General features: G+C 41.4%; 4 protein-coding genes across 6 annotated transcripts in view; 3 read left to right on the top strand and 1 right to left on the bottom strand.

Moving 5' to 3' along the window:
- Positions 1–74870: 74870 nt before the first annotated feature.
- On the top strand, positions 74871–92392 carry GDNF (glial cell derived neurotrophic factor). The gene is made up of 3 exons (XM_053457956.1): positions 74871–75508; positions 83501–83734; positions 91430–92392. Exons 2-3 carry the CDS (start codon positions 83527–83529, stop codon positions 91903–91905), a joined length of 684 nt encoding a protein of 227 aa, XP_053313931.1. The 5' UTR covers positions 74871–75508; positions 83501–83526; the 3' UTR covers positions 91906–92392.
- Positions 92393–111479: 19087 nt separating this feature from the next.
- On the bottom strand, positions 111480–220670 carry WDR70 (WD repeat domain 70). Of its 3 annotated transcripts, XM_053448117.1 has the most exons (19): positions 220539–220619; positions 219754–219814; positions 218387–218449; positions 217603–217686; positions 216895–216994; positions 215704–215854; positions 201954–202013; positions 198402–198535; positions 193285–193438; positions 191695–191771; positions 157139–157313; positions 136246–136345; positions 134739–134823; positions 133243–133381; positions 125396–125496; positions 124749–124828; positions 121145–121261; positions 117137–117299; positions 111480–111751 (listed from the first exon to the last, which is right to left on the bottom strand). In XM_053448117.1, exons 3-19 carry the CDS (start codon positions 218439–218441, stop codon positions 111664–111666), a joined length of 1863 nt encoding a protein of 620 aa, XP_053304092.1. In that variant the 5' UTR covers positions 218442–218449; positions 219754–219814; positions 220539–220619; the 3' UTR covers positions 111480–111663. The 3 variants fall into 3 exon arrangements, with proteins under 3 accessions (XP_053304092.1, XP_053304091.1, XP_053304089.1); XM_053448116.1 differs by lacking the exon at positions 219754–219814 and having other exon boundaries at positions 215704–215851; positions 220539–220670; XM_053448114.1 differs by lacking the exon at positions 219754–219814 and having other exon boundaries at positions 220539–220670.
- A 291-nt stretch (positions 220671–220961) lies between these two features.
- NUP155 (nucleoporin 155) lies at positions 220962–239408 on the top strand. The gene is made up of 35 exons (XM_053448118.1): positions 220962–221221; positions 222295–222432; positions 222769–222865; positions 223851–223921; positions 224171–224263; positions 224610–224770; positions 225430–225535; positions 226005–226078; positions 226684–226775; positions 226961–227058; positions 227793–227945; positions 228271–228371; positions 228797–228967; positions 229075–229185; positions 229425–229519; positions 229940–230028; positions 230459–230521; positions 230604–230754; positions 231028–231094; positions 231857–231972; positions 232623–232726; positions 232970–233103; positions 233217–233408; positions 233739–233877; positions 234018–234153; positions 234262–234415; positions 234869–234973; positions 235270–235424; positions 235616–235745; positions 235862–235975; positions 236808–236928; positions 237033–237143; positions 237720–237856; positions 238319–238425; positions 238545–239408. The coding sequence occupies exons 1-35, from the start codon at positions 221083–221085 to the stop codon at positions 238681–238683; spliced, it is 4164 nt and encodes a 1387-aa protein (XP_053304093.1). The 5' UTR covers positions 220962–221082; the 3' UTR covers positions 238684–239408.
- Positions 239409–279312: 39904 nt separating this feature from the next.
- CPLANE1 (ciliogenesis and planar polarity effector complex subunit 1) overlaps positions 279313–284909 on the top strand; it is a 35224-nt gene continuing 29627 nt past the window's right edge. Inside the window, exons 1-8 of the mRNA XM_053454551.1 lie at positions 279313–279432; positions 279849–279990; positions 280904–281023; positions 281583–281818; positions 282112–282218; positions 282509–282665; positions 282778–282881; positions 282965–283147. Coding sequence (XP_053310526.1) covers positions 279352–279432; positions 279849–279990; positions 280904–281023; positions 281583–281818; positions 282112–282218; positions 282509–282665; positions 282778–282881; positions 282965–283147 — 1130 coding nt within the window. The 5' untranslated portion in view covers positions 279313–279351. The remainder of the gene's footprint in view (positions 279433–279848; positions 279991–280903; positions 281024–281582; positions 281819–282111; positions 282219–282508; positions 282666–282777; positions 282882–282964; positions 283148–284909) is intronic.

Below are 284909 nucleotides of genomic sequence, written 5' to 3' on the forward strand. Positions count from 1 at the left end.
AATTAACATGAAAACTATGCTGCTCTTAGAGCTCAAAACTACATTTCAATTGTCATAAAAATGAACACTTGATTTTTGTATATTATTAGCCGCTAAAAGACACAAACATTAAACATGGCTTATTTCAACAATGCACGAACAGCGATCTATATAATGGTTCCCTATTTATTATGTCAGGGCTGGACTTTTGGACGCTGTGTGTATTGCGGGAGTTGGCAGCCCGGACTGTTTGCCTCTAAAGCTCCGTGATGAATCGCAGATGCCGGGAGGCAGGATGTGGTATATTTCTGTTATCATTATACACATCGGTGTCTGGAACGTGGAATGTCATCCAGAATCTTACGACATGGCCAACTGTTATGTTATCATTAATTCACTTAAATAAAAACGTTTAGACCATTTGGTTCACTTTCAAGCCATAAGATTGAAGCGTTGGATCTTATTTGGAACAGATCTGTTGATTTGTCTGGTTTCCAATCATGCTTTAGACCGGGGGGCAAAACAGACGATCTCACTTAATACAAGCATATGATCTGTTATACATCGGCTATAAAAGTGATAGTGTCAAGCAGATATTACGCTAAGCAAAATAAATATTACCGATATGAACTTCCATTCAAGCGTTCCAGCACCTCATAAATACATCCATGCTTGGACTACGACATGTCAAGAAAGTTTAACATACAATAAATAGTGAAGATTATTCAGTTATAATATAAATAAAGTTTATCCACAAAATACCAAATTGCAAAGTCTCTTAAAATGAATAAACATAAACAGTTTTTCTTGTAAGCCATTTAAAGGGACACACCAGCCATCATATGTAGTTTGATAAAAATGATAGCTGAGTGCTTATTTGACCCTCCTATGCATCTGCCTCTTTCCCAGACCCAGACACTCAAAAGTTCGGGGTCACTTAGTTGTTTTCATGGAAATAAGGACATTTTAGCTGTAACATAATTGCAAAAGGGTTTTCTAACTACCAGTTAACCTTTTAAACTTAAACTTGGATTAGCGAACACAACGTGCCTGTTGTCTATCCAGGACGATGAGGAAGGCCTCAGCCAGCTCCTCCGCGACGACAGCCGAGACCTTCAGGCACTGTTCCATGATGCCCGGTGGATCCTCATCCAGCGCCCTCTGACCACAGTGGCAGGCTACGGCCTTGCAAGCAGCTGCGCCACACACAAGATGGCTGTGATGGAGCAACATTAATGGACCGATGTGAACTGAGCGACGTTACTCCTTTTTTCTCCCCCATCTCCGAACCACTACACCTTGCCTTCTGATGGTCGTACCTATGTTCACCATAGCGTGTCCTGTCCAAGTGTGTTTTATTGCTATGTGCTCCTGTGTTTGACCGGCTTGACGCTGACTATCCTGCTGAAATCCGGCTTCCTGAACTCAGCTTGTTACTCAACTATTCTGAACTCTGGCTCCCTTATGCCAGCTGAAGACCAGGTTAGACCTACCTGTGTGCACCCTTGGAGTTAGTCCTTGGTCTTGGAAGATCATCACAAGTCCAACGGCAGCTTGAACCCAAAAGGCTCAACCTCTGGGGAACTGGTTGGAAGGCAAAGAACTCTTCTGAGACTGACAGGCTTACTCCCATGGGGGACAGACGGTCCTACCCTGTAACAGTGTCTCCTCTACTACGCTGTGCACAACCATAATAATATTCCATTAAAAATCAGCCGTTTCCAAGAAACAAGGAAATTTCTAAGTGACCCAAACTTTGTATGCTACAAACCAGCCAGATTTCCAGGGGGTTCAAGAAGACCCTCTGCCCCTATTGGTTCACACAGCCAACACTGACACAAAAATGGGCCCTTGGAAGTGGTGGTATGCTGTTGCCCTGGAGCTGCATTTTGTCTCTTTTCTTTGTTGTTTCTTTTGTAATATTACATATAATGTTTCCACATATATGCAGGAAATGTTTCTAAGTAACAAAGCAAAACCTACAAACATGGACAATTTACAGCGCTCCTTGCTGATCCATTCTAAGCTCGTGCACGTATATCCCAGCAGGAAGTCTGAGTTTCAGTTTACATTTTTAGTAGAATTGTTATTGCCAACAATGAAGGTGTGATCCCAATAATGCAAACCGTGCCATCAAATACATTTCCTTAGCTCTTAAACAACATGTCTGAGGGAATGGCTGTGAATAACTTTCCTACATAATAGCAAATTTCTTCTTCAGTTGCTTTCTCTATGTCTCCATTCAGAAAATTACAAAGTTTTAAACCTTCCTTTTAATCAGTAGCGGACATAAAGGGGGTGAGGGGGCAGTACGCCCCAGGTGCCACTCTTCAGGTGGTGCCCAGTGGCCTGACGGCCGCCTAACACAGGCACACAACTTACTAGTGAAATTTGTAAGAGAGGTAAGGGGGTGCGGGAGAGTGAATGTTCTAGCATGTACTGGCTGACTTAGCATGATAGTAGTGTGATTGCTAACAGCATGCCCAGGTTCTAGCATATACTGGTTGCCTGGGCATGATAGGAGTGTGATTGCTGTTAGCAATCATATACATATGTTAATACTGTTATTGAATTTTTCTGTCCAATTTTGGTGTGTTATTTACTTTTAATAAAAGTGTCTGCCATCAACCAATAAAGTGCAGGTGCACTTCATTGGTTGATGGCAGAGGAGACCCCTGCCGGCTACCAATAGAGTTGCTCGTACGGACATTTAAATCCTGGCACCAAAGCTGCTGCGTAGTGAGTACCGCATTAACCCCGTATGAACCCCTTCTACAAAAAAATGAAACAAAAAAACAAACACGAAGAATGTACACGAATATTCGCCCGAACCGAACACAGGAACGGGCGAATATTTGTGAAATACGAAAATCATTTCCCCCACGAAGACGAACACGAAGATGCTCTCTCAGGGTTAGAAGTAGGGAATGAAGAATTGTAGAATACAATAATGAATTCAGTTGTTTTCCTACATAAAAAGACTAGAAAGACTGTTAAACTATGGGCCACCTACTAAACAAAAAGTATCAAAATGCATTATAATGTAATATTTAAATTTACACTTTAATGTATTTTTATAATTATTAACTATAAAAATGTAATATGCTTACTCTTCATTTTTTTTTGAACTTGGATATGTATAAAGAAAAAATTCAATCAAAACTAACATTTTATCGTGCAGTGTTTAGTGTAAGACCCCTCATATTTCTGTCTTTCCATTGCATCATTGGAACTCCATAGGGTATTTTTTAATGATTCATAGGATGTTTCAATATCGGTTTAATTTTAGAATTTAATGGCATTTGAAAAGACATGTTTTACATTTGGGGAAAGGTAATAAATATTTCTAAAAGTTTTGAAATATTTGGGGTTTCCATGTCTTGTGCACCTCTGTTATTGCCCTTCTGTCCTTTGTGCCAGAATGTCTTAATATAATTATTCATTTTAAAAATTGTCTTTGTTACATATTTTCCCTTTGTAACAGCGCTACAGAATCTGCTGGCGCTACATAAATGTAATGTATGGATATATCTAATGTGCCCTTGCCTTGATATACCAATACTGGCGAATTGACCTGCTGTCATGTCCCTAACGAACGTTCTGCTGATTGAGATAATCTAAAGCACAGGAAATGTGCGACCTGATGGGTCTATTATATGGCGGTGAAGAGGGCAGGATTTGCTCGAGGCACAGACAGAAAGAAATTCACAGGAAGTCTACTGCAACAAATCAGTCTTTATCGACATAATATGCTTATCAGTGTGTGGAGAACAGTGTCCATACTGTATCCACTCTGTACATTAACGATTCACAAAAATGTGACATGGTCTCATCCATAATGACAATCTGTTTAGTAATGCGAGATGGAGAATGCTGAGCCGCCGTTATGACCTCTAAAAGAGAAAGCAGACTCATCTAACAAAAACTCCAGCACTGCAAGGCGCAGCAATAAAAACATATGCATTACATTACATTTATGTACATAGTGCCAACAGATTCCGTAGCGCTGTAACACCAGAGTCAGTAGAATATTTAAAATCACATACAATAACAAACTGGTATAAAAGGAGAAGAGGGCGCTGCTCTCGTGAGCTTTCAATCTAGTCAGTGGTTGAGGGAGAAGAGGACGGCTTGGATGGGGATGAGTTGGTTGAGTCAGGATGATCTGTAGAGGTTGTTGGTTGTTTAGATAAATTGTTTGGATACCGGCTGAGAGTATTAGGAAGAAGGATTGTAAGCTTCTCGGAAAACAGAGCTTTTGAAAGTCGCAAACAAGGGAAAAAGTCTGATGGAACAGGGAAGGAAATTCCAGAAAAGGGATGCAGCGCGGGTGAAATCCTGGATACGGGCCAGTGTATGGCATGGAAATATTGTGTCCTTATGTCAGAATCAAACCACAATAGGCAGAAGGTGGAAAGAGTTACAAAATTATCTCTAAAAGCCTTAATGTTCCTCAGTCCATGGTGAGACAAATCATCTATAAATGGAGAAGCATTCTGCAAAGATGACTGCAAGACAACAGTGCAGAATGCTCAATAAACTTAAGAAGTATCCAAGAGTGTCAGAACAATGGTATTCATGAGAGGACACCACGCTGCATCCAAAAATCATTGCTGCATGGAAGTTCACAAAAGAGCACCTGGATGTTCCACACAAACAATAGTCTGTGGAGAGAGAAAACACTTGACTTGTGTGGAAGGAAGACATGAGACCATGTGTAGAGGAAAAGAAAACAGCACACCAACAATAAAACCTCTCCAAATAAAGTATAGTTTTGAGGCTGGTTTGCTTCCTCAGGGCCTGGACAGCTTGATGTCATCGATCGAAAAATGAATTCTCTAGGTTTTTTTCCAGAAGAATTAAGGCATTTGTCTATCAATTGAAGCTCAACAGAAGCTGGGCGATGCAACAAGACAATGACCCAGCGCACAGGCGTAATTTAACAACAGAATGGGTTCAACAGAAAAACATGTGCCTTGTGGAGTGGCCTAGTCCTGACCTCAACCTGATTCAGACGCCGTGGCTGGACCTCAAAAGAGCAATTCACACCAGGCGCCCCAAGAATATCGCTGAACTGAAACAATTTTGTAAAGAGGAAAACATACTTTTATGATCCAAAACTATTAACAGTCATTAATAAAAGTATTGTTTATGTTCCATATTTATTTAATGTATCCATTTTGAGTTTTTTTTTTTATAAGGCTTTTCTCCTTTATTAAACATGGATGAATTCTTGCCCTTGCACACTCTCATTAGTAATACAATATATCATTTTTTTACCATTATCCCATAGCATTTGCCAATGAACCCAGTGTCGAGTTTTTATCATGTTGCGCCGGGTTCTCCGCTTGTTCTTCCCACTTGCTGTGTGACATTGTCCTCACTACGTTCTGGAAGCTGCATCCTGATATCCTGAAGTGGAACATGTCCCGGGAGCGAGGTGACATCCTCACCAAAAATACAAAGCAAGTGTTTGAGCGACACATTGTTGTGTACTTGAACACTGTGACACGAAGGATTATTATGAGCGATAAGTATCGAGATGGTAGTGAGTGCTGTGTGAGTGACGATCAGTGCAGTAAGTGACAGAAATGCAAAAAACAGGTATGTATTCGCTAGTATTACATGTTAAGGAATTATTCTCAGCCTCACACCTACACGACATCTTTTGTGTAAAATAATCTGTACCAATTTAATTTATAGTTCAGGGATGCTTTTTTCAAAAGCAATACATAAACATAGAAACATAGAATTTGGTGACAGATAAGAACCAATTTTCTCATCTAGTCTGTAGATTTTTCTTGATGTAGAGGCTTTTCTTGTCTTAGATTTAGGATAACTTTATGCCTCTGTAACGGAGTGGACCTTGTTGGATGGATCATGGAACACCAGCCAAATATATATTTTCTGCAGTCTTTTATTTTCAATTGTATGGCGTTCCCAACAAAGTATGCGACACTGGTACATTCACAGTGACATCAAACATACAGGTCAAGCACATAACAAAACCTCACCTCCACTTGGTTATCCCTCCACTTGATGGCAAAATAAAAGGCTTCCAAACAACATAAACCCAGGCTGCTTAGTGTCGTCACAGCCTGTCTGAGATCCACAAATGGAAGAATTAAAAAAAAAACATCCAAGTGTTTGTTTTAAGCCCCAGTATATGCTACAGACGCAGATACCAATCAACTAGATTGGAGTACTGGGCTTAGACTCTTGTAAGCAGTTAACTCTTTCTTCAGGCAACCGCTTATACACACCATCACACTATCCCATGCATGTTTAATGTAAAAAGTAGTAGTAGTTGTAGATATGAGGGTACGTTCTAGAGTCCTCTGAGATTCTGTGGCAGTATTGTGCTATTACAGGAGAGAGTGAAAATTAGCAATAGCATAGTTCCACATAATCACTCATCGGATCAAAAATGAAGGGAAAGATAGAGGAAAAAATGGGTGGAGGAGATTGAAAGCAACCCAAGGATCTCCTGTCCTTCCAAAAGAGCTGGTTCCAAGATCTGGGTCACAGCAGGTTTAGTATTTAGTAGGTTCAGTATTGAATCCTCCGTAATACCCAAGCATAGTGATATAATAATTATATAAATGGGGGTGTGAGGTTGTTGATACAAGATTTCCATGTGTCCACTGAGAGAAGTACCACCAAGGGGAATTTAGTAATGCAGCATCTATCACAGCTTATTGTAAGCATGAGCCATAACTAGTTAAAGCTAATTTGCTAGGATAAGGGGTCAGTTTATGAACCCCGTAATAATTCTACTTGGCTTCTTGGTGTTTCTGTCTTGCCAAATGACAACTGGAATTCAAATTATGGTAACTGACCTCAAATGCAAAAACAAGAAATCCATTTCTGCTATTAAAAAATACAACTAAACAATAATCTTAATGGAGTCCCTCCTTAGCCAGTTATACACGTTAATATGTTTAACAATGGTAAATCTTACCTTGGTGAAAGCGACCTATCCATAATATAAAGAATTTAAAATATTTATTAACAATCATGGAAGGACACCTGGAGGCTAGATGGAGAACTCAGATACAACGACACATTTCCTGAATGGAGTGAGAGAAAGAGTGAAGAAGAGTGAAAGAGTGGGCGAGAGAGTGAGAGCTTATTAAATTACCCAGCACACGGTTTTATCCAAATTCAGGATTTCAGACCCGTGATAAAATGCATGTATAAGAACTGAACCATTCAGTATGCTCTAAATTACTTACCGTATTTGTAATATAGTCCTTTTTTTAAAAAAAAAATCCTGGTTAGTGCTACATTATTTTGGGCATATGCATTAAAAACTCAGCTAATGTGTATACCATGGGAGCAGCCAAATTAACCGCATGATTATTCTAACACATTATATAACCATTTGCCCGATCACCCATCCACATACACGGTAAAACTGTTTCCATAATGTAGCGGCCAAAAGCAGCGTAGCTGAGTGGCTCAATAATATTAAGGTCAGGAGACTGTGATGGCCGCTCCAGAACCTTCACCTTTTTCTGCTGTAACCACTGGAGGGTCAACTTGGCCTTGTGCTTAGGGTCATTGTCATGCTGGAAAGTCCAAGAGCGCCCCATGTGCAGCTTTCTGTCATGCCCCTCTCACCCTTACCTGCTCTCCTTAGCTGTCCTCCGTCACTGCAGGTCTCCTGGAAACTCTGCAAGCCCGCAGAGTAGGCCGAAGCCGCGGGCTGTAGTAGTGGCGTCTACCCGCGATCGTGATCACGGAGCACGGTAGGCCAAAAAAAAGTTCCATTACCTTGTTACGCAGGTCTTTTGACTTTTCTGCTCCCCATGGCCCAGTATCTAGCCTACTCAGTGCATCCACGTGAGAGATAATAAACTCATTGACTGTTTATACACAAACATTAATTGTAATTTAAAAAGCCACGGGTGTGGGAAACATTTAATTGTCATTTTAATCTATGTGTATGTCGCCTTGTGTGTCTATAACAAGGCCAAACGTTCAAGGGGATGTAAACTTTGGCTCAGGGCCATTTGGGTGATATCTGTTATCATTATGATTTAAAAAGGAGCCAAACAACTATGTGATAATACATAATAATAAATGGCTTCATAAGATCACTATGCGTGATCAGTCATATCTTCAAAATCAGTGCCAGCATTTCACAATTTCTGCCAGGATATGCAAACTTTTGAGCACAATGGTAAATGTGACTTCAATTAAAGAGGAAAGCCTTGGTCCTAACGGTGAAGATCATCTATGTCACAGACCATTCAGCAGCTTCTCTAAAAGTAAAATAAAAGTAATGTGGAAATCCATGGAGCAGGCAGCCTAATATTCGATTGGCCCCAGCCCTCACTGTGATGTTACACCATAACAATCCCACTTCCCTTTGGGGAAAAAACAAACACAATGACATAGACATGTTAAATAAGTGATCTTTTTTAATTAAAAAGGGCTTACTTCTCTCTTAGTTTTCGTTTATATTCCATGCGTGTTTAAATTCCCTCACTATATAAACAACGACCATTTCTGCTGGTAGGTTGTTCCATTTGTCTACCACCATCCCTCTAGCCGTCATGCATCGTGGGGTACAGACAGAACTCCTTCTATCCCCTGCAACTGGGCTCCTACCCGACCTGCTTACCTGGGTCATCTTCCTTTTTAATATACGTTTTTTGTGTACTTTATTAATTTCCTTCATGTACTTAAATGTCTAACATATCCCCTCTTTCTTCTCTCCTCCTTACATTACAGATATATAATAAGCAGGAAGCAAAGGATGCATAGTGCTATAAACAAAAATAAGTTTCAAGTAGCTGTTCTACTGTAGGCTTCTACTTGTGGCTCAATTCATCATTCACTGCCCCCCTACCAAGTGTGGTGCATAGTTTGTAAGGTTCTCAATAAATATATAATCCTAATAATGATAATTAATATACATTATATATAAATATAATAAATGTGAATTACTTCAATAAGATGTAATTTTAATTATACCACTTAGTCAAATATATTCTATATATATTTACTATTTAGTGCTTTGCTTTTACTAAAGAATGTGTTTGTAGAAATGTTCCTTTTTACTGTAAAAACTTACTTGAGACACTAGATGTCACTGTTTGACTACAGGCTTATTGTTAGCAGTAAACAAACAAAATGCCATCTGCCAGAGGCAGAAACCAGGTCTCGGCTGGCCATTTGGCCCACTTGGCAAATGCCCTGAGGGCTGGTAACCTTTGCTGCAGCTCGTATAGCAGATACAGTCCTCAAATGTGTGAGTGTTTGTGTGTGTGAATGTCTATGTATAAGTGTGTGTAGGCATGAATGTATAAGTGTAAGTGTGTGTCTGCATGAATGTATATGTGTAAGTATTATTATTGAGGGGGCAGGTAAAAGCCAAGTTGTGTTAGTCACACTCAATGGTATGGCTAGCTATAGGGTGGACAGGTGGATGTGTTATTAAAATATATTTTTTAAAAGACTACTTTTAACAGTTCACAATGTTACATTTTTATGTCAGGGCCCTTTCTGTCCTAGAATGGAATAGACTCGAAGGGGCGGTTTAATGTCACGGCAAGCCCCCGTCAAGAAAAAATAATTATTGTGAGAAATAAAATATAAATAAAAGTGCTTTGTGAGTACTTTAATACGCATTCTTAAAATATTACACATAAAAACACTTTTATCATGGTTCGATGATTCTTGTCAGCTGAAAAATATTTTTCTGAGCATTTGAGTTTCTACAGAACCTTAGTGGTTGCTTTTTGAATTATTGTGTATCTTATTGTGTATCCTATTAACAAGCTAAAAGTATCTTTATATCAAAGGAAGCTTGAAGTAATTGTTCTAAGAAGCCGCACCCTTACCATGTGCCTGCAATGTTTTTCTGTAGATGGCAGTGTGTCAGCGACAAAAATAACAGACACTATTTTTCTGTAAGCAAGAAGGGATGGGTGGAGGAAAGTGGAAATTAAGCAATGATGATCATAAAAAATGTGGATGATTTAGTAATTGCAATGGAATGGATTTGTTCGTATAGTAACCCCTTTGCAACCAATGATATATCGGGTACACAAGGAAATTATGTGCCTAGGGGACCAATGACATACCCGGTACGTCTTGAGTAAAAATGTTCCCACGTCAGAACAATTGTGGTGCTCATGGGTGCACTGCTGTTGCTGTTTTATGGGGTTAAATTTAAACATGGGACCTCTGCTGTGCCTCAAATGGGACATCAACCCAGTAATCTGTCAAAATTCCAATTTTGAAAACTGTAATGCACATGTTTCAATTTTGACCCCGCAATGTCTGAAAAGCATCATAGTTCCATGCATATGGGGTATTGCTGTATTTGGGGGTTTGCTGAATACAAATCATGAGTTGTTTGTGAACATGCACTTACCCTGCGAAAGAAATCTACATTAAATATTGCAATGTTACTGCAATGTCTGGCAGATACTGGCACTGAAAGGGTTAAATAAAACATTTTAAACTTCTTTTGGTTAAAAAAAATATATACTTTTGTTCAGCAGTTTTAGGGTTTTTTTGCCGCTATTGGGGCCCAACTCCCAGTATCTCACATTTTTATAAAATCTACTTAGGAAAAGGTGATGCAGATAATTCATATTTAGCCCTGTAATGACTACATGTCAAGCATACTAGGTGTTTCCAAAATCAGGACAAATACCTAAATAATTTTTGTTTTTTTGTCATTTGCACTGGCTATCTATATTTTGTATAGGTGGAACTGTGAATATTTCGGCGGTCCGATAACATTTTTAGATGGTCCAAAGGGTGACTGAAGCCATGTGTTTCTTTAATCTTTTGGCAGCAGGGTTTCATTGTTCACTTTTTTCCTGGAGAGAAAGACTTGGCCAATGTTCATAGTTTTCTTATAATTATTATTTAGGTGATAATCTTACATTTTGCCTAGTGAAATATATATTTCCATTAGATGATACAATTGAAAAAACATACTTTATTTATTATTTCCCCATATGTATATACTAAACCAAATAGTAAAAGAAACAAAAATGAAATAATCTTTTTTCGCATCTTCCACCCATCTTAATAACTGTATCCAACATATGTGGTTGTACATACATGTGGATCACACACAGCTCATGTAACAGTAAACAACATATTGCAGAGAAGTGGAGATTAAATTCCATAATAATGCTAAATGAACAAAATACAAGTATAAAATTCACACTTTAACACCTACGATACTTGTTCATGGCTTGAACTTTTGGCAGGTTGCAAGAAAGGGCATACGAGTTGAGGAACATACCTGCAAAAAAAAAAAAATACAGAAAACCTCAGCATTTAACCAGGGTCCTCAAACCCCTGTTAACCAATGTGGATCATGCAAGTCAATCAAATGGGTGTCTGAACCACCTTTTCTTTTTTTTTTTTGGTCCACTTCTTCCCCATTCTTAGCACTTTCTTTTTTTCCCTGTTATTTTTGTACATTTATTTATGCCTGACATGTCATCATGGCATCTTATCACTGAAACCACTGATGTCTTAAATTAACCTTTTGCGAGGTTGGTCTATTAATATGACGGTGAGAATCCCACTAATTTCCATTTCTCTGGTGAGCCATACGCTCGCTTGCAAGCCTTCAGGCGGAATTTAGAGATCGCGTCTAGTAGTGTGCAAACATGTCACTGTTATTTGTGTGAGTTACCAGTTTAGTCAGGGTTTTTAAGGATCGGGTAATCTGAAGTTTAAGTATCTGTGCATTCAAAGAATTCTCCCTGTATGTTATCTACAGTAAAAGTATAGTATTTAAGACCATTTATCTGCTTTCTTATCGACGAGACTTTACATAAGTCATTCCACAGGGACAGTTTGAGGTGTAAGTGCGCCCTTAAGACATTGCAAAATATTTGTCCTCTGTATTCCTATCATGTCATTCATTATAGGTTTGACAGCTTTTCATATTGTGAGTGTTACATAGCCCCTTCCTCTAGAGAGTCATAACAGAGCTTTTCACCAGCAATTAACAGGTGGCAGGTGCACCCAATCTTGGTAGCATGTAAGGTTTAAATGTTCACTTTAAACATTGTAACTATGCGAGATATGAAGACCTGCTCATAAATAATCTGTTGTTTAAACCCCCACAGCCTGCGGAGTTTGCAAGTATGCAGCTAAGATCTCTTCGTTGGGAGAGTCCTTGAAGTTGTGCCAAAAACGAAAGGGAAGCCAATGCTTTTATGTGTTCTTGGGCACATCATTGGCTCCAGGAGTCAGTATTACCTCAGGATTGTGTACCGGAGTGAATCTGAAACACGGAGCTGGCATTCCATGGAGTGTCATAGCAGAACATGCCTCCTCCATGATGCCAGTGCAGCAGGTGCGCCTGGCAGACAGATACATGGAGTCATAGTATGCCTGGAGCTTATTGCATTTCACTCAGGGCGCTACAGGAAGGACTTCTGACACTGGACGGTTATAAAAGGATGACATTAGCAGGATGTGGCAGATTAAACATGAGAGTGACAAGCTATAATCTTACAGGCCGAAAGCCATAATAAAAGTTTTGTGTGTCGTTTGCTGTGGGGTTGACTTTACCTAGAAGTTGGTGCACACATGGTGTACGTCTGAAAAATGTGCTTTTACATCTGTAAGCACGTGTGTATAAGAGCGCCACCATATTATAAATGAAGCCAGGCATATACAGCCAATGGACACAGCACCAGACCTCTGCCCCTGAAGCAGCACATCAGGTAAGTGTATGGCCCACCAGACATTTGCCCCAGTGTCCCAGATTGAATTAGACTAAATGCGTCATCATTATCAACATCGTCATCATCATCATAAAAAGGACATCTCCTATATATCAAAATGTTCAACATCGTCATCATAAAAAGGACATCTCCTATATACTAAAATGCTCAACATCATCATTATCATCATAAAAAGGACATCTCCTATATACTAAAATGCTCAACATCATCATTATCATCATAAAAAGGACGTCTCCTATATACTAAGTACGCTGCAAGTAAAAATATATAAAGCTTATCAAGCAGCCTGCATCTTCATGCGTGTATATGATAAAAAATAATAATAATTCACCTTTCCTTTGCATATTGTAAAATATGAATCTTTTGAAAAAGAGAGAGACGGTAAATGGAAAGGAACTCTGTTTATTGTGGCAGCAGCTCTTTCACATGTGACAGATGTGTAACATGTCTGGGATTCACAAAGGGAACATAAGAACACAAGACTTTCATGCTATTCTATTCCCTGCAAAAACGAATGGAACGCGACACTGCAGCGAAGACAGGAAATACTCTACAGTTTTGGCACTCACTTTCCTAGTATAAAAATACGGCCAATAATATTGTTGCTGATATAACTAATAACAGATGGGAATAATATTATGTTAAACGTGTCCTTCTGTGTACCCACAGTGCAATGGAAGCCTCCATGTGATACATTTAATACTGTCAATTCTATTGGTGTCATTGATTTAGGCGAGAATGGGTCATATATGTCTCAGCGTGACCTAGGTCACCAACAATGCTCTATTGGAGAGGCCGGATACTTATTCATGTACAGATCAAGATTCTTTGTAACAAAGACAAGAAGCCCCAAAAGGCAAAGGAAGACCACACTTATACACTTACCTAGAGGAATAGTTTGAAAACTTTACACAGGATATGAAGAAGCTATTGCTCTTTATATATATATATATATATACCGGTATATATATATATATATAAAGCAAAGGTCGTCAGTGACAGAGAGTGAATTTTTGTTCTGTGTGTAGACCTAACATCTTTAACACTTTAATTGTCGGTTAAAGGGTTAAAAGCACATCTACATGCTGGATAGTTTCATGTTCTAAAATAAAAAAATTTTTAATAGAAAGTAAAGTGGTAAATGTGCTCTATGTATATTAAAAAAATAAAAATTACACAAATTAATATTCACACATTTTATAAATGTATACATATTTGAGGTCGCATTGGCCTTAATGTTTTATTTTTTTATATTCATCCACCAATCCAGCACCAAATGAAAGCCATTAACCCCTTAAGGACAATGGGCGGTCCCTAAACCCATTGGAAACAATGCATTTTGAGCCCGTACATGTACGGGCTTTGTCATTAAGGGGTTAAGAACCTTCTTCAGCATAAAGGAGAACATGGAGTCCTGGAATCGATGGTGCGGCTCCTACAGAGCCCTGATCTCAACATCATCAAGTGTGTCTGGGATTACATGGACAGAGAGAAGTGACAGAAGAACTGTGGTTAATTCTCCAAGATGTTTGACACAACCTACCCGCCGAGTTACTTAAAAAACTGCTTGCAAGTGAACCTAGAAGAACTGATCCTGTTTTGTTCACTATGCATTTTCTTAAACAATAAAACTAAACAATTAACATGTCTACTTGACATCATTTTTTCACATCTATTGTCTATGACAATGGAACCAGGTCACATTGCGCTTGCACCTTCGTGTGTTTTAGATAAAGTACTTCTCCTTTTTATCAGAACCCACTCTTTTACGTGAGTCTAGTTTGTAATATCACCCAGTATTAGCCGTTCTATGTCAATTATTTCTTCTTTTTTTTTTTTAATATTGTGCTGCCCAAGTTGGAAATGACCAAATGTTTTTTTGAATGTGGGAACCCAAGAAAATAGCTTCCAAAAAAGTCTTCCCATGGATGTGTAGCCGCCAAGGTTATGGACCTCATGCCCACTGTTTGTTTATACAAACTTTGAGTGAATGTTTCTCGAGTAGCAAGGCTTATATGTAATGGCAGAGGTAGCATTCCATTGTATGTCGTCTTATATGTGTATATAAGATCATATGCCAGAAGGATCAGGTGGCTTCTACCCATCCATCGACAGGAGGACAAAAATATATACATGAACATAGGAAAGAAACTGTGGAAAGTTTCAATAATTAATTGAAGTCAGACTGACAAAATCATGTCAATCCAGTGGCATCACTACAGGTGGACAAGGGTGTACAATTCCCCCCCCCCAAGTTATTCCTTGCCCTCACTGTTGCCCCCTGACCGGGAAATTTGGCAGACCAACATTCAAAGCAGCCGCTGTGAAACAGCCTCTGCCGGCAGCCTAATGAAGTTAAAGCGGCCGGCGTGCAGTAGTGCCTCAGCTCTTCACCCCGCCCCTTTTAAGATGTGATGTTCAAGGGGGCGAGCTCACAGAAAAAAAAAAAATTGGGAGGGGTGTCTTGCTGTCCTTCAAGTGGTGGTGGTGGTGGGTTGGTTGCCTTGGGACATCATTAAAAATTAAATACAAAAGGGGGGTGGCTGGGTTTTGGTGTATTGCTGTCCTTCAAGTGGTGGTGGTGCTGTGGGGGGTTGCCTTGGGACATCATTAAAAATTAAATACAAAAGGGGGGGTGGCTGGGTTTTGGCATTATAAAATCAATATAAACAAGGGGGTGGCTGGGTGGGGGCATCACTAGACAAGAGGGTGGTTGGGCATCACATTAACCAATACAAAAAGGGTGGGGCATCAATACACAAAGGAGGGGGTTGGCTGGGGCATCACATAAATCAATATACAAGGGTGTGGGGGCATACATGCACAAAGGGGGGCAATACACAAGGTTGTGGGGGGGAACATTAATCAATACTAAAGGGGGCCTGTCTGGGGCATCAATACACAAGGGGGCAAAAATACAAAAGGGGCAGTTAATGACAAAGCAGTGTAGAAAATATATTTTATTTGGGTGTGGCAGAGCCTGTACTGTTGTGTATGTTTGGGTGTCAGTGCGGCAGAGCCTGTCCTGGTGTGTGTGTCTGGGTGTTGGTGTGGCAGAGCCTGTCCTGGTGTGTGTTTGGGTGTTGGTGTGGCAGAGCCTGTCCTGGTTTGGGTGTCAGTGTGGCTGAGCCTTTCCGTGTGTGTGTGTGTGTGTGTGTGTGGGTGTGTGGGTGTGTGGGTGTGTGGGTGTCGGTGTGGCACAGCTTGTCCTGATCTGTGTGTTTGGGTGTCATTGTTGCACAGCCTGTCCTGGTGTGTGTTTGGGTGCTGTTGTGGCAGAGCCTGTCCGGGTGTGTGTGTTTGGTGATCTGTTTCCTGGCACTTAACTTACTGTAGGAATTATTTCAGTTTCACTTATCCAGAGATAAAACACCCTCCTGAATTTATGGTGGCTTCAGGGGACCTGAAATCATTTAGTGGAAAAGTTAAGGTATTGTATTATCTACTCTATAATATTTATTTCAGGGATTAGTCGCATTAAATTGTGGCTTCAGGCTTCCCATGTTGAATGACCAAGTATTATGTTAGTCCAATAACAAAAGTATAATTCCATAGCACATTACTTTTGGCATTATATATATATATATATATATATATATATATATATTTGTGTGTGTTTTTTAGTGGTTTGATTTAATAGTGGAAATTATTAATGCCCCAAGTTTTGACTGTGGTATCTTATGTGCTCCCCGCCATATATTGTTCCTAGAGTCGCCACTGCATCAATCAAAATTAATCCACTAAACTTAAAAGTAACTTAGATGAAATACCAGTCACAGTGTGTTCAATAGCTTTCGTACAATTTATAGTTTGTGTAAATGATCACATCCACATTGCAAATGTTCTAATTTTAAGGGGTGAATTCCCACTAAAGTGCGCACATTTCAAATACATTAACAATGGGGCTGTAACAAAAATAGTTCTGACTAGGATGATAAAAGTCAAAACTCTACACCAAACTCCTGTGTAAATGGGATCTAGATAGCAGAAACATGTCACAAGCTATAATCTGCTAGATGGATTGAAGCTTATGTGGTGTAACATTTTCTGACGATGATATACTAAATAACATACTGACCAGGACCAGCTACTGAGTCCATAACAGATAAGGGTATGTACACCGGGGGTGCACCGAGGAGGCAACAAATGCAACCAATGTTGCAACCAAGAGCAAAGAATAAAAGCTAAGGCACCACAATCATGGGAACAGAAAAATGGGCATGGTGACAACTGCTAGGACGGGATTAAAACAAGCTTAAGTAAGAAAATAAACACAGGAGAAATAAAGACATAAGGAGTCGAGCTCAGCAAAACAGAATCTATGCAAAGATCAACATCGGAGTAGGCAATGATCAGACGCAGAAGGATCTGGCTATGTTTGGAAAGGAAGAGTCATCTTAGTAATGCAAATCTGCAAAACGAGGTATCATTGAGATGTGAGGAGCACCTGGCCTTCACATGCATGTACTTCAAAGCAGGGGTAGATTTGGGGCTGGAAGGGACCATCCTAAAATACATCACTGTCCCACAGTGCCCTGCGGTACAAAGACTTGCAAACATTAAACTTTATACAAATATAAACCCCATCTTAAGATTTTTTGTTTTTAAATGTAAAAGCAGTTTTACCAAAACTTTATAATTGCAGTAGATACTATAAGTGGCAGATTAAAAGGGTCTACTTGTGCATACAACTGCCAAAGAGACAGAGCCTATTGGACACCACCTGCACCATATGGGCCATTGAAGACTTATACCCTTTCTTCATCATCAACAAATACAACTACACAACAAATAAAACTACACAACACACATTCTACACCAGGAAACAATAAGCCAAGAGTGAAATGTATCCTTTATATTCTACATTCTACATGCATTGGCTGATCCATACATTATTGCTTGTGACCAAAGACTCCTGTGACTCTGAAGTATTCATAAAGGAATCAAAAATGAATTAATAATTATTTAAAATATGTGTGGTCTGAGCCCAAGAGTCTCCAGGCTTGGCAAAGGTGCAATATGTCTGAGATAAACAGGACAGAGGAGTGTAATTTAAGTAACAGCCAATGCCAGCCTTCCAACAATGCTCTCAGATATTTGGCACGGTTTATGCCGGATTAACTAAGGAAAGTGAGCTGCACAAGGACATCTTCCAAGCAGGATAGTTTCATTTTTTAGACAGAACATTTGTTACACAGACCACTTTTGTGTGCTTTTGTGTTATTATAAAGGCTTTATTTGTGCCCTATTTGGATATCTCATGGAAGTTAGCAATCGCTTCAGCTTATCAACTGGCATGCATTACACTAAAAAGCTAATTAAATTGTGTTCATTTGTAAGAACGTACGTCCACGTGGTACGTGATGTCTTAACAGAAAATCTGACAATGTAATTCAACCATAGACACACAGACCTGGTGACCCCATCATCATTATGATTTTTTTACCCTACCATTGTTGGGTAGCTGCAACAATGTTACAGCTAGAAGGGTTACGTTGATGTCCTGTGTCCTGTGTCACCAGCAAGCTGTCAGATATTGCCTCCCGCCAGCCATCAGTTGTTTCTAGTACTTTCGATCAGATATGTTTGACTTTGAGTGTATTAAATTGTTATGTTTCTAGTTTCCTCTCTGATGAGTACAGTGTCATTTGAGTTGTCACAGCTGTGGTCCCCTGGCTAGCGCGGTTTACAGATAACATTGGATTGTTTTGCCCATAACGGGCTTGGGGAGGCATGTCCTGTGGATGGTTTATGGCACTGATGGGACTTTTGGTCAATCGGTGGTTAGGAACTGCCTGTTGGACTTAGCGCTCTATAGCTGGCAGTGGGGATGTGGGAATGTTGGTTATAACGCCGGCCTGGGGAGTGTACATGTTTAATAAATTTCTGGGCAAAAGCCCTACCCCACAAAGAAGTTTCAGGGGTTTGGTTTTACTGGACCTGTGCTATGGGTCTAAGCAGTCATGTATAAGTGAAAAGGTGATCTTACTAATTTAACTATTCATCATACAGGGCATTCCAAGCTTCTCCTGCAGCAGGGGTTTGGACCTTCATAATGAATAGTGAAGTCAATCAGCTAATACACAACTCTCCTTTTAGTGAATAAACCCCAGTATACACAAAAGCAGTCACCAACACTCTATCCTGGTTTGGGGGATTCCACGCATGGTGTATCCCTCTCCACCTCGTAATACTCAATGTCGGAAACTGTGTCTTCTCTTTACAAGTGTCGACAAGCAGGCCGCAATCGACAACTAAACTTATTTGTTATTATTTGTGATTTACTATAAATGATATAATATTCAAGAGTTATATTCAATAAGTGAAGCGGCTGCTTGGGGTTTGATAATGACATTGACTATATTTATTTAACCTTGATACTTAAGAACAGGTCAGGGAACATGTCCAAAGAGCTTGGGAGAGAGGCGCCAGTCAGGGGACTGCCCCTGGGATAGTTCATATGTTCCCCTTGGACTCTATAGTCACATCTTGTCACTGGATACACTGCAGATCTATCACAGTGCTGGGCAAACCTTGAGCGAGTCTGCAGCATAGTTCGCATTACTTGAGTGCCGCCGAACAAAGCATTTCCACAAGCAGAAGCACAACTCATTATTATCTGGGCGATAATTCAGGTAAACCCTAGCGAAAGACCTGCACAAACTTTACAAACGCACATTCTACATATAGACCTGCTTGACACCACTGAAATAAATAACACGGAAGGGTATATGTAAAAAAACTGTGGTGGGCGGTGGATAGCAGAATGATCCTAATAGATGGGGGCAAAATGTAACATAATGCATTTTCAAGTGTTACAGCTAATCACAGGTCAGTTTTTGCTTATTTCCATGGTAATGCTGGTAGAAATCACAGAAAAGCTTAAAAGTGGGAAGAAACAGGCAGAAATTGTAATGCGAATCCTGGGATAGCCTTCCGGTTGGCCTAGGAAAGGCTAACGTATGACATGAATGTGTTGGGAATACTGATGTTAGCTGCTTAAAGATGGTGTACTTGAGGTTTTTATATTCACGCAAAGCATGGCAGGGCTTATATATACGTCGAACTCAAAAATTCAAGTCCAAAACCCTAAAGATATGGACAGGGCCAGTCGAAGACTTAACGCCACCTGGGGCGAAGTTTAAATTGCCGCCGCCCCCGCCTACGCCAGGGGGGGCAGCATTTTAAACTTCGCCGACGCCATTATCTACCCCCCCCGGTACTTACCTTTAAACAGTCCTGCGGCGAGTCTCCCTGCTCTGCCACGGTGCCGGCTTGTAATGCTGAGCGCCGGAAATTCACGTCACTTCCGGCGCTCTGCATTACAAGCTGGCACCGAGACCGAACAGGGAGACTCGCCGCAGAGGAGAGAGAGAGGGGCGCCGAGCGGGTAAGCGAAAACCAATCGGCGCCCCTCTCTCTCCTCCGCTTCAAAAAAAACCGCTTGGGGTGGCAAAGTGCCGCCCCTTCAAAAGTGCCGCCTGGGGCAATTGCCCCAGTCGGCTCCATTGTAGGGCCGGCCCTGGATATGGTAACACAGTCTAAATAGGTTGGGGAAAAAATTACACACAGCTCACGACCGCAAGGTTGAAAGCTAAAAAGTGTGATCCATTCCTTTTAGACATTTCTTCCATCGTTCAAAGCGGAATTGTAGATTTCAAAGGTGTAATGTATCGATTATGCCTTCTTCTTATGTAAATTCGTAATTCCTATTATGTAACGGCATTCGCTGTAGGCAGGAATGGTGTCAAAGAGTAATTAGTCATTATTGCAATAGCCACAGAGTGACACAGATATGAGGTAACGAGATGCCGAGAGCTTTGCTAAAGTGCTAATGAACATATAAATAGAAAGAACCGCGTGTAACTTAAAAGGTCTGTGTCTGTGGCAGGCGGCCTGAGGCATCCACATATGTAGATCACTATGCGCATGAATGAAATTCAACGCTGGAATTCACAAACTAGTCAGCGACCTGATACAGATTAATCCGAGTGCCTCGGTAAGTAGGAAATACTGAACGTAAAATGCTCATTTCAAATAAAGACGAAGTTTGTCCCTTGCTTACAGCTGTGCCGATTGTTAACGGGAACTCCCGCCATTTTGTTATTACTAGTATTAGATTAAAAATATGTTTCCAAAAATATTGCACTGTTTTATTTTTTTAAAACAGTTGTACATAAGATAATATAATGCAAATAACTGGGATTCTCCGGGTGACTCACCGCCTTTTCCGGGCACCAGCTCCGCCTTTTTACAAATTTAAGATGTTGGCCCCTCCCACATGTGCCCATATGGGGCTGACCACTCCCCTTTATGCTGATAACCCCACCCACCATGAAGACACTCCGCGAAGAAGGAGTGTTCTGTGTAGCGGAAGTCTGGATGGTCCAAGGTATGAATACCACATGACTGACAACAATGGCGGCCTCCAGGTCTACAGTTAAAGGGAGTTTATTGGAGAAAATGAAGCGAACCAGGTTTTTGTCAAAACTAACCTACATAACTGTATACAGCGCTGTATTTTATGCTCAAAGATAATTTTTTTCATGGGACTTCCAATTTAAAGAACACAGATCAGTGATAGATGCCCATATACTTGCCATACACAAAGGAGATATTTGCATTTTAAAATGATGATTGTGTGAAAAGTATCTCAGAACGCAATGCATTTTGGGTTCCTAAATGTAATTCATTGTGGTTAAGTGGCCACTCATACTGTGAGCTACTCAGTAAAAAAGATTTTTTAAACTTTAGTGTCTTTTGATGTTTAAAGTAGAAAATGGTATATTAGTTACTTTTTGTTACAGAGAGGCCTACGCAGATGTTTTGAAATAATCAAATACATAATATGATTAGATATTTTTTTTAAATGGAAAAAATCTGTTTTATTTTTTCCTGTTTTAAAGTAAATCTCATTAGCATTTGAGTATTTGAGTATTTTAAAATATTTGCTTATCTGAAAGTAACCTGTGTTCCTAGGACATATTGTGAGGGCTATTATTTTAGCAGTAATTGGTTTATCTTATCCTTGCATTAGTAACTCATACTCCACTATCCTCTTTACACAATTTATAGTGGGGCAAACTATTACATCCCACAGCATTTCTAAATGACTGATGCGTCTCGATATGTAACTGGCAATCCATTCAAGACGTTCACACGATTGCCTGAAAATGGATCATTTCCATCATGTCCTATATGCACAAAAAAAATTGGGGTTCTTTGACCTATTGGTGGGTGAAGCAAAATATGGCCATATAGTGTGATGGAATTCCCAGTATTTAAACATGAGGTGAATGTGTTTTTTGTATTGGTGTATGTTTGCTGTGTGTGCGCCGATTCATTGCTTCCATTTTTGTATTTTTGTGGATATTTCAAAGTCCTGACCAGACTTCTGGCTTAAGCAACCTTCTCAACCCACAGGCACCTCATTAATGGAGTCCAGGGATGACAGTGGGTTAAACAGGTTGCAATGCCACTGAATCAACTCCATGGTAAGCAGGGCCGGCCCAAGGCATAATGCCGCCTGGGGTGAAGTTTAAAATGCCGCCCCCCCCCCATTATCTACCCTTCCTCTACCTCCCTCCCTATTATCTACCCTATCCCCCCCTTGTACTTACCTTTCAGCAGTCCTGCGGCGAGTCTCCCTGCTCGGTCTTGGTGCCGGCTTGTAATGATGAGCGCCAGAAATGACGTCATCTTCCGGCGCTCAGCATTACAAGTCGGCACCGAGACCGAGCTAGAGGGCTCGCAGAGGAGAGGGGCGCCGAGCGGGTAAGGCGAAAACCACTCAGCGCCCCTCTCTCTCCTCCGCTTTAAAAAAATAAAATAAAATTTAAAAAAAAGGGCTTGGGGCGGCAAAGTGCCGCCTGGAGCAATTGCCCCACTCTGCTCCATTGTAGGGCCGGCCCTGATGGTAAGTAATATAAACGTTTTAGGAGCAGATAGATCCTGCTAAGATTGAAGTATTTTAACATATGGTCAGGCAAAACAGTCAGGATGTACAGGTACGTCCTAAGGCTCACCTTTTATTTGCGGATGTACCTGTACGTCCATGGGGGCATGAAGAGGTTAAATAGCATTGGTATATACTTCTTGGGTGATCGCTGATACCTTGCTTTGTTGTCTGTATGATATCCACAGCAGTAGTGCAAATATTTTTTTAACATGTAATGTCATGATTGTAACCAGAAATACCCCAAACCCCTGACATCTACAGCTTAGCAAAGGTAACATAGTCAGAGGTACAAGCTATTAAAAAATCACATGTAGATTGCTTGACTGCTTCAGCCTAAAGCCCAAACAGTAGCCCCATACAATACCCTGAATAAAAGACACAACACAGGGAGAATGTGTCCTTCTTTTAACCCCTTTGAGCCTGCAACAATGTTGCAGGGCTCAACCAATGAGGAAGGAAGGTGCTGACGAGACTTTTGCCTAGGCCACCAGTCATGTCCCCCTTCCTTATTAGTACAAGGGGCCCCTGTACCACAAGAAAATGAAAAGGAAACTGCTGCCATAGCGTTACTAAACAATCACTTTTCTTTACTTCCATGAAGTGGATGCTCATGGCATGTCCTAAACCACCCAACTCATTTGTCAAATGGACACCATTAAAGGGACAGTGACCATTAAAGGGACACTGACAGCCATATTAAAGAAAAATGCATAGTTACTCATTGAGTACACTTTCATTGTTAAGAAAGTTAAAATAAAATTGCTCCCTCTGAGAAAGATGGCAGTACACTAGGGGAGTAGGGATAAAGAGATGAATCCCAAGACTTGGATTTACATCATTATTTCCCTAATTACAAGAAGGAGGCGATATTGAGCGGCACATTGTGTTATTGTGAGTGTCTGGATATGTGTGTGTTAGTGTGAGCATCAAGTTGTGTTAGTGTCTAGGTGTGTGTGAGTGTCTAGGTGTGTGTGTATGTGGTAGTGTGAGTCTCTGGATCTGTAAGTAAATGTTAGTGTGAGTGTTTTGGTGTATGTGAGTGTCTGGGTATGTTAATGTCAGTGTCTGTGCGTGTGTTAGCGTGAATGCCTGGGTATGTTGGTGTAAGTGTCTGTGTTTGTGTTAGTGTGAGCGTCTGGGTGTGCGTTAGTGTGAGTGCCCCTCAGTGGTCTGACATTTCTTGCCATTGAATGGCTGCTTGAAGCAGCAGTGGGGCAAGAGAAAGGGGCACCACAACAATTTTATTATATATTTTATATTTTATATTTATGAAAGTGCATATGATGGCTGAAGTGTCCCTTAGGCAGCACCATTGAGAGGAAAATGATGCTAGGGTTTAAATTAGTAAATGATTTGCTTATTAAAGTAAACTTCCTGAATAAATAAGTTATGTGATTGGCAGGACACATGCAATCATTGGAACCGTATGGAGCTTTATTTACAAAGCCAGCTTGAGCTGAAGTTGTATAAACTCACTTATTACTGGTGAGACCTTATAGAGTCCTATGTCTAGAAGCCCACAGTGAATGCAATTTTAAATACTAAAGTAAGAACATTATTCCTGCTCTGTTAGGTAATCCATTGAAGATGATCAAATAATGAAACCTCACAATATTTCTGAAACTGTAACTGAAACAGTAACTGTTCAACTATAAATGTTTAATTGTTAAGTGTCTTTTATATGATGATAATTCATAATTCCCAAGTAAAATGTATGTAGTGCAGCTGTCTATGCTGTGTCCCCAAAAATGCTCACCTGAAAAGATATGCAGTGACGTGCCTTTAATTACATTCTGCAAATACAGCTTTGTGTATAATTTCACATTTTATTTACAACATGTATATGTAAATCCTTCAGATGGGGGCAGCAGAGATCTGTTCTAGAGCTTACCATTATAAAGTATCATTGCTTAGCTATGCTCTTTCTAAAAGGATTTGACCCTCTTACCAGATCCTATACTTTACAGTTCTATATGATAAAAAAAAAAGCATATGTCATCTCATATGTCAACAAAAATAATAAAAAATATAATTTCAACTGAAAGCCTGAAATACTGTATATATACAGTATATATAAGCCCACCTGAGCACTTCAACAACAATTGACAAAACCTTATGTAAATGCAGAGGTATAACAGAGAGTTCCCTAGGGTGTAGGGGGTCCAAAAGTATTAGGGGGTCCCTAATATTTTCTTATGTTCAATTACATGTTTCACGACACAAGCGTTTACATCCAAAACAGTATACATAAATGCATGAGGGAGCCCCTCAACACAGCTTGCAGGGGGTCTCAGGATTTTTAGTTCTGCCACTGCTACAATCCAAAGGAAGTTTCTAATCGGACTCCTTGTTTTATAGTGTTTCTTCATCTGTTTAATCGTGTATTTCATTCTATTTAAGCAGTAGTTCATGCTCATTTTTTGCATTTTTTGTCACTGCATAGGAAATAACACTGCCCACTCACGAAGGATCTTTCCTATAAAGCAGCGAATTGTCATTCCTAAAACCCAAGGCATCCTCAGTGTGCAACAAAAATAATAAAACAAATATCCTTTGTGAGATTCATGGAAGCGGGCTCACTGCAGAAGCCTTTGCGTCTTCTCTTTCAACTTTTGTCTCCAGTTTAACAAAGGGGAACAGTTTGCTGTATTGTACTCGTCTCGTCCTACTTATGAGATCTGGTGCAGAAGGAAAACGTAGCTTTTTAACCACAAATATGCAAAGACTCTGCACCAGAAAAAAAAAGAACCATTACATTTCACACAGTTTCCGCCGTAACAGTGGATTTGTTGTGGACGTAGAAAAAAGCGGCGTGCTTTTCTTTTTTTTGTGAATAGGACCAGTCTAGAGTCTGTTACAGACGTGCCGAGACGTTTCAAGAGTTTATGTGAATGGATGTTTCCTATTAGCGACATAATTACACTGGATGTCAAAGTGGCGAGATCATCTAATTGCATTAACACATTTATGTCGCTAACTTTAAGCAAAATTAATTTGGGTCATAACTCACGTTACGTCTTGTAGATCGTAATGACTCTAATATAAGCTTGTTTTATAATGCTTCCATTTTTACATATATTATATTTTTTTAAGTACATTAAGTTTAATTAAAAGGCATGCCGCTGCCCCCAGTGTTAAATATTATCATTATTATTTACAGAGCCAAAATTTTTAATTATTATTTATTGTTTTATATAAAGCGCCATCGTATTCCTTTACAATGGGTAAACACGGCATAAAGAGTAGAATATAACATACCGCATTTGCATGAATAGAAAACAAGTTATGTTGAAGTTATGTTTGTATTAAATTGTATCTGATTATTGCAAATGAGCAAATGACTTTTAAATTTAAATTGCTTTTAAAAATAACCCTTTCAATGCTGGCACCTTTTTAAATTGTGGGTGATGATATTTAATTAAGCCATTTCATGTTTTTGGCTTTAATGAAAACCTTTTTTGATATTTATTCAGAACCTTACTTACAGTAATGAATAATTATTATTATTATTAATATTATTATAATTATATGATGAGAGAAGCCTAGATTGTACCTATGTTAAAGGGACACTCCAGTGTCCCATGCAGTCTTACCATTAAACAATGCCTATTAAACAGGGCCGGACTGGGACTGAAAAGCAGCCCTGGAAACATTTGGAGACCAGCCCCATATAGTTTATCTTGCGGTCGAGCTCTTATACCCACACGCACCCCTTATACACACCCGAGTCACACTATTTGGCGTACAAATAACTATAAAACATTCTTTTTATCTCATTATTTGTATTAAATTGTCAGAACGCACAAGTGTTAAAAGGCCCTAATAAATTAAAATACATTACACATAATCAAAACATTTACTACTGCAAACATTTTTAGATGAAAAAGTTCAATTTTATTCAGTGGAACAAAACACTGATCACATTATTCTTCACGATTCTTGTAAGAAATTTTTATTTCTATTTTTTCATATTTAATAAAAGCTATGATTGAGACATTTTTGTTTTTTTGTTTTTATATCCTTTTATTTGCCAACCTGCCCCAGAGTGGCATATAGGGGGTATAAGGCATTTCTGGAGGCAGAGGGGCATATTGGGGGTTAAAAAGCATATCAAGGGACAGAGTGGCATATCGGGGATATAAGGCATTTCTGGAGGCAGAGTGGTATATAGGGGGTTAAAAGGCATATTATGGGGCAGAGTGGCATATAGGAGGGTATAAGGACATAATATAATTATGGGGAATACAGGACTAAGCATTGTAGACTGTATTCCTACCCTTTCCCGAGGGGACGGGAAATGACCCAGCCTGGAAGAGGGCACAGCTCCCATCAAGTGGGCACGTAGGATGAATATTTGGCTGGTGTGCATAACACGCATTTGTTGGTTCCAGTTGATTTCTGTCTCAAACCCAGTGAAGTATAGAAAATAATGTTAATCAGTACTTGAGTATTTGATTTTTTTGATTAGAATAATCATTCTAATTGACCCAAGGTAAAGTTTATCCACAAAATCTACCAAAATACACAACAGAATTATTATTATTTCTTTTTTTTATTAAGCGCTAACAAATTACGCAGCACTGTACAACATACATAATAAATATACATAATAAATATACATTAACCCCTTCAAGACAACAGGTTGTCCTGAAACCCATTAAGGACAATGCATTGTGCATGTACGGACTTTGCCGTGAAGGGGTTAATACATACAGATACATATGGAGTTGAGAACCCTGTCTATAAGCTTGGCATCTAGCCTTATGGCACTTTTGAGGGCCCCGCTTGTGAGCTTACAATCTAAATGAAAAATGGATGAATGGGCAAAAATTCTCACAGAAAATCCTGTGGAAAGCCTCCCCAGAAGACTGGAAGCTGTTATAGCTGCAAAGGGGAACCAACTTCACAATAATGTCTATGTATTTAGAATGCAATGTCATAAAATCCCTGTTTATATACGATTTTATTCCTTATCTTATATCAAAGAATGATGGATGATGTCTTCATTCCTTCTTCAGTACACTGGAGTGTCACTTAAAGGAACATTTTATCCAACTATAAAGAATGTTGACAATTAATTTAAAATTGTGTGAACTGATAAATGCCATTTACAGCAGACTAAATTACAGCAATTAGAGAGGAGGCTAGGTTTACACCAAGCTTTCAGGATCCTAAAATTTAGTGCCTGACCATTGGGTGGGGAGAGAACTCTTGAAATACTCCCTGTTATTTAAAAGGTGAAAATATTAAATTAAAGCAGCAAATCTCGAGACACTAAATGTCTCTTGTTGTAAATGACTCAAAACATTCTATTTAATTTTGTTGCTATCACATCTTGGGATCAGGCATCATAAAAATGGAATCAGAAAGGGTTCCAAAGCCAGAAAGTGACTACTCAGTTTATATGGTAGAAATCAATTATTTAACATCTGCTAATGTTTGACTCCTCTTTCATTGATAGAATCGTATGAATTAAATCATTAAATTATTAGACTCTATCAAATGATCTAGTAAATGTAAGGTTAAGATAAAGTATCTGGTATCCCAGTTTCCACAAAAGAGGGGGAAAATAATCAGGGAACAATTCTAATTCTAAAATTGTTGGTAGAATTGTTTTAAAATATGTGTTTAATTATCAATGTTGATCGATTTTCCTTAAAAAAGATGCCCCATGAAAAGGGTATAAGAAAACAAAGACAATTAAGAAAAAAAATGAAAGACACTGTCAAATAATTTAGAACAGCTGAACTTCTATATATGTTTTATATTAGTCTGGTCACAAGGACTGATCCATCTCCAGGTCATTGTTCTAGTAGACCATGAAGCTGTAATGGAATTTTGTGTTGTGGGGATGACATTTTATGGGACCCTAGACATTAAACCTCTACTTATGAATACGAATCCATAATTAAGTACAGGAACAACATACTATTCACCAGCTCACAGACACTGGCAACTGATACATGGATAGCCAGACACTAACACCTCCAAAACATTACAGAGACTGAGCTGTGCTAGTCGGTGTTTTAAGCTGGAATCAGACACAGGGGATTTGCACTTGCATCGATTGTCTAAACTCCGACAAACCCGTATAAGGAACAGTTTACACCGCACTTAAATATTCATATGGCATTTTGGGTAGACATTATGTCGATAATACACATTGATTGGTTGGCTTGTCCTAGATATGGAAACCGATGATATTTTAGGAAAAATGTGACCCAATGTCTTACAATAGTAGCTCATGTCACATGTTCTGCTAGACTCCTGTAACAAGGTAATTTATTTTTTGGAAGTGCAAGACATAATTTTTTAGAACCCTGGTCAAAAATAATAATAACAATAATAATAATAATAATAATAATAATGCGCTGTATTTCCTATTCATTTTATGTTATTTTATTGGACAAAATTTGCTTTCCTTTCCCCTATTTATTTTCCCCTTTCCTTTCTTCTCTCTTAACACTCTTCTTTTCTCTCTCCATCTCCCTTCTTTCACTTTCTCTTTATTCCCTATATTCCCTTCTTCTGGCTTCATTTTTTCTTTTTTTTTCTTCCCCATTTCTTTTTTCTCTCTCTTCCTTCTTATCGTGTTTCTTTCTCTCTTACTCTCTCTTCTATCTCCCCCCCTCTTTCTCTTATCTCTTCCTCTTTCCACTTCCTCTTTCTTTCTTTTTCTCCCTCTCTCTCTTTCTTCTCCTTTTTTCTCTCTTTCCGCCTTTCTGAGCAGGACAGGGGCCAATTAGAGTGCAGCATGCGCTTGTGTACTTTAAGACCTGCCCAGAATGATACACAATAGCCACAGAGAGAAAATATTATTTATATATATATATATATATATATATATATATATATATATTAGATATAGATGTGCCAATCCTTTCTTGATTTTGAGGGAATTGTAAAAATAATGTTGGTTTACTCAAAGAAGCTAATGTTATTTTTAAAGTATAGGGGCACTTTAATTTAAATTGCACCACTTGATCATTGTGAATAGCAGCTAACTGTTTATGCATGAAATGCAACCTATGCGGTATCATTTTAATAGCAGTTACTACCTAACAGCTGCTACAACATACAAGAAAACGTTCTTTTGATGATTACTGAATACGACAGACCGGCTTAGGAAAGACTGGCCATGATCCAAGGGTAAAATGCTTACCAAATAAAGTTACTATAACCATATATACAGCTACGACAACAGTCGTTGTTATAATACATTAAACCCAAGCGTTTTCAATGTCTTCATTCTGTATACACTGGATAAATCACAATGGAGAAATTGGAATGTAGATAGTGTAATGGTTCAGAAATAAGTAATGTGACTTTTGTAGAAACATGAGAACATGAGAACATTCCAAGGAAAACCAGCCTTATAATTTTTCTCCAATTATTCAATTATGTAGGATTTATTAAGCTTGCTAGAATGTATTTGTTTAGTGTAGATAAAATTACTTCATGATAGAAACTCTACTTTTTATGTCTAAGGCATGTACTTAGAATATTTTGTAGAAAATTAGTGGACAACCACAAGTCATTAAAAGTTGTGAGTTTGGTGTTTCAATTCACATTACGTTTAGCCATTTGATGGAAAAGTCATCAAGCGGAGATTTTGGTGAAATATTCGACAATATATGGCAGAAGGCTTTGATCTAATTTGGTCACGCACTTTATTATAAAATGAGGTGGCAGGTCGGTTCCCATAACCCCCTCTCAGAATTGGTAGGGTTCCTATACCTCTCATGCATTACATCCTACAAATTCATGGAATGGCATCTGAGATCACATACACTAAGGATTAAAAGGTATTTAAATGGAATGCTTCCTCCAGGAAACATTCTGTTGAAAGTAATGTATAAAGACCAGGACATCTGATTATCTGACACATATATTATTATTATTATTAGTATTATTGTAATGATCTTTTATTTATATCGTGTCAACAGTTTTTATGCAATGCTTTTTACACTACATATATTCAAATGCCCTGACAAAATTAGAATCACCTAAGGCAAACCGATACATTAGTTAGAGTTTTACAATGTAAAAGAGTCATTGTGGTTTTGTTAACACATGGGATGTCCAATAGGCATAACTGTTTCATTGGTTGCTGTGGTGATGAATCCACTTTTTAAACTTTGTACTAGAATTACTTTCTACACGTAGCCCCCATTTTGTGAGAAACACGCGCACTTGGTGAAGCCGTTTTAAATTCTGTCATTGAGTTTTAAGCTTCTGTAGCTTCCAGTCGGCGAGGTAAAAGATCCGTGTGCTTTGTCACATATCATTGGCACTGCAAGCTGCTGCCAGAAGATCCCTGAGTAAATGATACAGCTGGGATAATCCAGTCAACATCCAAGTCTAAAGACATGTGTTTGATTGATATGAATGTTAGATGGAGACACCGAGTCCACATGGTTTTATGTCTGACATTGAGGAAAAGCTTTTCGTATCACGTTAGGTTATTCCCACTGTAAGGAACATTGAATTCTATCAGTTCACTCGACCACTATTTCCAAGGGGAAGAAAAAGAGAAGAAAAAATATTACAATTAAAGTAGATTAAAAGTATAACATAAATTTATGTTATTAGCTTGTTTCTAGAATATGAAGTTGCAATTTGTCACGTTTCCAGAAAAATTCTATGAAGAATCAACAATGTGACTGAATGTTGGGTTAAGCAGCGTTAGAAGGTACTTATCCTCTAGGTGAGAAAGATGGCATATAACAAATTAGGAATGTAAAAAAGAATAGCCTATTCTATTAAATTAAGCATGTTCCTGACATATTTTATAAGGACGTCACATCTGGTTGCTTAGAGGCTAATTGGCAGCACTAATGGCTGGTATTACTAACTACCCTAGTATGTTGATTTTACTTATGGTTATAAGGTTGACAATCCTGGTTACTGACTAATATTAAATTCTTTTGAAGTCCTGTTGTCCAGGGTCATCTGTAACATAGGGCCTGGGTCCAGCTTGCTTTAGTTGGACACACCAGCTGACTATTGTGCCCTTTTAAGAGGCACCATAGCTTGGCACCTTCTGGCCTGGGTGGGCAGGTAAAGCCAAGTGGCCCCGCCAGCCCCTTGCCCCCTCCAATAACTCACATACGCACCAGCACACATATTAACACACACCCTCACACCCACGCTAACACATATATACACTCATGCTAACACATATATACACTCATGCTAACACACATATACACTCACGTTAAGACACACTTACACATTCAGTCTATTACACACGCATACACATTCACACTAACATACACACTTACACGTTCAACACACCACTTTCTTTGTGGTTGCTTTGGGTCATTAACTGTCTATGTCAAATGTTGGGAGTTAAAGACTGAAATGTACCTAATAGATAGATAGATAGATAGATAGATAGATAGATAGATAGATGGATAGATAGATAGATAGATAGATAGATAGATAGATAGATAGATAGATAGATAGATAGATAGATAGATAGATAGATTAGGTAAACTACCAGAATAAATAATGCCCCCCCATTTGAAAATTACATACATTTGAAAATAATATTTGAAAGTGTTGTTTTGATGTCCTGGTTATGCACAGTGCCACTTCACATACTTCACTGAGTTTGGCAAATATCTTTTCCTATAATCCTTTTACAGATTTTATGGACACATACTGTCCAGTTCTAGGGTTTCTAGCAGTCTGGGAGAACTTCATCTCCAGTGCCCCTTCTGTAATTTGTCTTTGTCTGCTAACGTACGGGGGAACATCATGATTTTGCCCTCTGCCAGCTCAGTGCTCTGGACAGCCACGTAGTTTGCCCTGAAAAACCCATCACAGATTATTGAAATGACACATGCCATGGGGAAATGTTTCAGTACACACTAGCAAAAAAAAGAAAAAATATATAAATATCTATACACATGTATATATACATGCAGTAAGAAACAATTGCTCGGTTAATAACAATAAAAAAGTAAATAACAAATGGATTTCTCTGGATCTAAGCAGAAAGTGCTGTTAATTGGGTGTGAATTTTTGCACGAGTAATTGGTAAGTGTCCGGCAGATTTTGTTATACTAATGTTAAGCACCGGTTCTCTTTGTTTTGTCTGCTTTTCAGGAGCTTTGAGTAATGGTGTCTACTGGTATATGTTCTCATCCATTGTTTACACAACACTGCCGACACGCAAAACACCCGCTCTTTGAAATGACTGCAGAAATATGTTTTTATTTCTTTATTTCAGTTGTAAATTAGCCACCTCAAAGGAATATGTTTAAAGAGTGTTTAAATCGAAACAAGATATCCAGAATTCATGATAGTTGCGTACCAGGATTATAACTGCTGGATAAAAATGCAAAACACTTGAAAATATTTACTAATGAAGCATGTCTGGAGCTAATGGGAATATAAAATTTGAAGGCACAAGATATGGATGGCTAGACTAGTCTGGGTGGAAAATTGGCTTTTTGGTTATCAAGCCGCCTAAGACATTCAATGATATTAAGTGCAAGCTAGACACAATCAAATAAACAATCTTAAATAAATTATTAAGTTAAAAAAAATGCCACGTGAAAATCCAAAAATTCTCAAGAGGAGTTCACTTTTTTTTTTGACTTCAGAGAAATAGATTGATTATTTCCACAAATTACTTTATCTGAGTTCTAGAACGGAAAAGGTTGATTCAAATGATATAGGATCAGGGTCTTGCCTCCCGTGTCTTCTGGTTGGTGTTTGACTTGTCTTCCTGTTCGCATTCCTGAAGCTAGGGTATTTGCGTCTAGAATTCTTTGTAGGATCTTCTGAAAATGCCCAGTGTCAGGGTTCTCACCTCAGGTTAATTCAGATGCTGATATTTTTTCCTCACCCATGTAGTGAGCTAGTTTTGGTAATCGTTTAGGTGCATGTAATGTTCTGTATCGTCTTCTTGGTTTTGACTTCTGCTAGGTTTTGACCTCAACCTGACCCTAGACTGTATATTTGGTTTGCCCTTAAGCTCTTTGTTTTTCAGGGTGTCACCCTAGCTTAAAGCTCAAACAAAAGGGAACATGTTACAAATAGATTGGCTTTCCCCAGTCCTCTCAGACCAAGGGTCCTATCCATTGAGGCACTGAACATTATATGTAGTGTAAGGACGCATATTTTAGCTTTCATATTCAAAAAAAAGACATTGAATCCAGGGCAATTCACCAACGTAAAGTTTAGTGACTTCTGTTGACTACTTTTCAAAGCTAACCGAAAATGGGGTGTTTCCAAACACATGTGAGGATCACAATTTTACCACAGGGCTCATGCAGAGTAGACTGTGTTTGTGTGTAAGCATGAATGTGTACGTATAAGTAGTGTGGGTGTATGTGGGTGTGAGTATGAGTAAGTGTATGTGTCAGCATGTGTATGTGTGTTAGCATGTGTAGATTAAAATGGATTTTTGGTAAAAAAAAATTCCTTTCGTGTTTGGGGGTTCACGTGCGCATGTGCTTCTATGGAGGAGCCTCCACAGGGTGTGGGGAACATTTTCTTGGCACACTTTGGGCCCCTTCTTACCAATTGAGCATCGTTTAAACGTGACAGCCTACCCGAGTATTGTTGATGACCATGTCCATCCCTTTTTGACCACATCTTCTCATGGCTACTTCCAGCAGGATAATGTACCATGTCACAAAGCTCTCATCATCTGAAACTGGTTTCTTGAACATGAAAATGAGTTCACTGAACTCCAACGGCCTCCACAGTCACCACATCTCAATCCAATAGAGCACCTTTGGGATGTGGTGGGAGATTTGCATCATGGATGTGCAGCAGACAAATCTGGACCAAAATCTCTGAGGAATGTTTCCAGCACCTTGTAGAAAGTATGCCACAAAAAAATGAAGGCAGTTCTGAAGGCAAAAGGGGGTCCAACCTGGTACTAGCAAGTGGCCATTGAGTGTAGGTAATGATTGTTCTGACAGGTGACCTCTAGAGGCTGCAACAGACATGGACTGACAGAGTGAGAATCCCCTTTGGGGAAGGGGGGAATTTTCACACCGGGGCCCTGTGGTTTCTAGTTATCCCCCTGTTAGGGACGATGGGGGCAAAGGTGGCACTCTGGGACATGTTGCTTGGTGATGTTGGGGGGGACAATGTTCACACAAGGGCTGTGTGGTTTCTAGTTATGCCCCTGTATAGGTTGATGTATTCTCCCAGGAATGAAGAAGGTCTCTCAGAAGATACTTCTCCTTATTCCGTCCTTCACACAGAATGCAGTTTAAGCTGCAGCCTGCACAGGTAAGAAACTCACTGTGTGTGATATGTGTGAGTGACTATTGTGGATGTGATTGTGTTTAGCTGTTTGTGTGACTGTGTGTGTAATGTCTGGTAATTCTCTAAAACAGCTCATGTCTGGTAACAGATGGTTTATGTCACGGTAACATCAGGTTGAGGACACATAAGGGTAGGTTTAAGTTTGGGAAGGGGGCAATGACGAATTCACTCCTTGCTTGCCTGCCCAGCCCCCTCTTATGTCTAAGTCACCCTGTGCTCATTGGGGACACAGGGGTACTGGAAATCCGCCTTACAAGATTTCCTTGGACTAGCCGGCTATGGGGGCTCTACGTGGCCAGAAACACTCCATGCACTTGACCGCGACAAACATAGAGACTCTGTGGATTTGAGCTTTGCCACAACCCACTGGAACTTTAACCGGGTGTACCTCGGACGTCTTGTGACGGATCACAGTGCCTTTTGGACAGTTAACGGGGGTCCATAGCTTTTGGGTGACACCTGGCTTGTAGAGGAGCTCCAATTGTAAATTTATCCCCCCGGGGGAAATGGATTCAATCGCCCCGAAACTCCACGCTGGGTGCTTTCCCAATTAGGGCCATATTTGAACTAAAGACAGTGGGGACCCTGAGCTATCAAACACACCAGTTGTAGGTGAGCTCCCTTGGGGGGATCCGGAATGGCATGTTCTATTTTCCTCAGGGGGTCCCAGAGTCAGGTACCAATGTATTGTTTGTTGGTGTATTCCCCTTGCTGGACCTGAAGGAGGACTTTGTATCTTTTTCTGTTCCATTGTATATTAAATGCATTTGCTGTGTATAAATACCTGTATGTGTGTCTAATAAAGTCAGTTTTGTTCTCACCTCAACATTGGTCCTGTCTGATGTTTAGGGTGGGCTGCTATAATACCTTACTGTCCTTTTCAGAACAGTACACTAAAGCTACAGGCAACTACAGCACCAACGCAGCTCCGGTGCAGCGGCATTCCCCTTCTCTTTACAACGCTGGTTCTGTCTGGAGCTGAAGGGGTGCTTCGGCAGAAGGAAGCACAGTTTGGCGGGTGTACCCAGTCGTGGTACAAGTTGTCCCCTCACATGTTAATTCTCTGAAACTGCTCATTTCTGGTAGAGACTATATTATAATATAAATATATTAGTAAATCTGAAGTCAACATGGCTCCCAAAACTTTCTAATAATTTTAAAAATAATTTTAAATAAAATGTTACGGTGTGAATCAGTGTGTATGTGATATATATATATATATATATATATATATATATATGTGTGTGTATAATATCATCCACTACATAGTGTGTCCCTGAATGGCAGAAATAAAATGTGGTCACCCTACCTGCTGCATATGACCAAAAAATAGAGACAGAGTCACTAATAGGATTTAAGAATTTATCCCCTGATTAAACTATAACATAAAATAAACAGGCATTTTAAAATGTAGAATAAACCTTAATGAGCCGCTAGCTATTCAACAAGAGTCAGTTGCTTTACAGAAAAATGATTCCTTCATATCCTGATATCCTCCGTTACTAAAGAGCCAGTTCCCGGATTTATAAAACATATAAAAAAACTACAAGAATTATGTTTAAAAACGTATTCAAAAGAAGAGTTTGAAAAGTGGTCTTATAACCACAGCATCCAAGGAAATGGTCCAATCAGCAGGAATATTCCTTTGGTTGCCGTGGAGATAAGAGCTTTAAAAAAAAAAAAAAAAACTTGTCCATAATTACTTTATATGTGACCCCTATGAGTTAACCAAGATTCAAGCAAAACATATGTTCTATATCACTGATATCACATGTTTTTGAGTTAAACTATCAACAGTATACCAGCAGTGCATTTAATATAAGCTCTGTCTGGTATGAGGATTTACTGACCCTATAACATACTCACTTTCCCCGGCCCAATTCTATTTCCAAAGTATTGCAGCATGCAAACAGCTTCCACATAGTAATTCTTTACAAATAAAATATGCACCGCAACAAAATCACATTTGTCCTGCACTTGTGTAATTACAAGTAGATAAATCCACGATGATCCAGGAGGGATTACTGATGTAAGTGCTAAAACTGTAAGGATTTAGTCCTACCCTACACTGTTATTTCTAGCTCCTATCATCATTTGATACCAACTTCTGGAAACAATTAAAAAAAAAGTCGGTATTTGTCTAATTTTTTAGCAGGAGTGGAAAGTCTCTGGTGATAAGGACTACAATTCCTATGATGTCATAATACTACCTAAGCATATTGGAAATTATAACCCACAGAATCAGAGACTTCATGCCAGACGCTACCTTTCTGTCCATAGCCAAATAAATATTTTTATATTATTTCTACGTTACACTGCACCGAAGCCAAAAATTTTGGGAAATGTTGGTCCTGCAACAATCAAAACTAAGTTAGTCCACGATAGAATAGCTACAGGCTGCTGCTGTGTTTTCGAATAAACGTCTGATAAAACCAGAACAAAGTAATTGGAAATTGCCAAATCTCTATCTCTCAAGCAACCACCCTCTCTTAATAAATAACAAATATATTGCATGACCAATGGTACCAAGGTACACAGAAAATAATTTTATTTAGTGGCTTCTGCTATATTATATGAATTATTATTATTATTATTATTATTATTATTATTATCTTCTTTCATGTATATAGTGCCCACAATTTACGCAGCACCTCCATAGCTGATATATTTAGGAAAACAGAAAGCCTTGTGGATGACAGGCTATGCAACTCTTACCCATGTCAATCTCTGGTTCTATGGGTTCTACAGTCTGTCCAAAGTTTGGGCCACAATGATCCCATGATACGATAAGTGATGTGCTTCAACATATCATATTTCTCAATTTCCAACAAGCTTTTGGAATGGCTCTTTACAAAGATAAGCCACCAAATAAAAATTGGAAAATCTGTCCATGTCATTGCATTAAAGTGTTCCTTATGGAATATTCCTATAAAACATATATATATATATATATATATATATATATATATATATATATATATATATATATAAAAATAATATATATATATATATATATATATATATATATTGCAAACTAGATTGTCAAAATATTTCAGGTATAATATCATTCTGAAAATCTATGGTTGGTTGTAAAGAATATAAAATTAAATTATTAATTATTATTAATTATTATATTAAAAATTACCATGCATCCAATAAGTGAATTTTTTTTTACGGTATTGGTTACTTTTTTATGGCCTCAGAAGCGCCAATAATTAAATCTACTAAACTGTTAGACAGGTCCATTTTGCAAGTCCTGTTAGACATTACCAATGGGTCAAAGTTCATTCACAAATATAGTCTACGTTGTAATTGCTAAATGGGGCTGGTGTGTCCTGTATCTATGTTGTCTGTTGACACATCATGTGACATTGTTTAAAGCAGAAAATTAATCCACTCCATCAGGTCAGCTTCAACAAAGAAGATTAAAGAGTGTCAAAGATGATTTTTTAGCTTATTTTAAACAACGTGACAGAACCGTGAAACCTCCCGGTAAAACTTGTAAACAGATCCCATCGCATGGAGATGAGGTGGTGACCCTTAACATCTACAATCTCTGTCTAACTGATAAGACTGGACAACAGAATTATTGAGAAAAAGATTATTAATAGACAAAAAATGTACATTTCTCAAAACTCCCAACAAGTCAAAAGGTAACACTATTTGCGATATATAAATGTCTCATATTTTATATATTATACGCTATACACATATTTATGATGCAAAAGTTCATATATATTCAAAATATCAGTTATGTTATCGCGGATGTATATTTATCTTTTAAAATATGTATGTGAAATAAATGATCTGCTGTATGATTCTGCATATTATGTTTAGATACTTATCAGAAATGATGTCCTATGTTACAGGTCAAATTTCTTTTAGACGAGAGGGCTACATTTAGCTAAATTTTAGCTAATTATTAGCTAATGCTTTATATTTTTGAATCAGACATTTTAGGGGTTTCAAACTCTTTTAAAACAAATTACATTGTGAGAGGCTTCATTAGTTTGGAATTTTAATTTGTTTCGTTACTCTTAAGAAAATGATTAAGAAACCCTTATTTATATGAAAAATAAAGTTTGCAGAATGCTTTCTTTAAGAATTTAGAAGACCTTTAGCTAAAATACCAATGCTGGGGTTTGACCCAGAGTCTTCCTCTTAAGAAGTCAAATAGGGTTCTAAAGAACAAGGTAGAAAAACCTCAATTTAAATCAACAAATTGCTGTCGGTTGCTGTCACAACGGAAGAGAGACACACTCCTCCTGCAGGTAGGTGGTGTGGTGGTGTGGGAAGGGGCATAGGCAGGCTGTTTGGGGCAAAGGTGGCACAGACAAGCTGTTTGAGCACAAATATGGCATAGACAAGCGATCTGAGGGCCCTCACAAGCTGTTTGGAGACGAAGATGGCACTGACAAGCTGTTTGGTGGCAAATATGGCACAGATAAGATATTTGATGGCAAATATGGCACAGACAAGATGTTTGGTGGCAAAGCTGGCAGAGAAAAACTGTTAGGAGCAGCGACAAGCTGTTTGGGGACAAAGATGGCACAGACAAGCTTTTTGGGGCTAAGATGCCACTGATAAGCTGTTTGGAGGCAAAGCTGGCACTTTGGGACATGTTGTTTGGTGAAGTGGGGGCAGAGGGAATTTCCACATAAGTGCCATGAGGTTTCTGGTTACAAATTTGTGCAATAAATATCCTTGCAAACATGTTTTTCCATATTAAAGTTGGGGAGGAGCAACATTTAGGCTCTGCCCTGGGTGACAAATACTTTAGGCACGTCCCTGATCTACAATATATTGCTGAAAAAAAATCAGATGACCTGGTAACTTTTGTTTTAGAAAATGAGTCCCGTGCACAGTGTGTAAAGCAGAAAGATTTTAGAGACACCAGGCATACCTTTTCTAGGACTTTACATGGAAGAAAAGTTCATGGAAGTACCAAGAAAAAGGGATTTCATGTTATAAATAACTTGTTTCCTAAAGTACATATAACCACAAAACAGTCCCTGATACGTAACCGTATGAAATAAATAATATTGCAAGCAAAGGTTTCCGTGATCTCGAATTTTACTCTTTCCAGGAAAATAAAGATTTATTTTGTTATTTTTCTGCATGTTCGGTGTAAGACGCAGGCAGATGTTCTAAGAAGAACAGATATATTTCTGTTTGAACTAATTTATATTGTTCTGTTGCTAGAATGCTGGCTCATATTACTGCTCTCCGACAGGTCTGTAAAAACCAGAATAGAGTTACACGGCTGAATGAGGTGGCGACATCGGAGTCACAAGAATCTAACACTGTGTAGGGATGGGTTTCGTTTAATTTATACACAGTGTCAAACGCCCTTGGAAGATTTTATTTAGGAATACCTAGCGTGCATTACAATGGAACTAAAATAAAAGTATTTTTTATGTTTATATGGTCTATATGTTAATTTTAGTTCTTTTCCACACAAAAAGAACCATATTTTGGAAACACCTTTTAGCTATGACCGTTTACTGGAATAAGAAAAAAGGTGGACATTTTTATGAAAATAAGTCAATTAAAAGCTAAAATCACCTGGTAATCACAGACGTTATACGCAACAGATGTTATCTATGCCAACTTCCAAGGGTCTAGTTGTGTAAGAAGCCTTTGGTGCCCCCCTTGGGTCTCAGGTCCCTTCTGCTTTGTATGAGCTCCAGTGTTACTCCATTGATTAAAATAGGGTTACAGGTGGCTCATGCACTGCCGCCAAGCTAGATGCCAGTAATATTTGTGTCGGAAGGGTGGAAATAATTATCAGGATGATTTTTTTTAATTTAAATATATATTACCGTAGTCCTCAGAATATTTCATTTATCATAATTAACTATTATTTCAAGAGCCGATTAGGAAGTTTCCGTGAATGTTAAAATTATGAACAATCATCAATTCTCCAAGGTTGTCCTTCGTTGCTCTTAATTTTTCTCAAAATAATTGGACTCATCATTTAAACAGCATACCAGGGCTCATGGTGAGTAAAGAGGGGCTCATGATTCTATGGAGAGACGAGGATAGACGAACGTTCTGTCTTGCTGCTCTTGTCTAAAAAAAAAAGAGACATACAACACTAGGGCTCTTGTGTCATGAAGGAAACCATCAATGGGGCTTATACACTGGGGCTTTTTCGTTTGGCACAACTCTTAAGATACTTTCAAGAACTCCGAATACATCCACACCTATCACATATGTATGTATGTATATTTTTACTTATTAAGTGCTAACAGATGCACTTAGTGCTTTACCGTTTATGGTATAATACAATAAATCCACTCATATGATAAATACAATATGTAATGACCTGCAGAACGTACAGTATAAGTTTTACAGTTTGAGTTTCTAAATTAAGTGGTCCCAAAATGTTAGTTGATGACATACACATTATGTCATGTGATATCATTGGCAGGGGAAACACACTATTTTTGACCCTCCTTTACGTGCCATCATAACAGTAAAGCTATTGGTGGCATCAACAGCCATTTTAACGGATTGCATATGCAATCTAATAGAAAGTATGTGCACCAATTATACATTATGGATTCATCATTCTTTAGACATTCATCTTGCTGCATATTTACAGATCTAAATTAATTTACTTTTGGTTCATACAAAGAAAGGGGCAAGAGGTGCTTGCCCATTCTCCCCTCCCCTCCTGGAACATTTCCAGTTGTAGAGTGATGCTAAAGAATTAGGAATGAAAAGATGAATGAATTAGTGAGGAATTAAATTATGTGGTGAATGCTTATCCATTTAATGCTAGATTTCCCCCCTAATGTCTCTCACTCATGGACAATTTCTCCGAACTCTCTTGTCCTTTGTAAAATATATGTTTTCATTTTTTTCTAATGGGTATTTTTTTCTAGGTGTGTGGATCATGACATTTATAATAAATGCATTATGAAGCAAAGCAATTGTTTTCTAAACAGATGGGACTTGATAGTTCTAGCCACGGGGCAAACTAGAGAAAGGAATGAATTGTGGACTACATGCCCTCCATTAGCTTCATTCATATCTATAGTGTCTTTGGTCTTTGATCAGATTTCATTCTTGTTCCAAGATCACAGAACCCTGCTCGCTCTTTCCACTGTTGTCATACATGAGTCTCTATAACGTACAGAAAGACACATTGTTTCTAACACACAGATGAAGCAGATCTTATTACTAAACCCTTTGTGTTTGCTGTAAGAATACTGCCAGAGCTCACAGAAGTTACTGCAATCATGATCAATTAATGATACCTGTAGCCATTATTCAATAGCTTAGCAAGTGAATTTCGGACATGTTCTCATCAAATTGAACTTAAGCACTCAGAAACTTGCATTGCACTTATTTCACTAACTTACTTTGTTTCGATCGCCTTTATTTACTGTGAACAAAACCAAAAAGAATTATAGCCTATTGAAAGAGTTGAGGATATACACAGATGTGTACGCATGTGGGTGTATATACACAGTAGACACTGTATTCTTTATATACACTGTATCCTTAAATGTCCTGTATATGTTTTTTAAGAAAATTCCATCAAAAAAGATAATACAAATAGATGCGTACCCTGAGTCATGATTGGTTCATCGGACCAAGTGTAGAGTCTCTTCAAGCCATGAAGGAAAGGGACATCATATCAGAGGGCCTCACCTCTGTTCATGTAGCGTGGGGGAAGATGGGGGATTGTTTGGATGGGTGTATGGGTTTCATGGGTGCTCAGAGGTATTACAAAAAAGAATATATATAATACCAAGAGGTCCTGACCTTTGCACTCGGCACATCAAAAAATGGTACAAGAAACCATAGCTGATATTAGCATAGAAATTTACGTAAAAAGTGGCCAATGGGGGAAAATGAAGATTCCATCAGACTGGAATTCAATACTGGCCTTATTCTCCAGTTTCAGCCAAGGCAGTCGTCACAATAAACAGTTAAATTAAAGGGGCATGATGGGTACGTGCTATTAATATTCGCCACTACAAACCAATGCGCATTGCATATCAATACCTCTGTGATTTGCTTTAGGGGAGAGGGAGACAGGATTTCTGTAAGACTAAACGAGAGAAAGAAGAAGAAAGAAAAGGGAAGAGAGCTGAAACAAAGGAAACGGCAAAAGAAAAAGGACAGAGATCTGTGCAGGGAAGTCTCTACAGTTTGTTACACCGACTTTCACGCTGTGAGGTGTGAGGGGATAAAGAACTATCCATTTGGTTCTGTACCCCTGGGGATAATGGAGGCCCAAGATCTCCGGTGACTTTGTAACTTATGGTCTATAAGAGTGACCCACACTGCTGTCACTGCCTTTAATCATTTCTGTAATTATGGAACTGATGTACTCCTTCCCCTGAGCTCTGCAATGACGGGATGTACTTCGATTACATTGTTTTGCTTTTAGAAACAAACATGGCTTCTCGGAGTTAGGTTAGGCTACGCTGCCTTACGTGTTTGCTTGTGAGCTTAGTCCTAAGTATCAATGAGCAGAGGTATAGTGTTTGATAAAAGAGCGCACGCAACTCACTTCAACTGACGCAGACTGGAGATTGTATATTTCAGGCATATCCTTCTGCTTCAGAATAAAATTTAAAACAACTTCTTAAAGCTATATTCAGATCTCAATATCATCGAATACAGGGGTTATTGGATGAAATTCAATAATGGAGACGCAAAGGAAACCCCAGCATATTGTATTCATTGCATTTATATTGTAATATATACACATATACAGGATTTGATGGCAGATAAGAAATAAGAACTAATCTGTCCATCTAGTCTGCCATTTTTTTTTGTGATGTAAAGAACAAATAATATATATATATATATATATATATATTTAAAAAAACAAATAATGAAAGTGCTCTTTATTACATGCCTATTGGTTACTAAAATAATTGTATAGTTAATTTCAACTGGATACGAAAAACCACATGGAAAGTATTATTTCTGTCCAAACAGTGATCTGACAGGGGAGTTAATGCCTTTTAATAGTTCCTATATTTATTACACAGTATTATTTAATAACTCTAATATTTAGAATCATTACTGACAAACCAATTTCCCCGCCTTAATTATTGGTATTTAGCGATAATGGTGAGATTGACATTTACATAATATTACCAGAACATTTTATAATTATTATCAGCTACATATTTGATGTATGAAAGTATTCATTCCGTATCCTCCCTAATAGACAAGACACAAAGTGTACTTGGCAAAAATATGAATTATTAAATCTTAAAATCAAATTTTCATTTATTACAAGACAGATGAGATCTTGTGAATCACAAATGTCACAAAACAGATCAAATATATATTTGTTCAAAATAAATAAATAATAATTATAATAATTGGAAGCCTAAATGAAGCCTAAGTCTATTTTAATTGGTACGGTTTTTTTATACATTGGTGACAAATCAAAGACACAGTACATACATATATTTTAGTTTAAAATCATAGACTGCATGCATTTTTACTATATTACATGTTGGAAATGTATAGAATTAAAAGAATATATCTTTTCATTAAATGCCCTTCCTTCACTTGATGTTGTTTTTTTAATTAATTTTATGATTCTCTGGATTTTTAAGAAAAAGAACACTTCAAATTTTAATTGTTGTTATGTATAGCCATTGAAGAGATATTAGTATAGAGTGATTCTTTGGTCTCCAGTGGGCTCCACAGTGCTCTGGCACTCATCAGGTTAAAGGATAGTCCAGACTGATCTAATCAATGCAGCATGCGTCCGATCAGATAAAAAAGAAATTGCATCATGAGGATTGCACCAGAATGTGAAGGCACTTGTAAGAATAATGCATTTATACATATAAGGTCACGAATCCAATTACACCCACACAGCATGAATGCCTTCGCCCTTCCTAAAATTCTGAAGTGCTTCTTCTAGCATAGGTCCATTTGAAGAAAAGGATGCAACCTTTAGATTGTAAACTTGTGAGCGGGGACCGTAGTCTTAGTCTGTCAACTCTGGTCTTGTTAAACGCCCTGAATTTATGTATTGTAAGAAGCAATGTATACATATTGGAACCATATAAATAAAAAATTATAATAATAATAACAATAATAACAATATAGAACAAACTTCTGAGCTTGTGTATTTTGTAATAATAATATTGGCAATAATAATATTAATAATAATAATATATTATTAATATATTATAATAATAATGAACAAATAAATGCTCCCAACGTATGTAGGCTGGATGATTCTTTGCTTTTTTTATGAATGCTTATATATACATTGTTAATTAATGGATATGGATGACGCTCTCTGACAGGGTCAGAATTAATTCACAATGAGATATATAATGGGAAAACTGCATGCATGAGGTCAACTGGAAAGTTGTCTACTGTGTCTTAATTTAATCTTTAAAGAAGCCTCTAGAATCTTTTATCTCTGGCTACATTAGCTCTGCCATGCTCCTTCCTTGGTACCATACATACGCATAGCACATTTTTCAATCATTCATACCCTTTCACACTCTCATTCACTCTCTCCCTCACGCTCTCTAAATGTTTCCTTACTTTCTCTGCTGACCCCTACCACTTCTTCTTCCACATCTTCTATCTTTTATCTTCCCCTTCTCTTCTCTCTTCAATTTTCATCCGTTTCACAGTGGACATAACATGGCGGGAACTTCCGTCAAAATGGCGGTGCTTGAGGTGACTTCATGTCCCTGATCATTCAATTAGAGGCTCGAGGAGAAGATGTTTTGCCCTAACTTGAACTCGGTGCAAAATAGCGACTCATCCTGCAACATCCTCTCCCCAGGCCTCCTATTGCAGAGGGGGAGCAGAGTACGGACCAAGATAGAAGATTGAAGATAGAAGAGAAGAGAAAAAGAGGAAGGATAGAAGGAGAAGAAGATGCAAACGTAGTAGAAAATAGCATTTTCTATATTATTTCAATTAGAAAATTGAAAGAGTATCAACATATGTCTCAGTAAAAATGAAAATAAGGACATATAGAGACTTAATGTACTAAATAAAAATATTAAATAAATGGGGCACAGTCAAAAATGAGGAAGAAGAGTAACTTTCAAAATTATGTTTTATATCAAACTCAAACTCTCCTTTTAGTGAATGTGAGTTTGACACAGGTTTGTGTAGCAAAAATATTATCAGGACCTAATGTCGTGACTGCTTAGGCCTGGAGCCTAAACTTATTACCTCTTAAATAGACACAGAGACTAATATGTGGGTAGGGCATTGGCCACAGCTTTATTGTCCCATACCAGCATTAAATGGGCCCAGGCCAGCAGTCATACTCCACTTTCCCTAACTGTCCAGGGGGGCCTTACCCTTCAGTTACTATTACTGGAGACAGGGGAAGAAATCTTGCTTTTCCCCTTAAGCATCTGCCCCATTATAAGTCAGTATTTTGAACGTTTGCATAGATATTGCAGACACATATTCATACAAGACCATAGAAGTACTACATACGTCTACCTTTCATAAAGATCATGGTCCTTTTGAAATGTGTTTATTTGCTCTCCATAAGGAAACTAGTGTGCTGTCGACATTTAGATTTTGTGTCGCTGGTGAGTCCTGACCTTACGCTACCCTTGTCTGAATGCCTACTCATATCCGACCTCCTGCTGTCCCAAACTTTTATATGAAGCCTTTTCAGACGTATGAGTCACTAATCTTTTAATATCCTATCCCTCTCTCTTCCTAATGAGCTAACTCACTAATCATTCCTACAATGAGACCCACACATTTCGGCAGCTATTATTTGTCTTGTAGCAAAGGACATCTGATTATTCATTTATACTTTTTAAGATGACAATACTATTTCAGGCTACTTTGTTGGCTTTTATACTAGGCACAGTTCTGTTGACATTTAGAAATGGAAGTTGTGATGTTCTGATGATGTTAATGTTTCCATTCAGAGGTCATTGGTACCATGTGTTGCCTGTCATCGATATACCATTCCTTGTGGAAATTACAAATCCAAGTTTAATTTACCAGCTTGGGTGTTTTTTGTACAAGTTAATTTGCTAAATTTAGTGCCCCCAAATTAAATTGCCCAATTGAGTGAAAATGGCCACTCAATCTCCTCTCTATTTTACTTATAGAAGAAAGAAGAAATATGACATTTGTGTTCAATAGTATCCGTACAAGCCAGTAAGGGAGGCAACAAATTGGAAGGATAAAACAGATCAAATTCATGGAAGGTCATCTCAGAATGTGAATCAGTCCAGTACCTAGTTTTTCTTCTTTCAATTAAACAGACTAATACATGTAATAAATAATGCGATCTTGAATTGAAAAGAAGAAGCCCTATGGGTAGATATAGATTTACTTTATTGGCATTCACCGGGACATTAGTTTAAAACACCTCTAATAAGCCATTATACTTGCATTTAATACTTTTGTAACTTTTAATAATTTGTACCAGGAAATATAAAGTTAAGCTTCTAATGCCTGATTAATGGAAATTAGATAATTACAATAATTAGCGTTTCTTTTTATAAAGTGCGGAATAAGGTTTATTGATGACACACAAGCTGTTGGCTTGGCAGATATTGTTTTAACTCAAAGCAGTAATTGGTCATTGATGTCGAATGTAATCAGCTTTGCTCCTATGGAGTACCAACAGTTAAACAGTTAAAGAGTACAAAAAATGTCTTTAGCAGCAATGACCTGGAGCAAAAAGGTGATTTAAACTGCTGCAGAGCCAGTCAGGAGTGGGCAGCAATGACCTGGAACAAAAAAAAGACAAATCATTATGACGGTCACTTGATGTCCCGTCCATATGGGCGTGAAAGAGTTAAGGCTAATTTGTTTAATATATTTTGACTACTTCCATAGAAATATAGAATTTGATGGCAGATAAGAACTGTTAAGCCCATCTAGTCTGCCAATTTCTCTTAGCGTTCTGCAAGTGATCTCCAGTGAATAGGATTTCCATGTTAAATATCAATAATAATATACTCACTATTTAAATCAGGATTATGCTAGAAGCTGCCTACAATTACAACCAAAGGCAACCAGTCATAATATCATAGAGAGACCATTTAAATCTGAAACATACATATTCACTAGCTAATGGTGTTCTTTCCAAGAAGAACTCAATATGGTTAAGGATATTCACAACTGACTTTGTAGGTTATTCAAGTTCAGCAAATTGTCTTGTTTTTTGTGCAGCCCTCTTTACAAAGGAATCCAGAACCATTCAAAACAAGCAATTTGACAAGAAATGGCAAAAAATATTTGTACATGAACTATCCCCTCCCTGAGCTCAGAGCCGTAGCTAGCTCATTTTGTGCCCGAGGCAAGAATGGAAAATTGTGCCCCCCAGCTGTTTTTTTACAGAGGTTATTTTATTTATACTGTCCTTATGTACACCTGTCCATAAACACACATTTACACATACACAATGCCTTTACACACACATCTACCCATTAACATGCATATACGCATATACTGCCCTTACACACACATACCCATAAACACACATATACACATACACTGCCCTTACACTCAACTGCCCTTACACACTGCCTTTACACACACCTACCCATTAACACGCATATACACATACACTGCCCTTACACAACCCTGCCTTTACACATACACCAGCTTACAAACATACAAATACCTACACTGCTCTTACACACAAACTGCCCATACACACTGCCTGTACACACATGCGCCCATAAACACACGTATGCACACACACTGCCCTTACACAAGCCTGTCCATACACACATGTATACACATACACCGCCCTCACACACCCCTGCCTTTACACACCTTTGCTAAGTTTTCACAGAATCCCATATAGCACATTGAAACAGTATAGGATATTAGCGCAGGACTTCCATAATATATTTATTTATTTTACTAAACATGATAGAAAGGTTATATTGGTTACAGTGGTTTATATTGCTAAAAGTCTTGTTGAATGAACATAAAAGTTATTTGTTTTTCAATAAGTATAGTTATATAAAGAGTAGTTCCATATAAAATATGTTACTAATAGCCTAATTCCATGAATGAATTGAAGCCATATGTAGCAAATATTTCTTGCATTCAAACAGACACAATTGTCCGTTACTACTCAAAAAAACTATTTTCCTGGATTTTTGAACAGATACCATATTTAACTATAAACTATTTTTTTCATCCTTTCCGAGAGCTAGTATATGTCTGCTTCATATTTCCGTTCCCTGCTGAAATGGTTAACAAAAGATCATAAAGGGATGAAAAGATCACTTTTGCATTCATGAATAAGAGCCATTATCTTTAAACACTTTCATTACCATCCAGAAATGTTTTCATTTCCCAGTGAAAAAAAAAAAGTATAAACTGTCAGACGCAAAGCCTATTATATTTTTTCGTTCTTGGGCTAGCTAGATCATTTAACATGGAACCAATCCTTCATAAAATCCACTGCTTGTTCCATGAATCCAGCATCTGCATGGAGTTAGCATTTAAACTCTTGCCAACAAATTACCGAGACAACTAAGACTATAAAAGTTGTTTAAGAAAATAACCGATTACATGAAGACAATGCAGGCCATTCCCTCTCTTAAAAGAAAAGTATAATATGTATAATCGTTCTTACTGGTCTTTGAAATACGTCATCATCATCACCATCACCAAAAAAGCGCAAACCATGCATTTTTATTGTCTTATTATTTTTAAATTCTATTTTAAAGATATATACTGACGGATTTGGATTTACAGTGTCCCAGTGGTATGACATAACCAAGTGGCACGTCCAAGGGGATTGTAGCCTCGCTGTCTTGCCACTGCTCAATGGGGTATTTACAGAGAGATCTCCATAGATAAGTTAAAAAGTCAATGGACATGCCTTTAAGAACAGAGGACCAGACATATGACATCATATAACGTCACTCCATGGTAAGGCAGATAGCTACGGAGTGGGCAGTTGGGGCGGCGGTGCTGCCCTGGGGCAGATGTAAGGCAGAGGCTGAGGTAAATGGGGCACTGATCCAGTTACATGGTGTGTGGAAGCCATTGGTGCCTATATAAAACTTAACAAAGATGGCAGCTGGCCAATCCCACGCCCTTTCTTAAAGAAATATTGTGGGTTATGCATAATGAATACGTCCAGTACAAAGAGGTACAATAAATCAATCACCATAGAAACCAGTAGAATCTTGCAGATGAATGACTCTGTATGTATATACATTTGAATCGGTGCTGGTGCTGATTGGCTGCCTCTTGATGCAAGGAGAAAATGAATATCTTTTATTTGTATAGCGCCAACAATATACGAAGCGCTTCTTACAATACATATATTCAAGGGGTATGATAAGACGAGAATTGACAGAATTAGACATTAGGTGGAATGGGCCCTCCTCGTAAGCTTACAATCATGAGGAATGAGAGGGGCTCTTTGATGTTGTGGGGCTATAATGCAAAAGGGAAGATGAGGTGGGTGGTTAATTAAGGTGAAGTTCAACCCAAACTTCCATATGAATTCAATATTACAAACGTAATTTCAAGTACTGTTGAATGCCCAGATATAATTCCCAGATATAATTCTTAAATTATGTAAAATTTGCATTTTTTTATTATTTTCCCTGGGGACCCTTCATTATCATGTGACACAAAAGCAAGCACTGCTAGATTGTAATCACAGAAACTATGAAACTGTTTTTTGAAATGTTTCTGCGTTGTTTTTATCTGGTTAAACCTTCGGAGAAGAGAATTAAGGTTTATTTGCTAAACACCATAGCTTTGACCAACTGGAACAGCGCTTTTAATACGACTCAACAATTGTCTCTACTTTAATTGTGTTTTGTTAATAAGATTTCATAACCTGGTATGGTGACCATGAGAAGAATATAGATTTCTATCAATCTTATGTGGGTGCTGGAAATTTTAATTTCCTTTCTTTAGATTAAGTTACAACATTTCTTCCTGTTTTCATAAAAACAAAGATTTCCCTACTGATTGACTCAATATCTGCACACTTTTTTTGTTCATAGTTCATTTATATTATTTTTTCTTATATACGGTAGTTCTTGAGCGCTAAATATACCCCACTTAATTGACTAGTACTAAAACTGGTTGGAGTACAAAATAGGTTTCCTATTAAACTGTATTGTGCCGTTGCCCATGTCATAAGTGCTGCAAGTAATATATACAAACATTATTTTATACATATATAAATAATATAGTATAATTTCTAAAATAATCTGCCCTGTAACATGTAAGACTTAGATGAGGATTATAACACTTAAAAAGAATGGCCTTCTTTATAGACATTTATCGAATACGGTGATGGAAACCCTCCTGCGACTAGTCAAAATCAGTAGTCTGGCAGAACCACCATGGCTGGTACAGAGCATTCGAGGAGGACCATGACCAGAAACCTATGCATCAGACAACCCAAAAGTTGTGATGGCAACTTTCTGGCCAGGAGGCAAGTCCAGCCAAGCGGTCCTGTAAAAGGGCAGCCCAAAAATGTTTTGGCGGGTGATACACTCAATATGCCGCAATCTGATTCTGTCTAAAATATACTAACAGATTGGGACTGTATAGAAAACCTAAAATCATTGTTATGCTAAACTCTAGTGGCTATATGTGGAATTACAAGTAAAATCCTCAACATTCAGGTATTTTTATTAATCAGAGCTGCAAAGAGGGCCACTGCCCGATGACCCCCTCGACAGCCCTGCTGGTATGTATTGTGAATTTTGAATACATTCTGTTTTGTACAACCTCTTTTCTTTTCAAGGAAGATATAATGAAATATTCCATCAAGACAAGTATCCTTAAATAGTAAGGCAATTTGTGTCAAAGAACAATTACTGCATTTCATGCACTTACAAAAGTGATCCCTACAAAGCTTTTCAATGACGTGTAGGATTTACAAAACACCAGATAATACAATCTATTCTCTGGAGTTTAAATTAGGGTCTCAAAACGAAAGGCAGAGGACAGAACAATGTTGAAGAAGAAAACAAACCCAAGGGTTATGAATAAACATGGTTTAATGTCATTCAGGAATATTCCACTGGTCGACCTAATTTAAAATGTTGCTCCAGAAATGCTCTTAATAGCTGGTGTTATTCAGAATATGGCAGAACGCACGATAATTGTAGTACTTGGGTAGCTGCTAGAGCAACAACATCTTGAATGCTAATTAAAATTAACACCACAATTTTCCAGAGCCAGCTCGAGAATCAGGCCGTTAAATGGACACGCCACGGATTCTGTACACATGGTTTCACCACATCCACCTTTAGAGATTTGCAGAAATACAAAAAAAAAGATAAAATATGTTTGTTTACTTATTTAGTCAACATATGTATCGTAAATTCCGGGCAGATAGACGGACATGCAGCTAGAGAAATGTGATTTTGGCTTTTTGTCGCCGAGACAAATGAATAATAGCAAAGTGGAATCCAGTGGAATGTTAGTGGAATGCCCACTTTCATGGAGATTCTGGCACAAACATTTCTAGACTGAAGACATCTGAAAACTCTCCTGAACAAGCATTGAGTCATTGTATCCAGTAGGAAATGTAAGAGGCTTGACTAAGGCGATGGAACATGGAAGTGGCATATGTGATCATAATTTAACTTCTCAGACGGCTTCAAGCAAACTCCAAGGATCCGGTAGAAGAACAATTTGTCTTAATTCGGGTAAATGGTTTCTATATATTTTTACAGGATTTCGACTATTTGTTTTCTATATAATCACAGAGGACATGAATGGCAATACCTAGAAACTTCCCCTCCTGCTCTCCTCGTCCAGCAATTTATGGGATAAAAGAAGGGGTGGAGTAAGGAATGAAGGACAGGGATAGTGCCCAATAGTGTGGACAGAGTGTGAATAGTGGGTTGGGCCAAGGAAGGAAGTGGGTGTAGCCCCCTTAAACTTTTCTGTGTAGTTTTTATGTGATTAATAATTTAGAGCAGAGGTGTCCAACCTGTGGCCCTCCAGCTGCTGCAGGACTACATCTCCCATAATGCTCTTTCAGCTAAGGGGCTGGCTGAGGAGTATGGGAGATGTAGTGCTGCAGCAGCTGGAGGGCCGCAGGTTGGACACCCTTGATTTAGAGTAAAGAAAAAAATAACACATCTGCTATGGATTATTTGCTTAATTTACTAGGGAGCTCAGATGAAATTTTGTATTTGAAATCACACCTTTAAAATACAATTTCCTTGTCAATTTCAAAGTTACTTGAAACTTTATGAAACAAAAATGTTTAGATTCGATGGTCTAAAAAAAAAAGAAAATGCTGAAAGAAAATAATACATCAACCTCCTTTGTGGTTCATGGGGGGGGGGATATTGTCAGGAACATTTGTTGTTTTATTACATCATGTGAGAAGAAGGAAATGTTTTTTGGGGCCGACAGTCAACACATACATAAATCTCTCACCAAATGCAACAAACATTCCACTTTGCACTCAGCCGCTGTGACGGGGTCTATGTTTTATAATAATCTACCATGGCTCCATGTAGATCAGCGCAGGGTTGGGGTGAATTATACAGGCTGCTCCATAAGATCAACTGGGATGATCTGCAGAAAGGCATGTTCTGGATCAGAAGGGAGTCTGTGTCCCTCAATGTGTACGTGTCACCTAATGTCAGCTCTGCTCCACTCTGTCTACAGTGAATGTATGCGTCAGCAACTCTCCAGAAAAGTAGCATTTCCAGATTTTTATTTAGAAGGGGAATTTTGGAATAAATCTAGCATGGAAGCAACGTTCTGGTCAGATATGTTAATCATTATATATATATATATATATATATATATATATATATATATAAATATATATAACTATCTATTTTATCTATTCTTCAGTTTTATTAAATTAATTGCCTCAGCTTAATTGAAACTATTAATTAATATGTATTATATGTTCAGGAAGGGTGGAAGGTGCCTTGATGGGCAAAACAGACAGATATAGATCGCCATTCATAAACACATAATGAATAATATATATATATATATATATATATATGTACAGTTAATCCCTCAACACAGCTAACACTTCAGGTCACAAAAAATCCTTCTTATTCTGTAGGCAATAAAAAAAGTTCTGTCAAAGCGCTGTTTTCAAGAAAAATAAAGTTTTTGAGGGACTTTAGGATAATAAAACCCATAATATCTATTAATATGGAACATAATTAAACACTAGGATAAAGTCATTTGAGGATTTCCCTAGTCAGACATGACGTCCAGTTAATTAAAGTACCATCAGAAGTGTGGAGTGGTGACTTCATTGCAATTAATGATCATCTTTATCACCAGCAGAAATCAAACTTTTATGCCAGGGTACAAAATGTTATAGGATGAGTTTCCAATGAGTGATTACGATGATATTTGCTGTGAGTTCATTTTCATTTGGAATTTGTGGAATATAAAGGACATTCCACTATGAGGAACCTATTCAAAGTCTACATGGTGGCTAGGGACAACTCCAGCTAGCAGCCAACAACGCACTGGTCACTCACAAACGGACATGAGAAATTCTTAGCCACTCATAACCCCACTCCACCATATTCTTAAAGAGCCACATTAAGATATTTACCCCAAGATTTAGAAATGAGATCATATCTAGTTTTTCCAACTATAAATATTCACCTAAACTTTATTATAATGAAGCCTAAGAAAGCTAAATCTTCTCAAACATGACTTTTCATGCTTTGTTTTGCAGGAACTGAAGGGCAGGCAGTGCTGAGACTCCCCATCTTATACAGCTCAGGCTCCTGGTCCATGCGTAGACTTCACCATGTGAACCCAAACGGCACTTTGTCCCATAATATACCTACACACATATGTACATATACAACCATTGCTAATACTTCGGGGTTTATCCACTAAAGCAGGAGTGGGCTAGATCCCTGTCATATTTACCTGCTGGAAAGAGAAGAGCTGGCCCTGCATAATGCATAGTTCAATCATTCAGGAAACGTCATTCTTGGAGCAGAAGCTCGCTTAGGTTGAGCTTTGTAATGTAAACTCGGGGAGATGAAACTGCAACTCTCCACCAAACTTTCCCACCGACTCTCTCTCCAGTGAATTAACCCCAAAGAAAATTAAATAAATATCCCAAGAAGAATGTTTTATGGTCTGCCAATACTTTGTAAAAAAAACATTAAAAGGGCAATAGCGCATGACGTTCACTTTTCCCCAAAGTTTTTATTCTTTTTTTATTTATTAAGGATGGCTTTAGCTCAGTCAGGTTACTGAAGGAAACTATGTTCCATGAGCTAAAACCTGTGTAATCATTAGGCAGGTTCCTCTGAGGGCCACAACTGGCCTCAGTAGTTACACAGCTCTAAGCCAAACATATACATCTCAATGATTTGTTATTGATTATATAATTTCCTTATCTGTGTATCGTGATCTCTGTTCTCTTGCCCTATCCCTTATGTCTGACAAGGAAAGGTCAGAAGGTCTGATGGAATTGAAATAGGCATTCCTAGACAAAGGTGCATAGAACATAAATTAAACACGCCACATACACCCAGTATCCCACACTCCTAAAGGCATTCATAATTGACTAACCGGACACACACACACATACTCTCTTAAATGAAGCCCTGGCACCTTTTTCACACCCCCAACCTCTGCACCATGTACAGAGTAAGCAAACATCTGACAGAATAAATCAGAAGGGCCTGATATGAAACATGCTTGTTTAACCTTCTAGGCAGTCCTGAAAATTGAACTGGTTTGGAAAGACAGGCATATTTTCATGAAGGTCACCCCCATGTGGAATAAAATGCCATGGGAGTGTGTACTCAAATGCCAGAGAAGTAAGCACATAAATTCTACAGAAACACTAGCTTATCTTCTATTCTAAACCATTATTTAATATCATGTCACCTAATGTATATAATTTACTTTTACTAAAGCCAATGAAAATGAACATAAGTTGTTTATTTTTCTTTTTTTTGGTTTTTCAGATTTATGATATTCATGCCAAAATAACAAAATATTTCTTAATAAAAAAATAAAAAAATAAAAATTGCGCGCGTGTGTGGATATTCCTTATCAAATGTATTGATCAAGTTCTCCAGTATGTGATTGGCTATTGTGACCCTCACCCAATAGAAACTCACACTGACTGAATTTGGTATAGAGACAGCTACTGTAACAACACCCCCTCATTTAGACTCGAGAAATCCTTATAGCTATCCCATGCATGTTCAAATTCTTCTTCTTCTTCAACTTCTGCTGAAAGGCCTTTCCATGTATCTACCACCACCTCAGCGAAGTAAAACAAAAACTCGGGGTGTTGCTGGATGTCACTCATTCACATATTCATTGGCAAGGAAGGCTGCATAGGCAGTGATCTTGCAGAGCAGCACATATTTTTGTTCATTTATGTTTACTTTAGTATATTTTAACTTAATTCATTCATTTTAATGAAATAAATTGCTTAATTATTTATATTATTATGTAATATTATTATATTATTTCAATAATAATATGATCAAAATAATGATATGATCCAAATAATGCTATCTTAGGAAATCCCTCTTTGTCCTGAAACAAACAATATATAGTCTGTGTGAATACAGTAAATAAGGGAGAAAAAAATACAGCTAAACACAAACATAGCAAACATATATATGTTTAGTTAACCATACATATGGCATATAAGATGAACTCATTTTATTGATCTACTGGCACATTTTCAAATGCCTTTTGTCTGTTTTAGGTTTTTCTACACTAGATGGCAGTAGCTGGATGACTATTTATAAAAACGAACCTCACCGGGCCTCACCGTGTAACACGCGGAACCCTTTATAACTCTGGCTGAATTTTATCCTCTAAAATTGTCCCATGCCAATTAATTTACTAGAACAAACAAATTATATACTTTAACCTTTACATTAAAGTTAAATGGTTTATCAGTGGCGTTACAAAAACTGTCAAGACTGCGAGACTTGTGGTGGGGACCCCAAGCTCCTCCTGCTAAACACACACACACACAGTAACACACTTTTACACACACACAGTAACATAATTACACACATTCTTACATTCTTACATACTTACACATGCAAACTTACACACACTCACACACAAACATACACACATTAACATACCTCCATATCCATACCCACACATACTCATACTTACACACACACACTAACATACTAATACACTTCCACATACATACACACACATATTCATACTTATACACACACACACACACTAACATACTAATACACTTCCACATACTTACACACACACACTAACATACTAATACACTTCCACATACTTACACACACTAACATACTAATACACTTCCACATACTTACACACACACTAACATACTAATACACTTCCACATACTTACACACACACTAACATACTAATACACTTCCACATACATACACACATAGTAACATATATACACACAATACCATTCTTACATACCCCACACACATACATACACACACACTAACATACACACATTTACTAACATACTCACACACATAGTAACATACATACATTTGGGGCTTTCTGCCTTAAAAGATGGGGCTTAAGAAGAAAAATGAGCATTGAGCAATACCTTGTACAGGGGTTCCCAACCTAGGGTGCAGGAGATGGAAGTTCAGAGGGTGCAAAGTTCCATTTCTTCACCCGCATTATTGTATGGGGTTCAATATGTGGATTCAAAATTACTTTTCTTGACTACTTCATCTTCAAATGTGATATCACTTTTGTAGGGGGTGCGAACATTAATCAAACATTTCCTTGGGATGTGGGGCAATTTCTGAAAAATAATACAAGCTGGAGCTAAATTTTTATTTATTTATTTTTTGAGGAGGAATCTCAAGAAGGTTTCTAAAAATGTGTTTGTTTTTATTCGCAGACTCTCCTGCAGCAGTGACTATACGGCCGTGTTTGCTGTGTAAAGAGATTATTATACTTGTTATTCCAGGTTCCCGGCAGGATTAGGCAAAACAGATTTTTATTTAGTTCTGTCCTGTCAAGGTCTAGCAAAATAGACAAGCATGGAAAATACACTTGTCTATTTTTCTTACCTGAATGCAAAAGGTGTTGGAGTAACCAATAAAAAACAATCTGGTGATAATGTGACTTGATGAATCAGCCATTGATAGAGAAATGTAGAGATTGTTGTCCAATTTACTATTGTGAGTCTGATACAGACCTGAATCTTAGATTTATGGGACAAATTCTGCAGAGTTACCATTTTTTACAATATAAATACAAGCTTTTTTAGACAAACGCGATCACTAGCCTAGTTGTGTGCAGCCACCATGGTAATGCAAGATGGCGATCATGAGTGGCCACCAGCCACTTTTCTGGTGACTAAATGCCTAGGGCGGTAGGTCCAGGAGGCTGACTCACCTGGTCCATTGGCGCATTGGATTAGGCTCCCTAGAATCTCCTAAAAGGTCTAGAGATCAAAAGCTTCCTATTCCTGCACTGCATTTTCTTCAGAGATGGAGAGCGGTTCAGCCATGGCGTCCAGAACAGAGGAACATGTGGCTTAGTAGGAGTTGGGGGTGGCTAGGAGCTGCTCGGAGGCAGTCACCCTCTTAAATATATCAATGATTGGACCGCTTGATAGATTTTGGCTGTATATATAAAAATAAATCTAAAGTGATTCTGTGTTTCTTAAGCACATAGCTGATGCTGCAGTGATGCCCTCTAAAAATGTTGAGAAGCCCCTGGTTAGTTAATAAAAGCAAACTATAACCCTGATCACACCACCCTTTCACACTGCACAGTAGTTTCTGGAACCCTTGAACCAAGTTCTACTCTTGTATCTTTGTTGGTGCTCCCAATTCATATTAATAAAGGTTGGCTATAATGTATCACGCACACACACACACATATATATATATATATATATATATATATATATATATATATATATATAATGTTCATAAATGGTTATTCATTTTTTTCCTTTGCAATTTATGGTTATTTCTGTAAAAGAGAATGAGGCCTCCCATTTGTAGCACTCCTAAAATAAGAACCTAACTAGATTTGAAATCAATGAAACCATCAATTGTATAATTTGACCTAAACAAACATATTTATTAGTATGTTTATGTTAAATCAGTATGAAAAAAATACATACTTTGTTCTCTAATATGAGTCCGATGAAGCATCTGGAAACGCAAGACTATATTTATTATATCTTAGGAATTAAGTTATAAAAAAAAAAAAAAATTACAAAATTGATTGAGAAACTGTCTAACCGTGTCGGAAGTATGACATCATACATCATCTCTTCTCAAGATTAGCTCAGAAGAGGTCAGTGGGGTGGCAGAGACAAACCATAATTCACGAACAAGTTTGACCTTTTGTGCATATAAAACACTGCGTCCCGTACCGTCTGGATGGACGCCTTTTCTCCCATATAAACAGACAATTTATCCTACGTATTTCAGAGATTTCAGAGAACCTTTCAAATAGTCCATGCTTTTGGAATATCTATATTCAGTAATTACAACTTCTCATAGCTTGTGTATTTTGATTGTCAGTCAGTGTAGTTCTGGAGATATTTGGTTTACCATCATAGAAGCTGAAATCTGTGTCCCAGGCCCAGTGTTATTTAATTCATTTCTTTCTGATGTCCTCTACTTTCTCCTCTCCTCTGACCCCACCACCAATCATCATTCTTCGGCAACCTAAATTGGAGCCCATTCAGCCTTACCCTGATTGCCCCTACAAAGTGGATATTCTATACTAACAACCCAAGTTATTCGCTAACAGGAAAACGGTGAGGACCATTGTGACTTGGCAGGAGAACATTAAACAATCTATACGCAACAGGCACCTTACTGTCTTCCAGGCCAAGTACGATTAAAGATGATCTCTCCCAGCAAAAACCTTGTGGTAACTTTGCTAATTCACCTTCATTTTGCTAACGGGTTTCCACAAAAGTTTAAAAAAAAAATTCTACCCAAATTGAGAAATTGTAGAAATATTCTTATGCAGACTAATATATAAGTTATGTAATGGTATTTCTCGTGCTACCCGAAGCCTCAACTATTAAGCCAGTATCACAACCTCATGCTGACGAGTCCCATGAAGGACGAAACAGCTGTCCATGAGCAGTGATCTGGCTATTGCACCTCTTCCCGAGTTTTGTCTAAAGGCTGTCCTGTACAGCGGGCAATTACTTTCAAGGGATCCGTGTATAAAGTGGATATAGAGGCAAAGGTGAGAATTGTTAGTCTTATTTGCATGCACCTACCCAGAATCCCTTGTGGTTGTGGCAGCACCATGAGAATTCTGAGGGAAAAACAAGCCTTCTGGCTTGTCTGGTGTCTGTAGATGAGTGTTTAATAATACTTCTACCCCCTATATCCACCATAACTTATGTAATGGTATATTTATATATATATATATATATATATATATAAATATGACAAATAAGCTTGCTCGAGAGTCAATGCAATCACCTCATTGTAAGAGATAAGAGAGGAGTCTAAAGTCCACAGAAAAAGGAAGGTATTTAGAAAAATATTTTATTCAAAAATGTTATTGAAACATGTATGTTTTTGTAATGCTTATGCATTATTATTATTTTTCATTTATATAGCGCCAACAATTTACGCAGCGCTTCTCACAATACATATATTCAAGGGGTCTGACAAGACTAGGATTGATAGACCGATACATTAGGTGGAGAGAGCCCGGCTCGCATTCTCATATACTCTCTCAACAACACTAATAAAAGCCGGAGGAAAGTATTGCGAGATAATACTTTATATTGTTAATGTAACATTATTATTGCGACATTCTGCAGTCCCACAATTTCTTCTCCGTGTCGATGAATTGGCTGAGCAGCTAACAGCTGTCCAACTTCACTGAGCAAGAAAAATCGGCACAGTCCCGATTGAAATGTCTTTCTTGGCTACGGTGCTTGTCGCCCGGGGGTAAGTACAAGGAGACCACGGTGGCGTCTGGCAGGTATTCCCGAAACACAATAAACAAGCTGACTGCGAAGAATACATCTAATTAATAGCGGTGCCAAAGGTAAACCCCCCAGATAAAATACACAAACTACACAAGGGATTCCGATGTCCACTTGGATTTATTTGCAACGTTTTCCCATTGTATGTGATTGCCCGGGAAAAAAAATCTCTTATTTCCCGAATGCAATATGAAGATGGGGAAAGAAATGAAATGGAACAGATAACACATCTTAGACCGTAAGTAAATAAGTAAAGTGCTGTATCTTTCACCGCCTAAGGCTGCAGTATTATTTTTTTACATCCTAGAAGAGAAAATAATTACATTGCACATTAAAAAAAATTGTGATATTTAGGCATTTTATAGTATAGAACCCAGTGAGTTTTACTTTACGGAGATGGTGGTAGATAAGTAGAACAGACTCTCAGCAGGGGTGGTAGAGGCTTATATAGTGAGGAAATAGGCATATAGCTATCCTGAATCTAGGAAGATCAAGGACTGATTAAGGTCTGAGTCTTGGCCAGACTAAATCGCCTAATGGTTCTTTTTATTATTATTTATTGTTTTATTTATCTGATGTCAGATTCTATGTTTCTATTGGAAGGCGCGATAGATGAGTGCTGGCTCAGACTTCTGGGGGTTATAGCCCAACAACAGCCGAAGGACTGCAGGCTCCCCATGCCTGATGTATAATGTATTATTGAGCACTGCTCAATAGGTAACAGCATACCTTCATTATTTCGTGGATTACAATGTTAGCTGGTTACAGATAAATTATTCAGGCAGCGTGTTTACGCTATCTGATAATTAGTTTCTCGTGTTACGCCGGTGAAGCGATCGGGTTCTGTAGCCGAGCTCGGTGGAACATGCTGCATCATCGACTAGAAATTCTAGGTTTCTAATGAAAACATAAATAATGTTTCTAATACTGAAAGAAACCAAAAACAATTACATTGTGTAACGATTTCATCTGTGGCCGGAGTTGTGTTACATACTGTACGCTTCAAAGAGCAGAAACAATTGGGATGGACGAGCAGACAATAACCAGAACCAGAAAACAGAACATGGAAAACAGTACAATGATTATCACAAAACAGAAGATACTATACATGCGCGACCTTTGGCAAGCAAGCCTTGTCTGATTTAAGGTGTAAAAATATAAATCCCAGGCAATAGAATATTTCAAAGGTGCTGATCCTTTCGGAAAAAAACATTCATTATATTGCCGGTCCACACAAGTAGCTGGGTCCATAGAATGACAGGAGATCCTTTATTAGTCATTGTCTTGCAGGGGAGTGTGTGGGGGAGAGTATAGGAGTGTGTATGTGGGGGACTATGTGTGTGTAGAATCACATATGGGTCCTTAGCAGATCTGTCATATTATTTTTTTCCTCTGAAGGTTTAATCAAGCAAACCAATGTAGGGGAGTTTTGGGGCCAGTAAATCTGGAGCAATTTCTTAACCATGTATTATTAGGGGCCGGCTCAGCCATCTGTGAAGGACATGCTGACTAAGGTTGGCCCTTCATAATGCATAATGAAGTTAAAAAGGTGAGTTAACATGTTATCTTCACCTGCAAAGACCCAGGTTAATTAATACACTCTCTTGGTGACTTGGACCTCTTTTTATGACGGGGCCGCCCTTAAGTGAAGCTTTGAAGCACCAATTTCTCAACACCATGTTAAAAAGCAATATGTGATTTGAATTAGGTTTGCTACAAGGTGAAGCGGGAATGTAGACACCTGGAGAAAGGACTTTTGTTTCATAGCGTGTCTAGAGTAGTCCAAAGGGAAAGACTCTTTTGCCCCCTTTGTTTCCATACACCCCTGCAGTCAAGGAAAGCAAGAGTGGTCAGGATACCCCGGAACTCTTATGGTTTGACTCTGGGTCTTGGTTTTTTTTGGCCCAATCTCAGGGTCTCAAGGTGAAGGGACAGAGTCTCAGGGTCACACAGTCTGGAGCTGACTCCTTCCTATATTACATCGCTGTGACCATACATAAGACTCCAATTGGGGCTTTTGCTATGAGTATGTAGTGGCTGATATTTCTGCTTGAATGCAGGTGACTCAAATAAGAGTATATTTAAATAATGACAAGTCAAGGTTTCCATGAGGACCGGTGTTAGAGCCATTTGGTTAATACATTTGACGAGTCGTGATATAGAATCTTCGCGATGGACTCGGGGTCAGCTCATTTAGAAAGTTCCCAGGTATGGTTATCAATCAATCTGTACATTTTAAACATCATTGTTTGGGGGCTTATAGTCCCAAAATCACTTAAACACGGGTCTCCTGGTCCAAGAATTACCCCAGTTACCCCCTATGCAAGTATATAACATATATTAATGGACCCATCCAGGATGGTCACCACAGTTTTCACCACCATGCTCCCTTTATCCCATTTAATTGAAGCCGTCACGATCGAACACGTTCTGTTTAGGAATGAGTGACAGCAGATGACATAAAGAAACAGGGGTGTCAGCGGGGTCATATTACTTTGATGTGTAATAAATGCATGTTGTTCTAGTAACAGCATTGAAAGGAAATGTGCAGTATATGGTTGCCTTATAAATAAATAATAATTACCACCTCAAATGTTATGTTTAAAATTGCATTAGGGGGAGAATGGAAAATACTTAAAAGGCATCGTTGTGTTATGGCCATGATATGAAATCTCAGCTCTCAATGCAGCTCGGAACATAGAAACATAGGATTTGTCAGCGGATAAGAACCATCCAGCCCATCTCGTCTGCCCATTTTCCTGATGTAAAGACTCAAACCTTAATCGGTCCTCGATCTTGTCTTAGCTTCCACAAAGCCCCCTGCGCATCCCATATATATTTAAACACCCTCACTGTATTAGCCTCTACCACTTCTGATGAGAGGCTGTTCCATTTATCTGCCACCCTCTTGATAAAAAAAATTACAACAAACCAAAAACCAGCTATGGTGCTGTGTGTACCCACAAGCTTATATAGTACAAGCCAACGTTTATAAGTAGTGTGTAGTATGTACATCAATGAAACACTTCTTAGAGTGAAATATGGGTAGAGATCTGGGCTGGATTGCCCATTAAGTAGGCAAAATTTCCATATGGGCAGCGAGATAACTTAGCGAAAAGATTGGAAAGATTGGAGAGATGCTGGTGGGAAGATCACCAGATGCAGACATACCTGGGAACTTTGCAGGGTTGGCTACCTGGAGCTCTGGGGTTCAGGACATAAGGATAGCCACGAATAGGGGAGTGAGAAGGATGTATGCAGGGAATAGGTGAGAAGTAGACACGCAGCGGGGGGAACCTGCTTAGAGAGTGAGCGTGACCCAACCATGCTCCTCTACTTGATAAAAGTGATCCAGAGCACTTGACTCTGGGTCAAAACGGGCAAGTTCCTAGGTACTAGGTATGTATACAGAGTATTCTGAACAACCAGGCCCATAGGACCCCCTCTAGCAGCCACTGTCTGCTGCCAGAGCATGTGAAGCCTTATTTGAACCTTAATGTATCTAAATGGACACCTAAACAATTACATGTCAGGAAAAGGATCAGACTGGTTCATTGTCTGTTGGCCATCAGTCACCAGTTAGCATCCTTCACATTGAGATCAATAGAGTTGTCACGGTTCATTTAGACAGACGGAGCGAACATCAAGATTGAAAAGCCCCAAGAATGGCGAAGAGGTGTTAACGCGTCGTTCGGTTTTGGTGCGCAAAATACATTCGGAGAATAAGAGAAAACTGATACAAAGGAATGGACAGCGTAAATAATGGAGCGTATGATGAAATATACAAGTCGTTAAGAGTTATTGACACATGGGTGGTTTTAAGTTTCCTCAATGGCATGCTAGTCATTCTGAAAATCTGGATGCCAAATCCTTGATGGATTACATTTAATTTTAGGCAAACATTTTATGGGTTTTGATTACATATTGAAAAATGGTTTGGAACAGGAGTGTTTTTAATAATATGAAAGAGTATGGAACCAGAGTATGGGTTTTCTAGATACGAACCACAAGGCCCTGCAGAAAGGAGACCTGCCATGGACTACTGATCAGCATTACGGACTAGAACACGACTGATAGGTGAAGGCAGCTGCCTGTATTCCTGATAGACAATCATAGTCCTGGGTAGTTGTGTTAACCCTAATCAGAAACCGGTAAAAAAAATAATGGACAAGCTGAATGTCCCCTTTTCAGACAATGGGATCAGATTAGGCCCCTGCTTAACTATTTTATAGAAGATAACTTTTTATTGTAGGAACAAAAGAACTTGATTCCAGTCCACATTGTTTCTACTGTTTTTACTCCTCCTCCTCCTCAATATTCCAATACTATGAGAAATACCAGCTGGTTATATATATATATGTCTTCTTCTACCCAATATGGTGTTAGCCTATAATCAGGACATTGAACCCATATACTTGCCTGCATGCCTTCAATCCATGTTTTTGAATGTGAAATTGGAGGAATTATGTCTGACCCTGATTTTTATTTTTATTTTATTTAAAGCACTTAACAGGAATATGGATTAAATGGGCTAATGAACAATTATTGTACTTGACACTTGGCCAGTTTGAGAATCTGGAACCCATTCAATTCTAGTGCTCTAGCATAAAAATGTATTAAGAAAATTCTTTAATAACCATTCTGGCGATAAAATAATTGTTTGATATTTTCCTGAAAAAAATGTCCACTATCTTGTAGTGGGGGTGTTGATTGAGTCATTCACTATGATTAAGACAGAAGACTGGGTTTTGCGTGTGTACCTGTGTGTTCACCTCCAGCTAAAACTGCCTGTCCTCCCACAACCACGTCCATCCAGGCTAAAGGTGGACAGGAATTTTGTTTGTGTGAGTGAAAGGGGCAGGGGTGTAAAAACAAGATGACGGATTTCTAGTAGGATGGGGGGAACCCCAAATAAACAATGCTCTTTTTGAAAAATAATTTAAACATTCCATGAACATTTTTTTCACCCAGGATTAAAAAAAAATATTTAATTAATAATGAAAAAAATTGCAATTGGTACAACATTTGGAAAACATTTATATACATTCTTGCGAGGGTGTTTTTAATTACTTGGTGTCTTTGTGGCAACTGAATTGGTATCGAGTAGATATGCCATGGAGGTGGCTGGCCATATCTAGCACAAGGGCAATAACGGCTAGATTTTACGGTATCCTAATCCAAAAGATCCCGTTGGCACACTTGGTTACCACATATAGAGTTGATCCTATGGTAAATGACTATAAAACTTACATAGGTTTCTCAGTTTATCACAGATGTAGACCCCAAACAACAATGGAAGGGACAAAGTAGTTGCTTGAAGAGGGACATTTAATACAAATATGGCAGGCAAAGCTACGCCAGAGGGGTCTAGCCCCCAATCAGAGCCTGAGCTCAGGAGGGACACTCACACTAACACTCACAATGTAATTCATTATCTTTTTAAACCATAACTAATCAATTTAGAAGGTGGTTGCTAATGACCAAGAAGCTGCTGAAACTTCCTAAGTACAGGAATACATTCAGTTATTTGTCATCAATGAATAAAGCCTGGAGCGAGATTTTAAGAACAAAGGAGGAAAAAAAGTTAAATTGACTAAACAGGATTGAGTCTCATAAATCACTGTAATCCAACGCTTGTGAGAAAATGTAAAAATCCACTATCAGGCCTGGCAGAGAGCTTAACCGTGCCTGCGCAGTGTGCTGTTTTTGGGGTAAGCATTTTAAAAATGCAAGCGACAGAGGGAAAAAGGAGCAAAAGGCTGTGGAAAAAATGCTTTTTAAATCTGCTCAATTTTTTTTTCCTAAACAAGACTAATCCCAAGGTTTAAGTTTCAAAAGCATTTTGTACTTTTTTTTTATTCTCAAAATCGTTCAGACTCTTTGCTTTTTATGTTTCTATTGTGTGGCTCAATGGTGAAATCATTTATAAGGGAGCATTAAAGTATTTAATCTCTTGGGCACTTGTTTAGGAGGGACAGTCCCTCTTTTCTAGGAAGCTCAGAATGTGTGCTGGGTATAACGGTATTAAACTATTCTATGGCTATACATTATATCATTCTAAATGCTTTAATAACATAAATAGCTATTAATGGGTCACAAAGTTGCTTCAGACATCTGCATATGATATACATGTTTGGCTGAATGAATGCAGGGGCCAACCACACATCTGGCGTTTATGATTGTACTGTATAACTCCCGTCGTTACATATTGAGCCAGATAATGACAGCGGTACAGCATGACTCTCATCATTATATAGTGATCCAGACACAGACCGTGGTACAGCGTGACTCCTATTATTATATAAAGAGCCAGAAACAGACAGTAGTACAACATAACTCCTATCATTATATAGCAAGCCAGACACAGATACTGGTACAGCATAACTCCCATCACAAAATACTAGACTAGACATTGACGGTGGTACAGTATAACTCCTATATTCCAGTTTGCATTTCATTGCCTCCATCTCAATGTCTCCAAGCCTTCTGCTTCCCTGTCTCCTTTCCTGCAGCTCTGCTTCTTCTCTTGCCTCTACTTCATTCTTCTTTCTTCATCCAGTTCTTCCCCATATTAGCTCCATTGACTAGGTCTTCTGGAGTGTTTCTGCCAAAGAGCGTTTATGCTCTATGCTGGCTGAGTCTCTCTACCTTCTCTGTGGACTGCTTACATGTCCCGCTTCTTCTCTTGCTTCTTCTTCTGTCTTCTTTCTTCAGCCACTTCTCCCTGTTATCAGCTTAGAGTTTTCCAGGGCTTCTGGAGCACTTCCCCAAAAGGGTGGTACCTCTGCACACACCCTCTCTCCCGAATGGAAGCGGTCCACATGGTGATTCAGTCATCTTGAGCGACATTATTAGCGGTATGGACCCCAGCTGTTCGATGTTCCATGTGCTCCACCACTAATCCAGCCCTGCGCTTATTTACACTTCTACTTATATTAAATAATTATTTTATTATTATTATTTATTGGTTTATATTAGACTTGGGCACCAGCGGAAAGTTCGTGTTTGTTTTTGTGGGAAAATTCTTTGTATGTGATGAACTTTGACCATCGTCGTGTTCGTATTGGACGAAATTCATCCAACATTTTCGTTTTTGGAAATCACATTCGTCTGTCCGGGTTGCCATGGGAACAATAAAAAAAACGTGTAGAAGAAGTTGAATTATTATGGCAAAATTCTCCTCCTCTTAGGGTACTGAAAATGGCGACCGTGGCAATGCTCAGAGATTTTCGCATTGCACACATTCATTTTCTTTTTCTTTCATCCATTGTTGCATTCATTCGTTCGCTATATGGATGAATGGACGAAACAGCAAAATTCGGCACAAAAACAGATTTGTACGAAAGTCTAGTTTATATAGCACCATCATTATCTTCTGCAGCGCTACACAATAGGTAAACAGGACATATAACAACTTGAATTTATGGAAACGAAAGGCGAGGAACACCTGCTCAAAGGATCTTACAATCTAGAAGAATATTTAAGTAAAATGGCAGCATAACAAATTTCGTCTGCTAATAAATTGAAATAATTGGCCACTTTATACATGGCTGTCCGTAATCACTGGTAAACAGCTCATCCATGTGCATCAGGTATGAGAAGGATCACATTTGTTATGGTCTCTGTTTTTTTTTACATTCTCACCAATAGCCTCCTGCAAACCCTGCTTTTCTTACCGTCCCTCAAAGAGTAAAACGAAAAGTCTTCCGTGGAAGTCAACCATTCCTCCGCCTCATTAAACTTTCATGACACAACCCTTGCATGTATGCATCAGTATCCAGGCTTTACATGTGTACATTCTGTATTTTAGGAAATATTCCTGGTTTGCATTCAGAGAATATTACCGCACAGCTGACAGGTGTACTAACCTGCATTTACATCTAAAATTGCATACTGTATTATAAATAAAATGTATAAATTATTGTGTAATTACCACTCAGGCAGTCAATCACAATCAAACGCATACTGTGTATTATTAATACACAACACCTGTTTAGCCCTGCAAACTGTCATACAAGATATTGCTGACACTGCATAATTTTACAGGACAATTATTTTTTTATTTTTTTAAATCAGGCTATTTTTCGTATTATTACCTGCTGTATTCTAATTTTTGTATAGTAATAACATTACCGTAATTTTATTGATTTATTAAAAAACAAGTTAAGGGTCAAAACATGTAGAAAAGGGTGTAAAAAAAATCTACCCTATCTGTTTTTTCTGATGTAAAGACTCGAATCAGCCATTGGTCTTGAAAAAAACTTTCATCCTGTACTTATGGAATTTCATTACTCAGGGTGATTAAGACTCAGTCATTCTGTTGTTTACCACAAGGCAGTCCTTGTCTAGTAAATTGGGCTAAGATAACAGAACTAGAACACATACACGTGACAAATACGCAGTTTCTTATATTGTATTATCTGAAAACTAGGGCCATATTAAGACAGAAAACTGTTTTTCTGTATTTTTATTGTAATACTTAATTCAATAAAAAATGCTGGTGGAAGTTTTTTAAGGAGGTATAATTTGATGAGATTGCAGCATCTGCTGTCATCATAGAATTTGCACGCTGGCTGTTGGAAGTTGAGTTCGAACTTCTCAGGATTAATTGCTCTACCATCTAAGACTGACTTCATTTACTTCCAGTTAATGTATTTATTTATATTAATGCAATGCATTAATTTAGTCTTTTTTTATTTGATGATTCTTTAACTTGGGGAGGGTCGAAATAATAGGTCGGTATAACCACGCAGATCCACAGAATTAGGAAGTTAGGATGGCTGCCCCCATTGGTTGCACATAAGGTGGGTTCCTAATAGATATACATAGTTTTTGTTATAAATAAAATGAAACCAAAACCATCAAAGCAAGATTTTTACAAGTCTTGGTTATAATTAGACTTGTGCATTCGTATTAGGGCGAACATGAAAACGAAGGGTGCATTTTTGTTGTTCAGCCCGAATACCGAAGAAACGAACATGGCAGTAAAACGTATACGAAAACCAATAGATCAATACCAATAGAGTCGCTTGCGTGGACCTTTAACATCTGACGGCGGAACTTGGCTGGAGAGACCATGATCTCCCCGCTCCAAGAGTTAAAGGTCCATACGAGCAACTCTATTGGTCGCCAGCAGGGGGCTCATCTGCCATCAACCAATGAAGTGCCAGTGCACTATATACGCCCCTGCCAGCGAACAATAGTTGCCCGACGCCCAAGTCTAATTATAATGCATGTATTGTAAAATGCCATCTTTATCTGTTTAGTTATTATTTTTAGTAACTGACCAGAATTGTCATATAGATAAAGCGGACTTATTTATTTAATAAAGTGTATTAACAAAGCTTTCTAATGTGGATTTTCTGTTAGTAGAAATATTTTATGTCTTTACAAATAAAAGACACAAACATTCCTTGCAATCCTACCGATTTCTCGAATTGAAAGGTAATGACGAGTTTCCCAGGCGAATGCAATGCGAAGCAAACCATCGCCGAGGAAGCACAGAAGGGAGAGCATCAAATGTTCTATTTAAAGAATACACTAAATAAAAACTGTACCTACATGAGTAGATTTTTTTTGAAGATGATGTATAATAATAATAATATTGTATTTTATAGAAAAAAGAGAACAGTCTTAAAGAGACAGCCTACTGTCCCATATAGCCCCACCAATGAAGGATGCATTTTAAAGTACTTTGTAAGTACAAGCTTCACGTCTGTACTACAAATCCTTTACGGACAATGCCATATAATAGTGTCACAGTCGGGTTTACCCGTTTCAGGCAATCCCTCAAAGTTTGGCTAATGAGTTGGCATTCATTCATCAAATAAATGAACATTGCCTCCTGAGTATCACTTACCTAAACAAACATTGGCTTCTCAACAGAGACCTCTGCATCATTACAATCACAAAGCGTGACTCTCAGACTTCTCTGCTTCTTTGTTAATGCAGGAAATACAAGGCACAGAACATATACTACCGACCGAAAGTCATTGTTAACCGATCGAGTGCTGTCAATGCAGAACTGCAATGTAGGCTTTTGTTATCTAACAATGCAATCAAATAAAAACATCGTTAACCACTAGGGTAATGAATAGACCTCTTTGTTTCATTTTAATTCAGGGTATATATATCATTTCTCTGAGATGTTCCGTTCCTGGTTTACAGCATGGCGATGTTCCAGGTTGCTTTTGCTTCACATTTTCTCCACCCTTCTTTAGATCGTTAGCTGTTCTACCCAGGGTCATAGTAACCATGTGCTGAGAGAGCCACTCGTTATTCGTTCATTTCACTGCTTGATATTATGCACTGTTTATTTTGCTCTGCTGCAGCCACTCTCTGTGGTCATAACTGGTAATACTGTAGGTTTGACCTGGAGTCTCGGAGTGAAGCCCTGCTCCCTGAGTCTCTGGGTCAGTTTCTTCTTACTCCAGGCAAAGGAACAACATGTGACCACTTGAGAGGATAAGATAAGGCATCAGAGGGTTGTAGATAATTGAGTTCATTCAATGGAAAGGTTCCTAATAAAGTTCATGAGGGGTCATGTTCCATTTAGTATACTAATCAATGATATTACTAGTGGTCTTCAAGAGAAGGACTGGCCATCTGGCATAACTGGAAAACACCCAGTGGTCAGCTGGCCATTGAAGATGGCAGATTGGGTGCTGCAATGTGCGGACTGCCTCTGGATCATGTGTTGCATGAGAATAAAAATGTAACAAAAGTTCCAGATACACTCCTTGACGCGCAGTACTTCAGACAGAGGAGGTGGAAGGGTAGTGCGGAGGTATTAGAGTTATAAGAGGTAAACGAATTTGTATTTTTCAGCATGATATGGCCTGTTATCCCACAGACTATTGAATGGCGGCATTCCTAATTCAACGAAAAAATAGTCTTTCCCTATTATGGATTACTGGAAACCTTATGAGATGTAATGCACTTGTTCCCGACCTTGGATCACCTATCCAGCCAACTACTGAACTGGTAAGAAGAAAAAAAAATCTCTCAGCACTGCCGCCTAGTGGCTAAACTTGGTATTGGAAACAGTTTTGTTGAACAGTCCTGCAAAAGTTGCTATCAGGATAAAAAAAAACTATTTGCAGGCGAAAAATGAAACATATAACAGAGTGCGCTATAAGTGATATAATACGTATGTGATATAATACAAGCCTTTAATATTCTGTCTTCTAGCACACAGCACACTGACACTCATTTCAGCTGCTATAACCGATGTCATGTTACGTCCCGTAACGTGGCCTGTGGTTTCCATGTTGCTGCTGATCATAGACACATATGCCAGTAAATATAATTACATTTATATATGTCTGGAAATGCACTTCTAGATATTGATTTCCAATCCTGACCCCAAGCAGCCTTACAAGCGCTTCACAAAATCCGGTTTGACTCGTGGTGAGGAGTCACATAGGTATTGTGCCCAGCAGGCAAAAAAAACTTGCGTTTCGTGATAAAAACTCAGAATATATTTTATAAAATATTTTGTTTAGCTCTTATTATTACACTACCAACTTCCTAGCTATTATCCTGGGAAAGGAGGCCTTGAATATTGCTGATTATGCTCTTTCATGCACTAATATGTTATAATTTTCACATATTGACTGTAACGTATGTGAGATTTATGATGTAATAATATCAATGTCACACCAGGAATGTCTAAGTGGCCACTAGTTTTCCACATGATAACCATATGGTCGTCCACAAACTGCAGGCCCTTTTCTTATACTTATCATCAGTAAGTATTTGGCTACCAGTTGGGCATTTGCCCGGTGTGCCATATGGCCAGTCTGTGCCTGGTGAAACAAATACACTGCAATTAAAGGGTTAACGGTAAGGCCACTGCCTCACTCTATCGATCAATCCCTCGGTCAGCAGTAAATGCATGGAGGGGTCGACCAATAGAGTTAAGCGTGCTGTAACGTAGGTATAGGCATGTTTTGGTTGTAGGGTTTGCAGTTGATTTGCAGTTGATTCAGGCAGGATATTGTCTTAGGCCGGCCCTGAGGAGGAGGGTATGTTCCGAATGCTCGGATAAAAAGTCATAGTCATAAATCTAATGCAGGAACTTGTTGCTTCCAGGAAGGCGGTGAATTACTGGAACAGCCTTCCAGCAGAAGTGGTAGTGCTCAAGGAGTTAAGGAATTTACATTGTAAACACATACGGCTATCCTGAACATAATACACAGAGACAAATAGGTAAAATCAAATAATTATTTTGGTTTAAAAAGTATAAAAAATATATTACTATTGATTGATTTATTTAGCAGCATCATATTCCTCCACGCTGCACCTGTTTCGATAATTGTGTTTAATACGTTTTTTTTGTTATTGATATTGATTTATTTTTTGTTATTGATAATTGTTCCTATAAATATATACAAATAAATAATCTATATGGAAATTCAGTTACACGGCCGTTTGGCACAAACCCAGCATGTGTCAGGCCAGGCTTGTCTGTTTACTCATCTCTGTGCTATAAAGGGACCCCATGCCTGGGGTCATACAGATCCTGTGCATTCAGTGCCATAAATATAGGCAGGTAACCGGATACTATTTACATTCACTGCCCACAGCCTGCAGCTAGTAATACTGAGCAGGTACCGAGAAGAGGAAATGTATCTGACAGGCATACCAAGCTACCAGCGGAACACTGACAGCTATATACCCTGCACTAGTGTGCTACGCTACAAGACCCCAGCTGCTGCAGAACCCCTTGAAGGGGAGGCATAGCTGTAATTTGTGACTTTTATTCATTGGTAGCTTTTCTTGTTATATCTCAAGAGTAAGACAGCCTAAGTTCCATAATTTCCCCATTACACACATATAAGAATCTCTGTATGGTGACAGAAAAGATTGCAAGCTCTCCAGGCAAGAGTATTTCAGTTGGTTCTCTCCATTGGAGGTCTGGCATCATCTGACACTTGGCATACAAAATAATCAAAAGAAGACTGCATTTGATATGAGCATAGAACAGATCCAGACAGGGTGTAAATGCTGCATAAAGCACTTTTTAATCCAGACTCTTTTGTGTTGAACTATAACTTAAAAATATACACAGGGGCTGTTGCTGGTGGCCCAGGGGACATTTGCCTCCCTACCTCCCCCTTGCCATTCATCCTCAACAACCCCATACCTTCCTTTTGCAATACAACCCCCCCCTCTCTGCCTGGTAATTGTGTCTTGTACAAAGTGCCCTTGACTGCCAAATACACAGGATCCTCATCTCTGTGCATACACTGATTTGCATACATTCATTCACTCAAAGATCTGATGTTTATTTATCACTGAAGCTACAGGAAGCATTCTCATCCCTCACCACATAACATGAAGCCTTTATTTAAATCACATTTCCACCAGAGCTATCAGAATCCTCAAACAGATACAAGCCCTGGATAAGGACTTCAAACTCCATATTGTGTAAGCACCCTTTTTCTCCCTTACAGGCACTATAATTCCCATCATGCATCACCTAGGCTGAGCACCTCTCAAATTCTACACCTGAAACTTTGTATTTGTTTCCATTGCTTAATTACTAATTGTCTAATGTATGGATTGTATAATGGATTGATTCCAGCATGCCGTGATGCAATAATATTACATATGCAATACAAATATTGCCAGCATGCACTTTACCCAACTCTCCAGGATTCACATAGTAAATGATACTAGAGCCTGACTTCACCAAAGAGATATTTGGAATCTCTGGATATTGAGAAGAGGTTCTGGATGTGTTCATGTCCTACAGCCAATCAGAGGAAACCCCCTGGAGCACGTCACAGCCAGGGAGCCTATAAATCCATCCCCACTGCTGCTTCAGTTGGCAAATATTCCACTTCACATGGTGAGCTCCACATCTGCACCTCCTGTCTAAGTGCATTTGGTTTCCCTATCAGTCCAACAGAGGACCCTGCAGGAGAAGAGCAGAGGATTAGGAGGCTGTCTCACATTGGAAGGAGCTGGATGCCCTCTCCAAGTTTGGATTGCAGAAGTAATCTGTCTCACACCACACATTCCACTTGGATCTAATCTTGCTATGTGTCCAGATCTGTTTCAGGAGGAAGTCTTGCTTTTCACTAGCTAACAAGTCTCAAACCTTGTGATCTAACCTCACTCCCCAAGCCTTGTTTTCCCCCCTCAGCTGTTTTCTCCTCTCCCTGTGATCTCTCTGGACCAGCTGCTGTTACAGGAGCCCTGATGTCTTCATTTGACTCCCCGCAGTTGTTGATGGTGTGTGTTTCTCAGATTCCTGAGAAGGATTTTAGCATCCAGACCTGCATTGTGCATAATTTCTGCAGCTTCTTCTGCTGATCTTGGAAGGAAGAGAGATTTAGCAGCTTATTGCCTTACCAAGCTGTCTCCTGCCCTCTGGTAAATAGGAGCTTCTTCAGTCTGATGCCACCAGCCTGGATGTATCTCAGGTCCACCTGACCACCCTATGCTGTGTGACAGTTAACTCATAGAGAGAGAAAATAAAAAATCAAAACACTTCTGGAGCAACTTTTTGTGGACACCTGAACACCTTACAGAGGTCACAGAATTTCTGGAGGTTGGATTCATGTCCAACTTGGGTCTCAAGAGGCCAGACAAACGGTAGGTGTTAGTTGGGTTGCGGACCTTGCTGTTGCACCATTAGCTACAATCGTTAGAAATATAATTTGTTGCAATACAACAGTTACATTATATATAAACACTGATAAGTGAATAAACCCAGGATCCCAAACAGGAGATTTAGGCAGAGAAAATGAAAATCTGTAGAATTCCAAGACTTCATTTTCCTGGAACATTTCATCTTTTCTGTGATGACTGCAATACATGTTCCATGTTAACTCTTGTGAATATCTGGAAACATTTAAAACATTGGATCTACATATTTAAAGTTATTGATTAATCATTTTTATTTATAATTTATTATTATTATTATTATTATTATTATTATTATTGTTTATGTTATTATAATAATCTAATTGAGTAAACCAGTTTTACTTTCTCTAAAATGCAAAAGAGAATTTCTGCCTTTTATGTTAGAATTCATTCTGGAGTCTGATTTTTTTTCACATGCATGAAATGAGTTTAAATAAAACATATAATCTAATAAATCTATACTTTCTATTCTAGTCAGTATTGAAAAAATATACATATTTCAGAAAGTTGTGTAGAAAGATTTCACAAATCCCTGGTAGAAGTTAGCCTGACAGCCAAGTCTATTCCAGATGTATTTCTCCAGATACCCCCCAGGCACTAGTGATGTGTAGTAAATGATCTCTTACTGCTGGTGTAGGATATGAATGCAGATTTGATTTTTGGACATATAGATTTTATTATTATTATTATTATTATTATTATTATTATTATTATTATTTAGATTCTACTCCAAATCTGTGTGGGGAGTTGTGTGTATACCGATCCATTGGGCAGGCTTCATGGTAGTTAATATAGAAATACATGGCGATTGCTTTTTATATTATGAATTTACAAAGTTAAACTCAAAAAGGGCAAACAAAAATAATAATAAAAGAAAGGACATGACACTGCTACTCCTATCATGCTAAGAGTGGAGCATAATAGGAGTTGCATTGCAGAGAAAGAGCCAGATGTTGCACTCAGCTATTCCCATCCAGGGTGGGGTTTAAAGTCTGTTGTGTGTGTGGTCTTTTAGTTGGCTGAGTATTCTGAGAGTTGTAATCCTTGGCAGATGTGTTGCCAGTCCCTGCAATTGACATTGAAATTTCTGCATAAACCACCTTTACCTGCAGCAACCTCAGAAGGTTAATTTGGGATACTTTTCACACATTCCTTACAGAGATTGTACTTTGTCTTATATTAATATAGTCAACACATTAACTCTAACTCTATTTTCAAGGTTGTTTTTTTTTCAATTTGCAATAGTTGGTTTTTGAAATATGTTAAAATACATTTATTACACCGCTATACATATCAAATTAAGATATTATATGAAACTGCAGCTTCCCTGACCCGTGTATGTTTTCAGTGGTCTGGTACATTTTCAAATTCGAATTAAGTGGAACAGATAGGAGGTTTCCCTGCTGCTTTTTATTAATGCAAGTAAACGAAGCTGCTCTCTGTTGACCTCTAGTGCCCATTTGATGGTACTGCAGGACGCCGTCTGCATGCAATTCGCGACACCTGCCCTAAAACCATTAACCATATAACTTGAAAAAATCTGCTTCTCAAAACTCTGCAGACCCCCAGTCTTATGGTGATGGATTTGGAGTAATATTGGTGCAACCCTGCATTCTGAAACTACAGTGAAAGCACATTCACTGGCTAAGCGTGATAGGAGTTTCAGATCATCAGAAATATAAATCTACTTTTCCAGGTGCAACAAAGCTCCTAAAAGCATGTTGATTGCAAATGAATGCTCCATATTTCCAATTGGAATATGTATTTTTGCGTCTATAATGAACAAAAGCTGTGATTACTAAACAATGTTTTGCCTGTAATTTTCTATAACATAATAAAATGAATTATTCCAGATGGAATTTAACCTCTAGGTATCAGGAATAGCATGACCCTAATTAGGTATACTTCACCTAGTTTATGAATAGTTAAAAATAGTTCTATTTTAATGATACATTGGCTGCATTTAGATAATTCTTGCACATGGGGGATTTTAGATGCATACATGTAGAGAAGGACTATATATATATATATATATATATATATATATATATATATATATATATATACACCTCATACAGTTAACCTGTACGCATGAACTCAATTGATGGTTGGTTCTAAACCCAAATCCCCTGTATGTCACGGCCCATAATATACGACACATGAAAACATGAATCTGTAGACCTCCTCTGAAAATGAATATCAAATTCCAAATCTTTTCATAGCAGGTCGGGTAACAATGCATTCTGGGTAATGATGTTACTGTAAGGCAATGCAGAATGCTTAGCCGCCCAGGTATTCATCCATATCAGACTCTGATGTTACCTGGCCGCAGCTGTACTGTATCAATGCCAAAACGTAGAGTTTGATGGCAGATAAGACCCATTTGCCCCATGTACTCTGCCTGTTTTTCCTGATGTAAAGACCCAGACATTAATCAGTCATTGGTTTTGTTTTAGATTCGGGGTCGCTTTACGTCTGTCCCGTGTGTTTAAATGCCCTCCCTGTTTTAGCCTCTACCCGGTCCCACACTATGAGAGCAAGAAAAAGTAGTGAGCGGCAGCGCATGTCCTGCTGATGTCATCAGGAAGCCGCCAACTCGCCATCGCCAGTCTGGTCCTCCCTCTACCGCTTCCACTTATCCACCCCCCTCTCAGTGATGTAAAACTTCCTTCCATTATATCTAAACCTCTGACCCTCTGGTGTTAGATTGTGACCCCTTGTGCCAACACTTCTCCTTTGAAAGTCTTATCCAGTGAAGAGCCTGAAACTACAGATTGAAACTAAAAAAACATCTTTTAACTTATATATGAATACTCTAATAATTCTCCAATAAAGGGGAACGCCAAGAGCAGAACATTGCATCTGCCCTCAATGTGCCCCCTCCCATTATTATAATAAAAGCAATAATTAAGACAATCTGTTAGCTGTAAAAATAGTGATTTTCTCTTCTAATCATGAACCATAGTTGATATTTTAATTCTGTACACAACTTTTCCTAGCACTGATAACTCTCGTAACAGCAAAGAAAAATTATATTAAAAGATAGCATTTTTATGTGGATTGCAGGAAAAAAATGTAAATAATATAAGATTTTTTTTATTTTTGGGCGCAGATTTCACATTTTCAGGCAGGAATGTTTTTTCATAGAACCAAAACCTCTCATTTATATTATGTTTATATATTTGTTGCCAACTTTATTAGGGTAAGAAGCGCAGACAGTTTTTGTTTTTTGTATACACTGTACAGCCAATACACTGTTTCTTGCAGCATGCTTACACCTGTTTGGTAGGCCTCGTATTACACATTTGTATTATTTGAGCCTGAGACTAGCTTAGCGCACCGACATTTTTTCTTTTCATAGAAATGTACAGAGGTTATGTGTACAACACTGACATTCACTTCATTTATTGTAACTTTGCATATGCAAAAGCGATTGAATGAGAGCGACCGACAGTCCTGCAAAGCACCATGGGTATGTTTATGCAAATAGCCCTTTTCTAGATGTAAGTGTCTCTTCTAGAGCGTAAGCTCTTTAACTAATGTCAGTTCTGGTATTGTACTGTGAGAAGCGCTGTGGAACTTGTCGGCGCTATATAAATAAAAGATAATAATTTGAATAAATTCACAGCACTGAGTTTCAGAGCAGGCATCGCCGGCACGTCCCGGTTCCCGCCGCGGCCGCTCCGTATCCCCCCCACGTTTCTCGGCTCTCGTTTTCGCCCCTGGAGACGTTAAAGACTTAACAATAAAGCTGTATAAATGGCGTTGAATGTCAGGCTGGATCTGACGCTGACAGTTCAATGAGAGTATTTAATGATGCCACAAAAAATGCATCCCACTCAGCAGCAGATTTCCTTCCATTACCCTCCGCCGTGCGAGCGGCATATCTGTTACGCGATCGCGCATTGTTCCTGCCCGGGTAATAAAGGCATTATTAGTGCATCATTCATGGTAATTAAACAGGATTCTTCTTTTTTTGCATACGGTTGGATTATATTCACGTAGCACATAGAATTTGACGGCAGATAAGTATTCGGCCCCTCTAGTCTGCTCGTTTTTCCTACTCAAAAATTAATCAGTCGTTGGTCTGGTCTTACATTCAGGATAGCTTTATATCTATCCCATGCATGTTTAAATTAACTCACGGTATTGGCTTCTACCACTTCTGCTGTGAGACCATTCCCCCTATCTACTACCATCTCGGTAAAGTACAACATACCTAAGGTAAAGAGTATAGTACTCTGCTGGAAGGCTGTTCCACTTATCTACCACCCTCTTAGACATAGTTAGAACTAAGGTGAATGGATTTTAACTCGCATTTCCCTGGTTTTCAAGTGATCAGTATCGTCCCATCCACTTCATTCTTTTAACATAGAATTATTAGCAGTAATAAATTAATAACATTTAAATGGGTATTCATTCCGTTGGTTGCTATGGTTACAGGGCCACTTTTATAACTTTTCACCAGTCCCCAAAGGTAGCTAATGATACAAATCAGTAACTTGATCGACAAGCATGTATAATAATAATATGAAACGTAATCCCTGGTCTGGCAGCGAGAGATCTACTTATAACACGTGCGCTAAGCTTTGAGCCCAAAGGGTTAATGTGAGAAAGAATGGCCGTCTGTCTCTGCTTTGCATACACACGGCTCCAGTGATTCCCACACAGAGAATTTTCGTAGAGTAAACTTTGCGTCTCCTAGACATGCAAAGACGCTTAACTAACTCGCCGGGGATAGGTGTGATGAGCGTCGTACCTATACTTACATACAATACATACATGCATATAATATATATGGGTGCATTTATGGATAGAAACCGCACAAACTGGGAAATGGGGGAAATATTTTGACTCAATAAATATTAGTTTACTAAGATTTGTTAGTTTTTTTTATGTTTTCTTCTGTCCTGAGCATTCTATAGAGCCAAAGCATAAAGGGATATTTGCATTTAGCGCGCGCGTCGTTTTATTAGCTAGCGTTAGTATAATGTATTTCAATGATTCAGTTGGACGATTTTAGTTTAAGAGGGATCCTTGAAAAAGTTAGAATGTGGAGACAAAGTTGTTTTGTTTTATATTCTATGCTTGCGGAGCACATTCTGATCCTTTTCAATCGCCTATATGTATAAAAGGGGGGTCCGCATACGTATATAGGGTGATCATTAAGAGGTATTGGGATACCAGATGCTGGCTTCTAGTAGCATGAGATATGACAGTCGCAAGCGAGTGTTTTGGGACAGTTGATGATAAATGAATTCACAGAAACATAGAATCTGACAGCAGATGAGAACCAAATGGAGAGGCTACAATGCCATGTCATTTCAAATAATAGATCCATGCGTAGCTGGGTGCTGCAGCGCCAAAAGGACCCGGTGCAGGTGCCAAATTGTAACACAAAAAACAAATAGTTGCGCCAGCCGACAGCAGCAAATCACCCAGGGATATCAATAAATGTACAAAAATGAAATGTCCGTGGGCAGTAAAATCAAGGAGGGCAACAGAACAGAAACACAAACAAAAAGGCTAAAACGCTTAACGCGTTTCGCACACGCTGTGCTTAGTCATAAGCAGCCTCATGCCTCTCCGACACATGTCCAGATTCCCTCACTGTATTAGCTTCTACCACTTCTGATGGGAGGCTGTTCCACTTATCCATCACCCATAGTAAAGTAAATCTTCCTTACGTTACATCTAAACCTCTGATCCTCTGAAACAAATTTCCTTCGCTATAACCGTACAATATTCATTTTAACGCAAGGGCAGCTTTTCCAGTGTATAGTTACAACCGAGAATGCTGCTGTTTTTTTTCTAGAGTAGTGCATTTTAAATTTTTTACCTTTTAAAAAAAATGTAATTTCTGTTTTTTAAAACAATTCTTGTTTTCCCGAGAGCTGGATATTACTCTGATGTATGCGTTCTAGCGGTGGTATTTTAGTCCAATATCATACCGCCTTTTGGTAAAGAATAGAATAGCTCAGTCTTAATCACCTAGAGATACACTTGACTGATGACTTCATGACTTTATAGACACTGACATTTGATAAAAAAAAAAAAAGCCCCCATCCAGCATCTTTATAATTCTACACCGAAAACGCCATGTAGCACCCTTGGATAAGTCCCCAGCTATCAGAAGGCGTTGAGAGGACGTGGACCTGTCTGTGTACTTGCATGCATGCGCAGCATATACTGATAACATAATGACAAAATTGAATCGAATTTCTTTAATTTTGAAACATTTTATGTACATAGTTATATAGTTATATAGGCTGAAAAAAGACCTGCGTCCATGAAGTTCAGCCTTTCCTATATCTGTTAATTTTTTGCTGTTGATATAACGTATATAAAAGTATTTGAGTTCTTCATCAAATCGAAAGAAATTGGAACAAGACTAACAGAGACCATGTGAAGTGAAATAAAAACATATCGGTAGCCAAAGATACTGAGTTCAGATGCACGTTCCAGGTATCGGCTGGGATACAATGTACCCCGTCACGCGATACTCTGCTCATTTCCGTGAAACGTGTTTGCGCGTGGGATCCCATGCTCCAATATCTCGCTGGTGACAAATCCCACAAACATCTGAAATGTCCCCTTAAAAATAATACGCTAGCTGGTCAAGACGTGGAAGGTGATATTTTCTTAAGATTCTTTTCTGTTGAGAAGAATGTTCTCACCTGACACATCTTGGCTTTCATAGCTCGATATTCTCTTAAACTCTAAGGTATTTTGTCAAATTTACACAACCCCCCCCCCCATCTCCGATTATTCCTCTTTTCTAACAGATCAGAATATTTTTGTCAACACACAATAACCCTTTAAAGACATAATGCTTTCTAAAATGAAAAAAATGGGGTAATGACAAAAGGCGCAGGGTCCCAGCTGGTCAACAACCAGCCCTGCTTGTCTCAGTTGGACGGCTACAGAAACCAAGGTGTCTTCCATAAGATCCAGTCATGGGAAATAAATATATTTATTTATATAATATATATATTTATATATATTATATAATAATATTGTATCATGTAGTTATTTTAACAGTTTAACGACTCTTACACTAAGATCTGGAACATTCAATGGCCCATTCTGGTGTGTCCCATCAAGTTCCAATGGAGTACACTCAAGGTGGATCCAAGTGTGTCTTAGTGAATATGGTTGGTGGCAGCTGTCAGGTTCTTACTCGGCTATTGGTGCCTTAGTGGTGAACACGGGACTTATAGGTAAACTGCTTTCTTTGATGCATTTTGTATATAATATTGTAAATCCATTTTATCACAGTTATCAAAAGAACCTCTTGAGGCTTTGATAGGAAATAACTTCTCCTCTTGTGGGGTAGAAAGCTCACTTTGTAAACGGAACTCTGCACTTATGAAGGAGTTGTCTTTGGATTTGTACTGAATAAGAATTTAAAGGACGGATATCCTTTTTTGATCTAAATACATAGCATTCTTGATTTCGTAACCGCTGTAACGGTGCCTTTGAAAGGTGGTGAAGAATGTAGTTCTAGCAAAGAAAAGTTTACCGTTCTGGAATTACCAATGGGCTGACACAAGGGCTCTCTTGTGTTCCATTGTGATTGGCTTAACATAAATAAACAACGTGCGTCCTAATTATAGGACAATCTGTTCTATCCAGGAAAGGTCATACATACTTAGGACTCGAAAGAGGTAATGGCAGAAGGAAATCTAGCTTTGTTGCAGTTATGCTAGGTGAAAGGTCTGTCTGGAAACTCAAGATCTTTCTGTCTTCTCTAAATCACCAGGGACGATGTCCCAGAAAGTGGCGAAAGAATCAGTATTGCAATAAAGGGGTAGTGAGAGAAATCCTGCTAACCGATTCACCAAAATTATTCGACCTTGCTCCTTGGTTCTTCATCTGTATTTGAATATGTTTGTAAACCAAACACTCAATAATATGATTGTTCACTTTTTTCTTTGGAAGGTCCCTTTCTTGGAAGTCTTTCTAAGATGAAGTTATGGGCTATTCTGGCTGTCTGCATTTTGCTGCTGAGTTCTGTGTCCAACACCCCACTGCCTTCCAACTGGTTAGCTGGTAAGAAAAGTTCCCAGGAGCAGGAACCTCAGAAGAACGAAGAGGACCAAGCTTTGGGGATGTACGAAACAATTCCTGAAGGTCCCACTCCCAGTGAGGGAACACCAGATCTCCAGAATTTCTGTAAGGATTTACAGTTCATATGATTTTTGCTTACTTATGTCTTTGCATGGTTTTTTTATGTTCTACCTCGATTTCTATCATGCTCCTCACAGCCCCCATTATCTACCATCAAGCTGCAGTTTGCAAAAACATAATAGCAACAAGCAAAGCGTACCAAAAGGTCTATTTATATGGCTAAGCTGGCCAGGCCAGGTAAGAAGAAGTCTGAGGTGTTGGTGGACCTAGTTGTGTAAGTCAAAGCACCTAAAGGAGCAGTTACCCATCGAGCCCCTTAATACCCCCTTCCACACCTACATGCTAGGTTTCCATGTCTGCAAATTGTTTGATCCCTTGCAATTCTCTGGCAGGTTTTCAAATCTCTGCATAAACGAGGCTCACGCTTTTTGAGCACATTGATCATGTGTCGGCGGACATTTCCCTTTCATTCCACAATCTGATTCTTTTTGGCTCAAATTCTAGTCTTGCTCGTTCAGATAATCCATTTGAATAGATAGAAGTTTACTTTAGCATAGCTTTTCAAAGACTTGACTAAAACCAGACGAAAATGGACGTGTTGACATTTGACAGTCTACACAAAAAACGTGATGGCTTTATTTTTACTGGCGTTGGGGAGATTGGTGCTTTAACAAGAACAATGATTTGTAAAGTATCTGGTACTTGTTTCCTTGTTTCCTATACGACACTTTCATGGATACAATGATTTATATCGGCTTTTTCAGTTTTATCTTGTTATACATGACTATAAAGAGTCGAACCCAAACTTGCCTGTTTCTAACCCCGTACCAAGTTCAACTCTTGTTGCAATATGCAATTGAGAAGAACCAGGTATATCTTGGCAAATTCAGTATTGGCGGTGCACGTAATGTCCATCTCCGTTGAAACCTCTTTGATTTCATTGAATGTGTCAACCGCTTGCGTTCAGAAGTTCACAATGTCATCTACGCTGAACTAAACAGGCCAGGCCGGACTAGCTGTCTGGTGCACCGGGCAATATTTTGCCAATGTATACAAAAAACCAAAACTGTCTGCGCTTCTTACCCTAATAAAGTTGGCAACAAATATATAAACATAATATAAATGAGAGGTTTTGGTTATATGAATTGGCCAAAGCATAATTAAGCTCACCCGCCACGTCAAGGCACACTCTCAATAGGGTGAGAACCTACTCTCACCTCCTACATAGTGGGCACACAAAGCAGTTTATACTGCTACCAAAACCTTATTAATGTGTTGGGGGAGGTGCAATTAAACCTCCTCCCTATTAACCCCTGGACAGCCAGCTGCAACCAGACTGATGAGGAGCCAACAACCTCAAATATGTGCAAACAGGGAAAAGAAAAAATGTTGGTGCGCTAAGCTAGTCACAGGCTCAAATAATAATACAAATGTATAATACGAGGCCTACCTTAGCTTAGCGCACCGACATTTTTTTTTTGCCAATGGTCCATTAATGAAAATATAATAATGGAGATGGAATTACTAACCAAAGGCTATTATTGTCTGCTTATTGTTAAAAATTCTAAAATAAAGCAATAAAAAGTAACAATTGTAAAAAAAAAAATTTGCGCCACCAAAAGTTTTCTCAGTTAAAAGCTAATTTTAACAAACTATTATATACCCCTGTGCTAGTTGCTACATAAAAATATTTCACGTGTCGTTATGCAGCAAAGACGTCATCGATGTCAAACGTTTCTCCCAAAAGGAATGTTGGCGAGTTAACCATTGTAGACCCCGGCCATATTGTGTTTTATTGAATAGGGACGGACACAAAGATGAGATCTTCTGGTTATTGTGGAGTTCTTTTGGCGTTGAGGACAGGTGATATCGCTGGCCGTGTCAGTTACCGCTGAACCCTTAAGCCGAAGGGAAAACAGACATCTATGTTCTTTTCACGCTGCGGGTGTGAATAAAAGGGATGGGGGAAGCCAGGCTGTATTAATCATTCAGAGGAGGTTCTGACCCCGGCATCTTTCATGTCGTATTCTTTACTCCGAGCCAGTGACAGATCATAGGAGCCGCTCTTGTAGCCTCCAGCCTTATCTGAAATATAAAGGAAACATTAAGAAACGGGGAAGACAGAAATAGTTCTGGGACCTTGGTGAGATTGCTTTAGAATTGTGTTTGACTTATGGGACGGATACACAAGACTCCGAAACATTCAAAAACTTTGGGGGAGAGTTCTTTAATCCGCTCCATGGGTTTCCAGTAAAGTATACCGTACACATTACTAACTATGATGAAAACAAAGTTAACTTAGCAATAATTTGGTGAACCCTAACACCCTATCGCCGGTCTATACACATTTAATAGATGACCTTAGTTTGTTCTATGATATAGGCAGCTGCCCAAGTGCTCTATGAGCCTGCATCAGAGGAAGAACAGCGGGTAGACAGATGTGAACATTAAATCTAGGTTTTAAACAAATATATTTAATATAGTCAATATATTCGTGTTTCCTATAGTGCCCATTATTGCATTTGGAGCCCTTCAAAATCATTCAAATTTAAAAAACTAGTGACCTCTGTTCATGGTTGGACTTTGGGATGTTACATCACGCAATATTCTTTAATGGTGTCTGCATTTACCCTGGAATATGGATAAATAATTAACTCTATGTGTTTTTCATAACACAGAGTATATAGAGAGATGTAGTATAAAAACTGACTCTGTTACATGGTTTGTAAAGTAGTCTCATCGGTATATAAACCAGACCCCTCTTAAAGCTTTGTACCAGAATAACTTTTATGTATAAAATATCTACACTTATCCTGAGACGATTAGTACATATGACTGCTAATCAGATCCCGGTTTTATTTGCCCAATGGATATCGTAAGCCCACATGATTTGCAGAGAAAGGGTTAATGTTATAAAGCCCCGATGTGATGAAGCATTAGTCACATAGTTGTGATTTGAGTGATAACCCCGATGGTCTTTTTGGCCATGAGTCAGAGAAATGAGTAGACTCGGAGTGTAATGTAATATCCTCCAAGACCTATTCCAGTCAATGGGGATATTCTACCGCACCCCGCAATAATCAAACTACCCACCACTCACCTTGCAAACCGCTAATCACTCTTAAAACCAAATAAAAGTGGCTCTGTACATACAGATTGTTCAGGCTTCTGTTACGTGGGAGAATTTACTGCTCTAATTCCACCCCAGGTTAAAGACCCTGCAATCAGGGAGCAGGGTTAAAGACCCTGCAATCAGGGAGTTTTTTTATGCAATTCCGTAAGTATATTCAGGACGTTATGCGGATGTCGTGTACGGTGATGCCTCCTGGCCCAAGTCTGGGGTGGTGGGTGCAGGGTGGAAGCCCCCCCCCCGCTGCCGCAAGGTTTGGGACCCCTGGTGTGTTGCTGCTCATTCGGCCCATTTACACTATGGAGGCATTTTTACTATTGGTTCCCTTCAATAAGCCTATACATCCCACATACTACAGGGCAGCATTTTATCTGGGCTGGTCAGCAATATGTATAAAGTATATCTGTCCTGGAAAACATGGCTGATGCGGTCACCCTATTGGAAGTGTCTGTTGTGGCCTCCAGTGGTCAGGATGGTGGCACGGTGGCAGGCGCTGGGTCCAGGACTGTTCCCCTCTTCAGGGCTATCCCTGTGTTTAGGTTACACTAATCATGCTACTATCACCCTAATTACCAGACAAGATTTCAATTAAACAAATCCGAAAGATACATCATACCAGTTTCATGGTTCCATTTTTGACAGATTTGCTCTGAAAAATCCTGTACAGATGTCAAAAAGCAATATATTTATATATATATATTACTGTGTGTAGTGACATCATAACCTGCAGGGCGGTACAATGGCGTACACATTACTAATATAACTGGCTAATTGTATGAAACATGCTGTTTTAAGTCAACAAATACCCCCCCCTTCACCAAAAAAAAGCGATTTTGGATTTTAAGCTATTCGGATTTTTCAGAAATTGTTTGTTAAAAGCCTATTGCTTCAAATTGAGCGTTTGGCCTCATTGTCCCAAAAACGTATTAGGGGTTTTTATGTACACATTCCTTAAATGCTTAATTTTACATCGAGCCCACATATGGTATTGGGAAATACCTCAATATGTTTCTGATTTGGGAAGTTTTCGCTGTTTAGAAAATAATTGATTTGTACGGTCATAAGAACCTACAACTTACGGCAATATCATACATATAAATCTGCACGTGTGTACAGCTACGTGTATACCCTCATAGATGCCATTTATTACAAAACACACACCCTACCCAAAATATCACATAAATACAGAATTCTGGAGCAAAAGCCACACAATTTCATTTTACAATCGCAACTAAACCTGGGCTAATTTATGAGCAAACCTGAGAACTTTCTAAAAGAGCTGACCCCGAGAGTCTTGAAATATGAACCCTTTAATAGCTCATCGTGAAGATTGTGTGTCACGACTCAATCTCTCTGACACCGGCCCTCATCGAAACCACGACACGTCATTATTTAAAGATGCGTTTACCTGAGTCACCTGCATTCAAGCAGAAATATCATCCATAACTTACTCCAGTCGGGAGTCTTGTATACGATCACGGCGGTGTAGGATAGGAAGGAGTCCTGAGACCCTGAGATTGGGGCAAAAAAGTCTCTGAGTCAAACCTTCAGAGTCCCGGGTATTCTCGTGAGGTGCAGATTTAGAAGAGTACCTGGAGGCCTGGAATTCCCGGAATCATTTCCCGGCGAGTCACCTGTAGTACGAGCAGGCATCAAAAGGGCTTGTGTTGCATGCGCGGTGATACCTGATATTAAGTTATTTTGGGCTCCGGGCACTCGGTATACGTCTCTCTATATTCAGAGATTCTGAACTAAACATTCCCATCAGTGCCAGAGGGTCCAAAAACCCACGGTTCAGCAGAACGCGTTACTGAGGTACTGGACACAACCCCCCATGGCATGAGCCTTCCAACCGAGACAAAGATAGGAAACATCACTAATTTTTTATTATTTCGTAATAATGTTTATAAAAACAATAACCCATCAGCAGGGACGTGGAGCTTAGTGCTCCAGGATGACTCCTGTTTAGTTTAATATCTTGTGTATCGTATGTTTATTCCTGGGATGTTAACTTTCTGAAGATTATTTAGAAATAGTTGGAATTCTAGAATATTTGAAACCCATTTACGGTAGCATTCAAGGAAAATACCCCTTTCTAGATTGTAGGGTCCTCTTTCCCTAATGTATCAGTTTGTCTTGGTCTGTCAGTTCTAATTGGACTGTAAGAAGAGCTGCATACATGACTCATGCCGTATAAGCAGAATATATTATCATTAATAATAATAATAATATATGTACATAAAATATTGTGTTTAAAAAAAATCCACATAGCAATGATGTCCATGAAGTCCATGGTAAAATAAAAACATGTTAAGGCTATGTTGTATATTGTGGGAATAGGACATACCTGCCTTAGCTATAGTCACGGAGTGTATCTAGAACTTAATGACAGCATGGTAATTAGGTGTTCTTGTCAAAACAAAAGAGAACCAAATTAGGCTTCAAAGACGCGCGGCAGCGAAGGACTTAACACCCCGAGCAGGATACGGGGAGAGTCAATACTACTCGCAATTAACATGATCCGTGTTTGTGTTTGTTATCCCGGTTGCGTACATACAGAGCCGCTCACGGAGACATATGAACTGTTTGAACTCCCATCAGGAATCCTTTTGACTTGCAAACCCGATGTCCGGTTACTACAGCGTTCCTTCTTAATTCAGATTCAAATTAGCCACTTCTACCCACTTCTACTCAGTGATACAATAGCGACAATTTTACGATCTATTATCACCTTATATATATAGACCTTTTCCCCTCAATAACAAAGGTGTCTTAAAAAAGTATAAATAAAGTATAAAATAAATCATTCAGTAGTTTGAGACATTAGTGCATATGGAGGCCATGACTGCTTAAGCCCAGCTGCTCCTGTGGACCGACTCCAACACCTTCACCCACCCACCATAAATAAAGACATGATAAATAACGACATGACTCACTGGTGTGGGTAAGGGCATTGGCCACAGATTTATTAACAGTTCCCCCATATACACATAACATTGCCAACCAATAACAACCCGCCAGCTGCTAGGCATAAGCCCAGCAGGCGGTTACAAACCACAAGATACCAAGAGTTCTGGCCCAGCGGGTGCCATCAGCCACCCGCTGGACCCGCCTCCCCAAGCCCGTCCGGGCGCAGCTTCCAGATGCCACCACTTCCATGCTGACCAAAAGGGGGGAATCTTCTGCGCTGTGACTACAAAGGAACCACAAAGAAACAGAAACAAACACATGCACAAAGAAAAGTACCGCACAGTAAAATAGGGAGGGAGGGTGGGACAATGCCTGACCTTAGGCTCCAGGCAGGAAAAGAGGTAGGAGTGCCTTTGTCCTGCACTTTTACGCCCTAGCATGCAACAATGTTGCGCCCTGCTAACCAATGAGGGCTAAAGCTAACCTGACCTCCCAATGACCTGACCTGGGCCAGCAGTCATATTCCCCCTTTCCTTATATTCCAGGGGGGGCCCTTTCCTACCGATTGCTTCTATTGTAGACCTTTCCCAAATCTTTGGTTAAAGTTTTCCATTTTCTGTTAAAATGGATTTTGTATTTCCAAGTAAGGCTTCTAGAACGTGCTCTGTTTCCGGACACATCTATATGCGCCGTACAACCAGGCGATTGGATAAAACAAAATGGCTGCCTTTCTACTGTTTAGAAGACATCCTCTGCAGTAAAATGTTTTTGTTAAAGAAATTTGAGCTGAAAATTGATATGGATTGTCCATTGACTATCAACAGGGAATTCTGGGAGTTTCGATCCTAAAGACCAGTAATATTTGCAGTTATATCATGTGGTCTTGCTTATAAAATGTATTCCATGCCTTGAACCTTCTGATAATGTTATCGATTTTACTTTTGATTTACATCAGAAAGCTCTAAAGGGTTTCCAAAGGTGCTGCTCTTAAGCCAGCCATCAAAGAATATCGAGCGTTCATTTACTAGGTAAAGAGGTCTAACATAGCAGCGCCTCGTAGAATGGAGTATCGGGTTTGACTATATATAGGCTGGTACGGATATTATAAGCACAGAATTTCAAGGGATTACAATCCACTTTTCACCGTGATTTCAGAACAAGGCCGCGTTGAATTTGTGTACGGAGCTGATAAACAGAGCTCTAGCCGCAGCCAGATCTGATATGTCTGAGATTAAAATGTGACTGTACGAGACTCCCAGCACTGCTTTTAATAAAGAGACAGAGCCCCCTCGGCTTTTGAGTTTTTATTTAGACGTACGTAGGGACGGGTTGTTATTGCTACTATCTGAGGAGGCTTGTAGCCCACTAATAGCTGGTGAACATAGATCAGAACGTGTTTAGTCCTACGTTCCCTTCCAATTATCTGTTTAGAAGATCTCGTGCCCCCATTCCAACTACACAGAATTTTTAACCATTAGGATGAGTACTTAATACTGGAATGTGATGCTGGATTTGGAAAATTCATTGTTTTAACTCTCTTTTGTGAAAAGATAACAATATGAAAGTATAATCATCTCTATTGTTTATTCTTCAATATTTAAATGGGAATTTTGTCTTAATGTTTTATTTAAAATTCAAAGTAAAAAGTAATGTTTGTTTTCTTTTTGTTTTTTTTTCCCTCTGAAAAAAAAAAATTACAGCTGAAATACCTGACGACTATCCAGATCAGTTTGATGATGTGCTGGAGTTCATTCAAGACACCATAAAAAGAATTAGAAGGTCATCCAACAAGCAAACTCTCTCCAGACGAGAGCGAGGAAGGCAGAGCTCAACAGCAACTCAAAATTCCAGTAAAAAAGCAGGCAAAGACCGAAAGAAAAAAAACAAAGGCTGTGTGCTGAGGGAGATACATTTAAATGTAACAGACTTGGGTTTGGGCTATGAGACGAAGGAGGAACTTATTTTTCGGTACTGCAGTGGATCTTGTAATAACCCTGAGACTACTTATGACCAAATTCTTAAAAATCTGACGATAAAGAAAAGGTTGGTTAATGACAAGGTGAAACAGGCCTGTTGCAGGCCGATTGCCTACGATGACGATTTGTCATTTTTGGACGACAACTTAGTTTATCATACTTTGAAACAACATTCCGCTAAGAAATGTGGATGCATTTGAGTGGCTGAGATTGTGCATTTCATTCCTACGAGTGAGGAGAAGGAAGGGATCAAGATTCCCGCGGCGGGCTTCAGTGGAGGAAGATGAAGAAGAGGACCAAGGGTGATGGAGCACCGAGTCTTCCTGGGAATACGTTGGGGGTTTCTCCAACAAACACACCAGGGCTAAGAGTTACAATACAGGGCCCCTGCTAGGGTCTGCATGAGAATGCCAATAGCAGAACCTACTCTGAGACAAAGTTTTCAATGGAAGGATGTATTTTCATCATTATACATGAGATGGCCCACCAGCGGTGTTGACTGGAAAAGTCCATAACCAGCTTTTAAACACGGCCGTTTATACATCATGCATGTCAGGTTTTCCTGTATATTTTTTTTTTTGTACAACAAGCACAGTGTATAACGTGATCCATTAGTTCTGTATTTGGGGTTTAATTAAAATATTTGCTACTATAATACATATTACTTCATACACAAGATACAATTGGCAAAATCCCATTTCAAGTACTGCCAACAGGGAACCGTAAAACTTGACCCGACTTCCATTTTTCTGTATCATTTTGGGTTCCTCAGCCTTAGCGGAGAAGGTTAGGAGGTCAATTTAATCCAGAGGAACAAGGCGCACTGTTGGGGAGCTTCCTTTAACCAACCTTAACGCCATGCCCTATCAGTACCTGACTGAATAACGATCCGTGGATGGTGGGGCATTCCAGTGGTGCAGATCCTAGATCAATGTATGTTTTTTAATTGCAAATTTCACACTGAATTTTATGCTAAAATTCAATGACACCAAAGGGTATATAACTCCAGTCCCCGAGAGATGCAGGCTGGGATTTTAGGATAACGGCACATTGAACTATCATTAGTGCTGATTAGTTACTTGACTGCATATTAATTAAAGAAATCCTAAAACTCTGCCTAATTACACAAGGTGACACAAGTAAGGCTGCTTTAAAATCACTGAGGATTAACAAATGTGTTTTTAAAGTGGAAACGTAATCACCATATGGCTTCAGCCTTTGAGTACAGAGTTCACCACTTCTGGATTAGAGAAACCATCATCTACGTATCTTTTAGAACATACTTGTTTTGGTTTACAGAAGAACTATTATTAAGGTTTTTATTATGACAATACATTAGTGATTGGTCCGTGAGACCAAGCAGACTACTTGATGCCATGCATCCATTCAGATACATGAATATATAGAGGATATTTATTGATTAAGTTATTGATATTTATTACAGTTCGGTTATGAATGTTCCTTTTTTTTTCCTATTTATTAAACTTCTCTTCAATGGTGCCAAAGTGGAGCCTGATTTCGAGTTTCAACTGAGACAATGCAATCAAATGAATTATGCTTTGTTATCTGTAGAATCACTTTCTTTACCTTTTTTCAGTTTTGAGTACTGTATACGCTAAGTTTTTGCATATTTGCATGCAGTCCACATATACTTAATGACTGTAAACACTGCAAAATTCACCTGCTCTTTGTTAAATCCAGAGACCGGGAAAGAGCCTATTTGTGTCTAGTTTTTAACTCCGCTAGTTGCTGGGAGATGTGGTCCAAGAACTAAGGGTGGGATGCTGTCAAAAAGATGCATTACTCCTTGTATTGGTCAAAAAGATATCAAGTCAAATTATTTAAATCTTGACTTGAACATAGATGATCATTTACACTTTGAAACATTGACTATGAAGTTACAAGGGTCAGCTGGATAATTCTAAGAGGAAAAACTTGCAAATCACTCATCAGAGGTGCAACGAGACTTTGAGTGACCGAGCGAGTTTATCCTTGAAGAAATCCGAACTGGCACCTAAAACTAAATCATTAATCCCTCAAGGTGAGTCCTTTCAACTCGCCATTTGGTAAATAGTTAGCAGTAAATTAATCCTTTGCCATCCATATGTTCAGTTCTCTGATGTAGCCCTTAAACAATGGCAGTGATCTTTCTGGGTGTCTCATTTCTGCTATAGATGACCTGCACCGCCATTTTGTCAGTCTATGCTGTTGATTGCCATTGCCCATGTATCGCTAATCTGCATTGCCCAAAGAATGAATTTAATCCATGTTCAACACTTGAATTTTGAGGTACAGAGATTTGGGACTGTGAAACTTTGTTTAACCAGTGGCTCGATAATCCCTGTGCAAAGTTTCGTGGCTGTTAAGGGCTCAGCAGACGCTCACCTCGGAAGATCATAAAAATCAGCTGTATGGCCTTAATCCACTAAAAAACTCAGACAGTCTGTTAAACAATTTGTTCATCTGCATTCTGTGTTTTTATAAGTGTGATAAAACAGATCATAGAACACCTTGTCAATAGATGTACAACTTTGAGAATGCCGATGAGGTTAGCTCTGTCTCATGGTTCCAACAATTTAATGTACTTAAATATTTATAAAAAAGGACTAGAAAAATAAACAATAGGTTGATGGGGCCACAGGGTGGTCAAAGGTATGGAGAACATTGGTTTAGCCAACATACAGCCAACAAAAGCAAACCTCAAGGTTACTGGTAGCATATTCTGGAACATCCAATATCCGAACAGTGCCGGTTGTCAGGGTCTCCTCAAATGAACACAGCTGACCCCTCAGTTACAGCTTTTTATACCTGAGCTCATGTGAAGAGACACAAAAAACTCATAGCCTATGTTATTGGCTTTGTCTCTCTAACTTCTAAACTTCCCACATTACAATCCCTTGTATTTGTGGATTGGGTGGGCTTGATGCTCCTTTGAGCTTACAGTAAACATCTTGTTCTGGGACAGCCCAGAGAACAATAATCTTCATAATGTGAAAATGTGTCCTTCACAGCTATTTATCTATGGCTATCATTATCCAAAGCCTATATCCAGCTGTAGATGGAATAGAAACCTCATCCTACCAGAGCAGTCGTTGACTAGTCCAGTCCAGAAAATACTCTTGAGTGTTGCAGCTTTTCAGGCCTGAGAGAAAACATATTTTTTCCATCCAATGCCACTATTAATCATGTCTTTCGCTGTTCATTCTACAAGGCTTCGCTGTACATTCTATCAAGAAAACCGAGCTACTATATTTTGACAAGCTTTGCTTATGTCTTGTTAAAATAAACAAAGCATTAGCTGCAAACTGAGAGGTCTGATATGGGTTGGATGCAATGGATTTGCAACTTGTGGTAATTGAATTTCCTTGTTTTAGGTCTATAAGTATAACCAGAATTCCGATATAGGAACGCTGCGTCTACAAGCCTTACAAGTTCCATATTGGTCATTAAGTGCACAGACATGACTTCTCGCATTTTATTATTTGCCACGGGAACTTTATTAATAATGTATAAAATAACCATACCCTCACAGTAAAAACCTGAAAAATAAAACACGTGGCATTTATCTCACCTGTAAACATTAGGAAATTGGTTGAAACACAATACCAAATTCTATGTGGTAAATCAAATAAAGGACACGTTGGACCAAAAGGCATCAAAATAAACAACTATCCAGTGAAGTAAAGTGTTTTCAGCTCAGTCCCATTTGCAATGTCTCTTGGCCCCTAAAACCCTGTACAATTTACGGGCAAATGTAGAGAAATAGCTTAAAAAAGGAGCCATACCTGGCTATGGTCCAAACTTTGGACAATTCAGAAATGCTATACTTGGCTTGATATTCAGTCCAGTCCTGTACCCTGGCTAAGATTTAGCGTCATAACTTGGTAGCCGGACCCCATGACCAGAATTAGAAAAATTGCTAGCTGTCCAGCAAACCCACCATAAACCAATAAAGGAAAGTCATATCTACAGACACACAGTTAAATATAGATTATAATAGGTAGTATGAGATTCATTTGGCCTTTTTACTTCTTGTATTGTATGTGTTTTGTGTAATTAAAAAAAAAGGTAAAGATTGTGATTCCTCCCCCCAAAATGCTATGAAGGTCTAACAGCTTATTAAAAAAGTTTGATTTTCACCTACAATTTATATGTCAGTTGTATGTGTTAAGCAACCAAAGTTCTACAGACTATATTTTTGTACAATATTCATTTTATAACTTTTTACAAAATAAAATTTTCTTTCTATCACTGCTTTTGTGTTTTGTTTTTTTTTTGCCAATTTTTGTATTTAAAAGAAGTTTGGAAATAAATAAAAAGTGTTTTCAAACAAACAGAACAATACACACACACCTACGCATGCTTTCCCTAGTGGAGATCTACCTCTCATACCGCATATGGAAACTTGGAAGGAGCGTGAGAGTGAGTGGTGTTCACCATCAGGCTGGTAGGGTTTGGGTTGATAAAATGCAGAAGGTGGTCACACCTTGGAGCCACCTCTTTAAGTTATGGGAAGTGTTACGGAAAGATCTATAGCTAACAAGACTTAGAGAGTCTTGCAGTACCCAAATCCTGCACTTTAGGAGTCCCAAATCACTTGATCGCTCTATTTCCCACCATGATGTCTCACTTTTCTAGGAGCTAAGGATTTTTGGGTTAGATATAACATATCTAAAATAATAGTCCCATACATTGATGTTCAGGCACGGAGAACGCCGTCACGCTGTCTCCACCTGGGAAACCAGGTTCTAAACAGACAATCTAGCGTTCCACACAAGCATTTAAGTTCAATAACACCTAGAGTTCTATCATAGACATTTTCAGAAAGGTAGTAATAATTACCCATTTTGGAAGCAAAACAAGGCTGTGTATACAACAAAAAGTTGCAACCGCTGAACATGAAGTCATTCTATCCAGCATTGCATGCCACATACACTAATGACACATGTATTTCACTTTCTGTCCCCTGGGCTCTCACCCTCTTCTGACTCACAACTGGCTTTTTGAAATTTCATCCCATTACGTGAAGCTCAACGTCTCCAAGACTGAGCTATTATGGGGTTATTCTTCAGTATTCACCTCCCCAGCATTTGTCTGGTGCGGTAATTATTTCCTAGAATCCCCTACCATGTTCTATCAGACTCATTAAATGCTCACCTATTCAGAGCAACTTTCTACCCTCCTAATACCCTCAACCTGAATTCTAGTAGTGCAAACAACAGGTAAGGAGGGCCCTGATCAAATGAGCTTACAATCTAGATGTCTTTGATAAATATTTTCACTGCCGCCTATTGTACCAGCTGTAGGACATCTCCTGGCACTATATGAATAAATATAATGTAATCGCTCCCATTTCTGCCCATATCTCCTGCTTTAATAGCAGCTCCAGCCGTTCCCTCACATTCTCACTTTGAATCAATGGACTGATGGCCCAAATGTGGGTCACTTTTGGATAATTATCTTTGTGTTTTGGGGCACCTACAATGCACTTGAAACTCGCAGTAATGTCTGTGTAACACGATTTGGATATCCAAAACACCTCGCTTAGGTAGTCAATTAATATAGTAATATCTTCAAAAAAAAAAACTGTTGTTTTAACAGACGTGACCGGAGGCATTGCTCGGCTGGGACTTATGGCCAATCTTATTATTATTATTAATGTAATAAATGCCTTTGGAAGAAAAAGACTGTATTTATCTATATAATTTAATTTATAAAACCATCCTCTGCTATACCCCTTCTATACATTCATATCTACCAAACATTCCGATAAAAGAGGGACTTCAGGGGAGGAAAGAGGGACAGGTGAAGCTGATAAAAGAGAGGGTCATGGGGGGGGTAATATTCAAGATCACGTTAACGATACATCCTGAAACCGTGTCCATCTCAGATCATTTAGAACCCGCAGGAACACGCAGCAGCCGTGCGCCGTGAAGAGTTATTTCAGGGATTTCAGGGGGATGTTAGATGGACTCCGTCTTCACAGAGGGGCCGCAAGTCTGCCTCCCCCACCCACCCGAGATCAGTGCAGTGTTTGTAAATTCTGCAGAAAGTCAGAGATGAATCCGGAGAGACAGATCTGTTGCCAGATATTGACTTCCATATAAACATCTGTGAGACAGGACAGAAGCGTTCATATTACATCCATTGTCTCTCCTTCATGGCTGAAATTACCTCGAGTTGTTCTTAAAATGATAGACCTTTGGTAATAGGTTAGCGTTCAAAGGGTAACTTGTTCCAAGTTCATTTAATACTCAGCATGGGTGGGGAACGCTACCTCAGATGGTGTGTCCTTTCTACCTAACAAAGAGACCTCCGAGGTCTCGAAAGCTTACATAACTTTACATCTCTTTCTATACTGGCCCGATAAAAGGTATCAACTTCATCTAAGCTCTTGATTTTCTCTCGGGCCAACACCAATCTCACATGTAACAGGGCAGCTAACTTAAAAATAAAAGTTATAACATGCAGATGCTTTAACTCACTTAAAATAAGGAAATACATCAGTGGGGGTTTTAACCGTTTCCCTTCATAGACCACACAGAAAGTTTAGCACTATCTAATCTACATCCCAACACCCTTAGTCGGTCTCCAATTCTATTAAATAAGAACAATGAATGTAAAAAATCTTTATAGTGTTTGGATCACTTTAAGGCATTTCTTGGGGGAGACGCATGTGATCTCAATCAAACGAGCATTTTGAAAATTCACTACAAAAAAACTATAATTGTTTCTTTTGCCTTAACATATTTTGTGTGACATCACCTTCCCGAACGTCTCCGTCGCGGATCAATACGTAACATTTAATAGGAATGGAATTCTAGAGCAAAAAGCATCTGAAATGATGCAGTTTTTGGAATTATGCAGTAAGGATCGACGCTCGCTTGCTGTGGTTTTCTGCTGGCAAGATGATGTCCCACAAAGCACATGTTGAATGAGTTAAAGTACATTTATTTTGCAGTTATTACCATTATAACAGAGTTTACGATGGGTTCTGCGTAACTAATGGGAAAAGCAAAACCGAATGGAATGGAAGGCTAGCCATGCCGGAGCGGTGTTATTTGAGATCGCACAATGCGTTTGGTTTTATGGATTCGCGTAAAAAAGCTGCTTTTCTGAAAATGATTTAGAAAAATCCCACCGGTGATACAACGTGACGTCAAAACATCTTAAACGTGAAGCGTCACTAAATGGGAATACATATATCGCTCTAGATATTTATCGATATTTAAGGCTCTGAGCTTAAGGCTTCCGTAATATGTCTATTGATGGATGTACGCTACTGCTTAACAGAAGAGATTCCATTAAAAATCATTCATCTTATTTTAATGGACAAAATCAGCATTTCTTTCGAAAACAAGGACATTTCTATCTAAACCCCAAACTTTTTAACGTTAGTTTATATGTAAATGTTAGCTAAAAGGTAGATTCCTAAAATAATATTTTTTTTAGTTTATAATTTTATTGGCATACATTCCATCACTAAGCATAGCCATACTTTAATCTTATGTTATATCTGTTGTTCTGTCGCGCGGAACCCTTTGAGTGTTTGGCTAAGCAGAGTACTTTCCTATTAAGAAGGGCCGTCCAGGGGTCCAGAGGCACCTGGGTGCTCAGGGCTGAGGTAATCAGACCAACGGTAAATTCCCAAGTGGGAGCCACACAGGGGCATTGCCACCAAGCATGCATGTACGTGCCTCTCTGTCCATAGCCCCTGACCCACAATCCTGAATGCCCTGGGAAAATTAGACGTAGTTCACTATGTTCTCCCTGCTTAATATTTTATAAGACTTTTCCTTAATCAAAGAGACTGGCCCATTCCTAGGTCAGTCTCCAACTGGCCTCCAGCTGGGGACCTGTGTGTATATCCCTGGGATTTGAACATGATCTTGAATGTGGTGAGGGGCAAGAAACAGCCTCAGGGTCTGATACAAAGTGTCTGATCTGTAGAATTCTAAACCTCTCCTCCTGTGGCGTATGGAACCGCTAGTGAAAATATTGGAGCCATCGCAGCCTCTCTCTCCCTGGACAAAGTCAATCCACCACTGGTAAGGCACTCGCCGGACGTGAATTCCTGCTAGGAAAACTGGGGTTAAAGAATATCAGTGTCTTCAATGATGCACAAGAAAGTGAGAATTACCGGTATATTAGTAAGGAGAATATGGCAATAGTTGATGACGGTAGGTAAAGCCATGGGAGACCCACTACTGGTATAGGGGATCGTAGGGTTCTTTTCAGGTCTACCCACCTACACAACAACCTCAGCTTTGCTACAAACCCCAGATATAGTGAACACCAGGGCCGGCCGAAGACTTAACGCCGCCTGGGGCGAGGTTTAAAACGCCCCCCCCCCGCCGACGCTGGGGGGGCCGAAGTTTAAAACGACGCCCCCCCCGCCGACGCCGGGGGGGGGCATTTTAAACTTCGCCGACGCCATAAACCCCCCCGGTACTTACCTTTAAACAGTCCTGCGGCGAGTCTCCCTGCTCTGCCACGGTGCCGGCTTGTAATGCTGAGCGCCGGAAATTGACGTCACTTCCGGCGCTCTGCATTACAAGCCGGCACCGGGACCGAACAGGGAGACTCGCCGCAGAGGAGAGAGAGGGAGGGGCGCCGAGCGGGTAAGCGAAAAACCACTCGGTGCCCCCCTCTCTCTCCTCCGCTTCAAAAAAAAAATAAAAAAAAAGCGCTTGGGGCGGCAAAGTGCCGCCCCTTCTAAAGTGCCGCCTGGGGCAATTGCCCCAGTCTGCCCCATTATAGGGCCGGCCCTGGTGAACACACATCTCTATTTTTATTTCTACTATAGCAGAGGAGCATTAAACAAGGTTAGATTGTTAATTGTTATAATCTTGTCTTCTATAAAGCTTACACGTAGGTTTCCCCTGAGACTTCATTGTTCTCCTAGTCTTTCATCTAGAAAAAAATTCAAGTTTAACAGTTTTATGGGACTTGGGGAGTAACTACGCTTCAATATTTCATCTTTAACACATGTTAGAAGAATAACCTTTTTCTGTTTATTTACCAAAAGTCCGAAAGACGTTTATAATACCATTAGATGAGCCAGCATTCACAGAATCTGGAGGTCCATTAGACTCCACTACAGCAGCATATTATGAAAGTCGGCACCAGAAAAATGATACATTTGCAAATTAATTATTTTCTGTTAAAAAAGGTGAAATGAGTAAATTTTTGTAATAATTTCCATTGAAAAGGGTTTTTTTATATTTGTGTTTATTCTTTAGTTCTGTTCAACCAAATCTACTCCTCTATTAAGTGAAGCAGCGCTATTTCATCATTTTTTGTTAATTTTCTTGAGCGGGTCGTATTGGATGAGCGTTACGTTTAAAATATCTGACAAACACATTTATTTTAACGTACGACAGTAAAAAGAACAGAGTTCCCTTTTATGCTTTTCTTTGCACAATTGTTTTCTTATCTTCTGCATTAAACTGTCAAATCCCCGTAAACGATACAGTGATAAGCTGCATGACATGTACTTTAATAACTGAAGCAGAGATCTTCGTGCTGTTCCTGACATTTATGGCTACTTTATCCAGGGTATTTAACAATACGTTGCAGATTCACAATCTTTTCCTTCACACAAGAGCTCACGTTCTAATGATGATGCTCTGAAAGTAGTGGGAAGATACCGAGATGTGGCCCAGATCTTTCAAAACATGACATATTTTATTTTAATGCCATTTATTGATTCCTGGCTACATTGTGATTTTATTTCCATTAACTAAAAAAAAAAAAAAAAAAACGGGAAAAAAAATCAATTGAGGAGGCAGAACATCCATTAGAAGTCGGGACAATGTCAATGACGGCCATTTAAGAGCTGGATGATAGAATTCTTGTGTCACAAATGTAGTCACATTATTGAAAAATAAGACCTTTATTTTTCAAGGGGAACTGGCAGTAGAGCGGCAACCAAGCCCGGTGGGCCACTGGCCAAAAACACAGCATACTCTCCAGTGGTAGATTGGGTGCTGCAACTAGATATGCCGGGTCACACGTAACGTTAGCGTAAAAGCGCAGCCTATGGTCTGGTTTATCCAGATGTTGGTCGCACTTACACCATTAAGCGGTCAATGGCCTTGAAGAAGCCAGGTCCCACCTCAGTCCGACCAACTCATATGGTGATGAGTGACAATATTTTTTTTCTCTTTCCTTTAGGGGAATTTTTCAAAGCAATTTTTGAGCTAATTTATCTCATGGAGAGCTGAGATCTGTGGTTAAACTAGTATACAGTATACTCCCCCCAAAAGGAGAAGACAAGATACTGGGGAAAATAATTCTGAAAACAGGAAGACACGATGACGGTTTAACAGGAAGTTAAAGTTGGCGTCTAATACATGAATATTGGTTACTTTAATCTATAAACACGCGCTTATTCAAAGTACTGAACTTAAGAATGCAGGATATTAGAAAGTCCCAAAAGACATTGGGGAATGAAAATATCTCTGTTTCAGGAACACTAGTAAGGCTCCGTGCGTTTAGAGCGTAACCCGACAATCACCAAGAAGTTGGACTTTCTACTCCATTCTTTCACTAAGGAGACTCAGTCCTGAAGGACTCTGAAATACAGCGATCTTTTTTTTTCGCTTTCAGAATATGCAGGGTTAATGGACTTTCAGATACACAAAAGGAACTCCATAATCCTAATATTTGGGATCCTGCGAAACATTAACTTCTCTCACATACATGCTGATCATTTTCTTTTATGACACAACAGGAAAAAAACTTCAAACGCCGGTAACTTATTTCTAAAAATACTAAAATACTATTCCAAGGCGCAAAGTATTACTTCATTGATATAAAGAGTGCATTTGTTTACAGTATTCAAGCTGTCGTCCGTTTGACACTCAAGGTCCTAACGTGGTTATTTCTGACTTTCCTGTTTATTTCCTTTTCCCGGCTCTACTCCACGTCCCCCACTTTCCTCATCTCAGGTTTCCCGCTCTTTCCTCTCTGGTCAATTGATTTCAGATCTAGATTTGTCAGCATGAAGTAGCCGGTCGTATGATGTGGAATCCAACGACCGGTTAGGGGAGAATCAATGCAGACTTCAGCGTAACCTTCATAAAGGGAGGTAATTTCCCTGCAAGTATCAAACTCTGACATTAGTCCTTTTGTCGTTTACTGCTCTCTCTTCTTGCTTTCAAGTCTTGTTTCTTTCAATGCCAAATGCCGTCTCTATTTGTTTACCCCAAGTAGGATAACATCCCAAAGCTCTGAACTCAATGAGACCCAGGAGCTGACCATGTTAAATACCTTTAATAAATACATAACACCCTATGGTAACCTAATATCAAAGTCAACCATGATGGTCACACAACGTTACAGCTAGTTCCGGATAAACCAAAGCTTTCTGTGCCAGATATATCTTTTTTGGAGAGACTCAAAACCAAAACCCACGATGATCCAAAGACCCAGAAGTGGCGTTACAAAGTGCTCAATCTAGAGATACAGTCAGTGAACCCTGCTGATAAGAAGGTAGGCCGCATGGGTACTTCACACCCTGCGGGTCACACAAGTGCTGAGTATATATTTGATAAAGTCTAGACCTCGTCAATAATTCTCTTTTGTCACTAAGAAGCCAAGAACATTCTTTCCAGATGCAGTGATGAGTCTCCCAGCATGGAGTTTCTCCAGCACTCACACACACGCTCAAACACTCACACACACTCACACACTCACCCACCCACCAGTGGATTAGACCACCCGCCGGCTTTGCCAGCACCGTAGGCTAAGCTCATTTCCCTGTAAGATATGGAAAGCAGTTTGGAATCCCTTTCAGAAATAATGCTTTTTTTTGTTGTTGAGAGGCCATGGTGCTTAAACAGCCGCTGTGGAATTTACCCAAATGCGATGCACATGTATTGGGATGAGACAAAAAAATAAATGAAATCACTTGAAAAGCCAAAAGTTTAAACAGCATGGAGAGGCATTCAAGTATAAAGATTTTCAGCAAACCTTTCATCTTTCAGGGACCCATGCTGAGCGGCAGCATCTATATACGAATGAGAATCAGGTACACTAAGTCCAAGCTTAAAAATGCTTTATCGGAGGGGCATTATTGCCTTAAGTGTGGTATTCACAAAGCCAGACTTTATCTGTGCTGTGCTTGGTATGTTCATGAATAATTATTTATTATGGAGAAATATGTGTACAACGGGCATCATAACACCGGGGATGTTTTCAGTAAACAACTATTTCTAAGCAATGTTATAACGGTGAAAACAGTGGCAGTCCGTGGCAGGGCTAGCATTACATTTAGCCTGTCCCAAAGTTTGATCATTATGTAAATAAAAGTTGGAATCACTAGTTTAAGTTGATACTTTTTATTAGTGCACAAAAAGACCTCAGACGTCTCTTTTTCAAATGGAAAGATGGAGTAAAGAGTAGTGAGTCTAAACACGACTTGGACAGTTGGGCATAGGATTAACATGAAGTGATAAAAATCATATACTTCGGTGAACTTCAATAATTAGACTGTTTTCTTTTTGTTTAGTTCAAGTATAAAATAAATTATAATTATTAGAAATAAAGGGAAAATAGAGGACAAAATTTAGCATCTTCAGGTAATTTTGGAGGATCTTTTTAACCAAACACACCAAGTTCTGGGTCCAGGAATCTGGTATTATTGTTTAGGTTGTCCTTTTCATTCTATTCGGAAGTAAATAGCGGGAGTCGATGCTTGTTTGTGAATCCGATGCTACGGCGCTGTGTTTGTGCGTGAATGAGAAGTACACATTCTGTACGGCAAATTGTTAGAAATCCGGCCTCGAGGGATGCTCCGCAGAGCGTCTCTGCCATGGGATGAAAGAAGCCGTATTGAAGGAGAGAATTACAAGCTTGCGGTTTTCTGCATAATGTAGCTGTAATCCCTCTGTTTGTCTGTAAATCAACAAGTCGAAAATGCAACTGCAGATTCATTAACCCTTTTAAGGGTCTCCAACTGAACATAACTTCCAAACTGTAAAGTAGCGCAATAAGGAGAGCTTTTACATGAAGTTAGCAATAATGTTCCTCCTTCAAGCGATAGTGAACGATTACAAGGACTTTGGGCTCTTTTAAGTTTCCCGCTGGAATTCTTAGACAATGGGGTTATATATTGAGATACCGCTTAGTTTCTGTAGCGGACTGGAGATGTTTCCGCAGCCAATCGATTAACACCAAGGCTGGCCGAAGGATCTTCTCTTGTAACAATGACTACTCGTTTAGGCTCGGAAATGGAACATGAGATCTAGTCAAGGTTCCCTCTACTGATCTAGGAGGAGATGCAGGAGCGATGGCCGCCTATCGGCGACCAGATAAAGAGCTGGTCGCCTTGAGAAAACTTCTTGTAACAAGTACAGGTACAAGCTGCATCCTCAAAATGTTGGGGTGGCTTAAAAATAACTTTGTCTTCAAGAAGACCCATGAATTTTATAATCCAGCCCCTGGTTCTGCCCGCAGAATGCCCCATACGCTCCCCTTTACCCGCATTGGGCACTGGGCATGCTGAACGGCCAGCAACACCAAAAAATGGGACATTTTCCGGGTCAGCCATCAGTGGTAAGATAAACCTGGTGGTCGGGGTAGTGTGTTAGCATATTCCATACTATCTTATAAATAGAAGGGTGAATGAATTAACAAATGAATGTAAGGGAAGACGACTAACTCATGCAGACATATTACCTGCAAAACGTACAACTTCCATTGAGAATTCTAAGCAAACCTTGTGCAGCGGAAACTCCAAGATATAAAAAAAAGAACTAAAAGAGAATAAAAAAGGGGCCATAATGAAAAACATTCATTCAGAGAATCTATAAAACGCAAACTCCACGGTTTCCAGGATTTCATTTTTTATGATCAAAGCCAATAAAACACAGAGGTCAGATTTAAAGGATGCCGCCTTCAACATACAAATGTTGTTTTGCATGTGATATGCAATTGTGTGTTGGCGCGTCTTGAATCCATTTAGCTCACACACGGGCTAATGATACAGATGATCTAACACTTCCGGCAAAAGTATAAATAAACAGATAATTTTTCTCATTCTGATCCCAAATGATGTTCCTGAAATGGGGCTATTTTTTTTATATCATACTAATAGCGTTCATTCAAAGTAAGACCTTGGTGTAAAAAAATTGTAAATCCCAGCAGGGAAATAAAAAAAAAATATAAAATTAAGTTAATGTAAGACAGAACGTCGTTCAATATCCTGAAATTTTTAAGGTAGTAACTTTTACCCCATCCAGCGTCTGTTACATACTATATTATATATATATATATATATATACATACATACAGAACGAATCTAAGGCACAAATGAGACCAGCTTTAGAGGACGTTAGGGACCTTCTTCTAACTATGAACCCAATAGTGAACCGGACTACATGTCCCCGATCTTACTGGTCTTAGTATTAGTATTATTATCTTTTATTTATGAGAAGATATCCGGCTGAAACAGGGCAGCGGAACGTGGTAATTAGCTGAAAGCAGAAAAGCTTGCCGTTTTTAGGGTAACGGTGATGGGGCTGATTATCAGGTTCACACAGTCAGAAGATGGCTCCTCAACACTATGTCCACCTAGATTAATGATTTTTTACTACAAATTTATAGATGAAACCCCTACTTCAACAGTGGTGGATTAAGGTAGGAATATCTTTAACAGAGAGTGTTTCAGATACATAATGACCAGAAGAGGTTAAGGATAGGCTAATGCTTTGATTATTTCAGTTCATAACATAACATAACAGTTCATAACAAGATGAAACCACGAATTTGAGATAAATGGCTCAGCCTTCCAAGAGAAATGGTAGAAGCTAGTCCCGTGAGGGAATTTAAACATTCATGGGATAGGCATAAAACTATCACTTGGCACAAACAACAGGAAGATGGAGACTCCAAGGGGGCCAATAAAAGATTATAATGGTCCTATGAGTAAGCGCCGTGTTCAGAGCGAAACTCGTTAGGTGGTTTTCTTCATGGCTCCCGTGTGGACCTTGTATCCCTGCTGCTCCAACGTGGTGGATTATGGATAATACATAAGTTATCATTATACATTGTGGAGTTTGATCTTTTATTGGCACCCTCGGAGGTCTCCAGGTTCCTGTTGTTGGTGCCAAGCGATAGCGTCGGTGGAAATTCCAGCGGAATGGAGCAAACCTGATTGCTGCAGTCCTGATTCTGATTTGAAGCTACCCCCTGAATCTAAGACCAAGGACTGATCAACGTCTGAGTCGTAACTTCTGCAAAAATGGCAGACCAGATGAGCCGAATGGTTCTTATCTGCCATCGGATTCTATGTTGGCCGATGGTGCCGAGTGAGTCAAACTGGATCTTCTGTGAATAAACTGGTTTCTGGCCCATTAAGCACTAACGTATTATTGTCTGATAAGGAAATTGCATAAAAAAGGCTTAATTTAGAAAGGACAGTGTTTTTTCTCATTCATGGCTCTTAGGGAACAGTGCATTTTTGTTTGCTAGATCTAAATTGGGTTAATTTTTCAAAAGTGAATAAAAAAAAATAGTGACTAAGAGAAGGACACGAGGGCGAGCCGCGGCGACGGACAGTGATATTATTATGTGTGACAGCGGCATCGCTCGGACAGTCTCGCACAGTTAGTCAGTGAGATCACAAACTATATTGTATCAGGTTCTAGAACTCCCGCAAAGTGATATCATGAGATACGTGGGAGCCTCAATAACCTTTATTCGGAGTCTGATGTCTTTCTATTAATATCCTATGAGCAAACTGTGTTATTGGGTCGTTTCAATGTAAATCACATGCTGTTATGACCATGGTCAGCTATTTATAACGAGCTGACATAATCACTATCCGATGACAATAAAAGATTTTAAAAAATCCCCACTTTTTGGTATTTCAGACGTGTAATTTGCTTCATTAAGAATTAAGGGAAACAAACAGCCTCAGTGGATGCAGGTGGCCCCCGCAAATATCCGCGTCTTGTTACCTGTTTCTCTGCACTAGATATCGGGAATACTCCGGGATGTGCGGACCACCTCAGGACAAAGGCACGTGGGTACATCCCTCGGACCAACCTACTTCTTGCATGTTCAGGACCTCCTGCACTTCTGGGATATGGTTTAGCCGAGGCTTAGCTTGTGTGTTGCCACGCGGCTTGTTCACCTCCCATTAAAACATACCATAACACGCAGAAGAAAATATTACAGAACAAGACCATAATAAAATGGCGCATTGGGGTCCTTATGCTCTAGTGGTCAAAAATCTGGAGCGGGCACTATGGAGATGTGCGAGTCTGCGATGATGTAACCTGAGATCAGTTAAAATGGTGGCATGATGTAAGTGTGAATCATTGTAAGATGTGGGCAACAAGCATGGACATTATATACCCTCTTATACTCAAGAGTTGGTCAGTAACATGCACAGGCGAGCATCAGATATACAGCCCACCCGGTGTAATGACGAGTCTACGGCACCAGCACGGAATAAGATGTAGTCACACTAGATGGTTTTATACCCCCCCTTGTTCATAACCAGGAACACAGTTCACATAAAACAAGGCTAAAATAAGATTACTTTGAGCTGCTGCAGCCACTGTCTTTTGTATAGGGGCCCAAGATAGGTCCGTGCCAGCGATGCGGCTGAAACTTGGAGCGCGGCTGACAAGAAGATTAGAAGACTGAGCAAGAGCCAGCAGAATTTGAGCATATCTGTGAAATGAGGCACTGGTTTGGATTATCCCGGGGAACGGGTGTGCTGGCCAGATCTCCCATCTGGTGTCAAGGTGCTGAATGGGAGCCGCTCCTGACAAGGATAGACCGAGGACAGGGACCCGGCGGCATGGGAGGAAGAATCAGCGCGTTGTAGATCTGGAGAATGTAGTTGTTACTTTGTCGCAAAGAAACCCTTCGTCTGTTTAGTTAACTTTTAGACACGGCCCTCTGGCAGCAGAGAAGGAAAAGCCAGCAGAGGGTTAAAGGAGCAGAGACAGATGGCAGGCGTTCGTCAGGTCACTTAATTTTTTACTCTGCATGTTCTCGTAGTAGCATGTGTTTGTTCTAAGCTCTCCAGATCAGGAATTTGTGCTTGTAAATTGTGTTATGAAAAACAGTGTACGAGGATAAATTATAAGCAAGAAATAACCACTGTTAAGGATCAAACTCCTGCAAGGCTTCACTGTAACTTGCGAAGTATTAAAGTATGAGCGAGAATCCCTCCAGTTTCATATAATGTTTTTTTTTTCTTTGGTACACAATGTCTTCTGGTTCTTCAGAGTGCCCCCCTGATATCCTTCTATTCTTGGAGCTCAGAATGTTTGTCGGGTACGAGGGTATCACCGTGTTCTACAGCCTTAGCAGTCGCCATAGTATGTATAGGAGGCAATGGGTTTATAAGTAAAAAGTATAAGTACTTTTATGTCTTTAAATGCCTTATTAAATGTGCCCGGCCAACGCTGACGTCTGCAATTGAGATCCTTTGCAGCTTAAGTGCCCGGCCTGCCCTGAAATTTACAGACCGAGGAAAGCCAACTGGCTGTTGGGATCCAAGAACACCAAATGGCCATTTTTACCATCAACAATCACAGAATGAGGCGTAAATCATAATTTCTGCCACAACACCACTGCCACTGGAATAAGGGAGAGGGGCAACGTGCCCAGACCTTAAACATCTCCGGACCACGCTGACGCCGCTCTCAAGGTGACCTGAAAGCAGAGGATTCTGATCATTAATAAACCAGCCGGTCAAACTATTACAAGGTCTCTCGTTCACACCATACGCACTGTGGACTCCAAGAGAAACCTATGCCGGCCATTCTCACGGAAAGGGTCCCGGAAAAGACAATATAAGTCTAAGTTAAGCAAGAGAAGTCGGGTTTTTACTTTGAAATAAATGTCATAAATACGGTATGATCGGCTACACTGTTTTCTCATATATACAATTACGTTAATATAATAAATATGTATACAGTTAAGTAAAACATGCTGGATGTTGTTAAGCATAACAGAACATAATATTTTGCAGAGTATATTCATAACAGGGCATGGAGGATACATTGGAAAGCTTGAAAAATGAGTCTGCGCTCTGATGTAAGTTGGGAACTGGTCTAAAACGGAGTAATGATGGAAGTCAGAAGTATGGATGACTATAAGTTAATGATGTAACACGAGGATTGCCTGTAGTTACATTATATTGTATGTACACTTTACATCATAGGCTTTCATCACACCATGCAATGGTTCCTAACACTTTGTAACAATTGGAGGAAATTTTATTTTGTTATAAACTCTTTTGGAATATTAATAGTTAAACATTTTTGTGGGGGGCTCTGTTAGCCTGGATAGTCTCTACCAAGAGTGGTGGTCAAATTTATTTTTTAATTTTATTAGGTGTACCTTTATTAAAATTATAATTATATTCGTCACGCCAGGGGACAGCGACGTAGTGTGTTGCATATTCTCTTTGTATCACTAAAAGGTTAAAGGTTTTTTTTTTTAAATTGCATTAAAAGTGAATTAATTTCTTGTAGAAAAGAAAAACGCTGTTACCCCCCAGGGCGGCTCTTAGCGATTTCTGCATTTATAACAATTACATTGTAAAGTGGTCCCACGAAAAGAAAAACATGGCTGTAATGCTATACGGCGTGTAATGGATACAGGTTTTTACAGCGGCGGTTGGGTCTATTCAAATTAGCCATACTGAAGGGCAGCCGCACTGCGGGGGATATTTTGGTTTTATTAGGATCCCAAACACAGCCTGTTAAAGAAATGTGTTTTAATGAGAGCGTTTATTAGCTTAGCAGTCTGCCACGGGAGATAACCTTACCTCACCTCGAAACCATCACGGGAAACCATCTGATGACGTTCCAAGGCTGAAAAACTAGGCTTTTATGTCCTGAACTTCACATACATTTACTCGAGCAAACGGGCAACGTTGTATCTGCTCCATGATTTTATATAAACATACACAGTACCCGTGTATCATCCGCACATCACTTAGGATTACAAAGAGATCATGGTTGAAGCAAAAAAAAGAAAATAATTATGTATAAATTATTTGTAGTGAATCTCTGTTCATGTTCTGCTTTAAAAAAAAGTAAATATAAATATATACAAATGTATGTATGTATGTATATATATATATATCTTTTGAAGGCATCATTGTATCTGAAACAACATGGTTAGGTCTTACCAATGACTTGTAAACAGGCAAAATGATGTCCTCTTCTCGTGAATCCATACCGTTTTATACATGCCCCCCCATAATGCATACATTTACATTTTTCAATATTGAACCTCATTTGCCACTTGCTTGCCCAGTCCCCTAGCTGAAATCCTCCTGAAGAGAAGGAACCTCAAGTTTAGACTGTATTACCCTACCTAATTATGTGTCAAAACATTTCAATTGTATTAAAGGTTCCACATGCCCCAAGGATCGCTGTGATTGGTGATCACGGCAATCACATGGCCAGAATAGAGGCGGGTTCTCTGCAGGGAGACTGCCTCATTTGCCCAGGAAGAAACAGAGCCGCTCACGGGAGCGCACCATACACTTCAACGTAGGAAGTACTATCCCGCCCTCCGCTCAGCAAGGTGCACTCGTTTCTGGGCAGCATAGTACGTTGTACCGCCGTAAGGTGGTTAATGGCCCATCATGAAGATTATGTAGCGACTAAAGGTGGTGGCTAGCGACATTCAAAATTAAATATGTCCTGGGGAAAAAACAGCTGACATGGCAACCCTATCTCTGCCTGAAAATATGCAAAATGGAAGCAGTAAAGAAGGAAATTGCTAAGAAGGATTACACTTTTTTAACTTTATTTTTATTAAAAAAAAAAACCCTTTAGAAACAGTATGCGAAAATATTACTCTACACGATGGGAGGACGATACTGAAGGAACTGATGCGGAATTCTTCTCGCTGCTTTCCCTGTTCCAGCGTAAGGACCGTGAATCACAGGCGCTAAACTCTCCCGCTTCCTGAGCTCAGATCTTTCGCTTCTTCCACTCGGGCTCGTTGTCTGGTTCGTCTTCTTCGGAATCAACCTCGGCAAAGACCGCGTTGGGCTGCGTCCTGCAACATACGAGAGCGATTGGGAAAATGAGACGGGGGAGATATCTTTTATAACCGTGCACGTGAGAGACACGCCGCTTCACACCACAAAATAACCAGAAAGCGCTAAAAGGAGACATCAGTATTTTCCAATAGGAGAATAGAGGAAACGTGTTATTTACCATATTTACTTATATATATGTATGCTTATATATACTTTACCATATTTACTTATATATCTATATATATATACTTATATATACTTTACCATATTTACTTATATATCTATATATACTTTACCATATTTACTTATATATATATATATATATATATATATATATATATACTTATATATACTTTACCATATTTACTTATATAGATATACTTATATATGCTTTACCATATTTAAATACTTACTCATCCTGGTATGCCATGGAAAAGCAGAAACTAAATCAACTTATATACTTATTTAACTGTAACTGTTCATCAGAGGAGTTTAGAGCTTTAGAAATATTTAAAGAGGCTAATTTAACAAGAATGGAACTTGTGGTAAAAGTAACCCATCTAAACTACTTCATGAACTTAAATTCTCGCCCTTCTCTCGATCCACCCTTTAAAGGTTTCCTGAACCAGTCAACATCCAACAACATGGCAATAACTTTATGGAGAGGAATAATTGTGCAGTCCCTGTGAAATAAGATGGGCTACACACACACACACACACACACACCTACACCTACACACACACTCTTCAATCAATCTTCACCTTTTGTCCTTAGGATATGCATGATTATTCCTCCCCATTAAGGAAGTCCAAACATAAGTGATTATAGTCTCTCCCTGTAACGTATGTCAGCACCCCAGCCCGGCAGAGGGTTCAGACCCAATCCACGGGAGAGGCTCAACTTTCCAGACTAATTGGACTCAATAAAAGTGTGATACCAGGAGCTGAGTATCCTATGGGAGGGGGGGGCATCAGTATTACCCCAATAATTACCCTAAACGCACAGCTGACACACTCGTTTCATATAAATGTCGTTGTTCACGGCATCGCACACCAGTAGGTTTGGCCACTTCCATGGCACGTAACAGGCATATCCACATTTATGGAAAGAAACAAATGTAAAATCCGCCGTGGGCTTCGTTCAATGGATATCCACCGCATTTTTGGAATAACATAGTGGATTTCCATTGTAGTAAACTTCAGAATCACACACAGTCCTCACAGGGATCTTTGGCACGGGGAAAATAAACGTCCGAGTAGCTGAAATTCCCACAGAAATACTAAATACCACTCCGCCTGGAAAGAAATACCCCCGACAAAAGAAAAGAAAGAACAACCGCGGATATCGGGGATTGAACTATTAACGCGTTTAGACAATTAAATCAAGAATGCAGAAAATATCTGAAAATCCGTTCAGTTTCCAGGTCGATGGGACTCTGGAAAAATATTTTTTCACGTCGATTTTGATTCGGGTCGGAAAAAAGAAGAAGAAGAAGAAAAAAAAAAAAACAGCTGTGGAATTCCTCAAGAAAATATGTGATTGAAATAATAGCTGCAGTAAAATTGATTTAATGATAAAAATGTACTCTAAAAAGGAAAAGACCCCTTTAAACAACTGCTAAAAAGAAAAAAAAAATCTAAAAGTATCATATCAAGTGTTTTCACAGACACATTCCTCGTATTCACTCTTACTCAGCCGGCACGGTTCATTCGGCTTGGAATGAAATTGGCGAAGGGCGTGAATGAGATTAAGAATGATACTTATTCCAAAGGTGATCAGAACATACACGGCGTGGGCTTCGAATGGATCCGGCCAACTATCACCCAGAAGGGGAAACTACAAATCTGATACCTTGTCTTCAACAGCGTGAACAGAGACCAAGAAAACCCAGGGAAAAAGAATAAAAACTGTCCAAAAAAAGATAAAAATATTCATATTAAATATACTTTAAATGATCTGGGCAGTCTATGCACAACAAAATTTACATTAAATGGACAATTCCTGCAACAAAAACCTGACAAATACCTTGCCAAATAACGAATTTGGTTGCCATAAGGGCAGCAGGGCACCAGCATTGTCTGATTTTGTATTATAATCTGATAATTGCGGCAAAGCATTTTTTCATGAATGTATACAGTAAATGCATTTATATACAGTAAATGAATATACGGTATATATAGTACATGTGCAGCCAAATAAAAAGAAAAGACTGTCAAAATAATGTATCATTAATAAAAGAAATGCGGTGCGTATTCTTCAATCATCATAATCCGTAATCTCGGTAAATTCATACAGCATTGTTAATGTGGAGCCCCGTAGGAGTGATTTACTTTAACTGCTGGGATGATATTTTGCCAGAATTTCACAGAAAAATTAAGGGACCAATGAATGAAGTTTGGATAAACCAGGGCAAGCAGAGAGACGGTCCTCTGTTACATGAGATAGAGACAAAGAAGACACTTTGATCTACGGGTTCCTCGAAGCATTCCAGATTCTGATGTCAAACATACGGCAAGCAACGGTGTTGGCTTCGCAGCGCTTCCCGCAGGCGATTGTACAAAAGGTAACATTAGAGCCGAGGCGTCCTCCTTGGTGCCTACTAACCGTATAGAGTTACGTTTCCGACACCTGTACTGCTACGGCCATGAAATATTGAAGAGGCGGCTAGCTTACAAGGCTCGCCGTGCCACACCAGGGCCGGCTGCTTTACCTTTTAGTGTTAAAGGGACGCCCCAACACCCCATACACCCCCCATCAACAAACAACACATATTATTTGAAGCTCCAGAGACGCAACACACCTTATTCACTATCTGCGTCTGGTGGCAGTTTTGGCTGAATTGATGGGCGAGTCAGCGCTGGAGTATACTGCGCATGGGCAACCAGGAGATGTGTGTGAAAGCATCTCCAAAAGCCAAGCCAAGGGTGGGATAAGATTAACAGTGCAAATTTATGGCGGGGATTCTAATGAACCAAACCGTGCATCTGCAGGAGAATAAAAATACCCATTTAAAGGGGTCCGAGCAGTCGTATGCGTTAAAGTGCATATAACGGCAGGACTGTCGCTTTAAGAGACATCGCTATGGGGTCACCTTGAAGCAGACGGATTGTATACACAAAGCATTTACACATCTGTGTAGGTGAATGAAGCCCAGCGATGCAGCCACTCTCAGGCATGCTAAATACGCGAGTACGCTCACTCGGATGACACATTAACCCTTCTAAGGCTGGGAAAGCTGTAACGCATTAACGTTTGTTTGGAGATATGGCTATGCGATGCTGATTATGTAAACGCTTCGTTGGAAACATGCATATGATTTAGTCCACATCGGGCTGGCCTTGCATATGACCTGAAACAGCCTTGGTGAGTGGTGGTTCTCATTACAGCCGTCACAATGTATCATTCAACAAAGTTTTACTGATACGAACCGTGGTACATGCGCGTGCCGAGAGGCTTCTGCTCCATGTGGCATGGAACTACGTTCTGTAACTGGGAGCTGTGGATGTAACGGCTCCAGCATTACTGAGTTCATTCCGTAAAACTGCCCGTAGCTCGTGTCTTTAGTGTTATGGCCACCGGAAATGTTTCAGGGTTATTTGCTTTTAAAGATAATGTACCCAATTTGCCGCAGCAAAGCTGATCCGTGACAAAAGATGGCAGAACTAGCATAAGAAGTTCCTATCCGGATCCGTATCTTACTTTAAGGACTTACCTTAACAAATGCCGAGAAATAACTCACTGGGGAGAAATAATTGTGCAGATCTTTACATGGGATAATACTTTTAGTATACAGTTACTATTTATTTGCGGAATTTAAGAGATTGGTAAAAAAAAATAAAGAGGAAACTGTAAGGTGCAAAAATTTAAGGCACTCAGCCAGGTGTTTTGGAAAATGCTGAATTTAATTGGCTTTTTGGGCCTTAATCTGAGTTGGGTTCTGACAATTTCAGAATTTAATAAACTTTCAGAACCTCCCAGGGTGTTGTATTTACGATAATTGACTCTCACAGAGCAGGAGGAGGCCGTCTAAACCCCCCACTGCCCAAAACATCCTCACCAAATGGAAGGAAAGTTAAGGTCTAGAGAAGATCTGGGAAAATGTCCCATAGAAGCCCTCGCAGGCTGCTCGGGACGCAGAGTAAAACCGCAAAGAACCTGTAGGAAGCCGGTACCGGTCCACAGCGCAGCGCTGCCGGCATTAATATCCGCTGCATAAAAGCATCGGAAGGAAACCTTACCTGGGATCTCATCACAAAAGTCAACATCTGACAAACCGAACACAAAACGTGGAAAACACAAACGCTGCGGTCTGATAAGAGTTCAAAATGATATAAAACACACAGACAGACAGACAGACAGACGGACGGCCGGACGGACAGTACGAGACAGGGGAGCTTTGTCCGTTCACAAAAATGAAGGACACCCATCAAAAAACGCTGCAAATAAAACGTATTATAAAGACTAAAGACGCAGCTTAAGAGTGAATACTGGATGGAAAATAATAATCAAGAAGAACCCAAACAGGTGCTTTATAACACAGAAGCCACCATCTGTGACCAGTGACCCCGATTACCGGGACTTCCAGCGCTGGTGATACATTAAAGCCCCTCGGTTACTGAACACCTATTTCAGTGATTCATCATCATTTTTCACTCCGGTTATTAATTTCACTGACATCGGAGTCACTTTCATAAAACTTTTTCCTTTGAACGCATACTGGAGCGCAGATTACATGGTCTGCGATGCATTGTACTGCTTGCACATTGCACAAGTTAGAAAATTAGATATCTATTCCCATTTTCCTTCTCCTCCAACCCCTGGTTGAACATGTCGAATGCATTATTATTATATTTAATTTATTAAGCGCCAGTAAATTACGCAGCACTGTACAATTAGTACAGTTAATACATAAGTAACAAATATACATTAATACATACAGACACATCAGGAGTTGAGAACCCGGCCCGTAAGCTGCCATCTTGCCTTATTGAACTTTTATGCAAAGTTTGTGGCAGGAATGGTGGGCTTTTGAGGGTCCCACCTGTGAGCTTACAAAGCAAGGGGAGCATTGCGCCACCACTAAAGTCAGTGCGAGTGCCTGCGATCAGCTGCAATGTTCAGTGAGCAGGCGGTGGAAATGCAAAAAGGGACCCCATTCAGCATTTTATAGAAAGCTATGGCTGGAGAGCTCCTTCAACATGCGGCAATATATTAAAAATACTGCTGCCAAGTTGAGCAGGTTGAGAGGGACCCCTGTGTGACACGTGCTGAGGCACAACCTGGAAGTATAAACACATATACATATATATGTCCAGAGATATGACACTTGCTGCATGAACACTCACGTGTTATTGGTGAGAACATACGAGCAGGCTAGTAGCCGTACTCAATACACACTTACTTGGAATACGCTGGCGCGACCCAGTAAGGGTTTTCTTCTGCTTCTTTGGCGTGGCGTAGAATGGCTTCACGGGGGTTACTGTCATCTGTCTTGTCCAGAGCAATGTTCTTCACGATGAAGGACGACAAGGTGCCTCCATGAGTGCCCACGCGCCCACCACGACCTATAGAGAGGATGAAACAACAAACAAGGTAAAATGTCATCGCTATGTAGAAAACAACACAACATGCAACAGTAAGTACATATTTCCAAATAAAGAACGGTAAACCCCACAGCGGGCTGCATATTTGAAGTAATGTAATCCCACATCATTTTTTTCTGGGAATGCTTAGTTGTCATGTGACAGAATAAGCAGGCGCTGATAGGCTGATCTCATAGAAACGACAAAAAAGCATCTTAAAGGTCTCTGTGCTGTTTTTGTGATTAACCCTTCAGAGATATAATATAATATAACATCAGATCTGCTAAGGTTTAATGGCTTAACACACTGGAGAGCTCAGCTGAGTGGAACAGCACCTTTAACAAGTCAGGTGCAGGGTGTTTAATATACCTTTAGACACCTGTACGCTTTCTCTGAGGACACGTGATGTGGTTATTAATATCGCTTTATTTTCCTTGGCGTTCAGCCACGACATGATGAGCGGTGGAGTCAGACTCCAGGGGTCTCCAACCTCCGCATGAATCACAGCAGCCCACTGACTATTCATAGACTTGTAATCGCAGACATCTCTATTAAGACATTCTTTTGTACACTCGCTTCCTCCATGACACATCGGCGCTTAGTATCAGAAGCTATGCCTTTCAATATCCAGTTTCAGATCTGTTTTGTTAGCACGAGCACGTTCGACAGAACCATGCGCAGCGGTTACAGCGGAATGGCAGAATAACGTTTTCTATAACCACAAACGTCAAGGAGTCTTAAAATGACCAAGATCATCCATTAAACTTGGTTTTCTTAAAAAAGAAACCTAAATTCAAGCATTATATATCAATATATATATATATATAATCTGAAAGAATATGTAAACAGCGAAGTATGAGATAATACTGAAGAAGAAGAAAAAAAATGTTTTCTTTATTATAATAATTTGAAGAGGTTTAGAACAAATTGTAAAAAAAATTGTGATTTAATGGCTTGTGATGGGAAATTAGTATTGCAGTGGAGAACGGGCATTTATTAAAACTACCTCCAGCTTAAGTTCTTTTTTTATGGAAACGTGGTAATCCTGGTTGACACTTTACTTGGAATCGTGAAGTTGTTTCTACAAGTTTGCGGACATTTCCCGTAAAAATGAAGATTTTGTTCCATAAATGCGCTGCGTCTATGCTAAAGTATTAACTGGATACGGACAGAATTGGTATAAGCAAATGTCTTGCTCAGACAGCGAATGTATGGAAATAGCACAGATTGGAGCACCCGAAATTGCACGCGGGAATTTGTAAGTCAAAGAGAGTGGAGTTTACATTTTATTTGCAACCCTGCCCCGAAAACAACATTAATTTTGTAAACAATATGACTTGGAGAAATGGAAGAAAAAAATTGGGTGTAAAAAAAGTCTCTATACCTTGAGAAGAAATAAGCCAGTGACTTGTAAAACAATGGAAAAAATGTCTAAAGACCAAGTTAATATAAACAGGGTATAGTGTGGCTATATATCACAAAGTCACGTAAAAGGTTCAATCCGTGTGAAAGAATTTAAACCCAAAGCAGAAAAGGATAAGGTTAAAAAGAATAATTGGAAGTGGAAAGTAGCATCTATGTGAGGACATAGCTGTCCCTATACTCAAATGTGTGGGGTATACAGCTTCAGGGTTGTTTAAAGTGACTCCATCATCGAAACAAGAACTATCTTCAAATAAGAGACCTCTGATTACAACTCCTAAACTCTCTGGATCTGCCCCTAAGGCTCTTGGTATACCAGTTGATTGACAAGCCTGTTGGGCTGCGTGTGTGTGCGTGTGTGTGCGTGCGTGCATGCGTGAGTGTTGGTCAGGTTTTGTTCTGTCTAATTCCTGCCCGTTCAGTCCACGCCCTGCCCGTTCCACCTTCTTTCCTCCGACTCGGAACCAGCCAAGTCCCTAAACAGCGAGAGCCACGTCCTCGGCCTGCTCTGCACCCTCCATCTCCAATATGGGCTGAATTTACTAATCGTCATAAAGAAAAACGTTTTTTGACATAGTCCATGTATGTTTTCCGACTAGGACACAAAACACTCTTTTGCGTATAAAGTTCTAACTACATTTCATGGAATCCAGGACTTGATAATCTCCAGGAGCCAGCAAGACACGGCTTTGAAAGATGCTACTTCTGGTGCTCTCCTGAATTCTCCAAGCATTGGTAAACCCTCATATTTATTATATGCCAGTCATTAATACCACAGATAATCATCTTACAGGTAAAAACGCTCGGTTTTCTGAGATACTGCTTGTCCTACCTACAGACTGTGGCCACGAAAACACTTAGACGGGATTACTATTTTTAGGACCGTATTGGCCCCCATTCTATCTGCATCCATATGTCTTCAATCTACGCACTGTTGAAAGCCAATACAAGAGCCAGTATTGTCCATTCCCAAATGCCACTGTTTGTGACCTCCTCCCCGTGCCATGCTTTAGGCAACGTTATAACACAAGGACTCATTGTGCTGGTGTGGTTTTTGTGGGATTCTTCAACAGCTAAAAACAAGACGATCGTAGAATGAACAAAGTCAGAGAGAAGGCTTCCAACTCGCAGCCTCTGTCCCACCATCAAACAGGCATGAAAAGCCACATAGAGGTCCTTGTTTCATCATGACCATGACAATACCTTTAACTCGGCAAATCCGAGCTTGTTGTGGGCTGTCCGGCTCTAGAAACACATCAATCAACGGGCAAAATTGAAGCAATTCCGGTGCTTATCATTACTGAGCAACCACTTTCTTCCTCAACATAAAATGACCTTAAAACCCCAGGAAGATGTAACCTGCTTTCAAGATTCTTTCATTCTCCATAGTTAATGGGGGAAAAAACAGCTTAATAACTTTTTGTTAATTACCGTTCAGACTGCCAATGTTAATGTACTCAGTTAAAAAAGCTTACCAATGTTCTCGTACTGCGTTGGGGTGAACTGCTAAATAACAGAAGGATTGCCCCAAGTAAGTATTAAGGATGGGGGTAAAGAAGACAGCATTACACACGTTAAAGAGATCCAAAATATCAGGCAGCAGTTGCGCAATCATCGGGAACACTATGTTTAAAGGGTCACTCATATTTAAAATGATCATGGTTTTTTTACACTTATGACATTTTGATAACCCCGTATCACACTGGCTTCTCCTCTGCAACTCTATGGAGTCAAATCTACTTAATCTCTGCCCAAGAATCGCAATAATGCAGTCTATGCACTAGCTTAGTTGTAGGGTCCATTAGTTAAATCTTTTTTTACTACGGATATTAAAAAAAAGGATTTTTTTGATAAATTTTTTCAGTGCTAGAAAGATCTGGAACAAGATGGACATTCCTGGGAGAATAAGTCAAGTGGAAATTATTTATGTTGATAAATGTCAAGTAATGCACTTGGTACATAAAGTGATTTCACGTCAGTGACTACATAGGAAGATGGAATTTTGGTGTTCTTAATGGAAGGTCTCCCCTACTAGTACTCTGGAGACCCCAGGAGAGAGAGATTCTGTGCAAAAACGGAAGTAGCGGAAAATTAATGATAAAACATGATCAGGAAAGACTATTTATATTTGCATGTATAACTGGGAGAGACAATGAAACAGTATATGATGCGAGCATTTGATAAACACAGTTATGCATATTTAAAGGAGGAGTAATGTTAGGAGGAGTCAGAGGCTTAGTTTTTCTCAGAGGTAGTCAATAAGTGGAACAGCCTTCCAGCAGAAAACATGCAGAGCATCCTCTGGCTAAGTTCCCATTGGTTTCACGTTGATTCAAATGGGGGCTTGTGGGGAACCTGTGACAGCGACTAAATTGAGGATTTTCCATAATGTTAAAAGTACTTACCAGGCCCTGCTACTGGTGGCTCGGGTTTATGAGATTTTAAAGGGTCCAGTCGGTCCTTTTCAAGCTGTTTCCTTGTACTTCTCTGTCTTGGCTCTCTGAACATTGGAAGAGCGTGAGCTACAGGAGAGAGGAGAAAAAAAATGTTACAATTCATCTTTATTTCTGAAAATAGAACTTTTCCAGGAATGTTTCCAGACATCAGCGCACCATCAATGAAGCCTAACGTACATCTACCTACTGTCACTAACGCATTCCGCCAAATCGAAGAGAAACAAATCGAAGAGAAACTGGCCCAACACCATTACTCAGTAGGGATTCCCCCGCATCTAACCCTGGTAAAAACTCCAAAAGCTGCAAATGAACACCGAGTAACTGACCCAAAATGGAATGAAACCTCCCTGCCAAATCCAAACACCGGGATTTCAATCGGAACGCTATAGAAACACAGATGCACCATCTCCAGGGGTAGCCAAAAGCAATAGTCACATTTTACACAGCTTTACAGAATATGTTGGAGCCACTAGACATGGCTGGGGTATTCCGAGGGTGAGGTTCATTCAGAAAGCATTCATTACAAATGGAGTCTTCTGGCAATGTCTTCATTGAGGGTGTGATTAGCCATAGGCTACTGGGGGGGGGACTCATAGGCAACCAACTTTTCCACTCTTACCATAACACTGCCAGTTAACCTGCAGCCAGAGGCCTTCTATATACAGGACACCCTAAGGGTTTGTAAAAATAATGGTTTCTCTATTACAATGATTGTTTTATAGATCCTCGATCTAGGTTATTTTTCCTCATTCTATCTTAGTTTGACAAGATTATTGACAAAAGCTGCATGATTATTTATTGTCTTCCCGGTGCTGAAATGACCTCCTCACTCCTCGTTCCTCCTTCTAAGGCTGCAAGGAGAGGGCTAACCAAACAAGTCCCATCGTGAAGACAGTTACAGACAGACGTGACGTACTTCCAAAGCATACTGGTTATTTGATCGTGCCACAATGTAGGTTTATTGAACATTCTGCTGTAATGTGAAAGGCATCACCAAAGACACCGAAAAAGCTCAACATTCTAGAACTAACCTAGAATTAACCTAGAATTAACCTAGAATTGGCGGTCAAATCCCAGCTGCTCAGGGGTGCGACCAAACAGGCTTTTGCGATAAAAAGTTAACTTAACATGTTTTCCGTTTTTAGCCCCAAAATATATCCGATCCAGGGCCGGTCACGGCTTCCGTGATACTTTATATGTTCGTTATGTGCAAAACTTTTCATTCAATCTGAAAAGCTGATTAATCTTCTCTATAAAGTTCCTTGGATTTTAATACAATTCAGTTTCCATTTAGTGGTTGTTTATGTAGTTAGCTGCAGCAATTCCAAACATTTGGTGCTTTAAACACGTCCAAGGAACTGAAATGCTTCTGGATTCCATTTCATTTCCATGTTAAATACGAAAACCATCAACAACACGGTTTGATTTACAATACACAGACAACTGCAAAAACACGAGTGCATCTAAATATTTCAATTATAAATCGGTCTAGATTCATCTTAATTTACTATTTTTAAAATGTTTTCCAGATTTATCTCTCTCTGAGAATAATAATTAGATGATTTCTACTCCATCCCTATTTTCATGTTAAATTATGACTCCTCCCCAGCTGCCTCTTCTGAAAGCAGGGGGCATACCTCAGTATGCTTCTTGCACATGCTCAGTAGAACACCCTTTCTAGTGAAGGGAAGCAATGGCAGTCAATGACACATATGCTATTTAAACGCTGATGTTTTGTTAGTATTCAGTGACTTCAACTGGAGGGCGACTACTGGTTTTAGTTAAGGCAACCAGTGACAGGAATACTCTCATAGATTTTTTTGGAAGTTCTCTACTGGAACCGACTGACAGCTTTAGCAGCCAATTAGAGATAAGAAATTTCGGTTCATAAAAGAAAATTTTGTCGAATGGTTGCAAATTCTGTGCAGGTAAATGTTTTCTTTTTTTTTTCTTCCCTATTGTAAGACTGCCTATTAAAGTACTCGCATAGGGTTACTGACAGAGTACTTTAATATGCATTATTCCATAGTAGGGGTGTCAGGGGCATAAGACTGTCCCCTAAACCTCTGGAACACTGAAGGGTTCCGCAGGGTGATACTGAAGACACATCGCTAAACACTACTTAGAGGGGCATTGAAAGCTAGTGTAAGAGTATTACTACAAACCACAATACTCATATTTTGTGACTATCCAGAACACATGGCGGCAGTAAGGGATGTATTTATGTGGGGCGATGCCCTAGCTTGTCATTCTTTCTAATGAATGTTGGGGTATGAGGTTATATCCCAGCTCTCCGCTCAGAAGGGCGCGTTGCACGGGCTGTGGACGGATGTGTCGGTTAAGCATGATCCTCTATAGCGTAAAATGGCCAGCTGGAATAACCGCAGGACGTTGGGGAGCCAGATTGGCACAAAACTGGGGTAGAATGCTTTCCTGGGCACATGTCGCAGGGTAACTGAATGCATTGGCGAACCGGTAACTCAGTTGCTCCCATTGAATTAAAAGCATTAACCAGCAAACTCATGCAAGGAGATCCTGAAGGATGCTCCTTGAGTTATAATGTAACAATCACATGTCAAGTTGTCTGAGACATGCAGACGATTTCTTTTCTTATCAACAATATATTTTGGATATCATCCGGCAAACTCACACCCCCACACACTTTGCTGGTCTAATGTTATTTGCGGCATAGTGTAAACTTATAGATAAAACTGTTCTGCCTTTATCTGTTGTCGTGCCGTAACATCTCGGGATCGCACTACAGGCCTGGGGAACGCATAAGATTGTCTAAATATTAAAACAAAAACGTACAAAAGTAATGATCTATTTCACTTCTCTATCAGAAATAATCTACGTATTGATTAATGACAGGCCTGATTGATCTACCTGGAGTCTAGGAGGGATATATTAGGACTGCCAATAAAACACACAATGGTTGGAAGACTTGCATATCATATCCTGAAGCCAGTGTAGGTCAAAGTTCCTTAGTTTTGAACCATGTAATGAGCATGTTCCTCCCGTTCCTGCAAACATCTGGACTCCAGTTACAGCTGTTACCAACAATGAGGCTTGCTGAGTAAACCATGGATATTTCGATTCTATGGTTTGAATCACGGGAAATGGTAAGGGACAACTATGGAAGGATTTTCTTGCAAGAAGAGCCATACTGGTCTTGAATGGTGCATTGTTTAAAAGGACATCCCAGCCATTAGAGGACGTAATAGTCATGACCAACATTGAGACAATTCCTTTTGAATTTCCAGATGCTAACGGCGGTCAGGTTCCCAAATAACAATGTGAGCAAAACACAATGGCTTCTGGGACATACATCCGATTAGCCTCCAGTCAACCTATCGCAGTCCCGGCCAAACGATGGCTTGTGCTCGCACTTTTAGGGAACACATTAGATTACCTCCTGAAAGGTCTATAGAACTTGAACGTTAATTACTTTAGATCTTTGCTTCTTTGGCTTTATAAAAGAACAACCTAAGGACAAGGTGTTTCTGAGCATTTATGAACCAATATCCCACTTTTCCAGGAGGTAAATACTCACGAGTAATAATGTAGTCCTGGGTAAGTGTTTCAGCTTGCCGTTCCTTTCTTTTTGTTTTAACCACGCAGAGCTTGGCTCCTCTGGGTAAAAAAAATGCAAGAAACAAAAAATAAAACATAAACAAGGAAATAAGTAAGTAAATACTCACAATATTTTAGTGAAAGTTTGAGCAAAGTCAGCAGGGACCGTGAACCTCAACTAATCCCTTTGCCTAAGATATTGCCTTACAATTTTGCTTTAATGTAAGTATTTGTATGCTCTTCCTTTAAAGAGCTCCCATTGACAAGGACTGAGTGAGAGTTTGGTACACAGCACAGCATCCACTGTGGAATTAAAATTTATTAAACTTATTGCGCGGACGCAATAATCTGTGCATGGAAAATATGCTGATTAAAGCTAAAACAAATAAATGAAACCCTATACTATCAGAAAGACAAATGGCATCATCAACTAACCCATGACTCAAATGAACAGCTACATTGAGAGTAAATTGATTTGCATGAGAGATCTGGTTAGAAACATGACAAAGATGAACTAGGACAATACATTTCCACTTATTTTACATCTTAATTCATTGAATCTGTCGCATGGTATTGTTCTCTACATGTATTACGATCACTGGGGTCAGTAACTTGCATAAAACATACCTCTGGCTTTTAACTGGGTCATAGTACACTTTGACTAATCCGTTGCCAGTCCCCACCATGATCTGGTTCAGTTTGGGATGCCAAAGACATCGGACCACACTCTGAAATAAAGCAGAATGCGAGAAAATAACCTTTTTTGTTGATTCCCCTGGAAGAACACTCAATTTTGAGATGGCTCCGACCATAAACCTGTTTCGATGTGTCTCGACAGTGGATCATTATTCGTCTTTCAAACAGATACCGAGCACATAAGAGATGCACTTTGTTAATAATGCCCTTGGTGCTCAAAGAGTTAAAACCAAGTAGTGTGTTTGGTAGAGCGAGACGCAGTGAGAAAACACGAAGTTATTTGGCTGGCGCTTTATGTAACCCTGTCGACAGAATCAATGTTAGTGAGATTGTATTATACAGTTTACTCTGTTGCGTACATCATGTCACGGTGCATCATTCACAGCGCGGCCCCCGCTTGCTAAGTACAAGTCTGACAAGCCTGGGTCCAAACGGCCAATACGCTAACTCAATGCAGAGAAAAGGATACCAAAAATACGTTTATTTCCCTATACGCCTATACTAAGCTTACCAACCATCACCAGGGCAGAGAATTCTTTTTTTATTATTATTTATTAAGATTTTTTTTTTTTAACTCATTCAAATATAAGGAAAAAAAAATCTCATTCCAGGAAAACACAATAATATTAAAATTATTCAAACATCTTATTCCATGTTTAGCTCACATACGGGCTTAGGAAGTGAATGGCTTTTTTGTTTGTGTCTCTTTATAAAATAAAATAATTTTTCACGCTGGTGATAAATTGGAGACCTAATTTCATTCCGAGATGGAATTTCTCACGAAAGAAATCTTAACTACTAGCAAAATATTGACAGCCCAGTGATTTGGGATTATGCGTGCCATTCCTGCTTCTTAGGGATTTTTGACTATTATTGTGCATGCGCAGCATGGTAACCAGCATGGACATGTGTGCTATTAATGATTCAAAAGGCTGGTTCAATGAGCGTCAGCTCATCTGCCCAAATACTGGCGCACCCTAGAGTAACACAAAGGCCGCCTGCATATGCAGAGCTCGGGGCCCCGAAGTTGGTGGTATATAGTAATATAGTCATTTTTAACCAATGTGTGAACACACAGCTCACGATCCAATTCAGAACACAGCCTGAACGGAGGACGCTCGGCCCGGCCACCCCGCTGGTCTGTGATGTTATGAGTCCGACTTGCTGCGCATGACCAGCCGTGGCGAGGAGACCTGTCACACCGATGGGCCGGTCACACTCTGGAGACACAGCTAACACCGCCTTTATTTTATTTTGATCATATTCATGGGTTTTGAGCCTGTTAACTCTTTAAGCCCCAGAAAGAGTGAGTGAACGATGCAGGCTCCCTATCGAGTTCCTTAAACCGTGGGTGAGTGTACCCAGAAGAGACATGCTGTTTTCAAGACAAAGAGCGGCCGCACCAAATATGTGCATAAATGATAAAAACAAACAATAAAATGATCAAATAAACCACACAAACACAATTTAGGCGTTTAAGTGAAAAAGTTCTGAATCTAAATCCCGTGCAACCCCTTTCTTCCAATTCCGCAATTACAGAATAAAGCCTTCGATGAAAAAAGGTTTCTGCCTTTATGTTACCGTCACGCTATCGCCTTCTGTCTGCGCTTGTACCGTCAATGAATAAAAGGAACAAAATTACCCCAAATATTGACCGTCCCAAAACAGCTGGGAGATGCGTGGTGCAGAGTGATTTATCTCCGCATAATCTGCCTGCTCTTCATACTATGGCGCTCTTTGGTTTCCTCGGTTTCTATTCCTTTATTTGCATTATTATCTTTTATTTATATAGCCCCAGGAATTTACGCAGCACTTCTTACAACTAAGACAACCCGATACGTTAGGTGAAGAGGGCCCTGCTTAAAATCTTACAATCTACACTTTTGGGGAAGTTCTAGAATCCTGCATTTTAGAGTTCTATATGCTGAACAAAACCATGCAACTGTGTTTACACGTTAAAAAAGTGATATTTATGGAAAACACACACACTATATATATATATATATATATATATATATATATATATATATATATATATATATATATATATATATCCCTATCAATCGGCAAGATGTCTGGCTCCTGGGTGTCTTTTATACAGGGTAATGAGCTGAGATTAGGAGCACTCTTTTAAAGGGAGCTCCTAATCTCAGCGTGTTACCTCTATAAAACACACCTGTCCACAGAAGCAATCAGATTCCAAACTCTCCACCATGGCCAAGACCAAAGAGCTGTCCAAGGATGTCAGGGACAAGTCTGTAGACCTACACAAGGCTGGAATAGGCTACAAGACCATTCCAGCCTTGTGTAGGTTGGTGCGATTATTTGCAAATGGAAGAAACACAAAATAACTGTCCCTCGGTCTGGGGCTCCATGCAAGATCTCACCTCGTGGAGTTTCAACAATCAGGAGACTGGTGAGGAATCAGTCCAGAACTACACAGGAGGATCTTGTCAATGATCTCAAGGCAGCTGGGACAAAATTACCAAGAAAACAACTAGTAACACACTATGCCGCGAAGGAGTGGAATCCTGCAGCGCCCGCAAGGTGCCCCTGCTCATGAAAGCACATGTACCTCATTGTTCAAATAAACCTACCATAAAAATTATAGACTGTTCATGTCTTTGTCAGTGGACAAACGTACAAAATCAGCAGGGGATCAAATATTTTTTTACCTTAGCTGTGTGTATTATATATATATATATATATATATATATATATATATATATATATATATATATATATATATATATATATATATATATATATATATACACGGTTAGTAGAAGCATTATTAAACACTCGTCTACAGACACCAGAAGGCTTGTTTTTCCCTCAGAAGTCTCATGGTGCTGCCACAACCACAAGGGATTCTGGGTAGGCGCATGCAAATAAGGTCAACAATAATCTCTTATATATATATATATGTATAAAATAAAGAAAGACACAACAATAATCTTCCATGGATAATTAAAGTTGACCAATATTACAAAATCCAACAGTGTTTTATATGTACCATTCATAATTATCTGATATATCATGGTATTGATACACATGATTATATATCCCCTAGCGTTAAGGAGAATGAAGAAAACTTCTGGACAGAAAATCTGTGAGTTAATGCTGACTCTGCCAAAGACTGCGACCAATCTCAGCTTCCATTAGCTGAACGAAATCTCTCCAAAATAATTATGCTAATTAACAAACAAAAAGCACAAGCTATAATAAAGACATTTATATTTATATATATATATATTAATATATTATTATTATTATTATTATATTAATGGGCCCTGGCTGAAATCTGCCATTGGTCCATAGGTAAGAGGTGTTGTATAAGCATTACAAAATATAACATTTTGAGAAAAATCGACATGGATTGTAAAGAAAAAGGCGATTTTGTTTGTAAATATCTTCCTCCATCAGTCTACCTAGAAAATAATACCCTGGGTATTTTGACAGCTAATACCAGCAGCTTTCGCAGAGACAGCTCCACAATACCTTTTTACACCCTCTTGTAAAAGCGATCATAAACCAGTTGTAATACTGTAAGAAGCTCGTATGCCGCTCCGTGTAACGTAAATAAATTCATTAAGTTAAATCCAAGCTAATCCTATCAATTTATTACGACTATTAACCAGGCCGACCCCGCTCCTGCCGCTCAGTCTTATTACTACACAAACAGAGAGGATACTTGGCATTCCCACCGACCTTTGTATTCTCCCTGTACATGAAACTGTTTATTTTCTTAGCCTCCCAGCAGATGTACAAGGTGTCTTTATAGGTCACGGATTAGCGCAAATCGTCTGATGTATAAACAGAGACGGATGCTGCGTCGTGTCAACTCCATCGCCTCCTATTAATCACCGATATGTAGGTATGCAGCCTTCTGGCCTCCGGGTTTAAGAACGTTACTCGCTTCGGTAGGGCAGATAACCGCGCACGTTACGGGACCTACACGATTTACGGATGCTTTATAAATGAGTCGGTAATTATTAGCACTCACCATGCTTGAGGTGGAATAAAGGGCTGAGGCTTTATGTACACTGGAGTTCATGGATAGGGTATCCAAACTGACCAATAACCCAGTGAATCCTTTACATCATAATCATTATGTCATAATCATAACGATCTTACCACAATGTAATTCATACGTCAGTATCTGTGCTGTTCTAACATATCTGGAAGCCATGGATGGTTCCAAAGACTGATCTCAAGGACAGCACCGGCAGAATTAAGGCTCAACAAAAAATGCAGATGCACCCCGTGTGCCGGACCTCGCGTGCCGGACCTCGCGTGCCGGACCCCGCGTGAAGTAGATGTCAGCACTGTTGTTACTTTAAATTTCCGGGTAAAGTCCCATGCAACAACTTCTCTGTTACTTTATGGCTCTTTGGATGAGTCTGAATTCATTTAATACCTTTCTGTGTTCCTGTTTGGACGGATAAAACTCAGAACATAGTATAAAAAATATAAAATAATAAATAAATGTAAAAAAAAACATGACCGCCACAAGCCTTGGGTCAGTAAAGTATGCTGAATATAAAATATGAGAGAGCGTACACAGCCTGATCTAGGCTGCAACCCGCATAACATCTTGGAGACATGTTCTCGGAGTGGTATGTGGAAGTACACGTTGATGTGATTACATGTCTTTATACCAGGTACTCAAGTGACTTCTGGAGATTACCAGATTGGCTCATCATGAGAGCGGCGTCAAGAGATACTTTTCTATGATACTCCTCAAACGAGTCCTGTCTTCAAAACCGGCCAAATCTATAAAAAGACCCTTTTTTCATGAACGCAACGTGTGAACACAGACTAAACACACGGAGCGACGTTCGAAAACGACGTGTTACTTAATGTTGGATGTGGAATGGTGAGGGTAAACATAAAGCGGTTTTGTTTTCGCCACTGGCATGGCATTCCTTGAGCAGAGGTTAGAGCTCACCACGGAATGATTGTGATGAGGCATCAAAAGAGCTCGGCCTCCCTTGGCAGGGCATCTAGAGTCGGCTAACAAGTGGCAAATCATCAAAGGAAGCTAATTCAACATGCACCTTCTGTCGAGTCGTATGTGCATTCCTCCTCGTCTGGCGAGCGGCCATTTAAAGAAATAAATAAAAAAGGGATAGCGTTTCAGAGAGAGAGGAAGTGAAAGGAAATAGCAGGAGAGTGTCGGACGTGGAGCTAAATATGGGATACAAGGTGAAAAGCTCAATCTTTTGCCTACAGAGCGTAAGCTTGCGAGCCGGGACCTCTTTACCTAATGTCTCGGTCCGTCTTAGTCTGTCAGTTCTGGTTTATCAGACTCCAAGAATGTTTGTACTGTAAGAAGAGCTGTGGAAATTGTTGGTGCTACATAATAAACAATAATAATAATAATAATAATAATGATAATAATAAAATAGTATGTGCTGAACAGCAGCAGATGCGGAGACCCATCAACCAACGTCTTCAGACTGGTGGGTTCCAAAATTAGATTCAGACAGAGGTTTCTCTAGTAGGCACACAAACAGAATAACAATCTTATGTTCTAAAGCAAGAATTTCTAATGGAGAAAAGACCTCTGAGGTCCTGAACGCTCAGCTAACTTCACATCTTCTACGTTAGTTGAACAAAAGGCATAAACTTCGACTAGACTCCATTTCTCTCGTGTTAGCAATGGCTATGTCCATTCATCTTACTAACAAACTTCATGAATAGAAGGCAGCGCACACTCTAGAATTAAAGGGAACTTTGGGGAGCTGATACACTTATCCCTTCTATGTTATCAGTTTTCTCCTCTGCTGGGTCTTAATAAAGATGAAGTTTATCCCCAATATTTTCTTAGAGATGCTTTGAACAAAGCATTCATTAAGCTCTCGAGTACGTTAAGAAAATAAACCATAGCAGATCAGTCATATTATTCTGTCCCCTGAACCTCTAATCACACAATATAAACACACAGAAAGTTTTAATATGCTATGGCAACCACCTATCAGTGCATTCTTTTTCGTTGCATGACTTATGTGATTAAGGAAGGAATACCGGCTTCAGTAAATCAAGGGATGACGTTTCCAATGCTGCATTAAGTTACAAAAGTGTTAAATTCAGTGAAATAGCTAGAACGGCACCTTTCCGTTATTAAATCAAGTGAATCCAGGCTTCGGGGGAATGATCATAATAGTGTCCGCTCCCACGAGACGCAGCAACCGGGAGCTTGCCGTACCCTTTTAAGACTGTAAGGGTTAAAGGTTATGTTTTAGTTTGAATTATAACCTGCGGTAGGTTAATAAATATTTCCACGGCAGCTCTTGGCAAGGAAATCTATTTTTGTCCCATGCTAGGCACCGTAAATGATTCCAGCTATGTCGATCTCTCGCGTATGGAAAAATCTTTCCCGTGTTGGCTCACATATTTGTTACAGTAATAATACTGGCGTCGGGCCAAGTTACAGCGCGTTACAAGAATTCATTGACAATGGGAGCATACAAAAAAAATTGGTGTACCTATAGCCCATAGCATATTTCTGTTAATGGGGGGGGGACCAGAAAGCTTATTATTTTATATACAGCCATCATATACCGCAGCGCAATACAGTATGTTTAAATTAATTTCTATATTTTTTTTTATGAATTTTGGGTACTTTCTGACCAAGCCTGCTTGTGGACTATAAATTACACCGCCCACAATTTTCCGACGGCTAAGCGTGAGTAATGGGGGTTGTAACCCAATAATCCAAGGCTTCCTCCCACCTGGATCGCACGTCTCATCAATATCTGCCATCCAGATGTCCTTAAACATATTTCATGTGTATTGCAATACATTATATGTTCTCACTCATCCCTTTCACGGTTGTTTTAATAGAGAGCACAGGTAGTCCTAAAATAGATATTTAAATGTTAAACATTAAAAAATATATATATATATTCTGAATTTATTCTGTAAGAACACCAAAAAATGACTTTTTAATAATTTCGTTGCGGTGATCTGAAAAGACCCCAGATGACCCCAGCTTGATCCTAATGCCTACAGGTCAGTTAGTAAAACAAGAGGATTTCCCATCTAACAGCGAAGAGATCTGAACATCGTCTAACCCGAATGGTTCACTATGAAGGGAGACGCGGCAAAGAGGGGCCGAGTTACCACGAAAAAAAGGAATGTCAAACAAACAGACTTTTGTTAAACAATTCATTCCTACTTCCATTATCCATCAGGTTCACGTGAAGGCCAAATATACCTCCTGTTTACAGGGATTAGGAGTCCCCCCGATGTATTCATCTTTTTCATTTATCTGTAAAATTCCAGCGTTTGATACACAGAGTGGGTCGGGATTACGAGAGAGCAGCGGGAACGCACAGGACAGTTCACTCAGCACAAGGTGGAGAACGTTAAAATGTGTTTACTAAATGGAAGCCATGCCACGGAAATCCTTCTACTCCAGGGCATCTTCTTACTGACACTGACAGAAACTTGGTGTTCTGCTCCAATAAACTCCCTTTATCTACAGACCAGGAGGCCGCCATTGTTGTCAGTCATATTTTGTGTGACTTTCCTGATCAAATGCCAAACCGAGCTGATTCTTAATGGCAATGCTAATGAAGTCCATTCTTTCATTGAATTTCATTATTCCGACTGGGTGCTTAAAACTGAGGCATTCTATTGTTTCCCACAGGCGGTACGATAAAGAATCTAGATTCAGATAACAGAGCCAGGACACAAATGGATAATATGCTGTTGTCTTTAAATATTAATGAAAATAAGGTACGCATGGTTCTGACAACATAACTACTTACTGCATCTGTGACCTGAATTTCATAAGCCTTCTGGAAGTCCACCATGCTGAAGAAAATTAATTTCCCGCTGCCGCCTCCTTTCTTCACTGATGTTCCGGTTACTAGAAGTTTATCGTCTGGACTGAAGCAACAATCGCTCCTTAATAAAACACAAAAAACAGATCAGTATTATAGGAACTTTGGTCATGAAAATGGAACTGATAAAACGTGTGACAGCAATACGAGTATTTTTTAATCCTCCAAATTGATTAGAGTGAATTGACCAATTCTAGACTCTTGAGCTGGCCCTTTAAACTCGAGATGGAAATTTTAGGGCTATTCTTAAGCTAGCTCAGCTCTTAGTAAAATACTCTGTATTAAAACAGCATTAATGCTAGTAACAGGAATATATATATATATTTTTTTTTTCACATGGTTGGAATTCCAAGTACAGGATATTATGGGAAAATATTTTTTCCTATGCAAATTACTTACTGCTGTTCAATGATATCAATGAAATATGATTCTAGTTAGTTAAAGGGACAGCCAATTTTTGTCATTGTTTTCATCTGTCTCTGTCCTGTCTTTTGGGGTCCGACCTTGTAGCCGCTTCACGGGTCGGGTGAATAAACACATTTATTCAGGCACACTAAGTGCATTTCTTTTTTATGACCAGGTTCAGCTCCAAACCCAGCCGCTGCTGGCACCGACGACTATTACAGGGCCAGCAAGGGGTAGGGGTGAAGTCACCAGCCATGGAGTTTCTGGTATAAATGCTGTGTGTGAGGGTAATACTTTAATAAAAGAAAAGAAAAAAAAAAAACCTGCCGGAATCCATGACGACAGGAAAAAAAAACATTACAATTTTATGATGACTCTACATGTTTTGAAGACAAGGCTGAAGAAATACTGGGTGCCAGATCACTGCAACAAACACATTTACCCTACGGTGATATGATACGGCAGTCTGACAGGAGTCCGCTACATTGTCTGGAACAGTCTTAGTTTAGTAATTATTTAAAAAGATAAGACCTATGCCAAGAACATCAGAAAACGTACATTTTGGGTGGTATTGCATAACTGCAACGCACTAAAGGATTGTCTTTAAGCCAAACACTAAGCGTTATGTTACAGTCTATTTGGCATGTCTGTAAGACCCTCGGCAATTCCACCTGTACCATAAGAGGGGGCCACGGTGGGCATGGATAGTCCGGTATTCCTACCAACAGGACCTGCTAGAGGACCTATAAGCAGTCCTGATATTTGGGGTCACTGGCTGGGACACCTGGCAGTTGGGACATAAATACTTGTCTCATTCATTTTGGGCACTGTGGACACTTATGATGGTCCTTTAATACTTGAGATAGCAAGGTCCTAGACAGTAGCCCAGGTCACCTTGTGATTATTCAACTTCACGTGGGTTACTTATCAGGAATACATGCACGTCTCAGAAGCAGCAAAAAAACAAACAAGACCACAAAATGTTGGACTAGCACACAAACACGCCAAACACTTACACCGGGAAAATGTTGGATAAACCAGAGGCTGTATGGAGAGGTTTCTTAAAGTTCCTAATGTCCCACGTTTTCAAAGTGTCATCCCCTGGAAGAGAAAGAAAACAAATGGGCAAACACATTCGAAATGAAGTTCTAAAGTAAATCCAAGGGGCAGTAGAACTGTAATAGAAAAAAGATCCCTCTCTGTCCATCTGTTTTCCTCTACTGTGCTGTCCGTATAGAACGGTTTCAATACCTTAAACACACACCTATACAACAATGTACGCAAATCACACCTTCACAATACCTTCAGCGTTAGCACAGTCTGTATATCTCGTTACAGCTTCATTCTGATATATTCTATATGTACTTCCTTTAGGTACTTTAACCCTTTAATGGATCAGTAGGGCTTGGGAAAGCCGTATCCACAATGCCCTGTGGATGTGCTCAGAACCGGAGAGGTCAAACCGTGTAATGTTTTAATCTACACACTTGGCAGGTGTGGTTTTGTAAAACGGGAAGCACATCTGGCTTAGTTGGTCGCCTTCCAACAAACTACTCTAACGCTGGTTTTACACTACCTTACAGCTCGGGTTCTGGATAAAGTACAAGTGAGTCATCAATCTACAGTCAAAACACACAAAAAAAAGGACAGGGTTCCTTTTACCAATTATTCTCAGTTTCTTAACAGGGTCACAGCCGGTGGGTTCTGAACGGAATGTTATAAAATCAATACCAGATATGAGTTTTTAAAACATCCACTCTCTTATTCAAAGGCAGACGTGTCTTATACAGAAGCTGTACGGCACCCAAGGAACAGTCCCCTCTAGGCATGACGTAGGCATATTCTGCATCAATTTCTCCATTTACATACATAAGATCAGAATCTTTACATGGTTCTACACGGCATGGGGTGACATATGATGGACAAATTTAGGTCACACTGTACCAGTATACAGTGACCTCTGTATAGCACCAAAAACTTCAAGCTATTAATTAAACCTGTAGCAAAACATTGATTTGAACGACATCTCATTAACACGTCTTCCTTTAGAGCCTGGTCCATTACCTCTTTACCCACTACATGCCAACTTTTTGGTCAATCCTATTAAATGGTATAGCACTTCACTCAGGTACACAAACACCCAAAACCCAAGGGGTAGAAAGCGCATATGGACTGTCACGTGGTGGTGGGAAGAGGCTGAAAGGCATTGACTCCGACATGGTAAGGGGACTTCTTTTCATGTTTTCTCTTGTGTGTCCAAAGTGTTCCTGTGGGTGCACGTCTGAAACTCTCTACTTTTACAAGAGGACAATAGTCAGCCAAAGCACAGACCACGTTATAAATGGGCTGGGTGCAATGGAGATCTCTTATCTCCCCCCAACAGGTCCATTGGACGGACCTCCTCTATATAACAGGGGGGAATATACCCACAGCTGGGATCTGGCTCAGGTTGCGCTACGCATGTATGTATGTGTATGTATGTATGTATGTTCCAGAGAAGTGTACACAAACTTCTACACTTACCTCCACGTGTGGCAAGGGTCACTCCACTATACGAAAAAGTCACGCATGATGTGTCCGTGCCTGGAACATGCGCTTGTCTGCAGTGGAACTTTGTGTGAACCTGAAGATAAACAACGGGAAAAACAGATTCACATCATCATCTAAACAAGTCACTTGTTTTCTATGTAAATTGTCGAGGCAGAATTTGCAATATTGGAATAGAATGTTCGATCACCTTTGGGTATAATCACGTTTGCATTAAAACACAGCGGGATGCCAGAGCCGTGGATACACAGGAGTGATTTTTAACGCCTCTTGGAATAAAGCCGTTAATGCGGCTGGGATTACAATTCTCAACAACCCGGGTCCTTCTTGAATGTCTAGGTGGAATAAGCTTTCTCTTGTGTTTGCAAACATCAGATTAATAGCACATCCCACTGATGCGACTAATCTACTGATATTTCTGTGTTAAAATAAATGATCCACGGGCCAATTGAAACTTGTGACATTTTTGGTCTACACAACATTACAGCATTTTCATGACAAAGAAGCGGGGCGCTGATTTTATAAACACAAAATGTGTCGGAACATGCTAAATCTTAACTCAACAACGCAATCGAACCACTAAGTCTTGCACGCAAATGTATAAAAAATGCATTAAAATATATAAATATAATTGATACACTGAAAACGCGCCACGGTACATTTTCTTTAATGGGATATAAGCACAGCTAACTCAACCACACTACCGCAAAGGGCAAAAACAACTGGATTTATATTATTAATATATATTTATTAATATAGTGTTATTGAGAATATCAAGGTTCCAGTCTATATTACCACATGGGGTACATATCGGCACTGCAGGGATCCTCTCTCACTAGATCATGGGTTCATAAACCAGTGTTCACGGCCCAGAAATGGCCCAAGGTTGATGGTATTCTATATGAAACACATCAGGGTAATATAACGGTTACCAGAAAGAGCACGCTGTACAAGAATAAAAGCTATAGTGCCAACACGGCTCCCATAAACCTAAAGCTTACACAAGTAAAACTCCAACCGAAAACAATCCAAACCAACAAATGGATCCCATAAAAGGGATGTGCCTTGTGCTTAACGTGAACAAAACAGTATTTATATTCCTTTGGATGTTATTTCTATGCAAAGGTTGTAGAGAATGCAGTCGTATTCTTGGAATCTGAACGCTAGCAATCTCCAAATAGTGAGAGAGCGTGCGAGTATCTGGATTTGGGAGTCTTCTTCTTGGTAGTTTCTGTGGCTGCTGTAGAACGCGGGGTCTCCAAAGAGACATGGCTCCCGCTTCTGGCATTGTGATCTCTATACATATATATATATATATATATATATATATATATATATATATCCACACCTGGGAACTTGTGGGATTCAATAGGAGGCCACCAGTATCTTCAATCTCTGAACAAGGAGACTGTTTGCTCTCACATACTGCCACCCGCCCTGCCACCCGCCAGTAGCCATATGGCCTGTTAACAAGTGGCATTTAAAACCTGTTCAACATTTGGAAATCATAGAAAAGGCTATTTTTTCTAAAAAAAAAAAAAAAAAAAAAAAAAAAATTAACAAATTTAAAAACTTCCCAAAAATTCTCTACTCCGCAATAGTTCTTTATAACTTATATTTTGGCTGTAAACAATATAAAGCCCTTGCGGGCAATGTCTGGATCTCATTTGGCCACCGTGCATGAAGTAAGACTGCCACCTATTTTTGCTGTAACTAGAATACACAGAACTAGCCTATTTTTTCAAAGTCAACTATAAGAATGTATCATTAAAATGGATGTGCCGCTTCTAAACCCTGCATTTCATGTTCTATGCACTAAAAAAGCCTACGTAATGGTATAGAATAATTATTCCTCCCCATAAAAGTAACTCTGCCCAACTGTTAAGCAGCCTCTGTAAGGGTGGGATGAAGAGAATGGCCTGAACATTGATTATATAATGCTTATTATGCCACAGTGATTAATGAACAAAAGTTTGAATAAATTAAAGTATTTGCCCTAAAAGCCGTGATGGTTCCCTTTTAAATGTAAATTCTTACGGCTTTTCTTATTTAAAAGACAGCTCTGACGTTTATTCACGAGAAGGTGCAACTGAGAACTAACAGAGCAAAAACAGTTATATATTTTCCACCTAAAGAATATAAAAAGTGAGTCAATTCACATATGTCTAGAGGTACGCGAGTCTTTACTCCCCGACTAGACAGTAACAATATGTTTCCAAATGTCCTTTCCAAGAACATTCAAAAATAAAGAAAAAAAAAATCTGAACTCTGAGCCATGATGAAGAACACAGATCTGAAGAACACCAGACCTGTGACAGGCGTAAGAGAGGACTTGTGTGTTACATTGTCCAATATAAATGGAAGGAGCTGTGCATCAGACAATAGATTTAAAGAGATGCGCGGCGCAGGCCAGATTAGATCTCCGTCCTGATGCTAACCATTTGGGACTCGAAGGTCTCAGAGAAAAAAAAAAACCTTCGGCTTTCGATAGAATGGCACCGACTCGTTAAAGGGACAGTATGCTGCCCCCAATCACCCCCACCATACATGAAAGTAAAATACTTAAAAGGGACTTTAATATCCATTCATGACTTTATTAAAAATAAGTTTAAACTCTTCTGAAGCTTCACTCTACGCATCTGAGTGGGGAAGGTATGGAGTCCAAACAAAGATGAAAGCAACACTGGAGGGGCTCCAGCAGAGCTTGACTGGCGATGCGGTTCTGCCACTTTAAAACCAGTGGCCGTCTGGTAACGTGAGTGCGGCCGATAGCTGGATCTGTGCGGAGACACACGCTACGATTTTATTGGCCACAGTGTGGGACTGGGTTTAATAATAATAATAATAATAATAATAATAAAAAATGCCCTAGTGAGGGCCAGTCCTGATCTCAATCCTATTGAGAATCTGTGGCGGAATTTGAAAACGCAACGTCCAATCCACCTGACCATCTGACTAACAGGGCAAAATCACTCAGACAAGGCATGCAAAGCCATTAAGCAGGATCAGCAGTTCTACTATTCCTAACGGACATATGGTGGGAGAACAAATGATTTTTTCTTTACTTTTTTACCAAAATTAAACCAATGTCACCTTGCAACAATCTCCAAACATACAACTACTTTTACACCTGGTCCCAACCAGTCTTACCACATTAACTTCAGAAAACCAATGCCATGATACTGCCTGGGGGCTTCACATGACAAACAGGGGTAACTTGAGGACAGAATTAAAGAGACATCCAAACAATACACTGCCACCGTCATCTTGAAAAGAGATTTAAGGTGTCTTCTGTACAGAAGGTCATTCCTGGTTTGAAAGGTGGGAGAACCCCAATCATGCGTTCTTTATCTGATTAGGTGGTTTTATAGACATCTGTTCTTAAATGTGGAGCCTGCGTATCATTCAGACGCAGGACATAATACCATTAATCATTTGGTCCAAGCTGCATGTGAAAACTAGAGGGCCATAATAACATAATACTCATTATAATAATGATGGAGCGGCCAGTGTGTCTTGATATATGGTTTTTACGGTGCCTTTTGTGACTGAAACTGTGGATAAGGTAATAGTATGAAAATAATGTTGTGGTTCTCCTGTTTGATAAGTCTAGGTGACTGCCTAGGCAATGTGGCCCTGGAGGGGTTTGTTGGTTTGCCTGCACCTGGGTCAATGAGGGCTGTTGGCCTGCTAGCCTCCAAGCATGGAGCAGTTAGATAGGTGAAGCATGAGGGTGTAAGATATCTGCGCCTTCAACAGACTGGTGTCAGCACTCGTTTTTGGAAACCATAAGATAATGAGACATAACGCTGGGATTGGGGGCAATATCATAATGCTTTCCCATGAGGCCATACACATAAGTGGGCTATGCTAGTGGAGGCACCGATCCCACACTCTCACACCGCGTCACAGGGAACGAGGCAATCCTACGCTAGAATGGTAGACGTTTGGGACGGGGTTAGTCCTAACTAACTAGGTCTTCATCTCAGATCCCACATAAGAAGCCATGCTCTGTACTCCCATCCTGCAGGTCCAAGAAGCAATGCTCCCCAACATCATCTGCTGAGGCGGCCCAAAAAGGTTTCTCTAATTATTACAGATGGGTCCATCAGAAAGACTAATCACACTGCCTGCCTGAAGTTAGAGAGGACTCAAAGTCCAGAGCTGGGGGCCACTAGAACATAACATTGCAACATGTTACCTCTTCTTTGAAACTGTTCCCAGCCATGTCACTGTTTAGCTCCAACAACAAGGCAAATCCCATGTCATAGCAATAAGTTCCAAAACATAGAAACCAACATCAACACCCACTGACGTACATGCTTCCCATATATTTTGCAGACTAAAGCGATCTCTAAGTATTAATGTCAATTTCTCTTAGCAGTAATGTGGGAGAATGAAATACATTGTGCTTTTATTCAAAGATTTAAGCATATGCAGGCTTTGAGCTCAAAACAAAATCCATTTGCCGCAGGTGCTCATCGTCAAATATTGTATTAAGGAAATGAACGGTAATTTTTCACAGGCTTTACTCCGCACGTTTGCTCAAGCCGAAGCCCCAAAAAAAAAGTTAATTTGCGTATGCTGGTCCAATTAACCCTTTCACGTGCCTGACGTTCAACAGGGAGCTCTGTTTAGAAGATCGGGAGATTCCAAACAAAAGCAAGTGAAAAATTCCAATCTCTGCTAAAAAGTTCCATTTGTTGGGAATGTGGACAGGTCAATGCAGGTGGGATATCTTCAGGGAAATATGCAGGGGATATTGACACCTTGATTACTTTTTGGTAAATAATGGCTGTAGAGTATAAACAGAAGATTGGGAATTAAAAGAAACATACACTAAATTAGCGTTTCTATGAATGGTCTGATTTTTTTTGTTTTTACAGTGACAGTTTGCCCCAGGTACAAAAGAACTAGTTGGAATGTCAACAAGTGTTTTACAATGTATAGATAGTAAGAGTTTTGTCTTTAAATAACTGTATTTCTGTATTAAAGGTACCACAGCAAGGCATTAAGTCTGATCGGAGACAGGGTGGTCATCGGAGACCCCAACACGGTATCTTCCATGTTACTGGGGGATCCTTTGCGCCATGTTGGTGCTGGCATTAAAACTCAGCTCAGTGTTGGTAATGCTGGCAAAGGGGGATCCAAGATGTCAGCAGACAGCCTTATCTCTTATGTATCGCTAGAAAAACTGAAGCAAAAAAACCAGGACATATTGTAATGGCCTTTGTGACCACTTTAAATGGATGTATTATTTATTTCTAAGGGGCTAAGTGACAAAAAAAACAAAAAAAAACAATAATACATATGGTGTATATAGGTGTAAAAATAAGGATTTAGGAAAACCTGGCATGTGACAATTTGTCTATAAAATGCCCCATAGTTCTATTTCTCCTGTATGGGGCATATTTATATTGTTAGTTGGCTACCCAGCAATGAAAAGAACACTATTTATGCAACAAATATTACATACGCATTCCTTACAACCATAGGGCGCTAACAAAAGAATAATAAAGAACGGCGTTTATACTTTGAAGGTCTTCATGTTCACTGGTGTTCTTAGAAACTTTGCCCAGTATAGCACAAAATCATCATATTTCATAGATAAGGACATTGAACATAAAAACGTGTCCGTGTTACTTGAATGTGTTTGAGAGTTTTGTTTTTAACATAATATTTTAACCTATTCTTAACCTATCCTTTACAGATGGTACTTTGGGTGATTCCACTCATTTTTACTGTACCCATATATAGATATATATTTAAATGTTTTCATTCGGAAACAAAATGCGCTATTGTCACCCTCTCTCATACTCAATGTCTCTCTGACGACTGCTTCCATGTCTCAGCCTCCCAGTCTTCTTCTCAGCAGCTTCTTGTTATTCTCTTCCGTGTACTTTCGTAAGAGAGCGAAGTCTCGGCGCACACCCTCTCAACCGATTGGAGGAATGGGGGAAGAGGCCGGCCGTCTCGGCCCCGCCCTGTCGTGGGGGTAGTGCTCCAGGCCAGAATAATGCAGATGGATCCGCGTAGGAGGAGAAATGTAGAAATGCTTCTGACTCGCCACAGGTCCCTCTGCATTATTACCGATCGCCCTCAAGTCCCATGAATCGAGCCTTGCGTTTAGTATAAACTGCGAGGCTTTCATTCATAAAGGGCTTCCGGCATGGGGAGGGTGAAAGTAGTTAAGATAATATTCTTCTCTATATTTGCCTATCTACGTCTGCATGGAGCTCCCGGTAAAACAAAATTGACAAAAGCAGTTTCTACATTGACAGTTCCAAACTTTTCTAAGGGTGACCCGTTCTATGCGCAAGCAGACAGACAGCGATCACTCGCTGCCATGCAATCTTTACCTAGATCAGTAGCGAGGATCTTATAAGGAACATTCTAATGGTCCATAAAACCACAAGTAAAAATAACATAATTTTGTGTGTACTTTAAAATGGATTATTTGCCTGCTAGAAATAAAATTAAGAAAAACTAACACACACTTCGTTTAGAAGACAAAGCTGCGTACCACCTCCTCCACGGTCTACATAAGGGGCCTGTTTTGTCTCCATGAAGCAGGCAATCTTTGGCAGAAAAGAGACCCCATTTAAATGAATGGGAGCACTTTCTGTGCATGAACTAATTGGGGTCCGATTCCTGGTAACTTCTGGAAATCTCAGACGAGCCAGCACAGGAGGTGGATGGTGGTGAGTACCACGCATGGTAAAAAGGAGATGTGTTGGACTTAACGTAGTCAAGGAGCTGGGGGGGGGTGCAAATGCATGGGGTAGGTACCGCCATACATTTGCAATGGGAAGAAATGTTAATTTAAGAGAGACGCTTAATATGCATTAAAGTGATGGCTGAAATGACCCTAAAACTAGATGCCCTCCCCATGGGCAGTGAGGGAAGATCTTTCCATCAGCCTCTGGTCACAGCTGACATCAATAGGACAAGTCCCTTGGACAGCTGCGGAAAACGATGTACATCTTAGTTAAAACCAAAAGTTATTTTAAAGCTTTACCGACCCTTTAAATTAGCAAGAACTTAATGATAGAATATAAGCAAACATTTTTGCCTTATATGGCAGACAGAGTTATTCGTTATGTTTATAAATACATAACATTAAGAATAATAGTAAAAATGTTTGGGAAAAACTGCTTCTATGAAAAATATTTAAATTATCTATTAATGGCTTAAAAAATGAGTCTTCTCTTAACTGGTGCCTTGTTTTCCATTTAAAAACTACTTCAGGTGCCAACACAAATATTAATAGTTTGATTAAATCCAAAACTACGTGGAAATACTAAAGCCCTGATTTAATATTCACATTTCTTTTGAAAATTTGAAAAAAAATATCTACTTTTAAAGGGACAATACCTTCTACGGTAAAAATAAAGCCCGACCAGCATGTATCTAGATTTTTTTTGTTCCTGTTATTAAATTACCTTTTACATTTAAAAAAACAAAAAACCCCAAGCATGTTTTATATAAGAAAATGAAAATAGGAATAAATAAGCTTATTTCTATGACTTTTTCCCAAAATGCTACATTGGCTAATTATATATATATATATATATATATATATATACACACATTATTAGGAGAAATAATACGTTTAAGGTCAAAATTATAAATGTTACATGAATCCCATGTGTGAAATTGGTCGAGAAACATTATTATTATCAAACAGCAATTGGAAATGGCAAATCTCTCCCTAGCTCTAAGCCCATAGACCACCATAAAGGTAATATTAGGTATAACGTACCATCAGAAACATGGAATCTGCCAGAAGATAATGGCCCAGGTTGTCCACCAGCTATTAGACTTTAACCCTTGCTATGTTCTTGGTTTGCTGTCCCTTAAAAATTATTTCCATTTATTTGAATAGCCCCACAAGTAGTGCATCACATAATCTGGATTTACGGAAAACAGCGCTAAAATATGTCCTGCTCAAACAATGGATGATTCAATTCCTTCTCTGTATCAACCTGTAATTAGCCTGCTTCTGGCTGAAGGCTGTTCCACTTATCCACCACTCTAAGCAATGACATGCTATTGATTTGCTCAGCCACTGACCCTCTTGCTTCAGACTCTGCATTCTCCGCCTAGTATATACTTCCCACCTTTATGTTTTAAATGTTCTTGTATGTGTTTTTAGCTTATCTTCTCTAAAGAATATATATATATATATATATATACATACACACATACATACATACATACCAGTCTATATATATATATGTGTGTGCGTGTGTAAATATACATATACACAAATATACATATATGTGCGTAACAATTCTGTTTCTATAACCCATCAGAGATGTGTAGAAAGCGTGACAAGTGCCATTGCTATAGCATGAAAAATGATTCCCACCAAAGCCTAATAAATTCACACTTGGATCCAGCCAGATGCCCAAACAGTCTACAAGCCATGTTATTTCACACATTCTTTGCATCCCCGGCAGAGTTAAGGCAAACACACCAACATTAAGCATTTTAATTCACAGCACCGCACTGGCTTGCTGAAGCCGACCAGAAACCTTCGCTAAACATCCGTCATGCGCTCCATAAAACAAAGGCATTAATCAAATGATAATAATTCCAAGGCTGCTAACTGGACGCAGCTCAATAAATTATGTGTGTCCCGGCGGACTGTCCTAATCAGTTTACCTTCTTGAGTTTTCTTAGAGCAGAGGTTTCTGTGGTGTGTCTGAAAACCTACTGTAGGAAAAATCCCCGGGGAGCAGAAGTACCCCGAGTTTCTCAGGCTCGGAGTGCTTTCAATCGAACGCAACGCCTTCATTTTTAGTAAATTGCTTCCCTGGGATCCTCGGAGGGAAAGGGATCGGCTCCGTTAACAATTTTCAAATAAAGAATACGGTTTCTTAATGGGCCGTTCAATGAGACCAGGAAAGGCTGCATTAGTAGCACATCCACTAGCATCAGAGGGCTGGATTCAATTAAGATAAATTAGCAAAGCAGTTCTGAGTCGTGAGAAGAAAAGCACACGCTATATTTTCAGGTGATTGAATCCATAAGAGAAGCAGAAGTCTTTTACAAGGGGAAAAAATATATATAAAAAGTATATAACCCAGCGCTATATATAGAATAATGTCGGTTGGCATTGATAAAAACCTATTTTGTTCCAATAAACTCCCTTTATCTGCAGACGTAGAGGCCGCCATTGTTTGAAGACCATGTGATATTTTGGGTGGCTTTCCTTGCTCAAACATCACATTGAGCTGATTTCTTCATAGTTATGCTAATGTAGTCCATGCCACCGTAGACGTTCATTATTTAAAGTGTAAGTCTTTGCCATTATGTTGTTTACCGCAGGCAGTATGATGAAAAGCAATCTTGCTTCTTATCATACTGCCTGCGGTAAACAACATAATGGCAAAGACTTACACTTTAAAAAAAGGAAACCTGTCACGACACAGCGTACAGAGGAGACGCCGTAGTCAGGTAGGACTGCAGGGATGGTCCAGAGAGCCGAGGTCAGGATACCGGAGAGCAGGATAAACGAGGAGCAAGCCGAGGTCAGGATACCGGAGAGCAGGATAAACGAGGAGCAAGCCGAGGTCAGGATACCAGAGATCAGAATAGTCAAAAACAAGCCGAGGTCAAATACAGGAATCAAGCAGGATAACGCTATCTGGGTGCTAGCACAGGGCATAGACGACCATCAGAAGGCGAAGTCTAAGAGTTCTGAAGTCTCTTATATAGGCACAGGAAGTTTAGGCACTAATTGGATGTTTCCCGCCAAATTTTCAAAGTGCCGTTACGTCACTTCCTGCGGCCATCTTGTGGTTGGCGATTTCGTAATCTTTCCATATAGGTCGAGGTAGTACCAGCCGGCGCCGCTAGGTGGCGTGAAGCAGAACGAGTCAGGACTCCAGAGAAGGACGCGTCTCCCGGCTCCAGCTGCTGGGAGGATCTTGTGCAGGTAAGTGGTCTCCCTCTTCCTCGCGGCGGCTGCTGCTGCTGAGTAGACGAGGGAGGTCTTCCCCTTCTGCGCGGTGGCTGTGGCTGGAGCTGCCGTGCGGAAGCAGGGGGTCTCCCTCTTCCTCGTGGCAGTTGCGGCTGGGGCTGCCGTGCAGAGGCGGGGGGTCTCCCCCTTCTTCGCGGCGCTTGCTGCTGCTGGTCCGAGGCGGGGGGTCTCCCCTCTCTTCGCGGCAGCAGCGGCCGCCGGACCGAAGCGGGGGGTCTCCCCCTACCTCGCGGCTGCTGACACGCGGCTGGAGCCGTAACAGTACCCCTCCTCAAAGGGGCGACCTCTGGGCGACCCCTGTTAGAGCAACTCTGCCCTCTAGCCAGGAATGCACGTACAAGGTGAGGAGCATGAAACCGAGCCTCCGGTACCCAGGAACGATCCTCTGGGCCAAGTCCCCTCCAATGAATCAGATATTGGAGACTCCCTTGTTGCCTGCGAGACTTCAGGATAGCTTGAGGAGTACGTCCAGAAATATCAGTGGCCGAAGTCTCCGAAACAGAGGACCTGGTCGAAAAGCGGTTGCAAACCAGCGGCTTCAATAGGGAGACATGGAAGACTCTAGGAATACGGAGTGTCCTAGGCAGAGAAAGTTCATAGGCGACAGGGTTCACCCGGCGGACAATCGAGAAAGGACCGATAAAACGTGGTGCCAGCTTCATGCTGGGTACTCTGAGTCGCAGGTACCTTGTAGACAACCACACTCTGTCCCCAGGAGAATAGGCAGGATTCCTAGAACGACGTTTGTTAGCTTGGAGTTCCTGTCGCTCACCCGCCAATTCTAGAGCCCTCCGCACCGAAGCCCACGTAGACTGGATAGTCACCAACCGCTCCTCCAGTACTGGATCAGTAGAAGTAGGGAAGGCGCCAGGAAAGGGTTGAGGGTGAAGACCATACACACAATAGAAGGCGGATTCTCCAGTGGACTCTTGTACCGCATTATTGCGAGCAAATTCAGCCAATGGCAACAGGTCAACCCAATCGTCCTGATGATGGTTAATGAATATGCGCAGGTACTGTTCGAGGTGCTGGTTAGCCCTCTCTGCTGCGCCGTTGGACTGTGGGTGGTATGCGGAGGAAAAGGCCAGGGTGACACCCAAGGCTCTAGTGAACTCGCGCCAAAAACGTGCAATAAACTGAGTGCCACGGTCGGAGACAATCTCAGTAGGGACTCCATGGAGGCGGACGATCTCCCGCATGAATAAGTCAGCCAACACCGAAGCCGTGGGTAGTCTCCTCAAGGGTATCATATGCGCCATCTTAGAAAAGCGATCGACGATCATGAGGATGACAGTATATCCCTTGGAGTTGGGTAAATCCACGATAAAGTCCATGGCAAGGTGAGTCCAGGGCCTTGAAGGACGAGGTAATGGATGGAGCAGCCCAGCAGGGAGATTTCTAGAAGACTTGTTGGCAGCACACTTGAGACAGGAGCGGACAAACAGGGCAGTATCCCTGCTCCATTCTGGCCACCAAAATGTCCTGGACACGAGGTCCTTGGTTCGTGCTAGCCCAGGATGGCCTGCAGTTCTGGAGCCATGGGACAGACGAAGCACATGGGTACGGAGGTTAGCAGGAACAAAAAGTTTCCCAACCGGCAACGACGCTGGAGCTTGGGCTTGTAAACCAGAAATGCGATCAAGCAAGGGAGTCCGGCAACGAAGGTGTAGCGCAGCGAGAACCTTGGTAGTAGGTATAATGGGCTCAGGCGCACGACCCTCCTCCTCTGGAAGCACATGTATCCGGGAGAGGGCATCAGCCTTGACATTCTTGGAACCCGGACGATAAGTCAATACGAATGAGAATCGGGAGAGAAACAAAGCCCATCTGGCCTGTCGAGGGTTTAGGCACTTGGCATTCTCTATGTACTGAAGGTTCTTGTGGTCCGTTAGAATCAACGTAGGAATCTGCACACCCTCCAGTAGATGACGCCACTCCTCCAGTGCCAGGATAACAGCCAGCAGCTCCTTGTTCCCCACATCATAGTTCCTCTCTGCTGGGGAGAATCTTCTGGAGAAGAATCCGCACGGATGGAGAGGACCACTGTATGAGATTCTCTGGGACAGGACAGCTCCGACTCCGGCTTCAGATGCATCGACCTCCAGAACAAATGGCAACCGAGGATCAGGATGACGCAACACAGGAGCGGTGGTAAATTTCGTCTTGAGCCGGGAAAAAGCGGAAATGGCCTCAGGAGACCACTCCAGGGTGTTCGCCCCTTTCTTAGTAAGGGACGTTAAAGGAGCCGCAACCTTGGAGTAGTCACGGATGAATCGTCTGTAATAGTTCGCAAACCCCAGAAAACGCTGCAGGGGTTTCAGGCCCAAAGGTTGAGGCCAGTCTCTGATGGCTTGGACCTTGGATGGGTCCATCTCGAAACCAGAGGGTGTAATGACGTATCCCAGGAATGTCACCCTCTGGATCTCAAACTCACATTTCTCGAGTTTAGCATATAGTCCATGGAGCCGTAGTCGGGACAAAACGCGAGCAACCTGGGTACGATGAGACTGCAAATCCGAAGAGTATATCAGAATGTCATCCAGGTACACCACTACAAACTGTTGGAGAAAGTCCCGGAGGCAATCATTGATGAATTCTTGGAAGACTGCCGGGGCGTTGCACAGCCCAAACGGCATAACAGTATATTCGTAATGTCCCGAACGAGTATTGAAGGCAGTCTTCCATTCGTCGTCCGCACGGATCCGGACGAGATTGTACGCACCCCGGAGATCCAGCTTGGTGTAAATAGTGGCCCCACGTAGCCTATCGAAAAGTTCAGAGATTAGGGGAATAGGGTATGTGTTACGCCTGGTGATCCTGTTTAGCCCACGATAATCAATGCAGGGACGAAGCTCCCCGTTCTTCTTTTTTACGAAGAAGAAACCTGCGCCCGCAGGGGAGACAGAGCGGCGGATAAATCCTCGGCGAAGATTCTCCTCTATATATGATTCCATAGCTTGGGTCTCCGGAATGGAGAGTGGGTAAACCCGCCCCCGGGGTGGCATGGTCCCAGGAAGCAAGTCAATTGGGCAGTCATAAGGCCTGTGTGGTGGTAGCTTCTCAGCCTCCTTCTTATCGAAGACGTCCGCGAAATCCCGGTACTGTGCAGGCAGAGAGGAGGTCTCCCTCGAAGAGGCTGTAACCGTGGCATGCTTAAGAGGGGTGAGGCAATGTGCTTTACAGGACGCACTCCAGGCCGTGATCTGAGTCGTAGTCCAATCAATAGCAGGATTATGTACTTGTAACCACGGAAATCCCAATATAATGGGAATGGAGGGTGAGCGGATGACGAGAAGTTGCAATCGTTCCTTGTGTACGATCCCGACGGCAAGGTTGAGTGGGGCTGTAGAGCGAGAAATCTGGTCAGGATGAAGCGGTCTGCCATCAATAGCCTCAACCGCTAATGGTGCGGGCAGGGATAGGGTGGGAATGCGTTGCTGCTCACAAAACACTGAATCAATAAAGTTGCCGGCAGCGCCGGAGTCCAGGAAAGCCTCAGTGTCAACGAATCCAGCATCCCAGACCAGACGGACCGGAACAGTCATGCGGGTGGTGAACCCGTCGGGGGAATAGTTTACCACACCTATAGTAGGTTCCCCTGGCCTACCTAGGTGCGGGCGTTTCCCGGCCTGCTAGGACAGTGTCCGATGAAATGACCCGAGAGTCCGCAGTAAAAGCATAATCCCTCCCGTCTCCGCCTGTTCCTCTCTCGTTCGGAGACCCGAGTGGCTCCCAACTGCATGGGTTCGTCAGACGGTTCATTCGAGGGTTCGGCAGATGAAAACTGAGGCGAGAAGCGTGTAGTAGATCTCCCACCCTTGTCGCTTGACTTCAGACTCTCACGTTGGGCTTGTCTTTGGCGGAGACGCAGATCAATCTGGGAAACATACGAAATCACGGAGTCTAGCTCCATGGGTAAGTCTCTGGCAGCAGTCTCGTCCTTGAGGGTCTCAGAAAGTCCATTCAGGAAGGCGGCCACCAATGCCTCATTAGTCCAGTTCACCTCTCCCATCAGGGTCCGGAACTCTATAGCATACTCCAGAAGCGGACGGGACCCCTGACGAATGGTAAAGAGTGAATTAGAAGCGGTGGCCCTTCTACCCGGAGTATCAAACGCAGCACGTAGACTGGAAACAAATTCAACATAGGAGCGCACCGTAGAAACGTTCCTCTCCCAGAGCGGTGAAGCCCATGCCAAGGCTTTATCCGTGAGGAGAGAAATGACATATCCCACCTTGGCACGTTCAGTGGGAAAGGCGTAAGGAGACAGTTCAAAGTGTATCTCACACTGATTCAGGAAACCCCGACAGGTTGCCGGATCACCACCGTAACGTTGGGGTGGAGGCAGGTGAGCAGGAACCGTGGCTACTGGTAACGGTGGTGGAGTAGGAGCCGCCACAGGTTGCGGTGCTTGCTGTGCAGGATCAGTACGCTGAAGCAAAGTCTGAAGGGCTTGAGCAAATTGATCCAGACGGTGATCCATCTCGTCAAGTCGAGCCTCAGTGGACCCTTGTCCTACCGAAGCGGGTCTCATGATGGCCTTCTGATTCTGTCACGACACAGCGTACAGAGGAGACGCCGTAGTCAGGTAGGACTGCAGGGATGGTCCAGAGAGCCGAGGTCAGGATACCGGAGAGCAGGATAAACGAGGAGCAAGCCGAGGTCAGGATACCGGAGAGCAGGATAAACGAGGAGCAAGCCGAGGTCAGGATACCAGAGATCAGAATAGTCAAAAACAAGCCGAGGTCAAATACAGGAATCAAGCAGGATAACGCTATCTGGGTGCTAGCACAGGGCATAGACGACCATCAGAAGGCGAAGTCTAAGAGTTCTGAAGTCTCTTATATAGGCACAGGAAGTTTAGGCACTAATTGGATGTTTCCCGCCAAATTTTCAAAGTGCCGTTACGTCACTTCCTGCGGCCATCTTGTGGTTGGCGATTTCGTAATCTTTCCATATAGGTCGAGGTAGTACCAGCCGGCGCCGCTAGGTGGCGTGAAGCAGAACGAGTCAGGACTCCAGAGAAGGACGCGTCTCCCGGCTCCAGCTGCTGGGAGGATCTTGTGCAGGTAAGTGGTCTCCCTCTTCCTCGCGGCGGCTGCTGCTGCTGAGTAGACGAGGGAGGTCTTCCCCTTCTGCGCGGTGGCTGTGGCTGGAGCTGCCGTGCGGAAGCAGGGGGTCTCCCTCTTCCTCGTGGCAGTTGCGGCTGGGGCTGCCGTGCAGAGGCGGGGGGTCTCCCCCTTCTTCGCGGCGCTTGCTGCTGCTGGTCCGAGGCGGGGGGTCTCCCCTCTCTTCGCGGCAGCAGCGGCCGCCGGACCGAAGCGGGGGGTCTCCCCCTACCTCGCGGCTGCTGACACGCGGCTGGAGCCGTAACAAAACCACAATATTTTTGATCTGATTTCTAGTAATAGAACATGGCGGGACCCCCCCCCCTTGAATTGTCCTATACTAACTGCATGGTTCTGGTTTGCCCAATAAGGCACCTGCTGGATGGATTAGGGGGTCAACTGGTATGGACTAAGAAATGTTCTCATAAATTCTCATACCGTAAAGGGTCAAAGTCAGTTTGGATACATAATTACCTCATATCCCAGACAAAGAAGAAACACACAGAGGTTTCTTCGCTAAAACGGAAGTTTGCGGGACAGTATAATTTCAAACCTCTTGATGACACTAAAAAGGGTCAAAACCATTGTAATACTTCAGCAAGAAGACACAGTTAGCCATGTACAATACACAGCAAACAAGGATGGTGCCACCATATAAACATATTAAGAAAGAGTCTCGCCCTATTTTCATGTTAAATGTATATTAGGTCCAAAACTTAACCTTTGTTCAAATAACTTAAAACCAGATGGTGGGTAAAGATCTAAAACCCTTGGGTAGGATGTGTCATCTAAAGTATGGAAAGAGGAGGTCTGCGTCTAGCTGACAGACCCTGCTCCCTGCATGCTGTCTCCAGTAGAACGGACTCCCCTACCTGTCCACACTTCTAGATCCTCAAACATCCTTAAATAATTCACCGGCCCTAGGTAATAAAATTCTAGCTAATGATGTCATAAACCCGACCTAGATATTGCGATAATCTGGATACAATAGTTATAAATTGAAACAAACAGGAAAGACGTGACGCTTGTTCCTAAATGGCTAGCGGAATTCCAATCAATGCCTGACCAATGTTTTATCAATGAACTGTCCAAGGCTTCTAACTTCCCACCAAAAACCATGAATGCTACAGTATATAATAAAATGTCCAATTGTTATTTTTGGAGAGAAAAATCATACCTATGTAACGAGCCAAACCCCCTCTTTCTGAAGACACCACATCATATCTTTTTTGTTTAGGCAGTACCGCTACCCACTGACCACTAGAATTCTGACCCACTGCGTATTCAGGTCCAACGCGGAATGTTTAGAGGTAATAAATATCTGTGCTGTCACGCTATTAAATATCTAATACGGATAACAAATGACAAGAGGCGGTAGTAGACTACTTTACATACAACACCAGAAAGCAGATGGTGATACATAGTTGTGTAAACTCCTAGTCATCTCCTAATGGAGCAAACGTGTCAGCTCCTTGTTACATAGAAGACACCGTTAGTCAGCTTTCTGCTATGTACCAGCGATGCATTGTCAGCTCGCTGCTATGTACTAAAGACGAAGAATTGTTGTCAGCTTGTTGGCATGCGCTAAAGAGGCATCGTTGTCATCCACTAGCTATGTACCAAAGTAGCAATGCTTTCATCTCGTGTAATAATGGAGCATGACCGTCAGCTCTGACAATTATTAAGATGCGCGGCCCTGATGTGTGACTATTTGCAGAATAGGAGAACTGTCGCCGTCATAGCTTTTGCCTAAAATCAATAAATTCGTATGTTAAAAGTACCTATCACGTGTTTTATTTTTAATGTTTCGCAATCAGCGTCTTTGTTTTGAAGACGTCCTTCCCGTGGAAGCCGAGACTGGTCACAGTCTGCGGCAGAAGCAGAATTACCTAATCACTTTCTGCATGAACAGCAGCAATCAGAAACTTAAAAACGGGGCAGAAAAAAACTGATCGGGGAGGAATAATCATGCAGATCCTGAGAATGGAAAGGTATACGCACAATACATACATATAATACCTATACCAATTGCTTGCTTACATTTGTAAAGCCCATTACACTACCTGTAGGATTTGGGAAAATAAATATTTTAAAGGTGCGGGGATTTTAATTCTTTTTACCGTTACAGACGCTACAAGCGTTATTTAGAATTCCGTTCCTGCATTTATTTTTTTTCCTGCACCCCCATTTTTTATCTGGAAATGTGGAAATGTTATTTTCGGTGATACAGTATCTTTCTTCCATTTTTGCTTGTGATATATATTGCAGAAACTAGTTTGCTATCTCAAGAGAAATATCTGGGTTCAAGGAAAACAGCTGCTTCGTTTCTGGATCTAGTTTCAGCCTGCGGAGTGTCACCGGCGTCCTATATCAAATAAAATACAGCTGGAACATGACCCTTCCTTATTTCACCACGCGGGGTCTTCGCTGGTTTATATCAGTGACTCCTGGATTTGAACTACAGTAAAAGTCACGACACAAACACACCGGATCGTCCCCCATTTAGCATGGAATTAAGTTATCTTTTATAGTTATTCTTTTTTTGTGTGTGCGTATTTTAGCAGCCGTCAAAGCGTTTCATTTTTGGCATGTATTCCTCAAATGTCATTGTCCCGCGAGGTCATGTGAATATTGTGCACCTGATTACAATACATACCAAACCTTTACAAATAGATTTGATTTTAAATTTTACATTTTTAGTAAATATATTAAAATTAAATAGGGTTTTTTTTTTTTTACTATTATTCCGAAGATAAGTAATTTTAAGGGAAAAATACCCTGCAGGCTCATAAATAAAATATAATATGTTTTGAATTACAGTATATGTTTAATGGAATTATAGTTTTTTTAATGAAATGCTTTACTCCAGTAAAATCGTGTGCCCGACGTTTCCTACTTCCACAAAAATGGAGGACAAAACAATTGAACTGAATACATTGACTATATGATTTCCCATTGCCCAACAAACCAATTATGTGTCCGAAGGCAACGTATGTTTGGGAATGTATGGTATGCCTGTCAGCCCTTTGTCATTCAACACAAAAGGGATATTAGAAAGCCATCTACTGATTGAACAAGATGAAATCTTCGGATACAAATTCACTTTAGAGCTTTCTGGTGACGATCACAAAAGCGCGTATAATGTAATAAAAGCACATAAGCTTTATCCCATACAAGTCACGGTTTTCCATTACGGAAGATGTAAAAGTAAAAGGGAGAAATATTATGCTGGCTGCCAAAATGCCTTTGAAATTATTTTTAAGTATGAACCATTACAAATTGATTGTAAGCTCTTGTGAGCAGCAGCCCCCCCCCCATTCTTTTTAACCTCGGGTAAGGTTTCAGTGGATGCCGACTTGGTAATGAAGCTCATAAAATCTTACAGCGGGGCGGACAAAGCTGCCAACTAATAATGCATTTCTACATGTGACAAATCCATGAGAATTCTGTAGCATATTAAAAATCCTTACGGTCTATGATTCGTTCTACAAAGTATTTTAGCATTTAGATCCAGGAAGTAGAATATTGTAAATCGTTTGGTGTAAGTTGGTAACTTTCCTGGAATAAAACAAACTCTCTACAAGCCATGATCTTGAGTCAGGCTCTTTGTAAGACATACCATGTTTTTCAATCGGATTTGGACTACTTTGGCAGATCTGAAAGCAAGTTTATTTATTAGTATTTTGTATAATTATGCACGTTTTCCTGTATCTGGAATTTTGGGACATTGTTTTCTTTTTGCCAAATGTTTACCTTTTTGATTGCACATTGCTTTTTTCCTGGAACCCTCCTCCACTGGCCTCCTAGAGCCATAGCCCCTCCCCCACTGGGCCCCTAGAGCCATAACTCCTCCCCCTCTGACTTCTTACAGCCATGTCTTCTCCCTCTCTGACCTCTTACAGTAATAACCCCCTCCTCTTCTGGGCTCCTACAGCGATAACTCCTCCCCATCTGACCTCCTACATCCATAACCCCTCCCCCTTTGGCATCTTACAGTCATAACCCTCCCCCTTTTTTACATTAAAAATGTACTCTCTTACTCGTCCCTCCTTCCCCTCTTGTAATGTTCATAAAACACCACAAGCTTGATGGCAGCTCACAGGCAGGGGTTTCATTGCCTGATGTGTCTGTTTGTGTTAATGTATACGTGTTATGTATATGTATATTAAATTGTACAGTGCTGTGTAATTTCTTGGTGCTTAATAAATAAAGAATAATGATAATAATTGGACGATAAATTAGAGATGGAATCTACCTCTGGTGTCTGCGGTCTAACAGTATTTTGTGTCAAGAGTCTATACACATTATCGGAAGAAGATGGCCCATTGCTTCCAGAATCCTATATTTTCATCATTTTAACTTCACATTTTTCCCCATTCATGATCATATGTAAAGAAGAAAACGAGAGTAAATGAGAAGTATTTACACTCCAATTATTGTAATTAAGTAAGAACAAGAAACAAGGCTGTATGGGGTAAATATTATCCATTAAATACATCTGCTGGGTATTTGAAAAGCTCTTCATGGGGTACCGAAAATATGCCGCAGTATCGCACCAAAAAAGTATGGCAACCTGCAAACCCGATCTTCCACACTCTTCATATAGTCCCTATCTGTCAAAGGTATAACTTGCCCGGGTTTTCGGCCTTTGCCAGAATATGCGGCCGCGCGGGTTGGTATAATAATGTCTAGTCTTGGCTGCCATAACTGTCCGGATCGAGCACCTTCAGAGTATTACGTGTCCTGCTCAAGCATGCACTCTGCTGGATAAAGCGCACCAACCATCACTAATCTCTACTGAAATAATGTTAGTTTCACGAGTTGCCTGTTCTTTGACAAGGTCGTAGTATTTTTGTAATATCAGAATTATCCGCTATGAGGATTAAAACCTGGTCTTTCGAGTTTAAGATAGAACACAGATAAGGATCCAGAATATGTTTTGTTAACTTGAACTCGATATACGGCTGGTGTTCAGGGTATCATTCTATGCATGGAATTCTACCCCACCCCCACCCTCTTAAAGGATGCGCAATGCCCACGTGTAATGGCAGAGCGGCTGCTACTCATTCAATGAGAAATATTCCCTCTGTAAAGGCAACATATAGAAAGTTCTGTAATTCAAGCCTTAATGTAAAAAAATCAACATGTCGTTAATGTAGTAGAATACATATTACACACCCACGTATATATATCTTTTTATATATACACACACACACACATATATACATATATACAGTGCATTTCCAATATACATTTCAAATTGATACTCTAGGAAGCGTATGAAAAATATACGGTTCTTAACGGATGCCCTACATGGGAACAGCGAACAAATGTTTACGAGACAGAACATTTATTTTACTGCAGTTAATAAATAATGTTCCCTCCAGAACAGAAAATTAATTACACAAAAGACAGAATCACCGCAGCGTTTTCAGAAGTGTACAGTTCACAACACATGCCCGATATGTTCCATGTAAGCGGGCCTCCTGAGATCCGTATCCTCGAAATAATTAAAGATCTTCTGGGATCTGAGAATAGGCTTTCTTTATCAGATATACAGGCATACACCATTATACGTTGCGTATGTATCATTATAGTCCTCTACACTACAAAAGAAGCTCTGCGGTAGACTATTAAAGGGTTAATATTTTAAGAGTCTCACGATCAGCTAATGCAGAAGGTTCCCGTGTATGTATCGGAGTCTTCTAACTTATTACAAGGTTTCACAAGACCACTGAAGGCCACGCACCGTCCTTAAACAAAAACCACTTACATTCATATTGCGATCCCATATCTGGATAGTTCCGTCCTGGCACCCGGCTGCTATAAGCTTGCCATCTCGGCTATAGGTGCAGCATGTTGGAATGACACGTTTTCCCTGAGCGGATCGCGGCTTAAATACGTTTTTATGCTTCTTTTCATTGTTAACATCCCAAATCCGGACTGTCCTGTGGGGGGGGGGAGACATAATGGGAAATATTTGGTTAGCCAATATACTTTGAAAAGCTGGCGTAACAGACAGCAAAGGAAAATGCAGTTTCAACGGGAGAAATATAATATATGATCATCCAAGGGTTAAAATATTGATCACACATTATGATAACGGCTTCTTGACATGGCAGCAATCGGCCCACGTAGGGCGCGTTAAATCGGGTGAGATGGACTACTAGCTGCCATTAGTGCAACCATTTAAAATCAACTGATAGATATGTCTACAAATCAGCAAAATAAGTAATAAAAATAAATGAAATGACTACATTTATCAAGTTCTGCTATACAGATTTGTTCCGAAGATCATCAAATTAAGCATTGTAGAAAACATTTGCTGATAAATTTCTATTGTGTCGTAACGAATGTTATAGATAATCTATAATTTCACATATTTCGCTGCGGAGTCCAACGTTGCTGAACATTCCATATTCTTGCTTAACAGCTAAGCTGCACGATTCCAGACGCCTACTGTGTTGTATCATAATGTATAAACATTGTTATTCACCACTAATGGTATCCATCATAAAATGGGGATCGTACTCCATGACAGATTTGTGGGAAGAATTGTGCGCAGAGAGTCATCAGTCTCTCGGGTTTTGCAATCATCAATAATGTTTTCCTTTTATGATTATTAAGACAATTATGTTAATTAAACATACGGTTGTTTTCCTTCAATTTAGTTTAAAAAAAAGTAGGCGAAAGTCTAGTTGGGAAAAGTCTGAAGCCTGGAATTCCACAGAAATAATCATATTATAATTGATAGTTTATTCCAAACATTGTAGGGGAGATGAGGTCAGGTGGCAAGAAGATCACTGTCCACAAATGATCTAATGTTCTTCTCCTGAAAAACAAGTCAACTTTCCCAAACTGACCTTTACTTATCACATTGACTTCCAATCAGGGACAGTGGTAATTAACAGTAACGATTCCACAATAAGATGAAGACATACTGGCACATGAGGAGAAGAGGGACTCTCCTGCTTTTGCGTGCGTACTGAGAATGAGAATAGGAGAATGAAACAAAAGGAAAGGGAAAGCTTGGGTGAGGATGATTAAAGTGTGAAAAAATGTAAGCTTCTATAAACAGGTGGGTTTAGAGAGGTTTATATAGGTCCTTGTACGTGTCGTCATGTAGGAAACAGTCATCATTTTTTTGGGGGGGGGGCTATGTCTGGTTTTTATGTTAAACAAATAACCCACTCCCCTGGGATACCCATGTCCTGGAGAGGAGCTTTAATTGATGACACATTGACCTACGCTCTAATGAAAACTTAACAAAGAGCATCAGCGAGGCAAAAAATACTGTCACTCTCCTACCGAGTCATATATATATATATATATATATATATATATATATATATATATATATATATATATATATATATATACACACACACACCATATTTTTGGTATATACCATATTTTCGATTATAAGTCATGTTTTTTTTTCAGAGCAAATGCGCTGAAAAATATCCCTCGTCTTATATTCAAGGTTGTCTTCTAATCAGACATCAAAAAGAGGTCTGACTACAAGACTAAGTTCCAGATCCCCCACAGCGCTGCAGGAGACCCGGATCCTCCTCTCTGCCAGCTGGTGGAAGTTTGTGCGATGCGCACAGACAACCTCTGCTGCTGTCGGCACTTCCGCCAGGGCCTCAACGGAAGGTCATGTCATAGAAACCCCAGCAAAAGTACTGGCCAGCAGCAGCGGAGGTCTGCATCGCACAGACCTCCACCGGCTGCCCACTAGACACCCGGGAGTCTGAAGCACAGGTCACAAGTAACTGATACGTCGGAGGGGAGGGGGGGTAAGAGTGGCATGGGAGGGGGTTCAATGGTTTTCTGGCAGAGTGGCATGTAGGGGGTTAGAAAGCATATCAGGGAGGCAGAGTGGCATATAGGGGTGTATAAGGCATATCTGGAGGGGGGGCAAATGCATGTCAAGGAGGCAGAGTGGCATTTATGGGTGTAAAATGCATATATATGGGTGTATAAGGCATATATGGGGCAGAATTGCTTATTAGTTAGGCAGTGTGGCATATAGGGGGTATAAGAGTGGGGTATAAGGCATTTATGGGCAAGAGTGGGGTATAAGGCATTTATGGGCAAGAGTGGGGTATAAGGCATATCTGGGGCAGATGTGCATAACCGGGCAGAGTGGCACAGAAAAGGAAATAAAAACAACAAATATATTTTTGTTTGTTCGATCATAGTTTTTATTAAATGTGAAAAAATAGTTTACATGAGAATTAGTATTTACTATTACTAGTCAACGTGTAGTCAAAGTGTAGTCTTATATTAAGGCTTTTTCTTTTTTTACTAAATTAATATTCAAATTTTGGGGGGGGTGTCTTATAATCAGAGTGGTCTTATAATTGAGCAAATACGGTATATTTGGTAAAATAAAACACATTTAGTCTTTGTATAACATTTAGCATAATAGAAATAAAGATACATATACCAAATTAGGAAATAAGGTAAATATAGGAATAAGGTATTAATAAAATATTAATATATTTTATTATTTTTTATTTTATTATTATTGTCTGACAATTGTTTGGCAGCTGTTACAATGTTTTTAAACCGAATGTTACACAGCAAATAAGCAATAACCTATTTTCATTCACCCGGTTGGCACACAAAGGGTTGCAGAGGGCTACAGAAAAGGGTGGGTTTTTGTATATTCAGTTTATGGTTCGTATTGTAGAATGTTAAATGGAACTACAGGTTTTAGCTCTTAAAAGAAGGAGAAAGGAGTCCATAGGAGGATACGTACCCAGAAGCGCACATCTGTGGAACACATTTAACATGCTTTATGACCGTCAGGAGAGCGATCCTCGGTCACTTAAAAACCACTACAGTGAATGAAATATCCGCGCAGAATGGCTCCGAGGAGACTTCTTCAGGCGAATTGGTAAGAGTCCAAGACTTAAACCATGGAATGAGTTCCAAGACTCTACAGAAGAGATATCCTTTCCTACATAAAACAGCTCAGTATCCTGTTGAGCGGCGGTGTAAGGTGATCAGGAAATCGAGTTAGGTGAATAAAAGCCATTTAGCCCACACAATAACAATCCCTTAAGTATTCGGCTACGGGGGATACGGGGCAATGGCTTCTTACAGCTCCTATGAATGTCCAGTCGCTGTTTTCTCAGAATTTCTCATGTAGAGAAAGTTAAATTCATACATCGGGAAAACAGCAATGCGGTCTAATGAATCACACGGAGTCATCAGGCAGCTGGCGACACGACAACGTTACAGACTTCCAGGGAAATCTCTACAGTAACATATTCTGAAACCTAGTAAGGGGCAGGAAGCTGGGATCTGTGGCAAACAGTGGCAAAAGTAGCATAAATACTTCCTGCCCTGAAAAATACTTAAAGCTCCCGCCTAAATCGGTGGAAAAAAAAATTGTGAGACCAGTAACATCATGCAATGGGGAGGAATAACCACACAGATCCTCCGCACAGGAAGCCAAGGTGGCATTACAGATTTCAGCAGAAGCAAATGAATTCACTGAAAGTAACTATAGCCTAAGCTTTTTTGTTTTTAATCAGTGGGTTTTTTAATGCATCTATATGGCCTTAGTTAATTAGCTTTAATTAGCTATTAATATGCATCATTAATAGTTTTAATTCATATACTGTACTGTAAAACGTATTATTTGGGGAAAGCGATAGATCCATTTAATCCCTTTGCGACCAATGGGGTACCAGGTACGTCATAAAAAGATGCCCCTACAGGACCAATGACATGCCTGGTATGTCGATGTGATTGTGGGAGCACAGGTGTCACACAACACAAGTGGTCAGCCTACAGCAGATCCACAGTTAATTCTCTTCAATTAAGAATGCGGGCATTAAATTACTTACCAAAGAATTATCTCAGCAATCCACAAAAAAACCACACAAAAATGTAAATAGCTTTTTTTTTTTTTTGCACAACCTCATGGTACCGACCGATATTTCTTAATACGTTGGTCTTTGCACCAAATTTCTAACTGAATGTGATTAGTTCAGAAATGTTTACTTGACATAAAATATGAAGTGTTTTGCCTTCTAAGAAGCAGTGGGCAGAAAAACGACGTTTCACTAAATGTTTAAAGTTTCTTCAATGGCTGTATACATTTAATTAGAGCGGCTTTTATCATTTCATTGTGATATTTGACGGGTTTCTGGCTTGGCGTCCACACTGAGCAGGTATTGCGCAACTTTTAGAATGAGCTTATCCAAAGAGAATAATTCTTTCGTTATTAAAGTTTATAGCTGGATCTTCTGCCTCTACCAAGGTTAATATTTCATTTCATACACGGGAATGTCTCCGTGACGCTTAATCAACATGAATTTTATTTGAATCTAAATGATGTAGTAATGCTTCCTTGTGAGGGAATTGAAAACGCTAAAATGTATGTCCTCGCAGGTCTTAATTAAATCCAATAACACTAAATGACTGAGTATGGAATACAGCTCAGAAATCTATTGTCCGCACCACAATGGGGCCACCAGGTCCTAAGTCTTAGAAGGCTGTGTTCTCCTGCTTGCTCAGGCCCCATACATATGCACTGGTTGTACCCACCATGCATGGTGGCATGCCTGGCCTGATGGACACCCTTTACATCTCTAAAAAAGAGTTTTGCTTATTTTAGACCAAAATACTTTATCGAAGAATCTAGCCTGATCTCTTATCAAAGCCATGCACAAAACAAGTAGCTATGGGCTAAGTATTTAATGTAAACAACATTCTCGAAGATCCTGAGTGGACACCAGACATTTTGTTTGGATTAAGCTACCACCTGCCATAGCTTTCTATTCACCCATTACATTGACAGGCTGATCACATAGTCTTAGACTGGGAAAGAACTGAGTTTTTTGACATCACTAAGATCCAGCCTTTACCAAAAAGTACTAAGAAACATTAATAATACCAGTCTCCTTTAGAAAGGATGACGGCTTCTGGATTATTTGTAGTTACATTTATTGCTTTGTATATAATTAAATAATTAACTTGAAAAAACAAACATATAGTCCATCAAGTTTACCCATTCCACAGACCCATATTAGTTGAAGAAGGAAACAAACTCAAAGGGAAAAAAATCACCCTGGATCAACATTCCTTTATCTACTTTTACTGGTGAAAAACAGAAAAACATCCAAACGTTTTTGAATATCTTGATCAAATTGGCCAAAATGATTTCAGATGGCACCCTACAATTTAACCTCCATAACAGTAAAGAAACCGTCTCTATGTTTAAGACTAAAACTCTTTTATTGCAATTGTAAGGGATGTCCACGTGTTGTCTGGAAGGTGCAATTTGTAAAGAGAATTCCAAAAAAGAACTTATTATTGACCTTGAACCTATTGTAAAGGTTTATATCCCCATGAAGATGTTGAAAAAAAGTCCCAATTTTGTCAGCCTGAAATGTTCCCTTCCTTTAATCATTTTTGTAGCCCTTCTCTGAACCCTTCTGATTTCCTTTTTCTTGTACTGGTGCCCAAAACGACACTGCTTATTCTAGATGTGGCCACATGATCACATGACCTGTCACATGATCCTAGAATAAATATATATATATTTTTTTTCTTTAAAATGAACTTTTTCTTATCTTTCTACTTTCTAATAATAATAATTCGGCCCAATTTTTCCCTACGCTGTGCCACCGGTTTGCTTTATAGTGTAACTTGTTCATGATTTTGCATTTAAGAAAATTTGGTTGACAAATGACGTTAATTAACGCGCTTGAAGAAAACAACGAATCATAATAACTCAGTGATGGACATGATTAAAGATGACTAATTCTTTGTCGGCAAATACACAAAGATTCTGCGATTTAAATCTAATTGGATTAATTTCTCCTGGCCCGATTCTTGTTTTGATTTGATTTCTTATTACTAAAGCTTAAAACATTAAAGCGATCAGAAACATTATCTGAAGCCGGCTTATTTCCTTTCAGTAATTGTGTTTAATAACTGTACCCAGGCCCATGAAAACAAACATATCGTTTCTTAATCCCTCCGTCTAAACAGGCAAATGGATTCGTTTTGTACGTGTCCAAATTTATGAGAACACAATAACAAGTAATTGGAGTTGTTTAAAGATCTAATTATTCAGATAGATAAATAGAGATATATCAAAAACTCCCTCTGCTCTCACAACTTCGGTCTGACTAGGGTTTCGTTCATAGGATGCTTTACCGCAAACTAAGCTCACGCTGATCCTAAGACATACAGCCGCCGCCAATCAAGCCAGACCTATTACTATTATTATTTTTAATAAAAGTTTAACATTTTTATGATATGATATAAAACACTCAGTTCTACATATGTACACGTCATACTTCAAATAACGCTGCTAGCCCATCATCCAATGTAACCAAAACAAGACATAAAATGTCATCACGCACTCCAATTTATATTTATATATTGCACAACACAAATGGGAAAACATTTAAGGCTTCAGCTCCTTTCTCAAGAAGCCAACCATATTCCATTGCATGTATTTCAACTTTGCCAGCCAGGTTCGCATTTAGATGAAGAGGCAGTGCGCCAGCGTGATAATACAGCTACTTCTTATCTGCGATTTTACTGCCTTTCAGCATCACTCTGAAACAGATCTCAGTTCCTAGAGAGAGCCCATAGCCAAATCAGCTTCACCTAATGAGATACCGTATGTTACTGTATATATTATCTGTACAATATAACTAGTATTTATATAGTGCCTTTCTCTTATTACTTTTATTGCCCAATCAATGGTTCTCATTTATCGAATGCTGAAGGATGAAGGGCTGAGTTTACTCTGGGTGTTTTGAGCAGGCTCTGCAGTCAGAGTATTCACCAAGCTGATCTCTAGATTAATTTATTAGACATCATCGAAGCATTAAGCGGCAGACTGTTCTCACAGTACACCATAAAAGCCATATACACATTCTGTATTCAAGACAAACGGCGGACCCTGCCATCAACCTACATAACAGCCGCCCTGCACAGGTTAACGCCATAGTCTATGGACCATGGTTGGTAAACAGTAACCATCAAGTCTCTCGCAAGGTTTATATTATTCCTTTATCACCATGTATAGACTGTACTGCCTCCCTTCTACAGTCTTCGAGTGCTCCTACTTTAATTTTGACTAAACCATTGGTGGATTTCATTCATTTTTCGTACCTGGGAATGTTTTGCGCTGACCTGAAGAAGCATCAAATATTAGCGATTTAATGGGTATTCTCAAAGAAAGCCAATGTTTGTCACGACATACGATCTTCAGCATTGTCACCTGTATTCAAGTAGATTTCAGCTGTGATATGCTAAAGAGAAAAGCATCTGCTGGGACGGTCCAATATTCTGAAAGAGTAGAACATGAAGGCAACAGCTGCACACTATGGCTCCACAGGGATTTGTCAATGGCCCCTTGACCCTGCTGTAAAAACTCCAATACCTAGGTGAAAACACACAGAGCAGGCTCTCTTTCTACAAAGAAGGCCAATATTGGCCACTCATCATCTTTGGTAGAAGAAAATCAGAGTCATTCCGCAGAGTATTACCTCGTTTTGGTGAACATGCGAAATGCATAAGGGGTTTACACTCACTGAAGAAATCAAGCTCTATGGCTTAAAGTAAAAGCAGATATAAAGCCACACTAAAGATTCTTCAAACAATAATGTTACAAGCCACAGCGAAGATTAGTGAAAGCTGTAACAAGAAGATCCTGTTTATTTTGAATTCTTCTTTCGTATTCAGTCCCAAGTAGACAGGTGTCCAGAAGCAATTCAATGGTGATTTACTGGCAAAAAGAAATAAATCAACACTTCCAGGAAAGTAATGAAGGGCAATAAAGAGACCGCCCCGATCCCTCAGCAATCATTTAGATAAGGGAGATGAGATACAATATGGAGATTGATGAGAGCCGATTCTGCCAAGATCAAAGAGGATCATTAGAAAGGGAACAAGAGGCCAAGTAGTAAGAGGAAAAACATTAACACAATCAAAGTAGGATAAAGCAAATACACATGAGAAGTTATCAAACACTTGGGGGGAGCAGATGAAACAAGACAAAGCAGGGCAGGGAAACCTGAATTGTGTCCTTAGAGGATCAGATCCCGGAATGTGATTAGTCTTGGCCATAAACGAGCTCTCCTGGGGTTTAGATAAAGTGCCACCTTGATAAGCATCTCTCAATGATGGTAACATTAAACAGCGCACTGCATTAACGACCGGCCTAATGGAGTGTCCCATAACAGTTTTAGTGGCCCGGAGAAAAGGTTCCAAAGCATTATTCAAAGCTCTGACACAGGGAGGGCCATTGTCGAGAACTTTCTGGAACCAGCTGCAGAATTCGGTATGTTTGCAAAGCGTTAGTCTTCTGCTATTGAGGCTCACACATTCACCTGCGTTTGCTAAATAACTTGATAAAAAAACAAAAAACAATAAGTTCCATAAAGTAAATTGTGATTATTAATTCACATACCTCCTAATACTTGGGACACTTTTTTTAGGCGGTGGTTAGATGGAGTGCAGCTAAGGAGTGGGGCTTTAATGTGACCTATCGACAGTTATTTAGGTCACTGAGCATATTTTTTTTTAATAAAATATACATTTTTTAGAGCTTTAGGACACTATAATATGAAGATATTTTTGATAAAAGCTCTTCTGCACTCTAGATGCTAAAGGTTCATAAGAAAAATGCAACCATGCGGGGAAAGTCCAGGAAGTGGATAATAACGTTCTACTTGGACCAATTCAATGGACTCTTCATTGGGAAACGTCCTTGCTATGGTGGAGAAATCTGCAATCTCAGAACTGGAAACTTTAAATGTCAAAACCGAATAACTGGATAACAACAGCAAATATAACAACATATCCATGTGAAGGACCAGATTTGAACCTTTCCTTTATTATATCTAGGGAGTGGTTAGGATTCCAACCAAACTGGTTCCATAACATCCTTTCCCTACGAATGGAATTAAAATCTAACCACACTGTATACATTCTGCAGAAATAAAGAACCTTAATTTATAAGTAGGAGAGATATTTAATTCTTTTTATAAATGGAACATGTTACAGTAAAACAAATAATAATAACACTAACACCATTACTGCGTTATTGCCTTTTTTTTTTTTTTTTTTTTTTTTTTTTTTTTATAAGGAAAGGAGATACGTTTCCAGGAATTTGCTGGATTTCTTTTCCATGCAAAATTCCTGATGTCTTTTTTTTAAAAAAAATTTAAAATATAGCAATTTCTTCCAGTGGGCTATGGCATAAATCATAATGCAGATTAAAACAAAAGGATTCACAGACTTTAGGTTTTTAGGTAAATGAACACCAGAGAGGAAAACACAGGAATGAAGAAGATGAAAAACAATTTGGGCTATTTAGTCTGCCTGTTTGTCTACCAGAAATAAGACCTGATCCTTGCTATATGTTAATTTCCCCATTTCCATGCTGCTTTTAACCCCTTCACGCACCACACATTACTTTTTCATTATTTCCCCAGGCCACGTTTCTCCATTCTTCACCATCACCACTTGGACCCAATCTTATTGTCATATGTGGTGTTTTATTCCCCCACAGATCCCTTTATTAGTGAATACACCTCGTTTACTCTTATCATAGCCTCACAATCCAAAGCACTTGGTGGCCCTTAGGGAATCGTAAAGATCAGTACCTTAAGAAGCCTACTGAGCCTAGTTCAAAATACAATCCTGGTTGCTTGTTACAATAGAAAGCTAATTTTACCTGCTTCCACCATAAATCCCTTAGGGGAATATACATGGGTAAAATTGGGTAGGAAACCACCAGAATTTCAACAGTGTGGAAAGTGCTATTTTCTGCCGATTCTCAGAGTTTTACAAAACTTTGTTTTTTTATCTTACTAAGGACCATAAGTCACATGTGAACGTACCCATTACCTTCGTTCATTTGTGTACCCAGCTTTGACACTTGGTTACTATTTTTTACTATGATTCCAGGTATCGATCATTATTTTTTTGCTCAGGCTAAATGCCAACACCACACCAGAAGTCCCCTACTACAATACTACAGATCGGATGGCATCTCGACCATTTATTTTTTCTTCTTCTTCAAATAAAATAGCTATTAACACGTTTGCATAAACAGACCTCATCGCTCTTAGAAATTTGCATCCATGTTTAGGCCGTCTATTCTATGAAATAAACACAATACGCTCGGCTCACCTACATCCTTCATATACTGATAAACCCAAACGTCAGTGAAACATTATCCTGTGTAATTGGAAACACCTTCTTCTGGGCAAGCGGCAGATGAGATTGGTAATTAGTTATTACATATCATTTGCTGAGCAATTAATAAGAATTCTATGAAACCACTATTCACTAACAGGAGGAGGACGTCGGCAATCAGACCAGAGGAGTAGTTGAACCCTAAGAAAAAGGTCACCGGACCATGTTAGACATATGTGTGGAGGAAGCCACAGATGTGACCTTCGCCCGGAGCCAGGAGCTAGCATGCCTACCATACCCAAGCAACAAAAATAACATTTATTTTCAATGCTGTAAAAGCTACTGTAAAGATCTATATATATATTTATATATATATATATATCTGTGAGATACCTAATAGCCACACGCATCCTTACAACTGAAAGTATTATCATTACGCTATGTCATTTGTTAAAATACATACATATCTATATATACACATACATATCCACAGGACTAACCATGGGGGAACTAGAGACGAAAGCACAGGATAAGTATATTAATGCATCATTAGACTTGGCTATAGGAGTGCTGAAAGCTTTAGTTATAAATAACCCCCAAATATAAAATGCTGCAATGTCTCTTTATACCCCCAAAGCAGAAGGCAGCGGTCCTAGTACCGTGCGTCGTACCCTGAATTACTAGCACTGCATGTTAATGGCATGTAATATGGGCATTTCATGTTCTTTATTAATGTACCGAGGTCCAAAACCATCGCAAAAGTTACAAGATTTAATGTCAGAAATTGTGGTCTTCAGTTGGACCATTTCAGATCTTGAGGAAGGACATTTTAATAACGATGGTTCATTGCGGAGTCTTCAGTTTCCTCCATTTTATCACAATTATAAATAAATTGTATTATTATACTTCAGGATCAGTATATTTAATGTCTCTTCGTTGTGGATAATATCTTTTCTTTTTTTACTGGGTGCAGATACACATTAATTTGTTTGGCTATAGTGAGGACAGGGGGTTTTTTTTGGAAGCCCATACATGCCTTTGTGCCAATTTATAAGATGTGATCATCTTGATTAATCCACACTCCCAACAAAAACCCTAGAAAAAGACAGATGTGGGATGTCAGCTTCCATGAGGCATACATGTGTGGTACTTACCTACAGCATTTAACGCAGGAAGCCTTACAACAAAGGTTCTTCTGGACACCATGCGCCTACAAGCGGGGGTACATAGGGCTGCTAAACATTGAAGGAAAGGGCCACCCAAAGATACGGCTTAATGGAAGATTTAATGTCTGGGTTAAGTGTTTTTTAGAAACAGGGTGGGTGACATACCTTACAGGGGCTTGAATGGGACCATAGTTACCTTGTAGAAAAATGCCTCCTGATCCATATATCTTTAAATTAAAGATGATATCTGCTGCTAATTCGTATTGGGGAATTATTTAAATAATAAACTCATTAGCTTGGGGGTACCATAAACACATCACCACTTAATTAATATATAAAAGCAAACAAACGTAACATTTCAGAGATCACTGATGATTTAAATGATTTAAATAAAACAACTCTCAGGTCCCTCCTTATAAGCAGGGTCTTGATCCCGTAAAAGATGTTTGTTTAAATCAAGATGACGCCCAATGGATCCAGAGGGACACATCTTTAGTGAAGTCCTAATGGAGTTCACCCGCCATGAAAGGGGCCCATTGTCAACTAATGTAAAAACCCTGCAGGGTTGTGAAAATCAATAAAACCAGCACCATTAACGTGAAATGGATGACACATGGGCAATGGTTAAGACATTAAGAGGTTGGTTAAGTGCGATGATGAAGAAGGAAGGCAACACTGTCCCTGTAAAGGAGTAACTGATGTACTAGAAGCAAGCAAAAAATAATCAAAAAGTATATAGTTTAAGTCAAGTATAAAAATAGTATAATCACAAAAAATACTTAAATATATTAAATAATACGCTAGTGGAGAATCCTATGTATAATGGCGCGAGCGTGCAACGAGCTTAGAGGCTTCAGACTTACAGCAGAGCAAGCAATGCTTGCGTCTGTCCTGGTCTCATAAGCAGAAGAATGGGATGGAACGGAACATTGATTCACGTAACTCTAAAACTGTGAAATCCCTCACAGGTGCCCCAAACAAATTAAGAGATTTATGTCCTGTAACATGTAAACTTTATTTCTCCAGCCGGCGGCTTTTACAACTCTCATGTTTTATTTGAAAAGAGAAACACGGCCCCGCTAAGTGAGGCAATAAACGCTTACAAAGTAACAAGGACAAATACTTTGGGGGAAGGTGTTTATGGAGGAAGGGGCGCCGCAGCCCAAACCCTAGCGAGGGTGAAAAAGGCAAGGGAGTCAATGACGAACTTAGCGAGTCTTGGCTTTCAACAAAGCCGTGCATGGTCTTTTTCCCTCTTCTTCTGACAGGTGCTTAAAGAGACAATATCATGAAATTGTTTTATTATCCCATTTGACTTAAGAATGATACTCGCACATAAAATCTACCAAACACTACTTTCATTTGTGCCTCTAGCGTATATCTCGGCATAAATATTATCTCTTTCTGGAATGGAAAGTGTGGTCTATTCTGTATATGAAATATATGGAGCACATGCAAAACCGAGAAAACTATGTATATACTGTCTATCCTACCATATTTTAAAATGTAAGGGAATAAACACCTTTAACCCGCTAAAGGGATGGCTGATGAAAGAACTGAGATAGCGGGTCGCAGGTAAGTGGTTAAGGTGCCGATGACTTGAATTTAAAAAGCGTCCACCAACCTCATCTTTGTGACGGCTGAGAGATGTTAGGAGAGAGGTTAACTTTTATGATTGAGTAAAAAAAAAAAAAAAATGGCTGGAAGAGTCACAACCCATAATAGAAATCTCTGGAAATGTACAAAATTCCCCCACAGTCATGAAATAACCCTTCAAGAGTACAACGCTGCATGGGTTAAGTATATAGGCCTCCCTATAGAAGGGAGTGTGTCAAAGATCCCCCCACCATCAGTTGACCAACACCACCAGAATAGTAAGTTACAATCGACTGCACCCCCACTGGTGCCTTAGGATAGACATCAAGAGAACTCGGTGTCAGACCGTTCACGAAATTACCCCTATCCACCAGAAGCCGTGACGCAGACCAGGGGCTTTACACTCTACCTACCATTGGCAGCAATATTTTAAGGAAGGGCCGTGTTCAAAAATGACATTGAAAAGATAATCTCCACCCCTAGATCCCCATACTCAGCAGATTTATTTATTTTCAGGCTAGCACACCGACAGTTCAATCCTGAACACAGCGGCTAAGGAAAAATGCATTGCAAGGACTCCATGCGCACAAATCCTTCGGATAGACAAACCATGGACAGACGAGTGCGACGTTCCTCGCTGTTGGGGTTCACCATGCACTGGTTTCTGTGCACAGCCAAAATAATTTAAATAATATTTTAAACAATTATGCTACTTTAAGACCATCAACATTATATACTGTTTCAATATTTCTTGTACCAACACTTTGTATATTATTTTTTTTTGCATAACTAAAAATATGTCTTAATTCAACAAATATACCACAAGGGCAGAGTTAGTATAGCTGAGAACTCAAGGTCGTATTTAAAAGGCATTAGTAGAGCTTCTAAAACTTTGTTTAGAATGCCTTAGAAAAAAAGAATGTTCCACTACAAGGAATGAGGGAGATGATTTACTTTTCACCATTAACAACGAGCTGTGCCTAGAGCGGCCAGTAGTAACTTCATGCCGTTTATTCTCTATGCTCGTTACAATAATGAATTACACCCACGTTTAAGAACTGCTTCTTTTTCTGTACCAACAACAGAAATAATACACAAAATTATATTTTATTGCCCCGAAGAACCAAAAGTTCCTTCGCCTATTTAATTTTTTATTTAGTTGCTGAAGACACGCAACAACTACACTAACGCTATTAACAAGATCATTAAATATGTTTATATATATATATTTTACATTTTAAAGCGTTTAAGATTCTCTTTGAGGTTAGTATGTTATAAGCCAATACTCTTCACCCAGTGTTTATCTGTTACGTTGCAGCTTGGCTAACCTTCTAACCCTACTCATTATGGCATGTGACCCCAACCAACATTTTGTATAGTAGTTCCAACAAGTAAAGCCAAGCGCTCCCCCAAAACCATAACTAACGCACACCAAAAAATAACACGCAGTGTAAGTTGTTGCTCAAACTACCATGGGTCACGTTACTTGCCGAGCCCCACTTCAACGAGCGGGCTGACTTTCTTTGGAAAATTAGGAACAGGCTGCTGGCAAATGCCCCTTGCCCCATGGCCCTGAATTCTAAACATGGCCTGAAGCTCTCAAGAGCTTTTGACCTACCAAAGATTATTACAGGGCATTCAAGACTTGTCAATGCCCGTGTTCTGTTATGCGGCATAAGACAAGTCACTTCTGGGGTCTGTGAACTAAAAGCATGTTAGTTCTTGGTATGGCCCACCCAGAGGCATATCTAGGGTATGGCACCTATGGCTCCTGCCATAGGCGCCATTTGAAAGGGGCGCCAGTGAGCGGCTTTTTTTTTTTTTTGATGCGGAGGAGAGAGAGGGGCGCCTAGCAACCGCTCGGCGCCCCTCATTCTCCTCCACGAGGCCTCCGCCTCCGTCCCGGTGCCGGCACTAGCAAGCGGCTTTAAAAGCCGCTCGCTGGTGCCCGCTGCTTCAGTGCTGAGCGCCGAAATATGACATCATATTAAGGCGCTCAGCAGTGAAGCAGCGGGCACCACAGCAGTGCAAGAAGGCAGAAGCCTCGTGCTCCCGTCGCTGGACCTCAAGGTGAGAACTACAAAGGGGGAGAGGGGTTAGGGAGTGATAAGGGAGGGAGAGGGGTTAGATATTTGGACAGGGGCGCAATTTCAGTGCTTGCCATAGGCGCTATTTTCGGTAGATCCGCCTCTGGGCCCACCATCACAGAAGATAGAAAGTCTAAACGGAAAACATGGATGATGCCAAGTACACTAGAAACAAGGGAACGGTGGTTATGTTACACCCTGTGTCGAATACCTCGATCGGTTAAAAGCATGCGGTACATTGGGTCATATATTTAATAATCACTGAATGATCACACGTTTTTGTTAATTAATTTGGCACTGAACAGGGTTCGAGATAACCCCACAGGCAACAGTCTGCCAGAGAAAACATTTTGGAAATGGGTGAAAATCAGGAGATATCATGTTATGTTGAGTTTTTTACGGAACGTAATGTTTAGAAACCAAATTCAAATTGCTATCATATATTTGGGGAGCGACACATGCGTGCTTTGTTTGCACAGATGTGAAATGCACCTAAATGCTCCTTTCCTGCAACTGCTCATAAAACTCCCATCATTGACATGTCTTCTCCTCGGCCCTAGCAATCCTTATGGGAGGAAAAACGAAGGGTTTGGTTACTGGGAAGAGTCCGAAAGAGATTTCACAGCAACGAGTTCACCACCTACCTTTACGCTGCCTGCTCAAACTTCCAAAAATAAGAAAATAACATTCTAAATCGGCACTAATACATTAAATGTTTAAAGGTGGGAAGGTCATTAAAAAAAAAAAGAAGAAAATTATAAAAGGAAAAAAAGTCCTTAAGAAATCTTTTTTTTTTTTTAGGACTTTCTTTTTATCCAGAAATGGTAAAAATTCAAAATGCTTTGAAAAAAAAGAAAAATGGTAAAGATATGTATGCGAAATGTCTGTACTGCAAAAAAGTACCGATATTGTGCAGGATATTTTTCTTATTAGCATTATTTAAAATAACATACATTAACATTAAGCTAAATGTATAATTTGTCTTGCTCTATTGTCAGATCTTTTTTCCAGTTATTTCAAGTAAACATATACCCAGAATGTTTTGCCCCCAAAAATCTGATTTTTTGACAGTCATGTTTTTGATACTAAACAAATTCGACATATCCAAGCTTAAACTATAATTACGGACCGCATCCAAAACAGGATTTTACGTTACATTTATTTATATAGCGTCAGCAAATTTAGTAGCGCTGTTACAATAGGATGCAATGAAAATAAATAAGTTAATTTAAATCTGTAACAGACGTTAAACATACTGGTACAGAAGTAGAAGAGGGCCCTGATCCCGTGAGCTTACAATCTTTGGGGGCAATTACCCGTTTCTGATGTGCTCATAACTACTATACCCTGTTCATAGGGTGTGTTTGATTAATGCACTTTATTATACGGTCGTCTTTCTTGTACCCCTATTACCGTAACACGCTAACTACATGTTAGATATATATAGATTGATAGATTTCTAGTAGTTAGAAGGTAATAAACTAATAACATCTATGCTTGATGACGTGGATACACAAAACCATTCCTGACAGCCCTAGCATGGAAATAAACAGCTTGTTGCTCTGAAAATAAATTGCCTATCAAAGTGAGTTTCCTGGCACAGGGCGCTGCTTGTTTTCTTAACCTGTGTGTGTTCAGAGTACTAGTTTTGATCCTACAATAATTCTTAGAGGACCATTATAAGTCACATCATTTCCCCCATAGCCCTTAATTATTTTGTGGTTTGAGCATCAGGGATACCACCCATGAGGCCAAAGGAACAGCGACGTTACATGTAAACCTGCTACTATAAGACGCTATAACCACTGAACACCAAACACAACAAAGAAACACTAATGCTCATCATCCTGTACGAGAGGAAAGGAGGTGGGAGTTTGATAGAAACAACGCTGCATTGACTGTTATGGGTTATACAGTAAGAGTCAAAACCAAACCTTTTTTATTCGTTTTTTGTAAACTGTACAATAATCAGCCTCAGAATCAATGGTAATCTTTTTTTTTTTTTAATATATATGTATTTCACAAGTGAGATAAAAGTCGTCCCATCAGAGTTCTAATATAACCATGACGTTCTTCAGTGATCTGAGATACAGTTGTTCTGTAGTCAGTTCTTGACATAGTTCTATTATTTTGTTATTATTCATATTACTGTTCTTTCCCTTTGCCAATCGAATGTTTAGGCTGATTGACAGCAAGGGACCGTATGCACTGTGTAACCGGTTGGTTCGCTGGTTATAGCCCTGCTTGAGTTTTCAAAATGATTGAAATGACAGGGGGTAGAAGACAGAAAAGCAAACAACACTTATACATTAGCGTATAACAGAGCCCAAAAAAAAAAAATCTAATTAAAGCACTACGTTTTCAAATCCCGGATCAATGCCGGTGTTTTAACCATGGTTGTTGGCCTACATGGCACGATTGAATATTTTATTAACTCCTGTGGACTTCAAACCACGACTTTCCGTTCTCCAATCCCAACCCTCGCACCGAGCGATTCATTCTATCACAATCTATGGTCCCCTCCAGATTGATGACAACGCAATTCAACTCCTCTGCCTTTTTGTAACTTCTATACCTAGAATTCTGCTTCTTTCTCCTAAATGCTAACTGAATATAATTATAAAAGGTGGCTAAAAGACTCACGAGTGAATCTCGGTTGAATCGCTGTCTACGTACGGGGCCTGCGCAGCGGTGTATAACTTCCCCAGATATAAAATGTATCTTTTCACCCTCCAACTTCTACAAATGTTTCTCTTGTGCGCTTTAATGGAGGCTGATCTTTTAACATTAATATAAGCAGACAGAGTTTACAAGACAAAAATAGCTTTTATAAACACTCCGGATTTAGAAAGAGAATGCACAAAAGGAGAGATCCATTATTCACACATCTTAGTGTCAGCTCTGTGTATGTATAAAAGAGAGTCCAGCCAACAAGGGCCCCTGGGCACGCATGAAAGGGAGTTGTCCCCGTGCCACGTCTCCTTGTCATTGCAGAAACACTCTTACAGAAAAAGCACCCGGTTTCTGCCGACGCTGACAGACCGATAACATGGATGCCAGAAGCTTTAGAAGCTTAACCGACAAGAAATGTATTCGTACCAAAAATAATAATTTATTCCTGGATAGTGAGTCGAAATCAAAGCCAAGAAGAGCTGCGCCAAAAGGGACTCCAAAACTTTAGTATATCTGCAGCTTCAGGTATGCGCTCCATGCAATAATTTTCACCCACCTGTCCATTAACAGGTTAAATTCACTCTACAGTTATTAGTAACGTTCTATTACGATGCAGATTACAGACTTGATTTTATTATATATGAAAGTATACGATACATGATATGATCTAGAACATAGAATGCACTTGCTGGACTATTAATGGGTTAAATAACGTTCCGGTGTAATACAGGGTGCAGTGTAAGGGTACACAAGGTCCCCCCTAATTCACTTGTTAGTCTTTGATAAGTGATAAAGTTGAATACATTAAATGGGATAGAGTATTTAGGATATATTATTATTATTATTATTATTAGAGAATATATTGAGGAATTAATCTACTAAAACGCACAACGACAGTATGTTTATAAAGTGTCGGGAAAGTGCCAAGAACACTCAACATCTCTCAACCATACCCAAACTTTTCATGAAGAAGTGTGTTTAAACCATTGGTATCCCATCCCCAACATGTTTAGCACACGGTGGTGCAGTTTAAAGTATAAGGACCAGAAAATAAAATCATCTATAAACTCAAATGTTCTAAATAATTCTCTTTAAACTCAAATTTTGTAAATTAGATAAAAATATTACAAAATAGAAATTGCGCACCTATTTGGAAACATTACAAAATAGTTAGCACTTTCCAACCACACAGAGAATCTCAATTAAAATGAAAACATTGCAACAAGATTGGTACACAAACCAACAAATTATAAATCAATAAAAAATGGTTTCCTATCTGATCGACTATTCCCGATCATAACCCGTTATCCAATATATCTGCAATAAATAAATTAGATTAATTGTGACTATTCATTTTATTCCTACTCTGATTGATTATAATGATTAATAAACCAACGGACCGGTTCCTGTCAATCCAGCCATAAACACACTCAGTAACAATGTATTTATAACTCCCAGAATGCTCAGCCATATTGGGGTAGTCTAAGCCTTATGGGAGCCAAGGGGCAATCTCCAGATCCAGATACCAAACACAGTTATATTATACTGTGTCTCAACATGTATTAAACTTTGGAATCTGTTGTTTGCCACATAAATACAATTTGGCTAAAAATAATGAATCATTCTGTAATTATTTCATTAAATTGATGGTGATTTGCACAATGCAACCTGTTATTTTAAACGCTTATGTTTACCAGCAGGGTTCGAGGTAAAAGGATGGGAAGGAATCAGAAGGTTTCCCGTATAATATACTTTTTATTATTTATGGCTTTATATAGCGCCACCATATTCTGTAGCGCTGTACAATGGGTAAACAGGTCGCATTGGGTAGGTTATTAAGTCGCATCGGGTAGGTTATTAAGTCACATCTGGTCATTAAGTCGCATTGGGTCGGTCATTACGTGGCATTGGGTCGGTCATTACGTGGCATTGGGTCGGTCATTACGTGGCATTGGGTCGGTCATTACGTGGCATTGGGTCGGTTATTAAGTTGCATTGGGTCAGTCATTAAGTTGCATTGGGTAGGTCATTAAGTGGCATTGGGTCGGTCATTAAGCCGCATTGGGTAAGTTAAGTCACATTGGGTAGGTCATTAAGTCACATTGGGTAGGTCATTAAGTCACATTGGGTAGGTCATTAAGTCACATTGGGTAGGTCATTAAGTGGCATTGGGCCGGTCATTACGTGGCATTGGGTCGGTTATTGAGTCGCATTGGGTAGGTCATTAAGTCGCATTGGGTCGGTCATTAAGTCGCTGCGTGATGAATCCTTGTGCAGGTTGAACGCTGTTTTTCCAATTAGCTGAAAGAAGGTCTCTTGGCATTGAGACATTCAGTAAAGGTGGGACGATTCACCCTGAAGCAGTTACAAGCGACCTTACATATGGTTTTCTCTACAAGATAATCCAAAAACCAAGCGCCACTGTGGGATAAAGCAGAGTCCGCTCTGTATTCATCACAGTGCCATTGGCCTGTGGAAACCTTCATCAGGCTGAAGCAGAAGGTTAAATGCAGAATGCAGTCCAGTAACAATGTAAAAAGACTTAAATCCGGGAGGGCTGGCAGCTTGTACTATCAGGGCACGCCGGGTCAAACGCTTCAGAGGAACAGAGCCCCTCCAAACACATCTGGCATAGACATAATCTAGTTCTTTACAGATCCCATTCACAAAGAGACTGCATAGAAAAGACTTAATGGAAATAATCCTGTTGGGGGGTGAATGCCGCTTAAGTATACAGTTCCTCTTACCGCATCGTCCTAGCTATACAAACCGTACAGCAAATAAAGAATATTTCACACTTGCCTATTCTGCTAATCAGAGGAGCCTAACTGCCCCCCCACCCTGACTTAAATCCTCACGGTGATGAATTTACTAAAGATTTATGCTAATAGTGATATCACTACAGTATGGTCAAAGTGCGGCATTTGCCATTGCTAGGTTTGCAGAGCCAGTCCTAGGGATAGTTTAGGCATTAATCAGATTGATGCTTCCAATGAGGATTAGTACATGGAATGGTTGGACCAATTTGTACAGGTAACATGGATTGCTGGATCAATAAATCTACTCTCGATTTACACAGAGATTACTACAATGTGAATATTTTATTACACTGTTTGGGAGCGAGTGGGAATCTGAAGTGAGTCATTTGCAAGAACTCCTCTACGATCAGGCCACACCAAATTCTGCAATATGTTGTCACCAGCAGTGTGCCAAGTGACAGCAATATCACAAATATTATAGTATGGAAAAGTTGCACAGAAAAGATAACATTACTCAAGAGAGCGCGCTTTGATTGACATTGGAAATGTCTAGAGCCATATGCAAGAATAATATGGGGACGCATATCATCGGGGGCCATCCAAATCTTTTGTGATTAAGGTGGGAAGTATGTTTATGTCACACTCCTTAGTTGATATACTTTGTTTCAATTTTCCCTAATTTGTAATATATTATTCATAAATCTTTACTCACTATGACATCAATCACGGATTACACATATGTTACCAAAAGAAGGTTCAATCAGTCATTGATACAAATCTGTGCAACAAACATGTGGAGATTAACATGAAAAAGGGAATTACTGGTTAAATAAAGCACGTGGTGGCGAATACCCTTGCCATGAAGGGGTTAAAACCTTACAGAGGCTGAGATCTGTATCTCGATGTGGCACAGTTTATAACATCCAGGCTGGTACTGAAGTTCTCTCCCTTCTCTTCACCGGCCCTTACAAAGGCTGTCTGAACCAATCAACAACCATCAGCAACATGACATTAGGGGAGAGATAACTTAATGGGACTAATTCTGCAGATCGAACAATAAGTTAAAGCGTCTGCTCACACGATATACACAAAAGGTGGGCTTAAAAAAAATATATATATATATACACACACACATATATATAAATATATATGTCACTTAATTCAATCTATAAACGCCATTCTATAGGTTTATTAAGAAAACCCTTAATGGGGCACGGAGCGGATACCGTTTGAATTGAACTAAAAAGTACAACCAATGGGAAAAAACTGGGAATATTTAGATTTTTAAACATGACCTCTTTTCTTCTTTTGTTCTGACTGGTAGACTACATTGAGCATGATTAAATACCCCGGGGTCCCAACATGTAAGATATATTGGGTTGCATCTGTGAATTATTCGACACTTCCTTTGTAAAGGGCAAACTGTTATTCTAGACAAATATTTTCACATCCATAAACCTAATTACATTTTACACTCTGTTTACTTTGGATAAGCTTCTATTTATCAGTTAATGCAATCTAGTTTAATATGTCTGGGCTTCAAAAAAAAAAAAAAAAAATCCCAACTCGAAGATATTAATAAGAGAAGAAACTCAAGAGGGCAGCATCTGGAATATTAAGAGAAAGAATAACGGCGGAATGAAAAAGAAACAGCATGTCTCTACGCTGTAGAAGAAGGATTATAAAGTGATGTTTTAATGCACCTAAACAAAATCCACAATTATATATATATATATATATATATATATATATATATATATTTACTTGTTAGTGATAGAGTGATTGATAAATGGGACAGCATCCCAGCAGAAGTGGTAACATGGAATACAGTGAGGAAATTTAAACATGCATGGTGAGACCTGTGGCCGAGTGATTTTGATTTGCCATCAAATTTTTATGATGGTTACATGACTCTGATCAATGGTAAATTTGCTAATACTTCTGGCTGTTGACAGGGGGCAAAATTCTACATTAAAATACCCCAGTACTCTATAATCTTATTATCTTTTATTTATATAGCACCAACAGATTCCAGTGAGCTGTACGGTGCGTACAAATCTATGTATTTTTCATATATTGTATATACATACTGTATATTCTATATATCATCTAATTCATAATAAGAGAACTTCATGCTACCTGAGCTAGCTAATAAAATAAAAAAAAGTCAGTTTTTTTTTTATCCTTAAATGAATAAGAATATTAATAAAAAAAGATGTTTCTCTTACACACTGTTTTTTTTTTTTCACTTCGAGCGCATGAAGAAACCGCGAGGGAATGCAAGGTGATGCGTGAGAAGTGGCTGAAATGGATATTGAAAACCCTGGTCTGTTATTTACCCTCTGCAGATGTTTAATGATAAAACATCCCAAACTATGGAAAACAAATCTGACAGACTATAAGATATATATATACATAAACACACACACTAAAATATAAAACCCTCTCCTCAAGCAAAAAAAAAAAAATAACACTTTCGTGACAAGATTCCTCGTCCCCAATTGCATGTTTTGTGACAAGGCATTCGGAAGCCACAGCATATACATGAGTATTGAGGGTATGCGTGTGTATGTGTGTGTGTGTGTGTATATATATATATATATATACATGTGTGTGTGTGTGTGTGTGTGTGTGTATATATGTATATATATATGTGTGTGTGTGTGTGTGTGTGTGTAAATGTTTTGGGAGGCTCAAGGGCGGGTGTACCTCTAGTGGGTACTTATGTCAGGGTAGGGGGTAATCCAATGTCCATTTCAGAGGTTAGTGACATTAAGTGACACCTTTAAGGGGTATTTTTTGGAAAATTGCCGTACTTATTTCTACAATTTTCTTTTTAGTGGTACTTGCCTTTAAAAGCCCTAAAACACCAAATGATTCAGTCAATAATTGATTTTTGTTTTTTAAGATTTATGTTAATGCGTAAAAAAAGACCAAAAAAACGAAACTTTTATTGCCCCGTCAGAGGCCCATTCATTAGGGATCACAGGGGTTAAACTGGAAAACGTCCATCTAAACATAGTGTTGGAATATTTCCAGACCATTAAGACGTGAACTTCTACAAACAGCTACGAATACTTTATCATGTTCAGCTTAATTGAAGGATGAAATACCCATTTGGTTAAAACCACGGCACATATCACTCCTTCTGGCTGGCACGGAGCAGAGAGAAAGTACAATTTGTAATATTCCGAAGCAGTCTAAAAGTCACGGACAGTATGTTTTGACATTTAATAAATAATTACATGAGAATATATTTTACCCCATTATGATTTATCTTAAAGCTCTCGTTTTGGGTATAAGATGATCTGAAGATATCACAGGCGCCCCTAAGGGGACACACTCACAGGAACGAGGCACTTGAGCCAAAAAAAAAAAAAAAAAAAGAGAATTTGAAATCTACATTAAAGAAGGGAACGGGTGGAAGAAAGTCCACGAGATGTAACTTCAAATGATCTGGCAGCGCATGCGAGCTTCAAGTTTCATAATCTTCGATCTGTACAAATTAGTCTGGCAACGACGTTGCAGCGCTCATCTGCTGAGAAGAAGAATTTTCCATAAACATGGCAAAGGAGCTGTAAAGGAATATTCAGAATTTAAACTTAAATCAGAGATTCTGCCTATTATGATAACAGATAATATTATTGGGAGCTACACCAATCAGCCATAACAATATGCCTAATATTGTGTAGGTTCCCCCTTTAGCCCTGACCCGTCGAGGCATGGACTGCACTAGACCTCTGAAGCTGTGCTGTGGTATCCAGCACCAAGATGTTAGCAGCAGATCCTGTAAGTTGTGAGGTGCAGTCTCCATGGATGCGTTCTGGTGCCACGTGTTCTCCAGGTAAGCGACGCGCCCGGCCATCCACGTGATGAAAAAAAAAACAAAACTTCATCAGACCAGGCCACCTTCTTCCATTGCTCCGTGGTCCAGTTCTTATGTTCACAGGCCCATTGTAAGCGCTTTCGGCAGTGGACAGGGGTCAGCATGGGCTTCCTGACTGGTCTGCGGCTACGCAGCCCCCATACACAACAAACCAGCATTAACTTCTTCAGCAATTTGAGCTAGAGCAGCTCATCTGCTGTATTTGACCACACGGGCCAGCCTTCGCCCCCCCCAAGTGCATCAGGGAGCCTTGGCCGCCCATGAACCTTTTGCCGGTTCGCCGCTTTTCCTTCCTTGGAGCTGCAGTTTTGGAGATGCTCTGAGATGCTATTGCCCCTGGGATGGTGAAAAATTCATAAAGCAGGGCCAGTTGATTTGGACCAGACCCGAAGGCGGGAGCGTAGTCAATTAAAAACAATGTTGCGTAACCCTATGGTAATAGCATGGCTGTTTGCAGAGTTTGTGGGCAGCTATAAGCATAGACTCCAGGCAAGGAAAGAGTGTCATGTGTGGTAAGGTGTGGTGAGGTGTGATGGAGTAAGTATGTTTTAGTGTGTGTCTTAGAGTGGGTGTGTATGTGTGTTAGTGTGTGTTTGGTAGTGCGTACATATCTGTTATAGTCAACACTGTTTAAGTTATGGGGGGGCAATGGGCCATGGGACCACATCACCAAAGGCTATTGCATTTTATTTAATTATTATTTTTATATCGCCATCATTTTAAGCAAATTTGGTAAATATGATGCTTAAATTGATTCCAAGCTTTCAAGACTATTTTAATGTCTTCTATAGGCATTTGCCTGAAGAAGAGACCTAGATGGTCTTGAAAGCTTGCAATCTATTATACTTCAGTTAGCCAATAAAAGGTATCATCTTTATTGAATTTGCTCTCTCTCTTTCTATGGCTAACACGGTACAACTCTATACCTTGATCACATTCTGTAGTGCTGTAAAATTGGCTTCTCAAAACTTGCCATACAACGCAGGAAATACTGAAAAGTTCATCTAAGCGTCTAATCGTTACGTTTTTTAGCACTGAAATGGTGCCAGTTGCACGCCCATAAGGGAAAAACAACAATATGGGAGCAAAACACCCGATCACATTCACTTTTGCTCTGTGCAAGCGCCATCCATATGTCCCAAAAGAAAAAGAAGCACTGGATCACATTGGGACCTATAGGCTGGATACCCCGGATCTAGAGGAACTGGGAGCGGGCAGTTAAACAAGATGTATGCTGAGCCTATAGAACTTGGATGTCCAATTCTGCCACATCTCGGACAAGAGATATATCAAGTCAATAAAACAGACAAAGGAGAAGCATTCTTACGGTCATTCTACCCAAACAGAGAAGCTCTCCTAAGTGTGACAGCTGAAATGGAGACATCCGTCGCACATCGCCATACGATATCTAATTAGTGACTTTGCAGGACCATACAGCGAGTAACAGTTTAGGGATCTTTTGTCTAACTGTGAATCAAACGGGTATCTCAATTACTCTGGATCATGCGATTCTTGATACAGGATAACAAAGTATCCAAGCATTGAGACCAAGTCCGTTGCTAAGCGAGATCTTTTATTCTAAAGGTCTATGAAAATTGTCTTTTTTTAAATTGTTTTCTAGAGTGTTTGTAGGCTGTCTGCAAAATCTACTTTACATTAAACTTTAATTTAATCTTTAAATTATTCTTTAAAAAAAGAAAAGGTGAAAGAAAAGAGAAAGAGATACAAAAAATGTTAGATATTTAATAACAGCTTCTCTTTAAAAGAGGAGAAATGTTAGAACAAGAGGTCATTATATAAAACTAAAAGCTGAGAGGTCGAGATGTAATGTAAGGAAGTTTTATTTTACAGAGAGGGTGGCAGATACAGTAAGTCAAGTCCAAGGACTGACTGAGGTCTGAATCTTTACATCAGGAAAAATGGGCGGACTAGACGGGCCGAATGGTGTCTTTGTTTGCCCTCTAATTCTGTGTCTTCTCACTCTTTGGACTGTGTCTAGGTAGAGATATTTCACCAGGTCTAGATGTGTGACAGAATGGAAGCCATCCATCGGGCTGTCACAGAAGCGCAGTCCATTCATGGAATCTGATCATCTTTCTCCTGTCCGCTTGCGAAATGATTTTAGTTAACAGCCTGTAACATGGCAGAAATCACCCAACCTCCCATCCAACGCATCACTAACGGATTAGGCGGCAATTCAAATCCCAAATCACACAACTAGAAACGTTCTTCACTACACACGGTCTCCGGTTATGAGCGCGGTGTCACGATGGAGCCGGCAGCTTTAATGAGGTGTGGTGTGCCAATTACGCGTGCGACAGAATGAAGGAACATAAAGGATTCTTATTTTTTGTGCAGGGGTATTACGCTACGGATAGAAGAGCACGATCCAACAAAGCATGACACTGTAAGCAGAGCCGCAGCGACCGTGAGCGATATACGATACCTAATTAGCAGTATTGCATGTTTTGACCGTAAGTAGCGGTTTAGGTATCTTGTTTAATTTGTCTCCCCCGTGACAAGGCTTTTAGGATGTAACTGGATATAACCAAGTGCGGATACTTAGAAATGAACTAATGCTACAAGCGAACACCAGAGCTGCGTCCGCTGCATACGAGACATCCGTCCTTACAACGGAGCGGAGAACTAGGTCAAGTTCAAACCAATATTGGGAGATGGGGTTCTCCATGAAATATTAATCACCAATCACATTAATGGCCGGAAGGCATACAACTTTATGTATTTTAATTTAGTTAATGTAGTTTAAGTATTTTAACCAGTGATGCTTTTTCAACCGGTTGACTGCCGAATATGTATATTGTCACATAACATGTAAGCACCGTTCTACTCTTCTATTATTCATGTAAGATGTAGAATTAGTGATAAAGCCTGAAATGAGAGAGAAAAACGTTTTGAATTCATTCATTCACACATTTTTCTCCTTGAGTATTACCTCCAGTGCTGTATACAGTATTGTAGGTTAAAACCTTATTTTCTCTCCTTTTGTTCTGATAATCTGCAGACCTGGGGGCCGCCATTGTTATCAGTCATGTGATATTTTGGGTGACTTTCCCAGCTCAAACACCGCACTGACCTGACGCTTTATGGCAATGCGAATGAAGTCCCTTCCTCCATAGGCTTTTATTAGTGTATGGCTGGATAATTAAGACTGCACAGAAGCCTACTGTTTGAAAAGTGCTGTTACACCAACTCAGCTCAATGTAATACTCAACCAAGTGCAGCATTAAAAGAAAAGCCTTCGTAGTTGAATGCTCAAACTTTTTTCCATGAAAAAAACCCTCTAATCATGTGAAATGTTGTCCCGCACATCATTTGTGCTGGAAACACTTAATTGTCAGGTGACACAAAAACAGACACAGATAGGCTGTCTCCAAAGAAACTGAAATAACTGCTTAAACAATTCTGTGCTTTTGTATGCGATTCAATCTTTAGAGGAAGGAATGAAGCGATAGATCTAATAATGTTTATTTGCTAAACACAACAGACAGTCCAAGTAATGCTTTGTCCAAGCGGATCAGCAACCTAAATGATTAGATATACGTCTAGATAGGAAATATAGGTAAGAGAGACAAAAAATACCTTATCTGAACCCTCCTAATGTCAGAAATGTTATCGATAGCTATGGGAATACGTAATCTTCGTTTCCTATAGAAGATAAGCTTCAGACGTACTTTCTGATATTGATTCCACTCCATACTTTGCTTCGCTGAACCTCCTTGTATTTACGCCACGTGATAACAATCACTAAAGGTGTGGGAAGGAGAAGTTTCTTTAATGGAAGTAAATGGTGCTTGCTACTTCCACCAGGTTATCAGATCTCGGTCTGACCTTAGGACTATATACATGGTGCCTAAAACGTATTAGAGCTGAGGTCAAACACCCCAGAAGTATTTAAAAAGGCTTAGGATAAACCTAATAAAACTAATGACCCAGAGCCTCAGGAGATGACCCTGCGCCTTAGAGCAATAATAATAAAAAGGACCATAATTGTTTAATCTGCCTTTTGGACAGATAAATTCTGCCCTTATCTCTCCAGCAGTAATTACCTTGCAAATCCCTGTAGCAGCATGGGGACGGTATCAACGTGTGCATGGCTTCCTCCAATTAAAAGATTACTTTCACTCGGGGAATCTAAGAAACGCACTTTAATCACGTTTTAAATAAATTACTTTAAATATGCTGGAGCAAAATCCACCCGGGAACCCTACAGGGAATTTAAACTTATATATCAAAAGTTTCGGGTCACTCAGCTGTTTTCATGGAAAACAAGGACATTTCTGGCTGTAACATAACTGCAAAAGGGGTTTACTAACTATCAATTAGCCTTTTAAACTTAAACGTGGATCAGCGAACACAGCGTGCCATTGGAACACAGGAGTGATGAAGGGCCATTGAAACACAGGAGTGATAAAGAGCCATTGAAACGCAGGAGTGATGGGAGTGATAAAGGGCCATTGGAACACAGGAGTGATGGGAGTGATAAAGGGCCACTGGAACACAGGAGTGATGGGAGTGATAAAGGGCCATTGGAACACAGGAGTGATGGGAGTGATAAAGGGCCACTGGAACACAGGAGTGATAAAGGGACATTGGAACACAGGAGTGATGGGAGTGATAAAGAGCCATTGAAACACAGGAGTGATGGGAGTGATAAAGGGCCATTGGAACACAGGAGTGATGGGAGTGATAAAGAGCCATAGGAACACAGGAGTGATGGGAGTGATAAAGGGCCATTGGAACACAGGAGTGATGGGAGTGATAAAAAGCCATAGGAACACAGGAGTGATGGGAGTGATAAAGGGCCATTGGAACACAGGAGTGATGGGAGTGATAAAGGGCCATTGGAACACAGGAGTGATGGGAGTGATAAAGAGCCACTGGAACATAGGAGTGATGGGAGTGATAAAGGGCCTCTGTACGCCTATGAAGATATTCCATATAAAATCAGCCATTTCCAGCAACAATAGTTATTTTAAAATAAATAGTCATAGTGTTTGTTTGCTTAAAGGGGAACTGTTGCCATGACAGCTTTGTCTATAAGTAAATTAATTTATTAGGTTTACATGTAACGGCGTGGAGATATCTAGTTCAGCTCATTGAAGCTGCTACAGGCGGCAGTCTGTGGCAGAGCCAGCGTTATCTAATCAATTTCTTGTCTTCTCCTCACCCACCCTTACCAAGGGCACTTGAACCAATCAACAACAATCTGCAAAGTAACAAAAAGGCAAAAATAACATAACGGCTAATTTAATATAATCACGCAGATCCTGAGAACACGGAGTGAAGATGGCTGCTGCCAAGCTGGCTCTTCTTAAATGATATCACTGTAAACACAATTACTTATGTTTTTTTTAGATTTTTATTGATTTACATAGTGCCATCATATTCCATAGCGTTGTACAATGGCGTGTAGAACTGAATTTGTAGAATGCGGAAAGCTGTAAATTACACAGGAACCCATTCACAATTTCAGATGTTAGGATGAACGCAACATTAACGTTCAATTGCTTCCAGTAGCTTTTACAAGAATATTTTTAACCGGTTTTGATTGTAATTACTTTTATCTTGTGCTGAGAACATACCAGCATTCACATGGCCTGTCCCTCCGGATTTTAATGTACCTTTATATTATGTTTCATAAATGGGGGCAAAATAAGGAGCCTAAATCCCTAGCGTGTAGGTTGGAATATTTTATTAAACTTGCTGGAGTGTTTATCGACAAAAAGTATAAAATATAAATATAAAAATATAAATATAAAATATATTATATATAATTTATATTAAAAAAAATAAAAAAATATATATATATATATATTAAATAAAGTTGAGAAAAAAATACATTTGCCAGAGGGGGTAAAAACCCAAACATTAAAAACTTCAAAATAAATTTGGCAAAACACTATAACATTCTTGCTATTGTCTTTTGGCCGCAGAGGCAATCGTTTGCTCCAATTCTAGGCAGGCTTTTTCTATGTCAAGTAAGTGGAAAGTGCCATCGTGTCGTTAACATGCTCAATTAGATTCTTGATCATTCGCAGAAATGCTTTGCTGAAGGCAGTTCCTAAAGATTCCCCGGTCAATGACTTCAAACTATTTAAAGGTGCTTTAGTCCTGGGGGGGGGGGCTATGTAATGGGCTAAATGCCGCTAACTAATACACTTGCAGAGACCTGTTTCTGCATTTAGTAAACTTTGGAGACAAAGAAAAACATCGCCGCAGTTAAATTCTGGAAGAAAAACAATTAAAAGTCCCTTTGAAATGTTAAACGGCTTGACAAACAGTATGGAGAACAGGAAAGTGATGGTGCCCGGCCGCTTGGAAAACTTAATGAAAGGAGTAAATGGCTCGAAACAGTGGTAAGTGCCGCAGTGTCACGACCTTACGTGGACACATCTTAAAGATTCCTGAACATTACACAGACAAGTTATTTGGGTGCAAAATAACGGCTGCGTTTCCTATTAATGACCTGATGATCACAAGCATGCGCGGTATTTAGAAAAGAATTAAGTAACTAATAACAGAACCCCCCAGGGAAATACCAGACCTTTTAACAGATCTTTCAGACAGCCTTACACCACCACTGTACAGCGCTGCGGAATATGATGGCGCTATATAATGAATGAATTAGGGCTGCAACAACTAATCGATAAAATCGATAATAATCGATAATGAAATTCGTTGCCAACGAATTTCATTATCGATTAGTTGAATCGATTATTATCGATTATAAAATGAGGGTTTTTTCAGAGCAAACGCTCTGAAAAATACCCCTCATTATATAATCCGTTTGAGTGACTCACAGCAGCAGCTCCTACTTACCAGTCCCTCCCTGTAATCACTGTGACAACTGGCCCCGCCCCCTTCCTTCTCCCAGAAGGCCAGAACCACATGGCTGTGACACTCATCTAACTGTAAGTATAAAATTAATATTTGGGCTTCTGAAAGTTAGGGGGGGGGGTTAATTTAGGGGCAGTTATGGTTAATGGGGTGTTTAGGGTTAATTTAGGGGCAGTTATGGTTAATGGGGTGTTTAGGGGCAGCTACTGTTAATGGGGTGTTTAGGGACAGTTATGGTTAATAGGGTGTTTAGGGTTAATTTAGGGGCAGCTATGGTTAATGGGGTGTTTAGGGTTCATTTAGGAGCAGCTGTGGTTAATGGGGTGTTTGGGGTTAATTTGAGGCAGTTGTGGTTAATGGTGTGTTTAGGGTTAATTTAGGGGCTGTTGTGGTTGACAGGGTCTTTAGGGTTAATTTAGGGGATGCTGTGGTTAATGGGGTGTTTAGGGTTAATTTAGGGGCAGTTATGGTTAATGGGGTGTTTAGGGTTAATTTAGGGTAGTTGTTTTGATGGGGTATTTAGAGTTAATTTAGGGGTAGTTATGGTTAATGGGGTGTTTAGGGTTAATTTAATGATGAGGACTGAGGGTTAATTTAATAAAGTTAACTTAAGGTGCAGTTAGAGATAGGGCAGACTAATGGGAGGGCAGACTAATGGGACTCTAAATCCTGGGGGCAGTAAAGATTAACCCAGTACTTATTTATAAAAGTATGGTGTCAGTGTGCTGTGAACGGGTCTGTGACTCTATGAGGGGAATATGAGATACGGGGTATATGTGGAGTGGTATATGTGGGAGGCAGCGTGGCGTGGTATATGTGGGAGGCAGCGTGGCGTGGTATATGTGGGAGGCAGCGTGGAGTGGTATATGTGGAGTGGTATATGTGGGAGGCAGTGTGGAGTGGTATATGTGGAGTGGTATATGTGGGAGGCAGTGTGGAGTGGTATATGTGGGAGGCAGCGTGGAGTGGTATATGTGGGAGGCAGCGTGGAGTGGCATATGTGGGAGGTAGCGTGGAGTGGCATATGTGGGAGGTAGCGTGGAGTGGCATATGTGGGAGGCAGCGTGGAATGGTATATGTGGGAGGCAGCGTGGAGTGGCATATGTGGGAGGTAGCGTGGAGTGGTATATGTGGGAGGCAGCGTGGAATGGTATATGTGGGAGGCAGCGTGGAGTGGTATATGTGGGAGGCAGCGTGGAATGGTATATGTGGGAGGCAGCGTAGAGTGGTATATGTGGCAGGCAGCATGGAGTGGTATATGTGGAGTGGTATATGTGGGAGGCAGCGTGGAGTGGTATATGTGGAGTGGTATATGTGGGAGGCAGCGTGGAGTGGTATATGTGGGAGGCAGCGTGGAATGGTATATGTGGAGTGGTATATGTGGGAGGCAGCGTGGAATGGTATATGTGGAGTGGTATATGTGGGAGGCAGCGTGGAGTGGTATATGTGGGAGGCAGCGTGGAATGGTATATGTGGAGTGGTATATGTGGGAGGCAGCGTGGAGTGGCATATGTGGGAGGCAGCGTGGAGTGGCATATCTGGGAGGCAGCGTGGCATGTCTGGGAGGCAGCGTGGCATGTCTGGGAGGCAGCGTGGCATGTCTGGGAGGCAGCGTGGCGTGGTATATGTGGGAGGCAGCGTGGCATGTCTGGGAGGCAGCGTGGAGTGGTATATGTGGGAGGCAGCGTGGCATGTCTGGGAGGCAGCGTAGCAAGCCTGGGCTCAAATGTGCATCAATTGGGGGGGCTGGTTGGGAAATAAAGACAAGAAATGCATTTTATCAAAGTTTTTTTTTATTCTGCTGTTTGTATTTAACATCATTTGTTTATTAAATTATTTTAAATAAATGAAAAATTTACATTCATTTTTTTTATCCGATTAATCGATTAATCGACAAAATAATCGGCCAACTAATCGATTATGAAAATAATCGTTAGTTGCAGCCCTAGAATGAATAATAAACAGAAGCACGCAGTATGCCCGCTGTATCTTTTCTTACGTTTCATTTACAGGTTTGTGAACTCAAGAAATAATTATTACCGATCTTTTATACCCCTTTATAAACTGCTTCTTTCAGGTTATAAATTCTAAAGCAATGTTAGCTTGGTGAAGCAATACGGTCTTCAGTCGAACTTGATCCCTCTTATTGGGCCAACAGAAAAAAAAGATATGAAGTTAAAGTTAAATATAAGAATTGTGGACCTCAGAAGTCTCTTCCGTAAAAAACTAAATTCCATCTGAAGCAGAGACCCCCGAGGTCCTAAAAGCTTCTGTAACTTCACATCTTTTTCTGTGGTTGGACAACATCAGGTAGTACAGCGCTACGGAATTTGATGGCGCTATCTAAAACAATAAATAATAATAATAATCTTCAACTGAGGACTCTATTTTCTCTTGGGCTAATATAGTATAAGCGTTTTTCTCATTGAGCGACATTTCCCCTTCTGATGTTAAATGAATATCTGAGTTACATTCAAGTAATTGAAGCTTCTGAAAGTCAGTAGTATGCGTGGATGTTATCTAAAGCCTCACTGAGAGAAGACCAGGTATATAAAAAAGACATTTAATATCGGAGCGGAATTTGGATTGCTTTCTTGAGCTTTTAAGCAGACAGACAGGATTGAGATCTTGGTCACTGACCAGAAGTGAGAATAAGCTAATGGCAGATGAAGCTTCAATCATGACTGTCTCTGTCTCTAAGATCGAAAGGTTAAAGGGCTTGGCTAGCTTTGCTATAATAATATGAGAATGTTTTGCGCAACACCTTAAATATTATTATTATTTTTTTTTATATATAGCACCATCATATTCCACAGAGCGGTACAACGGGCAAACAGGACATAACAAGTAGTATATATAACGTAACCATTTGATTTACAGAAACAGGTAACAAGGAGCCAGCTGACAATCTAGACGGAGTTGGGCTAAATCCACACAACGATTTATAAAACACACAGAATAAATATTTATGTTTCTAAACTCGTGTGTAAATGTCCTCCGCAGGAAAGTACAATGAAAAACAATATACAGCATGCTGATGTAGTATATAATTAACACACATGATGGCCAAAGCGATACTTTTGTATGCCAAACATCACGTGACAAAGAGATGGACTTACCCATCGTTGGAGCAGGTAAGGAATTCCTCCTTTATTTTTGGATGCCAGCACCCTCCATTAAGCATGGCAGTGTGACCCTGTAATAAAAAAGGAAATATATAGAGATATATAGATATATACACACATACATATACACACATACACACATACACACATATACACATACACACACACATACACACACACATAACATGGCTATTTATTTTGCTGATAAACACATTCTACTTTTAAGTACGTTTTTTATTGGACCCAATTAAACGTTTAAGAGATGCTCATGTATGTGTAACCGCAGCAAACATGTCTAAGCAAAGGCTAAGTGTCTAGCGTGGCCACAAGTCATTCGTCTGTGTATAGGGTAGGAAAAGGGTATATTATTATTTTTATTGTTTTATATAGCGCCATCCTATTCCGCAGTGCTGTACAATGGGTGTACAATTCCACATGCAAACAGCACTGTAGTATAGCTTCATGTCACAACTTCCACGCACTGGCCAGGGAAACAAGGTTTTCGCAGGGTGATTTGTACTCCGGTGTAAATAGAGCGGCAGTCCCTTCTCGCTCTGTATCTCGCTTCACAATCTCCAGCTGGCATTAGTGAGTAAACGAAGTGACATTCCTGGCACCTTTCCCTGCCCTTACTTACTATTTCCATTCCCCTCCCGTTCACTTTTTCTTTTTTCCCTGTAGTATTCACTAGGAGCTTTAGCAGACAAAACAATACGATGTTTTCCACTGTCTGAGAATCCTCGCGCTCGTGTCCTCATCCTGCGCTCAGAAGGTTAACAGCCGGGACGGCTGCTTATTTATTTCACCCCCATGTTAAAAGGAAAAGAAATCAACGGCCACTGACCCACCACTCAGCACACCCTCACTGTATGAGCATCGCCCTTTCTGTCATCACTATCACCCTTTCACACACCCCATTTGCTCCTACGGAATATCAATCATCTTCTTTACACATCAACGGCTTTCCTAAACCTCAAAGAAAGGCTTGATGGCTTGTTGGACAGACGGATCAGCAACAGTGAGCTCCCCTGTGACCGTCTTCCCCAAATGCTTCATACATACTTGGGAGGAACAGAAAGGGCCGTTGGAACACAGGAGTGATGGGAGTGATAAAGGGCCATTGGAACACAGGAGTGATGGGAGTGATAAAGGGCCATTGGAACACAGGAGTGATGGGAGTGATAAAGGGCCATTGGAACACAGGAGTGATGGGAGTGATAAAGGGCCATTGGAACACGAGTGATGGGAGTGATAAAGGGCCATTGGAACACGAGTGATGGGAGTGATAAAGGGCCGTTGGAACACAGGAGTGATGGGAGTGATAAAGGGCCATTGGAACACAGGAGTGATGAAGGGCCATTGGAACACAGGAGTGATGTGAGTGATAAAGGACCTCTGTACTCCTATAAAGATATTCCATTAAAATTTGATACACAAGGTGTGCCATTTTTTGATGTCTTAACTACTTAACAGGTAACTATTAAGCAAGATGAAGAAAAACCCGATTATGGGAACGTTCCTCATATGAAATATAATTAATACTCTTACGCTTATGACGCTTGCCCACGCCGCAGATCTCCATACCTTTGTATTTGCCATATCCACAATATACTGGTCGCCTTTCACACACTCCATTACAGGAAAGCCGTCTCTATCCAAGACTTTAGCCTGAGAGTTACTGGCAACTACGAGGATCACATCTCCGGTGTTACTGTACTGCAGGGACTTTATCTGATGGCTACAGAAAGAGGAAAGACACAGCGAGAGTATGCGTTATCACCAAAGAGATCAAGTTTCAATGCAGAACTTATCAAAAAGTTGGGTTAGTTGCAGAAACACAGCCAGGGTTCTCATTTTGCAGCTCTGAATAGGGATGGTGAATAAATACCTTATCATACTTTCTTACTGCATATTAAATATCACGTAACCGGCGATTTGACCAATGTCCTGTTCTAATGATGAAGTGGTACTAAACGGAGCAATCGGCAGAAATATACAAGGGTTTACAAATTAATTTCTTTAACAAATATCACTATATATTATGATTTGTAAAAGTAACAGTTGATGGGTCCTCAGTACGGAAGAAGTACTACTAAAAGGACCTTTTACCAAATACAGCCCCCTCCCAGAGAAGAAGGTGCCCTGGCTACTGGAACTTGTAAACTTCGATGAGATATTGAAGTATGACACAGTCTCGTAAACCAAGACAAGCCAAAAAGAGTCAGGGCAGGCAACCGTAGGCCAAGACTAACCCGGGGTCTCTCTGTTCGTTTATTCTCTCCCTTCCTTTTGCTCCCATATTTTCTCTCTCTTTTTTTTCTTTCTTCTTACATTCTCTCCTTTCTTTCATCTCACTCCCTCTCTTTTCACACCATGATCCTTTCTCTACATCTCTCTTTCTTCTCTCGCTTATCTCCCTCCCCTCTTTGACTTATTTCATCCCTCCTTTCACCATTCCTCTTCATTAGGAATAGCACCTCTAAAGTTAACAAAGGGGGGGACCCAATAGTGGCAGTCTATTAAACTCGACTGATGGTATGGATAACCATGGTTGTCAAAACCAACACTGGGAGCACAAAGATGGAGAGCTACAATAATAAAGAAGTTTATTTTAAAGAAGAAATATTTGGAATAATTCAACGTAAAAAGTCGTTGCTGAACTTCTTGGTCCCATCCCCGTTTAGCCTGAGGCAATGTTAGTGAAACAAACATGAAAAAAAGACATATTACTGGCCCTTTAATAATTACTTTTTCCAGTTACTGCAATTTTATGATAATATGTATAGCTAGCGATCCCCAAGTCCATCTTGTTTTATTAAAACCTCAGTTCTATGACGACTCAAGGTTACCTTGACATGGCCTTTATGAGCCATCGTAAACCCAATTGATTCATTTCCAACTTTTGGTTACTAACCATTCAAAAACGTCACAAGGCTACCTACATGCGAATAAATAGTAATGGAAAAAATAGATTACTTATTAAATAGAAAACATTTCTATAGCATTCGCTGACGAGACGGTGAGCCATAGGCAAGGAATTTAAGGCAACGGGTTCCAAAGGAGATTGATGGGGGAAGCTCGAGCTGCACCTGGTGTGTCAAAACATGGAGTATTGTATGGTTGTAAAGGGCACCAGTCAGCCATAAGTGTTTAGGTAAGTATATTTATCTATACATTCTGTTGAACAAATCTATAGGTACCTAACTTAAATAACTAACCTGTGTCATCTATATATATGTGCTTATAAAACAAAATCAAAAGGTCAAACACAGTCAAACTCTACACGTGTAGAGCACAAATACTCAAAAAAAAAAACAAATACATTTTCACCACCAAGAATTGCTTAAATGCTTAAGTGGCCACGCTTAAAGTTTGCCTTACTACTCAATTGCTCCCGGGCTGGCAAAGGAATATAGCTGCGAATTCTCCAAGCCACCAAGGGGAGCGTTGAGTGGATGTGCAGAGACTCTGCATTAACCGCGTATTTCATTAAGAGAAGCCGTCATGTAAAAATAAACGAACAAATAAAAGATGATCGTTCTTTTAACAGCCCATACCCTGGAACCGTCATGGAGTAATAGAAGTCTATTGAAACAAAAACAAATGGTTCCGTCTAACATATCAAAGACGAGGCCGGACAGGGCTACGGCTTCACTTACTCCGGAATGCCAAGGCAGCCGGCCGGTGAATTACCCGGAATAGCTGAAATGTTAATGTTCTAGATGAAACATCCAAACCCTAACGTCAACTGCCCTCGGTGGAGGTAACAGACAGAACTTGCATCGGTATGCGGCGTTCCTAAGAGAGGATGTCAAATAGCATGGCGCAGAACTCATCAGACATGTTACAATGTTCCTGTAAATGGGGGTACATGCTTCGATGTACGCCACATACCACGGCTTTATTCTGCGACAGCGTTACATGACGGAACGTACTCCGCATTCTTACAAACCGGGTTACTTGTTACAGACACCAACACAGGGATAGGTAGCCATGATTCACAGCGACGGTGCCAAGTACCCTGCTCTGTAGTGTATTTATATAACCATGAAAAACTTCTTCCATCGCTTTGGTGATGAATCGTGACGGCTGTCCAGCATGACCCTTTTTTTATTACAATTTGCAATTCCAGAAACTACATGTTGGATTAAAAAGGCGACCTGATCCTTCCTTTACAGAAGCAGAGGAGCTTTAAAATACTGATGGCAGACCATTCAGCTCATCATGCTTAGGTTTAGGATAGTCATATGCATCACACGCATGTTCTGCCGGGAAGCTGTTCCACTTAACTAATTTTTTTTTAAAGGAAACGTCAGAGCGTTTTACTTTACTAAGCCTCTGACCCTCTAGGTTTTTACTAAAACCTCTTGTCCTGAAGTTCTCCAAGCCATATCCACCTAGATTCCTCCGCCTTTCCTAATTTCTATCCTGCAGGGCATACAACAATGTAGCTTCCCTTCTCTGAATTTTCTCCAGAATCTTTACATCCATCTGGAGATGAGCTCTCCAGAACCACAATACTATAGGTGAGCCCGGGACGGTGCATACGTATAAGCGTCTCCGGTTAAAGGCGCCATCAGGTCACCGCAAGAGGCCAGATGAGAAAGGAAGAAGATGGCCTTATGGCACTTTTTTGGTGTCCACATGGCCTTTTGGAAAACGAACTGGGTTTTTAATAAAAAATTTTAAAAAATTGGGTACCATTAAAGATATCAGCTCCGTCCCTTACCAAAATTACCAATCTGCCTGGGGGGGGGGGTGTAGAGGAAATCTGATCTAACGCTTGTTTGAGCAGGGTCCTCCTCAACTGTAGTTCCTATAAATCTAGTTGTTATATCCTGCTTACCCATTGTACAGCTCTCCGGAATATGATGGCGCTATATAAAACAAATAATAATTCAAGTAGTTCGTGGGACTAAATCTCCTGCTGTCCAAGTTACTAAACCATTTTTAAAACAAACAGACAAATATTTAATAGTGAATAACGTAGGTTCACATCACACTCACACATGATTTTTTTCTTTAATACAACCATTAATTCTCCCAGCACGAGTGGGAGGTCGCCCAGTAAGAGCCTAATTAATAACAGGTGCGGAATATTAAACTGGTGCTTTGAACCAGATCAGGTTACGCACACTTTGTCACCCGGCATGTTAATGCGGTTCTATAAATCAGTACTTAGTATGAAACCCAATACTTTAAAGGTATACTGTTCCTGGAGTGTTGAAAAATGTAAAAAAATTATTTAAAATGAATGAAGCTGCCAGTGGTTTCATGCGTTCGTTAGGCGTATGTAAATGAATTAGCGTACCAAGGCCACCCTGTTTCCTTCAGCGTCCCCTGCGTTCTGAATTAAAATCCATTACTGACATTATGAAATATGTTGGAGATTTACAACAGGAAAAAAAGGGGCAGACTAGACGGGCCAGATGGCTCTCGCGGTCAAATCACACGGATCTATCTTTAGGTGACTTTAAAGCGTGGATATACTTTTATAGCACAAAAAATAACTTCGGTTTAGGTAGACAGCAAATGTACATATCAAAAGGGGGAAAAGGAATTTAATCTGCTGAAATCATCATCATCATCACAATATGCAAAGCAATCATTTGATATGATTATTATGTATTCCGCTGTAATAATAATAATAATAATAATAATAATAATACAGTAATATTATATATAATATATATAATAATTATATATAATTAGGCACAGGAGACGCGGAGGCAGAACGCCTGATTTTATTTCAGTAGAAAGTCTGCTAGATAAACCTTTCATGTCCCGGGTTAACCATCACATCACTGAAGGGCTAGCGGAATAGATTGTTCCCAGATGGTGACACTTATACTACTGATCAAAAGTTTGGGGTCACTTAGTTGTTTCCATGTAAAACAGGGGCATTTCTGGCTGTAACATAATTGCAAAAGGGATTTCTAACCATCAATCAGCCTTTTAAACTTGGATCAATGAACACAACGTGCCATTGGAACACAGGAGTGATGGGAGTGATAAAGGGCCATTGGAACACAGGAGTGATGGGAGTGATGAAGGGCCCATGAAAAGATTTCATAAAAAATAAGCCGTTTCCAACATTTACAACATTAATTTCCGCGCTGGATTTCTGATCCATTTAATGTTATTTTTAATGGACAAAATATTATTTTGCTCTCAAAGTAACGTTTAATTTAAATCACTCACTTTAAAAAACGGAACATTTACAGAGTACAGAGTACTTCCATTAGGAAAAACGGGCAAACTAGATGGGGGAGGGGTTCTTATCTGCCGTCAAATTCTATGTAGTTGAAATGTTCCTCATTGCTTCTCTGCCACACTTGTTGCCCACTTTCTTTAAAATGCACAAGACATTTACATGCTTTCGGTACAAATGAAGGCATTACTGATGATTTTATCAGATTTTATTCAATACTAAAAGTAAAAAGATGCCGACACCTTCCTAACAGAAAGAGAAGCCCGGGAAGAAGATCAGATATCTTCTAAAACCTGGTTCTCTGAACTGTATTTAAACATAATCGATCATCTGCTGTATTTGTGTATCTTACAAAGTGGCGTTTGTGTCATATTAACATGCTGTTTAACATACACACTATGTATAAAGCAGAAAGCATGCGCAGACTAGTTACCCTCATGTAACAGTGGGTATGGAGGCAAAAACTGAGAAGAACACGAAGCAAACTCACCATTCACACGGCTGAAGCGATCGAAACGCCTGCAGGGAGGCATCCATTCCGGCAAAATCCCAAAACCTAACATCGTAATCAAATCCACCGGTTACTAGACGGGCGCCGGAGGGGTCCAATCCAAGGGCAGAGACCTAGGAGCAAAATGCATTGGGGTCAGAAGCTCCGATGTGAATTAACGACTCTGCACCGCATTCACAGGCACAGGTTTATTAATCTCACCTTGGCTATTATACGGCTACTCACTTAATATAAACGATACATTATATCACCGCTTGGAAAGCAACACTTAACTGCTACAGAGCCGAGCGGCTGCCTTCTGCGCCCTGAGCCCGGAATGATGCAATACTATGCATATCACATAATATCTCGTAAGTTTGTTTTTGGGGTATTTTTTTTTTTTTATTTTTTTTTTATAGCTTTAACATTTAGCTACGCATTTAATGCTTATTCCCATGATGCATCAGCGGAGGCCTCCGTTAATGAAATCGGGGAGTGATACAAGTCATCTCTTCACATTGCCTACTGATTATGGACATGCGCAGCTTTTGAGGCTTTTCCTATGAGATGGTGAAGATGAAATTTAAATAATCTACTTCTTTATAAAGGAGCCATGCCAGATAAACGAGATAAAGATATACCTACGGGGGCCTAACTGGCCCAATCACCTAAGATAAAGGACACATATACCTATGGGGGCCTAACTGGGCCAATCACCTAAGAAAAAGGACACATATACCTACGGGGACTAACTGGTCCAATCACCTAAGATAAAGGACACATATACCTACGGGGGCCTAACTGGCCCAATCACCTATAGTTAGTATAGTGAGCCCCATTGCATGGACCAACATAGCAGGTGATGAAGCCTCTTATAAAAGTCTGTATCCCCTATGCCATACAGGACGCCTTTTTTGCAAACAGAGGGCATGGCAAGAGGCAGGGTGGTACGGAGTTAACCGCAGGGTGGGTAGAAGCAAGGGCAGGACAATTTACCATGCAGCGTGTCGGGATATGATATCATGCCTTGCAGCATGACATCATATCCCGACGCGCACCTTTATATAGCGCTGTGAGACTGCTTTCCATTTCACATCTCAGCGCGCAGGTGAGTGGGGATCGGAGGAACTAACCAACCGCCCCAGGATACCCACTGCCTGAAAGCCCGGGACAGAGGGGCTGCTCGGGGGACCGTGCCCCAAAAATGTTTACTCCAGAGGTATCCGGATACATGGCAGCTGCAGCTCCTTCTGTCTAATCGTACAAACCACATGTCTGTACAAGATTAGCCTGTCAGACCCGCCACCCAAGCATAGCCAATCAACATGTCAGCGAAGGGTTAAGGTCTGAGGCATGGGTGATTGCTTTCGCTGGCCCCGAGAGGCCAGATGTCTCTGTAAGTGAGCTGTGAACACACTTGGTGCAAACCTAGCTGTCTAATCTTCAAGAAAAGGGCTCTGTCTCTCTCCCCTCCTTTAATCTGGGGTGAAGAGCAAATACATTAATCACAGGACTATGTCCAGTTTTCTTTCTGTCGGTCACTTTCAAAAGACCCCCTGGCCACAGGTCAGCCTGTAAATGAACAAGATTGAGAAGCTAATTTCCAGTCCCCAGCTTGTGACCAGGGGCCTGTGGTGACCTGTGTCTTGCTCTGCTGAGTGGGTAAGTGCAGGGGTGGAGGGGCAATTTCAAACCATTCTTCTAATAAACTGCCCTAAAATGATCCTAGGTTTACTTTAGATTTTAGGGAACATTTGTGGGACTGCTGCCTTAACAGATTTTAGGGAACATTTATTAACCCTTTGAAGGACACAGTGAATTTTTCCATGTGGGAGACTGGACTACTTTTCTGGCATCTTGCTGTAGTTCGATTTAGGTGAAAATGAAGGTTTTATTTAGCGAAACAAGATTTTATTTTTTTTTTAATTTAAGACAAATTAAGCTATTAATACCTACCTAGTTTATGGCGAACCACGCGCCCAATTATGCTAAAGAAACAAAATATAGATAGAACATATAGATGTTCCCGAGGATGCCACCCTTTTTGCGGGCTACAAATCCTATCATCGCCAACATTCTGGCTGGGGGTGTTATAAAAACGTACAAGTCTGATTTTGTTTTTGACATCTTTTAATCTTTTATACTGTGGCAGATTATGTTGTTATTACTGCTTGTATTTGAATTCACAAACAGGAATATTTTAATCATTCCGGTTTTTAATTACGCCTCATAACAAGAATAATATGCAGTATATTACAGGCTGTGATAGGCTTTTAAAAAAATAATAATATTTATTTTTGAGAAAACATCTGAACATGGCGGGTCTGCTTAAGCTACAGTACTCTCAACACCCTCAGCCAGCATTCAGCTGCTGAGGGGATGCCGTCTCCTGCTATGTAGTTAATGTACAGGGATGATGCCATAAGCACGACGCAAAGAGAGTTTTCAGCTTCCACTTTGCTAGAAAAAAACTCTTTTCTTTCTATTCTGTAAGCGGGAGAATCTCAGTGAAATGAAGGCCGAGCGATACCGGCGTCCGATAAATCACGGTGTATATCCCACTCCACCCGCACTTCAGAGGTGGAGGGAACGGTACAGAACGAGGCTTCGTTAGAGGCAATCCTGGTTATTGAAAGTTCTCTTGTCAACGGCTCGGAACTCTCCGTCCCACGCACAGCGGCAGATTATTAGAAATCCTACGTTAACTAAGATATGTCACCGACACCTTTATTATTTGCTACGCTAAAGGAATGAAAGGCACTTTGGAGTAAGTATTTATGCACGTTCACAGAGGATTTACGATACAATCCTCACCTCTAGTATTTAAAACGAAAACTAAAATTTTAAAGGGAAAGTTTCACTATATACATATACAAATAAAATACTTTTATTACACATATATATATATATATATATATATATACATACATATATATACACACACATATATACATACACACACACAGTATACAGTATGTATATATTTATACATATATATATTATATATATATATATATATATATATATATATATAAAACATTGCTTATGTTCTTATCACTTGAACTGGAAAGAGTGTCTGGGCTAAAGCCGTAACTCAATAAATAATCCGCCATTTGCTTTTTGTTTCTTTAATGTTCAGATTTATATTTTCCGAGTCAGGTTCGCCAAAGGTATAGTGATGACTGCTTTGGAATCCACCTCTCAGCCCAAGTAAGAAAAATATACATAGATTTTTCTTTTTAATGATTTTAAAGTGAAAGACAAGATAAATAAACTAGACACCCGTGTAAGAGTTTACCCTGGAAAAAAGCTGGACTGTTACGGGGTCCCCTTAACTTATCGTAGATATTACAAATGCGTTCGGCACTGTCGGTTTATGCAAATACGGGCTTTAGGTCAGGACCGCTCAAAAATTGGCCGAGGACTCTATCTTATTCTCGTAGCGGAAAATGTGACGATTTGAGGAATAGTGCGGAGCACCTGCAGATGCGTTATTCATAGATCAAAGAGCAATGAAAACAATTGCTACGCAGAAGACTCGTACAAACTTACGGTCTTCGAGCCGTGCTGCAGGGTGATTTCGTGTGAATCTGGAATTCGCTTCACTGGATTCTGTAACAAACAAATGATTAATAATAATTAATAACAGTAATAATGTAAATGAATAACAGTAAAAATAACCTTAATAATGTAAAATAAAAATAACCATAATAAATAGCATAATAACAACCACAACATAGTAACGATAATAAACATATTATTATGTTTATTAATAATAATAATAATGACAATCTGTATCAAATAGGTGTATGTTTTCTTGGCAGTTTCCGTGGAGTTCCAAGCCATCTATATTGAGCATGCGCCTGCCTACAGCATTATTCCTCTGCAACAGAAAAGCTTCCACCTGCAGAATACGAGGAGTTAAGTGCGTGATAAGCGTAATAACGTTAACTATATGATATTTGGACAAATCCTATAAATAAAGCGCTTTTCACAAACAATCCCGTTTGGCACACAGGAGGTTGAGCTGGTGCTGTCTTGGGTGGGGAGTCCTTCAGGGGTCTTGGAAAGACCAGCAGGGTCGGTAAGTGGCCTATTTTTTCCGTGGAATAACAGCGGCTCTGTGTTATAATGTAATCTGCCCTCAGAGCCATCAGAGATCACTAAGCAATAGTCCTCCTGCTGACTTTCCTCCGGCCCCCGGGGGCATGTCATACCGGGCTACACTCTCACGATCAAACTGTGTTGTTAAGAGATGCTTTCACTAATCCTTACAATAAAACGGTCACATAAAACTTTGAATAAGAAGGAAAAGCTAAAAAATCTGCCGGGACTGCACATCTATAAAAGGGAAATACTATAGAAACTGTCGGTACCCCATTTAATGGGCTTAAACCCATTGTACAGCGCTAGGGAATTTGATGGCGCTATATAAAATAAATAATAATAATATAAATAATAAAAACAAGATTTTATTGACACATTTTGAAGAAAGTTGGTCTTTGACTTAGTACGCGTGTGCTTCATCTAACAGATGCCTTGATTTACTTTATCAGAAGCATTGGGAGTACAGCACAGAGCTCACCGACAAGGCTGCAGATCACTAATTATTACCGTTAAAAAGCAATACTTTTAACAGGTTTAAGACGACGATGAATACAAATTATTTCTCTGATTTCTCCCTGCTGTTAGGTTTATGAATCCACTGTAGTTTCTCCCCAAAATAACAGGCAAAGCCAAAAAGTTTTTTGTGTTTTTTTTAAATAAATAAATAGATTTCTCTAGTAGCCATTAGACTTGTGCAATCGTTTTTAGACAAATTTTATTTTTAATGAAAACTGCCTGTTTTGACCGTTCGTACCAATGAACGAAAATGAGGGCGATCTCCAGCTAAACCGATGAAAATGACTGCAAGAGTTCAGAGAAGTCATCATGATTCCTCCCCATGCGTAGCCGCCATTACAAGCCGTTTTGTCGCTCGTTGATGAGGTAAAGTGGGAGGGGCTGTGTGTGGGAGGGTACATATTAATGACTGATAGGTAGAAGTAGCCAAAAAACAGGGGGTTGGTCTCATTAATGGGTATGGCTGTGATTGATGGGTCCAACAACCTGTAGGAGTTTTTCCTTTTTTTCACTACGGCCAATCAGTCAGTAGCAGCAGTTATGGACTACTACTACTGCTGCAGAACCTCTTTGACCATCCTAACTCTCGTTTGTTACATATTTTTGGAATGGATTGGATGGAAACCATAGTTGCCAAAGGAAAAAAACTATCTTTTACAAAGGAAGGTTTAGCTCCGCACACCAAAAGATTTTAAAAAATACATAAAACAGGGCATACAACGGAAATGTCGCAAAGCAATGACACATTTGGGGAAAAAGCTTGATATCTTCTCCATCATTTGTTTCTTGTATACATTGTACAGCCAATACACTGTTTCTTGCAGCATGCTTACACCTGTTTGGTAGGCCTCATATTACACATTTGTATTATTTGAGCCTGTGACTAGCTTAGCGCACCGACATTTTTTCTTTTCCCTATCTTCTCCATCACCATGGTATAGATCATTCTTCAGAAGAGTACAACTATTAATGTGAATAGAACAACAATGCCATGGCGATGAAAGAGAGGGGGAAATGTTGCACGTTCATAAAATATATCAATATGTAGCAATGATGTCATTATATTACATAATAAATAAAAGAACAAATATTAAAGGAGAGGTTATTAAACTAACACAATGGAACCAATCAAGACATAAACAGACCCCATCATCGATATTGTGCGTCTGATGCACTGTAGATCACTGAAGCCTGGGACCGCAATATCGTATATATATCATATCGTATATATGATATCATATATATAATATCGTATATATCATATCATATAATAATATTGTATATATAATATCGGATATGGACGTCTTTCCTCCCCTTCAATATGTTTTTTTATACTGATGAGGAAAACGGTCTCATTGAAAAAATCATTTAACGAAGTAGTAGCGTTCTATTACGTATGATAACTACAGTATGTAAAAAAAACATAACGGTGTATATAAGATGCATAATATATGTATTGTAAATGTATAACATGCTGCATGTATAATAAGTTTGCAGGTACCTCTGAACAGTTACTGCAAGTGCTTCCAAAAGCAGCTACAGCCGCTCTGTTTCTGCAGCTTCTACATTACTAAACCATGAGAATGCCCATTAAACAAAATGAAATATATAGCAAGAGTTCCTGGAAATCAAAAATGGAAAACGCTAAGAGTAGAAAGCCGGTGCATTAAGAAATCAGAAATCTAGAAAGCTCAGGGTAACACCGACCATCACGTGCTGGCACGCACCGAGAGAACCCTAAGATGTCTCACAATCACTCGTGTTCCCCAAAGGTTAGACGGGGACCAGGAGCTCTATGAAGACCATGTTCCCAACCAAGCCCCGGCAGCCACCCAGGTCATGCCCCCATTTATCTTAGCAAAGTCAATAAGAGAAGGAGCCAGAACGTAGAAAGATGTTCAGCCTGCTAAAAATATATGGCTAACATTCCTGTTTCCTCGTGGAATCCAAGATGCACAGTGTTGCATTTCAGACAAATCCATCAAGGAGCGTGCAATTAGAACTTGGTCCACGTTAGTAAAATTCCACGGCTTTGCGTAACGTCTAACATGTAATGCGATTTCCCGGTTTGCTGGCGCGTCTTTTAACGTGATAAATCAAAACACGTATTTTAATGATAGAAGCTGAGATGATCATTTTTTTCTCGAGTGCCTGTGACGTCAGAACAGTGGAAACAGAAGCGAAACGTCTTGTGTAGCACTCAGAATCTCACGTACTAAACGTTACCAAGTTAAATGACCCGTACTGGGTTCCCAGCAAGTAGAAGCAAAAAAAAAACAGAGATGCAAAGGTGTGTGTATAACAGAGACACCGTTCATGTGTCTGCTCTTCATAAGCTCTAGCTCCTTCCTGGAGCCATCATCTCGCCAGTCAGCCTATGTTCAGCCCCATGGTGCTTCAAAAACTTAATTAAGATGATGGTTTCACTCATAAGAAGCAAGAGTCTATGTTAATTCATATATCTTGACAACATGCTATTCTTGCTTCAGGATTTACATCACATCGTGATGTCATCCATCACAGTGCCTTCTAAAAGAATGATGTTTCTGGTATTCGCTGTAGATTTAAAAACTTCTTCACTACAAAATCCCAAACCGTTAGAGAGGGGGTCTGGACAATCAGGAACAAGAAAATTGTTTATTTAGATGCTACGAGGCACAGCAGCGGGAATGTTGTAACCATCGAGACAATCCGGATTCCTTCAATTACAGAGGTTGGCCAAGCACTTTCAAAGAAGTTTAGAATATTCAGACTTTGTTGCTCTTTCCAAAGATGCAAGAAGAACATGATATTATTGTATCAGCCTTGGAAAATGGGGGTTCCAAGGCTGATACAATAATTTCCAGCAATTCTACTTGATCCGCTTGACAATCCTCATCCGCTGATTAAATTAAATGGTCTTAGTCTGATGGTGTGGTTCATCTTGGCCCTGCTCTCCCATTCTTACCACCACCCTAGCTAAATAGGTCTGATTGATAGATTTGCAGGTATTAAGCTTACTCTACCAGAGGAGTCATGGCTTCTAAAGCTCTTCAGGATACACGGACGGGTAAAATGAATCCACTTTCAGATGAATATGTTTCCATCCTATTTACCATATATCCTTTATTTCATTTATAGGACTCCGTGGTGTTGTAGCTTTAAACCTAGCGTGACAAGAGCCTCCTCTGTCTGTAACAGAATTGGTAGATTTTGCTGTTGCAGTGACGTACATCTGAGATTTAATTAAAGACAGGAGACGAGTATTATCTCTCCCGGCTTCAACCTTAAGTAATTATTTTGCCTACGTCTCTATGTTATCTTCTAGATTAATCTACAATCAGGTTCAATGCACCTCTCTACACAGTTTATAATGTGTATTTGGAAGAGTTATTCTTTCACTTCACATCGTGTTTGATCAAGTTTACAGAAAACAAAAGATCTCCACACAATATTCCCCATTTTTTTCACCCCCAGGTTCACCAGTTTTTGAGAGTTACAACCTCAATTACCCTCAGTCTGGCTGATAGTGACTGTAAATATAGTCCACATTTGCGCATCTGTCTATTTTCTAATTTCCTTTGTTAGATCCTACAAATTCTGAGGAATCCTAGGTTTCCCTTCATGGATCCACTGATCCAATATCTAGGAGGTCCACTTAAATACCCTGAAAGGGTGTGAGTCCCCTGACACTGACCCTTTAGTCACACAGTAACATTGGAAGGACCTAAAGAAAGTTGGTGGATGAATCCCTCCACATCGGCCAAGACAAAGCGCTAGGCATTGAGGTCCATTAAGTAAAATCTTTACCCTCTATGAGGCTAGGGCTTCAATAAACACATGGATACGTCCATCTTTAGAGGTTGGATTAGCATTGCACCTGTTAGCTGGTAGGTTTTGTAGCCATTGTACTGGGAATGTTGTCAGCATCCACCCAATCTCCCCAAGTCCGCTCCTTTACAGAGCTCTACAGAGGTTGAATGTCAGACACCTTCAGAAGGGTTTCGGTCTTCATTCTTCTATGGTGACTCAAACACGTAGCAAACATGTCATCTTTGGTCCGTCCACTGAACTAGTTGTGGAATTGGATGCAGGTCAATATGGCTGAGGTGCCCGTTTTGGAAATGTGGCTACAGTAGACATGTTGTCTCTAGATGAGTCTACGCATCCACTGTTTGGCAGGTTGTCACTTACGTTTTACCGATGACAAACCGCTTTGTATTCTTTAGGATGGAGAACATTTTGTCTGTTAGTCATTATTTGGTGCGTCCCTAGATCTAGACTACATTATTATTGAAGCGGAATATATGTTCAATACGATTGCAGACTGGATTTCGAGATATTCAACAGATTCCTTCAAGTTGAATTTCCACATCAAATCCCCTTCCACTTGTGGGAATTCCACGTCTCTGGAAAGGACAAGGAAGTTTCTATGGTCCATGTAATCATTTACAGAAATCCTACTAGATTCCTGGACAATCGGAACCCACTAATCCAATCCTCTTTGCCCTGATGGTATGGCTCACCTAGGGCTTTGCCTCCATTTTCAACCACCACTGTAGCCGAGTAGGTCTGGTTCTATAGATACTGCATCTATAGATACTGGCTTTTGCTGGCGCGACTTCTAAAGCCTTTTCTCAGGACGTGGATTACAGGATATTCTGCGAGCGGCAGACTTTCAGAGCTTTCTGCGAGTGCGTCAGCTCCTGATACGTTAGGGGCTTCCAGGATTACCCCGTTTATGGATTCGGGGGAACATATAGAAGCCTACGTTTGGGTCCACAGAGATTAGCTCTGTTATGGATTAACGGTTTGTATGGGTTTTAGCGAGCTCTCTTTTGTAGGGGTTGGTAGGTTCTTCCTTTAGCTTGCAATCTAACGTCCATTTGTCAATGCTGTCGATATGTGTCTAGGGTACGAGTCTGTTGGATGTGTTCACAGCGACACCTACTGGTCAGAGACAGAGAGCCCCTCTTCAAATTTGCCAATAAAGGTGACAGACTGCAAACCTTCTAGAACTCTTCAGGTATAGCCTTGAAAGCTTTCAATCTATTAGACTACAGTCGGGCAATAAAAGGCTTAAAAATCTTTATCAAATGTATACTTTTATATTTTCAAACTCTTTTTAAGTTATTATTGCACTATTCTTAAATAAATGTAAATGATAGTTTATTGATTTAGACAATATAATTATATTTTACCGTGCCCTACAAACAGGACATAAGACCTGCATCCCAGACAGGCGATGAGGTGGGTCATATATATATATATATAATCTAGCTGGCGAAAATATGTAAAGGGCAAAGCAACATGAACGGCAGTCCTGTCTGAAAAAAATGGTTCAGGATCATATCCAATTCTGTTTTTGGCTCTGTCTAGTTGGAGGTTAAGTCGCATGTTCACAACGCCTGAGTATGTGGGTCTCTCTCATATATGTGAACACGCTTACACGTGTTATATTATTATGGTTTATTTCTATAGTGCCATAAACATCTTTGGGGACCTCTCATGTGTTTCTGATGCCAGTAAGGTCATGGTTGCATCACTGGACTCCCAATAAAATGAATTTTTTTTTTTATTTATATTTAAATTTTTCCTATTGAGTCTCTCCTAACCTCAAGTGAACTTCTTAGACCATCTGATCTCTCGAGGACCGCCAGGCGCACAACTACTAATAGGCACAGCTTTCAAGGACGTACCGGTGCGTCCTAAGGGGGTCGAAAGGGTTAAAAAGCCTTTCCAGTTTCTATGACAACCATCACTGCCTCTGTTAGTGTCACATGACAAAGGCACAATTTTACATGAGTAAAGGTTTAGAGCGTTCCAGTAGTTATGTTTCTAATACTACATTTAATTACAAACCTATTAAACTAAGCACAGCGCTGCAGAATATAATGGTGCTATAACCAAGCTATAAATCAATAAATCAATAAAAATAACATATTTAATGCTGTCTGCTGTACGGTCATGTCAAGTTTATTATACGGATTATTATTATGTATTATTTTATACATTGTGTCCATGTCGCTTGACATGTAAGTAAAACATACCAAAAGTGCCCTTGAATGATCCAAACAATAAATCAGGTATTTTTTCAATGCCTTCCCCATGTTGGCGACAAAGGTTAAACATTAAGTGGGAGAAAGAATACGGAATGTGATGGAGCTCATCCGTTCCAGCGGACTCCCACATCACTGCTAAGCTCCCCGACTCCTACATATTCCTTCCAACAATGACTTCCAAAACGCAAGCGTGGAGTAAACCCCACTTCCCTAAACACACTTGTGTTCACGTAAACACCGACGAGACACTCTGATGTATGGACAAGACCCAGCGCCTCATCGCTAAGGATGTTGACCAGTAAGTAACATCACAATACAAACGAAGACAGACAGACAGACAAAAAAAGGAACAACAGGCTAAAAGCAAACATTAAGTCTTACAGCTAACTTCAAGAAATAAATCTTGACAAATTACCAAAATATAGTTTTTCCATGTGTTTCTTCAATATCGCCTACCAGTTTTAACTAGTTCTAGGACGGAAGGTAGTTAGGGGGTGGCCGATGAGAGAATTTCCACGACCATCTACCAAACTAAAAAATAGCTGTAACTAAACTTAGTGTTATATATATGTGTGCGTGTGTGTGCGCATGTATGTAATATATATAAATGGGAAAGGTTTAAGACACATGTCTCATTACCCATGCATGATGCAGGGTCAAATAGAACTTTCTTGCATTTGGCTACAGACTCCCTATTTAGTGAATAGACTCCCAACATCTCTCCTTCCTTATCGTTACCATCATTATATTTGTTAATTCTTTCCTATCAATTAAATGTTTACATAGGCTTCACGCGGATCAACGACACATGTGCATGGGGGGGGCGGAGGGCAAATCAAGTCATCAGTTGACTAATAACAGGATTTCGGATTAAGGTTAATCACATGTCTGCCAATCAAAATGATTGATTTCTGATTGAAACACCTGCACTCGAGGTGGACCCGGAGGACTAGAACTGTCCCAACAGTGGATAAGGGGGTCAAAAGGCTTACGCTCATCAATAAACCAGAAGACCCTACCCATGTGTTCAATTCCTGAATTAATCCCGGCTCTGCCCCGTACGCTAGGAGCGGATACTCCGACGAGCTGCCATTTCCAGATGTTTGGAGGCGTAAGAACAAAAACTCCATTAAGAAAAAAAACATCTGCTTCCAATTGACATGCCGACTTGATTGACTAAATATCTCACCCGGCGTTCAGTTCTCAAATAATAACAAATAACTCGCGAACATTTTTAGGATTTCAATGATTTGTACAAAATCCAGTGTCAATAATTAGAATCCTGCCATCGACATCCCTAATGCTCAAGTTTTTATTAAGAAACATTGGACGGGAAGCTTTTCTGAAAACACAGTGCCTACGATGTTACTATATACAGCATCCCCGTATGTCGGCCCTTATAGGAACATATAACGTGACGGCTGATACCAGCCCATCGCGTGGGCGCCGGGTCGTCACCGCGAGCAGAAATAGTTTGCCGGTACATAGGGTTTGGGGGAAATTTCTGTCAATTTTTATGACGCACACTTCACCGGCTCCAATAAAACCAATGGAGAAACAGAACCCTCACAAGTATGTGTTTAAGTATATTAGTGTGTGTGTGTGTGTATTTTATGGTGTGCGTAAGTATCTTACTGTCCATTAGTATGTATGTTACCGATTGTAAGCTTGTTAGTATGTGTGTTAGTACACATACTTGCTCCTAGAACCAAACCAGTTCTGTGAACCCCTGGCCATTCGGCCAATCTAGCTGTAAAGACTCAAACCTTAAACGATCCTTGGTCTGGTCTTATAGTCAGGGTAGCCGTACGCCCCGCATGTATTGACCTGTCGTAGAGACAAATACGCTGTAAAAGCTCACTGATCGTGTGTTAGTATTCTTGGCACCCGTTGTTGCGCAGTTTTTTAAGAATCAACAGTAGTCTTAATACACAATTGTTTCTTCTATTACATGTGTGTCTTAAGGGTTACGAATACGACTCATAAGAAGACGATCTAACCAAGAAAAATCTAGGAACTTTGAAATAAACAACGGCGTTAAAAATTAGCACTATGGAAGCACCTATATATCATATACAGATCGGTCTCCTTTGAGAGATTATATATATATATACACACTCACACACATACAAAATATACAATATACATACATATGTATATAGATATATATATATTAAATTTTTTTATTATTATTATTTTATTTTGAAAAGAAGATTCCATTCGCCTCTATAGAAGAAGAGAGACGCTCACAAAAATGGCAAAAATGTAAAATGTCCCTTCCACGTATTCTGTTCCCAAAAGAACCGGAAAAAAATATTCCCAAATTTGCATAAAGTTACATGATAGGGAGTACGATCCAAGTATTTTATCATTTCCGCTTTAATGCCGAATCCTCTGTTTAAGGGACACAATTGAGCCCAGACAAAAGGTCATTTTTCAATGCGATAGAATCAGCCCAGAAGTCTGCGCTACGTAACGCAGGAATACAAGGGGAACGCCCTGCTCCCATCCCTGACGTATTTTTAAAACTTTAAAAAGCTTTTTCAATTGTGTTCTGAACGAGGATGGGAAAAGCTCCGTACCACCGCAAGGTCAATTCCTCAGGATGCGTTTTTAAGTGCAGCGTTTATGTAGGGTCAAGTGGATCAGCCGCCAAAGAGTTAATAAGCGCCTTCCTCTTAGTCTGGAGATGGCAGCCTTAAATCCGAAATCATGCAAGGCCAATTTCCAACATTAACCCCTTAACATTAACTACCGCTAAAGTAGAGCGACCTCGGCCCTGACCACCATGCAGTAGTCTGAAGCAGGTGGTGGCTTTTTCCGTAAGGTAGGAAGGTGGTCCCAACCCCACCTGAAATATTGGAGGGATATTTCTGGGATAATAATACTATAATACAGATCAGAATCATTACTATCACATAAATGTGTTTTGGTACCACCGTGTTAACGGGTCACTTAGCTGGGCTTGCATTATCGGCCCCCTGTAAGCAGACAGATAGGGGGCATGAATGCATGCAACGTTACTGCAATGGGCCACTCGACTCCAAAGCAGGGACTCCCTCCGCTCCCCGCTTTCTAGAGATATCCTTGTTGGATACATTTCTAAATCCAGGCCTCGAGGAAAAGATTTGAAAACAAATCAAAGTTATTTATTAACGCGCAGGGTAAATGTCTATCCTAATCTAAGCCGAGACCAAGGGCCGATGAAGATTTCAGTCTTAATATTAGGAATCACGGGCAGACTAGATGCTGCTTAGTTCTATGTTTCTGTTACTTTGGTGTCTTATGAAATGGTTAGTATTTTGTTTCTATAAATTCAAGCATTGAGTGATTGTGAAAGGTGCTCTAATGTCGGACTATTACTCGGACCGCAGGGCAGTCCACACTGCGAGAGTCACAGCGGTTTACAAGCACCGTCTCACATTTATAAGTAAGATTTCGCGTCACATCCCTACCATCCTAATCAGGAGTCAGCTACAGCTCTCTTAAACGTTCCTATAAACCGAATTGGGTGCTTGAAACGGACAGACTGATGGCTTTATCTTCAAAGGGCTCCGTAACAAAGTTACAGTAACAACCCCTGTGAGAATAAAAGCTCTTACTGCCCTCTAGTGGACGCTCCGGCACTCTCTCTTATTGAGTATGGACTCTACCCCTCAAACACAGTTTGACAGCAGAAAAGAGTCAGTTGGTGCATTGCTCGTTCCTGGGAGATAAATATACATATATACATATATAATACATACACCTGTTTACAATGCAGAAATTATACAATGACTTACAGAGGAAGCGATCTAATTCCCAGCACAGACATCATGTGTCACGGTGAATGCCGGATAATTCATCTATTTGTTTAAGGTGCAAATTATTTCTGCTTCCCTGCTCCGGTTACTTCGAACATCAGCATTTTCCATGATGCTTGGATACCAGCCCTGTGACTGCCTCCTGATACCCTGGCCGCCATTAGCCCTGGGGGCCGGCTCTGGGCGCCGGCTCTGGGCTGCGGTGTTCCTTAATCCCATTGTCATTGGGGTCAGTGATGAGCATCGAGCTACTCCCTCCGTCTTATAAATCATCTCAAAGTGAGCAGTCGGGCCGGAGGGCTTTTGGAAAACTCCTACTTAGAAGGCATTCTGTCTTTTTTTGTATATGTTCCTTTTACCTTAACACCGAGGTCTCTGCAGCCTCCCCGTCTCTTTGGGACAGAAGTGCTAGAGAACCACGCAGTGGGAGGACTTCAACGCATGGCTCCAATACCTGCACACGCATGTACAACATCTTACACGCAATAGAGAAGCCCAATTAATGGAAGATATATGCAACACTGTCTATTCCCATTACATATACAGATATAAAGATACCGAATTTGTACAAATGGCCATACACACACACATATATATATATATATATACACACATATTATATATACATATGTATATATACACACACATATATATATACACATATATACATACACACACACACAGTATACATCTCTTTCAAACAGGGCAGGGTGAGGTGGGGGGGGTCAGAAAACTGATAAATGCGCATCCCACTAAAAAATGTTTAACTCTGAATATAGGGTACACAGACAAATTGTGCAGCACTACAGAATATGACTGTGTTATATAAAACAAATAATCATTTAATAATAATAGATGGCGTTAAAACACAGGCCTCACATACAGCCAAGTGTCTCCATCATTCTTTCCTGATACAGCGAAACCGCGACTGCCTGTTACGGAACATAACGCTCCGCTTAGAAGTCACAATCACTCTAAACTACATTTTCTAAACTCAACGAGGACCAACAACCCAATACAAAGCGCGTGCCAAGTGCAGAGACATAATAGTGTGGTACCGGGTAATTTATATCGTGGTGCTAGGCTCGCCGACGTGAAATATGTGAGCGGGGGGATTCGTTAAAACGAGGGGGCCGTCTGACCTGGACCAACATGAAAGTTCTGCACTTGGCACACGCTCAATACCACCCGCGATGCACGTGTTTTTTACTCTCTCACTTTTCTCTGTGTTATGACTTCTGTAAATAGGCAGATAGTGATTGTGATTAATAGAATACAACGCTAAATACTAGGAAAAGAGTTAAGCCATTTACCATAAAGCTGGTGCAACTTGACTTAATCTTTGGATCCTGCATGAAACCCCCCCCCAACCTCACTACTTTTGCCACCTTCTGCCACAGATCTCAACGACCTGTGAGTTACCGGTAAACATTTATACTAAACAACTCCAAAGTATTAATTACACTGATTTTCTCAGCAGCTCTTCAAATTGCTCATCAATCATAAGTAGCTCTCATTAAAGGTTCTCTATACAGAGCCACGCGAAAAAGGGGCCTAAAAAATAACAGCATTATATATATTGTGACAAACCCTATAGCATGAGGGCCATACATGTCACTTTTAGGGGTCCTAAGCACAGTCCTCTAGGGCAATCAGAGTCAGGAACAGCAGCTTTAAACAAAACAGCGCTTTATTTTAACCACTTAAACCCCAAAAACCAAATCATAAAAATAAAACCTAGCTCCCAATTGGAGCCCTCTCTAACTTAACTACGCTGGGCCGGACTGACCGGCCTAATCACCCACTAACTCAACCTCCCAGCCAGACCCAGCTACGCCAGGCTCTGGAAAACCTCCCCCAGACAACACACAAAATGTCCGGGCAGGTATTGCCTCACTTAGCTCAGGGATTGTCTTCTTCAGGGCCTCTCCTTGCCCTGGGAGCACAGGGAACTTCCTCTTCCCCCAACAGTCTCCCTGAGTATCAAGCTCCAGGGGTTTGTAATGTCCAGCACCTGGGCCTGACGCCGGCCTCATAGAAATCCCGGACCGGATCCTGCAGATTTCTTGCCTCCTGGAAAACCCGGCATGGAGTTTCCACAGAATGGGGGAATGGAGCATTGGCCCACCCTGCTCTCCAATTGCTCCACCCCAGGGACCCATATGTATAATCTGCATAGCAGCTGTACTCAGATGCCATGCTAATCATCTCCCTGGGGTTCACACTGTCACAATATATATATATATATATATATATATATATATATATATTTATAATACACACACACCCCCCCTTTACTTTTGCAATACTGCTGATGCGGTTTTCACAATGCCGCTGGTTTCATGTAAAAACAACAGCCAATCACAATCTATCGCTGAAGACTAATCAGCCAATAGGCATAGATTGAAAACACAAAGCTCCCGCCAGGGGTCTCAGCATTGCCTGTGTGGGTTCAGATTCCCGTAGCTGTCTGTCTGTCTGTCTGTCATAACATATCATGTACTGAAACAAGAACTAAGTACAACACTGGTACTAATCTAATTAATGATAATAATGTTAATAATATTATTTTTGTAGTACATAAGAATTCGATAGAAATAATAAAATGGTTTAACTCTCTAAAATATTATATAAATTTATATTATAAATATATTCGCTAACATATAATACAATAGATTAGCCATGCGCTGGATAGAAACCTATATATGGGTTACCTGAAACATTGTTCTGTTATTTTTAATGATACTTCTCATTTAAACACATATCTATAACTTAACCATATCAGCGCTGGAGAGTGCGCAATGCATTACATATAAAGTAGACGATTACACTTACATCATCATCGCCATCATCATCCTCCTCCTCTTCATCATCACTGTCCTTCAAGCTAGAAGGAGCGGGCGGTCCAATCATATCATCTTCAGAAATATGAGAAGGAGCAGGTGGTCCTATTAACTCGTCATCCGAGCCGTCCTCAGAATCACTGCTTCAGTGGCCATTAAAACAAAATGATAAAAAAAATCTGCTTCAAATCATAGTAAGGAAGCGAAATGTGTTGTTCTAGAGGATCTCTGCGATCAGCTCAATGCAACAGAAAATATTAAACTGCATAATAAGTGCGAGGGCTCATAGAGGAAGTCATTAATATTAAAATAGTGGCCCCGACCTTCGTGAGAAGCAATAGAAACAGCAAACCTTACACTAGAAATATGTTTTTTTATTTCACGCATCCCCCAATCTTAGTATTCATACATCAGCGTCATCGTGCGAGCAACCGGCGCTCTGAAACGCAGGCCTGGCCCACCCTGCAGAGTTAAGGGGTTATGCAATCTTTTAGCAAATTTACACATTTTACTTTTTTTTGCCATTTAATTTTTGTTCTCGCTACAGATGAGCGGCTCAACAAATTCACTGTTCACTAAATTTGTCAGAATATTGGCAAGTTTATTTTTTCTGGGGAGCCAACTCATGAGAACACCTTGGGGGGGAAAACCTGAGTTACCGGTCGGATATCTCGATGAAACATCGAATCTAAGTGTAATTTGCGGAGGCTCATAACGGCTGCTTATCATCTCCCGGATTTGGTCTGGAGGCTACTCTAAAATAATAATTCTATTACCTTCAGAATGAATCTTTGGCTTCCCTCATTGTCTACTATTAGTCCACAAAAAAAAAAGTATTCTCTCATTCCGTCTTTATGTCTTTGCACGCGCCTAGAAACCCCCGGCTCTCAATACGAGTTTATAATAGAAAAAGAAATACTAAAAAAAATAATAAAAAAAGGCTACCAAGTCTTCTACCAACCTAGAGTTAAAAAAAATTATATATTTATATATTGTTAAATTCCCAATGATTTCTTACATCAACAATAACCAGGATCTCTTCCTTTTGATTTGAAGGAACAAGGAACAATCAAGCTGGAAAATTTAGAGCATTTTTGTGAAATCAGAACAAATATTGCATCTTAGTGAGCAGAACCCATAACCGGGCCACGTGGAAATATACCCGTAGCTGAGGCGTCATTACCTGGAGCTTGCTTCACCGCGCCTAGGTCCAGAACTTGAAGCACCTGCCTTTAAATCTGCACCTTTGCTTGTTGCATGCTCTTCCCCTCTCTCTCGCTCTTCTATTAAGATATAAATATTCATTCATTCACAAGTTAAAGGAGCAAATGATAGTTATGCAGGTCAGTAAACGCAGCAGCAGAATATGAATTACCTTATAAAACAAAAATCTATGAAACACAGAAGATTTTTCTTATATGAAATTTAATTTCCAAGACCTTTATGTGTGTTTAAGAAGACACCCGCGCCCGAGAAAAGCCGTTTCCGCTTTCAAGTTATTAAAATGAATGAATAAAATAAAATGAATTTTTTCAGTTATTACATAACACTAAAGGCATAGGTGATCATATCTAAGACTCCCAATTTGTGCTTTTGCCCTCAGTATGTTATGGTTGATATCCCTGCTTGAATGGAGGTGACTCAATTAAGGGTATCTTTAAATAATGACAAGTCAAGGTTTCCATTTGGTCACTATGTAGAATCTTCACGGTGGGCTATTAAAGGGTTAATATTTTAAGAGTTTCAGGGTCAGCTCATTTAGAAAGTTGAAAAAAATGGCAGCTGCCAGACAGACATGAGAGAGAGAAAATAAAAAATAAAAATATATATATACATATATTTTTATTATTACAGAATTCACGTGTTTTACCATGGATTATAAAATACGCACCCAATGCTTTTTTGCTCCTCTCCACTGCGGTTCTGCGGGTCTGTTCAAACATAGCTTCCAAATCAAACGTCCGCGCCTTTTTCCCTGTGAACACGGAAAATATCGTTCACACAACGGGGAGAAACAGAGACAAGTGCCGAGAGCATCTTCTTCATAAAGGCAATACAGCCCGGTCACTTCCACAAAGTATTTCACCTTCTCACGCTGCCACCAGAACAAAACGTAATTCCCGCATGCTGTGTGTTAGGAAAGGAATCTAAAAATATTCTCATTAAATATTTTATTGTTGAGAATCTTTTTCAGCTACAACACGTATGAAACACTCATTCATATAATACACACGCATTCAAAAGTTTGGGGTCACTTAGTTGTTTTCATGGAAAACAAGGCCATTTCTAGCTGTAACATCATTGCAAAAGGGTTTTCTAACAATCAATTATGCTTTTAAACGTAAACTTGGATCAGCGAACACAACGTGCCGTTGGAACACAGGAATGATGAGAGTGATAAAGGGCCGTTGGAACACAGGAGTGATGGGGGTGATAAAAAGCCATTGGAACACAGGCGTGATGGGAGTGATAAAGGGCCATTGGAACACAGGCGTGATGGGAGTGATGATTTCCAGCTACATTGGTCATTTACACCATTAACCCCATCTGCTCTGGATATTGAGGACACTTGATCTTTTAGGGATGCTAACTCAAGAAAAGGCATAAAAAAAGAGAATCAAGAGCAGATAGCTAGAAAGATGGACGGAGCAACAGAAAGAAAGGGTAGAGCTTACCAAATCCAGAGAAGCCCATGGCTGCGGCTACGTTGGTGTCTTCAGAGTCATCCATTATGGTATCTTTATAAAAATAAAAATGACCAGCCTTTAGTTTCTATAGTAAACAAGAACATAATTAGCGCATGGGCGTAGGAACCCCTAAAAATCTGGGGGGGATAGCATTTTTTCTGGTAGGGTATACCTGACCATTTCACCAACAGGGACTTTATGACATCACATTATAAATACATAGAGATTAATATGAAGTTGGTCCCCCTTTGCCTCTATAACGGCTTTCACTCATCTGGGAACGATTTCCACAAGATTTTGGAGAGTTTCTGTGGGGAATTTTTGCAGCCATGCCTTTATGGACCTTGTTTTGTACACTGGGGCAGTCATGATGGAATAGAAAAGGACCTTCCCCAAAACCGTTCCCACAAAGTTAGAAGCATAGTGTTGTCCAAAAAGGTATATCACCTACAGCTCATAAAACGTTCTACTGGATGAATGGGAGAAAATTCCCACAGAAACAGAAAAATCTTACAACCACAGATGGACCGCACTGGACACGGCCACAGAGACTACTATGATGTATTGAAGGATCCATCTAAGACTCCTAACACGTCATGCACACAGGAACATATCCACACACTTAAACACTTGAATAACATACACACGCACACAATAATACACCCCAAAACATTCCCACCCTAATATACCTAGACACATGCCCACCATAACACACCTGGAAACATACTATCATACCCATAAAAACAGATGTGCACAATAACAAACCCACAAACATACGCTATCACACCCAGACACGCAAACACATCCTTCACTTACTCTGCCTACCCCTAGATTAACTCGTGGTGCTTTGTATTAGTGATGAGCTAGACCAAGTAGCACCCCGAAATATTCTCTTGTGTCCGAATGCTGTGACATACAGTGACACACATACTCATTTTAACCAGAAATAGGCCTGGATTTAACCCTAGGTGCCCCTGAGTTAAACATGTGTTACAGGGAATCATAATCTTCCCTTTAAGTACGACATGCCTGCTCATACACACATATACACTATCCATACACACATATACACTATCCATACACACATATGCACTGCCCTTACGCATGCCTGCCCACAAAAACACACACATACACTGCAATTGCCTGCACATACACACTTGCCAGTACTCACACATATCCCCAACCAGTCCTGCACGCTGCAGCTGCTGATCGGGCAGCTGCGCACCGAGGGCACTGGGGGGGATTGCTCTATTATCGGTCCCCCCCGCATGATTTCCTGGGGGGGATCTGTCCCCCCCGTCCCCCCCGGTTCCTACGCCCGTGAATTAGCGTATCGGTATACCTCCAGGACGTACCCGTTTCACAGCGACTTCCCTCCAGACAACAAATTCTTGTACCTTTTATCTCAATGGAAACCTTAGAGATGATAAAGCAGCAGTTATATATAGATAGACATTATACACACACATACATGTATGCGAAGCGGGGGATTGTGTGCACAGACTTCCTCGGCTCAGACTCTAGGGAAAGCGCTTGTTCTTATTAGCAGCCTTACCCATACCCCCCGACACTTGGAACGGGCCAAGAGGGACACTTTGGGGAGATGTTAGGAGAGTCTCTGGCGGACTGGGCTGTACCACAGCATTTTGGGGGGTATTTACTAAAGGGAAGGTGGTCAGGAGAGTTTGTAACTCCATCACTCCACTATTCTTTACAGAGAGCCAAGGCTGTCGGGTTCCTGCGCCTAGAAGGGATGAGCCGGCCCTGCATCGTGTATTTAATGGATGAAGTGCCTTTGAAGAGATTACACTAATTTCATTACACATCCAAGCTCTGGACAGCTCTCCCTTCAGAGAATAAACCCCTTTATGACCGAGAAGAGTTTTAGAACAATAACGTATTTTATGTACACATTTAAAAGCATGAGCACACTTTCTGCAGTTAAAATATACATTAGCATGGCTTTATGGGACTGTCTCTCTTTAAGGGGACACTTGGGAGGTATGTCTGCCTGAAAACAGCCCACTCACTTATACGTTAGGTATCTGAGTTACTAATGAGTATTCGGTAACATGGAGAAATGCTCAGCCATCTCTCTCTACCCCCGTTACCATCCCGATCCGGTAAAGGTCTTAAATACCTGGAATAAGTGATACTCCAAGCACCCCGTACACTGGAAGCACGACTGTACAGCACAACAGATGCACCTCGTATCCCCGCCCCTTTCTGAGGCACTTCCTGACCTCACTACGGGGAGAAGCAAGAACCAATCCAATCGGTTTCGCACATCCTTGCAAAGTTACAGTAAATGGTCGCGCTTTCCAACCTAAAAAAAAAACTGTTGTTGTAGAAGCGGCGTACCGGAATGCCTACTCTGCTTTGGGTCAGATTCATGTGTTACCGTGTAATAGTTAAAAAGCGACTGACAGTTTTGCCCTCTTCCAAGATGGCTGCGAGAGTCGCAATGCCCTCAAAGACTCCAAGCTGTATGACGTTCCAGCACAAGTCCCGCTTGCCAATAGCTTGACAGCTGTAACGCAGTCCCTCCTCGCGGCCGGGGATGTCGTCACTCCGCAGGGCCGCGTCCATGCGCCGCTGGATTTGCGCGGTTCGCGTGCTGTTTTGAACCGAGTTTTGCGACTCGATTTTGGTGCCTGGTCCCGCCGCCCAGACCGTCGGCCACAATGCCCAGCGGAGCCCCGGGAGCATCGGCCGCTGCCATGCAGGAGGCTCTGGATGCCGCAGGGAGACTCATAGACCGGCAGCTGCAGGAAGACAGATCCTACCCAGACCTGTCTGATCTGCTCAACGTGCCCGTCCATAGTAAGAAAGGGGAGGACGGGGTACATGCTCATGGGGTAGGGAGGAGGGCAGCGGGGTAAGCGGGAGACAGGGAGGAGGGCAACAACGTAATCAGGGGAAAAGAGGCAGAAAGGTGGGCAGTCGAAAAATCGAGAGGGCAGCGGGGCAATCAGCAGGCGGAGGGGAGGGCAGCGGGGCAATCAGCAGGCGGAGGGGAGGGCAGAGGGGCAATCAGCAGGCGGAGGGGAGGGCAGAGGGGCAATCAGGATACATGAGTGCTTATCAGAAGAGTTCAGCATATTATGGGGCATTTCAGGGGCAGAGGAGAGTGTGTATCGGGACAGGTGGGGTGAGGCAGCCGGTTCTGCCATTTAAACAATAAAACATCTAAAAGAAAGTCAGTTGTATATATATATATATACACACACACACGTGTGATGACTGTTTGGGTCTCAGTTGGTGTATTCTGTATTAGTGTATGAAACAAATCGTTTGAACGCAGAACATGTGTATAGAAAAACTTTATTTAGCGGTGTGTGTGTATATGTATGTGTGTGTATATATATATAGTGTATATGTAACACAGCCTTAGATTTATTAATGGCACCCTATGTTCATTCATGAGTTAAATTAATTGCGTGATGCTGTGTACAGCGTTAGAATCTATATATATATACACACACATACATATACACCCACACATACATACAGTGTATCTCATGCACACACACACACACACACATACAGTATATGTCACCCACGCAGTGTATAGCCGTTGGAAGGGTCAGTATTGTAACTGGCTGCAGGTGTGTGCAGTTAAGCTGTATTATTATCTTTATATAGCGCCATCGTATGCCGTACATTGGTAAACAGGACATTAGTATATAACATGAGTTTGACTAACAGAAACAAGAGGTAAGGCAGGCTCTGTTCAAAAGAGCTTACAATCTATTGGACCGTTGTGTGGAAAAAGATATAGTCCCATAAGCTTTTTGGGACCTCTGAAGAAGAGACGTTTGAGGTTTTGAAAGACTATACGTATGTGTTTTCCTTCAGCCGGGCGCTGAACGTTCACGCGTTTATTTATTTTTCAGATAGCCCCGCCATGTCCGGAGTGTCCGAGTTGGATTACCCGCTCCAAGGCCCCGGCCTGCTCTCCGTCCCCAGCTTCCCGGAGCTCAGCGCCATCCGCAGGGTCCCGCTCCCCCCGGAGCTGGTCGAGCAGTTTGCGCGTATCCTACCCGGCCTATAATGCCCGTTACGTTCTCTATAAGCTCTTCGTATAGTGAATCGGTAACAGGTTTCTGAACGTTTCAAATGAAAGAACAAGAGGTCCTAGTCTAAAGTTAGAGGGTCAGAGGCTTAGATGTAATGTGGTTTTATGTTACTCAGAGGGTAGTAGATGAACTGAACAGCCTGCAGCAGATGTGGTAGGGGCTGAAACAGCGAGGAGTTAAACATGCTTGGGGTAAGCATAAAAATATCTGGATCTAATACAAGATCAGGTACATTGCTGCAGCTTCTCCAAAAGCAATGCATTGTGTGTTCCTTACATCGGCCGTCCTCAGGCATGCAGTGTAACTGTATGATGGGAGTGTTTCCGGAGATCAGCAGGGCCTGGCTGACCATCGACAGCGATATATTCATGTGGAACTACGAAGACGGGTGCGTTACTAGTAGACCATTTTTATTACCCATCTAAGTGCTATTTTATAGGGGAGGGGCATGAATTTCTGGGTTGGAGAGGGGGGCGGCCGCGTATGACAGTCCAGTGCCCCATACGCCATCGCCAACAAAGAATGCATGTGATAATACTGTAGAAGTAACATGTTACTTACATTATACTTATAGAATGTGTGTGATAATACTGTAGGAGTAACATGTTGCTTACATTATACTTATAGAATGTGTGTGATAATACTGTAGGAGTAACATGTTACTTACATTATACTTATAGAATGTGTGTGATAATACTGTAGGAGTAACATGTTGCTTACATTATACTTATAGAATGTGTGTGATAATACTGTGGGAGTAACGTATTACATTACACTTAGAATGCGTGTGATAATACTGCGGGAGCAACGTATTACTCACACTTATAGAATGCGTGTGATAATACTGCGGGAGTAAGGTATCACTCACCTTACACTTATAGAATGCGTGTGATAATACTGCGGGAGTAAGGTATCACTCACCTTACACTTATAGAATGCGTGTGATAATACTGCGGGAGTAACGTATCACTCACATTACACTAATGGAATGCGTGTGATAATACTGCGGGATTAATGTATCACTCACATTACACTTATAGAATGCGTGTGATACTGCGGGAGTAACGTATCACTCATATTACACTTATAGAATGCGTGTGATAATACTGTGGGAGTAACGTATTACATTACACTTAGAATGCGTGTGATAATACTGCGGGAGTAACGTATTACATTACACGTATAGAATGCGTGTGATAATACTGCGGGAGTAACGTATTACTCACACTTATAGAATGTGTGTGATAATACTGCGGGAGTAACGTATTACATTGCACGTATAGAATGCGTGTGATAATACTGCGGGAGTAACGGTTCTGATAACGATGCGAATGATTCTAGAGCTTTCTCCCCGTTTCTGTGTTTACGCGCAGGAGCGAGCTGGCTTACTTTGATGGCCTCAGTGAAACCATCCTCTCTGTGGGGCTCGTGCGGCCGAAGGCAGGTGAGTGCCGGTGCTGGAGCTCTGTGAAGTTTAGCGGCAGCTTCATTTTCTAATTCTATTTAGATATTTAATATTATTTAATAAGAATAAACCAAAGCCCTGTGCGCGGTCTCTAAATGCCTGTAACGGTTACCGTGGTTTCAAGCTGTGAGTTGTAGTCCGGAGGACTTCCAGCTGTTTGTTTCTGAGCGCCGCCTCCCTATAAAGTGATGAAAACTGTTACTAAGTATTTTTTTTCATGTTTCTCAGGGGTTTTCAATCCTCATATCCATTACCTGCTTGTCCTGGCGACTCCTGTCGATATCGTCATCCTCGGCGTGAGCTTAACCGGTCTGCAAGCAGGTTGGTGTCTGACCGTCCTAACCTCTTTCCCCTGCTCCTCCCCGTGTAATCGCGTGCGCGTTAAACCTTTTTATCGGACTCTTTAATTATTCTTGCTGAACGTTATTGGAAGTGCGGTGATGGGTCGAAGCGCCTCCTCTAGCCCGTTCCTGCTAAAACAATGGCTTTTTTATTGTCAGAAATAGCCGGACAATATTAACGGCAGCTGCTGCGTGACGTGTCAATACGCTTAACGTGCGGCTCCCATCCACGTTTTCAGGCTCGGAACGGCGTGTCGGCAGCAGCTCCGTGTCACCCGGCCGGCTCTTGCGTTTTGTGTAATAAGCCCTTTTTGTGTGATCTTTAGGTAATCTGAATGACAGCTTGTCAGGTGGGATCCAGCTGATTCCAGAGCCGCTGTACACCTTACCTACTGACAACACCTATTTATTAACCATTACCTCCACTGACCACGGCCGCATTTTCCTGTCCGGGAAGGATGGATGCCTCTACGAAGTAGCCTATCAAGTGAGTAGAATTTTTTTATCTGTTTTTTTTTTTTTTGGTTTGTTTAGTTTTTATTTCTTCTTCTTCTTCTTCTTCTTCTTCTTCTTCTTTCAAAGAATTCGTTTAAGGAAAAAGTGCCAGGATCGGTGGATCAGCAGTCCACTTTAGGCGTTCTTGAGCATAAATACCCCACGTTAACGTACACAATGTACACAATGCAATCGTCGGGTCGCGACACGAACCGCTGGAAAGACTTGCTTTTGTCATGTGAAAACATGAATGGTTCTACCACCGGTGTCCCTAAAGCGCGGTACCGACCTCTGACCACTCACTCATGCCTACAAAAACATCTGGCTCTTACGGCACCAGAATGTGTGTTTTGTTGGACCGAGTAGATCCCAAAGGGTGCTATGGTCTGTGGAATATTTACGAGGCCCTTGAAAGTCATCGTGTTCGTATTAAATATTCTTCAGCACCACAGGCTGGTTGTGGATCATGAAAATTGTAGTTCAGCAACAGCTGAAAAATAACCATTTCATCCATGAGACCTCTTAGGACCCCCTTACGCCCCTGAGACCTGTGATACCCGTGTGCTGCTAACTACAAATGCCCCTTTCCCAAATTGCCCTTTCATCATCCGGTGGTCCCTCTAATGGTTCGGTTTCTTTTACGTTCTTCAGGCCGAGGCTGGTTGGTTTAGCCAAAGATGCCGGAAAATCAACCATTCGAAGAGCACGTTGTCCTTCCTTGTGCCTTCGGTCCTGCAGTTCACGTTCTCAGAAGACGGTGAGTGAATTGGCAGCGATCGGGTGGCTTACGCGTGACGGCAGCTGCTCAACACGTCTGGATCTGTTATTTGCGCATGTAAAGCTTTACCCAGGCCGGTTCTAGAATGTAATCTGTAAATGGTAACGATGCCCTGGTGTAAAGATGAGGCTCCATGATTCATACTTTAACGCTGGCTGAGACTTGTGGTGTTCTTCTGTTTCGGGATAAAATCATTTTCAATGTTTATCCTCTCATAATTTATTTCAGACATGAAACATTAATTTACACCTCCTGGGATGTAATATTCATAATGAGTGTCTCAGTTTAAATAATGTTTTCCTGGCTCTCTGGAAAGCCCACGCATGGTACATGTTCGTTTAAATGGGTTAGGTAGCCGTTAAGTTACTGACAGGGTCTCATGAAGTCACAAAATGCACTTTCGGAACAATAATTTTACAAAGTTATTTTAATCATCTTGTTTTCCCAGATCCCATAGTTCAAATTGCCATAGACAACTCGAGAAACATCCTCTATACCCGCTCGGAGAAAGGCGCGCTGCAGGTAATATCGTACCCGGGATATGTGATATGTCGTGTCCTGATAGGTAAAATTATTTCCGCCCATAAAAAATAAGATCCCGTGCACAGCTGAGAAGCTTTTAACCGCCCGAATTCCTAAACTCATTGAAAGGAGATGTTCAGGCTACTTTTGATGGGTTAAAGGGACAGGTTAATGCTCCTGGCACTCCTGCTTTTAGATGAATGCGCATTAAAGTTCTGTGAGTAACGCAAACTCTCTGTGATGTATTCTTCCAAAACGAGGGGGAAAAGTAAACCGCTGATCCCATGATCTGGATTGTTTGCCACTGATTGGCTGCTGAAGCTGTCAATCAGTGGTAGGGCAGGCTTTCCAATAAAATCAATGGGGATATTCATGTTCTGATGATAGCTTAAGCACCCAATCATTGGCAGGGAAGTGCTTTACACATGCGCACCGGGGGCATGCAGCGTTCGGCCTAGTTCTGGATATGACTGGAAGTGAGCCAAATGTGTTATTTGGTTTGCCGTCCCTGGATGCTGCACGCGGTGTCACTGACATGTTTTGTAGTTTTGAGTCCTCTTCCAAGGGACAAACTCTAAAGAGAAGCGATGTTTGTGTGATTGTAGGTATATGATTTGGGTCACGATGGTCACGGAATGAGCAGGGTCGCGTCCGTGTCTCAGAACTCTATCCTCTCGGCAGCCGGAAACATCGCCAGGTAACGGAATAATCACCTGCCGGCATTTATATGACGTCTTGTTCCTGGCTGCATGGACGTCTCTTAGACCGATATTAGAACGTATTCCGCCTTCCTTTGATGGAAAACACTAGGGGGAGTTGGATAAAGGAAAACTTTAATGTGTTTTAGATGTGCTTTTGATTTCTTCTGACTTCCTTTTGTAGGACGATTGATCGCTCGGTTTTCAAGCCCATTGTTCATATAGCAGTGATCGAGAAGTCCGAGTCTATGAATTGCCACTTGCTGGCGGTGACACATGCAGGTCAGTTTTCTAAAGCCGTTACCTGTAAGGAATGAGCCGCGCATTAATATTTCACTGGTTACTACGTGACGTATACGTGATTCACGGTATATGTGAATAAGGCAGCGTAGATATAATATATGTTTTATTAAGCACCAACAAATTACGCAGCGCTGTACAATTTAAATGGGGCAGTTATCACATACATAACAAATATACGTCAATACATAGAGATACATCAGGAGATGAGAGCCTGGCACTTTTATACAAAGTTAATGGTGGGCTTTTGAGCTTACAATCTAAGGGAGTAGTAGGGGTACTTGAAACAAAATAGGGAGAAGTAGCTCTCTACAAAAACTAAGTGTTCCTACAACCATTACCTGTTACCTGTTATTGGTTCCTTGGGAATAGAAATCAGATATAAGCTAAAATGTTCCTCATCCAACAAAACTACATAGACCAGTTCTTAGTTTCAACGTAATAAAAGTTTTTGTTGGTTAGAATTGCGTATAATGTATAGTAAAATCAGTGCGATTTCTTCTTCTCCCTGGACCATGCATTATACATATTGATTGTGAAGCGAGGGAGCTGAAACCATACCGCTGGCTTTAGTGAATAAACCCCTTTAATAACGTGGCAGTTTTGTCTTTTGTTTGATGGGCTTTGTGTTAGTCCCTTTCGTCTTCTAGCAGATCACACTCGTTACACATTCTGGGTATTATGGCTCTAATTGTCTCCCGGTTGACTTTATCTAGGAGTACGGCTGTATTTTAGCACCATGCCGTTCAAGCAGCCGGCGGCCCGTCCCTGCATGCTGACGTTGGTGCATGTTCGCCTACCTCCGGGGTTTTCTGCTTCCTCGACGGTAGAAAAGCCCTCCAAGGTGCACAAGGCTCTCTACAGCGATGGTGAGAACACGGCTTGTAACTTTCTATTCACGTCCCACCAACAGACTTACGCTTTGTGATTTTAAGTCACATTCTGATTGCCTTTAGAATATATTTGTATTAAAGATGTCGTTCCACTTAGAGCGTTGATTGAGCTTTTTTGCAGGTGAAGCATATAAACTGCCACCAATAAGCATTTCCTTAAAAAAATATGAATGAGTAACATTTTAATTAAAGAATTATCTATTAAGAGTTGAGTAAGAGTTTCTGTTGCTACAATTAGATCCATAAGTATTCGGGTCATCGGGGGAGATATAACCGATAATGTTCTTTTCTTTTTGGCCAGGTGTTTTGTTGATGACAGCGTCCGAGAACGAAGACAATGATATCTTATGGTGCATTAATCACGACTCTTTCCCGTTCCAAAAACCCATGATGGAGATGCAGGTAATGGCTTTTAACCTTTTATACCCGCCGTTATATTTACCATGTGTTACTATATTGGCAAGAACGCTATATTTCCTTTACCGGTTACTCCACGTCGTTATTCGGTGGGGGGGATCTCTAAAGCGGAGAATTCAATGCTGTCATATCGGATATAGTTATTTATCATCTTGTTCCATGAAAGCCTGCCATTTATAAATGACATTCCTGATTTTTGTGGCTTGATTGTATACGTTTGCAATTCATTTACACGTTGACATATTTGTAACGGCGCTTCTAGCTTTGTGTCTCTGCGATGTATTACAGCAAATAAATCCCTTCAGTTTTAAGACCATAAGAGTCTGAAGCCCCTTTGCCGCTGAATGCCCCGTGGACAGTACCGCTTACTGCTGCTTTACTATTCATGGCTGATCTTGTCGTTCCTATAGGTGACTGTCCGTGTTGATGGTCATTCCTGGGCTGTGTCTTCAATCGATGAACCAAAAGTAGACCGGATTGTGACCCCGTTAAATAGGGATATCATCCCGATTACAGAGCCCCCTGTTTTAGTTCAGCAGCATATGGTGCCCCCTAAGAAGTTTGTCTTGCTCTCTGCCCAGGTAAGCACCGCGTGCTCATAACTCTTACAATGGTGTTAGCGGCACAGATTAGACTCGGCACAGAGAAAAGAGCTGACCGCGTTTTAAACTCTTCTCTCGATTTACAGGGGAGTCACATCTTCCACAAACTCAGACCGGTGGATCAGCTGCGACATCTTCTAGTTAGTAACGCGGGGGGTGACGGCGAGGAGATAGAGCGCTTCTTCAAACTGCATAAGGTAATCGGATCAAAGAAATTAAACGCTTTCCCAGCAAATAAATACATTTCCCATCTAGTCTGCTAATTAAAATAATTTAATTTACGCTGGAGTGTTTTTATATTTGTGTATTCACTTGGTTAGTATGTATTTGTGTGTGTGTGATATATAAATATATAATTTTATTATATTTCAGTATCTTCATATTTGACAACTAATGTAATGTTCACTGTTTCTATATTTTTCGGTTTCCCTATAAGGAGGATCAGGCTTGTGCCACCTGTTTAATACTCGCCTGCTCGACGGCCGCTTGTGACCGAGAGGTGTCTATCTGGGCAGCACAGGCTTTCTTCAGGTACTTGTAAGCCGTAGCGATGCTGTTCAGATTGTCGGTGGGCATCGCCGCAGTTCCTAGCCGCCGTGCAGTTCCATGAATTTGCGGTTCGGTCAGGCGCATCGAGCGCTTCCTGGCTTGTAGAGCCCCCATAGCCGGCTAGTCCGTGGGAGTCTGGTTCCGGCAGACCAGATGGGGTTTCTCGGTCACCCTGCGCCCCCAATGAGCACAGGGTTACTTAGATATAAGAAGAGACTGGGCGGGCAGGTAAGGAGCCCCCCTCCCCAACTCAGACCTACCCCCATGAGTCCTCGGCCTTAAAGAGTTAACGTGACAGATACGTAGCCTGTATTGGGCTATACATGTCTTCTTTAAGGATTATGTTTGCGTCCGTCCTCGGTACCTAATGTACTGATATACACTGATTTTCTCTTTATGTAGATATGGCGGCGAGGCTCAGATGCGCATCCAGTCCTCGCTGCCGGCTCCCAGTACCGTGGGTCCGATCTTCGGATCCCCTCTGCCTATAGGTAAGAAATATCACATGGAAATAAATATTTTGTTGCTGCTTGGTCTCGCCAATCCCATATTCTTTCACTTACCCTGCTAAACACGTGAATCTCATTTTTCTTCTGCCCTGCTGATTGCATATTGTGTTGTAGGTGGGCTGATGCTACCGCACGCTTACCTTTTCTGCTGTGCTGCGGATCACGCTGCCGGATCATGCATATTTAAAAAAATAAAAATGGTTTTGGTGGACAACACATAATTTACAACGAAAAAGTATTAACCAGAATAACTTAAGCTGCATTAAAGAAAATCATCTCTAATGTAACATGTATAAGCAAATTATTTCCATAATTACCTCCGATTGGCCATAAGTCAGCCCGGTATCCGGTTTTATTACTTTTAGCCTGTAAGAGAGGTTGATGGTTAAAGTATTTTGGTTCTATGTTTTAGGTTCGCCATTGTCACCAGGCACCCCGATGCCGAATCCCAGCTTCCTGGGCACTCCAGCACAAGGTACTAATTATATTCATTGCCACCAGGTACTTCCCATCAGATTATCTTTTAGAACTGAATTTGTTTTCCATTTTTTTCCCAGGCATCTATCCTCCAAGTGTGTCGACACCGGCATACGCTCTGGCAAGCCCTGCTCATCAGCCTGCCTCCTCCTTAACTGGGCTAATGGGCCCGGAAATTGTATATTCTGGGAAACACAATGGCATTTGCATCTACTTTTCTCGTATAATCGGGTAAGCGTTTGTGTTCATTTTTATAAGCAAAAATAAGTTTAAAAAAAATTTAACGGGGGCAAAATTACCAAAACAATTCAGGTACACTTTCTAAAAACACAAATGATTTAAAGCATACATTAACAGGATTATTATATGTAGTTTTATGCTACTTTCTGTAGTAATAGTGATTTAGTGTAATTTTACAAGAAATCATTAGAATATATATTATGATTTAACTTTATCGCCATCCAACTTATTTATTTGATTTTGTTTTGGGTTCCCCCCCCCCAGGAATATTTGGGATGGAAGTGTGGCTCTGGAACAGATCTTCAGGAGTGGAAATCGAGAAGTCACAGCGGTAATATTTAAACGTCTGAGATTGCATTTATTAGGATCCGACAGGGGAATCCTAAATTCAGTAGTAGTAATGCAGAAACCGTATTGTATATGGTTACAATAAACTTCCATTATCTGCAGACCTGGAGGCTGCCATTGCCGTTGGTCGTGTGATATTTTGGGTGATTTTCCTGTCCCTGCATTTTCTCCACACTCAACTGATTCTTTATGGCTATGCTAATGAAGTCCATTCCTCCATAGACCTTCATTAGTTAGCGAGTCCTTCTGGGTGACTGAGATTGAGCTTGGTGTGTCTAGTAGATTGGGTCTGGATATCAGAATATATATTAGAGCTTTATATTGACTTATTCTATAAATACTGTATTTTGTGTAAACTTGTTGTTGAAACAAATGGCAGTATATTTAAAAAATAAACTTTTAAAAATAGACTCCAGTAATATAACCATCAAAGGAATCCCCAGTCAAAAAAGTGTAAAAAGTAAAATAACTAAAAATAAAGAAAAAACGCCTTGTGCCTCTCCCACTACAAATATACATTAAAAAAAACCCTTTCTTTCCCTAACGGTTCAAAAAAAATAGTGTATATGCTTATATGAGCAGGGCCTGCAACCTTTGCTTGCTGGAATACTTTAGGGCCAAAAGTTTTTAGATTTGGGTCTAAACTATGATTTTTACAGCAGATCAGGCTTCTCTGACTGGTCACAGCCGTTTTGTGTAGTTGCATACAGATCCGTTTAAATTGCTTTCTTCCCGAATAATACAGATTGACAGCAGCGTCTCGCCTTATCATCTGGAGACCGTACTTCAGAAACTGAAAGGACTGCAGGAATTTCTCGACCGGAATTCGCAGTTTTCTGCAGGATCGCTCGGAAACCCAGGGTGAGCTGTAGCCCCTTAAATCAATCGTCTACTAGCTTAGAGTCCGTGTCAGAAGAGAATATATTTTCATTAGACTGTATTCTAGCATGGTGGTGTTTAACCATTTTTGGTATAGATGAGACAATCGCGTTTCCTGAAATCACCTATTTTTTATATAGCGCCAACAATTTGATGAAGGACATGAAGAAAATGTATAAAAAAAAAATGGCTCTCATTCTAAAATTGGCCCAAAACATGTAAAACACAAATTGTTTCTGCAGGTGGACGCACTCTGGGCAATTAAGTTTGAAAAGTAGATTTATTTATTTTTTATATTTTGGATGAGGTTGATGGGATAATAAATGCACTAAATATGTCAAAATGCCAATAGTGCAACACCCTGAACTGTCTGCTTTTCAGAAATGTATACCTTTTATGTAGTGGTTTTGAAATCTGAGAGCGATTTATTGATGTTGCCGAATACCAAATTTGAAAATAAAGTTTTAATATATGCCCTATAACTGCCAAAATAAATGAAAATTACAACAAATGATGGATTATATAGGTGAATATGTTTTTATAAAAAACGAAAGCTCTGTTTTTTTTTTTAACGGTACATATTAAATGTCATGTGACCTTTCTGAATCACACGTTGTGTTTTTCTCTTGAAGCTTTGGCACGCCTGCTAACCTCCAGCATAGGCTTGTGAGTCTTGGACGCCATGAGATGGGAAGCTCTCAGCAAGTGCAACAAGAACTCCAAAGAAAATACAACGGTACGTTCCCGAGCGTTCAGTATCCGCTCAGGAGTCTAGATCACACAGACGTAGCGGCCGTTGAGTTATTTACTAATCATTGAAGAACGGGGCTTAATGTCTGAAGCTTCTTTTTGAAGGGCTCTTGGATTTTGTCTCTCCTGTCTATTGAGTGATCAGATAGTAGAACTTGTCTTCATGTGATGTGTTTTTCAAGACAATCTCTTGCTTTTGTATATAAATAAAAGTACTATATTTTAACAGCTGAAGCTCAACTTGCAGAGAAGGTCTCTCTCCAGGCAATCCACCAGTTGGTTAGAAAAACGTGCCAAGCCTTGGCTTTGTGGAAGCTCCTGTGTGAACACCAGTTTAGCCTTATTGTGGCTGGACTTCAAAAGGTTGGTTGTCATGATGATGTGGTGGACACACGACTAGACTTTAAATGTTTTGGGCAAATTGCAGAGTGGCGGTTTGCTTTTTTAGTAAGAAAGTGGTGTGCGTCTCTCCGCAGGAACTGCAGGAACAGTTGAAAATAACCATGCTTAAAGATCTGGTGATCAGAGACAAGGAGCTGACGGGAGCTCTGATTGCATCCCTGGTCAATTGCTTTATCAGCGACAATACTACGGTTGATGGAATCAGTTCTCACCTGCAAGAAGTGTGCCCCCTGCTGTATAGCCCTGATGATGCCATATGCTCAAAGGTACAAGTTCTACTCCTAGCTGCTAGCCAGCCTTCTGGAAGTGTCAACGTCACATTCTCTTGCTTTGATTGGGATTTATTCATTAGAGAAAGAGGTTGTGGTCTAAAATTAGATTGTCAAAGGCTTACATCTGATATAAGGGAAGTTTTCCCCTTCATGGGAAACGCATAAAGTGATCCTAAATCCAAGATCAGGACCGAGTAAGGTCTGAGCCTTACGTGGACAGACTAGATGGTCTTATCTGCCGTCAAAGTCTGTTATATCCAGCATCTCATGCAAACCTTCTAGCCTTCCTGAATGAATACATCAGAGCTTTTTATACCTCTCTAGGCAAACGAATTGTTGCAACGGTCTCGCCAGGCTCAGAACAAACTGGACAAACAGAGGTTACTGCGGGATTCGCTGAGGGAGTATCAGAAGATCAGTCGGCAGGTGGACCTCGCCAATGTGTGTGTTCAGTACAGACAAGGTGAGGAGCCTGTTCATACACCTTCTGTGTGTCGGTTTAGCTACACAACTGGTACTGAGACGCTATGGCTTGTTTGTTCTCCGAGACGGCAGGACTGGGTGGCGCGTCTCATGCAAACATACACGTTCTTTTATTTTTAGTGCGTTTCTACGAGGGAGTGGTGGAACTGTGTCTCAGCGCTGCAGAGAAGAAAGATCCGCAAGGGCTCGGCCTTCATTTTTACAAGAATGGAGAGCCGGAGGAGGATATTGTTGGCTTGCAGGCTTTCCAAGAGCGGTACGTGTATTGTCCATAACCCACCGAGTTCTTTGATGTAATAAGGAGTTTTTATTTTGCTTTACACCATTTTTCATCTGTATTTTTTTTATTTTTTACGCTTTATAGGTTGAATAGCTACAAATGTGTCACTGATGCTCTTCAAGAACTAGTTAACCAAAGCAAGGCTGCCCCTCAGTCCCCAAGTGTCCCCAAAAAGCCAGGTCCTCCCGTGTTGTCATCGGATCCCAACATGCTTAGCAACGAGGAAGCTGGTCTCCATGTAAGAAAGCGTACCGTTTCATTTTACTTCCGAATAATCTGAAATCTGCAGTGTTAACCAATAGCTACGGGTTTCTACACCTGTTTTGTCATCAAACCGGAAGAAACTATTTCTTTAGATTCTTTGTACTTCCTATTAACCCCTTAAGGACAATGGGTGGTTCCTAAACCCATTGAAAACAATGCATTTTGAGCCCGTACATGTACAGGCTTTGTCATTAAGTGGTTAAAAGCTCCTGGCAATTGATGTTTTTGTAAACGTAGCAAATTCATTCTTATACAGAAGAATATTAGATTTCCTTTAAAACTTTCACATGGACGGCTAAGTCTAGGTTTAAAAAAAAAAAAAAAAAGTAACTTTAGTGTCCTGTTTTTGCCGACCTGCCTTTTACTGTAAAGAGGTAACGTAATGATGTCATAGTGAAGTGTTTTGATTTTTGCTTTATTTTCTTAGTTTGAGCAGATGCTTAAGCTGGCGCAGCTCTCGGCAGATGAACTCTTTAACATCGCGCTCTTCAATTGGCTCGTGCAAGCAGATCTTACAGACAAGTTATTGGAGGTATTGGCTTTATCCTTCTCGTGACGGGCATTTCCCACCTGCCGTGTGGTTTTGTATCTTTCAACGTGATCGGTTAACCACGATTCCCCTTTTTAGCGCAACCACACAAACTAGATCAGCAACGTACCCCTAGCACAGTAATACGCCACACGTAGCCTTACGACAGCCGTATGTCCCTTTCATCCCCCTGCCTGTGTGACGAGTGCAGGACGGACACGTTAATTACTAAAGCAGACTCGATGAAGGAATTGGTAAGTGGCCAAACTGAAGTGACGCTCTTGATTGTCTGTCTGTAGCTGAATTCGCCCTTTTTGGAGCCCTATTTGTCCCGAAAAGCAAAGGACGATCAAAACAAAGTACATTACATGGATCTGCTGTGGAGGTACTACGAGAAAAGCCGGAATTTCAGCAAAGCCGCTGAAGTTGTTGCCCAGCTGGCCGACTTGCCGAGGTAAGAAAGACCTGCCTATCCGGCCAATGCAGGTCACAAAATATAAGTTGTGGGTATTTTTAAGGTGAGGGGAACTAGGGGGATCTTGGACCCCAGCGATCTCATTTGAAACAGAGGCAAACCTTTGTGCTGTTCCTACATGTTTCCAAAGTTAATACGTAGTTATTTTATTATTTATTTTACCATTTCAGCTCTGACATATCACTCAAGCAGCGCGTTGAGTACATTTCCAGGGCCATACTGAGCGCTAAAAGCTCGACGGACATGGCCATCCTGCCTGCCGACGGAGAGTTCCTGCATAAGCTGGAGGAGAAAATGGAGGTCTTTTTTTTTTATTTTTTTTTATTTTTTTTTTTTACACGTGTGACGTAAAGCAATTTTCTTGGTCCGGTTACCGATTCCTCTAAGCATATTAAATGGCTCATTTTCTTTTTAAGGTTGCCCGGATACAGCTTCAGATCCAGGAGACTTTGTTAAGGCAATGTTCCCATAATCAAGCGGCCCTCGATGCCGTAACTCAACTAGACTCACAGCTGATGGACGTCACAAAGGTATCTATATACTTTTTATATATACGCTTTAGGGTATAATAAAGGGGGGTTACAATAAGGGCATGTATACAACACATACATTAGTCTTACAGGTGTTATGGTTGGGGGATCCATAGGTCATAAGGAGGTCCCTGCCCCACAGAGTTTACAATCTCTACATAACGCATATCAAAAAGGTGCTGTGAGATCAGACACTCAAACTCAAGTTATATTCTGTAGACTCGCATGGATTAACCATTTCCTGGAAAGTTCAGACAACTTCTGGTCAATCATTAAAACACATCTGGCACTTCCCCCAAAGCACTAAATAAGGAGCATGTGTATATCGGAGACCTGTGTACCAACTACGCTTGCGGGTATCTTCCAGTTTTTCAGGTTTACTGGTTTGGAACTCTCAGCCTTGGTGAGGGTGCGGGGAGGAAATAATGACTTTATTATTAATGAAATTATTACACACTTTCCTGGAGATTCTAGTCCCTTTAACCCTGAGAGATCAGGCTGTCTAATGATAACCTGGAATCGCACCTGTCAACAGACAGTCCTTGGACTTGCCTAAGATTCAGGAGCCATGTGCCCGTCCCATGCATAATTCAATTTCCTCACTGTGTTAGCCTCGTACCACTTCTGCTCGGAAGCTGTTCCACCTATCCACCACCCTCTCTGTAAATGAAAACTTCAGTGCATTACATAGAAAGCAATGTAGGTCTTGTAAATAGTGTTATAAATCGGTTGTAGAATGTGTGTGTTTTGTGTAAGACACGATTTATCCATTCCCTGCAGAAGTTTACTGACCGTTCATAAATGTGTGAAATTTACTTTTTTTTTTTTTCAGCTTTTTGAGGATTTTGCACACAAGTTCAAGCTTTCTGAGTGCATGCTGGCGATAATACACTGCGCCGGACATTATGACCCCATCCTGGTCCAGACCCTGTGGCAGGAGATCATAGAAAGAGGTATTAAGTGTTAATAAACATATCTGTGAAAGCGTTCATTATGATGGAATGACCTACTGTTCTTTATATTCATGCAATGCACACACTGTGTTTTTATTTCTTAGAGTTAAGCGACAGTGTAGCGATGGATCCCGCAAACCGAATGCAAGCTTTAAATCTCAAGATCACTTCTCTGGGCAGGACGTACATGCGCACCCCGCGATACTTTCCATTGGGTATGTTATACGGAGAGCTTAAAAAGCAAAAAAACTCATTCGTGTTCTGTGTATATGTGTGTAAATAATCTATCTTGTTTAATTTCCTTTTTTTTTGCCAAGCTGGCAATGCCCCCGGTCAGAACATGGATACATTAATAGCTAAACTGCTTTTCCTGTGCATCTTTGGCACTTAAACGTACACGGCAGCCATCATCTGTACTTTTATGCATTTGATAGCTGGGTGGGATTCTGCGTCCCCCTTCTGTACCACTCGATGCCTTGCAGGGGGATATGGTCGGCTGATCGCGTCTCCCTGTGTGTAATATACTCTCCTCTCCATAAACGCTGCGGGCCGGTTTGATTAGATTTCATTAAATTATCGTGACGTACGGACAGGTTGTAAATTCTGGCCCATAATGAAACATGTTGTTTGGTGTGTGCGTAACCGGTTAATTGTGTACCTTCTGTACAGTTTTTGTGTCTCCGCTACAATAACGGACTTCTACATCTATTGTTCAGAGTAGATTTTTTGGTGTTAATATAGTGCAGAAAGAAGAATTACCTTTTTTACCGTTTATTCCTTTTTTTTCTTAGAATTCCTGGTTCAGTATCTGGAACAGCATGTTTGTGCCTTGAATTGGGATGTTGGCTTTGTACCGTATACCATGCAGGAGATTGATGTCCCCATCCCCAAATTACTAGAGGTGTACGATCGCTTAGTAAAAGCACGGGTAAGAATTCAACATACAACCCTGACACGCGTGTGAACCCAGCAGCCGGCTTATGGAACACGTCTTACCTTTCACTATATGAACGATATAATAAGTGTCTTATTGCCATATTGTGGGGTTTTTCGAAACTATTCTAGTGGGTGAGAAGTTTCTTCATATTGCTGCTTATTCTCGTATAAATATATAAGACCCGCAGAAGCTTGGGACGGGAAGGTGCTTTACCCAGTAAGACGGACTGTGTCTCCGTACAGCCGGAGTACATCGTCAAATCCAATAGCCGCATCTGCAAAGCGGTTCTGTGTGTTTGGAATGTCCAGTAAAACCTGAAATTCCACGTTATCCTTTCCTGACATTGGGACAAAATATGGCAGACGGATATCTTAGTAATGCTTTAAGCAGCGGGATCCATCTTCAAATCATTTTACTAATCCCCCTGATTATAAGAATGTATCATCTTCACAGGAACCCTGTTGGGCGAGAATGAAGAAGCCGCTCCATCTGCTGGAATGCATTCACGTACTGCTGACCACGTTTGTGCAGAGCCCGAGCAAAGTCCCAGCCTACGAAAGGTCAGCGCCATCTATGTTTCAAACGTCTGCAATTCTTTCTATGGAACGCTCGGTATTTTATGAATCGGATCACTTGTTTTTATATGTATGTGATTGGAAGGTTTCTGTTTACTCCTCAGGCGGCGTTTCACCACGGTCTGCCTGGACGCCATTGCTGGATATCTTGTAGAGCTTCAGTCAATGACCCCAACAGCTGCATTGCAGAGCACCATCGGCAACTTCAAGTCTTTACAAGCCAAGTTGGAGAGGCTATGCTAACGAAGCCGTGCTAACGAAGCCATGCCGTGTTCGCACTGTCACAAGGGACTAAAACCGCCATGTACCCGTCATCCTCTGACGGCCGATAATCTGGCCCATCTTTCTGATACCTTTTGAGTACTTTTCTGTTCGATTACAACGTGTTAATCTTTTAGTGTAAGACTATATAATATTTGAATATCTTGAATACATTTGCTTTTTCTAAAAGTATGGGCGACATAACCGATTCCTCCCTTCTATTTGTTTTATTTCTTTGTCTACATTTCTTCTGAATCGTCCGGCTGATGCCATCGCCGTACCCTGCAGTCCAGATCCGACTTTCGTTAACCTTTCATTGACTTGGGAACTCGCTCACAAATTAGTGTCCATATCGTCAAATACATACATTTTTATTTTTTTAACTCTTCATACCACCCTGATTTGTATGTATCTAAAAAAATAACTAAATAATAAAGTTGAATTTGAGCCTTTGCATGGAAGTAGTAAAATGGACAATTAAGACATTGGTGGTGTTACGTGTAGCGCGATCTGTCGCTGCGCTCACATCATCTGTTAGATGGAGGATTCGGTGAGACAGTGAGCAGGAATGAGTAAATCTTTGCATTGTCAATAACAGTTTTGTAACCTTAGATCTGGGGAGGTGCTTGTTTTTGCCAGAACTGAGTTTTGAAATACATTTATAAATTTGTAGATTTACTTGGATTAAATCCAGCAGTGTTTCTGAAGTTCTTGTTTTTTTTTTAATGTTTTTATATAAATGGTTTTATATAATTATATATATATTACTATTGCTCATACAGTCTGAGGATATCAAGATTTGCCAGTGAATGGAAAGCACTCCCTAACATCGTCAGACGCGTGGAGTGCTTGAAGGAATGGTTGGTTTAGAATTTGGGGCTTCAGCTGTTTACGGAATGAAATGGACTACCTAGCAAAATCACTAGTAACTGCATGTATACACTACTGTTCAAAAGTTTGGGGTCACTTAGAAATATCCTTGATTTTGAAAGGAAAACAATTTTTTTTTCTATTAAAATAGCATGCAATGGATCAGAAATCAAGCGCAGACGGGGTTAATGTTGTAAATGACAACTGTGGGTGAATGGAATCTCTCTGTACTCTCATAGGAGTACAGAGGCCCTTTATTACTCCCATCACTCCTGTGTTCCAATGGCCCTTTATCACTCCCATCACTCCTGTGTTCCAATGGCTCTTTATCACTCCTGTGTTCCAATGGCTCTTTATCACCCCCATCACTCCTGTGTTCCAAGTTTAAAAGGCTAATTGATCGTTAGAAAACCCTTTTCTATTATGTTACAGCTAGAAATGTCTTGGACCACACACTTGAACTGTAGCATGTAAATATAATTAATTACATTTACATGATTTATTTTTTCCCTGGATCAGGATTAGTTGCAGATTGTCGCTCTGCAATTAATGAGTCTTTACATGATTAATTTGGTGTTCTGATTTCGTTTCTTCATTATAACACTACTAGCTTCCATCTAATCTGCTGGCTCGTTTCTACAGGATGATATAATTTCCCGAGACCTATTTTTGACTGGTTCCCTGGTGAGTTAATCAGTAAAGTTTTAGTGATAAGATTATCGTTGGACATGAGACGGTAGAATCATTAACCTTCCTCTGCTAAATGAATGATGGTGCAGGCAGGTGAGATGCTCAGGTGCTCTGGGTCAAACATGATAATGATGAAATAAGGTCCCGAGATGGGGAACGGTCTCATCATGGGTCATAGAAATATAAGAAAAGGTGAGTCTGTTCTGCTGTTATAGGGGCACCGATGATTTTTTTTTTCTTTCTATTATGGTGTTCTCTACTTCCCTTAATAACATTGTGTGTGTGTGTGAGTAATGTGTATAATTTTTGTTTGCAGAATATAATTCCCATCTTCTTTAGTTGAGGGCTGATATCCACTATGTTACTTACCCCAACACTTGGTATCGGAGAGGAGAAGTATATGCAACACACTACTCTAGAAGTCTGTAATTATTAAACAAAATAGGGGATTCACGTGTTAAGGTGTTGGGTTTTTGTTTTTGTCAGAATTGTCCATACCTTCAACAACAAAAAAAAAAATGCAGCAAAATAATAAGATTTCTGAGAGGTTTATCGCATTCTGTTGCAGCCGGCAGCAGGGATATCATACACTAGCCTAAATAATTGTTCTCCTGTAATTGAGCTGCCAGCCCCCCCCCCCAACACGCGCACGCACACACGCACGTCCATTCCACACAGACCCATCTCCTCCAAAGGTGATCACGTACTGCTGGCGATCTGTGGAGGACGTCTCGTTCACCTGAAGACTTCACTTGTTACAAACTTATGTTCCGTTCCTATACATCGGTCCTCCATCTCTCCAAACAAACCTATTTTATGTCCTTAATCTCCTCTTCCCTCATACAATTTATATCTTCCTTTGGCTTCCACAACCTCTTATGTGATAACAATACAACTCGTGTCACAGCCTGTCTCAAGTTTCACTCAAGAAACAAAAAAATACTAATCCACTCCCTTGGATTTCCTGCCTGGATTATTGCAACTCCCTACTAATTTATCTCCCCTCTCCAATCAATCCTCAACAGCACAGTGAGATTAATCTTTCTCTGTCACCGCTCCTCTTTGCCAATCACTCCATTGCCTCCCCTTCCCCTCCAGAATCAAATTCAAACTCCTGACCTGCAGATACCTAAGCGCTCTCTCCGTCCCTCTCGGGATCTTCATCTCCCTGTATGAGGTATAAGATTTATAACATGATAGTATGAGGTATAAGACAACCTATGCCCTGGTTACTGATCCAAAAACCCCAAACATAGCCTTTTTATTATTGAATAATTTATTTGATGAAGCTTTAATGTATACTGATAAAATGCATTAACATACAACAAAGAGCACTGAACATGTTGAACAGAGGACCTCTGGGGTTTATTCACTAAACAGGGAGTTGGCAGGACAGCCTGCTGGTAATGTCATCCCACCGACAATGTTACATTATGCTGCCGTGTAAAAAAAAACATACTTAAATCAGTTGGAGTTCTCGCAAGGCACCTCGCTGATTGAGCTGTGTATTAGGAGGCACCGGCTCAGCTAATGTTCTAAGGAGGCCGAGACCACAACTTCCAGAAAACTTTCCCACCGACCACCTCAATTTTTTTTTCCATGGTAAAAAGGGTGGCGTAAAAGCAAAGAAAAGTACAACCCCGTCTTTAGTGAATAAACCCTAATTGTCTGTGCTCTACGCTATAAAGCAGATGCAGGGGTAAAATAGTAAAGGATAGTGGGAGTTGTAGTCCCCGAATGGTTTCAGATGCCGTCTGTTCCCTACCTCTGAAGCCTCTCGTGTCTTCTTACAGGATCTGTATATTTTTTAGCTGCAGGGGCACTTTCTCATGCTGTAGATGAAAAGGTATGGAATGACTGTAGTGTATGACGCCGCAATAAGACTTGCCATGTTGATGATTTGCTGAGAGCCCCTAGTATTGATTTGAATGCGAAGAGCCAGGTACACCACCCAGAAAATGAAGAACACGCCAGCCACCGCGGTGATGCTGAGCATCGCTCTCATCTGGGTCGTCGCAGAGACGTTCTTAGTTTTGACGACAGTGTTTTTTCTGGATATAATCACCTCGGGGTGCCGTGCCATTACATCTCCCAATAAGCGCGGCTCCGGTGGAAAGCCGGGCATGTTGTTTTGCTCTCTGGAATGAGCCGCCATCAGCCGGCCAGATTCTTCATGAACGTACAGAGTGTTTGATTCTGGTATGACCACCAAATGGTTGGATTCCAGGTTATAAAGTACCGATTGCTGAATTCCTTTATTACAGTTCAACGCGTCAGGATCGTATATTATGCTCACTGGTTCTTGTCTCCGTTCTTCGTTATCCATCTCGTCGTTTTTCGTGGGATTTACCAAGCTTTGGAGGAGAACACATCTCTCAAAATCAGAAACAACCACTTTGACTGGACCGTCATCGTTTTCATAAGTGTTTTCTAGAGCTATGAACCCTACTTCTGCAGTTGTAGCGGCGACACCAGGCAGCGGTTGTTTAATAATCAGGTTGTCTACACATCCTTCTAGAGCTTCGGGCTTTTGATCGCTGCCCTGTGAGGCCGGAGGTTCTTCGGTGTTGGTACAGAACCCGGGAGACCTTTTTTGGGCTATAATAATCAAGTTCTCTACACATCCTTCTAGAGCTTCGGGCTTTTGATCGCTGCCCTGTGAGGCCGGAGGGTCTTCAGTGTTGGTACAGAACCCGGGAGACCTTTTTCGGGCTGAGTTAATAATCAAGCAGCCGTTGTTTCTGGCACATTTCAGAGCAGTCACACGTTTCCTATTCCGTGCTAAAACCATAATTATCCTGAAGTTAATAGCAAGCATCGCGACGACTGGAAGAGCGTTTGCTATTAGAAGATACATGATCTCATACATGTACTTGTGCAACCTTGAAGGGAAAACATTGTTGCAAGCAAAAATCCTTTTAATTGGCTGTTTCGCCGATTCCCCGTTGTTGCTGTTGTTGTTCACTATATAAACGCTGCAGTAATAGGAGAACGGGACGCTGAATATAACAGCCACAAACCAACTTAGTGTTATCGAGATCCTCAGCAGCCGGTGCTCAGATTTATGAAACATCTTGCGGTTGGCTGGCCTGGAGACGACTAGCTTCTGAAACCAGAAAATGCTCATGCTGAGCGTGGTGAAGACACTGTTAGTGATGGAGAGACTCGCCATGAACATGTATATTTTGCAGTAAGAGTTGGTCAGGAACCAGGACCCATTGGCTTCAACCAGGATACTTGGGATGTCCACCATGCATTTAGTGAGCAGGTTAGATAATGCCAGGTTAATGAGAAGGAACTTGTAGGGTTCCGTCCTCCAATGCTTTGAGGGCACCGAATAAAATAACAGCGTAGAATTTCCAAACATACCAAGTAAGCATAGTAAGACCCGAAAGAAAATCTCGATGAGTTTAGATTCACGCACGTACATCATCAAACGGCACAGAATGAGGAAGCGGTACCTACCCAAAGGCGATGCTGCTGTCACCTAGATGAGACGTGCCTATTGTGGCTATACATTTGTGTTGTTGGGCTTGTTCCATGGTGCGATTTGTCTGCCAGGTAGGATTGATGTCATTTTGTGCCAATTATAAATCTGGATCCTGCTTGTTTGATAATCTTATCCTTCTGTATATCCGACTTTTGCTAATCCTCTCCATGTCAAACCCCTGATGGGTTAAGTTTCGCTGTTATTCATACACAACGGAAACCAGTGTATTAATGCAACGTCCAGATGCTAATTGGCTTCCTAATGAGAAGTTGTTTTCACCTGCTAGGTTTAAAGCTTTCGGAAAATGCCTTTAACGCAGAGATCAGAGGGTTAGGATCCTCTGCTTAGTGTCGGACATCAGCACCCATTAACCTCAGCCACACTTATAGTCATCTAAGTCATTTAATATATATATATATAGATATATATATATATATAAATGTCCCAAGAATGGAAGGCATACTTGCCCCGGTGCTGATCCTCGACCACAATTATTCATCCATGGAAAAAATAGGAACAGTCTCTGGACTTTATATTAGAGTGCAAAAATGTTTATCAGTTAAGGTCATATCGACGTTTCTGTCTCCTACACGGAGCCTTCATCAGGACATACCATATATATACATATTACTGTGGGAGCCACTACAAGTCTATAATAATATTTCTAAAAACCCTTTCTGTCAGGACCTGGGTCCGTGGTCAGATGGCTGCCACGACCCAGAGCGCCCAAAGATGGAGTTCAGGAGTTATTGCGCAGTAGCGGAGTTGGACAGGGCCTGATGCAGGGCGACCGCACTCTCCAGGGTGTTGAGCACCTAGGGTTGTGCAGCCATGTACCAGCGCTATGACATATCAGCGGATGTTATCCAGTTCAAAACAAAGTAATAACCTGCAGGCACCCTGGAGCAGGTATGAGACATAACAGAACATAGAAATATGCAAGATGCTGCAGGCTTGGAGATAGCAGAAACATAGCAAGCAAGGCGGACAGAGCGAGCAAGGGACAGGGCAAGCAAGAAACATAACCAGACAAGACATACATAATACAGGGCACAGCAGGGACCAAGACAGGACACCCCGCTGCCGAGGATACAAGACAAGACACCCTGCTGCCGGGGATACAAGACAGGACACCCCGCTGCTGTAACCACCCGGCCTGTAAGTACGGCCATAGCAGTGTCCCGCCGCCGCACTAGAGCCTCGGGTCACCGTGCTACCCCTTTCAAGCACTACGTGCATGCGCGCGCCACTCCAAAGATGGCCTCCGGAAGAGATTCCAGAATCCTGAGTACGCTGGTTCCTCTTGGCACATTGCTGGGTAAAGTGGCGAGATTTTGGGATGTGCGCCTATAATTGTTCTGGGGAACATCCAGACATAGTAATAACGCCCCCCCTCGAGCAAAACAGGGAAACTGAAACAAGAGAGATATGCAGCTCCGCAGCCTGGGTAGGATCATGACAGTAAAAGCAGAACTAGAAGCCAGGAATGAAAGATCAGAACCAGAGCCGGCCTTAGGTGTTCCGGCGCCCTGTGCGAACTACTCCTCTGGCGCCCCCCCTCACTACCCCCCCTCTGCCCCTTCAAACTACCCCCCTGTGCCTTCAAACTACCCCCCCTGCCCCTTCAAACTACCCCCCTATGCCCCTTCAAACTACTCCCCTCTGCCCCTTCAAACTACCCCCCTCTGCCCCTTCAAACGACCCCCCCTCTGCCCCTTCAAACGACCCCCCCTCTGCCCCTTCAAACTACCCCCCTGCCCCTTCAAACTACCCCCCTGCCCCTTCAAACTACCCCCCCTGCCCCTTCAAACTACCCCCCTCTGCCTCTTCCTTCAAACTATCCCCCTGCTCTCCCTACTTCTCCTTATCCTAACTTACCTTGAGGAGTCCTGCCAGCATTTCATGTTGAGCGCCGGCACCGCGACGGAGAGTAAGGGGCGTCGAGCGGTTGCTGAGAACTTCACGAGCAACCGCTCGGCGCCCCTGCCCGGGACATAAAGGAAAACATTGTTGGTTTTTTTTGTTGTTGGTTTTTTTAACTTTATTTAACATCCTCCATGTTAAATAAAGTTAAAAAAAACTTTATTTAACATGGAGGTTGTTAAATAAAGTTAAAAAACCAACAACAAAAAAAACCAACACTGTTTTCATTTAGGTGCCGAGGGGGCGGCGGAGGACCCCGCGGCGGAGGCGGCGGAGGACCCTGCGGCGGCAGCGGCGGAGGACCCCGCGGCGGCGGCGGCAGCGGCGGAGGACCCCGTGGCGGCGGCGGCAGCAGCGGCAGCGGGGGAGGACCCGACGGCCGGGGAGGACCCGGCGGCGGCAGCGCCCCCAGGAGGAATCTAGGAATGGATTAAAGCAAAACAGAAAAACTGAGGCAAGATAGATATGCAGCTCTGCAGCCTGGGTAGAACGTGACAGCTGCCGGGGATACAAGACAGGACACCCCGCTGCCGGGGATACAAGACAGGACACCCCGCTGCCGGGGACACAGGTTACATCAGACTAACACACATAAATACAGGAACTCAGAGCCAGCCTTAAGGGTTCTGGTGCCCTGTGCGGACTACTCCTGTGGCGCCCCCTTCTCACTACCCCCCTGCCCCTTCTCCCAACCCCCCCTGCCCCTTCTCACTACCCCCATCTCAATATGTCCCCCTCTGCCCCTTCTCACTACCCTCCCCCCTCTGACCTTCTCACTATCCCCCCTCTGCCCCTTCTCACTATCCCCCCCTGCCCTTTCTAACTATCTACTCTCTCTCCCTACTTCTCATGATCCTCCCTTACCTTGTTGCCGGAGTCCTGAGGTGGGAGCGGGAGGCATCCGTCTTCTCGCTCTGCCGGCATTTCATGTTGAGCGCCGGAACATGATGTCATATTAACATTAAATGCCGGCACCGTGACGGAGTCACGGAGAGTGAGGGGCGTCGAGTGGTTGCTGAAAACTTCACGAGCAACCGATCGGTGCCCCTGTCCGGGACTTAAATTAAAGCATTGGGTTTTTTTTTTGTTTTGTTTTTTTTTTACTTTATTTAACATGAAGGATGTTAAACGGCACTTACTCATAAGTTGCAAACAACCAATACAATTAACTAATTATTGCATTCAAGTGATTCATACTTATCAGTGATAATCACTTATGATTTGATTTCAAACAATATATATATCAGTTACAACAAGATCATTCATCACAATATCTGGAACATCTATTACCACAATTAAGCCATAAGGAACAAAAACCACGGGAAATAAGATCTTAAAGTTTGGTGAAAAATTGCTGTGGATAAATGTCAAAATTGTTATCAACAAAAGGTGTTTTATCATTTAACAAAAATACGTAAAACCCAGGAAATTTTAAATAGTTTAAAGTGTACAATATCGGATTGTTCATTAGCTTATTTGCATATCAAAATACCGTATTTGCTCGATTATAAGACGACCCCGATTATAAGACGACCCCCCAAAATCAAAATATTAATTTAGGAAAAAAACAAAAAGCCTGAATATAAGACGACCCTATAGGAAAAAAAGTTTTACCAGTAAATATTAATTCATGTAAATATATTTTTTAAATTTCCTTTTATTTGCCAACCTGCCCCCCCCCAGTTATGCCACTCTGCCCCCAGAAATGCTTTATACCCCCCCTATTTGCCACTCTGCCCCATGATATGCCTTATACCCCTATATGCCACTCTGGCATATAGGGGGTTAAAAGGCATATCATGGGGCTGAGTGGCATATAGGGGGTTAAAATGCATTTCTGGAGGTCCAGAAATGCATTTTAACCCCCTATATGCCACTCAGCCCCATGATATGCCTTTTAACCCAGCATGTACTGGCTGCCTTGGCTTGATAGGAGTGTGATTGCTGCTAACAGCAATCACACTCCTATCAAGCCAAGGCAGCCAGTACATGCTGGAACCTGGGGATGATAGTAGTGGGATTACAGCCTCCCTATGCCATGCTACAACCCCCACCCCCCTTACACATCCATGCTATCACACACAAACACACATTCACAAACATTTAAATACTCATTCATTCCATTAATCACACATACTTCACACATTAATCACACATACTTACCCAAAAACCCTCCCCCACCCCCTTACCTGAACTGCAGATCTCTCACTCGAAGACTTCTGCAGGGGACCGGCTGTACCAGCAACTTCTCTGGCCCCGCCCCCAGAGGAGGGAGGGGGAGATAGAGTTCTGTGAGGAAGCTACAAGCTTCCTGTCCTCCTGCTTCTAACGGAAGAGACGCTGCTCGCGACCGGTAAGCAGCATGGCCCCAGCCATTTTTTTGGGGTCTGATTAGAAGACGACCCCGATTATAAGACGAGGGGTATTTTTCAGAGCATTTGCTCTGGAAAAAACCTCGTCTTATAATCGAGCAAATACGGTACATAAGATTAAATAAATTAGTAATCATTTAAAGCAGACGATGCATTACTGTGTATATTGTATACAGTTCAAATCATAAACTTATAAATAGATATATAGTCACCCGGACTTTACTAGAAACAAATGAAACAATTAAGATAAAGCTACTATTGCTGATATACAATATAATTTAAAAGGAAAGCACTTATTTATGTAGCAGACAATTGCAATTACTCACTTTTTTCCTTCTGAATAAAGCATTTCATTTGCTACATTTATTTTAGTGTTGCAAAATGTAAGCAAATGTAACACTTTTATTTATAAAGTTCGAGATTTCAGTTTACCATGAGATTACACAACTTAATGCATGGCTATATTGGTGGCAAACGTATCATAATAAAATTCCTTATTCAATTGGATTAATCCATTACTATATGTATATTAATGAATATAAAATAAATAATGATATAATGATAGGATTTCAGGTGAAAAAAAACAAACAAAATACAACTATTAATTGTACTCAATCACTGAAATATAAATATAATGAATATAATCAACTTGGATAATGGAAAAAAAAGTATCATTAAATACCGATTCCTATTCTTTATTGTAATTGCACAGTATTTATACAGGATATCCTCGTATGTAGGGGGTTATAGCAGAGGCGTATCTACTGAAAATAGCGCCTATGGCAAGCACTGAAATAGCGCCCCTGTCCAAATATCTAAAACCCATTTACTAGCCCCTGCTGCCCATATATATATATATATATATATATATATGCTCTCAATGCATCCACACATTAACTCATGCTCTCCCTCATTCAGACAATTCATCCACACATTAACTCATGCTCTCCCTCATTCAGACAATACATTCACATATTAACTCATGCTCTCTCTCATTCACTCAATGCATCCACACACGATGCTGCTGTCTTCCTGCACCGCTCGCTGGTGCTCGCTGCTTCACTGCTGAGCGCCGTAATATGACGTCATATTTCGGCGCCCAGCAGTGAAGCAGCGGGCACCAGGGAGCGGCTTTTAAACGCTGTCTTCTTTTTTTTGATGCGGGGGAGAACGAGGGGCGCCGAGCAGTTGCTAGACGCCCCTCTCTCTCCTCAGCATCAGTGTTTAAAAGCCGCTCGCTGGTGCCGGCATTTCATGCAGAGCTCTCCATGAAATGCCGGCACCGGGACGGGGGTAGAGGGCTCGTGGAGGAGAATGAGGGGCGCCGAGCGGTTGCTAGGCTCCCCTCTCTCTCCTCCGCATCAAAAAAAAAAAAAAATGCCGGTGAGCGGCATTTAAAAGCCGCTCACCGGCGCCCCCCTTGAGATGGCGCCCATGGCACGTGCCATGGCTGCCATACCCTATATACGCCTCTGGGTTATAGTTTCTCTTAGATAATGATAACAAAACAAATTAATTCTAAACTTGAAAAGGATATAAAAATACTATATATTGCAGGTAATTGATCACTGATTTTGCACAGAAGCCCAACGAGGATAGCTTATGGACGTAGGGTTCTATAGTTTCTTTAAACCAAGATAAGAGACAGCCCTACAAGCTTTACTTTTATAAAATCCACATTTACAATGCCATATATTACTCTGAAAGACAGTTGTATTGGATAAACACTAATACAACCGAAGTTTCAAAAACAAAAAAAAAAACTACTGTAAGTTTTCTGCAAAATGATGCAGAACAGTCTGCGCTATGTCGAGGTTTCCAGGAGGAAAAGTTTGATTATTTTACCTGTTTCTATGTACAGTTGTCAAAAAATTGAGAGGTTGGTAATATCAATAATTGATAGTTTAAATTATAAATTAAGATAGCCACGATTAATGGCCGTGGGGTGAATACTTGATGTCAAAGGTGCTTTTTACCAGACTTCCTAAGGAAAGAACCGACACAAAGAAGAGCATTACAATATAATCACTGGAAGCAATCAGAAAATATACATTTTTAATTCCAATAATTTTCTTGTAGTAATTAGTGCTGCTATGGAAGAAAAAAGAAATCATGAAACAATATATCTTTTCAGAAAAATATGACATCAAGAATAAGATGGTCGCTATATTCTAATCATATGTGAAATTAATAATATAAGTTTTTCTCTGATTACAAAATCATTATTTACTTGATAGAGTTCAATAAGAGAACAGTGGTAATGAAGACTTGGTCCACAGAGGCCTACAGAGACTGAAGCCACAAGCATTAACCCCTTCAATGCGTCTATTGTGTAATTGAAAATACAGCATTGAATGGGTTAAATCTGCACAGTTGCACTCATGATCTTGTGCAGTAAGGGATGGTCCCCATACTTGTGTTGCATTTATCTATTACTATATGTTAATTATGAAAAATTATGGAAATATTGAATATGACTATTATTGTAATCAATAATTAATATAAACTAACACAGTGTTCAAGGATTGTTATAAATAATCATTACTATATACATATACAATTTATCACAGGGCTCGACAAATCCCAGACGCCAGGTCGCCATGGCGACAGAGAATTTTGTCCTGGCGCCTAGGTTTTGTCAGCCTCTTACATCTAGAAAAAAATGTGGACGTAAGAGGCTAAGTCACCACACGGGGCACTGCTGCTGTCTGCCCAGGAGTCTCGGCAGACAGCACAGCCACTCTGAGCCCGCCCCCGAGCCTGAGATCACTCCCACGGAGTGAGCCTGTAGGCTGAAAACGCGGTTGCTGCAAAACCAGCAATCGCGTTTTCAGCTGCCACAGGCAGCTTCAGGGAAGGGGGTTGTGTGTTGATTGGGTCCCCACACAAGTGTGGGGACCTGACCCAACACCCCCCAGCTGCCTGATCGCTCCATGAGAGCGACAGTGCAGCGTTAACCCCTTCAATGCTGCAATCGCGGCATTTAGGGGTTAATTCCCGTTTTGTACGGGGCTCTGCTGCTGGTGGTCTGCCTGGAAGCCCAGGCAGGCCAGCAACAGCAAAAACGAGCCTCCATAAGCCCATTGATGACTTCTGTAGGCATGGAAGCCTACAGCAGTCATCAGAGACTCCCCCCTGCAATGGCTGGTCTATAGACCAGCAATTGAGTCCCAGCTGCCAGAGGCAGCTTCAGGGACAGGGGGAGAGGGTTCTTTGGTCTCCACATGAGTGTGGAGAGCAGCCCCAACCCTCCCCTGCTGCCTGATCGCTCCCTGAGAGTGACAGTGCAGCGTTAACCCCTTCAATGCCACAAGTGTGTATGACACATTCGTGGCATTGCAGGGGTTAACATTTGTCCCCACAAGCTTGTGGGGACTAAATATCAGTCAATGCTGTGCTCCAAAGGAACATCAGCATTGAAAGGGTTAAAAAAATAATAAAAAAAAAACCCCAGCACTGACCTGAAAGTCCAGGGTGCTTCCAGGTCAAACGCTGTGAGTTTAGTAAGTGGGCTGATGATGATCAGATCACTCCTGACCAACTGTTAGTTTAAAATATCCTGGCTCCTAACTTTTTTACCTGGCGCCTTGATTCACAACAAATTTGTCAAGCCCTGATTTATCATGTATCACAATTTGTAAAAAGAAACAGTTTAGGTCATATTCTGTTTTCATCCTCTGGGGCTTCTGTGAATGCATTCAATAAATTCAAGAAAAATATTTTAAGTTACCTGAATTACAAGCCTGAAAGTGTTAACTTACTGGAGTATTGGAATCATTAGTGATATTATTTAGGTGTTCTCGTTTGCGTGACTTTATTGTCTATATGCACGGCCTATATCGTAGAACACTCGAAGGTCAATATAATTCCAATGCGTAAAAAAACACATTAGTTGTCACTGTGATGAAAGAAGGGTTGCTTATATCATTATTAACCATTAAAAGGGGTTTAATTTGTTGTTTCAAAAGGTGCAAATAGTGTGATGGGAGGATTCAATTTATTAATTTATTTAATTTAATCAATTTTCTCTTTGTGGGCTGAAATATTAAATGCTTAAGAGAGAAAGATCACAATTTGGGCAACATTCTAGAAAGCTAGTACCAAAACATAACACAACAGTAGTTTTACTGAGAGGGTGGTTGATACATGGCACAGCCTTCCAGATGAAGTAGTAGAGGCTTAACCAAGGATTGATTAATTTTAATAATAAGTTATATAGACACCTTGGAACTAGCTTGGCACTCAAATACAACACGTCTGAATTAAGTCACCTGTACTCGAGGAGGGGTATGTTTCATTAATGTTCGGGAGCTCAGCTGTTCTGAGAAAAGTTAAAAGGTATGCTAATTCACTTACATAATAAAACTTTTTATAATTATGTAAAATAGTGGACTTTGAGCCAAAAGGCTTCTGACTATGCTTGGCTTGCTGTGTACACAGGTTGGCCGAAGGGGTATTAGGGAGGGTCTCTGCTTGCTGAGATCTCCAATACATAGGAAAGCCTAGATCTAGTCTAGTTTTTAGTTTACAGTCTTATTTAGTGAGTGCTGATGTGTGTGATAAGTCTGTCAAGCGAGCACTGAGATTCTTCATAATGTGCTTTTACTCAGCCCAACAGTTGCAAGGGTGATATTGGTTTATTACGTCAAAGTCAATACTTTATTGGGCAACATACAAAACGATGTAAAGTTATTAAGGTTTTCAGAAAGGTATGGGTCTCTTCTTCAGATGTAACATTTCACGTGAATATCACTTCTTTAAATGGTTCTTTGTCCTTCGTACAGGCTTTGGGGTGGCTGTGACTCCTCTTACAAAGAGTACCCAGAAGAAACCACACTCAGAGATTCCCATTTGTAGGGTGAAGTTATTCAGTTGCTCTTCTCCATGTTTCTCTGATAACTTGTATGAATCTTCCCCAAGAACATTGATTCAGAAGAAACTCTTTGAAGATGACAATGCATCAACATGATTCTAAGAATCGTTCCTAGAATCCTGACTTGGTCGGCCAAAAACCACTTGTTATGGCCACGTTCCCATGAAACCACCAAGCCGTTGAAGGACACTGGGATGGTGTGTACTGTATATATGTCTAGAGGAACTCTCAAATTATCCGGTACCTAGTTATCACCTACCACGTCTTAAACCATTTCGAAAACATAGCAAACATAATGAATTATATCATTAATTAGAGAGAAAAAAAGTGCATTGATATTCAATAAATGAATTAGAAAGAGTTAAATGAAGAGTTCACACTAGAATACTCCTTCAAGGCGCCACAATATAATATCTCCATTTGTCGGGCCTTTGTATTAGATCCGCTTGCCATGGCAGATAAAATTGAAGATCTGTAATCAATGTGATGAAAACCTGGAATACATTTCTCATAATGGGATTCAGATTGAATTAATGTATTTTTAATTATGTATATTTTGAAGAAGCCAGGCTTTGTATCAACAATGCCAACATTTTGTCAGTTCCATTGTACAGTTGTGCCTATGTTAAGTATCTATCGTGTATTTAAAATATTTGAAATAAAATTAAAGGTGTAGCAAAGTCTTGGTATTGTTCTCACAGAGCTCTATATGCAAAATGGACACTTGACAGCATAAGTTGTATGATTTTTATTGATTTTTATCTGTAATCAATGTGATGAAAACCTGGAATACATTTCTCATAATGGCATTCAGATTGAATTAATGTATTTTTAATTATGTATATTTTGAAGAAGCCAGGCTTTGTATCAACAATGCCAACATTTTGTCAGTTCCATTGTACAGTTGTGCCTATGTTAAGTATCTATCGTGTATTTAAAATATTTGAAATAAAATTAAAGGTGTAGCAAAGTCTTGGTATTGTTCTCACAGAGCTCTATATGCAAAATGGACACTTGACAGCATAAGTTGTATGATTTTTATTGATAGGTGTGTGTTTGGACATCAGAGGTACAAACACACATGTTGAAGAAAAGACCTCAGAGGTCCAGAAAGCTTATGTGCCTATACCATGGAACAGGTTAAAAAAGTATAAAGATCAGTGGGTGCTGGATTATGTAGCAAGAAGGAAAAATAGGAAACTAGAAATGTATGTACCTTTGTAATCCAGGTAGATAATTTCGATACCAGTCTGGAATTTTTTATATATGACACTCCAGCCTAAAAAGCTTCCCTCCACCAATTGGTGTACCCAAAACAAAAGTGCTTTGTGAAGACATTCTGGCTCTTAGGTACCCAGCCAGACATGTAGAGTATGTTCTCTCCTCCATACACAATGAAAGTGCACATCAGGTATTTCCATAATCTAAAAAACATTTACTGGATTTCTCTACCATAACACATAACCTGTGCCAAACAAAATCTAAACAACACAGGTGCATTGGTGAAAAAAGTTTAGGAATTTATTTCTATAGCTAATTTTGGCAGTGATAGGTGGCCAAATGCCTGCCTGGCATGTGTGTCCTGAAGCCACTAGTGACATATCCTAGATTGGGTGGTATTTTTGGCTTCTTTGTTTAACATTTCCAGTTACAAACCCAACATACTAAATGTAAAAAAACAACAGTTCCAAAACGGCAATATACACCTTAAAAGCACTGTTAAAATGCTCAAAATGCATATAAAGTCTGGACACCTGAATTGTTGTTGGGGGTATGTTCTGTCAATTTAACTTATTTAGTGACAGATTAGATAAATATATGAAAAATATGGCGTTTTATAATTTTTATAACATTACTCATGCTAAATGTTTAACTATGATGTGTGTGGAGATGCAAACTACTTCTCTACATCAGAAAAAAGACGCACTGATGCAACTTTATAATCTTTTAAATTCATAGATTGTCCTTTTTTGTACACCTGTGCATTGGTGTTTTTTAATAAAGCATGAAATGCCTGGCTAAGAGCCCTTAGGAAGCCAGCCCTGCAGCTCTTTAGCGTACACACTGGTTGGGCCCCATCCACTGGTCTGGATAAACGCCGTTAATTTTTGCTATTACATATGGTTACAGTTACTTTGAGTCAATAGTATCAAAAACCACAACAGACAAAAATGGTAATTTAATTTATTTATTATTAATTTAATAGTCCAATTAATCAGGCCACAAAGAGCTGATCATGGTGACAGCTACCTCTGGACTCACGTAGAGTCACCTTTCAGCACACAGGAGAGGAAAAACCCCATTAGGGGAAACCTCTGGGGAACCATGGCTTGAAAGATTGTCCTTCCCTCTGGACACTAAAAGGTTAACTGTGTATTTATACCTGTAGAGAAGAAATGGCAAAAAGTAACTGACAAATAGTCATATTTTGTAAGTGACAAATAGTCGCAATCAGCCTGTTTGGATGATTATGCCTCCACCGCAAGCTCATTCTCTTAATAATAAGCCTGCCTTAACACCATCAGTTCAATATAAAATGACATAGCATTAAACATGGACATAGCATTAAACATGGACATAGCATTAAACATGGACATAGCATTAAATAAAGACATAGCATTACACATGGACATGGCACTTCTCATGTACATAGCATTAAATATAGACATAGCATTACACATAGACGTAGCATTACACATGGAGGTAGCATTAAATATTGAGATACCAGTGAACATGGATATAGAAATACACATTGATATAGCACTGCATATGATAGTGTTAAACATGCACATAGCATTTACACATTGTCAGGGTCCGTACACCAGACTCCGACGCAGTGACTCACCTGAGTACCCGCTTATCGCAGGTACAGGGTCCAGTGCTGCGTCTTCGGTCCTCTCCGTCTCCTCTGCATTCCGCATGGCTGCAGCTGGGAGGGGGCGCGCGCCCTCACTCAACTTTACGCGTCCCAACTCAGAAATGGCGGGGAACATGCTTAGGTGACATCACGCCAGGGGGTGTGGCGTTCTTCAGAAAGCAGGTTTAAAACCAAGCACTGAACATTGCTCAGTTATTGTGCTTCCTCTACTAAGAGCCTTGTGCATTTACTTACCATAATTCCTGTGCGCTAGGCCGGTCGACTCCTTGGACTCTGCTCACCTACCTTGTGATTCCTGTGCGCCAGACCCACCGACTCCTTGGACTCTGCTCACCTACCTTAATTCCTATGCGCCAGACCCGCCGACTCCTTGGATTCTCTCACCTACCTTGATTCCTGTGCGCCAGAGCAGCCGACTACTTGGACTCTGCTCACCTACCTTGTTTCCTGTAAGCCAGATCCACCGACTCCTTGGACTCTGCTCACCTACCTTGATTCCTGAGCTCCAGACCTGCCGACTCCTTGGATTCTGTCACCTACCTTGATTCCTGTGCGCCAGACCAACCGACTCCTTGGACTCTCCTCACCTACCTTGTTTCCTGTGCGCCAGACCCACTGACTCCTTGGACTCTGCTCACGTACCTTGATTCCTGTGCGCCAGACCCGCCGACTCCTTGGATTCTGTCACCTACCTTGATTCCTGTGCTCCAGACCAGCCGACTACTTGGACTCTGCTCACCTACCTTGATTCCTGTGCGTTGACTCCTTGGACTCAGCTCACCTACCTTGATTCCTGTGCGTCAGACCAGCAGACTCTTTGGACTCTGCTCACCTACCTTGATTCCTGTGCGCCAGACCCATGGACTCTGCTCGACTACCTTGTTTCCTGTGCGCCAGACATACCGACTCCTTGGACTTTGCTCACCTACCTTGATTCCTGTGCACCAGACCCGCTGACTCCTTGGACTTTGCTCACCAACCTTGATTCCTGCACATCAGGCCCGCCGACTCCTTGGACTCTGCTCACCTACCTTGATTCCTGTGCACCAGGCCTGCCGACTCCTTGGACTCTGCTCACCTACCTTGATTCCTGTGAGCAAGACCCGCCGACTCCTTGGACTCTGTCACCTACCTTGATTCCTTTGCGCCAGACCCGCCGACTCCTTGGACTCTGCTCATCTACCTTGATTCCTGTGCGCCGACTCCATGGACTCTGCTCACCTACCTTAATTCCTGTGCGCCGACTCCTTGGACTCTGCTCACCTACCTTGATTCCTGTGCACCAGACCCGCAGACTCCTTGGACTCTGCTCTCCTACCTTGATTCCTCTGCGCCACACCCACCGACTCCTTGGACTCTGCTCACCTATTTTAATTCCTGTGCGTCGACTCCTTGGACTCTGCTCACCTACCTTGATTCCTGTGCGCCAGACCGGCTGACTACTTGGACTCTGTCACCTACCTTGATTCCTGTGCGCCAGACACGCCGACTCCTTGGACTCAGCTCACCTACCATGATTCTTATGTGCCGACTCCTTGGACTCTGCTCACCTACCTTGATTCCTGTGCATGGACTCCTTGGACTTTGCTCACCTACCTTGATTCCTGTGCGCCAGACCCGTCGACTCCTTAGACACTGCTCACCTACCTTGATTACTGTGCGCCGACTCCTTGGACTCTGCTCACCTACCTTGATTCCTGTGCGCCAGACGCGCAGACTCCTTGGACTCTCCTCACCTACCTTGATTCCTGTGCGCCAGACCAGACGACTCTTTGGACTCTGCTCACCTACCTTGTTTCCTGTGCGCCAGACCCTCTGACTCCTTGGACTCTGCTCGCCTACCTTGATTGCTGTGCGCCAGACCCACCGACTCCTTGGACTCTGCTCAAATACCTTGATTCCTATACGCAAGACCTGCAGACTCCTTGGACTCTGTCAACTACCTTGATTCCTGTGCGCCAGACCCGCTGACTCCTTGGACTCTGCTAGACTACCTTGTTAACATGCAGACATGCCGACTCCTTGGACTTGGCTCACCTACCTTGATTCCTGCGCACCAGGCCCGCCGACTCCTTGGACTCTGCTCACCTACCTTGATTCCTGGGCGCCAGACCCTGTCGATTCCTTGGATTCTGTCACCTACCTTGATTCCTGTGCGCCGACTCCTTGGACTCTGCTCACCTACCTTGATTCCTGTGCCCCAGACCTGCCGACTCCTTGGACTCTGCTCACCTACCTTGATTCCTGGGCGCCAGACCTGCCGACTACTTGGATTCTGTCACCTACCTTGATTGCTCTGCGCCTACTCCTTGGACTCTGCTCACCTACCTTGATTCCTGTGCGCCAGGCTCGCCGACTCCTTGGGATCTGCTCACCTACCTTGATTCCTGTGCGCTGACTCCTAGAACTCTGCTCACCTACCTTGATTCCTGTGCCCCAGACCTGCCTACTCCTTGGACTCTGCTCACCTACCTTGATTCCTGTGTGCCAGGCCCGCCGACTCCTTGGACTCTGCTCACCTACCTTGATTCCTGTGCGCTGACTCCTTGAACTCTGCTCACCTACCTTGATTCCTGTGCCCCAGACCTGCCGACTCCTTGGACTCTGCTCACCTACCTTGATTCCTGGGCGCCAGACCTGCCGACTACTTGGATTCTGTCACCTACCTTGATTCCTCTGCGCCTACTCCTTGGACTCTGCTCACCTACCTTGATTCCTGTTTGCCAGGCCCGCCGACTCCTTGGACTCTGCTCACCTACCTTGATTCCTGTGCGCTGACTCCTTGAACTCTGCTTACCTACCTTGATTCCTATGCGTCGACTCCTTGTACTCTGCTCACCTACATTGTTTCGTGTGCGCCAGACCCACTGACTCCTTGGACTCTGCTCACCTACCTTGATTCCTGTGCGCCAGGCCCGCTGACTCCTAGGACTCTGCTCACCTACCTTGATTCCTTTGTGCTAGACCCGCCGACTCCTTGGACTCTGCTCACCTACTTTGATTCCTGTGCGCCAGACCCGCCGACTCCGTGGATTCTGTTACCTAACTTGATTCCCGTGCGCCAGACTCACCCACTCCTAGGACTCTGCTCACCTACCTTAATTCCTGTGCGTCGACTACTTGGATTCTGCTCACCTACCTTGATTCTTGTGCGCCAAACCTCCTGACACCTTGGACTCTGCTCGACTACCTTGTTTCCTGTGCGCCAGACATGCCGACTCCTTGGACTCTGCTCACCTACCTTGATTCCTGTGCGCCGACTCCTTGGTCTCTGCTCACCTACCTTGATTCCTGTGCGCCAGACCCGCAGATTCCTTGGACTCTGCTCCCCTACCTTGGTAGCTGTGCTCCAGATCCTGGATTCTGCTCACTTACCTTGATTCCTGTGCGCCAGACCCGCCGACTCCTTGGACTCTGCTCACCTACCTTGATTCCCGCGCGACAGGCCCGCCGACTCCATGGACTCTGCTCACCTACCTTGATTCCTGTGTGCCGGCTCCTTGGACTCTGCTCACCTACCTAGATTCCTGTGTGCCGGCTCCTTGGACTCTGCTCACCTACCTTGTGATTCCTGTGCGCTAGACCCGCCGACTCTTTGGACTCTACTCACCTACCCTGATTCCTGTGCGCCGACTCCTTGGACTCTGCTCACCTACCTTGATTCCTGTGCTCTGACTCCTTGGACTCTGCTTACCTACCTTGATTCCTATGCGTCGACTACTTGGACTCTGCTCACCTACATTGTTTCCTGGGCGTCAGACCCTGCCGAATCCTTGGATTCTGTCACCTACCTTGATTCCTGTGCGCCGACTCCTTGGACTCTGTTCACCTACCTTGATTCCTGTGCGCCAGACCCGCAGACTCCTTGGACTCTGCTCACCTACCTTGATTCCTGTGCATCAGACCCGCCGACTCCTTGGACTCTGCTCACCTACCTTAATTCCTGGGCGCCAGACCCTGCCGATTCCTTGGATTCTGTCACCTACCTTGATTCTTGTGCGCCGACTCCTTGGACTCTACTCCCCTACCTTGATTCCTAGGCGCCAGACCTGCTGATTGCTTGGATTCTGTCACCTACCTTGATTCCTCTGCGTCGACTCCTTGGATTCTGCTCACCTACCTTGTTTCCTGTGCGCCAGGCCCGCCGACTGCTTGGACTCTGCTCACCTACCTTGATTCCTGTGTGCTAGACCCACCGACTCCTTGGACTCTGCTCACCTACCTTGATTCCAGTGCGCCAGACCCGCCGACTCCTTGGATTCTGTCACCTACCTTGATTCCTGTGAGCCGACTCCTTGGACTCTGCTCCCCTACCTTGATTCCTGGGCGCCAGAACTGCCGACTACTTGGATTCTGTCACCTACCTTGATTCCTCTGCGCCGACTCCTTGGACTCTGCTCACCTACCTTGATTCCTGTGCGCCAGACCCGCCGACTCCTTGGACTCTGCTCACCTACCTTGATTCCTGTGCGCTAGACCCGCCGACTCCTTGGACTCTGCTCACCTACTTTGATTCCTGTGCGCTAGACCCGCCGACTTCTTGTACTCTGCTCACCTACCTTGATTCCTGTGCACCGACTCTTTGGACTCTGCTCACCTACCTTGATTCCTGTGCGCTGACTCCTTGGACTCTGCTTACCTACCTTGATTCCTGTGCGCCGACTCCTTGGACTCTGTTCACCTACCTTGATTCCTGTGCGCCAGACCCGCCGACTCCTTGGACTCTGTTCACCTACCTTGATTCCTGTGCGCCAGACCCGCAGACTCCTTGGACTCTGCTCACCTACCTTGATTCCTGTGCATCAGACCCGCCGACTCCTTGGACTCTGCTCACCTACCTTAATTCCTGGGCGCCAGACTCTGCCGATTCCTTGGATTCTGTTACCTACCTTGATTCCTGTGCGGCGACTCCTTGGACTCTGCTCCCCTACCTTGATTCCTGGGCGCCAGACCAGCCGACTATTTGGATTCTGTCAAATACCTTGATTCCTCTGCGCCGACTCCTTGGACTCTGCTCACCTACCGTGATTCCTGTGTGCTAGACCCACCGACTCCTTGGACTCTGCTCACCTACCTTGATTCCTGGGCGCCAGACCTGCCGACTACTTGGATTCTGTCACCTACCTTGATTCCTCTGCGCCGACTCCTTGGACTCTGCTCACCTACCTTGATTCCTGTTTGCCAGGCCCGCCGACTCCTTGGACTCTGCTCACCTACCTTTATTCCTGTACGCTGACTCCTTGAACTCTGCTTACCTACCTTGATTCCTATGCGTCGACTCCTTGCACTCTGCTCACCTACCTTGATTCCTGTGCGCCAGACCCGCCGACTCCTTGGACTCTGCTCACCTACCTTGATTCCTGTGCGCTAGACCCGCCGACTCCTTGGATTCTGTCACCTACCTTGATTCCTCTGCGCCTACTCCTTGGACTCTGCTCACCTACCTTGATTCCTGTTTGCCAGGCCCGCCGACTCCTTGGACTCTGCTCACCTACCTTTATTCCTGTGCGCTGACTCCTTGAACTCTGCTTACCTACCTTGATTCCTATGCGTCGACTCCTTGCACTCTGCTCACCTACATTGTTTCGTGTGCGCCAGACCCACTGACTCCTTGGACTCTGCTCACCTATCTTGATTCCTGTGCGCCAGGCCCGCTGACTCCTAGGACTCTGCTCACCTACCTTGATTCCTTTGTGCTAGACCCGCCGACTCCTTGGACTCTGCTCACCTACTTTGATTCCTGTGCGCCAGACCCGCCGACTCCGTGGATTCTGTCACCTAACTTGATTCCCGTGCGCCAGACTCACCCACTCCTAGGACTCTGCTCACCTACCTTAATTCCTGTGCGTCGACTACTTGGATTCTGCTCACCTACCTTGATTCTTGTGCGCCAAACCTCCTGACACCTTGGACTCTGCTCGACTACCTTGTTTGCTGTGCGCCAGACATGCCGACTCCTTGGACTCTGCTCACCTACCTTGATTCCTGTGCGCCAACTCCTTGGTCTCTGCTCACCTACCTTGATTCCTGTGCGCCAGACCCGCCGACTCCTTGGACTCTGTTCACCTACCTTGATTCCTGTGCGCCAGACCCGCAGACTCCTTGGACTCTGCTCACCTACCTTGATTCCTGTGCATCAGACCCGCCGACTCCTTGGACTCTGCTCACCTACCTTAATTCCTGGGCGCCAGACTCTGCCGATTCCTTGGATTCTGTTACCTACCTTGATTCCTGTGCGGCGACTCCTTGGACTCTGCTCTCCTACCTTGATTCCTGGGCGCCAGACCAGCCGACTATTTGGATTCTGTCACCTACCTTGATTCCTCTGCGCCGACTCCTTGGACTCTGCTCACCTACCGTGATTCCTGTGTGCTAGACCCACCGACTCCTTGGACTCTGCTCACCTACCTTGATTCCTGGGCGCCAGACCTGCCGACTACTTGGATTCTGTCACCTACCTTGATTCCTCTGCGCCGACTCCTTGGACTCTGCTCACCTACCTTGATTCCTGTTTGCCAGGCCCGCCGACTCCTTGGACTCTGCTCACCTACCTTTATTCCTGTGCGCTGACTCCTTGAACTCTGCTTACCTACCTTGATTCCTATGCGTCGACTCCTTGCACTCTGCTCACCTACCTTGATTCCTGTGCGCCAGACCCGCCGACTCCTTGGACTCTGCTCACCTACCTTGATTCCTGTGCGCTAGACCCGCTGACTCCTTGGATTCTGTCACCTACCTTGATTCCTCTGCGCCTACTCCTTGGACTCTGCTCACCTACCTTGATTCCTGTTTGCCAGGCCCGCCGACTCCTTGGACTCTGCTCACCTACCTTTATTCCTGTGCGCTGACTCCTTGAACTCTGCTTACCTACCTTGATTCCTATGCGTCGACTCCTTGCACTCTGCTCACCTACATTGTTTCGTGTGCGCCAGACCCACTGACTCCTTGGACTCTGCTCACCTATCTTGATTCCTGTGCGCCAGGCCCGCTGACTCCTAGGACTCTGCTCACCTACCTTGATTCCTTTGTGCTAGACCCGCCGACTCCTTGGACTCTGCTCACCTACTTTGATTCCTGTGCGCCAGACCCGCCGACTCCGTGGATTCTGTCACCTAACTTGATTCCCGTGCGCCAGACTCACCCACTCCTAGGACTCTGCTCACCTACCTTAATTCCTGTGCGTCGACTACTTGGATTCTGCTCACCTACCTTGATTCTTGTGCGCCAAACCTCCTGACACCTTGGACTCTGCTCGACTACCTTGTTTGCTGTGCGCCAGACATGCCGACTCCTTGGACTCTGCTCACCTACCTTGATTCCTGTGCGCCAACTCCTTGGTCTCTGCTCACCTACCTTGATTCCTGTGCGCCAGACCCGCAGATTCCTTGGACTCTGCTCCCCTACCTTGGTAGCTGTGCTCCAGACCCTGGATTCTGCTCACTTACCTTGATTCCTGTGCGCCAGACCTGCCGACTCCTTGGACTCTGCTCACCTACCTTGATTCCCGCGCGCCAGACCCGCCGACTCCGTGGACTCGGCTCACCTACCTTGATTCCTGTGTGCCGGCTCGTTGGACTCTGTTCACCTATCTAGATTCCTGTGTGCCGGCTCCTTGGACTCTGCTCACCTACCTTGTGATTCCTGTGCGCTAGACCCGCCGACTCTTTGGACTCTACTCACCTACCCTGATTCCTGTGCGCCGACTCCTTGGACTCTGCTCACCTACCTTGATTCCTGTGCTCTGACTCCTTGGACTCTGCTTACCTACCTTGATTCCTATGCGTCGACTACTTGGACTCTGCTCACCTACATTGTTTCCTGGGCGTCAGACCCTGCCGAATCCTTGGATTCTGTCACCTACCTTGATTCCTGTGCGCCGACTCCTTGGACTCTGTTCACCTACCTTGATTCCTGTGCGCCAGACCCGCAGACTCCTTGGACTCTGCTCACCTACCTTGATTCCTGTGCATCAGACCCGCCGACTCCTTGGACTCTGCTCACCTAACTAAATTCCTGGGCGCTAGACCCTGCCGATTCCTTGGATTCTGTCACCTACCTTGATTCCTGTGCGCCGACTCCTTGGACTCTGCTCCCCTACCTTGATTCCTAGGCGCCAGACCTGCTGATTACTTGGATTCTGTCACCTACCTTGATTCCTCTGCGTCGACTCCTTGGATTCTGCTCACCTACCTTGTTTCCTGTGCGCCAGTCCCGCCGACTGCTTGGACTCTGCTCACCTACCTTGATTCCTGTGTGCTACACCCACCGACTCCTTGGACTCTGCTCACCTACCTTGATTCCAGTGCGCCAGACCCGCCGACTCCTTGGATTCTGTCACCTACCTTGATTCCTGTGAGCCGACTCCTTGGACTCTGCTCCCCTACCTTGATTCCTGGGCGCCAGACCTGCCGACTACTTGGATTCTGTCACCTACCTTGATTCCTCTGCGCCGACTCCTTGGACTCTGCTCACCTACCTTGATTCCTGTGCGCCAGACCCGCCGACTCCTTGGACTCTGCTCACCTACCTTGATTCCTGTGCGCTAGACCCGCCGACTCCTTGGACTCTGCTCACCTACTTTGATTCCTGTGCGCTAGACCCGCCGACTCCTTGTACTCTGCTCACCTACCTTGATTCCTGTGCACCGACTCTTTGGACTCTGCTCACCTACCTTGATTCCTGTGCGCTGACTCCTTGGACTCTGCTTACCTACCTTGATTCCTGTGCGCCGACTCCTTGGACTCTGTTCACCTACCTTGATTCCTGTGCGCCAGACCCGCCGACTCCTTGGACTCTGTTCACCTACCTTGATTCCTGTGCGCCAGACCCGCAGACTCCTTGGACTCTGCTCACCTACCTTGATTCCTGTGCATCAGACCCGCCGACTCCATGGACTCTGCTCACCTACCTTAATTCCTGGGCGCCAGACTCTGCCGATTCCTTGGATTCTGTTACCTACCTTGATTCCTGTGCGGCGACTCCTTGGACTCTGCTCCCCTACCTTGATTCCTGGGCGCCAAACCAGCCGACTATTTGGATTCTGTCACCTACCTTGATTCCTCTGCGCCGACTCCTTGGACTCTGCTCACCTACCGTGATTCCTGTGTGCTAGACCCACCGACTCCTTGGACTCTGCTTACCTACCTTGATTCCTGTGCGCCGACTCCTTGGACTCTGTTCACCTACCTTGATTCCTGTGCGCCAGACCCGCCGACTCATTGGACTCTGTTCACCTACCTTGATTCCTGTGCGCCAGACCCGCAGACTCCTTGGACTCTGCTCACCTACCTTGATTCCTGTGCATCAGACCCGCCGACTCCTTGGACTCTGCTCACCTACCTTAATTCCTGGGCGCCAGACTCTGCCGATTCCTTGGATTCTGTTACCTACCATGATTCCTGTGCGGCGACTCCTTGGACTCTGCTCCCCTAACTTGATTCCTGGGCGCCAGACCAGAAGACTATTTGGATTCTGTCACCTACCTTGATTCCTCTGCGCCGACTCCTAGGACTCTGCTCACCTACCGTGATTCCTGTGTGCTAGACCCACCGACTCCTTGGACTCTGCTCACCTACCTTGATTCCAGTGCGCCAGACCCGCCGACTCCTTGGATTCTGTCACCTACCTTGATTCCTGTGAGCCGACTCCTTGGACTCTGCTCCCCTACCTTGATTCCTGGGCGCCAGACCTGCCGACTACTTGGATTCTGTCACCTACCTTGATTCCTCTGCGCCGACTCCTTGGACTCTGCTCACCTACCTTGATTCCTGTGCATCAGACCCGCCGACTCCTTGGACTCTGCTCACCTACCTTAATTCCTGGGCGCCAGACTCTGCCGATTCCTTGGATTCTGTTACCTACCTTGATTCCTGTGCGGCGACTCCTTGGACTCTGCTCCCCTACCTTGATTCCTGGGCGCCAGACCAGCCGACTATTTGGATTCTGTCACCTACCTTGATTCCTCTACGCCGACTCCTTGGACTCTGCTCACCTACCGTGATTCCTGTGTGCTAGACCCACCGACTCCTTGGACTCTGCTCACCTACCTTGATTCCAGTGCGCCAGACCCGCCGACTCCTTGGATTCTGTCACCTACCTTGATTCCTGTGAGCCGACTCCTTGGACTCTGCTCCCCTACCTTGATTCCTGGGCGCTAGACCCGCCAACTCCTTGGACTCTGCTCACCTACCTTGATTCCTCTGCGCCGACTCCTTGGACTCTGCTCACCTACCGTGATTCCTGTGTGCTAGACCCACCGACTCCTTGGACTCTGCTCACCTACCTTGATTCCAGTGCGCCAGACCCGCCGACTCCTTGGATTCTGTCACCTACCTTGATTCCTGTGAGCCGACTCCTTGGACTCTGCTCCCCTACCTTGATTCCTGGGCGCCAGACCTGCCGACTACTTGGATTCTGTCACCTACCTTGATTCCTCTGCGCCGACTCCTTGGACTCTGCTCACCTACCTTGATTCCTGTGCATCAGACCCGCCGACTCCTTGGACTCTGCTCACCTACCTTAATTACTGGGCGCCAGACTCTGCCGATTCCTTGGATTCTGTTACCTACCTTGATTCCTGTGCGGCGACTCCTTGGACTCTGCTCCCCTACCTTGATTCCTGGGCGCCAGACCAGCCGACTATTTGGATTCTGTCACCTACCTTGATTCCTCTGCGCCGACTCCTTGGACTCTGCTCACCTACCGTGATTCCTGTGTGCTAGACCCACCGACTCCTTGGACTCTGCTCACCTACCTTGATTCCAGTGCGCCAGACCCGCCGACTCCTTGGATTCTGTCACCTACCTTGATTCCTGTGAGCCGACTCCTTGGACTCTGCTCCCCTACCTTGATTCCTGGGCGCCAGACCTGCCGACTACTTGGATTCTGTCACCTACCTTGATTCCTCTGCACCGACTCCTTGGACTCTGCTCACCTACTTTGATTCCTGTGCGCTAGACCCGCCGACTCCTTGTACTCTGCTCACCTACCTTGATTCCTGTGCACCGACTCTTTGGACTCTGCTCACCTACCATGATTCCTGTGCGCTGACTCCTTGGACTCTGCTTACCTACCTTGATTCCTGTGCATCAGACCCGCAGACTCCTTGGACTCTGCTCACCTACCTTGATTCCTGTGCATCAGACCCGCCGACTCCTTGGACTCTGCTCACCTACCTTAATTCCTGGGCGCCAGAGTCTGCCGATTCCTTGGATTCTGTTACCTACCTTGATTCCTGTGCGGCGACTCCTTGGACTCTGCTCCCCTACCTTGATTCCTGGGCGCCAGACCAGCCGACTATTTGGATTCTGTCACCTACCTTGATTCCTCTGCGCCGACTCCTTGGACTCTGCTCACCTACCGTGATTCCTGTGTGCTAGACCCACCGACTCCTTGGACTCTGCTCACCTACCTTGATTCCAGTGCGCCAGACCCGCCGACTCCTTGGATTCTGTCACCTACCTTGATTCCTGTGCACCGACTCTTTGGACTCTGCTCACCTACCATGATTCCTGTGCGCTGACTCCTTGGACTCTGCTTACCTACCTTGATTCCTGTGCGCCGACTCCTTGGACTCTGTTCACCTACCTTGATTCCTGTGCGCCAGACCCGCAGACTCCTTGGACTCTGCTCACCTACCTTGATTCCTGTGAGCCGACTCCTTGGACTCTGCTCCCCTACCTTGATTCCTGGGCCCCAGACCTGCCGACTACTTGGATTCTGTCACCTACCTTGATTCCTGTGAGCCGACTCCTTGGACTCTGCTCCCCACCTTGATTCCTGGGCCCCAGACCTGCCGACTCCTTGGACTCTGCTCACCTACCTTGATTCCTGTGCGCTAGACCCGCCGACTCCTTGGACTCTGTTCACCTACCTTGATTCCTGTGCGCCAGACCCGCAGACTCCTTGGACTCTGCTCACCTACCTTGATTCCTGTGCATCAGACCCGCCGACTTCTTGGACTCTGCTCACCTACCTTAATTCCTGGGCGCCAGACCCTGCCGATTCCTTGGATTCTGTCACCTACCTTGATTCCTGTGCGCCGACTCCTTGGACTCTGCTCCCCTACCTTGATTCCTGGGCGCCAGACCTGCTGATTACTTGGATTCTGTCACCTACCTTGATTCCTCTGCGTCGACTCCTTGGATTCTGCTAACCTACCTTGTTTCCTGTGCGCCAGGCCCGCCGACTGCTTGGACTCTGCTCACCTACCTTGATTCCTGTGTGCTAGACCCACCAACTCCTTGGACTCTGCTCACCTACCTTGATTCCTGTGCGCCAGGCCCGCCGACTGCTTGGACTCTGCTCACCTACCTTGATTCCTATGTGCTAGACCCACCGACTCCTTGGACTCTGCTCACCTACCTTGATTCCAATGCGCCAGACCCGCCGACTCCTTGGATTCTGTCACCTACCTTGATTCCTGTGAGCCGACTCCTTGGACTCTGCTCCCCTACCTTGATTCCTGGGCGCCAGACCTGCCGACTACTTGGATTCTGTCACCTACCTTGATTCCTCTGCGCCGACTCCTTGGACTCTGCTCACCTACCTTGATTGCTGTGCGCCAGACCCGCCGACTCCTTGGACTCTGCTCACCTACCTTGATTCCTGTGCGCTAGACCCGCCGACTCCTTGGACTCTGCTCACCTACTTTGATTCCTGTGCGCTAGACCCGCCGACTCCTTGGACTCTGCTCACCTACCTTGATTCCTGTGCACCGACTCTTTGGACTCTGCTCACCTGCCTTGATTCCTGTGCGCTGACTCCTTGGACTCTGCTTACCTACCTTGATTCCTATGCGTCGACTCCTTAGATTCTGTCACCTACCTTGATTCCTGTGCGCCGACTCCTTGGACTCTGCTCACTTACCTTGATTCCTGTGTGCTAGACCCACCGACTCCTTGGACTCTGCTCACCTACCTTGATTCCTGTGCATCAGACCCGCCGACTCCTTGGACTCTGCTCACCTACCTTAATTCCTGGGCGCCACACTCTGCCGATTCCTTGGATTCTGTTACCTACCTTGATTCCTGTGCGGCGACTCCTTGGACTCTGCTCCCCTACCTTGATTCCTGGGCGCCAGACCTGCCGACTATTTGGATTCTGTCACCTACCTTGATTCCTCTGCGCCGACTCCTTGGACTCTGCTCACCTACCGTGATTCCTGTGTGCTAGACCCACCGACTGCTTGGACTCTGCTCACCTACCTTGATTCCAGTGCGCCAGACCCGCCGACTCCTTGGATTCTGTCACCTACCTTGATTCCTGCGAGCCGACTCCTTGGACTCTGCTCACCTACCTTGATTCCTGTGTGCTAGACCCACCGACTCCTTGGACTCTGCTCACCTACCTTAATTCCTGGGCGCCAGACCCTGCCGATTCTTTGGATTCTGTCACCTACCTTAATTGCTCTGCGCCGACTCCTTGGACTCTGCACACCTACCTTGATTCCTGTGCGCCAGGCCCGCCGACTCCTTGGACTCTGCTCACCTACCTTGATTCCTGTGTGCTAGACCCACCGACTCCTTGGATTCTGCTCCCCTACCTTGATTCCTGGGACGCCAGACCTGCCGACTACTTGGATTCTGTCACCTACCTTGATTCCTCTGCGCCGACTCCTTGGACTCTGCTCACCTACCTTGATTCCTGTGTGCTAGACCCACCGACTCCTTGGACTCTGCTCACCTACCTTAATTCCTGGGCGCCAGACCCTGCCGATTCCTTGGATTCTGTCACCTACCTTAATTGCTCTGCGCCGACTCCTTGGACTCTGCTCCCCTACCTTGATTCCTGGGACGCCAGACCTGCCGACTACTTGGATTCTGTCACCTACCTTGATTCCTCTGCGCCGACTCCTTGGACTCTGCTCACCTACCTTGATTCCTGTGTGCTAGACCCACCGACTCCTTGGACTCTGCTCACCTACCTTAATTCCTGGGCGCCAGACCCTGCCGATTCCTTGGATTCTGTCACCTACCTTAATTGCTCTGCGCCGACTCCTTGGACTCTGCACACCTACCTTGATTCCTGTGCGCCAGGCCCGCTGACTCCTTGGACTCTGCTCACCTACCTTGTTTCCTGTGTGCCAGACCCGCCGACTCCTTGGACTCTGCTCACCTACCTTGATTCCTGAGCGCTAGACCCGCCGACTCCTTGGACTCTGCTCACCTACTTTGATTCCTGTGCGATAGACCCGCCGACTCCTTGTACTCTGCTCACCTACCTTGATTCCTGTGCACCGACTCTTTGGACTCTGCTCACCTACCTTGATTCCTGTGCGATGACTCCTTGGACTCTGCTTACCTACCTTGATTCCTATGCGTTGACTCCTTGGACTCTGCTCACCTACCTTGATTTGTGTGCGTCGACTCCTTGGACTCTGCTCACCAACCTTGGTTGCTGTGCTCGAGACCCTGGATTCTGCTCACCTACCTTGATTCCTGTGCTCCAGACCCACTGACTCCTAGGATTCTGCCACCTACCTTGATTCCGGTGCGCCAGACTCACCGACTCCTAGGACTCTGCTCACCTACCTTAAGTCCTGTGCGTCGACTCCTTGGATTCTGCTCACCTACCTTGATCCTTGTGCGCCAAACCCCCGACACCTTGAACTCTGCTCACCTACCTTGATTCCTGTGCGCCAGGCCCGCCGACTCCTTGGACTCTGCTCACCTACCTTGATTCCTGGGCGCCAGACCCTTAGACTCTGCTCGACTACCTTGTTTCCTGTGCGCCAGACATGCCGACTCCTTGGACTCTGCTCACCTATCTTGATTCCTGTGCGCTGACTCCTTGGACTCTGCTCACCTACCTTGGTAGCTGTGCTCCAGACCCTGGATTCTGCTCACCTACCTCGATTCCTGTGCGCCAGACCCGCCGACTCCTTGGACTCTGCTCACCTACCTTTATTCCTGTGCACCAGACCCGCCGACTCCTTGGATTCTGCTCACCTACCTTGATTCCTGTGCGCTAGACCCGCCGACTCCTTGGACTCTGCTCACCTACCTTGATTCCTGTGCGCCGACTCTTTGGACTCTGCTCACCTACCTTGATTCCTATGCGCTGACTCCTTGGACTCTGCTTACCTACCTTGATTCCTATGCGTCGACTCCTTGGATTCTGCCCAGCTACCTTGATTCCTGTGCGCCAGACCCTTGAACTCTGCTCGACTACCTTGTTTCCTGTGCGCCAGACATGCCGACTCCTTGGACTCTGCTCATCTACCTTGATTCCTGTGCGTCGACTCGTTGGATTCTGCTCACCTACCTTAATTGTTGTGCGCCGAACCCCCCGACACCTTGGACTCTGCTCACCTACCTTGATTCCTGTGCACCAGACCAACCAACTCCTTGGACTCTGATCACCTACCTTGATTCCTCTGCGCCGACTCCTTGGACTCTGCTCACCTACCTTGATTCCTGTGCGCCAGGCCCGTCGACTCCTTGGACTCTGCTCACCTACCTTGATTCCTGTGTGCTAGACCCACCGACTCCTTGGACTCTGCTCACCTACCTTAATTCCTGGGCGCCAGACCCTGCCGATTCCTTGGATTCTGTCACCTACCTTAATTCCTCTGCGTCGACTCCTAGGACTCTGCTCACCTACCTTAAGTCCTGTGCGTCGACTCCTTGGATTCTGCTCACCTACCTTGGACTCTGCAAACCTACCTTAATTCCTGGGCGCAAGACCCTTAGACTCTGCTCGACTACCTTGTTTCCTGTGCGCCAGACATGCCGACTCCTTGGACTCTGCTCACCTACCTTGATTCCTGTGCGCCGACTCCTTGGACTCTGCTCACCTACCTTGGTAGCTGTGGTCCAGACCCTGGATCCTGCTCACCTACATCGATTCCTGTGCGCCAGACCCGCCGACTCCTTGGATTCTGCTCACCTACCTTGCTTCCTGTGCGGCAGAGCCAAAGACTCCTTGGACTCTGCTCACCTACCTTAATTCCTGTGCGTCGACTCCTTGGACTCTGCACACCTACCTTGATTCCTATGTGCTGACTCCTTGGACTCTGCTTACCTACCTTGCTTCCTGTGCGCCAAACCCCCCGACTCCTTGGACTCTGCTCACCTACCTTGATTCCTGTGCGCTAGACCCGCCAACTCATTGGACTCTGCTCACCTACCTTGATTCCTGTGCGCCGACTCTTTGGACTCTGCTCACCTACCTTGATTCCTATGTGCTGACTCCTTGGACTCTGCTTACCTACCTTGATTCCTATGCGTCGACTCCTTGGATTCTGCTCACCTACCTTGATTCCTGTGCGCTAGACCCTTGAACTCTGCTCGACTACCTTGTTTCCTGTGCGCCAGACATGCCGACTCCTTGGACTCTGCTCACCTACCTTGATTCCTGTGCGTCGACTCCTTGGATTCTGCTCACCTACCTTAATTCTTGTGCGCCAAACCCCCCGACACCTTGGACTCTGCTCACCTACCTTGATTCCTGTGCACCAGAACCTGGACTCTGCTCACCTACCTTGTTTCCTGTGCACCAGACCAACCAACTCCTTGAACTCTGCTCACCTACCTTGATTCCTGTGTGCCGACTCCTTGGACTCTGCTCACTACCTTGGTTTCTGTCCTCCAGACCCTGGATTCTGCTCACCTACCTTGATTCCTGTGCACCAGAACCTGGACTCTGCTCACCTACCTTGATTCCTGTGCAACAGACCCGCCGAATCCTTGGAGTCTGTCCACCTACCTTGATTCTTGTACGCCAGATGCGCCGACTCCTTGCATTCTGTCTCCTACCTTGATTCCTCTGCGCCAGACCCGCCTACTCCTTGGACCCTACTCACCCACCTTGATTTCTGTGCACCAGGCCCGTCGACTCCTTGGACTCTGCTCACTTTTCTTTGATTCCTGTGCGTCGGCTCCTTGGACTCTGCTCATCTACCTTGATTCCTGTGCGCCAAACCCTGCCGATTCCTTGGATTCTGTCACCTACCTTAATTCCTCTGCGCCGACTCCTAGGACTCTGCTCACCTACCTTAAGTCCTGTGCGTCGACTCCTTGGATTCTGCTCACCTACCTTGATTCCTGTGCGCCAGGCCCGCTGACTCCTTGGACTCTGCAAACCTACCTTAATTCCTGGGCGCAAGACCCTTAGACTCTGCTCGACTACCTTGTTTCCTGTGCGCCAGACATGCCGACTCCTTGGACTCTGCTCACCTACCTTTGGTAGCTGTGGTCCAGACCCTGGATCCTGCTCACCTACATCGATTCCTGTGCGCCAGACCCGCCGACTCCTTGGATTCTGCTCACCTACCTTGCTTCCTGTGCGGCAGAGCCAAAGACTCCTTGGACTCTGCTCACCTACCTTAATTCCTGTGCGTCGACTCCTTGGACTCTGCACACCTACCTTGATTCCTATGTGCTGACTCCTTGGACTCTGCTTACCTACCTTGCTTCCTGTGCGCCAAACCCCCCGACTCCTTGGACTCTGCTCACCTACCTTGATTCCTGTGCGCTAGACCCGCCAACTCCTTGGACTCTGCTCACCTACCTTGATTCCTGTGCGCCGACTCTTTGGACTCTGCTCACCTACCTTGATTCCTATGTGCTGACTCCTTGGACTCTGCTTACCTACCTTGATTCCTATGCGTCGACTCCTTGGATTCTGCTCACCTACCTTGATTCCTGTGCGCTAGACCCTTGAACTCTGCTCGACTACCTTGTTTCCTGTGCGCCAGACATGCCGACTCCTTGGACTCTGCTCACCTACCTTGATTCCTGTGCGTCGACTCCTTGGATTCTGCTCACCTACCTTAATTCTTGTGCGCCAAACCCCCCGACACCTTGGACTCTGCTCACCTACCTTGATTCCTGTGCACCAGAACCTGGACTCTGCTCACCTACCTTGTTTCCTGTGCACCAGACCAACCAACTCCTTGAACTCTGCTCACCTACCTTGATTCCTGTGTGCCGACTGCTTGGACTCTGCTCACTACCTTGGTTTCTGTCCTCCAGACCCTGGATTCTGCTCACCTACCTTGATTCCTGCGCACCAGAACCTGGACTCTGCTCACCTACCTTGATTCCTGTGCAACAGACCCGCCGAATCCTTGGAGTATGTCCACCTACCTTGATTCTTGTACGCCAGATGCCGACTCCTTGCATTCTGTCTCCTACCTTGATTCCTCTGCGCCAGACCCGCCTACTCCTTGGACCCTACTCACCCACCTTGATTTCTGTGCACCAGGCCCGTCGACTCCTTGGACTCTGCTCACTTTTCTTTGATTCCTGTGCGTCGGCTCCTTGGACTCTGCTCATCTACCTTGATTCCTGTGCGCCAAACCCCCGACTCCTTGGACTCTGCTCACCTACCTTGATTCCTGTGCGCCAGAACCTTGGACTCTGCTCGACTACCTTGTTTCCTGTGCACCAGACACGCCAACTCCTTGGACTCTGCTCACCTACCTTGATTCCTGTGTGTCAACTCCTTGGACTCTGCTCACCTACCATGATTCCTGTGCGCCGACTCCTTGGACTCTGCTCACTTACCTTGATTCCTGTGCGTCGACTCCTTGAACTCTGCTCACCTACATTGTTTCCTCTGCGTCAGACCCACTGACTCCTTGGACTCTGCTCACCTACCTTGATTCCTGGGCGCCAGACCCGCCGACTCCTTGGATTCTGTCACCTACCTTGATTCCTGTGCGTCGACTCCTTGGACTCTGCTCACCTACCTTGATTCCTGTGTGTCGACTCCTTGGACTCTGCTCACCTACCTTGATTCCTGTGCGCCAGACCCGACGACCCCTTGGATTCTGTCACCTACCTTACCTTGTAAAATATCTGTTACTATTATTATTATTATTTATATAAAGTCACCATATTCTGCAGCGCTGTATAATGTGTGTTATTATTATTGATTTATATAGCGCCATCATATTCCGCAGTGCTGTATAATGTGCGTTATTATTATTGATATATCGCCATCAAATTCCGTAGCGCTGTACAATGTGTGTTATTATTATTGATTTATATAGAGCCACCACATTCCTTAGCGCTGTACAATACATGTTATTATTATTTCTTATATATCTTCATCCTACTCTGCAGCGCTGTAGAATGTGTTATTATTATTAGTTATATAGCACCATCATATTCCACAACACTGTACAATGTGTGTTATTATTATTCATATAGTGCCATCCTATTCTGCAGCACTGTAAAATGTGTTATTATTATTGATTAATATAGCGCCAACATATTCCACAGCGCTGTACAATGTGTTATCATTATTAGTATTGATTTATATAGCGCCATCATATACCGCATTGTACAATGTGTTATTATTAGTATTGATTTATATTTCATCATCATATTCTTTGGCACTGTATAATGTCTATTACCGTATTTGCTCGATTATAAGATGACCCTGATTATAAGACGACCCCCCAAATTTAGGAAAAAAAGAAAAAGCCTGAATATAAGACAACCCTATAGGAAAAAAGTTTTACCAGTAAATGTTAATTCATCTAAACTATTTTTTTTTTATAAAAGCTATGATTGAGAAAAATATTTTGGTTTTATTTCCTTCTATTTTCCAACCTGCCCCCCAGTTATGCACATCTGCCCCAGAAATGCCTTATACCCCCTATATGCCACTGTGCCCCATGACATGCCTTTTAACCCTCTAAATGCCACTGTGCCCCATGATATGCCTTTTAACCCTATATGCCACTGTGCCCCATGATATGCCTTTTGACCAACTATGTGCCACTCTGCCTCCAGAAATGCCACTCTGGCATTTAGAGGGTTAGAAGGCATATTATGGGGAAGAGTGGCATATAGGGAGGTTTAAGGCATTGAGGAGGCAGAGTGGCGTATAGAGGGTAAAAAAGGCATTTCTGGAGGCAGAGTGGCATTAAGGTGGTTAAAAGGCATTTCACAGAGCACTCTGCCTCCAGAAATGCCTTATGCCCCCCATTTAACACTCCCTCCCCATCCCTCCTCCAAACTTACCGGTGCTTCTGACTTCCCTGTCATGCAGCTGCGGGGGATCTGGATCTTAGTCATAGTCAGACCTATTTGAGGTCTGGTTATAAGACGACCCCGATTATAAGACAAGGGGTATTTTTCAGAGCATTTGCTCTGAAAAAAACCATGTCTTATAATCGAGCAAATACGGTATTATTTTTTATTTATATAGCACCATTATACTGACATTTTCTAAAAGCAAGTGTTGCTATAAAGGGAATAAGGTCAATAAATTAATCACAAATAAACTTCAAAAAGAAAACAGCAAAGAGGTTAATCACTAAAATTATAGATACTGATAAAAAAGTTATGAACCCTGATAAAATTGGCTTACCTTTTAGAAAATTTTAGCAAACTCTGTACAATCTCCTATCAATACTTCACCGAGGAATAGTTTAAAGATAAAAATGGGATGAAAATTATAGTTCAGTCGCTGATTCCTGCAAACCAAGTAGGTTTCGGTGAATAATAGAAGAGTATTAGACACATCAGACTTCAGCCTTTGACAGATTCAGATGGGATCGTTTCTTAAAATCTCTAGAAACCTTTGGATTTAATGCTAGAATGATAGACGCTATAGGCTTTATATACTATCCCTACTGCTACAGTAACGGGAACAGGTTTCTCCTCATCACCACTCTTATATATTCTCTCATTGGGACCCTTGGTCATTTGTAATAGAGAAAACCCAAGCATTAAATGCTTCACTACTGCACACGGGGAGCCTTTATGCCGATGATATACTAATCGCCAAGGAAAATCTGGAGATCTCGGTATAAGAAATAGTGAAAGCTATAGATGAATACGCCATATATTCAGAATACAAGCTCCGTTTAGAAAAACATTCCAACCCATGTGAAATGCAAATTGATAAACAAACTTTCTTTTCACCCGGGCTAAAGATGACATTAAACACCTAGGAATAAATATGTTAAATAAGTGGCGGAGGATAACTTCCTACCACAACTACAACAAACTAATAACAATCTGAAAGAGTGGAAAACGCTGGAGATTAACGGTGAGGAAAAATAAATTCTATTAAAGCCAATATTCTCCCAAAATTGACATATCTTATTCAGATGATCTCTTGTTTCTAAACCCTGATTAAAACTATTACAAACAGCATTCTCTAAATGTATTTTATTAGGTAGAAAAGCGTGATATAAAATATTATAATGCTAGCAGGTTGGTCCGTGCTCTCATTACCCAAAAATACAAACTAGAGATGTGACAGATGGCCCCATATATAGCTGGATATCGCTAGTATTAAAAATCTACTCACTTTGTATAAAACTAATGCCTCGATGCTAGATACGGTTTCAACTCTTTAGTCTTAAGCAATATATTCAAATTATGGTTCAGGAATGTGTTCCAATTCGTTTCTGAATTTAAATTGGCCCACCGGAAACAAGCAAAAGGTATTCTTACCTTAAACTCCCTGAACCTGAGAAAAGGCCAGAGTTATTATTAGGCTTTTACCTATTTGTTGCCCAAATCAGGATGTTTTCAGTCATTTAGATTTTTCGGCATCCGCTACGCTCTTCCTCTGTATGTCTCCGTGTTTGAGGCGGTGCGTGTTATTGGTGTGATTGTTAATATTTGTGTTTTGCCCAAAGATCAGTAATACAAGTGTTAGAGAGAGCTACATATATGTTTTCTCTGGAAGATGAATAGTGTATGTTTGTTACTGAGAGCTGTCGCTGTGTCTGTGTGCAGGAGCGTCTGTGTGTCAGAACTATGACATCATAAGACATGAGAGTTGCTGGAGATCAGCCTGCTGGAAAGCAAAAAAAACAATCTCCCACGAGGCAGATAAATAGTTAAAACTTTATTAAAGATTGTAATGTGTATTTTTGTGTAATAAATAGTTTTATGAATTCCCGGCTGTTGTGTGTTTATTACCGGGTTTCTGTTAAGTGTATAAGCGAGAGAGGACGATGCTCACCGGTAAAATGTCTTTTTTTTTAACGGGTTCTGAAAACTAGAGACATAACGGATTTTGTGAAACTGTCACACTGTGTGCAGAGGTACCGTGATCAGCGCGCGTCTATCGTAAATCGTCTTAAGTTAAAACATCGGGTTTTTTTTTGTTTTAACTTTATTTAAAATACTCCATGTTAAATAAAGTAAACAAAAAAACTTTATTTAACATGGAGGATGTTAAATAAAGTTAAAAAACAAACAAAAAAACCCCCGATGTTTTAATTTAAGTCCCTGGCAGGCACCCCTGTTGCCCTGCAGGAACTAGCCTAAGACTATATAGACACACATCTAGATAAATGAAAAATATTATTTAGATAAAATATTATTTCATTTATATTATTGTCTTTTCTATTTTTTCATTCTTTCTTCTCTTTCTCCCCTCTTTCTTTCCTTGTATCTTCACTTTTACTTCTTTATACGTCCCCTCTCCCTCACATACTTTTTTGGCACTTAAATAAGTGAATTCCCTGCTTTAAGAATATTTCCTTTTTCCCTGTACTCCTTTCATTCTCTCTTCTCTATCCTCTTTCTCCTTACTCTATTTCTTTCTATTACAATCCTCTTCAGTTCCTTTTTTCTCTTCTTTTAGTTTCACTTCTCTCCGACTTTCCGTCGCCTGTTTTTTTTCTCTTTTTTTTTGCTTCAATTACCATCTCATGGAACCTTTTCTGTGCGCATGCGTTCAAACTAAGCACGCAGATACCTTCAACATAATGGCGTTTTTAGAGTCAGAGGCTCCGACCACTCCGGTTCAGCATGAGTCCGGAGGAGGCGGGGCGAAAAGGAAGGGAGGCGGGGAGAAAAGGAAAGGAGGCAGTGAGAAGAGTGCGAAGGAGGGCGCAGCAAAACGGTAACCTGGGAAGCGGCGGGCTGTGGCGGTCTCCACATACGGGGTGTTACTTCATGCTTACACTGTAATTATCTAATATACATGTGTGTATAATGTATATAATATATATAGAATATGTATCATATATATAATATGTCTTTATCTGGAATATTTAACCCGAAAAATCCATCATAACCGGGACTATACTGAGCTGTGGTAACCCAGCCTGTGGACTATGTTTGATACATTGTGATTGTGTGGAGTACGCTGTCGGGAGGGATATAGTGATGAGAGTACAGTGTTATTGTGTGGAGTACGCTGTCGGGAGGGATATAGTGATGAGTGTACAGTGTGACTGTGTGGAGTACGCTGTCGGGAGGGATATAGTGATGAGAGTACAGTGTGATTGTGTGGAGTATGCTGTCGGGAGGGATATAGTGATGAGTGTACAGTGTGACTGTGTAGAGTACGCTGTCGGGAGGGATATAGTGATGAGAGTACAGTGTTATTGTGTGGAGTACGCTGTCGGGAGGGATATAGTGATGAGAGTACAGTGTGACTGTGGAGTACGCTGTCGGGAGTGATATAGTGATGAGAGTACAGTGTGATTGTGTGGAGTACGCTGTCGGGAGGGATATAGTGATGAGTGTACAGTGTGATTGTGTGGAGTACGCTGTCAGCAATACATTGCTTTGGTTTGGCAGGCTGATGCCCCCCGTGTTTCAGGGGCTGGTGAGAAGCGTCTGTCGTCATGGAAATCTCCCTGGAGGTTCTGGTGTCTGCAGTGGTGGGGAGGAAGAAGCCGTGTCCGAAGCTCCATTGGCTGGGACAGGTCTGTGGGATCTCCCGCATTACGTATACATGGGACAGGGCCGGCGTCAGGGGCTGCAGTAACTCCCATCACTAAATCCACAACCATCCGACAGCCGTTTTAAAAGGGACAGTCCCGCCATATTAACATTAATGCATAGAATAGCTGGGGCCCTTTATATATTTGGGGGTAAATTAATAAATTAATTCTCCACAACCCCCCCCACACCTATACATTTATCCCCCTCCCCCCAAAGTTATATACACGCACCTCCATGTAGGTGATTTACTTCCCATTGGTCCGCCCCGGGGCATTAAAGTTCTCACCGCGTACATTTCTATACATTCTCCTTACGGGGGGTCAGTAACATGTCCCTTTAAAAGTTCCTTTTCCCCAGATGTCGGTAGATAACGTTACATCGTGCGTCCTCTGTTTAGGAGACGGAGTCCGTGTTCATCGTGGACGAGAAGCAGTTCGGGGAGGTCAGGCTGCGCTCTGGCTCCGTGAAGAAGGTGGCCCCGCGGCTGCAGGGGGTGCTGAATAAGCAGAGCGTCGCGGCCCTCGCTACGTCTGCGAATGGTGGAGTATCTCAAATATTTTTACCAATTCTTTATACATCAGGACATAACGTTTTTAATCGTAGCGAAGTGAGTAAATGAGAAAAATAATACCCCATGTGACAATGTACAATGTGACAAAAAAACGCACACATGGTGGGACAGGTGGTGGTATACTTACCTTTGGGGCCGACCTAGGACAGCCCCCCCGGTCACCTCGGCGGTCGGATCTCCGCGACGCTGTATGGGATAAAGGAATAAAGGATCGAGTGAATGAACGGATGGGTTTGACAGGTGACGTGAGATGCAAGCTGTGAGCACAGCACACACGTAGGAGATTCCGTCACGCTTCTTCCTCGAATGATCTGCGAGCAGTTAATGCCGAAGCGCTTTAACCCTTTCTTTATTATTCACACAATTCCCAAAACTCTGTGAGCTAAAGGCTTTATCTATCTTATATTTATTATATCATAATATGTTATTTTATTTTTTTATCAATACTTCTGGAATGATCATATTCTCCCGCTCTGTGCTACTATTTAGAACTCGTTATGGTTTGGTGCACTTGTGTGTATGTGCAGGATGTATGTTTTCTCTGTGTGGTTAATATAACATCCTGTGTCAGTGTTATTGTCCCGTATAGATTGTATAGATCAAGGGTGTCCAACCTGTGGCCCTCCAGCTGCTGCAGGACTTCATCCTCCTAAGGTGCTGGCAGAGGAGTATGGGAGGTGTAGTCCTGCAGCAGCTGGAGGGCCGCAGGTTGGGCACCCTTGGTATAGATGAATGGGTTGGGAATTCCGTTGTGTTTCCCTGTTTCGGAGCTCCTGTAACATTGTTAGTCTGAACGTGTGTCGGGGCAATGTAAACGGGTTTCGGGGTGATGTGTCCCGGGTTTCGGGGCGATGTGAACGTGTCCCGGGTCTCGTTCGCAGGAGTCTGGCTGGCAGGGCTGCATGTATCCGGAGAATTGTTTATCTGGAATAAAGATCAGGACAGTTTGCAGACAGCAGCAGCCAACGCAGAAGTTTCACAAATAGTCTCCGAAGCTCAAGGTAAGGCTGGCCGCTGTATGTGACGCTGTATGTGACGCTGTATGTGACGCTGTATGTGACGCTGTATGTCAAGCTGTATGTCAAGCTGTATGTCAAGCTGTATGTCAAGCTGTATGTCAAGCTGTATGTCAAGCTGTATGTCAAGCTGTATGTCAAGCTGTATGTCACGCGGGCAGGGCCAAAAACATGCACCTTAACGGGACAAGCCCCAACATTAAAGAGAATGCATATTAGAGTGCTGTGTGAGTAATATGCATTCTTTATAATGGACATAGAAGCTGCAGCCCTGTTTCTGAAGCTGTAACTTCTCCTCCGTGACCCGATATATCTTGCCACTGATTGACTTCTTAAAGCAGCCAGTCTGTACCAGTAAAGCATTCCCATTGAAATCCATGGAAACGCTTGTCGCGCATGCACACGGGGCATAGAATGGACCCCTGCCCACAGCACTGGAACCCTCTGGGGTAAGCTCTTGGGCCATTTGCGAGCCGTATATCCGGTCTCATGGAGATGTATATTTTTGTGCGATTTGCTGAGTTTGCGTGCGGTTGTGTTGCAGCGCACTCTGTGAAGCTGTACCTGTGCGTGTCGGGCGATGGAAGCAGAGCGCTCCTGGCCACGCACACAGGCTCCGTCTTCTTGTGGGAACGCGATAAGAATTGGACGGGCTCGGTTCCCTCGAAGAACCCGTCTGGAGCCGGGAGGTGGACAAAAATCGAACCGCAGGAATCTACCGCGTTCCCCAGCGTGGCAGATAAAGAAGCCGCCCTCCACGCCGTGTTTGTAGAGAGTGAGGTGAGCGTCTCTGCTGTTTGTTTGTAAAATGGAGATCTAACTCTCAGGATTCACTAAAAGCACCGTCTTGCATAGCAGTCCTGAGCATGCACTCCCCGACTACACCCCGTGTTAAGCAGCTCGGCGAGTTGGCCTGACCCACGTTCTCTGTGGTTTGTAGGCTTGATATTGACGTCTGTATCGCGGTACATGCTGTCATTGTCTGAACGCATCACAGCGCAGAATTCCGCCTTAAATTTCTGCCCATTACAGGCTTTTTGGGTTTTTTTGGTCATAGCGTCTCTCTCTTCCAGGTCCTCGGTGACTGCTGCCTGTGCGCTTTTGTCTTCTATTTTGGTGCCCGGCTGGTGACGACGTGGCTGGCTTTACGCTGGTATGAGAATGACCAGAAATTCAGCAGGTGAGCTGCTCCGTGGCGTGATCTCGTTAGACTCGGACGATACAGCGTTCCGCATGTAGCGTTTCAATAAAAAGCAAAATAACTCCCATAGAAATGTCCTTCCAACTGCCAATAAAAGTCACTGGGGTTTTGGATCTGTCGGAGGAGTAAGGTCACCTTGTAGGCTTTCTCCAGTGACTCCTCTTGAGGACACGATATTTCTGGTGAATAGATCTATTCGGTTCATGATCTAGTCTGCCAGTTTTTATGAGGATATAAAATGGTTTGATGCTGTTTTTTTAACCATTTAGGTCGCCGCCATTTGATGTCCGCTGGGCACAGCAGGACTGCTCTCCAGAAACTTTTCACCCACCGTGTCAGCCAGTGAAGTCCAGAGGAGCTCTGCTTGCTGTCTTCTCAGGAGATGGCTTAGTTTTGGCCATAACCATTAACCAAAAAGACCCCAAGGTGATGATATTTCTAGATAGAAAAATGACGCAAACTAAAATGTGGATAATATTATCTCAAACCCTGCTAGTAACCGATGGGAATAAAGTGTTTGTTCTTTTACCTCTTGCAGGCAACTCAAGTCCTTTTCATAAACACCATGAACTTTGTTACAGTTTCTGGGCATCTAAGGGGCTGCAGCAGCAAAGACCAGCATATCCCATCAAGATTCATACGGTTAGTCACGCTGCCGCGGGTAACGGAGGTTCCTTTCAGAGTAATGTATCAATAATGATCAGGATGTCTTCTTCTCCTGTCAGCTCCTACTGGGTGGGGGACATGTCGTGGACGGCGGACAGCCTCTTCCTGGCCTGTGTGTTGAAGCGGGGCTCGCTTCTCCTGATGACCCGCTTAGGGGAGCTTCTGACCCTCAAGACGTTTGGCTGCAGTGTTGAGTTTGGACCGGCAGAGTTCATCCCGCTTCATCCGTTAATAACATACCGGTTAGTGTCCCCGCTTATTACATTTCAACATCCATGTGTAACCCTGTTCCTTTTCTTTTGCTCCCCAAATTATTCTCTGGTCTATGTTGAATTTCTGCGTCTACCGTTATAAACGTATACATCCTAATAGCTCGGTTGACCAGATCTCTCCCTCTCTCTCTTTGTACTGTGTATTTATGTGTATTTATGTCACAATTGTGGCAATGCGGGTTGGTTTCTTGATAAATATTAATATAAGAAATGGATATAGACATATTGACCCAAGAGAAAATAGTCTTTAGTTGAAGATGACACCTTGTATTGGTCAAACACTGGAAAGTTATGTCCTGAGACCTTAGAGGTCTCTTCTTCAGATGGAAGGCTGTAAGAGATTGCCACTATTTTTGCTTGTTTGTGTCATTTTAGAGAGCTATATAGGAATATCTGTATTTTTGTTGCTATGGAAATATATAAACTACACTCTTACGTAGAGCTGGGTCGTAAAACTTAATTATTAGAGCAAATAAATCTATTTTGCCCCTATCGTTTATTGCCCAAAATGTTACTAATATGTCCAGAATAAGAATACGTTGTAGAATGAATTTGCGTTTTCTTATGTTGTTGTAATCCTACGAGAAGGGATTGGCAGAAATGTTTTCCTCTCTTTCATCTGTCCATTCTCTCTCTATGTACTCAGCCCCGCGCTATTCATCTTAAAGGGGGATATTCTTATAAGTTTTAGATTTTAGAAAAATGTGGATTCCTACTCTTTGCTTGTATTGCCCCTTCGCGTGGCATGGAGTTGGTAAGCATGCCTAATGACAATTGGGGAGGGCAACAATGAGAACAGAATTGGGGGCTAATGAGCAGAACATCAAGCAAATGGGTACGTTTTCAGTTCATTAATGAAGAAAACAGCAAATTAACGGAACAGTATTTTTCATTGTAAGAAAACCCCCCTTTAAGGTAACTGGCTCTTCTTTTCCTATTTATCTAATGGTTTGTGGGCTTCTCTTTCCATTCTGTTTTTCATTCTTCATTTCTCATTCTAGCACTCTTCTCTCATTTATTTTGTCCAGATGATTGTCACAGTGTGAACATGTAAGTACAAGTGGCTTGTGGGTCAAATCGTGTGCGTATGTGGCCTCATTTCATATTGTTTTAGCGATCCTGGTCCTGGGTCACCAGGGCACTGGCAGTGGTAACATTGGTATTCATGGACTTATGAAGCTGACCAGGCCCTAACATCATTTTCCAACCAACTCAGAATTGGTCATCATAGGTCTCCTATAATGGGATTGTATGTATATATTATTTAAACTAGGCTTTATTTAGGGGCGATGAAGGAGTGTGCTTGTTTGCAAACTGTTATAAAAGAGAATGAAAAGCATCCCTTGGATTGTCACGTTTACTTTCTGTTAGAAAAATGCTTATGTTATCATAAATAGTATTGCTGACAAAGACAGAAGAAAATGTCTAGTCTATGATATATGCACGAGTTGCGCCAACATATCTACTAAGAGGCGTAACCTGCTTGAAAAGTAACCAATCAGAATGATGCATTAGAAACAGATAAGAAGTATAAGAAGTTATATAAACCATGTACCGTATATTCCGGCGTATAAGACGACTTTTTAACCCCAAAAAATCTTCTTAAAAGTGGGGGGTCGTCTTATACGCCGGGTACTTACCAAGCCGGAGGTTCCCACAAAGCCACCAATCCCTCTAATCACTACGTGCCGGATATTGATGCCGAGCGCAGGGATGCCGTCATGTCCCGGCG

The sequence above is a fragment of the Spea bombifrons genome, chromosome 1, assembly GCF_027358695.1.
Source record: "Spea bombifrons isolate aSpeBom1 chromosome 1, aSpeBom1.2.pri, whole genome shotgun sequence".
Lineage (NCBI taxonomy): Eukaryota > Metazoa > Chordata > Amphibia > Anura > Pelobatidae > Spea > Spea bombifrons.

What these genes read in the sequence shown, in the direction of transcription:
- GDNF (XM_053457956.1), top strand. Translation starts at nt 83,527, where the DNA reads ATGAAGTTATGGGCTATTCTGGCTGTCTGCATTTTGCTGCTGAGTTCT. An exon ending in ACCAGATCTCCAGAATTTCT is followed by an intron (nt 83,735 to 91,429) that starts GTAAGGATTTAC and finishes AAAAAATTACAG; the next exon opens with CTGAAATACCTGACGACTAT.
- WDR70 (XM_053448114.1), bottom strand. Translation starts at nt 218,441, where the DNA reads ATGGATGACTCTGAAGACACCAACGTAGCCGCAGCCATGGGCTTCTCT. An exon ending in GACCCAGTTAAAAGCCAGAG is followed by an intron (nt 124,829 to 125,395) that starts GTATGTTTTATG and finishes TTTTTTACCCAG; the next exon opens with AGGAGCCAAGCTCTGCGTGG. An exon ending in GCCACCAGTAGCAGGGCCTG is followed by an intron (nt 117,300 to 121,144) that starts GTAAGTACTTTT and finishes TCCTCTCTATAG; the next exon opens with GTCGTGGTGGGCGCGTGGGC.
- NUP155 (XM_053448118.1), top strand. Translation starts at nt 221,083, where the DNA reads ATGCCCAGCGGAGCCCCGGGAGCATCGGCCGCTGCCATGCAGGAGGCT. An exon ending in TACTTTTCTCGTATAATCGG is followed by an intron (nt 230,755 to 231,027) that starts GTAAGCGTTTGT and finishes CCCCCCCCCCAG; the next exon opens with GAATATTTGGGATGGAAGTG. An exon ending in GGATCGCTCGGAAACCCAGG is followed by an intron (nt 231,973 to 232,622) that starts GTGAGCTGTAGC and finishes TTTCTCTTGAAG; the next exon opens with CTTTGGCACGCCTGCTAACC.